We start from the raw sequence: 288358 nt of genomic DNA, 5'->3' as shown, positions 1-288358 counted from the left end.
TGTTGTAGCCATAGAATACTTCAGAAAACTGCAGCCAGACCAGGAGGGGCCAAATTCTTGTGTCAGAGAGTCCCTGGCAGCAGAGCAGTATCTTGAAGGTCAGGTAGGGCTTAGAGAGGTCTTACCAGGGATGAGTAGCTATGCTCAGATATGTCACAGGGAGTTTGGAGGTAGGGATGGAGACATGCACTCAAACACAACAGACACCTGCAATCTGTGTATGCATTTTGAATGGTTCTTCTTTAGGGTGATCCCTGGACCAGACACAGTTGTTCTAGCACTGGGTGTGAATGTTTCTATGACACTCAGTCCTACTTCTGCAGCCCAGAAAGGACTTTTCTGCAAATTGCTTGGTTTATTTTTACTGTTAGCATTACCTGTGGAATACAACCTTTTTGTACAGAACTTGTATTTCAACAGAAGTGAAACAGACTTCTTTTACATTAATGGATGTATACTTAAGCTGTTCTAGTTGTCTTTTTCTGAGAAAACAATATGTACAGGAAATAAAAGCACCACTTTGTTTAAAAATAATTAACCAAGTTCAACAATTTATCTTTAGTTTCCTTGTGAAATAAAATTTTGTTCTTAACTACATTGAAAACAGAAAAAGGACAAAAAGACAACAAATTCTAGCCATCTTTGTTTCAAAAGACTTTCAAAACATGTCTGTTTCTTAGTTGAGTTTGAGATCACCATCAGCTGTTTAAATTAGAAAACACAAACATAGTTTTCCTTAAATGTGAAAATACTGGAAGAAAATTGTTAGATAGAAGAACTAATAGAAAAACTAGTGTGTCCTTTGTTTAGAAATCTGTTTGCTGTCTCATAGGCATTTTTTGTCTGACGGAGATAGAAATAAGGCATGTCAAAAATCTGAAAATACTACTATAAAGACCAAACTACCAATAATAATTCATTGCTCAGATGTTGTTTTCCTCCTAGAGATACAGCTATGTGTCAAGGTGAACCTCATCCCAGTGTCACCATGAAAAGCACAGTCACCTCCTTCTTGTCACTGTTCCCTGCTTGTACAGCACTCACTACTCTGCAGACCCCAGAATTGTGTGATTTGCAAATTGTGCTGAAGTCTCAGAGGTGCATTTCCAGCAGATTTGCACAAAAAGGACTAGAAGACCACATGTTTTCGGTGGTGAAATTGGCTGACCATTTCTACAGAGTGAAATGTGCTACAGGCATATAAAAGCTATAGGCTTATGCAGATGTAATTAGATGAAGCCCTACAGCCTGTGTGCTTTACCGGATGATGTCCTAAAAGAGATAATGGTCCCTACTGACCTTTAAATCTATGAAATGCTGACTCTTGGACTGCTTGATCATGGACTTTTCTGATAGAAATTCTCCTGATTGGTTTTCAGACTGGACCACAACATAGGATCCAGACATTTTCACACAGAAGTACCTGGAACAGGGACTTCCTTCAAAAAGTTCACAGAACATGTGCGCTCTTCTTCAAAACTTCTGCTTTTTTTTTAAGGTTAAAAACTACTTTTGTTTGGGAGCAGGGGTGAGGGGGTGTTTGTCCTTCAGGAGTAAGTTGCAGATAATTTTTCAGCTTTTGAATGTTGGATGTCCACTGTGAATTTTTTGCGAAATGTTTAAAGGAACTATTTTTTTGCCAGAGAAGGAGAGTGTCTGTGCCGTGAGAGTGAAGACACCTCTCTATAGAATGCAAGGGCTTAGACATATGGTTGCCACACACTAAATGATCCACAGCAAGTGTGCTGTGTTCACTGCTACCTCATGTGTTTTCCCCACCTCCTCTTTTTGTTGGCATTAAAGCCCCTCCCTGTCAGAGAGTTGTGCAGATAGAGCAGTATTCAAACCTGCTCACCTGCTTGCCAAAGTGAGAATGAAATACTGGCTGGGAAAATGCTGGAAAAACTACAACCAATGGTGTCCTGTATAACCCAGAATTGCCCTCACAGAGGAAACATCAAAAGAGACAAAAAAAATCATAGTCCAATTAGAAAACTTGAGTCCACTAAACATCCAAAAACTTTTACCAGGGAAGTGATTTTGGAAAAACAAAGCAGAAAATTAAATCAAACCTTTAGCTTCAGTCTCTTGCTCATTTAATCAAAATAAATAGTATTATGACAAAACATGCTCAACACATCAGCTTTTTGGCTCCAGAGTGATTCTGGCAGGACTCGTAAGTATGAAGGGCAGTATCATGAAATTAAAAAGGTAAACTGTTGAACTGAGAGTATGAATTTACAGTATAGGAAATAATGTCCTCTGATGCCCTTGTGGAAGAAAAAACTAGCCATCAATTAATATGTTACTTTCATCTCTAAATTTTATAGGAATCTCTTAAGTAAGTTAATTAATGTTTTATGAAGGGGAGAAGTGCAATACGTGCCCTTTGTAAGCAACCTAAATCCTCAGAAATATTCCTCCTAATAACAGATGCACAGTATCATAGAAAGATTGCAAAGTACCTTAAAGATCATATATCTCCAACCCCTCATCATGGGCAGGGACACCTGCCACTAGACCCAGTTTCTTAGGGCCCTATCCAACCTAGCCTTGAACATTTCCAGGGATGAAGCATCCACAACCACTATGAAAAACCTGTTCCAGTGCCTGAGCACCCTCTGAGTAAAGAATCTCTTCCTAACATCTAACCTAAACTACTCTTTTCAGTTTAAAGCCATTGCCCCTTGTCCTGTCTCTACGGGCTCTTACAGTCTTTATTCCTCCTTTCTATAAGCCCCCTTAAGGAACTGGAAGGCTGCAGTAATGTCTCCTTGAAGCCTTCTCCAGGTTGAACTGCCCCAGCTCTCAGCCTGTCTCCATAGGAGAGGTACTCCAGCTCTACAGTGATCTTGGTGGCCTCCTCTGGACTTGCTCCATCAGGTCCATATCTTTCCTGTGCTAAGGACCCCAGAGCTGGACAGAACACTCCAAGTGGGGTCTCACAAGGGCAAAATAGAAGCAGAAAATCACATCCCTCTACCTGCTGACCGCTTTTCTTTTGCTGAAGTGAGGATGCAACTGGATTTCTATGCATGGCTCATGTCCAACCCTTCATCCACAAGAGCCCCCAAGCACTTCTCAGTATGGTTGCTCTCAATGACTTCTCCCAGTTTCCACTCATGTCTGGGACTGCTGATCCAGTTGCAGCACCTGGTACTTTGACTAATTGAACTTCATGAAATTCATTGGCCCAGTTCTCAAGTTCGTCCAGGTCTCCCTGGATGTCATCCCATCCTTCTGTTATGTCAGCTGCCATGGTCAGATTTGTGTCTTCTCCAAACCTGCTGGGGATGCACTCACTCCCACTGTCTGTGTCATTGATGAGGGTATTGAAGAGCACCAGTCCCAGCAGGGAGCCCTGACAAACATCGCTTGTCACCAGCTTCCACCTGGACATAGAGTCACAGTTCTGGCTGTATCTATCCAGCCAATTCCCTCTCCACTGAATAGTCCATCTATTAAATCCCTATTGTTCCAGTTTGAACTGGATGTGATGTGGGACTGATGTGATCAGGATGTGATGTGGGACTGTATCAAAATCCTTACAGAAGTCTAGGTAAGTGACATTTGTAGGTCTTTCCCTGCTGACCATTGCCATCACTCCAGAGGTCACCAGATTGACCAGACATGCTTTGCCCTCTGTAAAGCTGTGCTGACTGTCTTGAATCACCCTGTTGTCTCTTAATGTACCATAGCATACTTTCTAGGAAGGTCCACTCCATGATCTTCCCAGGCTTGCCAGTCTGTAGTTCTCCATCTTCCTTATCCTTCCTTTTCACCTTGTTAAAACTGGGAGCAACAATTCCCATTTTCCAGTCTTCAGGGACTTCTACTTGACTGCCATGAGCTTTCAAATATGATGGAGAGTAGCTTGGCAACAACACAAGTCAGTACCCCCAGAACCCTGTGATATATTTCATCAGATCCCATAGACTTGTGGCTATTTAGCTTCATCAAGTGGTTCCACACCTGCATTTTGCTTACAGTGAAATGGACTTCACTCCCTCACACCCACCCATAGGGTGAAGGTCTTGAAAGAAAGTAGGAAACCAGATTGCCAGTGAAGACTCAGGAAAAAACTCAGTGAGTACCTCCACCTGCTGTGTATCAATTGTTACCAGTACATCCTTTTTATGTATCAGAGGAGTACACTGTCTTTGGCACTCACAGATTTTCGGACAAGGTTTCTCTTGGTACCTCTCAGTCTGGGATTGAGAATGGTGCCAGCACAAATGGTGAATATAGGGACAGAAATAGAATGTCTCCCCTTGAATCTTTTCTGTTCACTCTGATTATTGCAAATTCATCACAAGGCTGGACTAACATACAGGTCCTAGACAAATGAGATAGATTTCCTGAAATGCTGGAATACCTACCAGTCTAAAACATTTTTCTCTGAGGCAACTCAAGATTTAAAGTCTTTCTTGTGAGGTTATGCAGTGCTTGTATGTCACGGAGATATTCTCCACCTCCATGTGCTAACTGGGATCTATACTGGAAGAAAGGACAGAGATGAAACCACACCAAGGTGTCCTTTCTCCTAACTTGCATTGCCCAAATCAGTGCTAGGCCTTCTCAGAGGTGAGGAAAATAGTAGGACAGCTTTTCTGTACACTGATAATTGGAAGCAGAGACAATTGCTTAGGCAGTGCCATAGACTACGACTATTGTGCATCTTCTTTAATATTCTTTACCTCTTACTACAGCACTTAAGCACATCCTCACAGGCCTTTCTATTTACTGTAGCTGTGTAACAGGCTGAGGGATTCAATCATTTTGCCTTAATCTCTTTTCTAGTTATGATGTTTGCTGAATGTAGCAGTTATTCCCTAGATTGTCTCCTTGGATTCAGCCTCATTATTTCATCATTTTGACAATGAACTGCATTTCCCATCTGCCGGCTACAATTCTCAATATAATCCAAATCCCTTGGAATCTGTTTATGCTGTTCCTTGTTATTTGTTCATCCTCTGCATCATCTGTAAACTCTGAGCTCTCAGAGTTTTAAGCTCTCAGAGTCAGACTGTGCTCTCCATCTTTTAACTAGGGTAAATCTGGATCTTCTCTACCAAGGTCTGTGAAATTACTCCAGAGTGAGCAAACGGAAACTAGAGCTGGACATTGCTTAGGTTTTCAACACCCTCATCCAAGTAATTTTATATTTATATATAGACACATGTTATGAACAACAGATGTCCTAAAACTGACCTTGAGGACATTTTTCATCTATTCTGTTCCTACGCCATTTTTCTAGTTGACACCCATTTTTCCTCAGTCCTGGGTGTTTGTTTGAAGTTAATTCAACATCAATAAACATGTTCTTACTGTTATGAATAAGGTTTTGGCAAAGTGAATATACTTTCAGGTTGTGTTTATACTCTTTTTTTCCCCTTTAATTTCTTCTAATTTTTAATTCTTTTTTTTTCTGGTTTTTTTTTCTTTTTTTTTTCTTTTCTACAGAGAAAATGGGTCACTATGTAGCAGACCTCTAGACATGCCTGAGGAAAATAGGTTTACTGTGCTCCCTGGAATAAGCAATAAAAAACTTGCAAAGTGACTGAATGCATGGAGTTTGATACTACACACCAATATGAAGGACAAACCTAGCAGAACTGCTGACTTGTCACATAACTCTGCAATTTAGTCTTATGAAATCCATTCCCTTTCCCACACCTCTGGAACACCAGTGTGCAGCAGAAAGAAAAATGCATTTTGTCTCTATGACTCTTTCCCTTCTGTTCTATTTTTCCCACGCTGGTGAATCTTACTGCTGGTCGTAATTGCTGTTTTCAGCATAAAGTCCCAAGGGTGGACCAGACCACATGAGAACAGCATGAAGGCAGAACGAAATCTTTTATCAGGACGTTAATGCCAAACATTGCCACACACCTTGAAGGTGTTACATCTCAACCAGATGATTTTCCTGTTTATACCTTTTGCCAAACTACCTTATTCCTCAGAGTTTGCTGTTTTGCATTTTACCCACTAATTTCTGTTGCAGGGGCAGGAGGGACATAGAATCAATCTTTCCTCCAGTTTACAGCACCTAGCATTTTCTGACCTGTGGAAACAGAAGTAACGTGATCCTGTAAGTAGAGACTGTTTCATAATGTGCACACACAAGGGAGTTCAAGTGTTTTTGGCGTTACCTAACTCCTAAGTATTCAACTTCTACCTCTTATGTTCTCTTGGCAACATGTGGTGCAATATATCTGTATATATGTATATGCATATATGTATATATATATGCAGTTTCCTAGGTTTTTAACACAATAAGATACAAATAGTGCCACGTGCAAATAAAACAGCCCACCCACGTGATCCATCAGGATTTGAAATATAAGAATCAGCTGATATTGCTGGTGATTAGGTTAAAGGTCTGAGGTCAGCAGCTAGCTGGTCTGTTAAATGGTTTGGCTTTGCAGACAAGCCTTGGAGAAGAGAGGCACCACAATGAATCATAAATCAAACAATGTGGGAGAAGTGTGCATTCTATGCATGCTTAGATATACAGGTTTAGGAGATCTGGCTTGAAAGTGAGCTGAGAAATCACAAATTACATCTCTTCCTACATCATGCTCCACCTGGATCACCAGTGATCCTATTCCTCCCCTATGGTAAAAGATGTGAGTGGGCTCTTGCCTTCTAGTTTAGATGCTGATTCTTCACTCCCTACAATTAATGTGGTAAGAAATAGAGGAAGAGCATATCTCACAGGGAGGTTAAATGTAGGATAAGCTGAGGACCAGGTAAAGCACCTTGTTTGAAGACAGAAGTTACTTAGAGACAAAAAAGAGAAAAAGTTATCTATTTGCAACATAGAGAGAGATCAGAGTAGCATGGAAAGTTGGTGAGTAAAGAGCCACAGAGGAACATGAATATTTTCTCAGCTTGAGGATAAATTTCCTACTGATCTGCGGACAAAAGTTACTGGAGACCTAAAAAGTAATTGTAGCTGGATTAATGATGATAAAAGGTTCTTCAGAGTGAAACAGCAAATGTTTTCTTGAGGCTTTGCACTCTTTGCCTGGCTTTCCCATGTCCAAAAATACTTTTTCAACAAAGGTTTATACCTTTATTGAAAGCAGCCAATACTGTGGATCTTATTTCTGCACCACACCTCAGGAGAGTAGAAACAAACACCTTCTCAGTGCTTCAAGTGATAGAGACCAGTTGATTGCACTGCTAGTAGGCTGGATCTCAGGCTAGCCTAGCCCTCAGCCTTCACTGTGCAAGTACCAGTGGTGAGGAAAATAGCAACAAAAGCATTGTCCCTCTCACTCTACTGGTGTGTAGCAGTTCTTCCACCATCTGGGCATCCTACCTCTCACAAGGTCAAGCTCCCATGATGTACAGAGCTGTTCCACTATCACTAAATGCAATGAAAGTCCAGCGTTATCTTCTTTGGTCGATGGCAATCCACTGAATGTAAATGATACCTGACCGTTTGTGCACCTGGATTTCAAAAAAGGGTTCTGCAATATCATCTGACATTCGTGAAATCTACATACTATGTGCTGGAGAGGAAGGTGCAGAGGGCACAGTGATAATGGCACTCCAATGCACTTTATGCCACAAGAAGGGAAGGATACACCATGTTTTGCCCCCATCTGGCTTTATCTGTACACCTTTTCCTTCTGTTTCCTTTTCCTTTGTTTTCATAGGATGAAGTATCTCTAGTGTGCAAAGATGCTGAAATGGTAGGTGCAACTCAGAGCCCTGACCTCACTCAGTCTGTCTCCAAAACCAGGGCTCAGAAACAGGTTGCTGTGATCTGCCTTGTGCAGTTGCTCCTTACAGAGAGAGCATCCTCCCCACATTCCTCAGACTGAGCAACTCAGTTCTGCTGGGGGCCTTACCAGCCGCGCACTCTAAGCCATGGCATGTACAGAGTACTAGTGGAAAACACATTCAGAATATGTTTTCTGAAGTGACTGCTGCTGAAGGGGAATTTAGCAAGGTGGGGAGTTGTCATGGTCCATTGAGCAGCTGCATGGAGCCACATCAGACACAAGGCAAAGCCACAGGACAAAACCAGGTGACACGTTATTCATGCACCTGGAGTTATCTCTGTCAAAAAAGCCTCCTCTGAATTTAAGAACAACTTACTAAGGTTTCTAACAAAAATGTCACCTCTGACTTCAGTAAGTTTGCTTACTGTTTTAATCCAAACATGAAAACAATTGTTTTTACGGCAGCTGTAAAATACCATAAGCAGATGATGTGTGAGAGAAGAGCTTTTGCTGCAGCAAAGTGTGTCATGGAGCACTTGCCAAGGAGAGTGGGACTCCTCACAAAGTCAGGGAACAAAGAAACCAGAGGTGCCATGTGAGTTTGAAGTTGAAGAGAAGTGATAATTCAACACAGAAACTGGGGAAAGTCAGTGGAAAGCTGACACTCAAGTGCAGCATTAGCTAACTGCTGTGGAGAGTGCTTTTTAATTTGGAAGTCTCTGTCCTTCAATTCCAGCAGCTACCTCTCTGATAGAAGTTAGGAAATATTTTATTCAGCTTTAATCAATACATACCATAATTTCCCACCCATAATGCCTTTTCAGGTTCACATATAACAGGTTCCACTGCTATGCAGTCATTTTAAAAGGACTTAGTGGCCACCAGAATATATTGAAAATATATTAATATATATTTTCACTGAAATATATTGAAAATACATGAATATATTGAAAAATTACTAGCTGCTTAATTGGATTATTGACAGCCTTTCTCTTCATCTCATAAATATGTCAGCAGAGTAATCCAGTATTCCCACAAACCTCATGAAGGATGCTATGCAAATTGTAATCCTGAACATAAATTTGCAGAGAGCATGCCTATGTACCTTATGGACCTAAAATCAGGAAGAAGCCATGGTTTGATGAAGGCAGCTCAAAATCATGCCTTTCTCAGGTCTGTATGCAGATATTGTATTAATTCTCACAACTATGTGCAGTCTGATATCTAAAAGTATTGGAGATGCACTGATTTGGCTAAAGTCAGCATAAGGTAATTGTAGTACAGAAGAAAACTTTGAAAAAAAAGCAGAATAATTTATGTCTATTTCAATTCCACATGGTATGGCTTCTCTCACTGGTGTTTGATTTAGAGTCTGTTGAGTTGCCCATTGAGAAAACTAACCTTTAACTCCTTCTATAGCTATTCTATAGCTTCTAATAGCTATTCTGGGCTCTTATGTTCCCAACAGCAAAATTTATTTCCCACTCTCAGGCCAATGAAAATTGTTCCAAAGAATGTAGCTGAGACATGCTGATGTCTGCATTCTCTGTATGTGCACACACGTATATCTGTGCATGCATGTGTATGCGTGTTCCCTGCTAAGAACACACATTTGGTAGCATGACACTGATGCTAAAATCTTAAATTGATGCCACCATTAACCTCAACAATGCTTCTCTGAATTTATTCTCTTCTAAAGGGAGCAGAATCTCACCCACTCCCTTGAATGATTAGAAATGTTGATTCTGATGTCATACCTAGTCTGTGTTCACAGTCTCTGAACTACATAAATTCATCCCACATCATTTCAGATTGAGAGGTTTTTGCTAATTTAATTAAAGTTAGTTTTCTTAAATTTGCTGGCAAATGAGTTTTTTTGGTTGGATTTTTTTAATCTGTATGTGTACTTTTAGAAGATACTTAAAGTCAGACTGTTACTGGTAAAATTGATTTTCATAAAACAATCTATTATATCTACATACTCTAGCATAAAATTTGACTGTAAACATTTTGATTGAAACTGATTTTAAGAAACACAAGTTCTGTTCCACTACATCTGTTAAAATTCTGTCTTATTCTATTTTCTTTTTTTAATTGCTTTCCTGAATAGAAGAGATTATTTATATGTATAGTTATGCATGTGTACAATATTTCATGGGAAATGCCTTTGCAAATTCATCGATCTAAAAAGGAGTTTCTTTTCCTCCTTAGGAACCTAATTCTCCAAAGCAAAACTGCATGCCTACATTGAGTTACCCAAAAATAGTTCCTGTTCTTTAGATCTTCGCTGTCAAGCAAAAAGAAGTTTTACTTGAGTTCAGCATGAGCTTAAATAAAAGAAATACAGGAAATTACTTTAGAAAAGCAGTGCAGCACCCTCTAGTGTGGACACATTTGCATTAGTCAATAATACCTGATTACCTTGATGTTGACCTGCTGGATAGCCCAATAGCTGATGTAGACTGTGTTACTAAACTTCACGTTGGCCTTGGGTAACTTGGTTCACTTTGTCTCTTTTTCTTCACCTGTAAAGAAATGAAAAAACAGGGAAAAAATACCCTTTTTAAAACATGTTACACTGTCCAATGTCCTAGTTCACCTGTACAAAAGGTGAACTGGTATCCTAGTCAAAGGTGAAATTGTCTTCTCTACCTGCAGAAAATGTACAGTGCAGTGCCAGGGCTAGGCGAGCTCTCTTGTGTGGTGCTGCACATCATCTGCCAGGTAACAACCTCGGTTTATTCACAGTGCAACTTGCACCACCAAAGTCGTGCTTTTATGTGCTGGGATCATTGTCTCTACTTCCAGGTTTGGAAAACTCATCAATAGAGGACTGGTATTTCTACCCCTTGGAATGTCTGCTGCGCACTGGCTCATGTATACTGGGACACCACTCTCTTACATTAATAAATTCCATTGTCTTGCACCTTATTTTAGGACTTAGTAAAAGGACAGAACTTGCTCAGGGAAACTGAGTGAAAAAGAAGGAACAGAGATTTGGTCCCTTTATGATTACCTTTTCTAATGAGGTTAATAGATCTTCAAAGTGTCTGAGCTCTTTACAGAGGCAACATTAAGCTATAAGAGACCATGTGAGGAGATGACATTTCACTTCTGCTTTGTATTGCCTTTTGTCATTCTTTACCATTCCTGTGGGTGATTACTGAGCATAGCTATTTCTAAAAGATGGAGACTATCATATGTGCCAGAGGAAGAATTTTCGTGCAGTTTTAGAACACTAGAAGTAATGGGGAGGGGTGGGAAAGAAGATTAGTGTTCAGAACTCTTTCCTCAGAGTAGTCTGCTTGGAGTTTGTCTGGGACTATGCTCATCCTGCATATATGTGTGATATGCTCATAATATTCTTCTCAAGCCATATTGCCATTCCAGTGCGTAACCAGATACATAAATCCCAGGTGGAGTCAGATAGGATATCTTCCTGTTGACATTGTATTGAAGGGACTGTGTTACAGGACTGGACCTGAAATGTAATAATAACCAAGAACTACTTTGCTAGAACTTGTTGGTACAAACCACCAAATCTTGAATGTCTCTGACTCACGCACAAAGTGACAAAATAATAAAGTAATTAAGGACATGTCTAGGCTGAACAAGTATGGAGCAGACAAGGAAATAAGTGCCAATACCCTCAAGCAGTTCAGATGCACTGCTGCCATCTCGATAGCTGGTTTTCACACTGGCCAAGCACATGCAAAAAGAACAGGTCCACGTCAACCTCTTTCCAGTTAACCACGTATTTTATTATTTTGGGAGGTGGTGTCAACCTTTCTACCTGTCTCCCTGTAAAGTTCTTCTCTCCTTGCAGCCACCAGTTATGTCAGTCAAAAGGCCTTTCCCTTCCTTGGTTCTTTTTAGCCCTGGGAGAAAAAAAAATTACCTATCAAAAATAGACCAGGGGAGACAGCAACCTTTTTCTGCTTTCCCTCCAAGGCATAAAGTCAAGAAAGAGAAATCTCTTCACCTGTGAAAGACAGGAACTGGGACATACAACATCTCCAGGTTTTTCTTAGCACTACCTCCTGCTTTTGGGTCTGCAGTGATCATATTTCAAATCAGAAATTTGTGGTTTCAAAAAAAAAGATAGGGAAAGATATTTTCTCTGTCTTGTAATCAGCAGTCTTCAAAGCCAAAATTCAGATTTTCAGCAGGATTAACACATGCTGATCTCCAACAGGCAGAAGAGAAAAAAACTGTGAGAAGTAGTAAGATTAGATACATGCTGTAAGGAGACAGAACATTCTAGAGGTTCACAAACAATATATTACTGGATTTTATACCAGTTATATGTTCCTTCTTTTATTTAAAATCGTGTTCTTGGAGCATCAGTTTATACTGGCATCAAGTCCTTCACTGATGAGACCAATGTTCTGCACTGCTGGCAAAAAAGTGGCCAAAATGTCTTATGCACACGGCATAGAAGGATACTTTCTTGAACATACCGCAAGCCCCTTCCCTTAATAAATCTTTAGGTGTTATTAGCTCTGTCTTCCAGTGTCATGCTGCTCAGTATAGCTGCACTTAATCTGTGGATTAGGTCCCCTGATTGGCAGCGTGTCCCGCAAAAAAAGGATGTATGTACTCCCCAGCTGTTATAAAGTTAGATATAATTATTGTTCTGCCTATGTCCACCAGCTGGGATCAAGCCCTTTCTGAGCAACATAAGGAGGCTAAGGCCACATGTTGTCTAGGATTTAACCAGAGGATTTTACCTTCTTCCAGATAATTGACATATTTCATAAGGCTTAATGAAGCAAACTACTTGGACATGAGTTTGTGCTTATTTCAACATCAACAGAAAAGCTTGACAAGTCCAAGTGATTCTTAGCTAGAATTTTAGGAGGTTCTTACTGATCTGCAGTGTGGCTTTTTAAAGCCATGGCCATGCATCTAATAGGATGGAAAACAGGATTTTTTCTAGTTTAATTGTGGGGACAATACAGCAGCAGTTAAATGCTGCTCTGTATACACCCAACAGCAGCACTGGGGGGGGGGGGGGGGGGGGGGGGGCAGGGGGGAGGAGGCTGTAGATAATCTGAAATTAAACCAACAAAAATGCATATTGGATAGCTGATAATTCACAGGGGTATTTTTCCTATATAGAACAAAGTGAATATTTCCCTGTGTTTGCTTTGTGATACACAGAGAAAGGAAAATACCAGGCAGGAATGTGACTGTACTTCTGTTGCCTTGTTGCACAGAATGGAACCACAGATATGTCTAGGTGAATCAAGTCCAGCATGTGCTGATTCTTTTGCTGATGTGAGGATAATAACCTGTTAGCTTGGTGTGTCTGTGCTTGGATGCTGCTTGGGAAAGTTTTCTTCCAGTCTATGCTCATGTACTTCTCATACAGCTGTGCACACATCAGCCCACAACTGGGTCCCTCTGTAGAGCCTGAGAACCTCAACAAAGACTTGAGAACTGTGCAGGAGCATCCAAAGGAGGATGAAGCACTGAAACACTGACACAATATTGGACATCATTCCCCTGAGAGGAAAGAATGCGTACTCGGATGGCAAGACAAGGAAATGTCAGAAATTTCATCATCTGTGCTAGCAGGATTTTCATACATTTCTAGCTCTGAGACACATTTTCAGGAGGACACCAGAGGCTGACCAGATGGCACTGAGGATATGAAACACACACAAGGCAGATGCTTTCAACAGCCCTGATCCTTGTTGTGTTCTCTGAGCAGATCTCAAAATGATTCTATGTACTGTTATCACTCAGAGCAAGGGCTGGGATGGTAAGGCACCAGCTGCACCTCTTTTCTGGGTATTCTCCACATTTGGGCTTTTCTACCACCATTTACATCTTGTATGAGCCAGATTCAGAAGGAGATTTCACAATTTTCTGATAGATATGTGCTTACTGAAGAGCACTGTGTTAGCAGTCTTAAAAAAAAAAGTGCTGCTGCTGATTGTGAGGAACTGGGAAAGTTTCACAGAAATATCTCTTTGGAATGCTGTCAAATCATTTCTCTACCAAAGTTTATAAAATTACCTAGACTGGCAGAATAACATTCCTTATGGTGCTCCCTCAGTGAAATAAGATGTGAAATTTGCAATCTATCTTTCACTGCCTTCCACAGCCAGATTAAACAGGAAATGCAGAGTGATCAGTTGTAATTGGCATTATTGTTTCTAAAGCACTTGCAGTTGCAGATCAGAATGAGACCTGGTAAACACAACACAGCCATAGTGGAACTTAAATTAAATTTCAGGAACAAACTACATTCAATGAAGTACCTTGGCAATGCCCATTACACTGGAGCGATATGGGAAACAAAAATACCACTATTAAATCACACCTGCAAGCACTAACTCATGGTGAAACCATGTAGCTCATGGGCTGTTTCCAGTGATACGGGTATATCAAGATATTATTGCAAAGTTTTTTCACTGCGATAAACTTGTGCGGGTAAATCCTGTGTTATGGATAGGTGAACTGGCGCAGGATTCTCTTGATTCTTTCACATCTAAAATTTCTTCTTAAACTGAAAGTAAAAAAGAAGGAACAGCATAATGTCATGAAGTGATAAAATGTTATGCTCTCTGTTCACTCTAGATTTTTCTCACCTAGAATTTAATCAATATGTTTTAGTACTCTGCAGGTAGCAATTAACCTTTAGTCAACAGGCTCATTTATCGCATTAGGGTTCCCAGGAAAGCAGTCCAGACACAGAAGAGTCCATTCTACTGCTCATTATTTCCTCACTCAGGCAAGGCTGAGACTTTGGAAAGGTTTAAGAATTCGCTTATATTTTATTAACAGCAAGGAGAAAGTTCTGTTACACCACAAATATGTACCAGCAGCTGAAAATAACACAATACTGACAACAAGAATTTCATTACTGAATTAATGTTTCTCTCTAGTTAGAGGTGCATTTTGTCAGTTTCATCACCATGCCTACTTGTTCCCTCTCCTTCTTTGACCCCCAGAACCAGGTTGTTTCATGGGGCTGGAGTCCCTGTCTCTCACTTGAAACAGCTGTAGCCTTATGTATAGTCAAGCCAAGACATCTGATGCCTCTCTACCTGATAAGACACCTCCAGCCTGCAATTCATCCAAAAGAAAGCTGACTAAGATGAGTGGACTGTATAGGAGGTTCCTCCCTTTCCTCAACTGTGCAGGCCATATGGAAACAGCACTCAGACTGTTTGATTTATATTTTGGTTGTTATTTTGAAGAGAGAGAGCTCCCTGCCTCAGTGAAGTCCTTCCTGCAGCACCTGTCTATGCAGTGCACTGCAGCAATGCTATGAGATCCCTGTTGGAATTGGAGTCCCAGTGTGGCACACAACCTGCAAACAGATCTGAACCTTTCCTAGAGAGACAAATGAAGTGACTGGACAAAAGAAAAGTGCTAGAGGCAAAGTGGCTCCCTGAGATCATACAGCAGGTGAGTGACAAAATGTGGAGAAAATAAGGCACCTTTACTCCCAAGTGAATACCACACTCATCAAATAACACACTGCTTCACATAAAATTTTTGTGTTTATCTGTCCTTTGAATCACAAAGGTTGTGCTGTCTTTCTCCAGCTGGAATGTAAACATAGCAAAATAAAGTTGGGTCTGACAAAATTAAATAGGGGAAAAACATAATTCTGTCTTCTTGGGTGAAAAATAGTGTGTGCACTACTTTATTGCCAGAGGTATGGCTGATTCAGATCAGTTTTTGAAGACTAGTCAGTTAGCATGGAACATGTTTTTCTGAACATCACAGTCTTTGAGTTACAATAAAAGGTGAAAAAATTTTCAAGACTGTGTGCAAGAGAAGGAAGAGGATGTGTTTTCAATTAAATTATTTCAGTGGAATCCTCGCCAAGTTAATGGCTTCTTCTTTAGTTATAAACTGGAGAGAGAATTTCTTTGGCCAGGTCATCCTTTTTGCTTGTTCTTGTGCTGAGTGTTTTCTGATGTACTTTCTTTAGATTAATTCCTTGATTCCTCCCTGTTCTCATCTTCAGAGACATTAAGATTTTAATATTTTTTAATGTCCCAGCAACACACTAAAATTGCTGCATGATGTTTCCCAGTATGATAAGCCCTGAAGACAAGCCAGAGAAAAATATCTGTGCATTAAAATGACAGCTTTTGTTCCACTGACAAAAGACTGGATAATGCACTGTCAGACAGAGTCTTTATACTAATGATGTCAGCTGTGAAAATTCAGTGCCCACGTGCAAAAGCACTTCCTTTCCATGGGCTTGTAAGAGTTCAAAACTTCAGCATTTCTGCCCTGGTTTATGACCATCTCCCTGAAAGAAGAGATGATTGCCAGGCAAAGAGCCAGACCTCCCTACACGGCAAGGCATGTCTTCCTACACATTCTGGAGATGGGAACTTGGGATCCTGCACCCACTCAACTCCTGCCTCCTGCATACTGAGGCATCTTTGTGTTCTGCCCTTGCCTTGGTGCATCCCAGTCAACAGAAAACTCCCTGCAGCTGGCAAAACAGTTGACTCAGTGGCTGTTATCCCACTTCTCTACTGCTCAGATTAGGAGATGGGAGAAAAAAACAAGGCTGTGTCTCATTTTCTGAGTTATTACTCTAACATCCCTAGTTACTATGGTGTCCCCATGACACCTGTGCATGGAGTGACAACTACAGAGAGCCATTAGTTCCTGGCTTATCTCAACTCAGTTTTGGAGCAGAAACTGATCAAGAACAAAACAGTCTAGATGAAGTGCTATGTTAAAAGAGAAAGGTATAAAGTAGGCAATGATTGAGGTAATAAGACTACAATTTTCTAGCCCCCTAAGCAGAGCTATCACCAAGCACTCAAATCTCCCTATCACCTTATTGCTCTGTTCTCCACAGCCACAAGCCATCCATCCATATTTGGAGAGCAAAGTACAGTTATTCACTGCAGCACTGAAAAGCTGTGTGTGCAGAGCTATCCGACTGCTGGGCACTGCTGGGACTGGTGAGCTTGGCTGTTCTCAGCCTGGCCATAGCAGACTGACATGCTACAGTAGATGCTGAAGGAAATGCAAGGTAATACCCTGAATAGCAGCAAAGTGCTGCCTCATCACAGACCTTTGATCTCAACCCGTGTTTTATTCATCTCAAAGCTATTTCTAGATTAGATGTAGGCACTGAAGCCTTGCTTTTTAAATTACACATTCTTCTTTGTCCCTTCTTTTTTTTTCAGGAGAGAGACATTTAATTACTTATATTAATTTCTTCAATAAAGCACACAGTACTTGTTGGATGATTAAAGGCTGTACTGCTCTTTGGCAGACAGTACTGTTCTGTAATTCCAACCTATTCACATCCCTCAGCTCTCCTTTGAAAATGCCAAGACTTCCCTTCCTTGCCAAATGATGAGAGGGAGCTGCCAGCTGAGAGGGGGTTTTAAAATAATTGTGAATACAAAAATGGCAAGTAGAAATAAACTTGTTGGGCAGAAAAAAACACCTGTCATTAGTGAAGCACCACATATACCCCAGGAGAGCCCTTGCTGTTTTTGGGCCTGTTTTGACTGATTCACCTGGTGACTTCTAATGTTCAGCTGTAAAAACAGTGAAATTAACATACTTCTTCAGCTCCCAGAGCTGCACAAAACAGAGCTTTTTGCAACAGCATTTGGATAAAAGAGGGGTGATGGCATTCTCGGTGGTGAATGCTGAATATCCATCCTGCAAGGCTCCCCACTAGCACTGCTCCCCTCAAGGGAGCTAAAAGGTGACATAGCACAGACAGCAGTCATGACAAAGTCAAGGAGAGACACAGGTTTCCTGTGGTACACAAAGGTTTGCAGTCCCTGTCTGAAGAAAGAAAAAACATATCATTTGTCATATACTTAACCTCCATGGGCTCTGGATTAACTCTGTCTACATATTATTCATCTTTATTGCTACTTTTCTTCCCAAACCTAGCAAGGTTTTCTGATGACATTCCTGGCTTCAAGATTTCTTCCATAAACAGAGAAATACAACAGGATAGCGTCAGAAGCCAGGTATGAAGGGATATCTCTTCAAGAGGCCTCTCTGTGGCATGAACAAAAAAGGATACATCTGTTGTAGACAAAATAGAATGAGTTGCTGGGACACCTCACTCACCATGACACAGAACACAAGGACTTTCTACTGAAAAGTGAAGATGAGAGATTGGACAGTAGAAAAAGCTAACAGACCAGCACTATATGCCAGTGGAGACTGTCTGATCAGCCGGACCTTTCTCCATGGATCATACTGTGTGTACCTGAACATCCATCCATTGCAGCGACATCCAGCCTAAATCCCTTCTCCTGCTTGAGCTTTCAAAAGGGAGGCAGAAAATGAGGGAATCTTATCAGAATTCATTTTGTCATGCACATGGTGGGGAGAAGGACTTTCCACTCCACACCCCCAGTAACAGGGTGCTCAGAGGAGAAAAAAAGAACTCTCCCAAAAATCTAAAGTAAGGATCACTACATCCCACATTTCCCTCAGATATTTGATTGATTTGATTCTCATGGCAGGTGGCAGCAGAAACCTGGCCTTACCCATGAGTAGAAATGTGGTTTATCACTCACACTATCAATCCTGTGCGTGGTTTATCAGCATTACAGTGCATCCAGATCATCAACTAGCCAGCTGAAGGCAGCCTCCATAAGGGCATCAACAGGGTCCAAAGCTGTCTTTTAATTTCAGTAATGTAATATCTATTTTATAATAAGATGTATTATTACAAACTCGTTGGTTTCACACCCTGTTATTACACACTCTTGTCACACTCTTGTGTACTTAAATAATATTTTAACTTCAAGGGTAGTCGGGTAGTCTTGGTCATCTGCTCCTAATCTATTTACATACAAGGAAATATCAAGTAATAAATGCCACTGTCAACCCCAAAAAAAGAAATAAATAAATAAATAAAGAAAAAAGAAAAAAAAAAGAAAAAAAGAGAGAGAATAAGAGGAATATAAGAGGAGTATATTTGCAAACTTGGGATGAGAGTCCAGAAATAATGCCAATAATATACCAGCAGCCATAACAAAACTATACCAAATGTTTTCTTCTTTATTTCTTCCCCCATCCCACCCTCCAAAAGGCTACATTAAAATAGGCATTTTCTAGCGAAGTGTTTGAGTTTTTCCAGCACACTGGGATCAATATTTGCCCTCCAAATACTTGGGAGATGAGTCACTGATCAAATGTCAGCCACAATTTATTCATTGTGCAATGTTCTAATCTCAATGCAAGGCCTGCACTGTGAATACTTCTAGACTTACTAAGAGCCTATTCTGGTATTCTCCCTCTCTAAATTGCTTTTGTTCTTGAATGTCACCAGAGCATCTTAGTGGACACATGCAGTCAAAGCAGTTTTCTTAAGACAGCCAATTGTTTACTAAATGATTCATCAGCTACACAAAAGCCATAAAAGGGGCAGAAAAGCTCCAGAATTAAACACCACTTTATGCAAATCAGTGTTGCTCATACCCTTCAGTTTCTGGAGGCAAGTGGTGCTTTGCACAGAGCTGGCAGAGCACAGTGTGTTCAGTGTGGGCATACAAGGCAGGCTGGAGGCACAGACTGGTGTTTGCAGCCAGGTGAGTTACCTAGCTGGTGGTGGGCGATTCACAGACCTCCTTGGCATAAGATGGGATATCAGTTGCTAAAGGTTGATGAGCTTTCTGCACACCTGGCAGCTCTGCACCAGCATCCTTTCTCAATACACTGTGCAGAGCTCTCACCCCACTGTCCCACCCCATTTTGTTACTACCATAGCAGAGAATTTTGAAATTCTGAGGTGAAAGAATAATTTTCTCCCCTGGGGACAGTAAAATGCAAATTTTCTGCAGATGATAAGTGCCTTGGTTCCTCATCCTTAGCCAACTCCTTTTTTGCCAGGGTGGAAAAAGTGGAATGAACTGTGCCAGGATAAGAGCTGATGTCCTTCCAGGTGGACAAGTGGAGACTGACTGGAAACCCTCAATAGCTGACTATACTTCCATGTTCTCTCACAACCTGGATACGTCTGGGAATACCTGATTGCCTGCTTCTGGAAAACCAAGCTGTTCCTTAAACAATGGAAAGAGCAAAGCACATATTCCAGTGTGTCTGCTGTGTGGGTCCAGTTACACTTCACATAAACCCTCTCCTCAGCAGGAGAGTGAGTCAAGACTTCACTACCTCTCTTCTAGGACTGGGTAATGTCATTATCACTGAGAACTCTGCTCCTCTTCAAACTGGGTTGTAGCTGGCCCACATATTCAAAACATGTTGGAACTGCTGGGATACACACATGTTACTGCATGACATTCATTTTCTGAAGAAACTGGTCTGAAAATATCTCTCTGCTCATAAGCAAGCAGAATGTGCCTGTCTCCCTTTCTTCACCTTCATGATCATATCTGGCTGTGCAATTTTTCATTCAGTTTGTTTAGTTTACTACTCTGGAGTTAATTTAAAGAATTAGTGTTGCTAAAATTATACACATGGTGATATTTGTTGTAATCTCATTAAAAGGAATGTGCAATTTTCTGTTGCAAGGGACGAGGGTGTGGGAGTGGAGAGAGAGCAAGTCCACTCCAAAGATTACCAGTAATAGAAGTAAACCTGGCTTTGATTTAACCAGCATCAGCCTGATGTATTTATAGATTTTCAATTACATATATCATAGCCTGCAATACATTCCTAATACTACTTTGAACCTTAAATCACTGCCTTAGTTTGTTTTTTTCCTTATCTGTTTCAAGTCTGAGCACTTTTTAAAAAAAGAAGAAAGAGAGAGAGAGACTAGGTAATGGTGTGTCCAGCAGAAGGAGATATCAAGTTTCCTGTGCTATTGAATTGCAGAGGTAACAAAGGACTGCCATTCAACACATTAAGAAATTAAATTTGGACTGGCAGTTTGGAATGGATTTTTCTGCAGCACTCAGCATTTTCCTATACCAGGATTTCTTCTGGAACAGCTACCCCTGATGGTCCACACTACAAAAACACTTGCTCCAGAGCAGATGAGATTAAATTAGTGTACTTAGGCCAGCATGAGAATGGCTCATGTGAATCACAAATCACTCTTTTTCTTTATGTTAATCCCATAACATTAACCAAATTAATGTCGCTTTGCAGATAAACATTTGTTCTTGGTCGGCACAGGAACAATTGAGGAAATTAATTTAAAATAACTTTGAAAAGGGATTTGTTAAATTCCTCTAAGGCTCTATAACCTCGGTTTCGTTTAATTGGGCATTAATTCATTTAACTCAATTCTTGTTCTAAGTCAATTAAACTCAGCAGAATTGTGACCATTTCAGCTCTGAAAGGGAATGCTCACACTGTGCTCTCAGCAGTTCAATTACAGCAGTGGAAATGCACACCTTTTGTTTAATTTAGATCATTTTTCTTCAGTATCGTGTGCTGACAAGTCCTCTGTGATGCTCCAACAAGACCAAAGTCCTCTTGACTTTCAAAGGTTGTAAGGATTTGACCTCAGATCTTTGGCTCCTACCCTTGCTACTTGCTATCCACTGCTCCTGCCTTCCTCCCAGTACTGCTCCAAATACCACACTGCATTTGGGGAGGGAGTCAGTAGTCCCTTTTTATTTGTATAGACATTAAACTCCTCTGAGCTTACATAGGACTATAGAGAAAACTCAGTAGGGTTATTTTTGCCATGTATACATCAGCTTCTGTCATCAGCGGGCCCTTTTTGTTCAGGCAGCCCTTTTGCACTGTTGAACAGCTAGTAGGGTGCTTTTCACAGGAAGGCTTTTGGTGGCCTCTTCATACATCCTTGTCTGCTATAGTTGAATGGCTGATTTTACTACTTTCCACATGTGGCATATCACAGAAGCCGAACCTTCATTTCGGGAGCCTCTATGAGACCAGACCATAACAACATAGTATGAGAGCCCAAGAGGCAGTAGTAGCTGTAAAAGAAAGAAAATTAGTCATATAGCAGCATAGAAGGAAAAGAGGTTTTCTTGACATTGCCATGAGATATTATAATATATATTATCTCTCTCTCATGAATGCTCAAGAGAACATACATTTTTTGCAAGGCATATTTCAACCCCACAGAAATGCCCAGGATGCAAGGACTTGAGAAAGAGAGGTGTTAACAGCTGTGCTATACTTTTCCTCTGTGGCTTTTTTGGTGTCCATAAATGCACATACTCACCAGATAAAGCTGTACCCTTGTATTGGGTTTGTATGGCAAGGTTTTGCTAGTGGAGAAGGTGCAGAAGTGGCTCGTGTGAGGAGATGCTAAATGCTTCCTCTGCATTCAACAGAGCCAGTGCCAGCTGGCTCCAGGATAGAGCTACCTACCACTGGCCAAGGCTGAGTCCATCAGCAACCATGGTAGTGCCTCAAGGATAATGTATCTAAGAAGGAAGGGAGATGGGGGAGTGAAACAACTGGGAAACAGCAATTGCAGATGGAGGGAGGAGTGAGAGTATGTGTGAGAAAAACAGCCCTGGAGACATCAAGGCCAGTGCAGAAGGAAGGGCAGAAAATATTCCAGGCACCAGAGTAGACATTCCCCTGCAGCCTGTAGTAAAGACCATCGTGAGGCAGCTGTACACCAGCACACGGGATCCACAGAGGAGCAGAGATCACCTGCAGTCTGTGGAGAACCCCATGCTGGAGCAGAGGGACAAGGAGACTGTGACCCCCCACCAGGAAGCCCATAGTGGAGCAAGATTGCTGACAGTATTTGCAACCCCATGGAGGACCCATGCTGGAGCAATTCATGAAGAACTGCAGCCTGAGGGAAGGGCCTACATTGAAGAAGTTCATGGAAGACTGTCTCCCCTGGGAGACACCCAGTGCTGGAGCAGGCAAGGAGAGTGAGTTCTTCCCCTGAGAAGGAAGGTGCAGCACAAATAACGTGTGATGAACTGGTCACAGCCACCATTGCCTGTGGTGTGGAGGATGTAGAGAATTTGTGAGTAAAGCTGAGGCTGGGAAAAAGGGAGGGGTGGGGGAAGGAGTTTTAAGATTTGGTTTTATTTCTCATTGCCCTACTCTGATATGACTGGTAGTAAATTAACCTAATTTCTCCATGTCTGTTCTGCCCATGACAGTAATTGATGAATGATATCTCCCTGTCCTTATCTTGACTCCTGAGCTTCCCATTATATTTTCTCTCCCCTATCCAGTTGAGGAGGGAGTGAGAGCTTCTGACAGAATGGCTTTGGTGGGTCCCTGGCATCCAGCCACCATCAACCCACCACCACCCCACTATAAACAGCAGTTCCACAAATGCAGAGACACACAAAACACACAAGCTACACAGAACAGCTGAGCAATACAAGGAGTCAGCAGTTAAAATAACTCCTTTTCTATCTGCTCCCAATACTGTTTTTCCTCCAGAACACTGTGGACATTTGGCAGCTTTGCAGTAGAATTAGGAAAACTAGAAGATTAAAGGCAACATAGGCATTTTGTTAAGGGTTTCTTATAAAATTCTCATTAATCATCCAGCAATTCTACATTTAAAAGTCATCCAGCAGAATGCCGGCTTTTTTTTTTTTTTTGTCTCAAGATGAAAGGCAGGGAATAGTAATACCTTTTCTTCATTCCAGAAAGGAAATGGGAGGAGGGTTGGCATAGATGCATGCAAGAGAACAGTGGCTGGTGGAATATGTGACAGTGTCCTCCACAGAAGTAAAAAAATGTAATTTTCCTTCTGGCTGTCAAAGAAAGTAACTAGACCAGCAGCTGTAATTGGCAAGCATAGATCTAAAGAAGGCAAGGTCTTGCATTGACTGGTGACACTCTTTTGCTTGCATGGCAGTTTCAAGGCCTGCTTAATTAATGGGAAACATATTCTAATGAATATACAGCAATGTCCAGACTGTACAATGCACTTTCTGTCCAGACAAGAAAGAGCTTTGCCCAACCGGTTCCCACTTCAGACTATCCTGTAAGCATGTCCCTGCCCATTAGCATTCTCCATCAGCTTGCTCTTACATGGCTTCTGAACCCGAACAGCATGTGCACAGCAATTGTCTCTGGCTTGCAGATTCACTGCAAGGTGGAGGGTACAACAGAATTGGATGGATGGATGGAAAACAGTAGAGGATAGCACCAGGAATCTGGATATGAATCAGCCTGACAGACATTCAGGAGTTTGAGGAGCATAAAGTATTAAAACTGGGGCTGCTCTTGCATACCTGGGAAGAGGCAACCCCGATATCTACAGATCCTTGAAAGAGCTGAAATATCCTGACTTCCTGTGGCCTGCTTCAGTCTTGGAAAATTTACCTCTGCCTGCACATGACACTTTGTGGTGTGAAGTGAGCTGGTAACATCTGAGGCAACATGCTGGGAGAATGCAGTCATTCATTATTCCATTACCTATCACATATAGTTGTCCTGACAGTCTCATCTGTATTTTGAAGACCATTTCCCCACTCCTTCCTTGCCTTTGCTGCTTCTCCAGGATCTTGAATGTTGTTTGCTTTCCATCTTACAATTTGGTGTTCTCATGCAATTACATATGGTTTTCCTCCTACTATAAAAGATGTTGCCACTTCCAGCACTGAGAATGTCAGAGGAGCAGGAGGCAATAAATAGCAGAGTGCAAAGGTCCCCTTTCCTTAAACTGACAGATCAGAAATTTGAGCTCAAGTGAGTTTGTGCCAGGTTTACAAGCAGGAAATCAGCCCAAGGACAATAATGGTTTTAGATGTGTATCTCCAAAGAGCAACATTCCTAAATAAGGAATTACCCCTCTGACAGAGCATATAAACCCAGCACTCTTTAACAACAAGTTCATTGATATTCAAGTTGTATTAAGCCTTGTTTCCTCAGTTTCACTTTATGCCAGCATTTTGGTACTGCAGATAAATTTCTTCTTCTCTATTAGTGATGACTTTCCCAAGAGCAGACTTAAAATTTCACAAAATGCCATAAGCACACTTTGAAACTGTCCCTTACCAAGATTATCCTACCAACATAATGCTCACGTGGTTACCTTTGGTGAAAAGTCAACCTGACAGTGATAAGTCTCAATCTTCAGTGCGTATTTTCAGCAATACACTTCTATGACTTCTCCAGCTGCTGGCAACAGGTAGTCAAGACCACAGGACAGTAGCAACTGAAATTCTAAATATGATTTCTGAGTTTGGTCCTTGCAACATGTGGTCTTGAAAGAGTACACTCACACATGTCTATGTGTCCCAGGGCATATCCAAGGCTGCATATCTTGCAGCTATTCTTCTGAGGGCTCTAGAGAGGGACCTGGACAGGCTGGATAGTTGGGCCAAGTCCAACAATATGAATTTTAACAAGTCCAAGTGTTGAGTCCTGGCCGTGAGTCACAATAACCCCTGAAGCACTACAGGGTGGGGCTGGACAGTGCCCAGGCAGAAAGGGAGCTGGGGGTGCTGGTTGACAGGTGATTGAATATGAGCCAGCAGTGTGCTCTGGTGGCCAAGAAGGCCACCATCCTGGCCTGGATCAGGAATAATGTGGCCAGCACGACCAGGGGAGTGATTCTTCCACGGTACTCAGTGTTGGTTATGCCACACCTTGAGTGCTGTGTCCAGCTCTGGGCCCCTCAGTTTAGGGAGAACATTGAGATGCTCAAACGTGTCTAGAGAATGGCAACAAGGCTAGTGAAGGGACTGGAACACGAGCCCTATGAGGCAACTGAGGTTGTTTAGCCTGGAAAAGAGGAGGTTCAGGGGAGACCTTATCACTCTCTACAACTCCCTGAAAGGTGGTTGTAGCCAAGTGGGGATTGGCCTCTTTCTCCAGGCAGCAACTGACAGAATGAGAGGACACAGTCTGAAGTTGTGCCAGGGGGAGTTTAGGTTAGATATTAGGATAAGTTTAGTCTCTGGAAGAGTGATTGGGCACTGGAATCATCTGCCCAGGAAGGTGGTGAAGCCACCACCCCTGGAGGTGTTTAAAGAAAAACTGGACATGACACTCAGTGCTGTGGTTTAGTTGATGAGGACGTGTCAAGTCATAGATTGGATTTTATGATCTCAAAGGTTTTTTCCAACTTAGTTCATTCTGTGATTCTCCGATTCTTGACTCTGTGTGTGTTCAAACCTACACCAAAAACAGTACTCCCTAGTAGCACATCACATAAGGAGCTGCGTTCAAATCCCCTGTTTACGTGGAGATACCTGAATGTGCAACCTGCCCTTTCCAAGGAGTGTATTTTCCCAACACAGAATCACAAAGGTTGGAAAGGACCTCCCTGATCGAGTCCAGCTTTTGGTGTCAACACCATGATGTCAACTAAACTCTAGTTCTAAGTGCCACATCCAGTTGTTTCTTGAACACTTGCAGGAATGGTGATTCCTCTGCTTTGCTGGGCAGCACATTCCAATGCTTAGCCACACTTTTTTTCACCTGAAGAAGTTCAGTGATGCTTCTGATGTCTACTTGTCCCATCACTGGGAGAAGAAACTGACCCCTACCACGCTATGACCTCTTTTCAGTTAGTTGTAGAGAATGATAATTCTCCCCTTTCTCCAGGCTAAACAACCCCAGCTCCTTCAGCTGTTCCTCAAATGACTTACATCATGACTTAATATCTATCTGCCTACCTTCATGCCGTAGGTTTAAATTGTGAGTGATATACGAAGACTATGTTGTAAGCAGTGAAAAGGTGAACAGAAAATGGTAAACCATGCCTAGTGTCTCTCCTTCTTACTGTGTAATGTCCTCATTTCCCCAGTCATCCCTTTCCTTCTGAAGGCAAGGGCTCACCTGATTGCAAGGTGAACAAGAACGTTCTTACAAGGGTAGCATAAGAACATTTATGACTCCTCAGGAGCACTGCACCTTCCTTGAAGACTTCATGGCATCTCTTTTACCAACTGATCTCAGCACTCTGTATTCAAGGGTGCTGGACTTCATTAATCTTAATTACCTACCTATCCTTATGCATCAGAGGGAGTTTGACTCTAAGGCATCCAGAGGAGAGATAAGTTCCCCCATTTCCCTCTTTCCACCACTATGTAACAGCTACTATAATGGTCATTCTTCTGCTCTGTACACAAAGACAAATTTTCTGACTTTTGAAGTCATCAGCCCCAAGGAATTCTCCTGAGTTGTGGATTTCCCATTCTCTCCATATGTGCTTCAAAAAGACCTGCCTTGAATTTGTTTTGAACATTCACTCCACGTATTTCCAATATAAAGATAGATTGCAGATGTGTATAACATATATTATACATAACAGCTGTATCTGTAGACAGATAGATGGATATGTATATTAGCATTATATAGAATTATATAGATAAATATGCATTTTTCAGTATCCTCTTGCCCTTGCACTGAAAGCTGATGGTTATTTTCTGACAAATCTCTGATTATATTTTTCTCATCAAAATTTTGTCTTCCTAGCTGAAATCTGCATCAATCTCTAAAGATTAATAAAACAAAGAGGCAGTACTGGAGGCTGCTGGAGGATATTTTTCTTTTAAGTTCTGATAAACTTAAGTGCTGGTCATTAATTTTTGTGTCCCAGAGTGCCTGGAGCCTCCAGAATAATTTCATTCCAACAACTTGCATAAAATTTTGCACTGCACTTTGGATCCAAGCCAGGTTGTCAGGATTGTTATTTATTGCAACTAGTAAAAATGATTCTCAGCTGCTGTAATTTGGAGACATTTGAATGACTTTGGTGGAGCAGTGCTCGTTTGGCTTGGCAGCCCAGCAAATACCCTGTAATAAGAAATAGCAATGCTGACATATCAGCTACCATCACAGCAGTTACCAGTGGATTTTTAATTACTCAGGGGAGGAAGGGCAAAAAGAACAAGGCAGCCTTCTTACAAAGACATTGTGACTTAACTGCCTGGGTCAAGGTTCTAACATTGTAAGTCTCCATTTTCAAGCACTTTCATGCTCACACATTCCAGGGTTTTTTTCAGCTTTTCTTGAAATCCATTAAGCAGCCCATGGCCACCTGTACTGATTAAACCCATCTTTTTTTACTATGGGGAGCTAAGGCCCTCCTTGGGTCCTAGCAAAGCCAAGAGACAGTTACCCAAGAGGGAAGGTGCAGTCAATGAAGGAGAAAAGGGCGTGGTAAGGTGGTGATGCTAACAAGCCCCATCAGTCATTGCTGTTAAGAATGGTCAGTGGTTTGAGACTAAGAAGAAACCTGCAGGGGCAGGCTATTGTGTCCTGTTGTGTAAATGTTTCAAGCCACCCTAGGCTGCTGTCTGACATGAGAATTCATGAAAATTTAATCTCTTCAAGCAGAAGGTATATGCTCTACTATAAAACTATAAAAAGATAAGCAGAAACCTCTGAAAATTTTTGAAAATATGTCCAGGTTCTTCCCGAGACAATCCATTCTTCATCTCAGCCACTGTATGCTTGTAGAGCAGAGCTTAATATTCATGCCTGGAGAAACACAAGCTAAGGTTGGCCTAAGCTATAGCCTTCATCTCCTTGCTTCATGGAGCATTTGCTTTTAGGATAGTCAGCTGGCTGGCAGACCCTGAGCCTTACCAGTCAACCTGCACCTGAGCTGCATGAGCATGGGAGATCAAATTTATCTTCTTCCTATGTGTACTTAACTCCTGGTCTAAGTGAAGAAAAGCTGACAACTGTGTCTTTCTAACCAATATGGAATAGGTGGCTGACTCCATGATTTTTCTGTAATGATCTCTTCTCATATAAAACCTTTCTAGCTGACATAGCTAGACAATGATGTTATTCTACCCCTCAAATAAACAGAGTTCCAAGCTCTTAAAATCAAAGAGTGTATCTCCTATTATTCCCCAATCCTACTATATACCAATGTCTTTGCTGACTGCATATTTGTGCCCCCTGATATTTTTGCTTAATTTTTAATGTGCTGCATTTGATTTCATGTTTCCCTATTTATCCTGGTCACCCAATCAATGTGTTAAATAATCACACAGAATCACAGAATATGCTGAGTTGGAAGGGACCAGCAAGGATCATCAAGTTCAGTTCCTGGCCCTGCACAGCACCATCTTCAAGAATTACATCGTGTGCCTAAGTGTATTGCCCAAACATTACTTGAGCTCTGTCAGGCTGGTGTTGTGACCACTTCCCCAGGAAACCTTTCCAGACACAAGTTCAGGCCATTCCTTTGGGTCCTGTCACTGTCACCACAGAGCAGACATCAGTACCTGCCCCTCCTCTCCCACTCATGAGGAAGTTGTAACTGCAATGAGGTCTACCCTCAATCTCCTCTTCTCCAGGCTGAACAGATCAAGTGACCTCAGCTGCTCCTCATATGGCTTCCCCTCATGACCCTTCACTTCCCCTGAAGACCTTTCACCCTCTTAGTTACCTTCCTTTGGACACTTTCTGAGTGCTTAATATCTTTCTTATATTGAGGAGCCCAAAATTTCACACAACATTCTAGGTGAGACCACACCAGTGCAGAGCAGTAGAAAACTTGAGGTGGTACACCCCTGCATAAAATCAGACCTGTTAATACGACAAATTTTTTTGTGCTCTATGGTTTCTGATACCAAGATTATTTGCAGTGGCTGTAAGTTATGGCATTCAGTTAGGTCATTTATTGCTTTTGAGATCTCTCCAGCCATTATGGACAAAAGCTTAACTGGGGTAGTAGCTCAGTGTGGCTCCACTGACTTCAGTTAACCAACACAGATTTCTGGTCCTGCATCTTTTTCTCTTTCTCTTTTGCCTTCTCCTCAGAATCTCTACAAGGATAAAGGAGAATGAGATTTTCAAACCTGCTGAAGTGCATGGGGCAATGAGCTCTCATCAACGCTAACAGGAGCAAGATAGCAAAATGTCTTATTGGTTTTGCAGATTCAAACGTTAATGTTTAGTAGGTTAAAAGGATTCCTTCCCATGATGCAGCATTACAGAGTAATCCAAGACCATCTGAAGTCAAGATAGTTTTGCATTGATTGGATAAGTTCATGACTATCATGATAGGTTCATCCCAGCTTAATGACTTCTCCAGGTCTTTCTGCAGCACCTACAGAACAGCCTGGCTTCTCACTTTCTCTCTCATTAGTATGAATCTGACATGCTGGGTGATATAGAACTGACTCAGCAGCTACCAAATGTTTTATTCTCTTTCTTTTTTTTTATGTTAAAAAAATAAACAATTGATTGTAGCTCATGTTTCCACCTTTTATTTCGCTCCTTGAGGTCAATACCACTGTCACTGGAAGAGCATATTGCAGAGCCTGCATATCTCTTCTGGTGTTATTTTTACATACCACTTTTGGTCTCAGGGAATCTTTTCATCCTTGCTTCACTGATGTTTAGTTATGTTTTAACTGGATATACTTCAGTGAATACCTCCCCACTCTATTTTTAAGCACATGCTGTTTTTGTGGAAAGAGGGGAGGGTAGTGAGGGTGGAGAGAACAGCAATTATGGCAGAAATCAGGATTTGAGGTGAATCTCACATGTGCATTGGCAGAATCATAGGCAGATGAGGAGAAACATAAAATACTAGAGCATAAAACCATCAGGCTTACAGAGCTTCAGATGGGTAGCAACTAAATTAACTCCCAAAATCCTAGCTGAGGTTTACTTTGCTGGCTGAATAAGTACTGGACTCAGAGATTCCTGTACTGCCCTGTGCTTGTGATCACACATGAGATTATGTCCAATGTGCTTTCCACGTTACTACCTAAGTTCAGAACTATGCAGCTTCTTTCCATATTCTTGGGATTTAAGCAGGCAAATAATAAGAAGGGAAATAAAGTGGCAGACCCAGAAAAACGTGAAAAAAGCACTCAGAAGTACCTAATGTCACTGTAGTGTATTTCTGGTGGAGAAAAATTTTCTATTACTCATCAGACTCAAGAACACTCCGACCTCTGCTGATGTCTCCTCTCTACTTGCCAATGGTGGCATTAACCCTAAAGGGACACAAATGTTCCTTTAAAATGCCATGGCTAGGTTTATTACTCCTATAAAGCAAAACAGATGACACTGCTCTTGGGCTCTGAAGACAATGCGCTGCTTCCTGGGGCATCTCCAAGCAGCAAAACAGAAAGGCAGGGGACCCTGCCAAACACAGGCATAAAATGTGCCACCTGTGGCTGGAATCATGGATGTGATGTGGTTAGATGTGCACTGGGAGAGGGACAAAGGACCTCTCTACTTCAACTACAGCAGTCTCAGGGAGGGGCAGCAATTTTTCCCTCATACCCGTTGCTGGTGCGGGGATGCAAGAAGCCATAGTGACATCAGCCAGCCAGCCAGCCTGCCGAGGGGATGTTCATCTTGTGAAGCTTGGCTCAGCTCTGAGCAGCAAGAAGTGTCACCATTTCCCAGAAGTTTAGCTGACAATAGCAGTGATTGCAAATGCTAAGCAAAGTGCTTTTTATCACATTTTGCTAACAAAGCAAGGGCCAGGTCATTTTTGCCTGTTGAGATATAAATATCTTAATTAGATCTTTGAAAAAGAAAAAGAAGAAAATCTAAAAGCCTGGAAGGTATTTTATTATTTCTTTTTTATTTTTAGTATTAAAAGTATAGCTCAAGTAGTGCTGGCACCAGGATGCATAATCCACTTACCAGGGCAGAAAGGGCTCTGAAGCTGCACCACAAATGCATCATTTGATAACAGTAATGAAAAAGACACCAATCTATATCTGCAAATAGCATTAGAACTGACTTGGTTTGAGGACCAAAGGAAGCTGATGCTGAATTTATGAGGCTAATATCTCAAACATTTGAGACTAGTGCTTTCTTTCCCCCTCTGTTTTGTTTCATCCTCCCTTACTTTTTTATTTTTAATAACTTGACCCTCTTTTTGGGTCAGCTCTTTGCCCCATAATGAAAGCAATTTAGTCAGGAAAGGCTGCAGAGTGAAGTGGGCCTGCCTTGTCCCAGGGGCTGAGTGGGATCAGCCAGCGCGTGCTCATGCACCCTGCCCTGCAGGTCTTGCTCCAGCACTCCATGGTGCACATGCTTTGGGATGCACACACCTCTATCCATGTCTGCAGTGCAGTGCGGGGCTGGAAAAGCTACAGAGCCACATGGGAGCTAGGGACCCATCCAGCTAGGGACCCATCTGACATCTGTCATCTGACACTGTCCATCATACAGCTCCTCAAAGGATCCTCCTAAAGGAGGAGTGAGCTGCTGGGGAAAATATTGGGCATCAGGAGTGAGCAGACATGGTGAAGAGAGAAAAAAAATACACTACTGCTTCACAGTGCTTCTTTCAGCTTATGTTTCCAGCTGTGGCAGCAGGAAATGCTGCATCAGAAAAAGGCCCATTCCCTTACATGAGTTTCTCCATTTCTCTGTGAGACAGTCTGCTGTCACAACCTCCTACCCCAGCAAGTTCCAAAAATTCCTTTCCCCTCTGTATACCCCTCTGTATAGGAAGCAGTTTCTTTCTTTTCTGTTTTAAACCACCCTATTGGATCCAGTGTTGCAGGATTTGATGAGCTATAGTTCCACTTTAAGCCTGTGTTCTTCTTTACTGATTTTTCATTTGCCTGTCTCATATCCTTCAGCTGAGTCCCAGACTAATAGCTCCTACCTTTTTAGTGTCCTTTGAAAGTAACTTTTTCATCTCCGCAGACATTTTAATTGCTCTTTTCTTTCCATTCTGTGCTTTCTTGGAGACAAGACTGGCATTCTCTGCTCAAAATGCATTAAATTTTCTCATTCACCTAATTTTCCAGCATTTTGATGGACATGCTGAATAAACCGATGCCAGCACTTGTTTTTGGAGGACCTTCCACGAAGATCCATCAGGCAAATGGGGCAGCAGCACACAGCTTTACAAAACCATGCCTTTTTTTCTCTGTGCTCTTTTTCCACTGTGCTTGGCCATGTGCTCTGTGATTTTATTCTTGACCGTAGACTTCTATCATCTTCTCAGGAGCATAAGTCACTTACTGTTTGGTAGCTCCAGCAGCCACCTGACACCCTTGCTGTTTGCAGTGACAGTTTATGCACCTTACGTAGCAGATCAGTGGGCTCACACCTGAGCTCCCACTCAGTTTTCCAGTGAAGGCCATCTGGTCACAGGAACTTGTTAATATCTTATTAACCATGGAGCCCTACACTTTTCAGGCTTTCAGGCTCCTGGAATTGATGCAGACTGGCACTTATAAAATAGATCTGCCTCCTGCCACACACCAAGCAGCTGGAATGGAAGGTGACCCCTTTCTCAGTGTGACCGTGCTCTCTATTTCTCCACTGACACTTAGAAACACCACCTGTGAGTCAAATCCCCCTTGTAGGCCATGCCAACATGAGCAAAGTGCTAGCTCCCAGCTCAGAGATGACATACTCCTCTACAACTTTTCTCATTTCCCATGACAGCAGAAAATTTCCATTATGATGAGCGACAGCCAATCCTTTCTGCATGGGTTCCTCTTCTCCAGAAAGGTGTCCTGGATTCTTACCAACTACTTCTTAATAGTATCACCTACCAAAATGCAAGAGTCTGAATTTCTCTGCTGGCTCCTCAGCCCCATACAAGACAGGATTTCAGGCAGTGCTGACAGAGAAATCACAGCCTCCAGTCCCCAGTTTCAGCACTGAAGTAGTAAAGTTCACCTCCCAAGGCAGAAGTAGCTTAGAGAAATTATGCTTCATAGGCAAGGCCCACTACAATGCTGCAGAGGGGTCTTCCTTATGATCAGTGGGTGTTAGTGATGGCCCAGGTACCCAGGAACCTCCTGATTATTCTTGATCTGACCCTGGCAATGGAGATCTGGCATCAAAGGTAATCTTTCCATTCAGGACTTTGCATGTCCAAGCAGATTTCTTCAAGTATGCTGTAAGACATTGTCTGACACCTTTGTGACAGCTTGAAGGGCACTTTGAGATTTTTGCACTATGTGAAGGCTCCCAGGAAAATGACTACTGGCTGCTTTAGCTCCATAGCTCTTAACATTATGGATCATTTTAACGGGATTTCTAACAAACCTTAGAAGAATACTTTGATCTGAATGGGGTCAGACAGTGGAGCAGGGCCTAGATCAATTTGTCTGTTTTAAAGAAAACAGGGTGATGGTAGGACCTCCAAGGCTCTTGAAAAATATGGGGACAAAGTGGAGGTAGTTTTTTAGAAAACACACCTAAATATCAAGCCTGTCATTTGTGCTTATTTTTGTGAGTTCTTCCTTATACCCTCACAATAAGCTACAGGAGGAAATTGCATCTCCAGAAAGTTGGCTGAGCTGCAAATGCTGCACAGCGTAGCTAAGGAACCCCTGGGGTTCTGGAGGAAAAGTCATTCAGCAGGTTGGTGCTGTAGGGACACAGGAGAGCTGACAGAAGTAGCAACCATGGATAAACAGCAAGAAAGACTACTCCCAGGAAGGCAAGGCAACTGCATCAATATTTCTGATTGGCTGATGGAAATTATCTGTTTTCTCATAGGACTTTGTAAGGTACTGACTCAGGAAAGAAGTAGAGACCTTTTTGCTTAATATAGTCTAAAGCTGGGTTGCTTTTTCTTTATTTCTGCTGTTTTGGTTTTTTTTTTTCTAGTTTGTTGATGGAAAGCTTACTTAGTCCTTTTCTTTTACTAAACTTAAGCCAGGTTTTCATGCTAAGCAGCTGCTGACTCTCTTACATGCGGTTCTACACAGTCTTGCAAAAAGCACAAGCTGACCCAATGCTGAAAGTGGAGTTACAGAGTTACAAGCTTGAAGTCATCAGAGAGGCAGAGGAAAGGTGGAGCTCCCAACAGGAACAGCTAGACAAGTGCAAATCAGCTAGGAAAAAACAGCAGCATTTCCTTGCAAGTCCTAAGGTGTAACTGTTGAGAAAGAAGTAATCTGGTACTTTATTGGTTTTGCTAAAAACATGGAAAAGGAATGATTGGTCTCTATAGTACCCAACATGCCTCAGTTTATTCAGTTACTCTAAGGTGTCAAGAGCTCCAGCTGGCGTCCATCATTCTCTCGGGAGGAGCCCAACAATAGTGTCCACTCATCTATGCTTGTGAAAAAGGATGCAACAACCCAGACAGAACTTGCTAAAAAACACATAGATTTCCAGGCATCCAGCTATAGGGAATGCCTAAGCTTTCCACTGGATTGTAGCAGAGACAGCAGTTGTGTCAGATGTGATCAGGTGGATAACCTTCTCAGCCTGGCAGCAGACCTGAAAGATAAAGTAGAAAGTTTAAGGGGTATTACAGCACTAGAAAGGGTGATAGACTGGTGGAACCAAGCTCTGGCCTCCATGAGACAAGAGCAGTGACCAGAAATAATGCAAGATCAAGGGAATCTTCTGTCCATTCTTGAGCAAGGAGGTAGTAGTTGTAAAGAAAGGAGCAAAAGGAGCATAGTCCGTGCTTGGGGTGCAAGCAAAATCGTTCTTCGCCTACCTTAGTCCCCCAGTGAGGTGCACGTGCACAAAAATTTTGTGCCTTTGTACATGGAAGACCAGCCAAAGGATGAAGAGGATGAAAGTCTGGTAACACCCCAGGCATCACCACAATTAGAAATGTGTACTTCTTCATATTACAACAACTTCCAAGATGAATAAAACAAGGCTTATATTTATAGGTATTTCCCTTCCAAGGAGAACACATGACCCAATTTGCTGACTGGGCCCAATCCTGGGAGAGTGTCTGATGACTCTCTGGCAACTGGGTTAAGGACATCAGCAGGAAACTTCCTAGCCTGGTGAGGCCCCCAGACTACTACTGGATCAGGGCATCTCACCTCCCACAAGAGTTTATCTGCTGTTTATTTACCAGTCAGCTCAAACAGGACAAGCTGTCTTGCAGTGAGTTATTTTGGTGCCATGAGGTTAACACTAGTCTGGCATCTCCCGGCTGCCAATAAACATCACTGCTAAAGTGAGAGATCCAGAAAGATAAGCTGGATTTCCAGCTAACAGACACCTCCCTTTATGATTATAAAAGCAACACCACATAAAGTGGAAATCTGCACATTTCTTTGGAAATGTGTGGAGTTTCTCCCATGAGTGGAGTTTCTCCCCATTCTCCTGGGGATGCTTACTTCCCAGTTACTCTCCAGGGGTTAAGTGAAGGGAATCTGTGTACATTATTGGCATTACCGTGGTAAGTTACATTTGACTCTTAATCAATACTGTTTCTTTTGCTGGCTTTAACATAGGTACCTTATCGTATATATAGTATGTTATGCTGTAATCTACTAGTAGCTCTTTTTACTTTTGTATTGTGTAATAAGTAAGTCTGATTAAGTTCTTTCATCTGTTATCTCTTGTCTCCTTAATAAACAATTCATTTTTAAAATAGGCATGATCTGCCAGTCTTAAGACTTGTAGGCCAGAGCAATTACTTACATTCAAACTGCTGCCAAAATCTGAGGCCAAGGCAAGGCTTATCTGAAGTTCACACTTGTCCTGTGACACCTACTCAATACTGATCTTCCTCACTGGGGTAAATGAAGTGGCAACATAGAGTTTGAGGACAATCAAAAATATCTTCGGGATCTTGGGAAATTTAGTAAGGAAATCTGAGATACAAGTTGTATTCTCTATACTTACAGCTGAAGGCAGCAGCATTGGGTGAATCTATTAATGCAGGGCTGGTGCTACTGCTAAAATTTTGGTGGTTTTGAAAATCAAAGGCCTATGCAGCACTAGGCATGCTGGCATCAGACGGGATTCAAACCCCACTGCCCCCAGTTTCTCAGTGAGGAATCTGCTCAGGAACTAGTAGGGCTGATTTGTCCCGGGCAAGTGGGATGAGATACAAAAGTTAGAGGGACAGGGTGCTAGGGAGAGAGGTCTGCCAGTGACTCCAAACTGCCAGACACACAAGAGCATACTTGCAGTCTTACAGAGACAATCCAGGGACCCTTGAGATAACAGAAGCCAGCAGGGAAACACCAAAGAAATATTTCAAAGGAATTCAGAGGTGCTCCTCTAGGAAGGTGACCTGTCTGACAGACCTGCCAAAGTGCCTCTACACCAATGCACACAGCACTGGACAACAAACAGGGGGAATTGGAAGCCACCAGCTGGAAAGTTGGTGCTGGAAAGTTACAAGCTGCTTGCCATCACTGAAACTTGGTATGAAACCCATGACTGGATTGCCATTACCAACGGCTACAGACTGCTCAGAAGAGAAAAGAAAGGAAGGAGAGGTGGAGGGGTTGCTCTCTACACGAACAGTTGGATTGAGTGTGAAGAGCTGTCTCTGAAGAACAGCCATGAACAGGTTGAAAGCTGATCTGTCAGGATCAGAGACCAAGGCAGCAAAGGGAACCTCATCGCTGATGTCTACTACAGACTGCCTGATCAAAGTGGAGTCTGCAGTCATGAAGAATATGGGAAAAGTGAGGAGCAAAGTTACACCCTTGAACTTCAGGAAAGCAAACTTCCAATTCTTTCAGGATACAGTCAATGGGACCACCTGGGAGACCTCCCCTCCCAGGAACGAGAGAGCAGAACAGAGCTGGAAATCTTTAAAGACGCCCTCCATAGAGTAGAGGAGGGGCAAGAAATCCAGCAAGGAAGACAAGATACTGGGATGGGAGGGAACAGCTGATTAAACTAAAGGGAAAGAAGGCAATTTATAGACAGTACCCACAAGGACAGATAACCTTGGATAAGTGTAGAGATGATGTTTGGTTGCACAGGATGAGGTGAGGAAGGCCAAGGAAAGCTGGAAGTGAACCTGGCAAAGGATGCAAAAAGTAAAAGGAAGGGCTTATACAGGTATGTTAATCAGAAGAGGAAGGTCAAAGAAGGCATACCCTCCCTGATGAACAGTGCTGGAAAACTGTAAGTAAGGGATGAAGAAAAGCCCGAAGTACTCAGTAGCTCAGTTATTCAGTAATTTTTTGCCTCAGTCTTCAATGGCAACCTCTCTTCCCACACTTCTTGAGTGGATGAACTTCAAAAGGGAAACTGGGGAAGTCAAGTTCTTCCCACTGTAAGTAAAGACCAGGCTTATGACCACCTGAGGAACTTGAATAAGTGGGACCCAATGAAGTGCATCCCAGAGTCCTGAGGGAATTGGCTGATGTAGTTGCCAAGGCATTCTCCACGGTATTTGGACTCCAAAGTCTTGGCATTCAGGGGAAGTCCCAGCTGACTGGAAAGGGGAAAACATTGTACCCATCTTTTAAAAGGATAGAAAGGAGAACCCAGGCAAGCAGGGACCTCTGAGCCTCACCATGTGCCTGGGAATATATCATGGTACAGGTCATCCTAGAAGCTGTGCTAAGGCACATGGGAACAGGGAGGGGATTCAAGACAGCCAGCACAGTTTCACCAAGGGCAAGTCCTGCCTGACCAACCCACTGGCCTTGAATGATGGAGTGACCATGCTAGTGGACAAGGGAAGGGTTGAGATGTCATTTATCTGAACTTCTGTAAGAACTTTCACACCATCCCCCACAACTCTAAATAGCAGAGAGCTAGATTTGATGTGTGGACTGTCCAGTGGATGAGAAATTAGTTGGATAGTCACATCCAGAGGAAAGTGGCCAATGGCTCAGTGTCCTGATGGACATTGATGACAAGTGGCCCCTCAGGGATCCAAATGGAGACCAGTGCTAATTATTATCTTCATTAATAACGCAGTGGAAGGGATCGGGTGCACCCTAAGCAAATTTTTAGATGACACCGAGCTGAGTGCTGTGGTTGACACACCTGAAGGATAGGATGCCATCCAGAGAGACCTGGACAAGACAGAAAAGGGGACCCATGGGAAATTCATGATTTTTAACAAGTGCAAGATGCTGCACCTGGTGAGACCCCAGCTGGAGCCCTTCATCCAGCTCTGGGGTCCCAGCACAGGAAGGACACGGAACTGTTGGAGGGAGTCCAGAACAGGGACATCAAGATGATCAGAGGGATGGAGCACCTCTACTATAAGGAAAGGCTGAGAAAATTGGGATTCAGCCTGGAAAAGAGAAGGCTTTGGGGTGCACTAATTGTGGCCTTCCAGTACCTGAAGGGAGCCTGCAAGAGAGATGGAGAGAGACTTTTTACAAGGGCATGTTGAGACAGGACAATGGGGAATGGCCTCAAACTGAAATTGAGTACATTTAGGTAAGAGATTGGGAAGAAATTCTTTAGGACTGGTGACACACTGAATCAGGTTCCCCACAGAAGTTGTGCATGCCTCATCCTGGAAGTGTCTCAAGGCCAGGTTGGATGGGGCTCGGAGCAACCTGGTCTAGTGGAAGGTGTCCATGCCCATAGCAGGGGGGTTGGAACTAGGCAGTCTTTAAGGTTAATTCCAACTTATGCCATTCTGTGATTCTATGATTCTCTGTTCTTTCTTTCTTTCTTTCTTTCTTTCTTTCTTTCTTTCTTTCTTTCTTTCTTTTCTTTTCTTTTCTTTTCTTTTCTCTTTTCTTTTCTTTTCTTTTCTTTTCTTTTCTTTTCTTTTCTTTTCTTTTCTTTTCTTTTCTTTTCTTTTCTTTTCTTTTCTTTCAATAAACCCATGTTTCATAATCCAAATTTTTAAAAGGGAAAAGCTAGATCACTGGATATCAGATAATCATTTTCTGTTTCAGTCTGACATTCTATTAATATGACCACTAAAATTTAAAAGCAGTTATTGCTGCTGCAGTGAAGTACTGGTGAAAAGTTTCCTATATGTTCTACACACAACTCTCAGCTGAAGTTAAGCTACATGTTTCTGTTAAAGGAAGTGGAGAAATTGCTTTTCTCAGCCTCAGCTGCTGAAAATAACTCATTGCTTTTCTGAAAATGCAGTGTGTGTGTTTTCTCCACCTGTGAGAAGGAAAGAACATACTGTAGGGGAGGTCAGGTTTCCTGTCAAAGTGGATGTTCTCAAAACCTTCACTTAAAAAGAAAAATAAACAAAAGAAAACCTGGTGTTCTGCTCTTACGTTGTGACTCCAGGAGTTGGAACTTTGGCTCACATCTTGTGGTAGTACTGAGCTGGATTATGAACTCCTCATCTATCAGCCCAGGAACAGGTCACAGTAGGCAGCCAGTACCACTTCCCATTTCACATTAAAGTTTCAGGTTTTCATTAAGGTTTGGGCCAGGAAGGTGCAACCTCTGCCAGAAAAGTACACAGAGGCATATTACTTGTGGGCAGTACAACAAATATTTCTGAGCTTCAGAGGGCCATGGCCACTGTCCTTGTCATGCTGCTGTGGCTGTGTCTGCCATGGAAATCACCTGCCTTGCAGCAGTTCTCAAGTCCTGTGCACACATAGTCTCTGTGTGTGAGCATTTTTATGACTTGGAGCATATTAGGTTTGCCTTACATGGGAATGGCTTCACTTAAGCATGTCCAGGACTGTGAGGGGTGACAGGACAGAGGGCTCCTCATGGTCAAGCTGCTTCCATGTTACATGCCACCATCACTGCCTCAGACTGCTTCCCTTCTACCATTAGGGCAGCAGCTGGTTATTGCTCAGGTCACACAAGGGATGGAAGGAAAAACATTCCCAACTTTCTGGGAGAGCTCAGTTGCAGGAAACACCAGTCCTTCCTTCTTTCTACCAGAAGGTAGAAAATATATTGACTTACCCTTTTTTTCATTTATGTACATGAAAATATGAGTAACTTCTCTTTATATCGACTTAAGTGAGTCTAGTTTAAAAAACTAGAAGTGATGTCTGAAAAGAAAAGGGAACCCTGAGCCAGTGCAAATCCTTAACTGTGCCCTGGGGAAAGGGGTGTTTTGAAAAGGTGAAGTGAATTTGGGAGAGCAGTCACTTTCAAAAGCACAGAGAGAATATTTTCCTCATTCAGGATCACTTCTTTTTCTGTTCAGAGCTGAGAACTGGAAGGCAAAAGGAAGGGCAGAAAAGTTTAATTTTCCCCTTCTAATCTATGAATGTAAACAAGATGTAAAATGAGATTTATTACTGTTAAAATCTTGACGGTCATTCTGACCAGGAGTTAAATTTAAATAACTTGCTAAGGATCATATTACTTTTGTTTAACCAATCACTTAGTTTTAAATGCTGGACGTATTTTGATAAACCTTTCATTTTGCATTATACACTCCATGAAAATATGAAAGTAAAAAGAAAAAATGAGGTACCATTCTTCACACATACAAAACCCCAGCTAAAATGCTGTTTGGAGGCTAACCAAAACCCAGTTCCTTTCCAGAATTTTAATCAAGCTCACAAGAGCAACTAACCAGGAAAAGCAAATGGGCCTTCACCAGCCTCCAGAATCATAAAGAAAGTAAAAGTTTTTAATCTGAATTAACATGTTAAACTTTGCAAATGAATTAATAGCTGTGGGTTATGAGTGTATCCCCAGCTCAGCCAAAAGATATGCTGGAGTTTATCTGCAAATGAGAATCAGACTTTCTTTGAGAAAAAAATAAAAATGTAAGTCCACACATAGCAAAATGTAAGCAATGATTTAAACTCAAGCTCTCTGCTTTTTGATTTAAATCATGATTAAACATGATGCTTTAAATCTTCATGATGAATTAATTTCCCCTCTCTGCGGGACTCTCCTTGTTAAACTGACACATCTAAATTCTCCATCAGAAAGGCTCAGCTATTAGTTAACACAGGTCCCCTTGATGAAGTGGGGCAGGGTGGAAAGTTCAGTCCTGCATTCCCATCCCCCTTTTTTCCATTTAATTTTAGTTTCTTCTATTTGTTCTGTTATTATCACAGATTTATAGCTTCTTTGTCATAAGGAGTGCCACCTGCAGTTAAAATCATGGCAAGCAGAATAGAGATTGCCCAGAGCACATGGTAAAGATGTTTATCAAGCAAATTCAGATGAAGGTCATACTTCCCCTGGTTTTCTTTCGGGATCTGTGTCCATGTGAAACATCCTCCCCCTCAGCCTTGCTTTTCAGGCTTCTGTTTCATGGTACTCAGACCAAAATACCCAATACATTTGTTCAGATAGACTTGTGGCAGAAGATTCCCTGTGCAGCCTCATTCCTTCCAGAGTTACCCAGCAGGTCCCTGGTGTCACAGGAGAGAACAACTGACTCTCAGAGCACGTCATCACCACTTTGTACACTTTGTTTGAGCAGAGGCTGTCAGTTCCTTGTGAACTGGGGAGAAAGCAGACTTGCTTTCTCCAATAGCCACTTCAGCAGTCAAGGGTATCCTGACCCTCTCTAGCTGATTTTGAGCCCCACAACACCTGCGAACAGAGTCAGCTTAAAACACAACACAATCCACTTATCAGGGACCTAGGCCCAGCTGCACAGCAGCAACAAAATCTGCCTCTCCATGGAAGTGGGAATGTCTGCAGAGTACTCCCATGCCCACACACTCCCTAGGTCTCTGAACATATTGCCAAACCTACAAGAATTTATCTTAATGCAGTATTGCCCTGGGCCTTGAGGGGCTATTGCTTAGGAAGCCCTTCCCCTCCCCAGCCCTATTTATTTTAATACAGTGCTCTCCTGAGAACATGTTCATAAACATGGTAAAGTATGCTTCAGTCATCTTAGGTAATTCTTTTGAATGATTTTATATATACTTGTTAGAAACTAAATGAGGAGGGAAATGGCAAGTTTTTTACTAAAACACTTTTTCCTTTAGTAATCTCTAATGGTCGATTTGTTCGTTGTGTTTTATCATGCAGCTTCTTTTATTTATGCAGGTTTCTTTTATTTGCTGAGGGTCCATTATACTGGAGTTTTACTGCTTTCAGGTAACAACTAAGAAAAACCATATGAAGAATCCCTGGTACATAGCAGGCTTCTTTCATCACACACATGGCAGCAGACACACAATAGTAGGGCAGAAAGGTGGTTGCCAGTGAGAACTGTGCAGGTGACAATAGCAGACAACTCCCAGACTCAATGACTGAACTGAATGTGGGAAGGTGAAACTGACAGTTTTTTCACCAAACAAGACACCATGCAAAACCAGAACTCCCTGCAAATGTCGGGGAAGATGGGCCAGAACTTACTGACTTAATGGCATAATCTTATCTGCTACTGTAGGTAGTACTTTAACTGCAAATTAAAGTTTGGAAATGCTGTATAAGTGTCAGTTGCTTTTCAGTTTGATCCTGGATAGAATACTAATCTGAATATGAGAACATTAATAATGACCTGCAGCTTCTACTTGTGAGAAGTCACACAACACTAAATGCTTGCAAAACAGCACTCACCCATTTCCTTTATTTGTGTAAATAAAGTGTATTATTTCATACAGATTGATATTAATTTAGTGTTCCTAAGTAAAACAACTGATGGGGTATTATGGTCAATAAACTGTAGACAACTATTGCTCTGGAGTGAGCCCAGATGTTTGGAAATATGGCCTCTCACAACAGGATGTGTTACTATGTTGTATGGATTTATGGTTTTCATTTTCTTCCTTTTGTGCTTCTTGACTGTCACTGATATTGTCATTTTGCAGCTAGCTTATGCTTGCATCCCAAAGAACCTGCAGTGGACTGAAAAGGAATATTTCCATCAGTTTCTGTCTCTTGGAGCATAATGGTTTTTAGGATGATAAAGGCATTCATAGGATTCTGCATGCCAGAAGTGCTGCTGAACTCAGTCTCTGTTGTGTTAGGCAATGCAGAGCAGGTGTTCATCATAGACAGGACTTGTCCGTGACTGCCTATGCCACATACCCTCCATGTGCCTAAAAAGCTTCCTGGGCCATATGGGCTATTTATACAGTCACAGAGTACTGTCCTGGATCCAAGAGATAGAGCAGCATCAGGTGATCACAAAAGCAGATCACGCTTCATTGTACAGAGCAGTATCGCTCCGCAAATCTGTCCTGAAGGGAGAACTGTTTTCTGAACCCAGATTAAAGTTTGGTATTAGGTCTCACTGAGTTGTGCCAGAGGCATCCACATCAGTGGAAGGTTCATGCCATAGAAGTCTTCTCATGACTATGGCTGGTTACAGGATTGATGTTGTGGAATGGTAACATTCTTCACATCTGTCTTTTAAAATAGTGTTTAAATAACACAGAGTTTGGTGTTAATTTGTAAATAAACCATGAAATTTTTCATGAGCTAACAATTCATGCTTTCTTGAACATAATACAGTGGCAGGTTTTGCCTTTGTTGTACAAAAAGGATTGTGAAGAGACAACAGTTCATAAGTGCAGCATAACTAAAAGCAATTCACTCATGCTCACATTTGCTTGAGCTTCTAGAAATCTGAACAGTTAACTCACTTCTTGCCCTCACAAGTATTTGGGCACATCATTCCCATGACTACCTGTCGCAGGAAAATAAACAGTCCTTTGAGTACCTCCTTCAAAGCATACTAGAGAACACTTGTGTTTTATGCAAGCAATCATGAGATTCCCCGGGCTGACAGGGCAGGAACCACAACTGACTATGCCAGAAGATGTTTCTCAAATGAAGGACCATGTATTTTAATTTTCCTGCCCAAGATCTCAGCTGAGATACCGCCCAAGCAAGGGCTTATTCCTCTCTCTTTACACGTAAATAAGATGCAGAGCGCATACATCGCTTTAAGAGAGTTCTCTCTGTTCGAGAAGAGTGAGAGCTACCCAAGTGTCCAACAGCAGCAAGAGGAAGAGCCGCGGGGCGCACGGCAGCGGCAGCAGCCGGACAGCGGTGCCCTGCGGAGGGACAGTGCCTGCCCTGCGGTGGGACAGTGCCTGCCCTGCGGAGGGACAGTGCCTGTCCTGCGGTGGGACAGTGCCTGCCCTGCGGAGGGACAGTGCCTGCCCTGCGGTGGGACAGTGCCTGCCCTGCGGAGGGACAGTGCCTGCCCTGCGGAGGGACAGTGCCTGCCCTGCGGTGGGACAGTGCCTGTCCTGCGGAGGGACAGTGCCTGCTCTGCGGAGGGACAGTGCCTGCCCTGCGGAGGGACAGTGCCTGTCCTGCGGAGGGACAGTGCCTGCTCTGCGGAGGGACAGTGCCTGCCCTGCAGTGGCACCTGGTGGCCCCGCAGGACACCTACACCGCGGAGCAGGCGCCCCGCGCCAGCAGCACGGGCGAGCGCTCCTCTCCCGCGGGGATTTGACGGGATAATTTTTGCTGCTCGGTTAGCCGGGGGAAGGCGGGGCGGGGGGCAGCGGGGAATGGGTGTTGTTAAATATTGATATTGATTCTGAGGATGCGGTTGGCTGAGGCATCATGGATGTGAATTCAGGCTAATCGACACAGGATGTATTGACCGTGAAATGCATCCGCGGGGCTGAGTCAGTCCCGGCATCTTTCAAGGTTATCTTGCTCCATCTGCTACTGCGTGTCTGGGACAACTTTACAATCAGTCCTGCTGCTGTCTGGAACATTGGGATGTTGATGCACAGTACAGCATTCTGGGTGCCCACAGCTGTCCTTACGCGTGGCAAACCAAAGGACAGACCTATTTTCCCACATTAGGCCGTCTCCACCCATCCACCCCGGATATCCTTCATGCACCACTGCTGCCATCCAGCCCATGTCAGGGCAGATGTCAGGGCTTCCTCTGAGGACAACAGGTGAAATCTAATGTTTGGTCCCTTTACAGAAGAAGTCAGTTCTCAAAACTGGACTTCTAAAGTGGCAGAGTATTCAGATTATTCCAGATGTTTAATTAGTTAGCCTATTTTCAAAAGATGTCCCTAGCAAAGGACACTCAGCAGGACAACTGCCTAAGTCGGCAAAGAAACTGGAAAGAAATGCTGACAAGGATAATGTCCTCTGGCATCTTAGCAGTACAATTGGTCACGAGCAGAGAAAAAGCCGTCAGGAAGCTGAGTGCTACCACAGAAATGAGAAACCTCTCTCTGATGGCTTTTGCCCAGAGTACAGATAGGAGTACTTTCAAATAGCATCTTGCGAAAAGCTACAGAGAAAGCACAGTACCACCTCTGACTGCTCTCCATTGATGCTGGAGTGTACTTCAAAGGCAAAATACAGCCTAGAAGGATGAAGAGACAAGGAGTCATACACAAACCTTAGTCTGGCTTTAGAGAGCTGTATCTGATTCTCCAAAAGTAGAAACATTTCTATAGTCTTGCATCTTTCTATAGCACCTAGATCACTGCTGCTGCCGCTCCTATAGTGCTCGCCAGCATCGCCTGAGTTGGTTTCTGGCCCTGAAAACTAATTTTTTGCTCTAAAGCCCTAATGTTAGCTTGGAGGTATGTCTTTTGGACAGGTGGGAAAGGGGATGCTGGAACTGCTGCAGCATGTGGTGATAGATAAATACACCCCAGTAACCCTGATTGATAAGACTGAGTAGCTCTGTAGTCACCACCATTCTCCCATGATGCTACCCTGCATTTGCATTATCTACAGTCTTCTGTGTCCTGGAGCTCTCACCAGATGCCACACTGTGGGCTGGTGTTTCAAGAGTTAAGCCTTTACCATGTATTTACATTTATATTATTCTGATGATGTACAGCAACTCCTGAGTAGGATCATATTACATTACTCTAAGTGTAAACCCCTTTGCAATGCCCGAGCAGCATAAAGAGGATCCAGTGACTCAGGTTTCCTTCATGGTTGGTTCTTCATCACCAGGTTATTGGACAAATTTGCTTTTGGGCAAAGCTTTAATCCATTTTGATTAGCAATCCTAAAGCAGATGACACAACCCAGGTCACAACAACAAAACTAAGTTTTGTATTTGTGTGAATAAAGTAACACTATGTCCAGAGAGGGGGGATAGTGTATATACAGTCTCCCACTCAGTGTGGAGATGGGGTAGCAGCAATTTCCACCATGCCTGAGAGTTTTGAGAGCTCTTCCTATAGCAGCAGGAAAAGTCCAATTGTTCTCTTAAAAAAAGATTCTTAAAAACCCAACGCTAATAGCAAATTGTGTAGATATCATCTTCCATCACCTCTGAGCAGGGTAAGCCTCAAAAAGATGAGGTTTTTGTTCTCAAGTGCTTGCATGTTTGCTTTTTTTCACACCCTAAAATGACATTTAGGTCATCTATATAGTGGCACTTCCTATCTACCACAAGTACTGCCCTGTTGGACACACTGGTCTCCTGCACGAGGCTGAGGAGGTGCAGGACTGAGGGCTATCAATCAAAATGTTCCACAGCAAGCAGACAAAGACTTTTCTTTGGCCCTGTTCTGGCTATCCAAGGTGATATTTCAAGCCTTTGCTTCCTACTTGGAAAGAGTAGAGCCCAGTGACCAAGAAGCACTGCTGAGAATGGAGAGGAACCCTCCCTCAGTGACAATGGTCCCAGCAAAGCTGTCTTGTACACCTGTTCCCCATGCCCCAATGCCTCAAGGGTCTGGGACCAGACTCTCTGTGGCAGAGATTAATTTGAAACTGGAGCAAGGCTAGTTAGTTCAACCAAACTAAGGTTTGAAGAGAGCCTCAAAGCTGCACCAGAAGCAGTTCAGGTTGAAGATTAGGATGAATTTCTTCGCAGGAAGGGAGAACAGACACTAGAATGGGCTGCCCAGGGAGGTGGTGACTAGAGGTGTTTAATGAAAGACTGGACATGGCACATGGTGCCATGGTGTGGTTGACAGGATGGTGCTGAGTCATGGGTCGGACTTCATGAACTCCGAGATCTTTCTCAACTTCTTGGTCCTGTGACTCTGTAAAAGCGCAGTCCCTCAGTCACACTACCCTCTAAGTCACTCAAAACCAACAGTGACAAATGTCCCTGTGGCCACTGCCTGCTGCCTGTATCCCTGGTCACATTTTGACTGTGGGGTTTGATTTTAGTCATCAGACCAGACAGCCCAATTCTGACCCCTCAGACAGGAGAAAATTTTTTGTAAGATTAAGTATTTTGGGGCAATGAAGAGTCTCAGAGTTTAAACCTAATTCCATTATTACTGGGTTTCTGTGTGTACTGCTCTCACCCCCAGAATTAATCATCTTGAGTTTCTGTGGTCTTTGTACAAAACACATGGCATGGAGAGAAAGGATGCATTTTTGCTGACTCTGGGAAAATGGTAAACAACCAAATGTATATGTCAGGAACAGGGAGTAATAGCTTCAAATGCAAACAACTGTTAGCAGCACATTTTAGTGCATTATTAATTTACATTCCATGGAAAGTTTAATTTATGCAAAGTGAGATTTTTGTGGTGTAGCTACTAAAGGAATACATGATTCTGGAGATAACAAATCTATAGCAAGCCTGTGACTGCCAGGACTATTGGTTCCATCACAGTTTTTGCATACAGCTTGCAGTGTCCTTCTCAACATATCAATGTCTCTTATTGAGTCCAGTCTCATCCATATTTAAAAATAAAAGTCTTCTGAGGGCTACCCAGGCTAAAGAAATACCCAGAATGCCAAAATGTGCGCAGCAAAATATTCAGATAGGTTGCCAACTAAAGGAAAAAAACATACAATTGCCTTCCAAGCCTCATGACTCTGAACCAGTAATAACTGATGAACATCTCTCCAGCTGCTGCATCTCAAGCTGCTGCAGATCTAGTCCTGCTCCAATGACTCCCACAGCCAGTATCCACTGGAGGCCTGAGGACACCCTACCATCCAGCAGACACATGCTAGTGGGCCTGAAGGAGATGGCTTCTCTGCTGACAACATACAGCATTGAAAAGGATACTGACAAAGCTCCTGAGCTTTGGAAGTTTGCCAAAAAAACTATCAAACACAAACCACTTTCCTTAGGCTTCCCCAAACTGTATGCTGTATGCAATGTGTTTCGGTCCTCTGAGCCTACTGCCCCACTCATTCGTCCCAGGCTAGGGAGCCATTGCAACCACATTTCTGCATACGCAGGAGACCCAGAGCCCAGAATGATTGTTCTCTGTTGAAAACCATCAGAAAGGAATATGCAGCCTCTTCCCAGACTCTTGTCCTGCACCTGGGCTGAAGGATAAAACTTCTGGTTAAGTCTCTTTTGATTGTGCTTTTCCCAGACTCTCACGTAAGTCCAGGTTCAGGATGGAGAGCAGATGAAGGTAATTAACTTGGCATGTTTGTTTACTTTTGGTATGGAATGGAGAAAGCAAAATGAACTGGGTTTCATGGATTTGATGGTGCCCCAACTTAATGTTTCAGGGGAAAAATCCTGAGTTTAAAAAGACCAGTTACACAAATGTTTTTCATTCCACTTTACCTTGCAACCTTTAGCAATCTTCAGGTCAGTTTTTTCCTGCAGAATGTACATACATATATTAAACAAGACTGATTTCAAGACATTTGATTGATCAGATGTAAAATAGCGTCTTTACACCCTATCTTCTTCCAAGGCCAGAGAGTAAAGAGATCAGCAAATGTCCATTGGTTTTTAATAATTTATTCATTAATGCTGAGTTTAGAAGACTAACTTAAAACAAGGTCTGCACATGAGGCTTCAATAACTGGTTTAAAAACACTTAGGGGGACACAGCAGCATATATCCATACCACCCCACCCTACCTAGCCTTCCATCCTTTGTGCTCTGCAGAAAGTGCACCTGAGAAGGGTAGCTCAGGAGCTCGCTCTTTGCATTAATTACAGAGCCTGGCTTTAACCCTTGTCTGGTTTGTGAACAGTCCCCACAGAGCTGGGTAGCACGGCACTACAGTGTCAGTTATGAGACCTCCCCACCGTCACCTCACGCATATGCAGCAGCAACACACTTTTCTACAGAAGCACACCACCACCTTCATTGTATTTCATGTCAGGCTGACACCATGCTGCTTACAAAACAGAGTATCACGTGCTCTGCAAATGTGCACTACCAGCATCGAGATCTTTGCTTTTCTTTAATGCCTGCCACAAGCAAGCATTCAGCTTTGTTTCTCTGTAAATGCTGCATGAGGGAGGAAAGCTGGGATTTGACCTCTGAAGGCCACAATGCACAGTTGTGCGCCCACAGCATAGGATCAAGGTTTGTCTTGCACTGAAATGAACACAGTTAAAGTCCTCCTCATGTTTTTTAATCACTTCTTCAGTCTTCAGCTTGCTGTTCATTTCCTAGGGTAAATACTCCATTGTGTCTTTAATGTATTCCAAGCACACCAATCTTGTATGATCTTCTGTGTTAACATTCCCACCCCACCAGGCCCTCCCAAAATGTCAGCTAGCATCAGTGTTAGGGAGATTTTTTTGAAACTAACAAACTGCAAAATTAAACCAATACAGGAAAAGCAGGTCAAGTGACCAGAGTTCAGATGAGGAAAGAAATTTTAAACCTCAGTTCTGTGCATACTTGGGATCAAAGCCATGTGGCAAGAGAGCCCCATCACTGGAGTGCAGCAGGAGGGCACAGAGGAGGCAGAGCACTGTAGGCAATGGACAGCCTAGCTGCACAGCACTCTGCCATGAGACAGGGCACTCTTAAGGGCTCACAGCTAATGGCCTGGGAGAGGCCAAACACATGGGGCATCTTCTGCAGAAAGCAGGTGAAGCGATTCTTAGGAAATTGGAGGAAGATTCATGTTGGCAGGGCCAGGTGTTCCAAGGGACATTCCCCACTAGCAGTAGCTTCTGGTAGGGCCCTGTGCTGGGGAACAAAACATCTACTGGGAGTGGAGCCAAAAGGGCAGTATCTCCACTGGGGTGCACCACATGCAGGACACACAGTGCAGGGGTGTAGTGGAGGTCAGAGTCAATGACAGACAAGCAATCACCCAGCAGGTCCACAGGAACAAAACAGATTTAGATTGAGACAGAAAAACTGGGAACAGGCACAGGCATGGCACAGCACAGCCTGGACAGGGACTTGGGACCTCAAAAGGTATGATGGGGAGGCCCCAGGTGAGGCTTCTCTCTGCTCCCTCTCATGCTCACCTTAGCTGTTTCCCTGCAGCTAATTTCCACATACCACTGCACCAACCCAGATCTTGCCTTGAGCCCAAGAAACCATAACCCAAGAAAGACAAGTTTGAGGTTCAGGCCTCCAACACAGTGAAAATGAAGTGGAGAAATGTGAACAAACGTTTGCAGAGAAAAAACTTGTGCTTTGTTTCCCTACACAACCAGAGGTCATGAGGACAGGAGGTACAGGAGGTATATCAGAGGGAGCTGGTATAAAGCAGAGGCTGGATGTAGAGTGAACAAGAGTAGTAGGAAGGTTAAAAGCAATCTTGACTCTCATTTGTCTGTGTCCCCATCCTCATTTTCCTCAGGGAAAAGGACCGTCTTTAAGGCTGACATCCAGGGTCACCTCTTTCCCAGACTTTCCCAGTCCCACCAGGGAGATGCTGCAGATTTCTGAGACACCTCCAAGTTGAACACAAGACTCTTCTGAAGGGGCACTCTGGTCTTGAAGTTTTGTACTTCAAATGCAAAGGTCACTATTGGCTCAGAGATCACAAATATTTATTACTCCAGCGGTAGTTGATGGGTCTGGGTTCAGTGGAAAAAATGCAAACTCAGTAGGAACTATCTTTGTTTCTTAAATGCCAGACAAAATCAGAACATCTTGTTTCAACCATGTAAGAGGCTGGAAAGTGTGCACTCATTCATCCAGAATCAGCAAAATCAGCTCTTGGTTTTGGAAGTAGAGAGTTTTACTGAAGTCTTCTGCTATTGTCTTTCTAGGGAAGAAAAAAAAAAAAGACTGTACCATCTGTGTCTATCAAACAAACTGTATCCCTCTGTTGGCTAGAATTACAAACCTGTACATGGCAGGAAGGCTAGCAAATCTGCTACAGAAAAAAAAAAAAAATCTGCTTATTCCTTTTCAGAGCAGTAGAGGGAGAAATCAACCTAGAAAATGATGGTCAGTCCTTCTTACACTTGATTAGCCTGCACAAATTCTTGACATAAATCTCCCACAGTGATGTTCACAAACCCTTTAACCAGTACAGGGAAAAATATTCTAGAAGGTGATTTAAAAATAAAGAGGCCAAATGGAGGTTGCTCTGAACTAGCCTGTGGAACCCAAGAATTCACCCTGTAAAAAGAATGTATTTTGAAAGGATTGACAATTAAACTACAGTACACCTCTAGGCAACTGCTCTGGAGACTCATCTTTCTACTGTGTATAGCAGTGGATGAACATGTTACCTTTTCTGAAACACAGGCTGCTGACCACTTGAAATGTCAGAATGTGGGTTGCAATCCTTCTTTCCCTCATACTCCATCAAATTAAAATGAAGGATAGTAAAACCCCAAAAAGTGAGAAAAATATGCCTTATAACTTTGGATAATATCTATCTACCAGACTGCTCAAGATGGTCAGGATCTGACAGATTTCACCATGAAAACAAAGAAAAAACCATCCAGTTGAGAAGTTCCTGAGGTCTTTAAACAACATGGCTTGAGATTTTTGGCCAAGGGGACAGGAGAACATCACAAAACAAAAACAGTAACAACAAAAACAACAATAAGTAGTTAGTCCTTCATGTTTCTTTATCATCCTGGGAGGCGAAACAGAGATTCATGGCAACAGCTGGCCATTCAGCAGTTCCCTTTGCAAATGTTTTGGGGTTTATGTCAAGCTTTCAGTCCTGATCTAGGGAAGCCTATAAATCTAGTGTTAATGTCACTTTCCTGAAGAGCTTCATTTGTGGAGCCTATTCATCATTTGCACTGCAGACCACTAGGGAAAGTGTTTCAGATAAGCCAAACAGATGCTGTGTGTCACACTAGCAAAACACCAGTGGTGAGAAATTTCAGTAGGATTATTTTGCTTAATCAAAACTAAATACATTCTCATAGAAACAATGACTGATACTAACAACCAATACTCTGTTGTTCATGGCCACAAAACTCATCTTTCCTTTGACAGATGTAAAAGTAATTAAAAATTCATCAGCTATTAGTTGAAGAAATTTCTGGTGAGAAATCTTTTCCTGAGGGAAAGAGTAAAAAAGGGAAGTAAATTTTGCAGCTGAATTTCTTGGTGTAAATGCTATTCACATCCTTCTCCACTGCCACTGTTTGGCTACCCCTTCATAAAACAGCCAGGTGTTTGACAGAAATTTTAAAATAGCCTGGAGCAAGGAACAATTCCATGGAAATTATCACACAGGTAAAAATCTGCCTTTCCAGCAATGTGAAGAACCCTGGATTAGTAATTCCATTTGCCTGTGTCATCATAAATGGGCATGTATGAATGTCACTCATCTGAATGGCTCCACACAGTTACTGCCATTTTGCAGATTCTTTACATAGAATCTGTGAAAGTTGACTCTTCCACAGACTGAGGTTAAAAGAATTTGGGAAGAAAACTACAACAGTCTAAATACCTGGAAAAGGTGTGTCTTTTGGCAAGTGATGACTAAGATCACCAAGTTTTATTTTTTGTCAGATTAAGTAATTTGAGGTTTTGTGTGTTAAAACAGGAAGGCTGCTACTTCCCCTTGGACCTACTGAAGATTTCAGCACCAATGGACTCTGTATTATCCCTGCCCTTTTAATCATATCATTTCATGTTTATACATGATACAAATACTATAATCAGAATACAAATACATCACCAGAAAGGCAAGAAGATAAGTCAGATTGAAGCCAACCCTATTTCTGGGGAGTAGAGATACTCATGCGCTCTGCTTATTTTTAGCAAAAGATGGTGGGTAAATCCAAGCCAGCACGTTTTTGGTTCAATCTGTCCCCGGACACCAACAGATGGTGCTTCCTCGTGCCAGCCACTAATGTACGTTACATTGGCACTCAGTGTCAGGACACAAAGCCTGCCAAGTCCCTGCTTAAATCTGCTGATGCCAGGAAATTTGATAATAAACAGCTAGCTAGGGACACAGTCCCAAGTTTTGAGTCCACCTCCAAAGCAGCACAAAAGCTGTACCTGTGCAATTGTGTCAGCTGCTTTGCACCTTGTGGCTATCAATGTAGCAGAGGGTCCTGGACTGGGGAAAAAGGGATCTTGAGACCAAGCAGGTATGTATCTGAAGATGGAGGGAAAGTCCTCTGCTTCAGGATAATTAGCTTAAATCTGGGCTTTACGAATCCTGACAACCAGGGTCTTAATGTTCAAACATTTGAACAAATTACAATTAATATAAATCATTCTAAATAGAAATATATACATATATATGTGCATATATTACCTGGCAAGTGATTTTACTGTTTAGCATTTCTTAGTGACCCTTGAGCACTGAACATACAAAGTCCAGTTTCACGGGTCTACTTCCCATGGTTGCTAATACTAAATTACAAGGTCATCAACAAAATTCCACAGAACTCCTCTGAGGAGCTCACTCTGTTTTACAGGTTCATTGTGTTTATTCTTTGAATACAAGCATCCAAAATTCTTCAGCTGTGAAATTCTTGTTTCTTTCCACCAGGTGCCTCAGTGCCAAGGCTTCTTTCTTGGATTGTTCAAAACTTGGTATCCACATCTTTTGGAGAGAAATCCAGCCAGGGTTTGAGGATGAGAACCAGAATGCCTCTGGTTTGGGGCAGCTCAGATGATTAACCTGAGCCTCCCACCTCTGGGGCAGCCATCCCTGGCAATAAAGACAAATAAAAGGGGTTATTCAGGGACCCAGGCAAACAGAGAAGAAAAGTGCTACACCATTAGTAATCTGTCAAATCATGTCAGTTACACTTTCCACTGCAGGCTCTACCCATGCCCCTGTGGAAGGCCTCTCCTAAGTGTCTGGGACAAGATCACTCATGCTGACGAGCCATGCTGAGTCTCAAGTTTGGCTGTAAATGAGCAGCACCAGCCCACACAGAATGAAATTACAAGGCAAGGAGTTGTATTTTCATCATTATATTCTGTTTTCATCTTAAATGTGCACACACTTACTGAGATTCTGTTTCTAAAGGGGGAAAAAAAAAGCCATGAATCAGGCCAGGAAAGTAAATTGGTCTTCATTTTTTTTTTTTACTAGAGAGACACAAAAGCACAGGGAAGGAATATCTGCATCTATCTATTCTCTACCTTTCCAGGGCTGAATTCCTAACTCAAAGAGCATATGTCCAGATTTACAGCAGACTCAAACAGCAAAGTCTGGTTAAGTGTAATGCTTGCCAGTTTATAATTCTCATCACTTCAGCTCACCTTAATAACTTCAAAAGTTTTCTCCATCTCCCTTCTACTGGCTGACCATTTAATGTATTGCTCAGATGGTGATCAGTTAAAATACGGCTTCTCACAAACACACAATAAGGCTTAAAAATTATTTCAGTGTTTGGTCACCAAATGTGGCTGCAGACAATGGCAGGTTTCCACTATAGGTTTGAATGTGCCCACATATATATAGAACATGACAAGTCATAGAGTGTTCAAGACAGATCAGAAGACAGGGATCTCTAGTTCAGTTCCCTATTCCAAAACAGTTGTAATCATATCGAATCACCTAGGGCAAAACTGAATTCAATTTTAAAACACCTCCAAGGACAGAGAACAAACTTTCTGGGCAATCTCTTTCCAAATGTTCCAGGTCATCTGAAGGTCAACATATTAGGCTACTTTCTGCTATATGAAAAATATCTCCTCCCTAAACAACTCAAGTCCTTGGCTGAAAATGACCACCAGCTCAGTGGTCAATGTCATGTGCTCACACACTGCACTGCAGCACTATGAGGAACAAATGTTCTGGTTGTGCACCTGCACCTTCTGCCAGCACCTGTTTATATGATGATGCACAACTCAATGGCACTGGAATAGCGTGGCTGTCAGCTAGCCGGAAATCTGGTAACAAAACTTCCTGGGACAAACCTGACCCTAGCACCATTTTAAAGCCTCTCTGAGACACAAACACAAATTCATACATACCTTTTCTTTCCGTCTGATGTTCTCCCACACTCTGTTACAAACCATGCACTCAAAGGTGTCAATGTAATTGTCCTGGGTGATATCTTGCACCCCCCACTTGCGTTCCTTCATTGCTCTAAGCAGTCTTGGATTGGAAATGTCCCCTTTCAGTTTCCATTGCAGGTAGGACTCATATTCTTCATCATTTGTATCCAGTGTTTTGATATAGTGGGCCAGATCTCGAGGGTGTGAAAAACTGGATACCAGGATTGCACTCTTGTTACTAGGAAGCCAGTCTACAATGCTGGGAGACCCAAAGTACACTGGCACCACTCCCAACTTCAGTGGCCGCCAGAGTTTCTCAGTGATGTAATCTTCACAAACAGCATTTTCAAAAGCAAGAATGAATTTGTACTGTGCCAGTATTTTTAAAAAGTTTCCATCATCCATGGCAGCTGGACTTCTGAGATGCTGAGGCAGGTCTCTATTATGCAAACACTCCCCATAAGAGTCTACTTCAATGTGGCACATCAGCTCACGCACATAGCTGTCCCGGTCAGAAGGGGGGTTGCAGTCAGATTGCACGTACACAAGTGGTGCAAGCCTTTTCCTCAGGCTGTTTTTCATCCGCAGTGGGATCATGAACCTCAATGACTTCAGGACCTCAACATCCTCAAGGTACTGAGTGGTCAGCGGAAGGTGAGAGTGGCGGCTAAACGTCGCAGTGTGGTTGAATAAGGTGATGGCTGCTTCGTGGAAGAGTTTGTAGTTGTTTTTTGGTGACTCTTCATGGAAAAGGGCCCAGTCATGATATTCTTTACGAGGGAGAGGTAAATTGTTTATACTGAAGTCAGTACCTAGACAAAAGCAAACAAGTGTTCATCCTGCTCTTATCTGTCATGTGATCCTAACAAGAATAACACACAACTCTAGCTTAATTTAGTATCAGCACTACCACAGTCACATTTCTGACACTAAAAGGCAGTTATTTCAAAGAATGCAGTTAATGCAAAGGCACAAGAGCATCATGACAGATAAAACTGAATTTCACAGCAGAAGAATCTAGAAAAGTGGGATCAGTAGTTAATATTAGAAGTGGTTTCCTTTCATGTCATATTAGTTTAAAGGCCTCTCATTTCAAAGGATCACTAGGAATTTCGTATTTTAATGCACTGAAATGAGACTAGTAAGATGTTTAATAATTCCCTGGTTCTCTACATAGGGAAACAGATGATATTTCCTCTGTGATGTGAGGAAAATGCTTACTGCAGAACTCAATTAGGTTCTCGTAATAAAACAACCAAAAGGATGCTGAAATCCTTGGCAGAATTAAGGAGAAAAAAAAAAACATTACTTCAAGTCTTGAAAAGACATTGTACTTTAGAGACTTAGGAAGCCAAACTATTAACTTTTCAAAGAGAAAATTAAGAGATGATGTATTACAGCTCTCTACCAGGTACATAAAAGTAGCTTCTGGCAGAAGACAGCTCCTCAAAGTAATATAAATAGTTGAAGAAGAATCATGTCTAAGCTCTAAAAATCGTCAACTGCAGAAATTGTAAGAACTGTGGTAGAAGCCTTAGGACAAACCTAGATGACTTTTTTCAAAGTCTGGTCTGTAAGTTGAAAGTATCAGCTCATTAATATAACCCTTGCTCTCCCTTCACTACTGCTGCAGTACACTCTTACGACAAGCTTTACTGCTGATTAAATGCAAACTTGTCCCACTTCTGTCAAGGTACTTCTTCACTGTCTTAGAACTGTATCTGTTTTTTACTTAAGTAAAGGCCCTGAACATACAAAACTTTTAGCCAATATTGTCAAACAAGAAAAGTTCAAAAACTGAAACTAACACTAAAGAGCTGGTTTAGAAAACATCACAAATTCTTATCTTCAGATAAACTACATCTGTGGCAACCTAACCTTTGTGTAGCAAACTCCATGGCTGATTGCATCTAGGACAATTGGGAATATAATGTCTTATAAAAGTTGTGTTCAAACCAACTAAGGAGAATGGCCTGTAAGCAGCAGACGTAGGATAATGCTTTCTGCACACCAACTTCCCTCTTTCACCCTAAGACAGAGATGCACAGTCACAAGAAGCAGGGTCAAACAGTGGCCATATCTCTACAGGGCACTATGAACCACTACCTACAACAAAGCACCCCAACTATTACCAGGAACTCCACATCAGAAGACTGCACATACCTCATACTGTTGCATCAGACACAACAAATGCCACCCTGGGAAGGGATCTAGATGTTCCCGTGCCAATTTAAATGTACATAACCCAGCATACTCTTTGTTTTGCAGGCCCCTACCCCCAATGAATGAAGACTGCAACCATTACTCCTATCATGGACATCAAAATTGCAATGACCAAGAATTATCACTGGATCCACCAGAGGTGGTATTTTTCTTCTTCATTATCTTCTTCCTTCCTGTTATCCCTTCCTCCTCTTTCTCTCTTCCTTTTCCTTACAGATTTTGTTCATGAGATTTTTATACTTTTATATGAAAGAATCAGAAGAGTCACATACCTCCTTTCCACTGCAATTAAATTGTTTTGAAATAAACCTGGCTGATATATACACACCATCATTCAGAATTGTTCAACTCTAGTTCACCCAAGGGATCTAATAACAGTTACCACCCCTCAGAGGAGGGTCATAACACCATATCATTCACATTTATAACTTTTCACTCTCCATCCCACCCCTGACCTCAAGCCACTGATGCAAAAAGAAGTGGGTGCTAGCAGAAGTCTTACACAGAATACTGTGTAAAAATTCCCAGTGGTCTTTGCAGCTGTATGAGCCTGCCAAAATGACTCCAAGGATGACCTTATAAAACTGAGACTTTGTTACTGCAGCAGAGATAGAAGTTAGCTGTAGGTAATATACAGCAAGATCCTTCAGGAACATCAGGTGGAGTTTTGTTAAAGCCACTGAACATCAACCTTCTGTCTTCTACTCAAGTCCTAAGTCCTTAGGACCAAAGATGAAAGGCTATGCCACCCACAAAAAATGCTATTTGTTTCTTCTGGTATTGACATGATATCTTGTTTTGATATGTTATTTTGTGACAGAAGAAGATGATGAAAACTAAAAGTGAATCAAATACTCATGGAGAAATTCACAAAATCTATCTGACTTTGAAAAAAAATTTGTTCTAAGTGACACCAAGAAGAGAAGTAACAGTGCATACCTACAATAATGAAATGCTGTGGATCGAAACTACAGCACTGCAGCCCTGTCTCTTACAAGGGTGCTCCCTCCTTCAAGTAGTATTGCAGGGAAAAGGGTGGTAATAATAATGGTACCAAGATAACAAGGCAAGAATGAGAAAAAGACAAAAAGGCAACACATAAAACTTACCAAACTAAGAGACAGTGAAGTCAGGCAAAGAGAAGCTTAAAGAAAAATGCACTATAAAATCACAGAATCTCAGAATCATTTAGATTGGGAAAGACCTCCAAGATCATCAAGTTCAACCTTTGACCAAGCACCACGTTGTCAACTAGATCATGGCACTTTATGCCATGACTAGTTGTTTCTTGAACAGCCTCAGGGATGGTGACTCCATCATCATCCTGAGCAATCCATTCCAATGTTTAACAACACTTTCCATAAAAAAAAATTCTCCTGATTGGGGAGGAGTTTTGGGCCAGTGAGGCCACAGAGAGCTTGTTTTACAGTGTTGGGATAAATTGGGCTATTTTAGGGCTAGCAAAGGCATGCTGACCTTGGACTGAGAATAAGAGATAAACAGGTGGCAAGAGTGAGAAAGCAAACCAGGATGTGCTAATCACAAGAACAAGAAAGTAGAACATAAACATAAAATGCTGTAACCATTTAGTAGGGTAGTTGCGGCACGTGAACAGCTACTTGTAGCCAATAAATACTAGTATTAGGCACATGAGCGCATGCACGTATGTCAGAACTTTATAAAAGACAACAGCTTGTATAATAAAGAGGAGAATTCACCATAACTCTATGAGTGTTACGTGTCTGACTCTGGTCGCTCCTCGTAACACCTGATGTCCAACCCGAACCTTTCCTGGTCCAGCTTGACACTCTGTCCTCTCATCCTGTCACTGGTTGCCTGGGAGAAGATGACAACCCTCACCTGGCTACAGCTGCTTGTCAGGGAGTTGTAGAGAGTGATAAGGTCATCCCTGAGCTTCCTTTTCTCCAGGCTGAACAATCCTAGCTCCCTCAGTCACTGCTCATTGGACTTCTTCTCCAGAAATGCTCCAGCACCTCAATGTCTTTCTTGAAATAAGGGACCCACAGTACAGATCAGAGCACATGAGAATGACTGAATTTAATACAACACTTAATCAATCTCAGTCCAGCTAGAAGACAAAAAGCATTAAAGGGAAGATAAGATCAGCATACTCCCTGCCCCACGAGATGAAGGAAATAAGGAAGTATATGATGGAATAAAAAAAATTAAAAAAGCCTAGAATTATGAGCAATTTCACTTCCTAACTATTAATTTGGAAATATTAGTTATGCAGAAGAGAAAGATATATGCTGCTAGGAGAAGTTATGCATTTTAGAAGACATCTTTCATTCAGAAGTCATCCTCCAAGGACTCAGTGTTCCAGTACAGAACAGCTGGACATCATCCTCTCTTAGAAACATCATCCCTGAGGACCTGACAGATCCAGCTCATGCTGACTCAGTCATATTGGCTGCTCATGCTAAATACTATACTCTATGAATTATATGACACTGAAAAAGAAGGAGATGGGAATTCCTCCCAAAAGTAGAGACAAAGTCTAGCAAGGGGATGCCACATCTCATTTTGAAACAGAAGATGACACTTGACAAAGTTATCACCTACACTGAGGGGCTCCCCAGGCCAGGACAGTGAGCTGGGACAAGCTGCAGAAAAACTGGTGCTCCTAACAAAGCAGTTGTGCTGGAAAACATCTACACACTCTGTTTTTGCATAGTACTTTTCTTAATATTTGGATCATTCTTCTCTCGACTAGCTTACTGACCAAGTACTGGGGAAATTACTGCATTTTCTTTGGAAGGTGAACCTGTGCTCTGATCCAGCATTAGCATGGAAATTCAGATATTCAAGTTCTGACTCAGCAGCTTCTTTAGAGGGAAAACCTGTAAAAGTAGAATACACCTTTTTGTAGACTCAGACCTCACAGTATCATGGCAGGGGGGAGAGAGGGAGAGAGTATGAGAGAAAAACTCTCTCTCTCTGTTTTGGCATTGTGAGATCACTTACTGTGGTTTAAAAATAAGTAATAATCTTGCATATTTTGATACTTGTCTTTACAAATGTCATAGCATCAATAGAAAAGGAAAAGAAAAAAATCGCTACAGGGAGAGTCTTATTCCCAGTATAAATTTTTAAAAATATGAGACCAAACTATGTCCAGAAGCCTGCTAAAAGTAACAATCCTTCTAATGCTGAAAAAAACAAATGAAATTACTACCAGAGACCAAAACCACTAGACTTTACAGCTTTCCTGTGATGCAATCCAGCTTCTTTGTCTTTAATTGGGTCAGCTTCTCATTCCTTTGCTGTTATTCCTTTGCTTTCATGCTTAACCACTATATTATCTGACAAAGCTGACCTACTTGGAGATCTAAAAAGATTAGTGATGAGAAGTTTTTTTTCACTTGCTAACAGCCAAGCTTAAGGCCCTTCTTTCCCATATTTCACCTGTATTCAGATTGAGCGAATGAGATTCAGTATCCTGATTTATTTTATTTTCAGACAAAAGATCTGAACATAACCAGTCAAAGAAAAGCATTTGAATTCAGTTTTCCATCTAAAACTCAGGTTTTCTTTCAAAAACAACTGTGTGGGGGGAAAGAACAAAGTTGATGAAGTAATGTCTACTTTTAAATGATGCATCTTTCATGTTTTGTAGACTCACAGTATATGTAACGGGAAGTCTCTGGCAGAGCCAGAGCAGATCAGAAGGTTGCACTAGCTGCTGCTCCCTGTATGGAATCAATAGGTTTCTTTCACTACTTTCCATTTAGAGTCTGCTAGCAATTTCTTGGCACATGAGGCAGGGGAGTTACAGTGTTACCAGAGAGCACATTAGTTTTTGACAAAAGACTTGCACAAGGGCAACAAAGGCCTTGCAGAACCTCTGCTAGGGGTGTCAAGCCAGAAGGCTGGAAAAAGTTGGCTTGATCTCAGACTGTCTTTAAATGCCTTGGCAATGAGATAAAATTGTCTTTTCTCTCATGTGAACAGGGAGTACATGTGATTGGAAAGCAGCATGACACAAGGCATCAGTCATACCACAGACATGCACAGTCACTTTTCAGAGTACTTTTAAAGAGCATTCATAATGGTATTCAGCAACAGGCAAAGTTTAGCCCAATGAGCTGCCTAAATTTCCTGTTCTAAGTCATTGCCACCTAGAATATTGGATCTCTATAGGGAAAGAACTAAGTTGGAGGAAAAGCTACTTCTTTAAAAACAAACAGATTCTTACCATAGAACAGAAATGCTCTTGTCATCTGATTGTGCTGGTAGGTCTTGTTTATAGTAAAGAAGCAAACGTCCTCTCCACACTGACTGAATCTCCCTGTCTCTCCAGTCAGGGGAGACCACCAGAGCAGGACAGGATAGTGATTTCCATCAGACTCTGTCTTGAAGCTGCTGTGAAGATCTTGCTTCTTAAACTGAAAAGCGTGTCTCTCCCCAGGCTCTAATGGACTGCTGTGTAAACTGGAGATTACTGACACCTTATTCTCTGAATTGCCCAGTTCGGTGATAACCTTCAGGGAAACAAACATACATATCACAACGTGTCACTGTCACTAGCCAGGACATCTGCTTGCAAGCCCGAATTTAAATATCAAGCACTAAGTCAGTATGTTACATTTCTGTCAGTCAAATGGGATGCATTTCACTGACTGCAGACATCAGATCATCTTATATCAGAACAACAAAAGCTTTAATCTGAAATTGTAAAGAGAAGGCAGGACATATATTTTGTATTTTTTGTACTGAGATATGGCCACATCACGTGGGACTTATCAACACAACTTCTGATTTATCCTTGGAAAATGCACAGGACAGAGAACAGCCCTTCAGTAGCCAGGCTTCCACTGAAAATAAGCTGTTAAAAAACCCTTGAAGTTTTCTGCGAGTCCAGCTTTGCCCCCCCAGCCCTAATGATTTCAGCCACGTGAAAAGAGGAGGCAACCCTGGATAGAGGCAACACAACATGGCATGGTTATGTTGCAACATTCCTGAGAAACTCCTCCAGGAGCTGAGGATGTATACAAGAAAGGTATTCTCTGGGTTATGTCAGTTCCAGAGTCAGCTATCACCACAAGACCAATGCTGCTAACAGAGTAAGTCCTGGTGAAGCACAACTAGTATGGAAAATGTTTGTCACTTCTTTCATCTGACAGAGTTGTATTCTGCTTTGAGAGCAATCTCATACATACCCCACCCCCTTGCCCCTGTACCTGGAGTGTCAGCACAAGGAAAAAGACAGCTGCAAAGCAGAAGCAAGATGCCCAAATTATCTTCCTCTTCATCCTAATCATGCTGCACTACCAGGGCTGCCAGAGCAGTTACATGTAGGCATTAGGAAGATCAGCTTCTCCAAAGTCTTTACTCTTTGCTGCTGGGCTTTCCCACTTTATCCTTATTGCTCTTCATGGTGACTGCTGCTGAAAAAGAGTAGAACATCAACACAGATGGCTCCTTCAAAGCTCAGTGGTTAGTTTCATGTCCACCTATAGCCTTCTGTGGGTGCCAGAGCCACATTTTCAGCCAGGTATCCAGAAAGCAGCCTGCACAAGACAGCACTCTCACCCACAAAGCCCCAGGCACCTACTCTCCCTGTAGTCATCCTGGACATCCTCTCATCCTTGTAGTCAGTGTAAGGAATGCTGATGGTACTGGCTCAGCACAGTGTGAGGAGTATTCAGTACTGCTTTCATGAGTTTCAGATGTTAAGCTGTTCTGCCTTTCAGCAGACTCACAAATAGGGAAGCAATGGAAGATTTTTATTCCCTAGGCAATCTCTGAGAATGGTCTTGGAAAAGGCACACATTTATCTGGCCTTGGACTTACTATACTTCAATCTTCTGGGACTTCTCTTCAAGAGCATAAAGAATGCCCATGGAATATGCTCTGTGTCCAAGGCATAGAGAAAGTAACCGTACAATACACACACAAACTCTGTCCACACCTAAACCCAGTTAAATTTAACAAGTCCCCCTTTCTGAGTAATCTGTACCTGTGTTGGTCTGCCTGTCCTCAAACAACTTTCCCTTCCCCAATGCTTTTTTTAACTTTCAGACAACCCTACTGTTTCTTGCATGATGGATGTTTCTATACAAAAAATCCCAACTCCTGGCAACAGAAGAAATTGTAAAATTCCATGCACGTCTTGAAAAATAAAGAATGGTAGAAAGATAGGACTGTAGCACTCCACACAGAGAAGTAAAGTTTGAAAATGTGGGTGTTCTGAAAGCTCAGAAAGCAGAAACATATGCATAAAATGTTTAATAAATTGCTATTTTAGAGCTCCTCTCTTTCAGAGGTATGATTATGAAATTCATGCTGGTTTTCCTGCCAGCTTTCCCCCATCTTAATCCCAGTCACAAAGTTCTAAAGCCCTGACTAGTGTTTGCTGTAGTACTATCACAGTGGTGCTGACAGCTGAAGGAAAAAAAAATATCCTTTTTCTGCTCCCACTGACACATGAGTTCATCCCTTTCCCTCAAACATCAAAAAGGCCTCTTTAGCAAAAGCTGACATGAAACCCTGCTGTGCAATCCAGCTCTGCACAGGCCAGCTGCTTTTGAAGGTCTGTGTGGGTGTGAAAGTGCATGGCTGCCAGTTAAGCACTTCTCAGATCAGTCAGGATTTTCCATAAAGCCTCTGCACCTTCTGTGTCTCCTGCAGTAGAGCCAAAAAGGGGCACAGGAGGGGAAGGGGATGAATTCTGCCCACTGCTGTGCTGGCATGCCTAGAGCTGGACAGTATTTTTAACACCGTATCTTACCAGTCAGGTAAGATATCTTACCATATCACTGCATAGCAGAAGGTGAGATTCTGATGATCCACTGAACACCTCCCTAACCCCTGCCCTGGTTAAAGAGTAGTAGCAATCATCATTTTTAGGATCTACAGGGGGAGCTGCCCGCAGCATGGGTGTGCTGCACCTACTGACCCAGGGTATCACACTGGGCCATGGCTCCAACTTTGGACCTGCAGTGCCCAACATGGAATACTTCTGCCCAGCACTGCGGTGCGCACTTGGACTGGGCCAGGAAAGGCTCTGTCCCGCCCCGGCTCCACTGGCAAGGATGACCTTGCAACGCTTTCCCACCTCTGTTAGGCTGAACGGAGGGCCTCAGTACTTGAGGGAAGAAGGATAAATCACCACTCCAGGCTGCCCTGCGGAAGCAGCAGCTCCCTGCAAAATCCTTCCAAACTTCCTGCCAGGTCTGCCCGCAGCCTCTTCTTCCAGCTCTGTGTCGCCGCAATTCTCTGGTCTCAGCATCCCAGCCAGGGATTTTCCTGCCCCCCGAAAAGCTGCCCCTTCCCTTCCCAAGGCTCTGCGCATTCCGCAGCCCCGGCCCTGCTCCCGCAGCGGGTCGGGCATCCTCCGGCCGGGCGCCCGCCGCCGTACTCACCCCGAGAAACTCGCTCCCGCCTCACCGCAGCCGTCCCCCCCTGTGGCCGGGTCTGAGGGGCTTTGGGGTGTTTTGCTGCTTTTTTTTTAACTTTCAGGGAGTGCACCCCTCGGAGCGCGGCGGGGCGGGGGCGGTGCGGTGCGCGCTCCCTCCGCCCAGCCGCGGGGCGGGGGAAGGGGTCGGCTCTGCCCCGGCTGCCCGAGGCCTGCACTGGGAATGCGGAGGGGTAATCGCCATGAGAGCGCCAACGCTTCCACCCCGCCCGACTGCTCTTCTGCAAACCCTCACTGCGAGACCTCACCCAATTCCCAAAAATAAATCCGCCCCCGACACTGATTCCTGTAGCTGTTTGCATAATAGCGCGCTTTGCGGTTTTACGGGAGGCTTTTTACAACAGTGCTGGTGCTATCCTGACCGAGACTCTACACTGACTGCACGAGGCCAGCGGGCAGGCAGAAAGAGAACTGCGTCACGGCAGCAGGGAAGCTCCGAGGAGCGGAGAGAGCCGGACCGCGCTCGCCGAGGGAACGCATCCCTCGTCCCTGCGGCGCGGGGCTGCGGCAGCTATCCCGCAGCTCAGACCGTGCCTTGCTTCCAGCCTTGCCGAGCCATTCCTACCGGGATGTGTGCACCGACCAGGAAACGGTCCCGTCTGCCCGCTCGGGGCTTCCTGAAGCTGGGAAACACTTTGTGCACATCTTGCTCTTTGTCGATGTTTACTCTAAAAGCCTGGTTCTGCTAGCTCAGAGCAGAGACCGTGGTAAGAGACTTAGACCTTGTAAGAGACTTAGGAACTACCCATTCTTGTAGATGTAATTCGTATACCGCATACGTACACATTTGTATCAACACAGAAACACCTGATACCTACGCACTTCTCCATAGGTACTTACACACAAACACTTGAAGGTGAGTTAGCTGCTGTTTCCAACCCAGACTTTACAGACAGGGGTGGTTGCAAGGGGCTGATTACCTGAGAGAGTGGAGGAAAGAATTCCAGAGGAGCCGGAGGGGTTTCATTTCATTTCCTCAACTGAAATGCCTAACTGATGAAAACTGTGTAAATGTTATGCACACAGCTCATCTCCTGACTTTGGGCGTGTAACCCCAGCAGCCTTCTTGAGAGGATCAAAAGGGTACCCAGCAGGCAAGTTGAATCCAACTGCATCAGCGTTCATGACCCTTGCCACACTGAGTCTGCCCCTTTCCACTACAGCTATTCTTGCCAGTAGCCCCTTTGGATCAACACCCACCTCTTAGTGCACATACTGCACCAATGAGCTCCAATTTCTCTCTGAGCTACCAGATGTACCAGATTTTCTCCTAAGATGAAATCTAACAACTGACACTACAATGCTGGGACATATAGATTTACTTACGCTCCAATCTTTGTTCAGTAATTAATCCCAGCTCTTGTCCTATTTGTTGCTTCCTCACAAAGGTTTTAGCTGCTGGAGTCAAATTTTAAATAGAAACTTTCAGGCTGGGTTTTAATATTATCTTTAAAGTGTGTTTACACACTTCAACCTGGAAACATGAAGGATCTCCACTCACTTTAAGTCATGAGGGATGCAGCAAGAATCTCCAAGTTATTATTTTGCAAAGCAGACTCATGCAAAAGCAGAATCCTGCTTTTGCGGGTCTAATTCAGAGTGCCTAAAGGTGGTGAGGACTGAACTTAGCATAGCACAATGTGTGTGTAGCTTAGTAAATTAAATTGAGTGGTTGGAAATGTATCTGAGACTTGGTATATTTTATGAAACAACTTCTTGTGATCCCACTGGATTTGGATCTAGTCTGTAATTTTAAACTTAGTTATACTCCTGGCTTTCACGTTTCCTCAACTGGCAGACACCTAAATTGCCCTCATGAGGACAAAACTTAATTGTAAAATGCTTCAGTTTCCTTCAACGGGCTTGACTTTTCTCAATTACTGTCCCTCAAACCTTTAGAAGCAGTCCACAGCCACAATAACCCATAGTTTCAGACTGAAAATGCAGAATTGAGTCCTGAGGGTAGTCCTGAGGGATAGCTGTAAGATCTGCTGTCCATCCCATGTCATAAGCAAGTTTTTCTTGAACCAGCTCCATCCAGTGACTGGCATCACAGAGGCTCACTTTTGTTTCTTGTCCTGTTACACCACTCTGAGGAAATAAGCTCTTATTGCAGGATCTGGCTTGTCTGTATTTCATGTTAAAAAGCTGGTAAAGATGATACCAGCATAAGCAATGGCAGGCCAGGACATCACAGAGGAATTCTGGATGAAAACAACCCAAAAAACCACAATTGTTGCTCAAACAGCAGAGCTAATAAACCAGATTTCTTAAAAGATCTGTGTCTCATTGTGCCCCCTGTCCATGGAAAAATGTTGGTATCTAACAAACTCACAATGCAACTTGTCTTTCCATGGGCCAGGAACAGCAGCTTTTCTTTCTGCTCTCTTACAAACAGGATTTACTCTGTTTGAGGTTTCTCTCATTCATGTGTACACATTTCCTCTGACCACTTTTTAATACCCTTTGTTTCTTTTTATGCCTTTGTTCTTCCTCTCTTTTTTTTTTTATTATTCTACATTTTAGAATATTTTTCTTTCACTTAGGTCCTGCTGGGTATCCTCTCAGTCTCTAGATATGCCCATTTCCTTTCTGTTGTATTCATAGTCCTGTTGTTCAGAGTAGCCTTTCAGTAGATTTCTCTGGTTTTTATCCTACATTAATATAGTCTATATTACTGCAACACCCAAAAGCAGCAACCACACTATGCACTCCAAAGAGTCACTGTGTGAACATCCTGGCAGGAACAAATGAAATCCTCAGAATAAAACAGGGCAGAAAAAAAGGCAGGAAGACAAGGAAAGCACAAAGTCCAAGTGACTTCCCAAAGGACACAAAGCTCCTCAGTGACACAAGAACCACATGTGAGCCTGATTTTTCCTTGTCCTGGATCTTGTGTCTCGATTTGTGGCTGTGCATTTACACTCCGTCATTGTCACTGTGGCACCATTCTTCTTTCCACAAAATCGCTGCAAAATATGTGCCACACATAACTGCCCTTCCAACCTGAGGAGCTCAAAACTGAAGACTGTACCCATTTCCCATCTCCCTGAGAATACAGTACAGATATCTGCACATGCTCCACCTATCTTTAATCCTCTCCATGGTAATGCATATCAAAATGTCCCAGATTACAAACCCTACACTGGATCAGCTGTTCTCTCTCACCACCGTTCTCAGTTCAGCTACCTTGTCCTGCTGATCATCACCACATCAGGGGATGACAGAATCATTTAGGTTGGAAAAGACGTCCGAGATAATCTCATCCAACCTACAGAACACCATCTTGTCAGCCAGACCGTGGCCCAGTCTACCCTGGGAGTCCATTTCAATGTCTAATCACGTTTTCTGTGAAGAATTTCCTCCTGATGTCCACCCTGAACCTCTCCAGGTGCAGTTTGAGACTGTGTCTCTGGTTGCCTGGGAGAAGAGGCCGATTCCCACATGGCTACAGCCTCCTTTCAGGTAGCTACAGAGCGATACGGTCACCCCTGAGTCTCCTTCCCTCCAGGCTAAACCAACCCCAGCTCTGCTGGGTCGGCTGCCTTCTCCAATTTCACCCACTGGTTAGAAGCGGCTGTTTCAAAACCTTCTCCATTTTCACCTGGAGTAGCCAGATTCCTCTGCCTTGTCCTGTCAGGCCCTGTGAGCCTAAGACGGCGCCACGCGTGTTTTCCCCTCCGCCGTGTGAACTCTCCGTGAGGAATCGCCAGGCCGGACCTTCCCGGCCCGCACGGGACGCGCCGTTCACGCCCTCCGCGCCAGGGGCGGCGCTGTGGAGCCCGGGGCCGCTCCGCCCCCTCCTCGGTGGTGCAGCGGGGCCCCGGAAGCGGCGGCGGAGCGATGGCGGCGGACGGGAGGGCGGCGGACGGGAGGGCGGCGGCGGCGCCGGTGGAGCTGCAGCCGGAGAGGGACGCGGAGGGCGGCGGCAGCGAGCCGGAGGGCGGCTTCGGGCAGCTGCTTGAGGAAGAGGAGGACGGGGAAGATGCCGGCTACGTGCTGTACAGGTACGGCCGCGGCGGCGCGGTCCCCCGGGGCCGGGCCGGACCCTCGCGTCGCGGCTCGTCGCGGGGTTTGGGGCGCGGAGTGGCGGAGCTGGGGCCGAGGGAGTGGGGAGCGTCTGGAAGGGGCAGGGACACCCTTCTCTCAACCGGGTTGCTCAAGGCTTATCCAACATGGCCTTTGACGGTGCCAGAGCTGGTGCGTACACAGCTGCTCTGGGCAAGCTGGTCCACTCTGGTCTCACCACCCGTACAGTCAAAGAATTTCTTCCTAATGTCTAACCTAGATTTCCCCTTTCTCAGTTTGTACCCTTTACTCCTTGTCCCAACATGACAGTTTCTGGTGGAAAATTCCTGTCCAGCGTCCCTGCAGGACCCCTTTCGATACTGGGAGGCAGCTCAGAGGTCTCCACAAAGCCTTCTCTTCTCCAGGTTGAACACCTCCACCTTTCTCAGTTTGTCTTTGTAAGGGTGCTCCGGTCCTCTTCTCAACGTCGTGGCTCTGCTCTGGCCTTCCTCCAACAGTTCCATGTCCTTCTTAGGTTGGGGACACCTTCACCTATTTATATGCTGGTCTGTGTTTCAGACAATAATGTAGCTAAAATGGTAGGGACTGTTCAGAGCAAAGATGTGTTACTGGACACAGGTTTTTGCGTGTCATGGTTTGAGCAGCATTTTGTGCTTTTTAGAAGCATTGAAAACCCAAAAACATGTATTTACAGGGACAGGAAGGAATGGGCTGATATTGAACCTGTTCCTCAAAATGATGGGCCGAATCCTGTTGTTCAGATAATCTACAGTGAAAAATGTAAGTCTTAAATATATTTTGCCCTTAGTTGTTGTTCAAACAAGACTTAATGTTTTGGATAACATTTTCTGGAGTGATACTGTGAAGAAATTAATTTAATTAATTACGTTATGGTGTGTGGTGTTTTAACCAAGCATTTCTGAAGCTGAATCTTCGCTTGAGATGTTAATAGCCAAGCTTCTCCTTTAAAATCCTATGGCTTAATAGGTCATATAGCAGACCGTGTGGTTCATGTCACAAAGGCATTTCCAGCCCACAGGTGGACTGGAAAAAACATGAAGTTCTTGCAGCTGGTGAAGTAGTGTGAATAAGCAGCACAGACCATTTATGATTGTTTTGGCTGTTATTCTGATGATGCATTTCTAACATACTTGTGCAGCTTTGTGGTGTGCTAATATCATGCACAGGTCTCAGCTGAAAATGCTTATCAGATCAATAGGCATCTATCGTTTTACAGAGGTGTATTGAGAGCACAGACAAAACATTCAAAGGATCATTGACCTGACCCCCGATTCAGGCTATTGGCTAAGATGCTATTCTCTGTTTAGTCCGAGATGTCTATGATTACTTCCGGGCTGTTCTGCAGCGGGATGAGAGAAGCGAAAGAGCTTTCAAGTTAACAGCAGATGCCATTGAGTTAAATGCTGCAAACTACACAGTATGGTATGTAGTTATCTTGGGATTATTTCTTTCTAGTGGTTGTTCGACTGCCTACCTTTTAAGTCTTCAAAGTTTTGTTTGTTGAATCAGGGCATGCCTAGTTGAATTTACACAGAGGAGTAGTGTAGTTTTCAGTGAGCTTCCAAAGAAAGCCTTTGTTCAGTATTTCCCATGCCTCATTTTGATTCAGTGATTTTCATTCATTTGGCTCAAAGGATGTGATCAGTCAAGGTCAGGGTTAGCTACAGAAAGGACTTTACTGTTTAAAATTAAGCCACTTAACCTGATAATGTGTCCATAGAGGAATGCTGAAGATGCCCTCAGTTGACTTCAAGAAGAGGCATAAAAACATGATGGCAAATAATTTGTGTATTTACTAAATAGTGCATTTTACAAGATCTGACAGGTTACTGTATTACCTAATATGTAGGTAATAAATAAACGGTGAATTTCGGATATTCAGAGTAGGGCCTTTTAACTCACACATGCTAACAAGTACCTCTTGTACATATTCATTCCACTCATTTCCATAAAGTGAGAAACTTTACATTGTTTCAAGCAAGGGAGTCTTAGTTTCCAGGGCAAAAAACTAATGTTGGTACAGGTTAATTTGAATATGATTGTTACAACCTTAGCTAATGTACTGTTGCAACTAGCCATATTCTAGTTTTCCACTGTTCCATAATTGAATGTCCTTTAACATAACTAGATGTGTGGTTAAGGATTTTGCATTTATTTTAGATTTTTGCACTGTTTTCAGCTCAATGTAATTTACAAGAACTGTGGAAAAAGGTGATTCTGTGTTCTTCTCTGTGAATTTTAGGAAATTCCTTTTGCAGTGTTCAAATGCTTGACTTTTATATAGGCATTTCCGGAGAGTCCTCCTGCAGTCTTTGGGAAAGGATCTGCATGAGGAACTTAAGTACATTACAGCTATCATTGAAGATCAGCCAAAGAACTACCAAGTCTGGTAAAATCATGTTTTCTGTTCTTACTGTTTATGCAGATAATATTTGTTTTGTAAATTGTCCAGTTGCAGTGGACGAGTTAAATGGAGTTGCATCATTTCAAAACTTCTTTCAGATATTTGTTCTAAGCATAGGATTATGACGTGCTAAGCCGGTCTTGTTTTCTTGTTAATTTCCTTTTTTAGACTGCCAGAATAAGTCTGAGAGGTTAAAAAAAATGCTTGTGCAAAGGCAACCAAAAAGACAAATAGAAATTTTATTTTTTTTTATTGTGTTTTGGGGTTTCCCTGCCTGTTGTTTTTTGTTTTTTTTTTCCAAAATGAATGGGAATAGGCAAAAGAGCAGTATTGTTATTGCTAGAGGAATTATGTAGAACTAGAAAACTTTACTCTGCTGAAGGCTTTGACCATGAGTGTAGAAGTATGTTGTTTCAGGTGACCTTTACTTGTCTAAAATGAGATGATTGGCCATTGTGTTATGTGTGGCTAGAATTTTTTATACTATAAATATGAACCATGCATTTCTTAGAGCCAAGTGAAATGTTCTGGTGTGCTTCATTTGAAGTGTTTAATTAGTGAGGTTTTTTTCCTAAGTGGTGCACTTGCTATGAGCAGCTTTCTTATTGACCACACACTCACAAAAAAAATTTAGACTTTGTTCCTCTTGTCATTAGGCATCACAGGCGGGTGCTGGTTGAGTGGTTGCAGGATCCATCCCGAGAGCTTGAGTTCATAGCTGACATTCTTAATCAAGATGCCAAAAATTACCATGCCTGGCAACACAGACAATGGGTTATTCAGGTATTGTATCCACAAAACTCTTGATTCTTTAAATAACCTGCATTTTTAATGGGTGGCAGAGGTTAACAAAAAACTTGCCTTTTAGGAAATTAGTTTGAAAAATTGGATTGTTGTCTACTTATTGTTGTGTGTGTGAATTTAACGATGACCTAATACCATTATGTACCACTGAATAGTGTAGCAAGTTTCTAGTTCACCCGTGCTTATTTTCCTTTGAACTTTCTATTGATTTATTCAAAGAAGGCTCTATCTGATGTTCAGGCAACTTAGAAACAACAATGGGTTTTAAAAAGCAAAAATTTTTGATTGTGATACTCTCTCTTCCCTGTCTGTAGGAGTTCAAATTATGGGACAATGAACTGGACTACGTAGACCAGCTTTTGAGAGAAGATGTGAGAAACAACTCTGTTTGGAACCAACGGCACTTTGTCATTTTCAACACCACTGGCTATGATGACCCGGCAGTCCTAGACAGAGAAGTCCGGTTAGTAATGTTCTTCAGGCTCACATTAAATAGTCTCCATTACATGAAAGAAATGGGATACTTTAACAGTCCCCGTGGGCTTTGTTTCCTGATTTTTACTCAATTCTGGAACTAACACTCATGGTTAGCAGATCAAGTGTTAGACTGAAGCAAGCTCTGCTTACCCTGGGCAAGCTGCTATCATGAGTCTGTTTTCCTGACCTGCTGTTTATTGTGCAAACAAAACTTTGGTGTTTATTGTGAATTAGTTATAGTAGGACAAGCTGCAGAAAATCTGTGACACTGTTGTGCTGTTCATTAGTATTCCACTCCTAGAAAGTTTAAGAAGGGAGGCATTCTTCCGCTCTAGTGTCTGGAGTACCTCCCCCCTTTTCCTTCGTCACTGACCTTAGTGTCTGCAGCATTGTTCCTTTTGCATTGTTCTCACTCTGCTCTTCTCTGGCCACAAATAAAACTGTACAACCACCTTTGTTTTTCTGTCTTAAATATGTTACCAGAGGGGCATTACCATAATTTCTAATAGGCCCAGCCTTGGCCAATGGCACATCCATCTTTGCAGCCACCAGGGACTAGCTCTGATGGACACTGGAAGAAGCTTCTGACAGCTCTTCCCAGAAGCTACCCCTGTAGTTGTCCTCCAACCCCCCTGCTACCAGAAAACAGACCATGCAAACCCAATACAGTAACATGGATATGGATTGTAGGAAAAAGAGTTACCTTTTGTGAGGAATTTGATGCAGCTGGAAAAAGAAAGCTTTCAGGAGTATGTGGTTGGCACAAAGAGCCAACCTCTCACCTGTGAGATGGCTAGTTTTGAGGAAAAAGAGTTTTGTGTTCACTGTTTCTAGGTTGCATGTTTGTAACTGAAGAGAAACTGGGCAAGAGAAGCGTCTTCATGTTGTTTTCACATCTCAGACTGCTGATTAGAGTTGATGGTTATGAGCATATATTTGTCACAAGTGAAGTAAAAATTAAAGTATTGCGATTTTATTATAGTAATTTTTCAGAAGAATGATTGAATCTCTGTATAGGTCCTTTGGTACATTATTCATAAAGGATCCCAGCCCTCGCCCATCTTCCTTGGCTGTCTTTGCAACCTTCTAGAAGTTTTACTTCTCTTCCAGTTTATAGCCTTCCTGTAGATCAGTGAATCTAAAACTTTTCCATGACTTAGACTTGGATATCTTCAACTTTTTCTCTCTAGAGTTTAGATTGTACATCCTCCCTTGATCTTCTTAAGATAATTTGGTACCATCTTAAGAACCAGACTAGCTAAGATTAAGACTTCCCAGATATTATTATAGAACTGCTTGTTGGTTTATAAACTTGGTCTTTGTCATAGTGACTGCAGAATGTTTAAAAAGAGTTACAATTGTGGGTATTTTTGTAGTACTCCTGATATAACTTTTTATCAGTATCTGCAGCCTCTGAAAATCATCAGAATGCCTCGTTATTCTGGGAAAAGCCAGAAGATAAATCTGTTTTGTGTAGATAAAATGTGGCTTTGTGTCTGTATTGGAGCTGCCTTTTGTTGCTTTGCTTTTACAGTAGTTGCCTCATTGCTGCTTTCACAGAAATGCTGCAGAAGGCTGTATGAGCTGAAAACTCAAGCTCTGCCATTCTGTGAGTTCAGTTGAGTGCAGCCTCATGAAAAAAGTTCTGCAAATAGGTACAGAACATACAACTTGCAGTCATATTAAGAGATCTCAATTACTCTGGCTGTTTTCAGTTCCTTGCCATTTCTGAGCATCAAGATACAAGTTTCTCCTTTAGCATACCAGTGATGCCTAGAGAGGCTGCCTGGAACAGAGGCTAGACAGTGTTAAAGGAATAAAGTAAGTATTTATTAAAAGGCCTTCAAAGGATACACCTTGGGCAATGCAATAGCCCAGCTGTGGCTCCACCCAAGATGGATGACCCATCACCAGTTTTCACACTTTTATAAGTTTTGGTCCATTTACATATTTGGGTTAGTTGTCCAATTACAGCTTCAGGTTATGAAGTCCCATCCTCCGTGTTTGCCATCCTTAATTCACTGTTGTTTGTACTTTTTGGGCCAAAAGCTGCAACGGTGTCCTTGGTTCTCAGGCTGGAAAGGGATTGTTTCGTCCAACTAAACTGTGAAGAGAACTTGCTAACACTTTATATGAGGTTTGGAGTTACACACCAATGCAGTACAGAATCTGGAAAATATGAAAGCTAAAACTTATGAGACCAGGAGAGTGTAGTATGTTGTTTCTCAGTGTTTTTGCTAGTAATATTGAGAACTGATTCTGTATTTTATAAAGTCTAGCAAATTGAACACTTAAATCATGGTGTCTGTGTCTTTGAGACTCCTGGTGATTATATTGTGAGCCATTTTTTATCTACCCAGGTGAGATGATCTGCAAAAAGAGTGAAGTATAGGCTAGAGAGATGCATTTGGAAGCTTCTAAGCACATTCAGGTAATTTCTAACTGCATTGTTATTGGTTGTATTCATGACCTATTATCTTTTTCTTGCAGGTACACCCTTGAGATGATCACAGCAGTGCCTCATAATGAGAGTGCTTGGAACTACTTAAAAGGGTGAGGTTTATTTCTCCATGAGGCAAAGAGAATATCTGTGGAAGGTGTCTGATGCCTACTTCTTAATTGAAAAGAACTTGTTGTTTTTTGTTCTAGTGTAGTGTGCTTAAGTAGGCAGGCAAATACTGTCATGAGATGTTATTGTATTCTAATCTAATTTCTTTGTAACTTTTCACTAAGATGGCCCTGTAGTTCTTGTGGAAGAACTACAGGTACTTCTCATGTAAAAACTTGACCTGTAATGTTAGTATGTTAAAATCATAGGTAGGAAATAACGAGCATACTTTCAGTCTAATTTCTGTTCAGCTGGACAAAAACTATACCAGCTTACTACAACATGTGGCTGTACTAGTGCTGCATGGTACTTACTTTCTGACTTAATTGTATTTGTAGCCTGATTTCAAAACTAATCTCCAAGTAAAGGAATCATAACAAAAATGTAATTATTCACACCAGATTTCCCATCATTATGTATCCAGCCTATTAACCTCTCTTTTAGGATTCTACAGGATCGTGGTCTTTCTAAATACCCAAATTTGCTGGAAGAACTGTTGAATTTACAGCCCAGTCACAGTTCACCCTATCTGATTGCCTTTCTTGTGGACATATATGAAGATATGCTAGAAAACCAGTGTGATAACAAGGAAGAAACACTGAACAAGGCATTGGAGGTATGTTCTGAGAGCTTGGTTTTTCTTCTCAGGGACGTTGTCTATTCCAGTCTGATTTTATAACTTGACAAAATAAGATTGATTGTCATAAATAGAACACGTTACTTGTTAATCATGAGAGGTCTGTGAAGACTTTAACACAAAAACCAGACAATCATAAGGATCTCATTAATTTAAATATAAAAAAATAACTTGCCAGCTGTGAACTTACTCTTAAATTTTCTTCACCTGGTAGTGAACGAAGGTCTCTAATACTACCTGCAGAAGAAAGAAGATGTTTGAATAATTGAGTAGTTTTCAATGTTAACTTTGTAGCATTAACTCACTCTCTACCCTGTAGGTTAATTAATTTTTCTTAGAATATCCATGTCCAAACAACCTCAGTTAAGCTCCCTTGGCCCTTCTTAGCTCTTTCTAAGAAGGTTGACATAATCAGCTTGTGGCCAGCAGGCACTGGGGTATCAATAAGAAATGTCAGGCACCACTTCCTACAGAGCATAAATTACTTCTGGCTGTGTTGTGTAGCTCCCAGAGCTTCATACTTGGCTGTTCCTTGGTGCAGTTTGTAGTGCAGTTTTTACAAGAACACTTCACATTCACTGTGGAACTAATTGGAACTTGATGTAATTAGAGCTGCAGTTTTGCCCAGAGTCTTTGTGTTCCAACATTGTTCTTTCCCAGCACTTTTCCATTGTTGTGTTTCTGGACCAGATTGTAAATAAGTGCAGTTGTACCTCCTAGATTCATGTCTCCTTTATGCTATTTCACTGATTTTGACTTCTCTATTTAGGCTTTAAAGCTCTTAATTTCTTAATTCCATTTCACTGAGTAAGGCAATGTCATTGGCATAATAAAAGGGAATTTACTAAAACATTTGTAATGTTCATACTATGTAAAATTTATACAGCTTGTCCTGTAAGTAGTATTGACTTCTACTGTGCTGCTTACCCAAGCAAAAAATTTTAAAATCCCAAATACGTAGAAGTATCTTCATCAACTCTTAATGTGGCATGAGGGAAGATTACTGACTTGCATGGAGAACCTTTTTGGGACAGTCTTCTGAGGAAAAAAACAGAAATGAAAGGTCTCCTGTCAGTCCGTCAAGGGTATTGAAAAGAGAAGGATGATCCTCCAGTGTTTGGAATTAAGCGTTTTACAGCCTGTTGCATGACTAAAAGAGATTCAAGGTTCTCAGGAAGTATACCGTGCTCTACTACAGGGTGCATAAGGGTGGCATGGATGATGAGTGGTAGGCATGGAAATGAGTCAAAGGGAAACTCCTGGGGATTTTTGTGCCAGATTGGTTGGCTACATCTGGGGTTGTCATCAGTTTGCTGTCATTAAACAGTTACAAATGCCATGAATAAAACAAGTGTCACACAGAAACATATTTCTAATACTGTCTGAAATATATGTTGTCTGCATTTTAGAGTTAAGAATTCTGTAAGGTTTTTGCTTTAACACTCCAGTCTCTCATTTTTCTTTCATAGTTGTGTGAAATTCTGGCTAAAGAAAAAGACACCATCCGAAAAGAGTACTGGAGGTACATTGGAAGGTCCCTTAAGAGCAAGCACAGTTCAGGCACTGAACAGAGCAGCACACTGACAGATAAAGAGCAGTAACTGAAGATGGAAGAAAACAGTGTTAAGCTCTCAAGGTGTTCTAAAGCTGTACTAAGTAGGGTTGTTAACAAGTTTGAAGTCCATTTGTAAGTATTGTAATGAAAGGGGAATACAGCCTGCTGTATAGTCCTGAGCTGCTGCTGCTACTGGTGATAGCTCTAGGTGCAGTTAAGAAATGTACTAAGGCTTAATTATTGAAATGTACCAAGTAACGGTTTCAGTTCCTAACTAAAAATACATAAAGCTCTACCTTTTATATTGGCAGTGCTGAATTAACCAGTTAATCAAGGTTGGCCTTGATCTTAACGTGTTTTTCCAACATAAGTTATTCTATCATTCTGTGAAGCACTAAAATAATTTCTCTTGTCCTGGCTTACCCACTTGTGGTTCCTAACACTCTCATCAGGTGCTGCAGTAGTGACTGCAGCTAACTTAGCTATAAGGGGATATAAAGTAACCTAGTTAGTGCAGATCAGCACTGCAGCTGTTGCCTTATGTGGGAGCAGCTGTGTGCCGCTGTCAGCCTATGCTGTTGTATGCAAATAACACCAAGTGTAATTTTATAATAAAAATAGATAACTTAGAGTACTTGTCTGAATTTTTTTAATGTGTTTCTTTTGGTCCTTTTAAGTGCATAGTTTGTTCTTTTCAGATACTAATAGAGATAAAATATCCCCTTGTATAAGTACTGGATTCTGTTTCATTGAAGTGTCTTTTGCACTGGAGTATTCTTATCCAAGAAACTTTCAGTACACGTGATATATTCAGTGGAGCTGTGAATTCTTACCTGCACAGACAGGAAAAAATGGTTTGAGTATCCTGGGGGATGTGTATACCTGCACCAGAAAAATGCATCTGTCCTGTTTACAGTAAATGGCTATTGTAAACTGTATTCTTATGGAGTGCTTGCCTGATATGAAATATTTTACTGGAAACGATCATAGAGGGAACAAACAAATGCTGGTGTTTATTCCATAATATGCAGTCTTTCTGACACTAAACATTAAAAGGTGTTACTGTGATTAAACAATAGTGGAAATTATTTTTAAACACTTGAAATTCTTTAATTTGATGCATTCTTGAAATTTAAAACAACTCACAAGGAGTGGAATTGATATATGAAAGCTATGTAATTTTTACATGGATTTCAAACTTTTGGAGATTGGTTAACTAGGGGGGGTTCTTTTATTTTTTTTTTAGCATATTTGAGGGATTTTTACCACATTTTAAACTCCAGTACAAAGCAAGAAGTGTGTTTCTACCCCTATGAGTTTTTCCTAATTGAAGGTACTAAATATGGAGTACTGAACAACCAGAGTGTTCAAGGTCTTCAGGACAAAGTAATGTATCTGCCACTATCAGTCAAGAAAACTCAGAAAGAGGAAACAGTCAAATGTAATCCTTAAACAACATCAGTGAAGAGGGAATAGACTTTTTCCTCTGCATATGGTGTTAATAAGTTCCTGTATCTGTCACAAAATTCAGAGGACACGTGGAATAAAGCAGAGTATCCTTTCCAGCATAAATTTCAGCAATAAGTCATCACAAGGTAAGACTGATGAAGAGTGTCCACAGGGACAGTGTATTTTGGGATGTAATCTCAGTCACTTGTGGGCTGAGGCAAGAGCTTAGATTTAGCCATATAGACTTCTAGTGGCAAGAATGGGTAGGATTCCTCTGACAAAACCTTTTTTGGGGATATGATCAATTTATAGCCTTCTCAGTCTTGAAAATTATGTCTAGAAAGAATAAGTAAGATTCTAATGAAATTGGTAGGTTTTATACTGGTTATGCAACCATAGTGGCACATAAAAAGATAATACCACATCTGAGCTCCATTTACCAATAAATAATCAGATACATATTCTTAATGGAAAAAATACCCTCTCTTATGTAGAACAAACATGTAACTGACCAAATCATGTAAATCCTAAGAAAAAAATGTGCTGGACTCTGGAGTTCTGCTTAAACAACAGGAACAAAAAAAAATCCATTCTGTTGTAACAGAAGTGTTCCTTCTTTCAAATGTTTATATTTACTGTCATTTGGATTGCAAGGAAACTTTCAAATTCTCTTGCAAAGGCACCTTGGTTTTGTTCTGGGGAATTATATACAAAAATGCTGAGTTGTCAGAGCTGGAAAAATGATAACTGCCCAGCCAGGTTGCAAGTGCAGCTAGCAAACTCTGAGACAATGTTTCTGGTGGGAGAAGGAGCTTGGCAAAATGTATGACCTGTAGAGAGAAGGGTCTTAGAGTAGGAAGTTAGTGATGACTTTACCTGTAGGCATTGGTACTGAATACCTTTGACCAGGGCAAACATCACAGTTGTTTGTCCCAATAGGTTCATCTGTACAAGAAAATTTACTGTTGTTATTATTGTGTGTAATGATGTGTCTCTTGTGTGCAATTTTATTACTAAAGAGCTGTGCCTAAATGGAAAACTACTGATAAAACTCTATTGTAAATCAGTGTAACTGGAACATTCAGTGGAGTATGGAGAATTAGTAAAGTGTAAAATCATATACTATGCTTTATTTCATCAGAGGCTTATATTTCCTGGTGTAACTCTGTTTTACTAATCCATTTTTGACTTCCATCTCTTTGTCTTTGCAACTTAGCTGACAAAACATGTTCAAGTCCTTCCTAATCTATTCAGTATAAAACCACATCTGCTAGCACAAACTGCTTCTATCAGACGCTGTCTGGTTGTGCTGAGGCAAATTAGGAGTGTGCCTTTCAGCTGCACCTTCTGTAGGAGCCAAACTGTCCAGTAAGGAAGCAGGGAGGTTTCTAATCACTCCCTCCACATGAAACACTTCCATCAAAGTGCTAGCTGCCAATTCATGCAGTGCTATGATGATGAGGGACTTACAGAGAGATGGGACACCCAAAACTAAGGGTACACACGCTTATTTTGGTTTATCTAAGTATGTGCCATGATGAGCTGCTAGAGGCTTCACCAAATTTTGCTAAAAACCACACCTCAGGATGCCTTGATGCCTACCTACATCATCTGTCTAATGAAACTGCTTGGGGTTAGGACTGTGGTCCGTGAGGTGCATCACCATCACTGTCTCTGAAGACACACTGAAAACCTACGTAAGATTTCAGCCTTGCTGGATTCGAATCGTTGCTGTATCCTGCTGCTGCTGCTGCTGCTGCTGTCGCCCAGCCGAGAAGGTGGACACCGGCCACTAGATGACACTGTGACACGCACTCCCAACCCATCGACGCCGCGGATGTGCAGGAACAGCAGCGCCCTCACCTCCTCCTCGGTGCGACATCACTCTTTCGCACCTGCTAATTAAACACGGAAGGGCAGCTGCTTGGTAATTCAATACATATCGCCTCACAAGCATCAAGCACAGGTATTCTGGGAGGGGCTAACTGATCATCTTCGTGTTGGTGTTAACTGGAGAGCAATTTCTCTTTAACAGAAATGATGTCTCCTCTCGACTGGACGCCTTTTACAGATTTGGACTCTGTTTAGTCCTGGTGTTCTAAAAATAATGCCGTGACTAAACCCCTCTGCTCAAAACTTGGGGTTTGTGGCCCGTTTACATCTTTTGGAGCTGTGCCTCCAATCAGAAAAGGCGCATATGCTATACTCGCATGCTGGAAACTCACGATGCTTGTTACGATAAATTTTCTCTGGTCCCTCTCTAATGAGATGCAGGCCATTGCTGGTTGTTTCTGGGAGTACAGATTGAAGGACAAGATGACCTGCTCCTGCTTCTTGGAACTCAGGGGAGGACTTCAGCCAAACTGGGGAAGTCAAGCATGCTGTTGCAGTTCTGAAAGCAGTTTCATTGCTTTCTGGTAAGCAGGACTGAAAACTTTGCTAAAGAAGGTCAAAGAAAGACTTCTCTTTTGCATGCACTGGTTTGTCAAAACTGAGTTTTGTGGGTGGTCACCACAGTGCAGGGATTTTAAGTGAATGAAGAGATGCCTGTGGCACTTCAGCCAAGCCGGCTTGAGCACTCAGAGTGACTCAGGTGCAGCCGCTTACCCTGTGTGTATGCATTGAGCTCCCTGGACATGCTACCATTACTCTCTACCACGGGCATGCTCTGGTACCTCTGTCCACACCTGAAAGAGTTGGATGACAGGTGTAATGCTGCTGTCACAGTGCTGCTCATGAGCAGTGATTTTGCGACTGCAGAAGACCTCTTGCTGTATTTGGACTTCTTATTCTTTTGGGTTTGGGTTGCCTTGGGTAGGTCTGTTTGGTTATTTACTTCATTGGTTTTCTGATGTGCCCTGACTGTTGTCCAAGTCATCTCTCCAACAGATGCAAAACCAGATGAGTAACTGCTTGTGCTGCTACAAAGAAGCTTCAGATGGAGGAAAAGGAAAAAAATCAACTGTGTTTGTATCCTTGATGTACATTCCCTCTGCTCCCTCTTCTGCCAAAGCCTGCTTACCAGGATAAGAAGGTGGCAGGTAGATAACCTTCTTTTCTTTCCAGGTGCTTGCACACATCTGCCCCTGCTCTCACTTGCAGACACACAATGAATATGAGATTTATTCCCAGTTTTACTGAAGAACAGTGAGACCACACTATCCCTTTATACAATAGCATATGGTATTCACTGGCTTTGCTGGCTGCCTCTTGCACTAACAGTTTTTCTAACGCAAAATGAGTCCAAGTTACTATTTGCAGCTACCTACAGAGCAGGTGTGGGGGGTTCCTGAGCACTGTTTCAGCACTCTGATACCAGTTGAGTGGTACTGCCAGTCATCTTGCTAATTTGTTTAAGGTCTGACCTGCATTAAGCTGAAGGCCAAACTAAAAGTGAGAGAGGGCTGAGTATTTATATGAATTTTTGAATATATTTTCTGAAAACCAGAAACACCTGGTTTTAGAAATACATTTTCAAATTATCAATTTTCAAATGATTCCTTAACTGAAAAATTTAAAACTTGTAAAGTGAGAATACAAAACTGCTTGGCTTCTGACATTCAGAGGGAAAATATGTGAGGAGATATGCCTTAGGCAAGACCTAGTTTACTGCTAGAAGGCATGTCTGGATAAAATCCCAAAAGCTGGATGAGATCTGTTTGTCATTTAGCAGTGCCCCAAACATAACTAAGTTGCATTTGGAGCTCAAATTTTCTCTAGTTTCATTGCATGAGGAAGGGGAAAATGAGGGATGACTGGGAAAGGGCAAGCCAAAATCACCAGTTGTGTATCACTAACAACAGCTAAGAATATTACAGCAAATTATTTCAGTATAGGTGCCTGCTGCAAAACCGGACAGAGCCACCTGGCACACACAGCAATTTAGTGCATTTCAAGTAAGACCAGTCTTTTCCCTCCAGGTTAACTGTATTGACTTTCTCATTTCTTTTTTTAAGTGCTAATACTGTGTCAGCTACATGCTTGTCTGAGCCATGCAGGCTAAAATTTCTAGGGAGAGAAGAAGAAGAGAAGAAGAGAGCTATGAGATATAATCCATTTTACTGTGGGATTGCTACTCAGCAGCCATGGCCAAGACAAGACCCACGTAAACCGCGATTTTATATCCCACAATGTCAACTTTCAGCTGTCACTTTATAGTACAGACTTTTTGCAGCACAAATTACATGTCCTCATGTGTTTGAAAACTTCTGGTGTACACAGAGGTGCCCCTTATTCCAACAAGTGCTGGTAGTCTCTTTGACACTGTGGGAATTTCAATCTGCTTTCCATTCCTCAGCACTGTGCCTACAAAGAAGAACACAAGCAGTGCAGACAAAAGCTTCCCCAGGCATTGCCATGCTGCACTTAATATGGGTAGTCCTGGAGTTGATGAGATTTTGCAATGAAAAAATTCGTTGTTCTCATGGAAAATGAGCCAGCCATGAAGACCCCTTGCAACCTCCTCGAGCCTGAGACCAGTTTTGGAGATTGGCATTTTATCGCCTCATCACAGCATCTCACACATCACGTGATTCCAGCAGGTGAGTGGAGAAGTCTAGGCTGAAGGCACCAATCTTGAATTATACTGAAATAGAGGCATAGAGATCCAAAGATTAACCAAGTTTGGCAAAGAGTAGCTTGTCCCCTGTATGTCAGGATCCAGTGCTTATAAAAACAGGCACAGAGCTGCACACAAAAAAGGTCAAATAGAATCACTCAATGAATTGAATTCCCTTTTGTTCTGATTTGAAAGACAGGTATTTGCTAAGAAAGGCAGAAGTTCCTTTTTGGAATGGAGAGTGCAAACCCCCCTCCCTACAAATTATAATTTTGGAATTAAGGGAGATCTCAGGGAAAGATATGGGGATAGGAATAACAGTTCTTTACTAGTATAACTAACAAGACAAAAAAGAACAACAACAGCTATGAAATTACCCATAAACAGAACAGTAACTCAGTCCCAGTGTTTTTTGGCTGCAGGCACCTTTTCCCTGAGCTGCAGTTCCCGGTGCTGGGGGCGGGCGGCTCCCGCAGAGCTGCAGGAGGGCTGGGGGTGATGGCAGAGCTGTCCCAGGGGGAGAGAGAGATGGAGAGAGAGCCCTCCGCTCACGGTGTGGGTCCTGGTGCTCAGCAGAGTGCTGGATGGTGGCAGGTTACAGTGAGAAGGGAGCAGGGCAGGGTCTGACAGCAGTGAGGATGGCTCCCAGTGCTGGGATGGCAGGGATGGGGCTGTGGCGGCGATCGTCCTTCTCATCCAAACTCTGCGGGGAAATGGGCTGAGCCAGAGCCTTCTGTCTGCTCTTCTGGATGTTTGGATATTGAGGGGTTTCCCTCTTCCCTCTGCCTCTAGGGCCTAGTCAACAAGTTTCTTAGTATGGCAAGGGGAAAATTCCACATAGAGAAAAGGGAAAAAAACAATTCCCAACACCTTTGAATAAGGAAATTCCTTACAAATAACTGCAGGTGTTGATTTGAAAGAGAGGAGGGATAGAAAGAGAAGAAAAGGGCTGAAAAGAAACAGAGGGTAATGAAAACTAAGCTCATAGCCTGAACCAGTATTGCAACATGACTGAGGAATACATGCAAAAAACACATCTGGGCAGCAGAGGAGTTTTTACAGTGATATGAGCAGATAATGTTTTAATTGCTTCCTCCTGTTCACAGAAAAAAAAGCTTTGTAAGTACAGAGGATACATCCCTGATATCTCCTCCTTGCAGGAACAGTGCTTGGGACATTGTGTTTCTGATTCATTCACACAGACTGGAGTCAAAATGGCAACAGTTGTGGTTATCAAGTACAGGATTATTGTTTCATTCAGCACTAACCTCCAAAGGAATGGAAAAAATAATTCCAAGAAAGGACAAATTTTTTTCTTCTTTGTCCTCTTCTACAGAGAACAGAGCTCAAATCTGCAGAATTTTTGAAAGCCATTTCTATTTCCTAGTGTGCTGTGACTTTAGGTGCTGTAAGAACAGGGTGCCTACTGGAACCATGCCATTACAAGGATATGTGGTCAGTTTGGAGAATTTTTGTAAGAGGACAGAATGATGATTTTTCAGTGTTTGTTTAGGCTCAAATTCTTCATAAAAGTTTGGTTAGAGAAATCAAAGAGAAGGAGTTAGCTGGGGCACTTTAAACTTTATATCAACATCTGGTATCTTAACCAGCATCAAAAACTCACAGCTGAGAAGATGAAAGCTCTCAGTAGTGAAGGACTGATCTGAGGTAACCCCTGAATGCAGAGTCCAAAATGGAGGAGATAAACAAGGCAATTCCTCATTTTGATGAAGTCCAGACACACTTGCTTATAGAAGGAAAAGAGCCGGAGTATATTGGAATTCTGTGCAGTGCCTGCTCACACATATCGGGCTGTGTACAAGTACCCATCAGCTTAACCTTTTAAGACCACCTGTCTGACTCACAAAAAGATTATAGAATCATGCAAAATCTGTTACAGAGGGCTTGAGAGTGACAGTGATTTCAGGGTATGTGCAGAGTGAATATGGGGATGCCAAGCATGCTATGATGATTTTTTGCCTTTTATATGCCTTTAATATACCTTTCATGTATCCTCAGTGCTCTTAACATGCATACTTGAGATTCCTTAAATCTGATAACTTAACATAGCCCCAGTATTCCGTTAGGCCAGAAAACCAAACATCCCAGAAGCCTTGCAACTGTAGGCCAGAAAGCCCTACGTTATCTTGAGAAACCAAGGTCCTTTTTAAAATACATCCTGGAAACTAGGATTAAGCCCAACCAGGGAGGGATTCTTCAGGATAGGATAGTATCCCACTATTCATTCAAGCCTCTCATTAGGGATCTTTATTAGATATGCTAATTTGTAAAGTCTATAAAATTGTATATACAATCTATTGGGAGTGTACATTTCAGCATGCTCCATCTTGGTGAAGAGTTGTACCATAAAAATCCTTATTAAATACCAAGATAAAAACCCTTTATCCCTTAACTGTGTATGGCTCTCAATTTTAAGACCAGAAAAAAGGCATCACCACAGCTCAGGAATGAAGACAGATGTGACATTTACTCCTGGACTGTGTGTCTGAAAAAATGAAACAGCTTTTGCAACTGCTGGCTGCCAGTGAAGTATGGACATAGCAGCATAGCATTTCCATTGCACATCCTAGTGGTGTCCAGCATTTAAAATTACTGTTTCTAATAAAACTTTAAACTGACTATGAACATTTTATAGTATATTTAGTTGTGCTTAGCACAGCACAGCTCTAAGGCCAAATGAAGCTTTCATGTGAGGAGAAAGATCTGCTAAAAATTCAAGTCCACTCTCATCTAGTGAGATGCTTGTATTCCATTGCAAAAGTTCCAAATGGGACTCACTAAGCAAAGACATCTAATGTTCCTGATTCCTACAATTTCACCTGTGCAGTTTCTCAGTGCTTTGGACACTTCAAGATGGATTGTGAGACACCATAATCAGTCCTGGGAACATGAAAGAATTTGGTTCAGAAGTATTTATGTAGAAATACCATTTCCTGGAATCCAGCCATTGGAATCCCAAGGTCCTTGTGTTTTCTGGTCCATTATCATGGCAAACCAGGCATCCTTGACACAGAAAGTAAAACAGAAGGTAAGAAGAAGTTTAAGTTACTTTGCATCTTTCCTCATAAATTAGAAAGCAGCAAGAATTTTTCCATGTTTGATTTTAAAAGCTTTAATTATATATCATGCTGAACACAGCCAGTAAGCAACTCTGCATCATGCTGAACCACTACTGAGCAAAAGGAGGCATTAAAACAGCAGAAAAGAAAGTGTAATGTAAGACCCTGATGTGTACGAATTCAATACTTGAGTGTGTATGCATCATCAGTTCCATATGTGTCTAGTGATGAGTAAGCAACTGATATATGTGAGTTTTGTACCACTGTAGTGTTTTAGTTCCAAGTGTGAGCCTGAACCACCAAACCTGCAAGGAGCTACTGTGGCACGTAGAGGGTTGCTGAGCCTTGGTAATGACATGTTCAAGAAAAGTAAAGCATTCCTCAAATGGATGAAGCCTGTTAGGAATAGCACTGAAACAAGTTAAAAACAAAGTATCACTGGGCTTTCAGCAGTTTACAAAAGAGTGAAAAATTCTGACGACATTAATGACAATTAAGTGTCTCCTAATGTAACAGATTTAACACTCAGGAGTTCTGCTTTAGGACGTTGCTGTTCAATTCAAAGTTCAGTGAGCAGTGTTCAGTGTTCAGATTTCCCCTGGTCTGTTCCAGACACTCTTTTTACAATGACAGAGAAAGGAACTGCATGAGGCCACACAACCATGGCTTCCCTATCTCAGAGAATTTTATGACTTTCAGGCAAAAAAAATATTATTATTATATGTTGGGAAAATTCATCAGTTTTTCTGTTTATCACTGTGGTTTATCCAATGGCCTAATTAGCTGTGAGAACTGGGTCTCTAATCCCTTGTCTGGCTCTGACCTTGAATGACTTTGGGTATGAAAATTTTTATTTTTCAGCTTGTCTTTATCCATCGGGAAGATACTAATTGTATTTTTTTCCTCATGGCTTTAAAGGAAGTATCACCTATTAATTCCTCTGGTGTATGGGAGAGAAAGACAAAGAAAGCCAGTTATAGTAAGCTCCTTCCTTAGAGAAAGAAAGATTCATCCACACCAAAACTTCATAAACCTAACTAAAATCTTTTTCTTATTCTGCCTGTGGAAGAACAGCATGTGAGTGTGAGAAATAGTATTGTTCAAAACCAGGGCAGTATAGGTTATTAATTATCAAGACAATGCTAAGAAAATAGTATTTTCTACTGATGACCATGACCTTGTAAAGGACATTCAAATTTTGTTATGTACCTCTTTGCAGATACAGACAGAACTGCCACATCCTAATCACTGAGAGACTGGTCATCTTATATTTGCAGTATTTGCTATATTTGCAGAGAAGACAATCAACAAAATTCCCACTGAAGGATATAATGCAGGTGTTTTTTTACATACTGCTGCAGATGCAGGCATATTCTAACATAATTCCAAAAGTACCAAGGCTTTTATCTATACTGTGTCCATTGGTATAGATACAGGCCTTAAGCCAAGAATCAGGAAATAATATCAGGATTACAGTTTTAATTTTGGACTTCAAGCCTACAAAGATGGAGAAGACGCCATAGAAGAGGCACCACGTGCACTTAAGGGATATCCGTCTGAATAACACTTAATAGAGGAAAGTTTATTGAACTAAAGATTATTAGATCAAGACTTTCATGATTAAGCACAGAATCTTCCAGGTCCCACTGAAAATACCTGCCATGCAGTCTGTATTTTATCAGATGCATGGGGAGAAGCTCCTGTGGGAGGTCACTCTTGTGTAACAGGATAAAACCTAGCACGACCAAAACAGCATCATAGTGCTCAGTGAGGAAAGTTATCTTCAGCAAGAGCCACAGCCTCCCACAGAAATGAAATATCTCTAGCCAGGTGAGTTACTAGCTTGGAAGCTAGCTTGCTTTTCTAGGGACTGAAAGGAAGCAACTGGTGGTCTGTATTCTGCATCTGGGTGAAAACAATTGCCATTTGCATTTAAAATTGTTGGTGACAAAATAAAGTAGTAAAACATCTTATTCACTGCTCCAGTCTGTGCACTGTTGCTGTGAAATGCTGGCAGCTTTGACACCAGAACTAGACCGATGACAAACACTCCGAGACATGCTTTCATACTTTGGTAGTATTATGGCAGCTGCAAGGTGCTCTTCAGGTTATTTTCATCTGTGGTATACTTCTTAGAAACTTTAACTGTCCACCTGCTTTCACAAGCAGTGGAGTCATTGGCTCCCATCAAAATGGTCCTCAAAATTATCTCCATTTTCCCCTAAAGCTTGTCCAATTCACAGGTATTGCTTGCTGCTGCTGAAAATGCCCACAACCCACTGAAATTTTAGACTTTTAGATCCAGGTTATGTTCTCAGTAGGCACTGTTTATGAAACTGCATGTCGGTAAAGGAAAGCTGGAAGTCATGTGGTCAGGAACCAGGAACACCTTTGTACCAGGAACAAAGAGTGCACATGCATGTGAGGTGTCAAGAAGAGGCTGTATAATGCAATTGGCATGGGAGTGACATGGTGCCGGGAAAGAGGTTGGGACTTAGTCCTTTGAACACCTTCTGGTTCACTCCTGGTGCCTTTCCCAGCAACTTGATACTTAAGCTGCTGTGGCATAGACCCTTGTGGCCTTTGAAACTGACTGAGAAGGTATTTCACCAACATACATGTTTAAGAATTGTGGGGCTGGGGCAGACATACGGGAGCTGGGAGCTGTGGGGTAAGACAGTGGAAAAGATAAGAGGTGTTGGATTGACAAAGGGAAAAGATGAAGGAATGCCATCAGCACTGTAGATGGAAAACACAGAGAAAATGAAAGCAGGTGGCTAAAGGTGAGAAAGATGGTGCTATTATTATGGATGCAATCTAGGGAAAAGCCAGGAAGTCATGGTAAGAAAGCCAGAAACAAAATGCATTATATATGTGCCCTGAACCAGGGAAGGAACATGGCCATGTTGCAGGTCTTTCATTTGTTTCAAGACTGGCCTGCTTCCATGAAGTGGCAGGAAGCCAGCAATGACAGGATGAAAAGTCATTGCGGTTTGGGCACACCAAGACACTTGTCTGGAGTACAGGGCCTTGAGGGGAAGCCATATGAGAAGTGGCTGAGGTCCGTGGGTCAGTTCAGCCTGGAAGAGACTGAGGGGGGACCTCACTGGAGTCTACAACTTCCTCGTGGGGGAAGAGGAGGGGCAGACACTGATCTTTGTATCTGTGATGACCAGAGCCAAAGACATGGCATCAAGTTATGGAGGGTTAGGCTGGACATTAAATAGAGGTTCTCCCAGAGAGTGGCTGGGCAATGGAACAGGCTCCCCAGGGAAGTGATCACAGCACCAAGCCCGAGAGAGTTCAAGAAGCGTTGAAAAACGCTCTCAGGCACATGGTATCATTCATGGGACTGTCCTATCTGGGCCACGAGCTTGACTCGACCGATGATCCTTGTGAGTCCCTTCCAACTCAATCTGTTCTGTGATTCTCTCGGTGGGACAATACACGACACTCCGTGGACATACTCTTTACAAAGCCAGAGTTTAACTAAAGGACACTTCTAGCAGTCCTCTGCAGGCCTGACAAAGGCGTAACGCGGAAAAAAAAGTCACGAAGGAAAGACTCCAGCCTTGCGCCTAGAGTCTCAGCTCCCCAGATCTGGCGGAATGGGTAACAGCAATCAGTGACGGAACGCCGGCCCAGGGCATGCGCCTAGCTGTTCTCTGCCTCTTTCTCCGCTCTTTTTTACATAAAAAAGCTGATTAATGCGTGTCCTTCGGGTCAGGCCGGTGCTGGGTTCCGTTACCTCGTCCGCTTCCTTGCCCCGGGCGGAGCCCGCCTTGGCCCGGCAGCCCGCGCGAGAGGGCCTCCGCCCTGCCGGGGAGTTTCCTCTTCCTCCAGCAGCGCGGCCGGGGCGGGAGGAGGAAGGGGAAGGGGCAGGGGCCGGGGCCGGGAAGGCTCCAGCGCGGCCGCCGCCGTCGCTGGTGCGGCAGGGGCGGAGCGGCGCGGGAGGCGGCGCCACGGCCGGCGGGGCCCGGAGTCACCGTGTCACGGCGCCCGGGAAGCCGTTGCCGCCGGATCCGCCCCCCGCAGGGCGAGCGAGGAGGCAGGAGGAGGAGGAGAAGGAGGAGGAGGGAGGCCGGCTCCTCGCCGCCTCTTGTGTTTTCGCCCCCTTCCTGGCCCAGCCCCGGCCCTCTCCTCTCGCACCGGGGCGGCGGCGGGGGGCGAGGCCTCAGCGGCGCCCGAGCTGCCCGCGGGAAGCCCTGGGACGGGCCTGGGCCGCCGTCTCTGGACTAGGATGTCCCGACATGAAGGTGAGCGGCGCGGGGCGCCCAGGCCGCTCCGGGCGGCGGCGGCGGGGCCCGGCCCGGCGGCCTTGGGGGCCGATCATCATCATGGCGCCGCCGGGAGCGGGGCCCGGGGCCCGGCGGCGGAAGGAAGGAGAGGCCCCGTCGGGCGGGCCGCGCTCTGCAGTGTCATAGCGGGGGAGGCCGGTACGGCCCGTTCGCCGCGCGGCCTCCGCCGGGCGGGGCCGGGGCCGCAGGTACGGCCGGCGGGGGGGCCGAGCCGCCGCGCTCCTCCGCCCGAAGGACGGGTGGAGCGAGGTGCGGCGCCCCGGGCAGGCCCGGCCGCCGTGGGTGGGCGGTGGCGCGGGACGGCCCTGCCGACGTGTCGGCCGCCGCCGCGGCGGGTCCGGCCGGGCTCCGCGCCCCGGCGCCCCTGGGTAACGAGGAAGAGGGGCCCGGGGCAGAAGTGTGCCGGCAGCCTGCCTGGCCGTGGCGAGGGGTGGCTTGTATTCTGGTGGCCCCGTGGTCTGCCCGTTTTCCCTCGGTTTTGCATTGCGGCCGAGGAGGCCGGTGCTGGTGTAGTACTGGCGTGTTTTGAGGCCGCCGGAGAAACGTGTTCCGTGTGCTGCTTGCCTCTGGTCCCGTTGTGTTTACCGCCGTGGAGGAGTTAAGTGGGTAGTTAGTCAGAAGGAGCAGGGTGGAGGAAGAGATGGAAGCTAAGAAAGGAATTTCTGCAGGAAGAAATGGAAGTATGAAGCCAGGAGAGAAAGTTTCTCGGTTTTTCCGTGCTTGTTTACAAGCGGGTGAAGTGTTTGGACTAGTATTCTCTAAAACCAGGGGTTGTTATCTGAAAAGGTAGCTTTATGCCATTTTAGGAACTTGATTCAGTACTGTCTTCATTTTGTCTTATCTAATTCATCATTTCTCTGTTTCATCTAATCGTAAAACACTTTGATGGAAACATTATAGGGAAATACAGTATTTGTGACTGGTACTGTTGGCTTCTAGTTAGTAGCTTGATTTTAGGCAGTGCTGTATTTGTGATGGGGTTTTGGTATGTGTCACAGTATTTTGCAGACTTGTTTGTGCAAGTACGTGTGTATCTCTATCAGAGAATTGTCTTCCCTGAATCCACTAACTTTTTTTGATTGTTAAAGCTTAGTAAGACTGCTGATTTTTCTCCCCTTCCTCCCCGCCCCCCACCTTCATGTTTTCCTGGGAGGGTGTAGATGGATTTCTTTATGGTAAAAGACGCAGTTTTTAACTGAAATGAAATTATCACTTATTAAAAAGTTGCTATTGGCGATGGTGGAGTAGGATTATATAGTTTGCAGGTATCTGCTGTTAGGCATGTGTCCATAATACTCTATTTAATGTAGCATAGTGGAATATAGGCTTTTCTAACCTGAACAGGTCAGAATTATGGAATTTCTGTCACAGTAATAAGTGATATCATATGTTGTTCTTTAGTGGCTTTCAGTGACAAGTGCATGGACTATTATAAGAAGTGGTGATGTGTATTAGAAAGACATTCCAACTCTTTTTGTAAAAATAGAGTTTGAAAGCAGCTTTTTATATGTGTTTGTTATGGAGACTATAGCATGAATTTTCCTTTTAGTTGTTAGGTATTTATACCAGGGAAAAATTACATTTCCTGTCTTTGATATTTGTTGGTATTTTTAGAAGGAATGATTGTTAATGAAACTGGGCTTAATATTCTCTTTCCAAAGCAGATTCCTTTAGACATACCTAGTTAGAAAAAAGGAGATAATTGCCTAATTAATTACCTAATTGGTAAACGAGTGTGAGTTTTGGTAATTTTGATCCTGGATGTAGACTTCTCAGGTATGTGTGTGAACAAACAATGCATTCCTGAAACCATGAAAACACTGTTGAGATTAAAAATTACATTACCACTGTATCCTTGTGATTTTTTTTTTTTAAAGCTAGTCTGTCTCTTAATTTCTCAATAATTCTTCTCTTACTTCACACCTCAAATGTGTTCTTTTAGGCAACTTTAGTTACAGGGATAGAATAACACATATTAGTATAGGAGGGATGGTTTTCCAGCTTTGTGGAGAAGAGGTTTGGGGGCTTGATTTTAGTAGGACTCTGGAAATCTGTGTAAACTATATGCTCAGAAAAAAACAAGGCAATTCTTGCTTCAGAGCTGTGCAAGGTTATTCACAGTTGACAGTTTTTGATCCAGTATGGCTAGCTTGGGGGATGGCTCTATTGGAAGAATATGGTATAGGGAAAAAGCAAGCTTTAATCACGTTTATGTGAATTTTTTATTCAATATATATTCTTTAAAAATAACTTTGTGTCTGTACACAAAGTTACAAACAGGATTTATTGATGTTTCCTGACAGAAGTGGGATGCTCTACCGGTTTTATGGGGGAAAACTATGTGTCTGCATGTGTAAATGCTGGAGAAGTTAGAATTCTAAAGGCTTGGGACTTCAAGTAGGCTGTAAAGCATCTGATGGAGATTTACACTTACTTTCCATTGGGCTTTCTTGACTTCTTTGGTGTAGTAATCTGTACACAACAATTGTTTGGGGTATCTCAGTTATTTTGGAAGTGGGATTTTGTTATCCTTCACAAAAACTTTTACTATAGCCTGCCTGCCTTTTCACTGTGCTCTCATTTCATGCGTGAGGTCTAGACTCCTGTTCATCCCAAATCCAGGAAAACAGACACTAACTAGAATTTGAATTAGTGTTGCTTTTTTGATGTGTTTATTCAATGTTCAAGAGACTTCCTTGGTAATGCTGTCAAGAATTAAGTATTAATCTCTCAGTATTTCCAGGCTTTTCTAATTTTTCAAAACCATTTCTGTTCTATGATTTGGTGTTAGGAGGCTACCTGTTCTTTGCCTTTGGTTTTGTAGAATGCAACATGAAGTCATTCCCTGGACTTGGATTTCATGTTGTTCCCTTTATAGGAGCAATATGCTGTGTTTCTCTGGGTTAGCCCTTCTGTGGAGGAATATGTGGTGGTGTAATATTTGGCACCCTACAAGGAGCAGGTAGGTAATTTTTTTTTTTATGCTCTGTAAATTTTACCAGAAGGTATTTTGATTATTGCAGGTTATGTCTTTTCGTGAACATGTGTCTGGCAATGATTCTCTTTTTTAGCAGTAAACACCACCCAGGGCAGCAGAAAAATCCAGAATTGCGACTTCCAGGAATATCATTGCAAGACCATTTTTGCAACTTGTTTTGTGGAACTAGGTCACAACAGCATTAACTGGCCTGGGTTCCGATTCCTTACAGCTGGCATCTCCAGGGGGCTCCCAGTTCCATATCACCTGCATTTAGTTTTCAATCTCCTGTGCTCTGGGCCTCACTCCCAGACCCAGTTCCAACCTTTTCTGCTTGTTCTCACTAAAGGAGGTGGTCTTGAAGCTTCTAAGAGTTGTCAGCAATGCAAGTGCAGGGTTTTTTTGCTGGTTCCCAATTATCAGCATTTTTCATGAATCAGCAAAGGTCTGCAGTTTAGTCTTAGTCCCACGTGAAGTAAATTGTAAGTGGATGGTGGTAACACAGGTAGGAAGGGAGAGCAGTGACTAGCAGTGAGAGCATGTGTCAGGACCACATGACCTTTCCAAGTATTCTTTGGCTTTGAGATCCTTTTAGTGGAGGAACCCAGTGTTTCGGTGTTCCTTTTCTTTGTGAGTATACACAAATATGTTGCATAGAGATATTGAAATCAAGTGTTTGTTTATTTGTAGTAGAAGGGTAAATAACCAAATCTTAAAAAAGAAATGCATCTTCATCTTTGAAATTCAAGAAATCATAGTTACAGTTGAATATATACCAACCACTTCAAAGCCATTAGGATAACGGCAGTGTTGGCTCTAGTCCTCTATCTGTACAGTGAAAAGATTGGGAGTCTGGGTTGATGATGTTTTCTGTAAGGTCACAATACCAAACATGAAACTTAATCTGAAACAAACTTTTTGAAAATATTATTGGCAAGGGTAATTTCTGCCCATTGTCATGATGCACTCAATAGCTGTGTCATACTTGAGCTGCTGAAAGATACTATAAACTCCCATCACAATAATGTTCAGCCAGTTGCTGCATAAATTATTACTTCAAGTGGTGTCAGTTATAAAGGTGCCACACAAAATGCAGAATTAATGTATTTTTGCATGTAAAACTTCTCTAATTCACTTAACAAGACTACGTCTTTTTCGTGTAAAGTACTCAAGATACAGTGTTGAAGTGTGGCGTGTAGCAATGAAACGTTTGTCTGTGAGACCAGTTAAAACTTGCTGCCTTCCAGTGCTTACTTTGCTTGCATCTTCTCCAGACAAGAAATGTGCTATTTCACAGTACAGAATAATTGCAAATTCTTTCATCTGTAGCTGCCACTGAGACCTTTTCTGTAGGAAGTAAGTCCAGATTAAGTAGTACATGTAATATAAAACAGTGATTTTTTTTGAATTTGCACTAGTATTTGAGTCTGCCAAAGTGTTTTCTAACTATAAATGCAAAGTGTTTTGTACTCTTGTTAGTTTTACTCTCTGGTAGCATATTAGTGCGTGTAATTGCTGATGTAGTGCAGTATTTGAAAATGAGTTGTTAGTGTAACAACTTTACTAGTGAGAGCAGTGTTTAGGCACAAAAAATGTTAACGTTAAATGTGAACAGTACAAATGTGATTGGAAATATTTGAACACAGTAATTTTCTTTTTTATTAAACTTGTTTGATTTCAGTAGGAAACTGAATCATTTAATGATAAAAAGAGCTGGAAAAAGAGTTCATATTTTAACTGGCAAGATGCTCACTGGCTGTATGGGAGCTGGGCTTTAAAAGAAGGGTTCTAGCTCTGTGTTAGGAAACTGTGAACCAAGCTGGTGCTGTTCCTGCAGAGTCTGAACAAGGTCTTCTGAAAACGTTTGTAGTGGGAGACTGTTTTTCATCTCAGGTCTTTATAAAATGTAAAGATACCATCATGGGAAAAGGGAGAAGAATAGATTTAGATTATTGATGTTGAAAGGCTGATAGCCTATATCTTGAAACAGAACTGTGATACTTTCAGCATTATTGGGTGGGGGTGAAGAGAGAAGACAAATGGTGAAAAAGCTCTCTTCCAAATGTCGATTTGAGCAAGAAGGGATTCAGGGGAATTTTATAGAGCTATGAAGATTGCTTGAGTGGTACTGGACAAACAAAATTCATACGTGTTAAATAAAAGGAGGAAAGCTTTTCAAGTACTTTTGCATGTTTACATTACTGATCGCATTTGAGGGGGAGTTGTTGGTGTCAGTGTTCTTTGTTGTATTTTCATTGTTATGTTACTTCTGTTGTTAAATACAAGACCAAAGCAGTGACTAATACAAAAAGTGTTACTACATTCAAGAAACTACTGGACCCAGCAGCGTATTTGAAGAATGTTGCTCAGGAATTGGGAGGTACCAGAAACAGGTTGCAGAGACAGCAATAATTCGACTTCATTTGAGTATCTTTATTCTGTAAACAGCTGCATATTATGAACTCCACACCTCCCTGCATTCTTTAGGGTGTGCAGGAGGGTTCTTTGTTAGACCACCGCTCAGTGTTTGGGAGCGTACAGCACATGAGCAGATAGAGACATTACAGAAAAAAAGCATGGCCAGGGTGTTGACAGTCAAGTTTTGCTGTGGAAAGCTGGATCAACTGTCCTGTCCTCTGTTCATGTGAACTGCTAGGTAAGTTACTTTGTCAAGAATACACAGTTCCTTGTGAAGACCCGATTTGGGATTTTGGGATCTGAGCATTGACACTTGCAACTGCATTAACTGAGCAATGAGCTTTAAAAAAACACTTAGTTGTAGAAAATCAAGAATTCTTAAAAATCTATCCTTTGGCGTCTCAGATTGGGTGACTGAGTTCAGTGGACTTAAGAGTTTTATTCTTTACAAGCTGTGGTTTCCCTCTATTTCAAGAGAAGTGAGATATTGCTTGGAAGTGTTGTTAAAGTTAATTCATTGATATTTGGGTACACTGAAATGCTATAGATAAATGCTTGCAGAGAGAAGACAGTGAGAAAATTCATAGCCAGTGCAAATTTCTTTGAACTGTGCGGTAACCAAGAGCTCAGGCTGACCAAGGAAGACAAAACAAATAGGGACTTTCCTGTTTGTTTACTGAATATCACACATGCTGGTGCACTGAGTAAGGTAGTATTTTTTAAAGAAAGGAATATAATTGTGTTAGATGACATCAGATAGATTCTGACCATTAATTTATACTAGAGATACACATATTTTAATATGAATAAGGTAGTGAGCTTGCAAGGGTTTTGTTTATGGAATCATGGGCTAAATCCTCCACATGTAATGTGTTCTTCCCCTCTACAGGATTTACAGCAGATGAGCAGATTTGGTAGCTGTATGTTATGAAAATGGAGACATAATGGAGAAAGGGTATACAAAACTAGTTATAGGCAGAAGTGTTGCTCTCTTATACACAAACAACATTATTAAGATACTGTGAGCAGTTCAGAAAACTCAAGCAGAGTGCTGTTAGTGACTCAGGATGTAAGGATGTGTGAGGGGGCATGGACAAAAACTGGAAAGGTATTTGCCCTCAGGCTGATAGAGAATATGAAAGAAAGGCATCACTGCATGAAAGGTAATCTGTGATCTCACTTTTCAAATACAAGAAATCTCATTAGTTCAAGGTGAGGAATAAAACTGAACTGCCTTTTGGTACACTGTGTGATGAGATTATGGAGAATTTTTTTACTGATTTGTTCTTGAAACTACCTCATATTCAGCTTTAACAGATAAAGCTTTGAATTTTATCTTAAACTTTCTGCTTCAGGTATTTTAACTACTTCCAATTCGAATGTGGCTGTCAAGAATCTTAAATCTTTGCTTCCTTTCCTCTGAGCATCACTTGAGTGTCTGGTTTGAACTTACTCCAGCAGTTTTCTGTATATCTAGTCCTAATGGTTATCCACATTTTTTTTTGTCAGTGTAGCATTTTGACACTGTAAAGTAAGAGCATTTGGAATTCAGGGTGAGGCATAGAGACAAACTCATTAGTTTCACTGTTTCAGAAAATATGTATAAACCCAACATTTCATTTCATATCTACTTGCAAAGTTTTGTGTGGTTTATTGTCATTTACTAAGCTTAGAAGTGACATCTGTGCCAAGTAAAAATGGTGAGGCAGCATCACAGAAGCACTGGAATTGGGTATCAGAGGTATGTGTAGGTAATAGCTTTATATCTACTGCTTGAATTTATTTGTTCTAGTTTGGAATTAATTTTTAAGTGTGACTGGAAGTTGTCACTGGAGCCACTGGTATCTTAGGAAAAAATGATTCCACCCCACCTGCCAGGTTTGTTCTGAGGATGTAGTTTGAGTAATTTAATAGAAGGAGGGTGGATAGATGGATTTACTTGATGGAATTTTAATTTTATTTTATTTTAATGTTTAAATATTTGTAAAAAAAAAATTTAGGCATACTCTATGATTTGCTTTTTATGAGCATTTGTTTTAGTGCTCATTTGTCATCCTGCAGTGAATTTCATGTTTTAGCTATTTCTGTTGTGATTGCTTTATTTGGAGCTTCTAGGAGACTGTCTCTAAAAGTTACCCCATTTTCTGTTGGAGACCTGAGTACAGCTTTCTTGTTGCAATGAACTTGGAACCTGGACACAAGAGACTGATGTTTCTCCCATGTGCACATGGGATATCAGGTGCAGATTTTGTTTTGTCAATAGGCAGTCAGCAAAGTCTCCTACTAGTAGAAATTAATGGTCTTGGACTTGTTGCAGTGAGTTCTATAGATGAAAGTCCATTCTTCCAAATATTTTACTCATCAGAACATTTCACCAGCATATATTGTTTGAAGGTATCATTTCACGTTACATCCCCATATTACTTACAATTTGTCTTTAATTTCCCATTTTTGTCAAACTACTATTGATCCTCTTCTGCATTTGATTTGTATCATCCCACTGTCACCACTGATGAAATGAAGAAAAATATTAATTAAAGGTTTTTAAAAAATATAGTGCAAAAGTAAGATGAAACAGCAAACAAAGTTCTAAAAAATATTATAACTGAATTTTTTTTTTCTTAGGTCAGATTTGGTCTTTCCCCCTCTGCCACTTCCTGGTGCCAGATTCTTTTTGGGAGGCAATGTTTCTTGTCTTGACTGACAAGAGGTGCTGTCTCTGGTAGGATAAATTATCTTTGCTTTCTTTCTTTTTGTCTTTGATCTCTTATCCTTTACCCTCTTACTTTGTTGTCACTATTCTCTCTTCCCATTGCTGTGCTCTCCCTCTGCTGCTTTTCTGCTTTGAGTGCTCTGGGGTGGGATTTTCAAAAACCCCTTGGGAAGCTGTAGACACCTGTTGGGTGTAAGCACAATAGAAATTTAATGCGTGCCTCTGTAAGCCTCTTTGAAAAGCAGAGCTCTGGTGTTTCTTGGTGTACAACTTGCCCTCACTTATTTCAGAAAAAAGCTATGCTGGAAGGGTTTTAGGCAGCCAGATACAGAGATGGATTTGTGGTTTGGTTTTGATTTTTGACAGATGAGATGAGGTGCCTTTAGTATTGAAAATTGTACTAGGTTATGGTTTCTTGGGCAGAGCCATTGTTTACAAAACTCTTCAGTGACAGCTGATTCCTTGTGTAAATGCTATTTACTATTAGCTTATTGATACTAAAGCAGCCAGTATTCTTGACTGAAGGTGATTTTTAATGGCTCCTTCTGTGAGACTATTTACTCTAAAGATTTTAAAGGATGAGGTGAAATCTATGTATTAACAGTATAGAAATCAGCATAAATTAATGTGCCAGATAAAAAATAATTATATTGATATTAGGGTTGTAATTTTAAAAGATTTTCCAGACCAGTTTTTAGTCCAGCACAGCATTGCTTTCCAGATACTTGATGGTACGGGAGGAACTTCATGGCTGCTTCTGGAAATAAACACCTGGGTGTGTGCCTAGAACAACATTAGAATTACTTAGCAGATGAATAGTGGCGTCCTGGAGGTGCCTGGTTGGAGAGCAGTGCTGTGAGCTGTTAAACAGGTGATACTCTGGGTAATTGACGGGTATCTCAAATATCCTATCTCCAGCAGCTATAGATCATACATGATTTTCAAGGTCACAAATACGTAGTATATAGTCATGTAAGGACTTCTTGTGTGATTGTCAATAACTTGTTTTCTATCCCCAAATAAATGATTATTTTAAGAATTGACCTTCGGTTTTAATGGAAATGTATTTTTGCATATTTACCTCTGTGTGTGTGTATTGGCTGTACATGCTCAAATTGTTCAGCTGGCATGAATTTCAAACTGCTGTGAATCTTGATTATAAACCCTTGTCAGTTGGACTTTTCCTCAGAGTTAATTTCATTCTGTTATGAAATAATCTACGGTTTGGGCACAAAGGCTTCTCTGCTCAGGATACTATCACATCATGTCTACTCAACAAAGCAAATGTTTGAATTACTGCATATTTGCCTATGCTTTTAATGTAGGCAGGAATGCTGAGATGTGCCTAACACAAGTAGTGCTTAGTGTACAGCTGTTACTTGTATTTCAGCATGCAAGCTGATGTGTGGGTTATCTTTGCAAGTGGAAAATATCTGTAGTGAGAAGTAGCTTATGATCCACCGATGAAGTGGGTCTGTGAGAGCAACTTTACCAAGACTAATAGTGCTGGAACAAAGGTCACATCTGGACTGACATAATTGTGCCACTGCAGCTTCTAAAGTTTCCTCTGTCTTAACTTCCTGAGAGTAAACAAGGCCACTGACTTCAGCCCCTGAATTATTGCTAGTATTACTTTTTACATGACCAAAGTAGACTCTTTGAACTAGCTGTGGGAAAGGAGGCAAGTTTGGGAAAGAGATTTCAGGGATGCCCTTGGAAAAAAGACATTTAAGCTTCACAAAAGTAAGCTGTAGAGAATTCAGAGCTTTCTGTGTAATGACTTTGTAAGCTTTTTTCAGTTTAGATGTGTGTGAGATAGCTCAGGTGATTCTAATTCCATACCTGTTTACTGCTATCATTTGTACTGTTCTAATAAGATGAAAATGTCAGTAAGCGTTGTTTGACCTTTGACTGTGCAGATGGAAGTCAGTTACTTCTGCTGTTAACCATGACCTCTTAATTGCATTAATTAGATATGTTGCAGGTTTAAGAAGATGGAGTAGAAACTGCAGTGTGTCTTGACTCAGGAGAAAGTCAGACACATTTTCCAGCTCTCTGCTCCCTTGTTTATCTACAAGTTTAGAAAATTCCAAAGACAAATAAAAGCCTATTTGCCTTCCTGGATTCAGAAAGAATGGACACTGTGATCTGCAGGGATCTTTTCCAAGGTTGTTTGCCTTAAGGCCTGTGAAATGCCAGACAGGATCTGACAGCATACGGTGTTCCTTATTCTGAAAGACATTTGTGGTGAGCGGAGAAAACAGCTTGAGATTTTGCTGTAGAAGAATGGCTTTGTAAATTAAGATATGCGAGTAAAGATTCATTAGAATATAAACTTGTCTTTATAGTGTAGGTAGTTGAATAATTGACTGTTATTAGTCAAATTTGTACTGGTAGAAGTTGCTGTTGATAATGTTCTTGTGCTGCAGATTGTTGTCTGGAGTTTATTTAGAAGCAGAGAATCTGCAAGATACTCTGAAGTTTTAACTCATGTCACATTAAAAAAATAAGTGTAAATTGAACATATTAATAAGTTTTGGGTTGTCTCATAGTTTGTTGGAGTATTATCCAGCTCTTAAGTATTGGAGCCAGATACTGAGAGGTATCATTCTTACTGTGCCTCAAAGCTCAGTTATTATTTTGTTCCTGGGAGCATTAGGAATTAAAGAAAAATTACCAGAAAGTGAAGGAATGGACAGTTGGGAATTGCATGCCAGAATACATTTATTTAGCCAAGGTTGAAGTACTTCAAGGTGATAATTGAATGAAGAAATGGAAGGGATATCAGGCTCAGACCCAACTTTAGTTTCTAGTGATGTGTAGTCCAGGAGACTTGCTATATTTGTAGTTGCATATTTGACATGGACATCACATCAAACTTTAGAATCCGACACAGGGTGCAGTGAGGCAGTCTTGAAAAACAATCTACATGTTTAAAGAAGGTAATAATTGCAGGAGATACAAATTTGAGGATGAGTGATTTTGCTTGTAAACATTTGAGAATTTGAAAAAGTTGAGCTGTTTAGTGGATGAAAACCACCTGTCTGTGTGGAATTCAAGCAGTGTCCAGTGGGCAGTGGAAAACAGAACTTACAAGTTAGTCTGAAAATATAAAGGAAAACCTTGTGCTTCCAAGAGGCAGAAATTGAGGTAAAGCTGCTAAAATACATTCCATATGTCCACCTTCCCTTGCTTCATTATCTAGGTTTTCCTCACTAGTATCTTTGTATTACAGATTTTGTTTTTCTAATACATTGTTTTAAAAATTTTCAATGAAGATCTGTTGTGATTGTTACACTTAATTTTTTTTTATCCTTAAAATACTGTTTCATGCATTTTGTAACTGTAGCGTGGTAGCTGTGCCTGTAGTAAGTAGTGAGATCCTAAGGGTGTTTGACCATCCCTCTCCCTTTTTCTTCAATCATGAAGTGAGATATGTTTTATCTGTTTTGATAAAATGCTGTACTATTAATACCTGGTTTATTTTGTGGTCTAGCAAATAAAGTAAAACATCTGAGTCTTGTTTAAGAAAATGAGCTAATCAAATTAAAAATACTTAGCTACTGAAGACTTCTGAGTTGTGATCTACAAATTAGTGATGGGTTTTAGTGTTTAGTGGTAGGTTGGAAGCTCTTTAGAAAAGATGTGACATAATTGTTATTTTCAAATAGAATGTTTAGTAAATTATTCTGAAAAGTTAGTTGGATACATGTGTGAAATAATAGAACTATTGGGGAAATGTCCAGAACATCATACCTTCGTTGTCTTTGGTTCTTTATGCATGTACAGTTTAATGGGACAAGAAGAACAAAACTACAGCTAATAAAGCTCCATGAAACTCTTCCTAATGTGAAAAACAAGGGGAAAGGTAAGGCTGACAAATGGTTGTGCTGCCAATACAGGGAACATATGAGCAACATAAAAGGAGCCCTGCTGAGAAGAGCTTGAGGATGTTGGTGGATGAGAGGCTGGACATGATCTGAGAGCCCAGAAAGCCAGTTGTATCCTGGGCTGCATCCAGAGCAGTGTGGGCAGCAGGAGAGGGAGGGGATTCTGCCCCTCTGCTCTGCTCTGGTGAGACCCCAGCTGGAACCCTGCATCCAGCTGTGGGGTCCCAGCACAGGAAGGACATGGAACTGCTGGAGTGAGTCCAGAGGAGGCCACCAGGCTGTTTAAGGGGATGGAGCACCTCTTCCTATGAGGAAACACTGACAGAACTGGAATTGTTCAGCCTGGAAAAGACAAAGGCTTTAGGAATACCCTTAGTGTGGCCTACCAATACCTGAAGGGAGCCTAAAAGAAAGTTGGGCAGGGACTTTTTACAAGGTAGAATGACTTCAAGCTGAAAGAGAATGAGTTTAGATCAGATGTTAAAAAAAAAATCTTTTGAATATGTTGAGGCATTAGAACAGATCGCCCAGAGTAGCTGTGGATGTCCCATCTCTGAAAGTGTTTTAGGCCAGTTTAGATGGGGCTTGGAGCAGCCTGCTCTAGTGAAAGTTGCCCTTGCCCACAGCAGAGATGTTGGATCTAGATGATATTTAAGGCCCCTTCCACCCCAGACTGTCCTGTGATTGCTTGAATTACGAAAGAAGTCTGTGCTATGAAGAACAGGAAAGAAGAGGAGGGAAGAATGGAACAAACTCCAAGACTGATGGAACTAGATGTGAAACCTTTTTTGCTTCCGATTACTGTATTTCCCACAGTGCTCTTCTGGTATAGCCTTCCTATCATAAGCAATTCTAGTTTGTGGAGACATGTTATCAACCTGAGAAGCAGTTCTGTGTAACAGAGAGTGGGAGGAGAAGTCCCCAAGGCAGTCTGTTTATGTTCAGAGTAAGAAAAATGCTTTGAGAAAGCCCAGAATAGAATAGTGCAACTACTTAAATGAATAAATTGAAGGATTTTAACCTCGTATTTACCCTCTGTGTTGTGTTCAGAGAGACTTAATGATTTTTTACAAGTTACTGGACCTCTTGTGGTGTTAAGGAAAGATAAATTCCTTTTATGACAATGTGGTACCATTCAAAGTGGTGATTTTGAAGGTAGTCTTTATGTCTGAAGGTGTTTTTTTGTGCTCATCTCTATGACCTGAGTTGGTTGGGAGGAATCTAGGTGTGACTGCCTTGTATTAGGCGTTGATGCTTTCTTTAATGATGAGAAGAATCGCTTGCTTTTATTTCCCTTCCTCTTCCAACTGCTTTCTAGATGTGTTTTCATGACCTGAAAAGTGTGTATTTCCAGACCACTTGGTGCAAGTCTTTTAAGTCTGAACTGTTATGAGACATGTAATCACAGAATATTATTACTAAAGCTGGAGCACTTGCTGCATGCAGACTTCTTCTGTGTTTCACTTCCAGCTCTTTGGTTTTGCAGTCCATATTGCCTACCTTCTGTGTTGTTACATGTGATAAACCATGCCTTTTCCCCATCCCACAGTGTGGGAAAAGCTTGCCATGTTTGCTTATTTGGGTAATGCTTAAAAGAATCAGGAGTGAGTTTAATAGTGCAAAAGGAGGTAAAGCTGAGTGTTACACCAGAGCTATGTCTGAGGTGTACCTAAATGGTTTTTTTGGCTGAGCTTCTCTTAGTCTCTACCAGGTGTTGTGGAGTTTTTTTCTTATCTGCCTGGAACAGTGGTTCATAGAAAAATTATTCCTAAAGCATGTTTACTTCTCTGTTCAAATGGTCTATATTACTCAGTTGTCTTCGAAGCCTGGGACATGGGACATATGTCTTACTCGCCTTGTGTCTCTTTTCTTATGCCATTCTTAAATAACAGCAGTCCAAAATGCACAAAGGTTTATTTTCTGAACATACTGTAGCTTAAGTTTTTAGGTGTCAAAAGAGAAGTACTGGTTCCTTTGTTTAATTTCTTTCTGGTATTTTAGTTTTCTTCCTGTCTCTCACACCTGTAAAACTCAATTGTGCATGATATACTTTCCCCTTGCCCAGTTCTCTTTTAGCTGGTGCTTACCTGAGCACTGTATTTCTGTTGTCTCATCCTGAAACAAACTCAGGAACATTATCCTGTCCTATTGAGCGAGAAAATTTGCCACACATTTTACTAGATAGAGGGTGTAGCTTAGTGCTGTTACTGTTATTTTTCTTGTCCTGGAGCTGCTGGTAGCTTTCTCAGTTTAAGTATTTTTTTGTTAATAGAGTTCGCATACTGTTTGCCATTTTCCAGATTAATGGAGTTGTTAAATAAAATCATGTCTGGTGCCAGTTCCTTTGCTGCCACACTACAAACTTCCTGTGCTCTATTGCCATCTGTTTATTTTTAATGTATTTACAGTACTTCAAGCAGTTTTTGTGTTGTGATGGTTTTGATGGTCAAATTAAATTATATTAATTGAATGATAAGAGACGTGCAATAGTATGAAATATTAAACTAGAAATCCAGATTGGCTTGATCAGAAATCCTGCATGATTCCTGCACAGTTGGGCATGTTTTTCAAGTGCTTATTAATCACTTGTTCCTGATGCCAAAGATGACTGAAACTGTTATGTGTGCAACTTGCACAACCTGGGATGTGAAAGCAAAAATGGAAAAACTTCTTTTTTGCAGTAGGCTGGGTGATATTTATGGTTCAAGGCTGAAGCTTGCTGGGCCAGCTGTGCTGTTGGATTCTTTGTTTTTACAACAGGAGGATGTTTGTCCCCCTGTCCTCAGCACTGCTGAAGCTGTGCCTCAGGTACTGTGTTCAGTTGTCTCTTCATTTTAAAAAGGACACTGAGGTGCTGGTCCAGAGGAGGGCACCAAGGCTTCAAAAGGTCCAGAAGATATGGAATGGCTGATGGTGCTGGGTTTGTTTAGTCTAGAGAAGGCTCAGGGGGAACCTTATCACTCTCTACAGCTACCTGAAAGGGTTCTGTCTCTTCCAATGTACATTCAGTGAGTGGACAAGAGGAAATGGCCTGCTGCTAAGACAGGAAAGATTCAGTTTAGATACTATAAAAAAAATTAGGTTAATCAGGAATTGGAATAATTTGCCCAGGGGGATAGGGGAAACAGGTATCCAAGATGGATCTGGTGCTGGATGATATGGTTTAGTTGTTAAGGGATTACAGTGGTATTGCTGGGTGGGCAGTTGGATTTGATGACTGTAAAGGTCTTTTCCAGCCTTGATAATTCTGTGATTCTAAGTATCAGGCACTTTGCAAGTGGGTTTCATGAAGATTGTTGACAACAGAGAGGTGGGCAGATTCAGGTGTCTGTTTCTACTCCAGAGAGGAAGGAGGAGTGAAGAAAACAAAAGCCTTTTGTAGGGCAAATTCCCTCCCTTTCCTCCTCTCTCTGTTTTTTTTATTTCTTTTTTTCCATTTCCAAGTCCACAACATCTCTGCCTGCAGCTTTAGTCCTACTTGTTCTTTTTAGTCTGGTTACTTCCTTACTTCTTCCACTTCTGGTTACTTTGCTGTAAGAAGACCCTGCATGTTCAGCCATGTTGCACACAGGCTGTGTGAGGGAACAGGGCGTTTTTGGTTATTTCAAGGGTATAGTGTGAGAATTTTCTGTTCAGTACTTGTAGCTGCAAGGGTGATGAAGTAGGTTCTATGTTGCAGGTGTCTCTAATGTTCATTTTCTCAGTTTGCTTTAGTAAGCATGAGGAAAAGTAAATAAAGATGACCGTCCTATGATTTGGTTGATATTTCTGGTGAAATGCTCACAGAAACAGCAAAAGTTCTCAAACAACCTCTCAAATTAGGCAGTAGTCTGCATGAAGAAATGGATCTATTAAAGTAGGAAACAATTGACATTTCTTCTTAAATAAGTATCAGATGACATATATTTTATTCTCTTCAGTCTTGGAAACAACTGAGCTGCTTAAATAGAATGTTTTAAGGTTTGAACTCCCTATGTGGCATGTAGACTACAGATGGCTTAGTTAATGTCAAGCAAATTTATTTAAAACTGGACAAACCCAGAACAATCCTTTAAAAAGACATTTTACACTAAAACATATCAGGTGTGTTTTAGAAGTGTGTTATGTATGATCATCAGAATATATAAATAAGATGCAGTATACAGGTTGCAACCTTTTGTACCACGAAAGAGACAGCACGACTTTTTAATTTTACACTTGCATGCTTAAGTTGGGGTTTTTTAAAGGTAGAAACCTTAAAGTTTGTCCAGTCCCTTGAAACTGAATAGTACCTTTGCATGTAATACTTTCAGTCTTTAGAAGGGTGAACCCTTTCAGTACTTCATATAAGTTAGGAAGAAATTCTTAAATAGCTGGCATTTTCTTTCTGGAGAAGAAACCATGGGCAGGCTAATTTTATATTTGTATTGTGCATTAAAGAAATACAGTGATTCTCACTCTGAGCAGTGATGAATGAAAAACAGTACCAGAACTAGCTGGAAGGTTGGCTTTTGGATATTCAGCTGCTGACAGGAATGCTATATGCTGATAACTACCCATGAAGCTGGTGTCTTCCAGTGTATTTTTAAGAGAAAGGAATTTAATTCTCAACAGCAGAATGACTAGCAATATTTTGCTATCTGTAACTAATTGTTTTCACTGTTTGAGTACTTCAAGTGTTTGCTGTGTGTTTAAAATATTTCCTAATGACTGATATTTTCTTTGAAATTTCTGAAAATTAAATGGTACATTGATAAAGTTGAGGATTTCATGTTCAGGCTGGAACCTATTTCAGTATCTTTATATTACTCGTCTTTGACCATATGCTCTTTTCAAGAAAAAAAATGCTGAGTTTTCTACAGTTTCCCAGGTAATTTTTTTGTCTGGGTCCAATTACTGGCCTTCTAAAGCCATTATTATTATTGTTATTGTTATTGCTTTAGTTTTGAGGCTACCACCTAGGGGAGAAAACCTTTGCTTTTTTTTTATAAATGTGTGTCTATCCAAGGCAATAATGGCTTGGGACACTACAAACACTTTCATTGATGCTACCTCATAGCTTTGCTTGCAATTGTAAATACAAATTGAACCTGATGTATATAGTATTTGAACCATATAATTTTTTCAGTGTTATTCTCTCCATTACAAATTCAGACTATGTGCTCTCTTTGGTGTATCTATTAAACCCAGGACCAGTTACATTCATTTTAATTTCTAGCAAAACCAGTTCAGTGTCATAAAATGAAATTATATTTGGCTATCAGGATTAAAATATGAAAGATGTTGGGAATGAACGTATTTTTGACTTTTTTCTAGAATCACTCAACAAACCATTCAACATGCTGTATGTAAAATGCTGAAGTAATTAATCTGGATGAAAAGATGTGGGTTTGATAAAAATGTAGTAAGACTTCTGTGGTGAAGGGGTAAAACATGCTTTTTTAAAGGGACTGTTAGGTATGGCCTGACTCACATCACTCAGTGTGAAGCTAGAGAGGCAGGGTTGATAACTGCAAGGGAATAGTACAGAAGAAACTTTCAGAACTTAGTGTTTGATAGTTTAAGGTGAACTAAAGTTCCTGAGGCTTTTAGCACAATGCTGTCCTCTGGTGGAACAGGGTTGCATTGAAAGAGTTTTTTAGACTGATCAGAAAGGTTTTAATTAGATGTGATCTATGTTATGCAGTGTATTTTGTATGGCAGTATCAAAGTAGAACAAAATTTGAGGGCGCCTTCAGTATCATCTATGATGTAATCTAATCTGCAACTAAAATGAATATTTCTTACTCTTACCATTCCAAGCCATCATTTTCCATAAGGTGGATCAGAAGTTCTCATTGCGCAGCAAGTTGTTTGGGGTTAATAGGATTTTATTCTGTGATCCTTTCAGAAGTTGATGGTACTTGCAAGTCAGAAGTGTATCTGAATAGTTGTCACAGATTGTACATGCTTTTCTTTAGGCTGGTTCTGTGCTTTTGTTCGCTGCTTTAAAGTGAACTTCTCCAGAATGTGGGGAGTTCTTTTCAAAAATGAGTGGTTAATGTGGTTGCATCCTATTTAATCTGACAGTCTTGAATCTGTTGTGTACCTGCCATACTTGGAAAAGTGAGGTAAATGCAGGGAAATGTGGATAGACACATACTGAAAGACATGCTATGCTAAATAAAATGTTATCTTCAGGGGTTTGAAGTTTGTGCAGAATGAACTTCTGGGATTTAAGTTGATGTAAAGATGAAAGCGTAAAAGATTCAAATCAAAAGCTTTTGTTATAGGAGAAAGAATAAGGTGGGAGGAAATTATTTGGTTCAGTTTCTGGATCACATGTTGGGTAGGTAGTCAAGATTTTGGCAGCCAAGTTATAGGCTTGAAGAAGAACAGGAACAATTGTCAAGCCTGACTTTGCTCAGACTGTTATAAAAAAGGAAAAACCAAGTAATACAATTTCTGGGAAAGAGATCCTGCTGGATTCAAGGGGAGGTCTGGGGATTTAACCACGTGTTTAACTCCTAAATTTCAATTTAATTATTTTCCCTTTTGCAGTTTCATTCTCTGCTATAGATAAGGATTTAAGCGTAACCTGGTACATCCCTTGCTGCCAACCTGTTCCTCAGAGCAGAGGATGTGGTGGTTGTTGTAAAATACCAACTTTGAGAGATGTATAAAGAACGCTGTCTCTAGAACATTGCTATTCTCTTGGTCTGACTTCACCAGCCATAGGGATGTGTTATGCTAATATTAGTTTTTTCTAATATTAGAAAAAGCAGAGTTTGAAGCAGAGTTTAGATGTTCTAATAATTGATCATAAGTAACAAAGATCGTCTGTTTTTTGAAGACCAAGTAGATTCTCACTGCAAATGTTCTAAAGTTTTAAATACAAACATTGTTGTGGTTTATGTTTATGGCTGAATTTCTCCAAAGTTCATGTCTCCTCATATATGGAGATTGCAGTTTGGAATAATGTGGAGAATTATTGACATGAAGAAAACATGTAAATGAGAGCTTTTTAAAAATGTCTGTCTTCAAGTAGGAATGATAAAATTTTTTGAGAGCACACACGACGGGAGTTTGTTGCAAAGAGGCTTACATCTGCATTAAATCAGTTGTTCCAAGCTTAAATGAGAAGAGTGGGAAAAATGCTGCTTGTTGGAGAAGCATGGTTTAGTACTTCAATTGGAAAGCTGTTTGTGTCTGACATAGGTTAAACTAGTCTGCTTATTTCAGTACTATGTCCAACTTGCTGATCAGCTGTTTTCTAGAAAGTTTAGTAGGCAACAAGCAGTACTGCCACTAGCTTCTAAGTGTTGTGTGTACAGCATCTATTGTTGGGGAGATCTGCGTGCTGCATAGGTAGAATTTTGTGGGTCTCTGTGTGGGCAGAAAAAAGCAAACAAACCAACTGAAGCAGTGAAATTCAGACTACAGAGTTAGGAAGCAAAGTGATGCCTGGAAAGGCTGACCTGGAACTGAGACTAGACAGAGGAAAAGGAGTAAAACAGGTATTTATTGAAAGGATGCACCTTGGGCTGTGCAGGACCCTGGCCAGAGCTACATCCAAGTCAAATCCAAGATGCATTCCAGTAATGAGATTTACATTTTTATAACTTTTGGTTCATCCACATATTGGGGTCAATTGTCCAGCCAGAGCCCCAGGTTACGAGGTCTCAACCCCTTGGCTTGCCCCTTTCTCTTTGCCATTGTTTGTGTATTTTGGGTAACAGGTGTCCTTGATTCTCTAGCTGGGAAGGGATTGTTTTGTCTAATCACCCTGGGAAGAGAACTAACACCTAAGGTGAAGTTTCAGAGTTACAGACTAAGCAGCAGAGTGTCTGAAAAATACAAAAGCTAAAATCCAAATTGTCAGAGGTGCACTCAGAAATTAGCCTACTGTCAGTGTCTAAATCATCAGATTGTTAAAAATCTTTCAGCGTTTATGGATGAAACTTCAGAGAAAATAAAGTTAAGTGAGAAAGATCTTTTTTTTTTCTTTTTTTTTTAAGCTAAGCAAACAAACTTTGAAGATGGTAACATGCCATCCTAAAAACATAGTTCAACTATTAAAGATTCAGAAGATATTTTCTTCTGATATGCTGTTCAATGGAGAGAGATGCTTGCAGAATAGATGAGCAGTGAGGTGAATAAAAGATAGGTTCAGTATTCATGTAAGCACCACTCTTAGACATTAGAAGCTATTAGTGCCTCAAGCTGTCCTGGTAGGTGAAGAAACTAAAGGCAAAAGTAATAAAATTATTTTGATCACTGTTCCTCTGAATGTAATGATGCAGTTGTTTGCACAAGTGGGGAGATTCAAAATAAATTGCTTATTGATGTGTTTCTGAATTATTTGTGGTGAAGCATATATTAGATGCTACAGAGTGGAGTAGTAAAAAAAAATACAAAAAATGTGCAAAAATATTTTGTAACTTACACCAGTCCTCTGACAACTGTGCTTAGAAAAAAACAGGGATATGGCTAATGTGACTCTTCTGTTCTGGCAGTTTGCTCTAAAATTGTCTTTCTTTTACCAAACTGTGAAGAAGAAATCTTAAGAGAAATCTTAAACACCAAAAGAAGGTGTTGATCCAAATCCTTGGTTGTGCACACTGGTTTCTTTTGTGAAGGCCCTTAATTTGCTGCTGTAGTTGAAGGACGTTTGGTTTAGCCTCTGCAGTTTACAAGATGATGTCACTTGTGCGCTTAACTAGGCAACCCAGAGAGAACTGAAATCATTCAGGGGAAAATGAAAACTTCTTGAAGCTATAAAGCCTTTCTCAGATACACATACGCTGTGGCTACTTTGCATTGCAAAGAATGGGCTTAAGGGAGAAATAGAGTGGAGAAAACTGATGCAGGCTAAATTAAGAAAACATGGGAAAACGTCCTCATTTCTACACCACTTGAAATGTCTGGCTATAGTGTTACTCTGAATTAAAATATTAGGAAGTATTGGATTAAAGGCCAGAAAGCTAGTATGGTTTTGGCAGTGGTTGATTTGGTTGGTGTTTTTCTTTCCTCTTGGTCAGCCATTACACAGTTTACCTTAAAAGTGGCACAGTTCTTGACTGGCCAGTCAAAATACCAATCAATACTAAGAAGTAAAGGTGTGTGTAGGAAGATGCAACCAAAGAGTCTGCTTTACTTCAAGAATTCAAGGTCCTAGTTTTGGGAGAGCAGTATCTAAAAGACACAAATGCACTTAAAAATTGAGTCTTGTGCCAACTGTACATGTCAGACATGGTTTGCTCTGTTTATTGAGATTAAGTAGCAACAAATCTTCCATATAAAAAATAAGTGCATTTGTTGCTGTCTTAAAGCAATTTTATTTGTTTACAGGTGTCAGCTGTGATGCATGTTTAAAAGGAAATTTTCGAGGTCGCCGGTACAAGTGTTTAATTTGCTACGATTACGATCTGTGTGCAACTTGTTATGAAAGTGGTGCAACGACAACAAGGCATACAACTGACCATCCAATGCAGTGCATACTAACAAGAGTAGATTTTGGTAAGTGATAATTTCAAACTCCAGTAATTTCTTGCTATACTGTGTCCACAAACATAATGCCAATTTTCATGTTTCTAATTATTAATCACTTACCCATTAGCACACTAAAAATAAGGGCCAGGTTCTTGAGTTCTAATAATGAGGCATGTTTTCTTTGATAGAAGAACTAATTTTTTTTTTAACTGCTACATATGTATTTCTGATTTTGTTTTGGTCTGATTACAACAAATGATCAGATAATAAATATACTTAATAACAGTGACTACTGTTAAAATTGCCACAGTCCGTAGGCAGAAAAAAATCCTGGTGATGTTTTGTAGGAAAGTCGTTCATTTGTGGCTTTTGTGAGACTGTAAGTATAGGAAAGGTAAAGTGATGGGCTGCAATGAGTATGAGAGATTAGTGGTAAGGACTAATATGTAATATTTTTGGAATTCCTTTGTAGATCTCCTAATCCAAGAGTTATTTCCAACTGCAAAGCCTTTTCAGTATTTAAAATAAATAATAATTGTTCTTGTGTCCAGTCCAGCTTGTTGTTTCTGTTGCATTGTAGTTGAAACAGGTTATAACTTGTGAAAAATGATTTTGTGACAATCCACTACTCTACAAGTTGCTTATGATGGACTTGTGTTTTTGTTTGATGTCAAACACATGGGACTGGAATTTCAGTATTTTTTCATAGTGACTTCAGCTGTAATCTGCATTTTTTAAATCCTTTAAATATTATGATTTCTCAAAAGCTAATAAAAGAAATCCTAACCTTTGCCTTTTTACCTTAAAGATCCTAATCTTTACCTTTTTCATTAGAACAAAAGTAAAATTTATACTTTATTGGTCTAAATTTTAGATAATATCTACATATAGAAACATGCAGTTTCTTAAAACAACCTTTATATGAAGTTATCTTCAATTTTCTTTCAATTCTCAGGGCTCCTCTTGCCTTGAGACTGCCTGGTCATGACTTCAGAAAGCCAGATCATGGAAGTCCGTGGTTTAAAGGAAATAATTAAGTGTATTATCAAAAATTCATGCCTCTGTTTTAACTTGCATATTTCTTGTCAGGCTTTTCTTTTTTCCTTTGTGTACAGTATTGGGGATTAAGGTCACTGTTTAAAATGCTCAGTTGAAACTTCTTAACCTGTTAGCAATAGTTATTTTTTGATATTAAACATGGACTAATAAGACAGCATTGCTGTAAGTACTAAATAGTAATCACAGGGGTAAGAAAACTGAAACATACTGAAATGTTAAATGTCAAAAATTTCTAAGTCATGTAATGAGAACTTGTTCTAAACTATGCTTTTTTTTAAAATGCCTACGGTCAGAAACTGAGAATTACTAAGAATTATGTTTTGTTTCTTGCAACTTGGGTAGTTCTCATTTGGAAGTCTTCGATAAATGTACCTTTGGCTTAATGCTTTTTATGTGTTTATGCTGTAGAGACACAGAGGGGTTATTTTTTACTATTTAAGTATGCATGAAGAAGGTTCACACTATTGAGATGGGCAGCTTCTGTATTGCTTGGTGTTTATGCTGTTTATTTTCTAAAAAACAATAAAAAAAACCCAAGGTCTATAAATTTCATATGGCTTAATATTCAAGCATTGCTCTCACAGAACTAGTATCAGGGAAGAGAATACTGCAGCTCAGCTGTACAGTAAGGCTTCTAGTTTGATTAATTCTGCAGAACAATTAATATATCCAAATTGTGAGCCACAGCAAAGTCTGATGGCACTGAATTTTACTGACCTTTTAAGCTTATAGAGTGGAGAATTAATTGGGAAAATTGATAAATGACATATTCCTTAGAGTTCAGGAAGATCTGTGACATCATTCATAAGATGTTTTGATTTTAGAGTTCCCTGTAGAATACACATAAAGGCATGTACATTACAGTATTGTACAGATGCCTGTGTGAAAAGAAACTGGTGACTTTTTAAAGGGCCTTATGTGGCCAAGGAGTGACTTTGAGGACCAGGCAAAAAAATCAGGTGCTAAGAAAAGTTAAGATTAATTAGGAAACCAATAATAAATTATAGTAGTAGTCTAAAATTACCTGAATCAGAGTTGTTAAGAGAGTTGTATTAGTGGATATTGATGTCTGAGAAGAAAATAATCTCGAGGGTAAAATTGGTAGCTTAGTGGTATTGTTGTGGTTTATTCACAGCCTGCAGCCAAGCCCCACATAACGACTTGCTCACTCTTCACCAGTGGAATCAGGGAGAGAATTGGAAGGGTAAAAGCTGAAAACTCTTGTCCTGAGACAAAGACAGTTTAGTAGGAAAGCAAAAGCAGTGCACACAAGCAAAGCAAAACAAGGAGTTCATTCAGTGCTTCCCACAGGCAGGCGGGTGGTCAAATATCTCTGGAGAACAGGACCCCAATCATACCTAATGGTGACTTGGGAAGACAAACAACACCACTTCAAATGTCCCCTCTTCCTGCTTCTTCCCCCCATCATATACTTTATATCCTGAGCTTGGTGTCATATGGTCCAGAATCTCCCTTTGGTCAGTTAGGGTGACCTGTCCTAGCTGTTTCTCCTCCCAGTCTCTGGTGCATCCCAACTTCCTCCCTGTTGTAGCAGTGCAAAAAATAGAAAAGGCTTTGACTCTGTGTAAGCCCTGCTCAGCAGTAACACAAATATCTTGCTGTTATCAGTCCTGTGTTCAACACAAATCCAAAATATGTCCCTGTACTTCACACTATGAAGAAAATTAACTCTATCCCAGCTGAAACCAGCACAAGCACAGAACTCGTAAAGTCTTCAGTATTTTGATGCTGATGTGTGAAGTCAAATTAGTGTGTTTGTAATATATGACAATATGAGTAGGAAATTTTCTTAAGTAAGGAAGATGTTACTAGAAACACAAAATGGAAGGCTGTTAGTGTAACTAGGTGTGTGAAATGTAGTTTGCTTGTTTATTGACAAACTTCAGTACTTTCATCTGTTGACAGATTTGTTTCGAAGTATGAAAATATTTCAATTGCAGCAAACTTGCAGGTTTTGCTTATGATCAGGAGGAGGTGAAAAAAAGAGTATTTTATCGAGGAAGTGGAAGCAGAGTGGGGAATCCTTCTGTCACAAAACTGATCCAAGCACTTCAGAGGAAGTCACTGTCATTTTTCTGCTTTTAAAAGTGCACATGGGAATCAGTGAGTTTTTAGCCCAAAATCCATCTGCTAGTGATGGTAAGGACCTGTATCATTAAATCTCACCACCACTCTGGCCAGCACAATATAGATGCAAGTGTCTGTGGAGTTCACTTAAGTATTCTGCTTGAAGCTGCAGCCAAGTTGTTTGTGGTGGACAGTTGACAACATGGATGATCCTTTCAGCATAGAAAAAGTCACGTAATGTTTACCTCCATCAAAGCTATCAGTTTTTAGAGTTCCTAGATACTGTAATAATGTTGCAGAAAATACTGCAAGAAGATGGACTTTTCCAGGCACTCTTTACACGTTTTTTTTTTCTTGAGATGCAGACTACTATAGGAGCTAGTATGAGAACATTGAAAACAAGTAAAAAGCTCCAGTGTTTTCTGGTTGTGTGCATTCACTTTTGCACCATCTGGTTGCCATATTTATCTTTCAGGAGTCAGTATATAACCTATATATGTTAATTTTGAAGCAGGATGGGGTCCAGAACAATGATAGTGCTGTTGTTCCTCAGCCCCCACAAGAGATACTGGAAAAAATGCTTCAACACACACCAAGAGTGATATGCTGCTGTAAGAGGGACAGAGCTTAAAATAAAGTATGAAGTCTCATATGTAATAAGAAGTGGCCTTTAAAGCACAAATCCAATCAGTTTATTTAGAGGGGTGAAACAGTAGAATTGTAATAGATCTGTGTAAAATACAGCAATGTGCTTACCAGGCAGCCACTGTACTTTTGTGGTCTTTGTAGATCATTTTGTTAGGACAATGGAGAATTTCACAGCAAATTTCCTAGTTTCTTTTTACCTAGAAAAGAATTTTAAACTGTTAGGATACTTTTAGGGTCTGAGCATGTGGGTTACATTTTAAAGTGGCTATGCTGACAAATAAAGTAATACAAATTGTTAGTAGGATTCTCTGCCAAAATTATATCATTATACTGTCATCAAAATAAAGAACCTTCCTTGGTTCAGAAGTGCCTTCACTTGCCAGCTAAGGTGGTTCTGTGACAGAAGATCCTGCCACTTTTTGTGCCCAATTCCTAGGCAGAGGGAACCAGTTAAATAATGGGTAGTGTAAAATAATGTGTAGTGTGGGATTGACAGGATTCACCAGAAATCAGCTTGAGACTTTTGTGGGTTTTTTGGTTTGGTTTTCTTTTTCACATGCTAGAACAAGGTATGTGTGCTGAATGTGTACCGTGCTAAGCCTGAGCATCATAGTTTGTTTGGAACAGGACTCTGGAGCAGCTTTGAGGGTCATATGGCTGCTTGATAAATGATACAAGAACATATACACTTTATTTTGTTAAGTGGTGTGTTGCCACCATTTGGTTTCTTCAAACGTTGAAGGAGTTTAAACGAATACATTACAGCTCATTTAATACCGACATTTTTATCTATATATACAGATCATATTGGAATTACATTACTTATGTGAAGAAGAATGAAACTGAAATTCCATACTGCTGTGTACCTTTGTAAAAGAATTATGTCTTAACAAGAAGTATAAACTGTTAGATAACGTACTCCTGAACAGATGTCTGTTTGAAAGATTGATTTTTATCTAAGGAATTCTGTGGTACTTCTGTTTTGTCACTAACCTTCTGCCAATTTTAATAATGTACTAGTTAGATTTTAATATTAAGTATACATTTAACTTTTGTAGCTATAGATGGATAAAAAAGCAAAACTGCTGATATTTTTGGTTGCATTTTCACATTTGATTCAGGTTGTTTCTTGGAGCTTTTTCACCCACCAAGGTAAAGCTATAATACCTAAACCTATTGTGCTTGAAAACTGACTTAATGAGCAACTATTGGGTCCTCATCAAGAGAGTCTTTTAATCCTTCTGCTCCTTTGCATTCTTCTCATTCATAAGGAATATGGATCATGTATCTTACCTTAGAGGAATGCAACTGAATCTGATTTTACGTTTTTACTAAATACTTTTCCTTGTGTTTCTAAACATCTTGAACAGAGGGTTTTAGGGGTCTAGAGGAGTTTGAAAAATTATATACTCCTTCTTTTGTCTTTGAAATGAACCAAAATTTTAGTATCTGACAGATTTCTTTGTGGTCAGAAGAGACAATTCTTCTATCATGGGCACATTGCATTCTGAACTTGCACATTTGTAAATGAAAATGGTAACACAGTTGTAGGTTGCTTCATTTCTACAGCCATGTAGGCATGGTGTTTTTGTTTTTTCCCGTATTGCCTCTAATTCTTAGTTAACTTCATTAGCAAAGGACCCCTTGGTAGTCAAGGACATTGACTGTTCATAATTTTAGGATTTCTTTATGTGCTTGTAAAAATAAAACAGATGGAGAAATATCTGTTCAGTTCCTTCAGTGCAAAAATTGGAGACAAAGATTCATGAGACCATCTAATTGCCAACCTTATTATTTAACATAGATTTTAATTTAAAGGAAAATTTATCTGGTGATCTGTATTTCACATTAGAAAAGATATTTTGATTGTAAGAGAGATTAAAGTTGAAGAGGAAAAAAGAAGGGAGGTATAAACTTACAAAGGCAAAATACCTAGATTTGCCGGCTTTAACTTCTACACATTCTTTAATATTTATTTTTCTAGAGGAAGGCATATTTGTTTGGCATTCTCATGTATGTTTGATATATATATTGAGAAGGATGTGGAAGGATATGAGGGGGAGAGCATGCCAGAGGTATAGTCAGGAGACCGCAAAGAACTCAGATTTTTTTTTTTTATTTTATTTGTGAATAAATGTTTTGTGTTCTTTAAAAACAATAAGCATCATAGGATTTGGCAGTCTTGTGAAACCTCCCCTCTCTGTAATAGAACTGTGTGTACTTCTACAATTCTTGGTATCTGGATTGAGCTAACAGTGTATCTAAGGAAGAGATACCTCAATGTGCACGATTATCTATTTACAACTCACTCCAGATGGGTTGTGGCTCTGGACCCTTTTCTCAGCTATGAACTTGGAGCTGGTAATGTTGCCTTACTTGAAAATACATTCATTCATTCTCAATTAGTTTTATAGGTAGAGGTTTTTAAGCGGTCTGATATTTAAGAGGTTTTTTGTTTGGTTCAGTTGTGTGTTTTTTTAATACTGATGTGAATGAGAAGCTTATTCATGTTTCCTGTAAAATACAAAATATCTGCAGAGGATGAGAGAGAATAGTGGTTTTTTTCTTGCATGGTTTGATAAATTTTTGTCTTAAGTTTGGGGAACTTCTATGTTATCAACTTAAAAGTGCCTACTTTTCATCAGTGGTGCAGAAGTGCTCTCATTCAACACACCTAGAAACTGAAGCCAGTGTGTAACATACCCAGATTCCTTTTTCACTATCATACTTTTATGTTATATATTTGAGACACTTCTGAAACTACTTGCTACTTAGTCACCAAGGACTTCTAAAATTTTTTCTAAATTTGAGGTTTTGTCAGGAGTTCAGTTTCTAAAATTTCATCTTATGATTGAAAAATACCACAGTTGACCCTGTATATGAGATAAGTACAGTGGAGGAAAAGTTCGGCAGTATCAGCAGTATAATGATATAAGTTGTTTTTTCCTTGTAAATATTAGAAAACTTAGTTATGTGTGCTAATGAAAATTAAACATAGTCTTTTTTTATTCATCAATAAGTAAACCCTTCCTGAATATAGCCATTTCAATGAAAAAAAACCAATTAATTTAGCAGGGAGTACAGTGAAGTGCATTTATAAACAGAGGTTTATGTGAACAAAATTAATGGTAGTTTTAAAGTAATCTCTATTTAAAGTAATCTCTATTAAAGTAATTAATAAAGTAAAGTAATGTTTAATTTTCTCTGTTTAATCTTCCTGTTTCAGACTTGTACTATGGTGGAGAAGCTTTCTCTGTAGAGCAGCCACAGTCTTTCACTTGTCCTTATTGTGGGAAAATGGGGTATACGGAAACATCTCTTCAAGAGCATGTTACTTCTGAGCATGCAGAAACATCAACAGAAGTGGTAAGAAGCCTCAGAACTTGCATTCATAGTGGAAATGCATTTTAAATATTCTCATTTCTGAAAAATTGTCTATTTTTTCTTGAAGCATGTAATCATTTCAAAGCTTTATCACAAGAGAAAGTACCTACATTTGGAATGACACCAGAATTCCTCTGTGATTGATGGTTATCATAATATAATGAACTTGCATCCTTCTTTTAGAGTTTTTGTTTGTTGTCCTATATAAAGGACATGTTTAGGAGATTGTTATACTGTAAGACAAATTTATAAAGTTCTCACAGTTATTCTGTCTTGCTGTGTCTCCCTTTACATAATTACCGTGTAATTGTTCTGCAAGCTTACAGATATGCTGGTCATTTGTAATGTAGGAGAGAGAGACATGCAGATAGTTTGTTTTCTAATAGCTTTTTTAATTGACCTCTTATTTTATGCACTGGGATTCTATAATTGTTTTAAAACTATTCTTCTCAAAGCAGGGGGTTTTCCCCCATCCCTAACCATTGGGACAGTAAGTGTGGTTTATGCATTTCTTAAACAGTTTCAACACAAATACTTTAATCTGAGATGTTAACTCCCACCATCTTGATTGACCTTATGGGTAGGAGAAACTGGGTTAGCAGTTTAGCCGAATGACATGGAGGCTGCTGTTCTGTGGTTGACTGTTTTACTCTAGACTCCTAGGAAAAAAGTGATGCTTGAAGTGGGTTACTCATCACTAATATATTGTGTGAAATTAGTTATAAATAGGTTCTCTATTCTAGTCTTCTAGTTTTCTTAATTTTCAAAGAATTCTGTGGAAGAATATTAATGACTCTTCAAACCTAATAAGGAATTTGGGTGAAGGGGTGATATGAAAAGGTGTTTGTTCGCCTTTTTGAGACTCAAAAGGTATTACAATCTTCCTTAAAAGCACAGGAAGTGTTTGCTTCGCAGTCAGTTGCACTGTGATATATTATTTAACTCGGTGACACATTGCAATTTTTACAGTCTGAGTTTTTCTTAAACTTTGCAACTTTCAAACATAGCATCAACTGTTGAAAGTTCTGTATTTGGGTGACTTTCTTTTGTTTGGTGGCTTGGTAATGCAATTCTGATTTGCACCAGCTGATGTCAGTGATGTGTTCCTAACACTGAATGTTCACAGATCCTGGGTTTTTAAACTTGACATGCCTTTGTTTGCAGTTGTGACTTCTAGAACTCCACACATAAGGCCTAAATTAGTGATTCTTGACAGCTGCTGCTCTGGTGAATTCCGGAAGAGTTACATATGTAAAAAAAAGAATCCCAGAAAACTTTTCTTTTTATGCATCAGTCTGCAACACTGTTCCTAACTATTATAAAGGACAATCTTTTAATCCTTGAATACTATTGTTATTGTGTGTGCTAAGTTTAGAATCTGGCATTTGTGGTAAGTGTTTAGTGTGCATGCCCATAAAATTGTTTGGGTACTGTACTGGGATAGTGAGCAGCTACAAGACTAGTAAAGAGGAAAATATTATGGATTCTAAATGTTTGTGGTTATAGGCTTTTAGACAGTTATTTATGTTTACATACTCAGCTTGTAGTCATTTGAGTATTTTCTTCCAAAGATGTGTTTTATTTTAGACATGTATTTTTAGGGATGTAAGGGAACTTTACAGGGACAGAATAATTTTTGTTTTATAAGGTTTTCACCCCCAGTTTTTTGAAGAACTAGGAAAAAAATTCATCTGTTAATTTTGTCATTTTTATATTCAAAAGTGATGCAGATAAGTTTGTTTTCTGCTGATTTTTCTCAGGAATAGGCACTGGTAAGTACAACAGTGTTAGGTATCTGCAGGCAGGAATTAGATACTGAATGTGGCTGAAAGGGACCTCTGGAGGTTGCCTTGAGCAGGTCCACGTACTGTTGGTTGCTCAGGATCATGTCCAAACAGTTCTTTAACAGTGAATCCACAGTTAACTCTCTGATGAACTTTTGCCAGTGGTCAGTGATCCTCACAGTGAAAGATATTTCAGTGTTTCCTGATGTTTATGAGGAAGCTTCTGTGTTTGAATTTGTACTGGATCTCGTCCTGTCACTGCATGGCTTCATCATCCTTTCAGGTTCCTTTAAGTTATTTATGGACATTCCTAAGATCTGTCCCCCTTTACCCTGCCCTTCTCCAGGCTGAACAGTTCATCTTTCTCAGCCTTTCCTCCATTCCCCTGTGTAACCTTTTACTGAGCTCTTTTCAGTGTGTGCATGTGTGGAGCTGAGAGCTGAGCATTGGTGCTGGGTGAAGGTGAAGGAACACAACTCTCATCCTGCTGTCAGCTCTCTGTAGCCCAGAACAATGTAGCCCAGAACATCACTGGTTTTCTTTGCTGCAAGAGCACACTGTTGGCCCATGGTCCACCAGGACCCCAGCTCCTTTGCTGCAAAGCTGTGTTCCGTATGACTGGCCTCCAGTGTGTGCTGGTTCCTGGGGCAGTTCCTGCCCAGGTGCAAGACTTCATACTTCCCCTTCATGAGGTTTCTGTTGTCCCATTTCTTCACATTTTTAAGGTTACTCTAAATGTCAGCCACTCCTCCTAGTTTTATGTAATCAGCAGGATTCCCACTGATGACCACGCACTGAGCCCATCCACTGAGACACTTTTCACTCCACCTCACCCTCTGCTTATCCAACCTGAGCATCAAGAACTTATCTTTGAGCACCCTGTGAGAAGCAGTGTCAGTGGTCTTACTTGAAGTCCAGGTAGGCAATTTCCCCTGCTATTCAGTCATCTACCAGGCCTGACACTTCTGCATTGAAGTTTAGGGAAGCTAGTTGAGCATGTCTTCCTCTTTGTGAGGCAAGTGCTGACTACTGTTGATGATTTTTCTTGTCTTAATAATGCCTAAAAATAGTTAACAATGTTTTCCTCACTTTCCCAGGGATCAAAGCAAAGTGACCAGCCTGTAGTTCCCTATAGTCTTCCCATACTTGCCTGTCTTTAAGATAGGAGTGAAATTTGCTTTACTCCTGTCCTCAGGCATGTCACCCAGTCACCATGATTGTTCAGAGGTTGAAAGGAGGTTCACAGTGGCATCTGCCAGCTCCCTCAGCACCTCTTGGTGTATCACACCTATCACAGCCTGTGGGTTTAAGTATTTTAGTTCATGTAAGTATTTTGCAGAGTAATCCTCTTCCAGCAGGGGAATGTCTTCACTACTCCAGATTTTTCTCCTGCTCTCTGGGGCCTGGAGTTGCTAAAAGCCAGTCTTGCCAGTAAAGACCATAGCAAAGGAGGTATTCAGTACTTCAGCCTCTTCTGTATCCTGTGTAACTCAGCCTCACATCTTTTGAGCAATGGGCCCACATTTCCCCTAGTTATCTCTATTTCTTATGAAGTTTCCTCTATTTCCTTTATTTCCTAGAAGACCTTCTTGTTACCTTGGACATTATTTGCCTGATTCAGTTCCATTTGGACTTCAGCTTTGCTTTCCCTGTGATGCTCAGATAATGCTTATGGTAGGCTATGCTATGGCTTACTATCAGAGGGTAACCTCTGTATGTTTTCTTTTTGTGTTTGAGTTTGTCCAGGAGTGTTTTGATCATCCATGTAGGCCTCCTGGCATTTTTGTCTAATTTCATTTTCATTGGGATGGAGAGTTCTCAAGTTTGGAGGGGAGTGTTCTTTCAATACTAACAGGCTTTCTTGGGGCTCCTTTACTCTCCAGGTTCATACACCATAGGACTCCTCTGAGCAGCTATTTTAAGAGGCCAGAGTTTGTTTTGCTGAGGTCCAGAGTCATCAGCTTGTTTTTAATCTTCTTCCCTGCTCTCAGGATCTCGAACGGCACTATGTCTAGATCATTACAGCCGTGACTTTCTTTGACCCTTACATCCCGATTGAGCCCCTCCTTGTTGGTAGTTTTGAAGTCCCATATAGCACCTCTCCTCATGTGCTCCTTTGTCACTTGGAAGTTACCCTGAGTGCATTCCAGGACCCTCTTGGATTGAAGTCACGCTGTGTTGCCGTTCCAACACATACTGGAGTGGTTGAAGACCTCCAAGAGGATCAGGTCCTGCAAGTGTGAGGCAGCTGCTCCATGCCTCTGAAGGGCCTAATCTCTTTGTTCCTCATGGTCAGGTGGCCTATAGTAGACAACCCCTATAACATCCCCTTTGCCTCTTTTCTTTTTAATTCCAACATACAAGATCTCCATCAGGTCATCTTCCATTCAGACTCTGCTTTTAATACACCCCAGCTGCTCTCTCACTTAAAGGGCAAGCCTCCCTTCCTGTTCAAAGAGCCTTCTTCCTCTTCTAAAGAAACCAGCTATATAATGTCCAGGGACAATGGTTAGAGTTAGTTGTAAGGAAGAGGAATCTGGGAATCAGTTTGATGGATTTTTTGTTGGTGTTGAGGTTTCAGGTCAGTTGGACTGGTCCAGATAAAATACAGTGTTCAACTAGAAGTCCCCTAGCACTGTAAATAAAAAAAATATTTAGGAGACTTCATAAAATACCATCTCCTGAGTCTTGTTTCATAATAGATATGCAGATATTCTATATTCTGCTTTTACATTGCACTGCAGGAGCTTTTTCACATTTGGGAAGGCAGTAACTAGGCTCCTTGTAGATGAATTGTAAGCAGTAGGTTGTTAATACTTGGATAATAAAACTGGGGAGAGCTTTTTTTTTTTCTTTTTTTTAATTAATGAAATGGACAGTCTTGAGATAGTCTCAATGTCTCTGTTCATCCTCTGAGATCCCCATGACTCTCGTTGATGTTATGGAAGTGCTGTCACTTGAAGTGCTTACTTTGTTTGTAAATGGAGAAGTAGTAGTAACAGAAGCACAGTTCTGGAAACTGGCAGATGTTCTGTGAGTGGGATTGACTTAGGCCTTTAGAGTCATCCTTCAGGGTTGCATGGTGATTTCTTAATACAAATGCTTATAAATTCAAGAGAAAGTTCTGACAACATTTGCCTTTACTCTGCACGACTTGTTCATGCATGTCGTAATTAGCAATGATTTTTAGCTGTGTCATGCTTAATCAGTGATCCAGCAGTCTTTGTTATGACTCTGTCAGAGCTTATGCTTAACTAAATTGTTGTTTGTGCATAATAGTACTTGAATAACTTTCCATAGTCAAGAATTCTTGAAAGTTTAGTTGATATTTAGAATTAGGGTTGGAATACTTTGATTCCTTCTTAATATTCATTATAACCTTCTCTTAACTGATGTTTTTCAGAGGTCTGAGTATGTTCACAAATACGTGCAGTTAATGCTGAACACTGAAAATAAGAGGGAAGGAGTTGTAGCAAAAGGCTTTTAAAATGCCTGGTTTTCTTTTCAGAACTGGCCACTGAAATTAAAGTGGAATTAGCTGCAGCAGTTCCTGTCAAGAGCAGCTGAGATTTTACAGTAAATTTATTTCAAAACCTTGTTCTCATCTCCATGAGAGTACAACAGATGTGTGCTCTTTTATACCGGTGTTCTTAATGCGCATGTAGGTCTTTTGAGATCTACATTCAACAGGTTAAGTATACACACGAAAAAATGAAAGAAAAATGGAAGATGCTGTTTGTGGATTCATTCAAAGAGCGAGTCATAATTATGGCAATAGTAGTGGTAACATTTGCTTGCTTAGTTAACTGTACTTCAGTTTGAAAAGCAAAACCAGACAAAACCTACCAACTAAAAACTGTCAAGTGGGGAAAAAAGAAACCCAAAACCAAAGAGAGACCTCAGTACCTGCTCTCAAAATATTGTTGTGGAGATGGGTGTGGAGATCAGCCCTTCTCTGCCAAACCTGCACTGCCTAGGTGGGAGGGTCTCAGCTTGATACTTAGCAAATATGGGTAGTTTCATTCTGATTCTTCTGCTGGGATGAATGTCAAGCAGGCATATAGCATTTCTGTATTATTTGACTCTGTCTGTGGGAGAATTGACATGCAAAAATACTAACTTTCAAGACATTGCAAATTGATTTTGAGAATCCTAGCTCTGGTTTTCATAGTATTCTGAAATCCATAAGGTAAAAGATTACTAAATTAATGTCTGCACTTCAGTAATTTTTCTGAGTTTATTGAATATGTTTATCCAGGTGTTTGTGAATACCAAAATGTGATTTTAAAGCGTAAGAGCCAATGTCTGATGATTGACTTGATACAAGTTCTCTTTCTTGTAATATTTTTAAAGTTGGGGTTTTTTCTTGCTTTGTAATTTCAGATTTGTCCAATATGTGCAGCATTACCTGGAGGGGATCCGAATCACGTAACAGATGACTTTGCAGCTCATCTTACACTGGAACACAGAGCTCCTAGAGATTTAATATCCTTTCCAATTTGTGGCAAAGAGGCTAGACTGTTTCACCTAGTAGTCATGGTGACTTGGTTTGATTTTTGTAGTCAAACGGTCATATTCTGGATTTCCTGGAACTCAGGTTGCTAAAGGTGTGTATGTCAAAAATAGGAAGGTTCGTCTCCTAGTTTAAAAATTGAAGTGTAGTTGTCAGACCGTGCACAGACTTGTAGGTATACTTGAGAGTGTTTTTTGCTCTAACAGCAGAAACATTTAAAGGACTTTGGCGTACAGAGGTTTTTTTCTACTTACACTGTGTTTTATTCTGCCTCATGATTACTCTTGGTGCTAAGATTCAGTGTTGTGTGTATTTTTAACATAAAGATGATTCAAGCGTAGCTGCTTGCAACAAAAGATGGTAAACTTGCTTAATTACTTAGAACACAATCTTTTAATAATGTAATTTTGTAGTGTTACTGACATTCCGTCATACAGAACTCAGAAAACCTTCAGATTTTCTGGGAAAAAGGACGTTGTCCTTCAGTTATATTAGCAGCCAGTTATGGATATTTCTCTGTGATTGATGGCTGAAGACCTTCAACTGTTGGGAAGTTTTCATCCTTGTTATAGGAATATTTGTGTCTTTTTATTTTTTTTTTCCTCCCTAGTACTAGCTGATAAAATATATTTTGGTCTGGGCTTTTATTTAATGACTTGCAAGCTATGTAGCGTCCCTACAGTAAGTAATCTGTGAATTATTCCTTTGTGTCTCATCTAAACAAACAGGAAAAAAAAGACTGCATTATAACTTTTATAGTGGCTTTTTTGTTCAGAGATTTTTAAAAAGGAGCAAAGAATAATGTAAGCTCAAGCAGTTGGGGGGAAAAAAATAATCCAAACCCTATCAGACAGAGTTAATTACACTAACAGAGGGGCAACAGCATTTGAAGTGATGGCTCTACTTCAGTTACGATTGTATTTGATTGCATTTAGGTTTGTTTATTTATAGTATTAACATAGTTTAAGGTCAGGACAGACTAAATGCATAGGTTAATTACTATGCAAAAACTGGATCAGCGTAAAGGAGTTTGGGTGTAAATTGTCTCTGAGAAAGGTGAATGATTGAAAAAGTGATACAAAAACTGGTGAAGTTTTTGTAGAAACAAACTTTTGTCAAACAAAGTCAGATGAAAGCAGTTACCTGTACTTGCCTTTCTCAGGGACAGGAGCAGAGCTCTCAGCACTCAGGAGGAGCAGGGTGCTGAATGTGGTGGCTCTGGCCATGAGAACTTGATCCCAGTACTTGTTGTCCTCAGTGGCCAGGAGTCATGCAGTCCTCCCTTTCTGGAGGAGGTGGGATAAGATTGATGAGGGGAAAATATTTTCCACTGGATATTTCCTGGCCTTTGGACAGCTCTGAAATGTTTCTTGATGGCTCATGTAGTTTTTGTCATTTTAATTCTGCTCATTGTACCAGCAATGAGGTTTTCATAGCACCTGCCTAATTAGGCTTTTTCTAACAAGAATTACATAACTGCATAGCAGTGTACCAGAGTTCTAACTGTCGTCTTCCATCATTGCCTTAGCTGTAAGGCAGGAAGTTTAAATTTTCCCAGCTACAGAATAAAATTAATTTCCTGCTGAAATGCACACGATACTTGATTAGAATTGAGGCTACTGCTGCATTTTTTCTCCAGCAGTACCAGATGACCATCAGATGACTTTTACTTAGGGAATATTTGAGCCAGAAAAGACAATCTTTTTTTCAAATATGGAGTAAGGTTTCAGTATCAGTCATCCCAAAATGGATCTGTTTTGGGAATACAGCGCCCAAAGATAATGCCTGCTTGTACTTTATTGTGTGGGTGTTCAGTGCTGTCAAATTTTGCAAAACCTGGTAAGAAGTATCTTGAAGTGACTGTTTGACATTGGGCTCTACCTAATATCTAGCAACAGGGAGATCAAAGGCAGGAAAAAAGGAGGAAAAGATGCCCTTTTTCACTCAGGGTCTGGCAATGTAGGAAGTAAGAACCATCACCCTCTGATACACCATTATATTGCTGAATATGAAGTCAAAGTGTAGAGAACAATTCTCCATGTCCTGTGGTTGCCTTCACATACAAAAAGGAGATGGAGAAGGCTCTTGGCTTCCACTTTTGCTAGAGTAAAATTTCGTGCAGTTTGAGGTGAGCTCTTACTGTTGTATCTGCTATAGTTCTGAGGGGTGGCCTTAATCCACCAGCTATTAATTAGACATGTTAGGTTGTTTTGTTGGTTTTTTTTTTTTTTCTTTCCCCTGAAGTTGTCCTGAAGTACTGCATGTGTTTCTTACTACAAACCTTGTGCAGCTATTGCACAGTATGTAATTTATTCCTGCAGTCTAGGGACAACTCTTTAAAATCCAGTTTCTTTGTTTAGCAGGAAATTACCTGAAAACTCATTAAATGCATCTTTTCAGCATTAATCATGCAAATAGTTCTCATGTGATCATTCAGTTTAAATGTTTGTCACAAGGTAAGATTTGCAAAGGTAAGTTTTTCTTACTCTAGTATAGCTGATAAGACTCAAGTGAATGCTTAGCTGGTTGAAGAATGACATTTACCTCAAAACACTTCAAAAAGTGTGATAGACACAGGACTCTGGGGTAACTTTCCTCCTTGAAATATCCCCAGATACTGTCCTGATCTAACATGTTTAGTTACGAAAAGCTTGCCAAACTACACAGGGTCTATAGTCTATCTAATTTAGCAACTCATCTCCAGGAGTGTCCAAAATTGCTGCGCTCAGAGGTGCAAGGTGCTCTGTACTAAGCGAAGTGTGTTCTGTGCTGGGGAAGTTTTCCTCTTACACCCTACATGTTAAGTTTTACACTGTAGCATAACTAACAGTTTTGAAAGAAGCAAAAGTTCTGTAAAGTCTTCTTGTAATGGCCAGAAGCTGTCTCTTGCCATGGGATGTCAAGTAATTCCTTTCAGTCTTAAGTTCTTACCCTCCATGACATCATGAAGTTCTGCCTCATAAGTGTGATTTATGAGGAGTGCATTAGACACTATCCTTACATAGAAATTGATACCATATGAGTGGTAACCATACTATTATAAAAATAAAAAACATAGGAGATGGAGATCTAAGATAATTATAGTAACAGTAAAATAAAATATTAAAGTCTATGCTATTTCATTTTTCACCAGTAATTCATACTAGTGATTTTTAAGAAGAAGCCTTATCTGGACTGTCTTGGAGGAATGAATGTTAACAAATTTATGACAAAAATAATCTTTAAATTTGTTAGTTAACTTCAAAATTCATATGAGAACCTATAAAACCTATGTGAAAAGTGACAAAATACAAATGTCTGATAGGGGAAGTGGGAAAAGAGAAAATGAAAAGCGTAATTGTCATAACTGGAATTAGTGATATTTCTTTGGCTGTAAGAAGAAAGGTGAAACAAAGGGGTGTGATGGGTGTGCTGAATACTCCAGAAACCTACAGTAGTTTCATAAGGACCGAAGTGATAAAATTTCTTGGATAAAAGCATGATGTACAGAAGTCAGAAGGAATTTGGTAACTATTCTGATAGGAATTGCAGTAAACATTCTTACTATTTTTGATACTTAATGTAAGAATTGGGAAAGGAGAACTGAAATTCTTCTCTCAGTAGTAAGCTTTGCTGAACATGGATTTGTGTGGGTTTTTATATAAAAATTTGATGTAAAAAAGAGTTACCAAATCAGTAAGTCTGACGTGTAGCATAGCTACAGTGTACCTTAGCTTTGCTTCAGAAGTTAAATCATTACTTTATGAGTCAAGTACACCTGAGTATTTAACCCATCAAATGTCCATTAATGGTCATTTAACACTCAATGCCAAACAATTTCCTTAACTTCCTGGCTACGATGAATCCAGTGGCGTTCGGCATGTACGTAGGATGTTCCACCCAGGCCGGGGTTTGGGAGGCCCCCGTGCTCGTAGATCAAACATGCACTTTACTACCAGTTCCCCTGGTGGGCTTTCGTCTTCTCAGAGTTCATATTCTCCAAGCAATAGAGAAGCCATGGATCCTATAGCTGGTAAGAGCTGTAACCCAGATTTTACCCCACTGTTTTCCTTCCACAGAGAAAGGAGAATGCAAGGTGATAGTAGTTGCCCTGCTCTGTGTTTCTGTGAATCTGTACGTACAGGCACAGCATCCCATGGGGCAGGTGTACAAGGAAAGGTTGTTCTTACTGTCAGCATTAGGAAATAATTAGACTTTGTCTTTAGGATTCCCAGAAATAACTTGTTTGTGCTATTTTTAGCTTTGATGTGAAAATAACTTTTTTTACATGGAAATAAAAATGGAGAGTGAAGACAATTTTGAAAACAGTTTTTTTCTACAGAGAAATCTAAACATTTTAATACCATAATCTTTGTCCATACTAGTGAGTCAGGGAAACCTCAATGTCTGCCACAAATCTACCTTTATTTCAGATGCAAAGGAGCCACAGTGCTCAAACTGGAGCTAGCTACTGTCAGTCTGTGGCTTTTTCAGGGGGAGGTAGCCAGCCAACTGGCTTAATGAGGCACTGCCCCTGGAAGGGGAGCTGTGGATCCAATGCTTCCGTAATCATGGTCCCCTTTGCCTGCCTTCTGCTGGCCTGGTGTGACCTGATATAACTCCTTAAATTAGCTGTGAAGAAGTAGCCCATCAAGAGAAAAAAAAAAACAAACAAGTGAGTTTACAAGGCTGAAGTTTGTTTTCAGCCTTGCAGGACCTTCCCACTTAGGAGCATTAAATGGAGGATAAAATGTCATTCTTCTGCATCTATTCTGTTTTGATGAAAGAGGTGTTTCTGTATTTAGAGCACACTGAGCTAGGTGTCCATCTTGTTCCAGGACTGTTTTGAGTTCAAACCTCTTTCCAAAATACTGCTTCCCATTTTTCCAAGTTTTAGCTTACAGTGAGAATAAAGGTATCTTAATCTTGCCTGTGAGTTTAACATGTCTGCCTTTTTACTGGAGTAATAAATAGGAAAGACCACAGTGATTTTTCTATTTAAAATTTATAGCATCAGTTACTTTTCTTAAACATTGTTTCATCCCTATGGCATTCTCTAGTAATTACAATTTAGTTAATTTTGGTATCAGTGTTCGTGAAAATTACTTGACCTCTCTAGTTCATATATTGTTTTGTTCCTTCAAAAACATCTTGCTTTAGAACTATCCTTTTGTTAATGCAATGGAAGAAAACTTGCCATGAGCTATGTAGTAACTTTGTAATGTGGAGGAGAGGGGAGGGAGCAGGATTGTCCCCTCTGCCCTTGCATCAATTACAGCAGGTACCTGAGATAAGAAGTACCTTCTGCGTAGGGTGTAGAAGAGATTCTGCAGTAATGCACTGAGCAGTAACTCGTTGCTAATACTTATTTTAAAAAAAAAAATTGGTGGAAAAAATTTGCAAGGAACATTCCATCTTTCTGAATTGGAAGACGTAATAACAGAGAGGATTTTTAATCACTAGGCCTTCTCCATGCTTGTGGCAGAAGTAAGAATTCATACAGAATGCTTTTGATGTGGAGCAGTGATTTAATATGTTTTCTTAACTAAATTTCTTTTCTTGAATGTTCGAAGCAATGGTACAGTATTTCTCTCTTTGCTGCAGCACAGCTTCCTTCTGGGAAAATTGGGAAGATGAAGCTTGTGTTTTGAGGGAACACTTGTTGAAAGGAAAAAAAAAAAAGTCACCACCCACAGTCGATATAAGGAAGTTTCTTAGTCAGTGGCTATTTTGACTTGAAGTTTCAGAGAGTGGCTGCAGAGGACGTCTTTTGCCAGGCTACCTGTAGATTGTCTCTCCTGCCATTGTCAAGACTTTAAACCTTGTCTTTTTATTTGGACTAAATCTGCATAAATTAGTCTTAATCTTCATGGGCATCAATCTTCATAGTCTTCTCTGATCATAATTGGGTTTTGGTGTTGAAAAAAACTTAATTGGTTCACTGGAATTCAGGGTGTATTTATTCTGCTGTGTAATGCTCATTTAAGATCTTAAGTCATAGAAGCTTTCTCTTCTCTGGCAGAGCTTTTATCCCAGCTATCAGGTGTGAGGCGTTCTGCAGGAGGACAGCTCAACTCCTCTGGCCCTTCTGCTTCTCAGTTACAGCAGCTGCAGATGCAACTGCAGTTGGAACGACAACATGCACAGGCAGCAAGACAGCAACTGGAGACTGCACGCAATGCAACCAGACGCACCAACACGATCAATGTCAACACCACTATGACACAATCTACAACAACAACCAACACATCTAACACAGAAAACAGTCAGCAGACTATCCAGAATTCCCAGTTCCTTCTGACAAGGTAATCAGTTCAGCGTCTTTACACGTGTTTACCTCTTAGAATTTCTGTTTACCTTCGTTCTAGTAGAGGTACAGAGCTTCATGAAGCTTGTATTTTTGGAGTCGGGGACACGCCTAGGATGGCATTAATAAACAGAATAAGTTATACTTAGACCCCAGGATTGTTTTAAAGAGGATTCACCTCATGTGTCATCTCAGTTCTTCTAGAACATTGACTAATGACCTGAAATAAAAATATTTTTCACATCTCCCCTGCCACAACCCCTGCTAGCATACTTTTGTTTGTCTGGCATTGTGCAAGAGTGTGGTAATTTTAACAGCTCCTGTGCCTGAATTTGAATCAAATGGATTTTTCTCTTAAGTTCAGAATAATGCCATGTGAGATCTTTTAATTGGAAGTTCACTTAAGAACCTTAATCAAAGTACCCACAAGTGTCACAAACTGTGACTTTCAGAGTTGGAGTGAGAGTTTCCTTGCCGCTCTCAGGGCATGCAGTGTACCTTAGGAGAGTGGAATTGCATTCAGTAATCCATGTGTAGGCTTTACATGTGCAGTGATGTGTTTTGTGGCCAGTGTGAGCTTAGAAATTGATGTGGAAACAAAGGAGGCTTATAATTCCATGTCCAGGAAATGGCACCAGCCCTCCCTAAAAGACTCCTTGACTAGCAGGAAACCTTGTAAACAGTTTTTTATGTTCCTCTAACTTTAGGCTCCGCTGCAAATGCTGTTGCAGCAGCAGAGAAGGGGTGGGTTGTTAAATGCATGCCTGTTGTGCTGAAGTGCTGGATGTGTTGAGGGGCCGGTGGGACTGTTCTGAAGGAGCAGTTTCAGAGCACATCTCAGCCTGTCGGTGGTGTCACCAGTGAAATGGGCTTTCAGCAACTCTGTGTCTTCTCTTCCCTTGTTGCTGCACAGGTTGAATGATCCAAAGATGTCAGAAGCAGAGCGTCAGTCAATGGAGAGCGAACGGGCAGACTGCAGCCTGTTTGTTCAGGAGCTTCTACTGTCCACCTTGATGCAGGAAGAAAGTTCTTCCTCAGATGAGGATGAGCGGGGGGAGATTGCAGATTTTGGTGCTATGGGCTGTGTAGATATTATGCCTCTAGATGTTGCTTTAGAAAACCTAAATTTAAAAGAGAGTAATAAAGGAAATGAGCCTCCTCCACCTCCTCTTTGATGACATCCCACTTTGCAGACAATGTCCTCTGTGCTGTATTTGCCAATGAAAGTGGACAACAACTATCTTGGGTTTGTTTTGGTGATTGTAATTTCAGGTCTGTCACTCTTGTTACATTGTGTACATTCAAAAGAAAGAGAGAAAAGATATATATGATAATCATTTCCACTTAACTAATTTTTACTTCTAGCAGGTAATGTAGGTTGCAGTACAGAGCAGAAGGCTCTGTGTCCTGTACCTTGACATGCAAAAGGCTCTCCTAATACTCCACATTCAAACTGAAGAGGAAAAAAAAAAAGAAAAATCTCTAATGAAGCTGCTGTGTGTATTTATGAATATTAATGAATAAAAACTGCTTGGATGGTTTACCTTAACTACTGCATGACGTTTTTTGCAGCGTGCATGAGTTTTAGTGACCTTGTCATTTAAAAACCTAAATACAAGGAGTAAAACTATAAAACACAAAGCTTTCCCATTATTCAAAGGTTAGGTGATGAAAAAGGTTAGCGCTGAGTAGCAGTTTGTGGCCACAAAGTAGCTTTTTAATAATGTGTGACAGAATGACATCTTCATGTGCTGTTCCTGCACAGGATGGGAACTCTGCAGTGGGATACATTGTCGTGACCGGGCTGTGGCATTTTGCTGAATGTGACCATTATGTTGCCCTCTCAGCTCTCACCTCAATGTGGAGTTAAATTTCATTTTATGCATCTGTAGGAGACACAACAGTAAGGCCGCTGCTGGAAGCAGTGCCTTAAGTGCCACTGCTTTTGCGTGCCCTAAAATCAAACTATGTTCACTTTTGTTTAAAGTTTTTCTTTGTTGTGGTTGTTAAAATTTTTTTATTGTTAAGTATGTTTTATTCAGGTGTAGACAATTCATATATTCACTGTGTTTCTTAAACAAAAAAAAAAAGTTATTCTGGATCCTATTGTCTTAGTTTAAAAGCCTTTCACAGCCTCAGTCATATTTTGAGTTATTTATGTATTTGCTTCATAGTTTGCAGAGACCTGACAGTATCAGCAGAGCTTGAGAATTTAGATTCCCAGACTGTCAGTATATTACAAGAAATTCTTAATGCTAACTTTAGCACCTTTTATTTATTGTTTCTTTTGGGTTTTTTTGCTGGTATAAAAATAGTTGGAAAAAAAGCCTTTTAGTTGAATCATGCCACCTACATGCCTATGCTGTTAATCCTACTGGTTTGGAAAAAAAAGGAGTATGGTGTTCTTGTGCATAGAAATAGCCCCAAAGCAAGGACAGAAGGGGTATGTTTGGTCTTGGTTTTGTTGGTTTTTTTTGTTTTGTTTTTTGTGGGGTGGGGGTGTTTTGTTCTGTTCTGTTTTGGGGTTTGTTTTCGTTTTGGTTTTTTTCATTGGGGGATTTTTTTGGTTGGTTGGTTGGGTTTTTTTTTTGGTGGGTTTTTTTGAATGTAAAGTTAGATTATAAAAACAAATGTGCACACAGCTTCTGATGAAAATTTAAACTAGGCTTATATCATAATGATGTCTTTCTAGATCTCTCACCTCACCCCTTCTCTCTTTCTCTGTATCCTCTCATCTCAGCAGCATTGTAGAGTAAATGTAATGACTTGGACACCATGTGGTGTTCTCAGCAAAACTGTGACATGTATACTAATCCAAGATAACAGCAGGAAAAAAAACAGCCCCAAAAACTGAAAATTAAGTTCCTTCCTATCTCTCTATTTTTTTTTTTTTTTTGTAATCATCAAATCTTGATTGTTTTAATATAGAACAGCATTACCTTTGGTTGGGGTGGGGGTTTTTTTTGTTTTTTTTGGGGTTTGCTTTGTTTTGTTTTTTTTCTTTTTGTTTTTTTTTTTTTTGTCTCTGCAACAGAAAACTTTACATGCAGCCTCTGGTTACCCTGAGAGTTACCCCCAGTAGAGGACTTTTTTTATTGATTGTTGAAGACTTTCAAAAATTTTTCAAGCTGTAGTTTTTCAAACACATCTTCTGCACATTACAATAAGACACACGGTTCAATAAAGCATTTTCAAGACTGTTGTTCAGTTTATTTTCTTTGGTTCTAATGTATTTTCCAGACAGTTTCGTTCCAGGAATTTTTGCATCTGCCTTTAGTTCTAAATGTATCTTTCAACACAAACTCGGTTTGTGTAGAGAGCCTGGGTGGTTTATATAAATGCTTTTTAAAACCAAATGCTCTGGTAGGTGATGAAGTATGTAATCTTAAGGTATTCACAGGTGGGTGAATTGAAGGCTGAATAGACCAAGATGCATTTATTTAAAGCAGGTTCTGCTCAGTGTGGTGGTGTTTTGTGTTGGTAAAGACTCGTTTCTTACATTGCCCGTATTCTTGACACCACCACACACATCCAAGGGGATGCAAACCAGTGGTACCCGTGTTTGTTTAGAGACTGAATAGATGCTGGCTTGGATTTAAAAGTGCCCTTGGACATCACATTAACTTGTAAGAATCTTCAGTGGTTTGGCAGGCTATTAGACTGTTTTCTGTTGTAGGTTTAAAAATAACATGAAATGGCTATTAGGAAGGTATTTTGGTAGTCTGTCAAGTCCTATTTGCAGGGAACTGTTTTTCCTTCTCAGAGTAAGCTGTGCCAGTGTAGCATTTTTGGAGTATTTAAAAAATGTTTATTTTCAGGGTGCTTTGGGCTGCAGTGACTACAGCCTCTATCAGCTTAAAGGGGAATCCCACAGCTGGTCATTGCCTATTCCATGTGAGAGAGGAAAAAAAATAATGACACAACAAAAAAACCACCACAAAACCACATCCCAGCTCTCAACATGGACAACCCCTGGCAGGGAGCATTAGTACTCTGCTCACACATTTCCTGGAGTGCAGGGACATCTGTATTGTAACGGGGTGGTCAAGGTCATGCAAAGAAGCATTTTCAAAGGTATCAGCAAAACAAATTTTATTGCATATTTGTGGAAGCATGACAAGGTTCTATGGCAAGGTTTGCTCTTTTACCACATAGATAAAGCACACAAAGGAGAACTGGATTAGAATCAATCTGGAGTGACACACAGCAGAGACTGGGGATGCAAAAGGTTGAGGATGGAGAATGTAAGGGTGCAGAGGGGGAAGGGAGACTCTCCCACTGAGTCACAAGGTTCACAATGGGCCCCTTGCCAAACCTACCCTTGGAATTGTTCAGTGCTTTATGTCTAAAGGATTTGGCAGCCCTTAATCATTGACTGATTTAAGTCTTGCAGAATGATTCCCTAAGATTTACCATAATCACAACAGCAATTTAATTTTGAATCTAAGATGGCAACATTGACGTTACACTTGCAATGAAGTGTTGAAGTCAGGTTTCACACGTGCACACAGACACAGATGTGTATATATTCAAACACTCGTGTGTGTGCATATGTACAAAGCACCTGTTTAAAGCTCCCCTGGAGTCCAGTGGAATACACACAGTTGTTGCCTTTGCATCTCTCAGTGGCGAAGGCTTCAGCCTCCAGGAGGGGGTACCAGCCCAGGGCCCACTATCAGTTTTTGATAAAGCTCCTTGGAGCTCTCAAACCTGTGGTTGATGAGCACTGAGAGGCACATCCTGCTCCAAGGGAGGTGCTGGCACAGCCACTGGGGACATGGGGCCTCAAGGGGCTCCTGTGGGACCCCTGTTCACAGGGTTGTGAGATGTTTGGCTTTAGTCTTCCATCAGCTTCCATCCTGGACTCAGTCAAGGTCAGTAGTTTTCTAAAAAGTCCAACAGTGATAATTCTATTTCACTACAGCTGTAATTCAGACAAAAAAAAAGTTTCCAAGGCTACTCATTACAAAGAAGAAGTTTGTTAGGCAACACATTCCTGGAAACAGGGAGTGTTAATGATAAGTTAAAGAAGACCTTAATTGTGCACGTGCAATGGAAAGATGTGTGCCACGCCGCAGGTGGGTCCAAGCTCCTGAGCTGTGTGTGCTGTGTGTGTGTGCCGTGTGTGTGTGTGCTGTGTGTGCTCTGTGCTCTGTGTGCTGTGTGAGTGCATGTGCTGTTTGTGTGTGTTCTGGGTTGTCCTGTCCTATCAGGTAGCCACCCCCATCCCTATTGCTGATGCTGCTCCAGAACCTGCTGTGTCCTTTTCTGCCCGGTCAGCGCAGACTGTGCCAGGTTCCATTCTGCTGAGGGCTGCCACGGAGCAGTTGTTGGGGGTGGTGCAGACAGAAAGGCATTCAGGCATTCCACTACTTTGTATGTTGAAGTAGGGAAAGGTATGGAAAATGGTTCAAATAGTGAAGTCCCTAACAAGCTTTTTAGAGTAACATTGCAGTCTGTCTGTAACTTCTGGTCTGCTTGTCTGGGTTGGTTTTTGGAACATTTTTTATGTTTGTGTTAAAGACAAAGGAAGGCTATTGCACATCGTGGTGTGATAAGCAGTGAAAAATGAATCCAGCTCATGTTTTACATGTGACTGCTTTGATCAATTCCCTGGCTCTGGAGGTTGGGGGAATTTCCATTCTCTGCCCTTCACAAAGGGGTTTCCATCTTGGCACAAAGATCCCTGCTAAGTTTGTGGACATCATATTTTTGCACAGAAGCCAAACATCCAGATGTGTGCACAGCTGCAGCTTTGAGACACTTCTCTGTTGTAAAGGACTAAAGGCCAGTTCCCACTACCAACAGCCAGTCCCAGAAGGCAGAGGCTCCACTGCCTCTTGAAGCTCTCACACCTAAACCAAGGAAGCAGTGTGTGCATTCAGTGTATGAAGATTTTCCAGTTACATCACTTAATCTGCTTTTCCCTGTTATAGCTGTCCTTCACTTCTGGTCAGCCTGCTTTGCCACATGGGTGCTCTGCTGGTTGGAGGCTGTTTAATTGCTTTAGCTCCTAAGGAAGAGAAAAGGGTCGAGACGTCGGTTGGGTTGGTGGGCACAAGGATTTATGTGCAGTGTTTATTATACTTGAATGTGCACAGTATATAGGTGCTCAAAAGGAGTAGAAAAGGGCAACTGTAGGGGGGAACTGTGCAGCTTCTGGAGTGTGCCTCCACCACACTTTTTAACCCAGCACTGGCTGTCACCTCCTGCAACATCTAATGCAACACAAACCTGTGGGACAGTGGTAAAAGCAGGGCCCTGCAGCCGTGGAGTGTGGAGGAGAGATCTTCACCAGAAGAGAACTTGCAGAGCTGCATCCTCCCTGCTGGGCCAGCACCTTTGGAGGGGCAGTGTGGAGCAGAGAGCCAGGGGCACAATTCCCCCATTAGGTTGTGGAGCTAAGTCATGGCCTTGAAAGAGTTGTCAGGGAGCAGAGCAGAGAATGGGCTGCAAAGGTTAGAACGAGGGATACCAGTGTGGGTCTCAGCACAGTGCAGAGGACTGCAAAAGGAAAAAGATGAATAGCAAAAGTTAGGAGAGGTTAAGAGTGAGGGAAACAATAGGACAAGGAATGATGATCAGAGGCAGAAAACGCTAGTTGTGCCAAAGATGAAGAGGAGTGACAGGTGGACTGAGGAGGGCAGAGGACCACAGTGATTCTCAAGAAGCTGGAAGTGAGGTTCTGGCAGCTTTCCTGCTTCCACTGTCCACTGCCTGTGGTGGAAGGTGTACCAAGAAGAAGATGGCCACCACCTCCGGGGCTCTCCTGCCCTTCCCGGACAGCAAACACTTCACCCCAGCCTGCCCTCTGCCTCACAACCTCTCCAGTCACTATCAGGCTGGCAGCGCTGCCACCAGGGCACCCTGCCCTTTCTGATCCTATCCCTTTTACAGAGCAGCCCTGAAAGGCTGTGCCAGGGCCCTTGCACATCATTCTTAACCCCAGCACCCAAGCAACACTCATGGGCTCAGTATCTCTGGCGGGCTGTTGCCTTCTCTTTCACAAAGATCAGCATTTGCCCATTCTGAGACTGACCGATGCCAGAGCTGATCATCAGTGCACGATGCAAGGACAGTTGTTTCTGTCCACATTAGCAGTGTCTGTTTTCCCCATCTTTGGTGACATCTGTTGTGAAGCTTCCATTGGCAAAGGAAAATGTTCTTATTTTGGTCATTTAGGTTTGACCATTGGAGAAGCAAACCACAGCATGCACTTCAGGCAGCTGGATGGGATGTGTCCCAGCAGAAGTGAGGATGTTGTGCTTTTTGACACACACTGGTGCTGCCCACCTGCTACTCACCCTCCTCTGCAGAGCCCCAGGAAATGCAGTTCACAACCAAGTACCAAATAAAGGACAGACAAGCATTTTTGTTTTATATAAGCGTTTATTTACAACTCGTTTAACAACTGTACACTCTTCTATCACCTTGGAAGCATTAGTGGATTTGACTGGGAAAAAATATTAAAATTTTTGATTCCAATTATCATTAATGAGGTTTTTTTTGTCTATATACAGGTATGTATATTAATATTGCTACCATAACAATCTGGTAGTTACACAATTTGTAGATGAACTGAAATGGGAAATTAATGTTTTGACACTCTAAGAATTCATTCTTTTACAGAAAATATATCACTGGCAACTTCACAAACAGTTATTACTTTGATAATTGATCAACATTTAATTCAGGACTGTCAAACAAGCTGCTATTAAGAAGGTAAGAGAGTTTTCTATGCAGCACAAATGAAGTTAGTATATCACAGACATGCTGGAGATCAGCTCTGAGTTGAGAGCTCACGACCACTTCATGACAGAGATGCCAGGCTAATCCAATTAAAGTAGCCAGTTCTTTGACTGGCACCACCTGGCATCTCTCTGTTGCATTAGTAAACTCAAACAACTTTTGTCAAGCTAAACACACTTACATACAAATGTCATCAAGGCTCAAGAACAACTGATACTTAGTCTCTAATCTGCACAGACTACTTGGAGAAATGAGGTACTGCTCGGCATCACTTTGGGACACCTGTGGAGGCAGGTGCACAAAAAAAGCAATCCCCTCCTGCCTGGCACAGTGCCCTGATTTCAGGGATCCTGCACCCAGCCTGGCTTGGGGCAGGGTGTGGTTCCCACCGAAGCAGCACTAGCAAATGAAAAACATACCATGCCTTTAACACCCAACTAAAAGAAGTTTTACTAGTAACGCTTGCCCTGACACATAACAAGGAATCGGTGGCTAGGACCTAGAAAGACACAAATCCTTCAGCTCTCTGCTGGACTCAGTCTGATGAAATGCTGCTGCCTCTGCTGCACGAGTACTTGACTCATAACCACCAAACTCCAGATCTGGCTGCAGGTCACGTCAGACTTCACTGTCCCTGGCCCTTGTGGACCAAGAAAGACATATATCCCCATCTGAAGCCTTTACGGACAGCTGTCAGCCAGAGCGAGCACCTGGTAGCCTCAGTACCTGATACAGTATCCAGAAGGGAAAACACCACAGTTCTCACTGGGATCCTAGTTTTATCCTTCACTCTGCTGCCTGGCCTGCTTGGAGCCCATTCCTACTGCTCACCCTGTTGCCAGGCAGCACAGGCCACCCCTTTCTGGTGGGGCACACATCTGTCCTTTCTCCATGTCATTCTGCACAAGGCCACGGACACTGTGGGATCGGGATCCCTGAGGACTGGACACAAGCGGGCGTCTCTGCACTCGCGGTGTGGCTCTGTCAGAGCCCACCCGACGGGACAGGGACAAGGCAGGCACTGTGTGTGTGACCAGAAGAGACGGCAGAGACAAGTGGACACAACGCCTCTCCAGCGTGGGGGTGCCCCCATGGCAAACAGGGCTGGAGGCTGTTCTACCGCCCAAATAAGCAAAACTCTTCCTGGAGCAGAGCTCATATCAGTATTTCTGCATGGATTAAGATCCAGGTGAGCAAGAAGGGGTTTCTCTATAACTGGATTTAAATCAAACCGATTAAGGTACTCAGCATTCAGACTTTTCAGTTTTTCCAGCAAATCCTATGGCTTGAAAGCCCCTTTCCCTGTTTGTTACGTACTAACTCTTATACAATATAAACCCCTTAACTTACAGCACTACAGCACTCTCTCGTCTTCTGAATCTTGCCAGTACTGGATGTCCAATACAAAACAAAGACACAGTAGTACAAATGTGCAGATATTTAAGAATATTAAATAAGCAGCTTTTTAAATTAATATAGGCAGTACAAAGCATTTTGAGTTACACTGTCTACATATGGCAAATCTTATAGCTAAACTTCAAAATACAAAGAAACAGCCAAGCTAGTGCAATTGGAAATTAAATAGCTAAGACTGTGACAGGAGAAAGAAAAAAAGAAAGGAAAAAAATAGTACAGGTGAAACATAAATGATCCAAATTAAAAACTGGCAAGGACAGTCTGCATAATACTGAAAGTGTAGATGACTTTCATATTTATCTCCATTCATGGTCTTTCCTCAGATTGTTTTAACAATTGTATACAGATTGGAAAAAAAGTTTCTGAAAGAAACCAACAACACAGTTCAAACGCAGAGAGAAAAATACAACAGCCACAAACTACTGTGTATATACATATTAAGGAAACAGGCAGTGCCTGTGAACAAAATACCACCCGGTAGTTTGCCTGGCTCGGAGATTATCAGATGAAACTTGCTTGGTTTTCTAAGGAAGATGGGATCGCCAAGCAGCAATTCATTAGTCATTTCTCCTGGTAAAACACCTCCTTCGCTTTACTTTATTTGTTTAAAGATTCAAAGTGGATCCTTTAAGGGTGCAAGTGCTTTGAAATTTTAACAAAATTTCCAACCAAAAGGCCTTTTTTGGGTACTCATTAAGACTGGATTTTTATAGTTCGGTATCTGAAAATGTTGCAGGAAGTCTGTGTGTTAATACTGTTAATCAGAATTAAATATGGACAGGTGGAAGTAAGATGGAGAGCTGACAGTGCTCTGTCAGTTTGCAGAACGCCTCCTGTTGAGTTGTGAATACAGGATTTCCTCTCTTCTAGCCTCATAGGAGACTTTTTGTGAAGAGAAAGAGTAAGTGGAAGTGGGAAATGGGAAAGCCACTCCCCAGGATGGTAAGCTTCTCTGCAAGTAGATCCCCCTTTGAAATCAGATGGCCATGAGTCTTAAGTGTAGAACGGTTAAGTTTTGGTTATGCAGTCTGGACAGAAAAGCAAGTCATGCACTGAACAGTCCCTGTTATAATAATGCTGCAGGTCATGCAACCACATCACTGCAAATAAAAGAATAAAGAAGAAAGTTAAAAAGCAGATAACATATTACTGTTGAAAAAAAAAAAACAACAACAAAACAAAACAGAGAACAGAACAGGTTTTTTTAAAAGCAGTTTAGTAAGGCCACCTCTACTTAAGAGTTGTGCAAATTCATGGGGAAAATACCTTTGCCAAGCCACTGTTTAAATTAACAGGAAGGTTACAGGCCAATAATTGGAAAAAGCAACAAAATAGCCTTGGTCAATATCTAAATTCAGCTGTAATTAAATTTTACACACTTCTGAGTAAAATTCTTCAGGGCGCCATTCTTAACTAATAAAGCTATGGCACATAAGTTTACACAGCAATGAGCAAGTCTCAGGCATTCCTGCTGTCTGTGAGTACAACTGTTACAGCAAGATAAAGTGAAATGTGCCCACCCAATTCTGCATGTGTTTACGTGCTAAAAGACAATCAGAGTCACTATGACTGTCTTGAGCTCTGAGCACCACTGAAGGCATTTAAATTTCATCAGAGCTCATCCTGTTGTTCACGAGGCTCAGCAGCACTGCCCCACTGCACTGGCAAGTTCTATCCCTTGCAGGCAAATACAGGTTTGAATTCCCAGAAAATGATACATGTTCTTGTTAAAGTAAGCCAAGTCAGAGCCACTGAGCAATCAAGAGAGCACTCCACAATGCTGCAGAAGGAAATCTAAGTTTGGAAGAGAATCAGAGAGGTTGGCACAGTTCTCCGTCCTCACTGATGCACCCTTTTTCTGGGCCAGTGTAACTGGAATGGAATGCTTTACTGACACAGCTACAGTGCTTCAATTTTCCCCAGGTAATAGATATGTCCCTACACTGCACTGGCATAACACTAAATGGGCATTTTTGTTTTCATATTGCAAAGAGTAAATTGGCTTCACCAGACTGAAATTAGAGCCTGTTTCCCCACTTCCTTCTCCCTTGTATTGCACTGGTCAAAAATGATTCTAAGAATGCTTCTTGTGATGGGACAATCCAGGTTAAAGAGATAAAAAAGACAATTTATGCTGCAGGTCCTGTAGCTTGTGTATCCCTCTTTTTTTCCTTCTCATTTATCCACCCAGAATACTAACCATAACTGAAAAACGAATAGAAACACAGAGACACATATCAAATAGAATAAAAGATTTAACACATCCAACACATTCAAAGACCTTGAGGGTGTGTATTTTGAGGAATCGTGTTTTAAGCTTGCTTGGCACTGCTTGGTGCATAAAGTTACACAGCTCATGATTAATATGAAGATCACCGTAGTTATTCTATAAAAAATAAAAAGTTCAAGCTACATAAGCATGTTCCTATTCTATTGTGTATAATGAATATAATCTACTCCTTTAGTCTAACCTGGTTATTATTTAGCTCAAAGTTACTATTTAGTACAACTTCAAGTGGATGTTGCACATACACAGAAGCAACACTTCAGGCTTCTCTTTGAGTCAATAGTACTTTTGAGAGGTCTTATAAACTCAGGACACTGTATTATCTTTCAGTGATGTAAAAATTCATCTGTCAGTGCCCTTTCCTGACTAGAAATTCTTACCATGTTCTAAAAACAGTTGTCTGTCAAATTCTCTATTTTAAAGCCACCTGTTGAGGCAGCAACACAGAAAAACAGAGATGCAAGATGTGAGGGTAAATTCACTGTGCATAACCTGTCACTGCATCTGCAGCATCTTTAGGAGACAGTTTATGCACAGACAATGTGTCTAGAGAGAAGTGACAAAGAGAACACAAAGCAGGTTGTAAATTTTTTAAATTGTGGCTTTATAATGTAATGCTTATAATTATTCCAAGACTTTATTGATAATGCTAAATAAAAGCTTTAAAATCTCTCTCAAAAACACTGATGCCTCCAGGAAATAAGTTTGCTCTCCAGCTTACTAACCTTCTGTGGCTGTGAACAATAACCTCTGCTTTACAATATTTTAAATTATATAACTGATGTTATATTCAAATCCAAATCAAAAATCTGATTGTCTCATTACAACTATTTTATAATTCCATAAATATTACACCACTGGGGATCTTCTCTTAAAATTCCCTCCACTTTTATGATCAGGCTAACAATATCTAACAGTAACCACCGGACTTTATGTTAGCTCTTTTCTCTTCAAGTTAGGTATAATCATTAGGGATTCAATTTTCATTTCCATAATAAACTACTCTATACCTGTGCAAATACTTGCTTTTGCCGTGTTTCAGATTCATGCCATGCTACAGTAGTTAGCAGCTCTTCAAAGTGCTGAAATATGTCTGCCTTTTTAACAATTAAAACAACCATGTTCCTCCTTCTGAAATCATCTCAACTGATCATGAAGGACCTCTCTAATGCAAAGCAATGAATAAAGTCAGCACCAGAAAGGAAAGGCTGCTCAACAGACCTGTATTTCCCTCTACTAACAGTATTTTTATTGCTGTATGGATCAGTCTCTGAGACCTACAGCAGCAAGATAGCCACAAAAAATTTTTATCTGACAATCTGTTTTCCATCTGGCAATGACACAAAATGCAAAGGGGACTGAAAGACATGCAATTTTCCAAACAACTTCACATGCACAGCAAACAGCAGCAGAGCAAACTCCTGATTTACCACCAGAGCCAACTAATGCAGATATATACTTCAGGACAGTCCTGTACTACCTTGGCAAGGCCCAAAGGTGAAGGCAGAATGTGGACCACAGTGAAGCTGACAGCAGTACCATCCCCCACCAGATGAGGACTTCAATTACAGCAGTCAGCAAAAGTTCCTACTCATTCACTGACTACAAACTGACACCAGGACAGTTTGTCTGGGAAGCTGTCTTGGCTACTCTTTCAGGTGCTGCTTCAATGCCCAGGGGATGGTATGATTTGTCAAGTTTCCTAGAGCTCCCCTATCAACATTAATTCATTGCCTAACTCAATGAGCGGATGCATTTTAAAAATTAACTTTATGTCCCAATATCTTTATGAATACACAAAAATAAGATCAATGAAAAAACAGAGGATGAAGCTAGCTAAGCCTTCAGCATCTCCAAATGGTACAATGGAGATGGCAGCAGAGTCAAAATTTACAGGGTTTCACTCTACCAGATGCAAGAAGTCTGAGGTGGCAGTGGCTGATAATTACAGCTTTTGCCTTATACACAGTTAAAATCTCTAATAGTTACTAAATTAAAAATAAAATTTAACTAAAGAGATAAAAACCTAGCTCAATAAGCTCAAGTTCTTCATCGGTTTTTAAATGAAAACCAAAATGCAAAATGGTGAAATAATGCTCTTCTGATGTTTATAGTGACTAGTTACTTGCATCTGCCTCTCCATTTTCAAACCAAAGAAATCACACCTTATTTTTAGTTATAGCCTGCAAGATCACTGACAAACTTCTGCTACTTTTCTGGACCTCCACAGGGAAGAAAGACCACAGGAGTAAGGCAATCCAACCAGCCATGCCAGGATATGCTCTTGATTCCTTATGAGTGACAAACTGTAGGCATGGCTAGGATCCCACCTAGAATATGACAATTGCGCCAAAAAACCTTATCACTTGGAAATATATCCTGATAAATCTTTTTAGCTATTTATTTATGCAATGCCAAGTGAAGAAAATGCCTGCTTAATTTGGTTAGGAGATACTGAAGCTTATCCATACAACCTCACTGCAAAACACAGAATCCACATTCCACCTAAAACACATGTGCAAAAACCCATTAGAAGTCAGCATTGCATAGCTGACTCAGTGCAAAAATACATCCCTCATCAATCCTTGCAAAAAGTCAGTATGTTGGACAAGAATAAAAAAAATCTCTATATAATAAGTAACATTGAAATACTGTTTTACTTCATAAGGAAAAGGAAAGTTAGCCACATTCAGGATAGTCTTCCTCCAAATCACTAACAAGAAAAAAAATCAAGTGGTGACATTAAAATATCTTACAACTACCAAATCTACAGAAAATGTCAACACATCAGGTCAATTAAACCCACGCAAAATCATTCAAGAAGCTGTTAAGTGTTCAGTCTTATATACTACAGAAGTCAGGAAAGCAAAAGCTACTCGCACATATCGAAATACCAAGGACTTTAAAACTGCCAAAAAGCTTTTAAATTTTCTTGACAGCTTACACATACCACTTACTATTTGAGATCATAATAAAGCAGTAATAGGAATATTCAGTGTTAATTCTTTCATATACATATAAAAATGCCAGTGCTCCTTACAGAACAGAGAGCCACAAAAAACTCGCAGAAGCATTACTGCTAACACAAGTGACACTTGAACAGGCCAAGACCGCCATTTGATTATTTCCAAACAGAATGAAAGGCATCTTGTAGCCATTATATGTTTATATAATTCTGCAATACACAAAGTTGTATATTCCAGACATGTATTTACCTTTGCACTGTGGATGGAATACACAATTTAAATTAGATTACTTCAGTTTTCACAGCACTTAGAAAATACATGTTATGATCCAAGTGGTTATGTGTAGCTATCAAGAAAACAGGGAACTTGAATTTCTCTTTTCTGTAACATCTGATCAGATATATTAAAAACTCAACTCTCCACAGAAGTATATGAACTGGACTGCACACCTGAACACATTCTTTTAGGTCAGAAACTAAGCTTCAGCTCTAAAAAAGGAAAATATTTATCCATTTATCTGTTATCTTTTATTTGGATTAATTAAAATCTGTCAGAAAGATTATTCTGGGCAGATCCTCAACACAGTGCCTAGAAAAGTACTCTTATGAACTCCTCAGCTGTTTTATCTCTGACCTGGAGAACCTCTTCTCTTTAAGCTCAGTTGTAGGGGTTTTCTTCCATAGTGAATCATGACAGGATATAGCACTGAGTTAGTAATTAGAACTACAATTTTGATGTAAATAGTCTTTATTGCCTCAGGGGGAAAAAGTATTCCTAAAAACTTCTCAGAACTCTCTAATATACTGAGAGAATTCTGTTCCATAGGTTGGGGCTTTTGCTTATATTCTTTTATTACTCAAGGTAATACAATCTAGAACATGCACTGGTAGCACCCCCTATATATATTTATTCCCTGGAGTCAGTCTGAGCTCCTTCTTTTTCTTAATACATACTGCTTACAAAGATACATAACAAGCAAGCAAAATAATGAAACTGAACCCTTTGAATAAAGAAGCTGCTCTTGTGAAAGAGAAGGTTTAATGATGTTACCACTTGCATTCATCCACACACAAAGATTAAGACTGGATGTATGCAGCAAATTAAAGAAGTGAAGCACTGAAAAATAAAGAATTGAACTCCTCTTAATTACTAATAGAAGACATAACCAATGACTTACTAGAACCAGACAGCAATCGAGTATATTTCCGTAAGAGTGCAGTACATTTTTAGGTTTTCATATTCAACATGAATTCTACACCAGAATTCTGCAAGTTTGTAAATTCTCAAAGACAAAATGATTGTTCACTTGCCTAACAATTACTATGAGCAACAGTAAAGCTCAGATTCAATATGAGTTTTGTATTTCTCTTCAATGCTATATGATAGTATCTATTTTTGAAGAGAACTACAGAAAATACTTCAGTGTCTTATCTTCAAGGGAAAAGGAAAGACAGAGAAGAAGAGAAAGAGAAGAGAAAAGAAGAGAAAAGAAGAAAAGCCAACAACCACCAAGAAGCAAAAGAAGCTATGAGAGACTAGAAAGTAAAAGACAAGGCTTCTAACCAGGATTTGTTCATCTCCTAACTCTCAGGGGCATTAGCCTGTCATCAAAACTTTGGAGGCAAAACAGTAAAACAAATACTAACGAAATAAAAGCAATTATTTTTATTCTACTGTGCTGATTGAGTTCAAGTTCTTTTAGACCTACACCTAATTAACAGCAATTAAGTAATTAAAGTACCAGACAAAATTAAGAGATAAAACTTCCCATTAAGGTTACATCCCTTTCTTTCACAAACAGCCCGTGACAATTTGGTAACAGAAAAAGTTAGCCAGATTAAAACTAAAATAAAAATGTAGTTTTAGGTATTCTTAGGTTCTTGCTCTGGGTGATATAAAATGCTGTAACCTCAAACAGGAACATCTAATTCCCTCAGAGAAGCAGTCTTGCTCCTGTTCACATATAGTATGTGGTAAAGAGTTCTTCAAGTTATTAAAATCGATTGCACACAAGATCAGAAGAAGATATCCCACACAAACTGTAATGGTCTAAATAATTATAGATAGCATTTTGTATACAGAGAATTTTGTATCTCAATAAGAAACAGCAGATTTGAGCATATCATCTCACTGAGCTACAGAAATAATCCAAAACTTTCTTTGCATTGTTAACTTTCTGCACTAAAGAAACTTGCAATGTCTCATCTAATTCTTGTAAGCACATTCCATACCAGTCATAACTGCTTAAGTACAGAAAATCGTTAGAAAACCATTTTTTCCCAAATGTGAGGAATAAAAGACAAAACTGTATGTAGAATTCAGCACCTGTTTTCTGGGGGGGGAGGGGGCGTAACTGGACCTGAAAATATTTTTCAGACATGTACTGAATGCTTTTCTCAGCCCAGATGAAAACAGATGATGCACTTGAGCATAAAACAACAGTACCTAAAAATGCCATTCACCTGTTTATTACCCTTTAATCTGGGTGTGCTTGTTTTAAATATTAACTGCTCATTCTACCTAAGTTTTGAATTAAAACAGACATTCAGGAGATTGATAAAGGCTAGTATCTTTTCTCTAAAGGGATTTATGAATAAATAAATGTCTCCACTTGGAAGGGCATTAAAATCAGATGAAAGAATAAATTTATAAACCAACTGCACATGCATTAGAGTCCAAATAGTCTCTAAACAAAAACCTAAATTTAAAACCAGTCTCCAAATTTAAAAGTGAATCACAACAAGATGTATGAATATGAAACTTCCTGCCAACACTCAGGTTCTCTGTTCTCCATCAATTTTTTGACAAAAATGATCAGGAATGCATAGAACTGATGAGGGAAAAAAACACAACTTTGCAGGAACAGAACCTAAATAGGAGAAGCCTCCATCCACTGATCAACATGAAGGTGTTACAATAATTAATCAGCTATACACTAAAAAGGCAGTACAACAAATCACAGCCAGTTTCCAACAAAGTCAGCAATAAACTCACCTGAAGGCACTGGTACCATTAGTAAGGCAACTGATACAATTATACCCTGAATCAATATATTAAAAGCAAGTATTTTAGTGGGGGATGACAACTGGAATACATTAACAATAGTAACTGGGGCCTTGATTAATTACGTATTGTTCATCCATAATCATAAAATTTTAAAACAAATGTCCTTTCTAAATGGATGACAGAGTAGCAGATTAGCACATGCTAATTCTCCACCTGTGTATTTAAGCATACACTTGACAAAGAAGAGTGGAATAAACCATTTGAAAATATTCATCTCTACCAGCAAAAGAGGTAACACAGTTGATAAAGAAATACCTGGAAAAAGATCATACTGTTTCCCCAAATGCCAAGAATAAGAGTAAACTTTGCACTTAGGAGATTAAAAAATAACCCCAAATCTTTCTTTTTTGCATTGGTGAGTTTTTTAGTATGAAATATATTTCACAATAATATTACAATCCAACTTTGCACTTCTGTAATGAGATTTCAGCATTTTTCTGAAGCAACAGGATAGGAGATGAAATAAAAAGCTAACTCCCTTTGAACAAAAACAGTCTTATAAAGCATAACAACCCTTACAGGCACAGAAGTAACAACTGTGGTATGAAATGAAATCTACATTGTCATATGGTGCACATGAGGCTTTCTGTAAGAGACCAGGCTTCATATAAATAAGACTGTTAATACACAGCACTCCTCTAGATGTTTCCAAAAATTTGGCACATTCAGAAAATGCAGAGAGGGATGAACTCAAAAAAATAAGAGCAAAGGGCATTACAGAGCAATGAGAAAGCATAATAAAACCCTTTCCTGAACTGTTAAATAATAGCAGTAACAAGGGAGAAAGAGAAAGGATGCTGGTTTATTTTCCTTGAATGTTGTCACTTGCAATAGGAGTGGCCTGGGTCACAGGGCAGTTTTCTTTCTAAGGGCAAGGCTTCTCTACCTTGCTGTTGCTGGCTGGACATGACCAGGGTAAGATCTCCTTGTGCTCGTGGCTTGCCTTTGTCTAGCCAGGAAGGACTGTCCTGAGCCTGTACTAGCCAGTCTGTCTTCTGCTGCTTTTTTATGCAGAGTCATCCCCTATGGACAAAGAGAAGTTCTCAGTGAATACCAATACAAAACACCTAATAACTTCATTCATTTACATTTTGTTCATTATTTCTGTCTTCACACTGTCTAAACTATTTTGAATTCCATACACAAAGCATCATATTTTCAAAGACAAAGGTAAGGTATTCTTCCTAATACTTTGTGTGGAACTCCTCCCCTTCCCTGCAGTCATTCGCTCGGTTTAGAGTAATCACCTAAAAACTCAATACATGCTTCTCATGGTAATTGGACAATTATTTTCAAAAGGGCTCCCCTCAATTCCTGGCTCCTTTCAGCATACTGACCTAGAAGAGCACTTTTCTTCTGAAAAAAGCTGAGGTACTGTCATCCTCTGTGCAAACACCAGCTAATATGTCAGAAGCACATCTTGGGAGACAGTACGCTCTCATCAGGCAAAAATGCAATAAGGAAATTAAGGAAGCTGTGGCAAGTTGTGCAGTTGTGTATAAAATTAGAGGCTAATTAAAGAATGATACAAACAAAGCTATCAGTGACCATCTTCATGTTCATGATACGTCACTGAACTGTGGGTCTTACCTCAGGCTTGTCTTCTACTTGTTAGTGGGACTAATGTCATAAAATTGGCCAAGGAACCCAGGTCACTTGAAAATACCTTCAACATGTAAACAGTTCAAACAGTCTGCTCGAGTTTAGACTTGCTATTCATGAACACAAGAAGGATGCAGAACAGCAAGAAGAAAACTCTTCCAAAGGAATACAGAGAGGAGGAATTTGAATTCTATGGTGGAGCAGAATTAAACACTAAAGTTACAGATGTCAAGAGCAGATGTCAAGTTACAGAAGAAAAGCAGTTTCAATGTAACCAGTCTGCCTAAGGGAATTCTTGAAAACATCTGATGTGGGTGACAACTTCCCTGGCATATAGGCCAAGCAAAAGCTGCGTGGTTGCACAGACCCTATCTTCTATCCAAACTTATTCTTTGAAAAATTTAAGTGAGGGTCTTGCCAAAGCCCTCACTCTTTCTATGGGGCTAAATTTGCACCCAACTTAAAGGGATCATTTCTCAGAGCACTTCAACTGAATTGCAAGTAAGATGAAGAGCTTTGATTGTGCCCCTTCATTAGAAACAACTGGAAGAGTGGAGAGTGGTGAATCAAAGTAAATTTGAGCACTGTAATTCTGTAAGTGAAAGGCTGGGATTACAAAATAGTGATATGAGCCACTTCCGATTTTACAACTTTAAAATTACAAACGCCTTTTTTTATTTTCCACAAGGTTATTACAGGAACACATGCTTACCTAGAGATAACTTAAGATTACTAAAAAGTATTTGCTTCTGTGTTTGTGTGCTGGAAAATGCTTTTCAAACAAAAATACTGTAAATTAAGAACCCTGTTACAACCATGCCAGAAACAAACAGTATTAATAGCTTCTTTCCTTTTTTTTTTTCTTTTGAATTAAAAGGTTTGTGAGATTCTTACCATGTTGTACCAGGCACTAACAATAAATTTCTCCTCCATTTCTCTTTGACTTTTTGTTTTCTCATATTCTTTCTATAAAAGAAAAAAATCCATATATTTAAAGCCAAAGTATTAAAGTATTAGTCTCCAACTAAAAAACAATGAGTTTTTACCACAAAACAAAAGGATTACTACCTCCAGGGAATGAAACATTCTGTCCCGCTCCTGCAACTGATTTTTCAGTGCCTGAATCTCAGGAGCAGCACCCTGGTTCTGTTTAGGATCTAATGTGCGGATGACCTGTAAGACAAAACCAGTTTGTTTTGTATTAAATCCTGTAAAAACAATCTTGTTAAGGAATTAAAACATTTGAAGTCAGGTTAAGAAATAAATAACTTAAAAGTATGTCTACCTCTCTCATCAACCATGACAGAGCATCTGAACAGGGCCCTTTTTACAGGACTGGGATAAAAAACTACTGACAAGAAAATGTGATACCTAAAAGGTTCAGTATCCCAGATTCACATTTGTAGCTCCTAACCCAGCCTATATTACTTTGGGGCCATGGTGACACAACTTCTATAAGGTTTCTCTCTTTACAGTTATGATTTTCCTGCCTGTCAATTTCTCCTGCTTGAGGAAGTACTACTTCTATCCTTCTGGATATTTGCCATGATTCACCTACCTGGAGTATCAAATGCTGTAACTTTTAGGTAGTTCTGTTAAGCCAAGCAGCACTCCCTGGCATATGCATAATTGTTATGCTACTAAGAAAATGAAAGGACACCTAGTACACTTGCATGTGTCATCCAAGAGTGCTAGCAAAGAGAGCTAAACCAAGAAGAAATCCAGCAAAACACCTGAATTATTAAGCCTTTAATAGAAAATGGTTTGAAACTCTTTAACAACCTCTGGCTATACAGAAATAGACTTCTCATCTTTTATCTTTCTGCCTATTTCAGAGCTATGTCCAGACGCTGAAATAAAACAATATCCCCAGTATTTAAGTATTAGTCACCTTCTTGACAGATGCATGTATTGAGCAATAAAAGCAAAAGAGAATGCTGAACATCATCAGAGAAATCTAACAATTATTGAAGGTGATCCAGTAAAAAAGATAACTTTACTGCAAAAAAAGCACCAATAAGTCTCAAAAATGGGATAATCTTCTGCAGAATTAATCCATATTAAATACTGAAATAATAAGATGATAATCAATGGAGCTTCCTTCCCTTTAACTTAGGAGTGTGTATACAGAGACCTCCTTCATTTATACTCCCACAGAGTGGACATGTAATACAGTCTCTGTCAGACAGGAATAATTAACGTGGAACACATCTACTTACACTTTTGGCCTTTTCCAAATACTTTTTGTATCGTTCTTCCATTTGCTTCATTTCCTCCTCCTTTTTCCGTAGAGCTTCTTGTAATTCCTCAATTTTAAGTGCTTTATGTCAGAAGATATACACATTGGAAAATAACATCATTATGTATGCATATTTTCATGTTTTACAACAGAAAATTAAGACACAGCTAAAATATATTTCAGTGAAAAAAAGCTGACATAAGAAACCTGATGTGGTAGATATCACAGATTTAATTACTGTACAGCTCAGAACAACATTAAAAATATATACTCCTATAAAATCTCATGAAATTGATTATTTGGGACATGATTTTGCTTTTTAAAATTATGACAAAGACAAATGGAATCATAAAGCAATCATTTCACTGAACACATTTAGAAAATGGGTTTACTAGTGACTTGCAGCTACTACAATATCTTGGCATATAATACAGGCAAATATGATTTTTCCTATTTTATGTAAGAGGAATAATTCCTAAAAGGCACAACTCCTGCTTAAATCTACTAAACTGTAACATGAATATACTAAATTTAATTTCTCCCTCACATTTTCTTAAGAAGCAACGAAGATCAGTAGGACAATTTAATTGCACAGATTTTTTCTTGTGTTGGTGTAAGAATATGTCAAGCCACTATTATTTCTACTTCTTCTGTACAACTTCTCAGATATCAGAAAACAAAATTGCATTTTTTCCTCCATCTTACCATGACTAAAATAGTTTTACCACAAAACTGAAAAGTTGCCATTGGTCACAATCTTTTGCATTGTGCTAGAATAACTAGTATTTTGAAAAATCCAGACTACATCCTTCATAACTTCTCTGGAAAAAACATAGCAAAAATCTGCTAAAAACCAACTAGATGCTGAGTTCTGCAAACCCTCTGAGCAATATGATACATATCTTATATTCTCTTTCACCAGTAATGGAAAGTTGTCTCAAATTACAATACATTTTTGAAAACACACTGAGGGAATACACATTGTAAGTAAAAATGAGTCACTGACAACAGCAAGGATCTTCTAAATTAGGGTCTTATGAGATGTGACAGTTCTGGACAGCTGAGGTTCAATGACAGATATTGCAGTTAGCTGGTATTTCTATGGCCAATGTCACTGGGCTTTGGGACTAGATGATCCTTAAAGTTCATTCTAAAATCTTAGCATTCTATGATTTTATGATTTCTTACTACAGTGTTTCTAAAATGTGATTCCCATGCAGTTCAAATGTTAAAAGCACCATTTGGTTACCCTAGTTACCAAAGAAATTAACTACACAAATATCACTTCCATTAAAAATGTACATTTTGCTTACCTGACACATCTTTTAGGTATTATTATAAAGATGTTGCACATGAAATAATTTACAAAGAAAAGAAATGGACTGCACAGGTAACTCACAACTGTTGTTGCATCTTGGTTCCAAATCTTCAATAATAGCTCGTTTCTTCTGTAGCTCATTGTTAGCTTCATGGAGCTTCTCACTGTTAAAAATCACAGAAGCACATATTGTTTCCCCAGTAGTATTACTGTGCTTGAAATGAGCACTAAACAGTATAGAAAATCCTCAGAGAGAATTTCTAAGGGCATGACTGATTTTTTTTTCTGTGGAGCATGGGGACAAGTGACAGTATCACTGTAGAAATATTTGTTACGTAAGATGAAAAACATTGTTCTGTATGGAAAACTGCAACAAGAAACAGTTCCTTAGTCAGTAACTGTACTTAATTTATAACTTAAAGAGTTAATTGTACAATGAGGGCCTAAAATGAATACTCATAACTGATATTACAATGAGGAAAGAATGGATAAACCCAAAGGCAACAGAAACTTCTTTTTGCAAGACAGTCAAAAAACAAATACTCCATTAGGGAAATAAAAGATATGCAAAAATAGCACAATAAAATGATAGCACTTCCTAAAGTATTACCTTATATGCCATAATATATATCAAAGAGTAAACAAATTAATTTTGTTCATATAAACATGCTTTCCTCAGAAAAATAATTACTCAGTCCTCTTGAGGAAAGATCTGCACAATGTTAAGCAAAGTTTTCTACCCAACACAAAATGATGGTTCCCTCATCACTCTTACAGAATCTGAAAACAGATTACCAAATATTCCTGTGTTATCTAATCTCTCTTAGTTGTGTATTTTCCAGGTCCATGATTAATGACTGTCTGCCTTCCTTACTATATAGAAAAACACATAATTTCAAACTGCAAACAAAATAGGCAAACAAAAATACTTACAGATGTTCTTCAAGTTTCTTTTTCAGAAGAACTGACTAAAACAGAAAGTTATATGTTTTATTTTAATGTATTGTGAAGCTTTAACATATTAAAAATTATTTTAAAACATGCAATTTTGACATTCTAACCAAAATCCAACTTTTTTACTCAGATTTAGATCACAACTGTAAAGCCTCTGGTAGCAACCTTTCTCTTCACAGCTGTGTGACTCTACTAAAATTAGAACCCTTTAGAACTTTACAAATACTTTCCCAGGAGCTAGATCAATAAAAGCAAGATCGATACATGACAGAATTCTAAGGCAGTTGTTTTAATTTGTTCAGTACTTTGTATTGGCAAGTGCAGCAAAATTTGCAAGAGCTACCAATATTGCATTGCAATCTGCATGAAGACATGTATCAAATTAGTTGAAGTAAATTCCCATCCCCACAGAAACTAGGAGTAGAGTATTTCTAACTGCAGTGTAGCAAAAAAAGTCACCTTTTGTGTTTCTTATCTTTATTGATTACAGATACATAAAAATCACCATACAACTTACAGTGTTCCACTTTCTGATTAAATTACATTTAGATAAGCTCTTTGAATAAAAACTTTGAAGTAATTTTTAAATTTTAAACTCAACTTTATACACAGTGAGTATCTTTCAATAGGAAAAAACCTAAATCAAATAAATGTCTATGAACTGAAAGTAGTGTTAAGTAAATAGAAAGCCATACTCACAATAGCCTTGAGCAGAAGCCCATGCCAAGAAACAGAGATGACATTAGTATAAAGCAAAACAGCAGCCAACAGAAGAAACTATTTAGAAAGTCATGAACAGAAAAAGTTAAAGCTATGTATTTTTCACGCATGTGCAATTTCTTCCTCTGTTCTCATGAGCAATTTCATCTTGTAACATTTTCTAAAACATGTCACTAAACCCAAACATATAAAGATAATAAAGAAACACATTCACAAATCATTGTGTTTAAATCAAGATTCCAAAGGAAAGCAACTGCTATTTTGGAAAGTAATTGTAAAACAAAAATCATACAATTTATAAAACCAAGGAAAATAGCCATTCTGTTGGGCTACAACCAGAATTGAAAGATGCAGGTGTTTTTGCGGTGTGATGCTGAATTGTGTTATTGCCACACTGACTGAATACAAAGCAAATGTAGAATATTTAAATCTGCAACTGCCTTTTTAGTTTGTATTTATATAGTATTAACTACAAGGGAAGGTTGACATGTGACTGAGGGTCTACAGCACCATCAAAATATAAGATAAAATCATCAACAAAATTACTTTATTGTTTTTTCTCCAATATTCTCTCAACCAAGATTTAGTCATCTCACTAACAGAAAAAAAATATTGCGAGCACTCAAAAAGCTTTTTTAGTTTGGTTATACTTCAAAATACTGTCTTTGATCACATTCCTGGGGCGTGTTTTTTCATTATTACAAAAGAGATTTTCTTATTGCATAACAAGAAAGGTGGGGAGCCATAAAAACAAGTCAAGACTGGCTCTACTGACTTCGCAGTCAGAAATTTGCAGCAGCTAATGATCTGCAGGTTTTGGTCATCTGGCTTTTTTCTTTCCCTCTGAACAACTGCAGCATCACCCCTTTTCTGTAACAAATATATTTGTATGCATCTTTATCAGTCACAAACCATCTGAACTGTCTCAATCACTTATATCTGATATTTTAGGGGCCTATCAGCTGGCTGGGACAAGAAAGGGAAAAAGATGGAAGTAGTGCCCATTTCTATAGGGTAACAAAATCAAAATCACCTCAGCTTTTTTTCTTTTGCATTCTTGTATTGCACTTGGATTTATCTTTAAACAGACACATCTACTAGTCAACACTGATTCCACTGGTGTATTATTTACCTAGTACCTGCACTGTTGAGGGAGTAACCCCTCTCCCAGCTAGATAGCTCATGTTTTCACAAGCAAGAAACTGTGATAAACAGTCCAAACAATTAATAGAAACAGAAATGAGCTTACCCACATTAATTCACCCAAGACACATGATTGGGAAAGAGACAAACACTCAACGTGCCATTCTAGGCACCCAAAGATCCTGTATATAGTTAGCAGATAAATTCAAACACATCACTCTAAAAATGGGCAAACATTACTTCCGGGATTTTTGCAGTACCAGTAAGCTCTAAAGACTCATACAAATCTAAAATGTAGTTACTGCAATTGCTCTCTTATAGGAAGATGAGTCTCCTAAACACTACAGAAATAAAAGGTTTTTTGCTTGAAGTTCCTTTCATAAACAAGCCAAAAGAACAAGTCTGTCCCCCTTTTCAGGGCAAAATTTTGTTTCATTGTAGATGTTAAGGTTAGGGGGAGATGGCTAGGTTCTGGCCTGAGGTTAAGCTAACTTAGTAAGGTGTGGGAAACTATGGGTCATCACTTCAGAAGACTGCTGGATGAGATTGGTAGCACTGTGGGGTCATGAAAATCACAAAACAGCACCATGATGGATGGTCAGATTCCAAGGATGTTGAGAGTAATTATAGAAAAGTTTGGGTTGGAAAGGACTTTCAAAGATCACATAGTCCAAACCCCTGCAACAAGCAGGGACACCTTTAACTAGATCAGGTTGTTCAGAGCCCTGTCCAACCCAGCCTTGAATATTCCATGGACGGGGCATCCACAACTTCCCTGGGCAATTTGTTCCATACCTCACCAAATGAAAAAATGGCTGAACTTCATGGGTAACTGAACAGAGTGCTGGGGACCTTTCAGGGAGATGTATCAGTAGCAGCATGTAAATCCAAAATTGTATATGTTACATTACAAAAAACATTAGGTGTGGGATGGAATTAACAAGTGCAGCAGAAGTAACTAAAGGCAGGGTGTTTATGTAGGAAGGGATTAAGGCAGAGAACAGGAGAACAAGGATGATAAAAGACAGTGATAAGACATGCAAATGATGTAGCCGAAGCTGTTCAGGTAACTGAACACATGACCCACATGACTACTGCATTCTGAAGGAAAATAAATCAAACCTATTCTAAGCACACCACACATATCTAAGTTGATTCTGTGGTCTGAAAGACGTGGGTAAGTAGCCCTTGCCTGGCTAGCAAGGTAACACAAGGGATGGACTGACTGACAGAATGTGTCAGTGCCCATTACAGGCCCAATGGCACAGCTGCCTTCCCATGCACCTCAGTAAAAAATCAAAACTGCTTGTCCTTGTGGACCTTGACACACAGCGTGTAGCACGGCAAGGACACTTGCCTACTGGGTTATGATACTTTATCTTTTTGGTCATGTCTAAAAATAACTTCAGCTTTAAAACCAAACCAACCTTAAAAGGTCAAAACAATCAAACAAACAAAAAAAGCCAACAAAAAGTAAACCTGAGCTCTCACCATACATTTCTGGACTGAATTAAAATGAAGTGTCAATTTTCTGGATTGGGCACATTTACAGTATAAGTACATAAAAATATGGATTTCAGTGCACTGTTGGAGAAAAATAGCAAAAATCAGAGGAAATTAATGAAAAATTATGTACTGGTGAACTGTATGCCATGTGTCTCCTCTTGCTTTTTCATATGTTTCTGAAGAATCACTCTTTTTTTTTATGGCTAGTCTCAACACAACTTCAATCTACTTGATCAGCTGGGTTTAACTTATGAGGTTTGCTCTGCTGTATAAGGGAGATTGCATGAGGAGACCACAATGTCAGAGGTTCTTGCATCCTCAGCACTTTCCTATGCTCTTTTCCACACTCTTTTGCTTCCTTAAGAGTAAATTAAATCCTACAGATCTAACTCAGCAAAACAGGCCATGGGATCAGTGCCCATAAATCACCACTGCTATGGTCAGACCAACACAGAAGCCATGAGTGGAGACACACCCTAAATTACTGCCCCAACCAGAGCCTCAAAATGGACACAACTGCAGTAAATAAAGCTAAATACAATTTGACAGGGATCATTTACAATACTAGGTATCTGAGAAAAACTCTTTCATATTCTTGTTCACCCTGAAAATATTTTGGCCAATAATCAAGACAACGAAGAACATCTCAGAATACACCTATTTTAACATGCATTCTAAAACACATTCCAAGTTACTCAGGAAAATAATCTTTTTTGGAAATCAACTAGGTGTTTGACATTCATATAGTTTATTCTGAAAATTAAAAGGGTAAATTAAATGTATCAAAATCTTAAACGAACATAAGTGTCTAATAAAAAACTTTCACTATTTTATATAAATTAGTTAAAACAAACCCACAAAAATAGAAAGCAGCACATTACAATTTGTTGCCAATTAGCAACATGATACACTGAGATTGTGAGCATATTATGCATGTACAGTCCAACAAATCGCTGCTTTCAAGAAAGTTCTAGAGCTTCTTTTTTGAAATACAGCAGATAATAATTTTTCAGTGGAAGACTGAAAGTTGTTTTCCACACTAACTCAGTTACAGTGTGTCTTACAGTTAAAATAGTTAACACTGTATACAGAAACAGAAAATCCTGCACTGTGTTGAGGGCCTAATTATATGACTTTTTTTTTAGTTTTGGTCTAACTGGCATTTTTTTACTTTGAAATACATTTACATGAAGAATTACAGATCATCCGGTGGCTGGAAAGGCCTTAACTTTCACTAAGAAAACTAAATCAAAAACAACTTCAGATGCCTTATTCATGGAGAATCAACATTTCCTCAATTCCTTGCAAAGCTCTCTATTCTAATTAAATTATTTTAATGCTGAGTTTTCTATTGCAACAGACACAATTATTTAAATAAAACATGTGACACCTTCTCTGAATAGGATGGTTTTCTTTTCTAGACAACTGTCTTACATCCTTAGTTAGAAAAGCACAATTTATTGGTAAGACCATACAAGTAAATACACAAAACTATTAGAAATTAGTTTGAATAATAATTTTACTTTTTTTTTCTACAAAAAGGTGGAAGTTTCAAAAATTACTCGAATGTAAGTTTGATGTACATTTCTACTTACATCTTCTGCTTTTGAACCTTGATCCTGCAAAGATTTTTGTAGCTCTTCAACCTGGGACTGTACTTCCAGAAGTCTCTGATTTACCAATCTAGGAAAGAGACAATATTTGTTTTTCAGAAAAAAAAACAAACTGCAAGAGGAAGTCTCAGATTTTTAGTGTCCAGTGTTTTCAGATCATCTACAAAAAAATTGCAATACTGTAAATTACTCACAAAAAAATTATAGCAGTAGTTAGATATTACAGCAGTTCCAGAGATTATAACATCCAGATGTTCATCCAGAATATTCTCATATTCCTCAAGAACAACATAAATGGATACAGAAATCAGTTCTATATACATGAAAGATGGACTTTTAACAGTCAGTTTTACTGTGTGAGAGCCGCTAGCTTATGCTTTTACACCATTACAGAACCCTATAAACCTGCAGGCTGGAATAGATGTTCACAGGTTGCCTAGATCTAACCTCCTCCTTAAAGCAGGTGCACTGACAGAAGACTGCCGGGAACCATATCCAGTACCAGGTTTGAACACTTGTAAGGACAGAGGTCTAACAGTCTCTGTGGGTTTCTATTCCAGAGCTTGGACCCATATTCCCTATTTTGTCTACTGCCTCTTGTCCTTCCACTACTAATCTCTTGAGAACAGCCCAAATCTGTCTTCTTTCTACCACCCCATTAGGCAGATGCAGTTCAGAGTACACTCTCCTCTATGTCACCTTTCCTTTGGCCTGGACAAGCCCAGTTCTCAAGTTTTATCCCACCTATCACACATTCCAGTCTCACTCACTTTAGCAGAATTCTGCTGCACTTCTACACATCCACATCTCTCTGGTAGAGGGGAATCCAAAATTACGTGCTCTGTCCAGTCATGATATCATAACAAATGGTGAGAGGTGAACAATCATTTTCCCAGACTGACTACCTCAGTGAGGACAGTCCGGACTACAGTAAACTGCAAGGTCCCGAGATAACACATCCTGCTTGGCCACCCACTAGGACTCCAGGGCTTTTGCAGCAGAACTGCTCCAAAGCCAGGGACAGGGTTCCCATCAGTTAGTTTCTCTGGACTGTTGAGCTCCTTCGAATAACAGCCTTCCCTTTCAGGATATCTTGAAGTGCTGCCATTCTCAAACTTGCTAAGAGTGTAGCCCCTCTCATCAGTGAAGTTGTTAATAAAAGTGATGAACAGAGCTGGTACTGATCACTGAGGAACTGGTTACCCATTGGGTTTCATTTCACTGACAATACTACTTTAGGCTTAGCTGTCTGACCACTGTCCATCTTACTTTTTGCTCACTTTCCTGTCCACTTACTTAGTTTATATCTAGCCATTCTGAACATAAGGATACCATGGGACACTTTATCAAAGGCTTGGCTAAAGCTAAGTACCATCCTCTGTTTCACCCTTCTTCACATTGTGCTGTCATCTCATTATGAAGACAACTGGATTAGTTAGGCATGATTTGCTCTGAATAAATTCATGCTGACATTTGCCAATTATTTTCCTGTCCCTCATGTAGCTGGAATTAGATTCCAGATGGACTTGCTTTGTGAAATTTCTGGAAAGCGAGCTGTGGCTGACCAATCTCTGTAGTTCCTCAGGCTCTTTTTCTTGCCTTTCTTGAAGGTGAGTGCAGTACTTACCTTTTTCAGGCTTCAGGCACCTCCCCCATTTGAAGGGGGAAGACAGGAGAAGATTAGATAAAGAACAGATTGGAAACTCAGATAGAAAGCAGCCTCACATCACTATCAGCCAAATACTGTGGCATGCTCTGATGAACTCTGGTCCCACAGATATCTGTATGCTGACTGGCCCAGACCAGCAGGGTCAGCTAGAGAAGGCTGCCAAGGAACACATCCTGCTGAGTTTTAAGTATCTACAAGGATGGAGACAGCCTCTTTGGTCAACATACTCCAGTGTTCAGCAACCCTCACATTGAGAAAAAAAAGTACATTCTTACATTTACATGAAATATAATGTGTTTTAAGCTCTGTCCATAGCCTCTTGCCCTGTTACTGAGTATTACTGACAAGAGTCTATCTCCACCTTCTTTAGACCCTCTCATCATGCACTTTAATAAGATATATTGATAAGATATTACCTAAGCCTTTGCTTTTCTAAGCTACATTAGTCTCTATCCCTCAGACTTTACTCATACAAAAGACTCTGCAATCTATGTCTCTCTTCTCCAGCTTGTAGGAAAGTCAGGTGAAGCAGCACAAAATTTCTTACCTGTTTTCTGTCTCCAGTTCATTCTTCCGTAAGTTTGCATCATCAAGAAGGCTCTGCAGCAAGGCAATCTTCTCATTGTCAGAACCTTCTTGGTTCAATTTTAACATCTTGTTCTCATGCTGAAGGCGGATGAGTTTCTCCCTAAACACATAGAACACAATTTTGTAAAAATAAGAATGCCAGTACATATAACAAAGAAAACAGTTTACCAGAGGGAGTAAAATAATAACATGAATGTAATATTTTAAAGAGAGATGCTGCAACAACAATCATGTTTTGAAACCCCCAAGTACAAGCACAGTTTAAGGAGCCATAATTGAAGAATGCAGAACACATGGAAATTACCTCAGTGCCCCCATCAGATCTCAGAGTACAGCTCAACAGATTTACAGGGAGAACAGAGAATGCAAAACTCAATACCAAGTGTGAAGAAAGATTGTAATCTCAGCTGTCACTGAACTACTACACAAACCTGAGCAAGTCACTTCAACCCTTGGTCTGTTTACATAGAATTGCAGAATCATTTGGGTTGAAAAGACTCTTAAGATCATCAAGGCACAACATAAGCCCAGCACTGCCATGTCCACCGAACCATGTCCCTTAAGCACCACATCAACACATCTTTAAAACACCACCATGGATGACAACTCAATCACTTCCCTATATGCAGTGCTTGATAATCCCTTCTAGTGAAGAAATTATTCCTAATATCCAATCTAAACCGCTCCAGCACAGCTTCAAGAACCCCCACCTTGTTACAGCCTCCTTTCAGGTAGTTGTAGAGAACGGCAAGATCACCCCTGAGCCTCCTTTCTCCAGGATAAACAACCTCCTGCTCCTCATAGGACTTAACTCTCTAGGCCCTTCTCCAGCTCTACTGTCCTTCTCTGGACACATCCCAGCCCCTCAATGTCCTTCCTGTAGTGAGAGGGTGCAAAACTGGACACAGAACTTGAGAGGTGGACACCAATCCACCACTGCCAAGTACAGGGGGACAATCCCTGCCCTGGTCCTGCTGGCCACTCTACTGCTGATATTGGCCAAGATGCCATTGGTCTTCTTGGCCACCTGGGTACTCAATGGTTCATGTTCAGCTGCCACCAACCAACACCACCAAATCCACACCAGAACAGCAGATGCTATCCAAAGGGACCTGGATAAACTGAAGAAGTGGGGCCATGAAAACTTCAAGAGGTTCAACAAGGCCAATTGTAAGGTCCTGCACTTGGTCTATAGCAATCCCTGGTATCAGCACAGGCTGGGGATGAACAGATGGAGAGCAACCCTTTGAGAAGGACTTGGGGGTGCTGGTGGGTGAGAGGCTGGACATGACCCAGCCATGAGCACTCCCAGCCCAGAAAGCCAAACGTGTCCTGGGCTGCATCCAGAGCAGCGTGGGCAGCAGGGGAGGGAGCTCTGCCCCTCTACTCTGCTGAGACCCCATCTGGAACCCTGCATCCACTTCTGGGGTCCCAGCACAGGAAGTATGCCAATTAATTGGAGTCCAGAGGAAGCCAGTAAGGTGATCACAGGGATGGAGCACCTCTACTATGAAAACAGGCTGAAAGAGCTGGGGTTGTATATCAGACTCCAGGGATACCTTAGAGCAGCCTTACAGTACCTGAAAGGAGCCAACAAGGAAGCTGGAGAGGGATTTTTTACAAGAGCATGGAGACACAAGACAAAGGAGAGTGGTGTTAAACTGAAAAAGGGTGGGTTAGATTAGATATTAAACAGAAATTTTCTTTACTTTGAGGGTTTGGAGGCAATGGCAAAGTGAGTCCTGGATGCCCCATACCCAGCAGTGTTCCAGGCAAGGTTCGATGGGGATTTGAACAACTTGGTCTACCGGAAGGTGTCCTTGCCCATGGCAGCAGAGGTGGAACAAGATGATCTTTAAGGTCCCTTCTAACCCAAGCTGTTCTGTGACTCTACAATTACTTCCCACTGTGCATCTTTTCAGACACTCTTCTGCAAGCCTGTAGCACTGTACTGTAGGTTGTTGTGACCCAAGGGCAGGACCTAGCCTTTGGCCATGTTGAACTTCATACAATTGTCCTCTGCCCACTAATAAAACCTGTTCAGATTGTTCTGCAGAGCTTTCTGACCCTCCAGCAGATCAACACTGTTCTGAGTAACCCAGAATGTTATTCTATTCCATATCTATCTGCCCAAAATTGTTACTCTCTTCCTGCAGCTGGAAAACAGAATGGCAGGGGCTGTGGAGGTGTCCCAGGTTCTTTAAAAGTTGAAGCATGCAGGCAGAGTCACTCTCTGTCCACTTGGCTTGCCTCTTGGTTCTTTGTAGCCTCTACTTGCTACAGTACCAAGTCGAGAAGCTCTGCTTTGCAATCAAAAGCTGTTTCAGAGTGACTTTTGCAACACCTGTCTGCAGCCATTCCCTCAGTACCCTTCAGTGGATCCCACCCATCCCCATGGATTTGCAGGGGCATAAGTGGCATATAGCTGTTTCCTCCTGTATTGCAGAGGTTTTATTCAGCTTCTTGCATCTGTCTTCCAGATCAGCAGTCTTACTATCAAAGATTGTGGCAAAGAAGGCTTCAAGTATATCAACCTTTTCCTCGTCCTTTTCCGGTATGTTTCTCCTTGCAATCAAGCAAGAGATTCAGTTTCTCCTTAGACCTCATTTAATTGTGAATGTATTTACAGAATAATTTTTTAATTGCCTTTTATTGGCAGCAGCCAGAGAAAGATCTAGCTGGGCTTTGGCCCATCTAATTTTCTCCCCGCATAATGGCACATCTCTGTAGTCTTCCTGAGTGGCTTTCTCCCTTCTTCCAAACATGATATAATATTTTTTATTCAGAGTTCTGGCCAATCTCTCTGTGCAGCCAAGCCAGTCTTCCTGATGGCTCACTATTTGGTACAGGAGCCTGCTCCTACACCTTAACAGTTCTTTCTTGCCCTCTCGGACTCCTTTGCCCTTCAGGACTGACTTCCAAGCAACTCTATCAACCAGACCCCTAAACGGGCCCTACAGTAGTCCAAAGTGGATGTTCTGCTGGCCTCTCTCCTTAATTCTCTGTGAATCAAAAAACTCTCATTCAGTGGTTTCTGTGCCCAACACGGCCTCTGATCATCACATCATCCACCAGTCCTTTCCTGTTCACAAATATTGAGTCCACATCTTCCCTAGTTGGCTTGCTCAGTAGCTGCGCTATTACATTATCTTCCACACAGTTCCTAAACTGATTCCTTTCTGCTGTACTGCATTTGCAGCAGACATCTGGTAAGCTGAAGTCCTCCATAAGAAGAAAGGCCAGCAATCTCAAGACATCCCCCAGCTAATTATAGTATACTGCATCCTAGACAAGTGGTCTATAACACACACCCACCAGAATATCTGCCCTGTGGCCTTCCCACTAATTTTTACTCATAAATGCTCAACTCTTTTGGTACCACCATCAAGCTCCAGACAATCAAATCAGGACAACAAGAATAACCCTCTTCTGATCTCCAACCTAAACCTTCCCTGAAGTGAATTCAGACAATTCCCTTGGGTCCTGTCACTGGTCACAACACAGAAGAAATGAGTGTCTGCCCCTACTCTTCTTCTTGAGAGGAAGGTGGAAACCACCATAAGAACAAGCTGAGGTCACTTGATCTGCTCAATCTCCTCCTCTCCAGGCTGAACAGATCATGTGACCTAAACTACTCATCATATAGTTTCCTCTCAAGGCTCTTCACCATCCTTGTGACTCTCCTTTGGATGCTAATAGCCTTATGTCCTTCTCATATTGTGGCATCCAAAACTGCACACAGGACTCTGGCCCAGTGCCGAGAGGAGCAGGACAATCCCCTCCCTTGCCTGGATAGTGATGCTGTGCCTGAGGACAGAGGTGGCTCTCCTGGCTGCCAGGGCACTGCTGACTCATGTTCAACTTGCCATTGACCACTGTAGAGGTTAGTAAAACAAAGCATACATTAGCTTACTTTATTTCAGGAGTAATGATTTCTGCTGCTAAACTGTCTGAAGGCTCTTGTCTTCCCAGAGGCATCAATCCTGAGTGAGGAAAAGACACCACTTACTTTTTTACATGACATGAAGTAGATATTGTTCTAGAAGTTTTAGACTACTGCTGGACAATGTAAAATGACACAAAGTCAGGCTAGAGCAAGACTGACAGACAAGCACCATTTCATTTGGTGAACCATTACATCTGATTTTATCCATTCTGAAGAAATAATATTGCATCTTATTTTCTGCTCATTATCTTATCTAAGAACTACAAAAGGTACAGAAGATTACACATACAAAGGAACTATAACACAGGAAACACCATGAGAAAATCTCTAAATAAAACTATGTAACTACATAGAAATCAGATATACATGATAAAAACATCCTACTGGAGAGGAGACTAAAATTTCTGATTGACTGAAATACCATTTGAAGCTTTTACTTGCTTATGAAGCTATGAATAGTTGAAGTTTTTCACTGCTGATTTTAGAAGAGCTTAAATTTATTCTGTGCTAAACAAAAGCACATGAAATCCTCTACAAAAAACTCCTGTGCAGTTTAGAAAAGAGGCATTTAATCTCCTTATTTGTCATTTACCTGTAGTGGTGAGTTGGCCCTCCTGAGCTTGTACACATCTAAGTTCTTCAATAGTTTCTTTCAAAGAATCCCTTTCTGTTCTTAATCTCTGAACAATTGGAGAGAGAATGAATATCAATCTTGGCAGTAGAAATCCATTTCTAACAGCCTTCAAAATTTCAAAAATAATTTAATGCAACTCTAGAAATTACTTTCAAATTAAGGTATATCAGTCTATTTCAAAACAGAATAAATGTAAGTATTCCACATGAACAGTGGTTTGGGGTTTTTTTGGGAGAAGTGCTGCTGATCTTTTTGGACTAAGAATAGCAGGGGTATAGGCTTACAAAATCAAGATATTAGTGACACAAAATTCTGGTACCAGGTAGTAAACAGTATCCACTGGGGCCACTCAGCTCTTTTGCTTTTCCTTTCATTGGGGCTGATTCCAAGGGACATGGAAGTCCGTTGAGAGACCACAGATCTTTCCCTCACCATGAATCCAAGATTCAACCAGGAGTGAAATTAATGAGCAGATAAATACAGAGTCAACAGAACAAACTAACTGCTTTTACTTCATTCTGTTTGTCTTTCACCAGTGAAAGTATGAGTAGCATTTCCATATCATATTTCTCCTGTGCGTCAGCTGGCCTTGTCTTTCACCAGCATCTTGGCCATGAAAGAAAACTAGATGTGTAAGACTTAGTGCAAAGAGACTAAAGAACAGATCACCTTGGGATCCAGACAGATGTGCTATTCAGTAGCATCAGGCAAATACTCTTTCAGTTTGGCACAATTACCTTTCTGGCAAAAAAATGAGAATCTACAGATAGCATGAAGCTTTTGTCCAGAAGGTTGCCAAGAGTCAAAAAAAAAAAAAAAAAAAAAGGAAAGCAGTTGGCTACTATATAATGATCCAAGTTGTAGTTGCTCCAAAAACAGACATGTTCAGTATTACTAAATGGTCCAGAACAGACTTTGCCTCTGTGTAGGTATGGAGTTGTGTTGGCTGGTAGCATTTCATCTTCTTAACAGCTGGAAAAATCTCCAGGGCTTCACCAGTACAAGCAGCTCAATAATTACCTTAGAACTTATAATGCACAGAGGTAAAATTTCAAGCTACTTTCATGAAGATATCAAACACTACCATGCTTTGCCAGAGCATAAGGAAAAGGATAAAATCAATTTCAATAGCTATTTACAAAATATAACTGACAAGATACCACTACCTAGTTTGTGACCTGCGGTGGGCTACTTTACTGGTACATACTGACAACAGAGAACAGAAAGAGCAGATAATACCGACAGTGAATCATTAAACTCATGTGATGAGGGACCTCTAGCTGTAATTTACTTCTCACAGGTTCATATCCATCCAAAAGAATGTACTTAAAACCAATATCCACCTCAAAAAAATGCTATTTGCCAGGGGTAAAACAGAAAACTACATGACAATGGCCTGCAATTCAGATCCTTTGTGCAAGATGAAATGGTCCACTGAGCCATGGATAAGCCACAGAAACAATTTTACCATTACCATTCAAAATAAAAGAATTGGAAATAAATCAATTTTAAAATTTAAAAAATAAAAAGCAGGAAAGAAAGCCAAAGCACAATACCAATATAGCTATTATGAGCATTCCAGACTGATTTGAAGGGCAGATGGAAGTGAGATGAAGGTCAAGTGTCCACCAGAGCTTGAAAACTTAATAAAAATGGAAATCAATGGCCTATGAACATAAAATAACTAAAAACTTTCGGTTCAAATGATATTTAAGTGCCGGGCATGGAAATCTTGGAAATAACTGGACATGAAATATGACTATTGAGGAAAAAGCCTACATAGTTTCTGACAGTTGGATCAATGGACTTATAATTAAAACATGCCTAAGAAACTGCTAGCTACAATTGCTGACCTTGATTTTAGGTACCTTGATTTGAGGCACTTGCATATACATTCCTAAGAAATGCTGAAATTAACTGTTGAGAAATGACAGTGTATAAGAGGTCTGAAGGATCAGTCTGGGCTAAAGAGGACAGAGCAATTAATTGCAGAATCACTAGTACCAAATGACACAAGAGGAAGGGGATAGATTGGTATCTATCCTGTGTGTTCCACACTGGCAGGACAAGATAGGTCCACAAGGAGCTGTCATAAAAGGTGAGACTGCCACAAAGAACATTTCCCTCTACACAAGTGCTAAGCCTCTTGCTACACTAGTGATGACTCCACAAAGAGAAGCACACTGATTGTATCTCAAGGAATGCCTTAGGGAAAAGAAAAAGCAACAGGAATTCAGTTCTAGAATGATACTGCAGAAACCCTGCTGTAAATAGGTTTTCAGAATACATAATAATTACCCTGGGTACTTATTGACTTTCTCATGGTAAGCAGTCAGAACCAACATTGCCAAATATGAAGATTTTTCCTCTTAAAAATGGGTTTCATATGTTTTTGTACAGGCACTTTATTCCATGCTGTACAATTCTTAGGTTTAAAAAATATCTTGTACACAACCATCAGAAAATTTTAGGGGAAAAAAAGACTTCCTAATTTAAAAAGACAGCTAACCATAGCTCTGTGTTATAAAGAATACAAAGTTGCTATTGTTACTAACAAAAAAATAACACCTTGGCACTTACATCTTTTTCTTTTTGAAGGCTGTCTACTTTTTCTTTCAGTCGTTTGCATTCATAATCTAATTTATCAGCTTTCTTGGATTCTTCAGATAACCTGTTTTGTAGTTCAACTGCCTGTGAGAACAAGAATCAATAATGTGTCTGCAAATGTTAAAACAAAATACACAAGATAAAGTAGCCAATTACAATGCACCACAAGTCATGTTGTAAAACAAGTGAAATAGTTACTTATAGGACATACTAAAAACTTCTTTCATCAGTTGTTCTGTGTTTCAGCAAAGTAAAAAGCATTCAAATATTAAGTCTTAGTGCAAGCAAAAGAGGAAAAAAGTGAAGCATTTTCAGTACATCTAAAACAAGAATTTAAACTCAAGCAAGGTTTACAGAAAAAAGGTATGTAATTTTAGGGATCAAAAAAGCTTAGGAACAGCAGAAAAATGTATCTGCATTCTGAAAAGCCTAGTAAAAAGAAAAGAGACTGACGAAAGCCAGTTATCTATACATTTTATTAACTTTATTTCTAAAGCCTCACTAAGAATTCAACTACTAGTTAATGCAGCCAGGTAACAATCCCTAACGTGAGATGTCCTAATAAGTTTTCATACACTAACATAAAGATTCAGCCACAGGCTCCAAACAGTTTTCTATATTACAGTGAGAAACACACATGTTTTTGACTACAGATCAGTAAAGAGCTCTTAAAATTAAGTGAGCAGAAATGTAAAAGCCAAGCACAACAGAAGGTCAGACAGTGAAACCTTCCCTTTTCAAAACTTACAGCCTTTACTAGCAAAGATTAATTCTCAGAACACTAGTAAAGCTCATAATACAGAGAGCATGGAAGCAAATAAGCTAAATAATGACTGACCTGCAAACACAAAAGCTGAATGAAGACTCAGCTAAAGATCTACAGCTTCTTCTGAATCAATTTATAAGAAGGCTTTTTCATGGCTTTTAGATTACAAAGAAAATTATTAAACCAGTAGCTATATCTGCATCAAGATTTCCCAGTGGTACGACTATAGTAAAGTAACTACAAGGCCTAAAATATGCATGGTCTTAAGTCTAAGAGAAGGACTTTGCTGCTGTTACTCTTAAATTAAAGGCTGCAAAATCAACACAGCCCTGAATTTTCTGAGATTTAAGAAATGAACATGTTTGATATGAAAATACTTCATTTTTCAGTTGTGACATCTATCACTGGGGCTATCAGAATAACTGTAGCTATAACAAAAACACTGCAGGCCTTCACCAGTGACACTGCCACCACTTGCAAAATATGAGTATTTTCACTTCAAATGGAAACAAATGCATTTATGTTTGTAATCAATCATGCTAAGATAATGGTATGTAGAAAAACACTGCAGGAAATAAATTAGTCTTGAATTAGGACTTGTGAATGTATAGAAAAAAATACAGCTTCATGGTAATGTGGAAGATTAAAAAAAAATTAACTGCCATCACATTTACTAAACATTATCTGTATGTGGAATGAGTAAAGCAGGAATCTTACAACAAAGAAAAGCAAGACATACTGTTAACTATCAGAATGCACATGCACAAAGGGGCTGAATTAAAATCACAATAAAAATTATCCTGCTGTCTTCACATTCCAATTCTTTATGCTGAAATAAAGTTTCTTAGAAAAGGCTCATGCCTGCTCTCAGAAGGGTAAAAACAGAACACCAGCACTCAATGTCACCTTACAAAGACTGCTCAGTGCCATGAAGATGCAATTTTCTTGCAGATTACTATAGGAATTTGAATCAACCACTTTCATCTGCATAGCACAATGATTCTAAGCCAAAGAAATAGCTCTCTAATGGCGTCCTCATGAGTGGGGTTGGATCCTTCAAACACCAGACAAGACTTATTCCACTACAGGAATTACAGGATTACCAGTAATCAGCAGTGATGTAACATCACAAGCCTTATATCTGGCTTTCTTCTGATAGCATAATTTAGGATTCCCAAAAAATTAATTTTGTGGCTTATGAGTCACAGGCAGGCATCAAAAGGAGTCCAGTCTTACAGACAGTGAAGACAAACACAGTGTGTTCATTTTGAGACACCACAGTTAGGTGAAGAAAACATATCTGCCACAGGACACCTGAGGTTTATTCCAGTCCCAGCCAGTTAACAATTCTGCACCAAACAACAGCTCCTCATACAGCAAATCCTACTCATAAAATACACAGAATAATGAAGAAAAGAAATATTTTAGAAGCACAAATGATGGGATTGGCCCTTCCAAAATCCATTCAGTTTGTGAAAAGAAGAATCAAAGGCAGATTTTGAGATTATACAACAGTATCACATGCTTAGCTGTTTAACAGAGTGAAATATTGGGTTGCCAGTAAACCTGATACTACTCATGTGTGGAAGGCCATTCCTTTCTACATTTACTTTTCTCTTTGCTTCCTTGGACAATTTTTCTTGTCCAAGTTCTTTTTTTTTCTGGTAAAATAATTTGGGCTGTATTTAAAATTAGCCCACATAGGCTGAAACTAGTTGTTTTAAGCACTGAGATGGCCAAGCACAGGGAAAAACTCAATCAAGTCTGGGGGAGACACATTGCTCCTGGGCTTTCAATGTTGTTAGGTGTTGTTTCTATACTTCATTCTACAGTAAACTGACATTATATGGACCCCTGTGTTGTGATCATTCAATCAGACAGAAATACAGAACAGGCACTACTGATTTAATAAACCAGGATCTGTGTAGGCCAAGAATACCAGAATGATATCATGCCCCTGTAGTATAGAAGCAGAAAGAAGATTAAGCACATCCTTCAACTTTATAGCAACAGCATCACATGGCACTTGGATAAGCAGGAGGATAAACAGGTGCCTTTCACTCCACAGAGCGTGATGGTGACACATTTTGTATTCCACTAGGTGCATATGAATAGTAAGGATTATATGTGTCCTTCTCTCTTCTTAAGTGGAAAAATTCAGATGCATGAGACAAACAAGAACATTAAAAAAAGGGGTGATTTAACCACAGGAACAACCTACCTCAGCTGTGGTGTGTTCCTCATTGCTGGAAAATTGCAAGTGAAAAGTGGATACTTTTTCTGAAAGGACAGTCCCTAATTCAAGCCTTGCTACTGAATATGAATTTGCAATCATTTCAGAAAAAAACAAACAATATCTGTTGTGTTTTTAAATGCAAGAAATACTGCTTTTTGACAAAGTAACAAACTTATAATAATGACAAGAATTGCAGGAAAGGAGGACAAACGAAGCAGCTACAAAACATGTCTTCTAAACAGGAGTTGTTTCTTTCATTGCTTTTTTTTTACTTTGAGGTACTAGCCATGTTATGAAGACAAAGTGCTGAACAATACAGAGTACTACTGTATTGATGATTCCTGTCCTCACCTGTCTCTTGTATGTTTCCAGCTGACTGCGTGCAGCATTGGCCTTCCTTAGTTCTTCCTCCAGGCTCACGGTATTTTGCATGTACATTGTATTCTTCTCTTCCAGAAGCTTCACTTGCCGCCGTAAATCACCCAGGTCCTCCAATTTCTTTTTGTATGACTCTACCTGGCTTTCTAACTTGGCTACTTTATCAGAAGAATGCCTGAAGGGACAGATTTGTATCAGATTTGTATCAAGAATGCTGAAAACTAACAAAACTAATAATTTAAAATGCTTCCTCACTGTTTTTTCTTAGTGCATAAGACATTCTGAAACATCATGGGGAGAACAATAAAGCAATCATATCCTCCTGTTACTGATGTTTTCACTTCTAAATTGACTGTTTTCTTCCCACAACTATTTGTCAACTCTAAGAGCTGCTGCTGAAGGTTCTTTTAGACCCTATCCCTCCTCCCACCACAATTTTTTTTATCTGTTTCCAATCTTAATAGCTGAAACAACCTTGCTCCCACCCATTTCCTTTCAATTTTAATTATCTTCTGTCCTACATTTTTCAAGAGTAAAGAAAAGTTTCTGCTGCTCAATTAATTTTAATGATAACAAAGAATAAAACAATAAAGATCCCTCTGCTAGGCAAACTGTACTTGGTGACACAGAAGTACCATAACAGTTTTGGAACTTGATTCCTTCTTAAAAAAAAAACAGATGGGGAAAAAAGAAAAAGAAACACCAGGTTTACAGATTTCGGCTTTTCAGAATTTTATCAATACACCTGCCACACTGCCAAGATTACAATGGACCTCACATCTGCCAATGACCTCTGCTACTACTACTGTTCCCAGTTTCATTTTAGAATCAACCAATTCACAAATTTAATTTCCTCTGAAATCCACGGAATTTCCCACTGAATCAATGGGTTGGTTTATGGGACACTGAGGCAAGCCAGCTCTGTTTAATCCTCAGTGAGGTGCAGGGCCTATCTCCTGGGACAAGGAATTGCTCTTTGAACCCATGCCACCCACACAGTTTTTGCAGTTGGATGGGTTTATTCCTTATATTAATGACAGAAGGGATAAAGACAGACAGCTTTAGTAGGAGGCTGCTGGTGAATCAGGAATAGCAGTATTAAATAAGCCTTGCTGGAGAGAATGGGTAACTGTTCTGAAGGAATATGCTCCATAGCAAAAGTGGCTGTCCCACCCTATAAACCACTAGTATTATCAAATCATGACAGCTTTCATTGCTAAAATCCAGTGGGAATGAGAGCTGCAACTGATATTGTTCATATAAATATTATGTGATAAACCAAAAGCACCACCTGAAGTCCAAACAATTCAAACCCAGGAAAGGAAACAGCCTAGTTTTCTGATGGGAACAGATGCCTGAGACATAATGAAGGTGAATACTGCATACTCAAAGAGACCAGCGAGTGCCCTGTTATTACCATAAATTGGCACAGAATTACTAAGTTTACTAAGACTTATTGATTACGTACAAAATCAGCAACTATTTTACTCAAGAAGAATTGTGTGTTGGTCTGTGTACCTGAACTGGAAGATCCAAGGAATCTTGGCATTAGAAGTGTTTAATATTAAATTTTTTAAACAAAATATAATGCAGATTAAGTACACAAAACACATAGATTAAAAGCTGGTAGTTAAAAAAGTTCATGGAACAAAACCTACCTGAGTACATCTATCTCATCCTTCAAAGACTGGGCCTCCTCTGCCAGTGTAGTAAGCTCTTCCGTTTGTTGTCTCAGTTCTGCAATTTCCTTCTCTAGTTCCTCACAGCGTATTCGATAGTCATCTTTGGCAGCTTCTAATCTGTAGGAATGAAAAAAAAACCCCAGGAAATAATTTCTCATCCTGAGCTACAGTTACCTTTCCTCATCATCATCCCCTCTTAGAACACACAAAATGGCCTCCTGCTGCAGTGAAGGAAAACAACAACCTAATGTGCTTATTCAAAATGTAAAACTAGATTGACTTTATTAATGCTCCCAATTTAGTATCAGTCTTTCTGTTTGAAAATTCACAAGGTAACTTATGTTCTCATAAAGACAAAACCTGAGGTTTCCTTCTGTAACAGTAGATTTTCACAAGGGAAGCTTAAGAAGAAATTTTAATCTTTATCTTTTGGATATCCAGAGTTTGAACATGACATCTTTATTCTAAGATTCTGTTCAGCTGTCCAACTCATCTACCTCCAACTATATTGAACTGATTGTTAGACCTTATAAATGCCATAGACCTCTCACTGAAGGGGCTTTGTTTATTAACTCATAATGAAACTGTGCACGCCCAGCACATCTGGAGAACTAGGCTATCTAGTTAGCAAGTAAACTCAACTCTGACCAAAGCTGCTGAACTTTTTGCATATACTGTGCATAGGCAAAGCAGTATTAACCTGGCAGTGAACAAAGGGAGTTAAGTAACAGAAACTTTTTCAAAGTATTTTGAATTAATGGAAGAGGACACAACTTGGAACAGAAAGTCCTATTGTGATTTTGTTCTGAAATTAAAGCAAAAACAATCAAGGACAAGAGATAAGGGCATGAACAAAAAAAAGAAGCCAAGGAGTCCAAAAAAGAATCTCCAAGAATGGAGACAAGAGAAAATCTTTAAGTCATCTAAACCAGAAACAACAAAGATTTGGGCCATGACAAACCAGAACAGTCAAAGAACAAATACACAAGACTAGGAAAAAAAGTGGTGTACTACACTAGGCACCAGTTAAGCTGTAAATATGTCCTGCTTGATCAGGTAGAGCTGGAAGCAACACACACAAATTGCCAATAGAAGCCACATAATATGAAGATAGGGGAAAGATGCAATGGAGACCGGAAATGAGTCTCACACATGAAAACGGTTTAGAATGACCTTCAGAACCTGAAACTACTGTAACAGCCAGTGCAGACATTGAATATGGGGACAAAATCTGTTTGAACAGTAATTGATACAAGATTAAGGTAGGAATCACTGCAGAGCATGGACATGAATAAGAAGAGATAAAAGGAGACATTATCATTATTTTATTCCTTTATATGGTAGATGTACAAAAAGAAGAAATCCAGGCACTAGTTGGTGTGAAAGAGAAACACTGAATGTTTTTTTCAAGGAACTGATGGGAGATATGTCAGAATAAGCAGGAAAGAGGCTTAGCAAAAGGAACTGGAAAAATAGCAAAACAGACAAAAAAGAGTAAGTAATGTGGCATATATTATAGTAATTGGAAAAAGGCAATGAGAAGAAGACATCAAAAGAAAAACTGGCAGTGTAAAGAAAGAACACCATAATTCCACTCATGAAGGACAGGGAAAGTATGGCAAAGAGAATGAAAAGGTTATGGTGAAGTGAAACAGTTTTCGTCAGCAGAATAGGCTTACACAGCCTGAAAACAACAGTCAAGAGGAGCAGGAAAGATCTTTAAAGAGGAACTGTATTTTCACATATTGGGGAAATGTAAATAAAATGCAGAACTCAGAGATGGAAAACCTCCATCTTCCATAATCTCTGAAATTTGTTTTAAAATTCAGAGGATATGTTTTACTACGTAATGTAATACCATCAGCAGTACAGCCTGTGGCAAACTTTCACCTAGGACTTACTAGAAATTAAAAATACAATCAGAATAATTTGCATAAAAGAACACATGCTACTTTTCATTCTCACTGACTTAGCAAAATATGGGTGAAATGACTGCACCCAAGCAATCAAAGTAAGTCACAGCAGAGTGACATATAAAGCACTCCAGCACTAAGAAGCTGCTTTCTTTAATGCTGGTTCTTGTAAGAGTGAAATTATAATGTATATATCACTTTAAAAACTGTACTAATGTGGTTATACACTGTACATTATTCTAATTCACATTTTCAGCAGAACCAGAAGTATCTATGTCACTTCTACTGCCTGTTACAAACAACCTAACCAAGTGTAGCTTTTCTACCTGAATGTTTCCTCTTGGAGCTGCTCTAGTTGTGTCTGCAGCTGCAGGTGTCTACGACCTGCAGGACTGTTAGGATCTTCAATAGAATCAGATTGATTTAAACGTTCCATCAAAATCTGGTTTTCGGCAAGCAGGCTGCTCTTTTCCTCTTGGAGAGCTGCAACCTGTTGTAATAGAAGTATGAACAGGAATAATTAACCTACCCAGCTACAGAAAACAGTATTTACTCATGTTCATCATGAGGTATCAACAGAGCCCACAAACAGAAATATTCAGGCTTCTAACCATGTTTCACAAGAACATACTGTATCATTTAATACATACTCAATTGCTATGCGATGTAACCAACACATTGCAACATTAGAGGCAGAATTACAACTCAGGAAACATAATTATTCTTTTAGATATTTCACATAAGCATTTAAAGAAAAAGTATGTTATGACAACATAATTTCATTATAATAAAATCTGAGTATTTCACTACAAAAAAATAAAAAAAATAGCCCTCTACAGTAAATGCCATCTGCAAGCAGGCCTGAAACAGGAACACAGTCCCAAAGATAGCTCAGTTTCCACTGACACTGTGAAAACAGGTAGTAGTGCAAAGAATCCAAAGTGCTCCAAGACCTGAAACATGGGTTCATATACTAACCACGATGAATGATGATCAGTTTCATTAATTCCATCAGTTACTGAACTACAAGAAACCTGAATTAGTATTTCAAAGGAGGGCTGCAATAGTAACGCCCTTCAGGGCTCCCCCTTCACACTCCTTGTGTCTTCCAGATCAGTATTAATTTACTTACAGTAAGACTTAGTCTAAACCCATACACATTTAATGGTCTACAGCAACATCTGATTGGGATTTAACTATTAACTGGAACTGTTAGATCACCAGAACTTATATTAGTTCTCTATGGCAAAAGTTTTACCACACAGATCAAACTCTTCCCAACTGAATCAAGTTTTGCTACTATGAATCATAATACTGGTAACATGGCAACAAGATTTTAAAAAATGACATTATGCTAGCACAAATGAAAACAAAGCAACTACTGTGTTGTTTTCACCCCCTTCTAAAGTTATGTTTTAATATACTAGTACTTATTTTCAGCCATGTAAAAGTTAACTTGTTTCTCCACTTCAAAATTGATATGGTCTCTATAGCAAACTTACCTGCATATCTAACTCATGACATCTCTGGGCAATTTCTTCTTTTGTCGCAAGTGCTTCATTTAATTCTTCTGTAGTTTTCTTCAGCTACCATAAACAAGATATGTTTACATTTTCATCACTCTCTGTGATCCATTAAAAATATTCTGAACTACATGTCTGTAAAATTATTTTTACATTTAGGTAATATATTAATTTTTTTAAAAAACTGAGCAATTCTGCTCATATAAAGAAAAAAAAGAAGCAGATGTGAATACTGTTTATGTGTATCAGTAAAAAGCAAATGTACCTAAAAGTAATATTTGCTCTTACATTAGAATTATCACATCTACTCTATGAATTGAGTCAAAAACTCTAGGAGAAATTGGGTCTGAAGAAATCACCAAATATTTACACTGAAAAAACCTGTCAACACCACTTTTCTTTACAGACACAAAGAGTGCGTAATTTCAATTTTCAATCTACATTTGAAATACAGAAAGGACTGGAAGGTGGAATACAGGGAATGGACAATTAGGGTAAAATCCTTCTAGTCACTGGAAGCTACTTGTAGTGCACAACAAAACTGTTATGTGACAGAGAAGCCTACCCTTCTAAAAAGGTCCACTGAACCTTATAAGCCCTGGGAAATATTCCAATGCTTCCCTTCAAAGGCTTAATATTTAAAGATATGTAACTCACTCGTTTGCAAATGAATGTAGTTAAGACAACATAGAAAAAATAGCTACAGGAAAAGTGGTCTGATAAAATTGGTGCATGTGGTTTTTGTACAGAGATACAGATACATATGTACTATTATATATGATGAAGTTCAAATGGGCTTTCTCAAACAGTATCATCATTCCTTGCATTTTCAAGTTTATTTCTTATGGGCCTGTTTATATACAAAAACTTAATTTCATCTGCAAGAATTTATGTATTTCTTCAGAGAAAGCATAATGGATGAATGCAGTGAGCACCACTGTACTATTCTTCTCAATTAGAAAAAAATCTGAGGTAGTAGGACAGTGTTAAGCATGCAGATAAGCTAGTAAAAAAAAATTGGTTTGCATATTTTTTAAATGTATCAGACCGGGAAGGATTGTATTTGAAAACCTCTCTTCTGAAATTCTGCAGCAGTTCTAGGATTCCCATAGAAGCAGTCTTGGTATTTTACGCTGACTTTGGAAGTAGGAACTCAGATAAAAACATTTATTCCATTTTTGTCTCTCTTTCTTTCTTCATTCCTAAAGATTTGCACCAATCTGCAGTTTTGCTTTACTATGTCATACAGCTAGACTGATTTTTCAAACCAGCTTCTCTATATCCATTAAATACAAAATAGCAGCAAACTCAATATATAAAGCTGAAGGAGTTGAAATATTAAAATCTGGTTTTGCACTTTTTATTTTATTTTTCCACAACACCCTTTAATGATTAAAGGAAAAAAAATAAGAGTTCTTAATATGGCCTGACATGCTTTGAAGGAAAAGAAACATCTAGTCTTAGATACCTGTCGATCAAGGTCAATGTAAGCATCGTTTCCAACAGAGACTGGAGACTCTTTACTCATCAACTGCAATTAGATTACACTGGATTAGAAAAAGCAAAGCTTTAGTTTTATATTAAAGCCTAAGTTTCAATGAAATACCAAGCTGATTTTCACTTTTGGGAGCTTTAATATGAATTATTTTGGAAGTTTTTAACTTTATTTTTAATATGACATATTCAGAAACAAGAACAATAAAAAACCTTCAAAATTTGTAATGTTTAGAGTGCTATAAAAGAAACCTTACATAATTCCTTTTTTCTTTTGACAATGCACATTCTTTGTCTATGACAAGCCCACAGAACATCCCACTAAAATTTTTACTGCAGTGGCACTGGAATGATAGCAGATATCAACACACCATGCAAGACCTATCTTTAATTTTTCTCTGTTAGTGAGTAGCTTTTTCATATTTCCATTACCTGGATTGGTATATTTATTTATTTCACTCAACTCCAGGACATATCTATCTCGACTACTAGTACAAAACAAAGATGATAAAAATTCTGTTCTGGAGTTGTCTGTGATTTTCAACCTTAAAAAGTCATTCAGTACAATGCATTCCTGAAATGAGCATTACAGTTCTTTGTGTACTACTTCAGTGCAGGAGTAGCTGATAGTGGTTTTGGCCTAGAATATTCAAAAAAACCCCAAAGCAACAAAACAAAACAAAACAAAGAACAACCTCAGCCAAACACTCAACACAAACCCTCAAGTCCTACAAAACTGACTGATGTATTGATCAAAAGAAAGAAAAAAACTAATAAATAAGTTTTCTTATAGTAACCCAATAATCAGCTGCACCAGTTGGTAACAGTGAAATCAAACATAGCAAAAGTTCTAGCTCAGCAACCTTCTCCCATACAGCTCAAGCAAACATACTAAGGTAGCGCTCTTACTAAAAGTTGTAAGACAAAAACAGGATGAGTCTTGCAAATGATAAGTACACTGTAACTAATTCAATAGGCATCATTACAGAACAGCACTGATGGTTTCTGTCCAAGCACAAAATATTCTAAGAGCTCTCCAATGACATGATTCATAAAAATTACAATTTAAAAGGCCCAATCCTAACCAAAATCAGGACAATATTTCTTCCCTGGAATCTCCTGTCTAGCCTGGTAATTTTCTCAAGAGACAGTACTTCCTTTATTCCTTCTAGAAATCAATGTTTTTGTACTGTTTTCCTTATCAAGGTCTTTTGGGATACACTGTACAGAGCCTCCACTTCTCAATCCTGTTTATATCACTGTGTACAAGTGGAAAATCTGTTTGACATTTACATAATTCAAATACATACACTTACACTTCTCTCACTTTCCCCATTTGCTTAATTAGGATTTAACTGCATAACTTAGATTAATCTATTTCTCCTCAGCAGTCCTCCTCAGACCCTGACAATATTTGCCAAATCTCTTCCATTTTCTTTTACATCTTTACAATGACAAACTACTCCATGAAGAAGCATTCAGAGTGTGGGCATCAAGCCCACACTCTCTGCAACAATAATTAGAAAGTCCCAAGCCTCAGACCTGTCCCCTGAAAAATTAAGTCTTTCTTGTCTTTTTTATTACCATCTATAATGGCGTTACAAATTTGTCTTCAATTTAGGATCCTGTTTTGTAAGCCGACTATCATTCAAACAAAACCTCACAATCCTTCCCTGCTCTGTGATGTTCATACATACTTTGAATACTGCATTTCACCAGCTTTGCCAGATGACTAACAGGGATATCTCATATTAGCCAAATGAACTGAACTCCTCTCACTATTTCATATTCCACAACGCTGCTCACAAAAATACTTCAGACACATGTACTCACACACGCACAGGTAAGTTCCACCAGCTAAGTCAGCACTTTCCAATAGGCAGGTCCCCTGCTGCATGCAGCCTGCAAGGGTGTAGAACAACATGTCCCTAACAGCAGCCACTCCTTCCAGGCCCTAACACAACTTCCTCTTTGAAAAAACAGCTCAACAGGCCTGTCCGAGACTTAAGAGTAAAAGGAATACAAGTGACCACAGAACCCACTAGAGGCCACTGTGGTGTCATTGCTTTCTGTTATTAGCCATGGCTGATAATATAATCCCTATTTTCTTCAACAAGTTTTGCCATTTCTTCCAGAACATCCTGTCCTTGAGAACCCTAAGCAGAAATGACCAGAAAAGAGGACAGTATCTGGAACAGGATCAGGCACTGGAGATACATAGTATGGGTGTACCATGAACACACACTGCATGTGTGAATTTCACTCCGTGGAGGGTACACTAAGAATGCCATGAGAAAATGTGAATGAGGCACCAACGGCAAGAGCCACAGACATGTGTGCAGATGTATCTCACAGGACTCAGTGTAATAGAAAGTACCTTGCAATTCGATGGTCTGTGGTATGTACAGTGGAAAAGCTGAGGGCGAAATTTAAGGTATTGTTTTGTGTCTGCTAACACAATTAGACAAAGAATGAGATTGCTAGATAACTAAAAAGGAACACAGGAATCCAACTTCCAATCATCAGTTAAAAATAAAATAATTTTAAGAAGTGGGATGTAACTGTAGAATTATCATGGCAAAGGAGTGCTTCCATCTTTTCCATACGCATCTCCTGACATATGGTAAATACGTAAATACTTTATGCAAGAAAATGTCTTGACCATGCTCTGCTTCAGGATTGCCTGTACACAGATTCTGCCCACTGAGAAACAAAAACTTTACCATAAATAGCATAGCCAATAGAGCACACAACTCCATTCACCTACCCAAGCTTCTCTCTCTTCAGTCAGATTTTTTTAAAATTTCAAGAAAACTTTAACTGAATGCTATGTTTTAAGCTTCCATACAGATAGGTATATCAACTTGAAACACATACTACACTATCCATCTGCCTAAAAAATATAAGGTAAGAGGCTCACCTAGTTTCCCCTATTCTTGACTTTGTTTCTGGTCAATCAGCATTCTCTGATAATACTGAAATTTAGAGTTGCCATTTAATCAGTTATCTGCTCAATGGCGCATCAACTCTTTCTGCATTATTTATTACTAATCATATAATGCTAGTATGTTGTTAATAATTTAAAAGCAAATTTCCATATTGTTTTCTTCTATATATTTCCTTTACTTAAAAGCTCACAGTCAGAAAAAAATCATGAAATACAGATATAATTGCAGCCTGCAACTGTGATACTAGAGTATGTTGTCTTGGGAGGTGTGGATCAATGGCAATACTTTTGAGTTTAGATGGGAACACTTTATTTGTGTTTCAAATGAGTCTACAGGATAACAAGCAGAAGGAAGTGGCCTTCTCATTTTCCCTTCATATCTCTTAAGTTTTCTTCAGGACCAGACTACAAGGGAATAAAGGTTACCTTCACAATTTTGCAGCACTGGAATTGGCTTTCATTTCCAAACACATCATTTAGTGTAAGTATAGTATAATGAACTATTTTCACATCTTTGTCTTTAAAGGAGGATGATGTGCAGAGATTATAAAAAGGGAAACATTAAAAATGTGCCTGCAAATTGAAGCAATTGCATTAGGCCGCTACAGGAGAAAGAAAAACCTGCTTAAGAGCTTTCCAAAGTGAAATAAACTAGCAATTAGCATTTACAGGCTTGTTCTTTTTCTGGTTTATTTTGCATAGAGGTCAGTCTGGATTTTAAAGGGTGCAATTATCAGGACAACATGACAATTCTTACAGTTATTTGTGTAGTTTTATAAGAAGTAACCGTCATTCTCCGTTAATCCTTTACATCTACATTTTTTCATGCTTATAACTTCGGTATGATACACTACATAATACCTGTAAGTCTGCTAATCCTATATTATGAAAGCCTTCACTTTTTAACTGCTTTCACTGTAAAATGTCAACAAGCTGTGTTGCCATGGATACATGAAGATTAGGGAAGGGGTAAAACTATCACAAAACCTGCATGCATGAATAACCTGAATTATGAAAGCCTTTTTTCCCCCTACACATGATTTTGCAAACACACTTGCTCTATTTAGTCGATGATTTTAAAATCCAAAACACTTGCTTTATCTGAAATGCATTTTCCACAGTTAATAATACTGTATAAGCTCACTTAAGTGCCCACAAAGCAATATCAAGTCCTAGCTTCTGTACGCATGTTCTTTTTCTTTCTTAGAACACCTTTATGTTACTTTTTAAGAGCAATGGCTATGTTTGACACTGTATATCCTTTAAAGCAGCTGGACTTTCTTCTTTCTCCATTTGATACCCACTCTACCTCCAGTCTATATGCTGATAAACCCAATAAAATACTTTCATATAATTTCTTAACTTTTCAAAAAAGAATTTTACTTCAGACAAGATAAATCTTTAAACAACCAGGCAAAACAGAGGAGAGAAAAGCCCCACAAAACCAAAAGTGGAAGTAACACCATTAGTGTTACACCAGACAGTAAGCACCTTTTTCTACTCCCCACTTGGCAAGTTTTGACGCCACCACTGAGACAGCACTGACTCTCAACTTGACCTGTACAGAGAGCTGTTAAGTGATCAAATTTAGAGATGTTCTCTAAACAGCAAAGGCAAGCAGTTTATTTACCTCAGCTACCACCTTCATCAACAATGAACTTAAGCATATTTAAAACATTTAAGTTAGGGAAGAAAAGAAATTATGAAGAACTACAGGTTAATAAAAAATGAAATAACTGAATAAAATTTAGCATAAAAAATGCTGCTTCTTGCACTAAAAAATCAGCTTCTTCATAAAAAAAAGAGAGAAAACTTGTTCTGCTGTGCCTTATGAAATACCTTCATGAGTAAGATGATTTACTATAACCAAAGAAGCATCAAAAATTTGTATGTGCACAGCTGAAACAGAAAAATTAATTACATAATACATCACTAAAGCTTAGAGAGGTATTCTGACATACCTAGTTTTGAAAACTACCTGCAATGTCAAATGCTTTGAAATGTCTGGATTATGTGACATACCAACTTTTCAAATATGCATATATAGCTAATTTCCTATATACTGCTTTTTCTAAATCACTTGAATTCTAAGAGCTGCTATGAGTCCAAGAAATAGAAAAACCTCCTTTACAAAATCTCAGGATCTTTCACCCTTTTAAAGACTCTATCAATCTGTGCTGGCTATGATCTAACTCCCAGAATAAGCTCCATAATTTTGCCAGCTAACTGATAGCATCTTCCTTCTTTCTCTTCTTGAAAACTGGAATAATATTTGCTAGCTACCATCTGACTGGGACCTCTCCAAACTCCAAGCCCACTGAAAAATAATGAAGAGAGGCCTTGTTCTCAAAGTGTCTCAAAGTCTGAGCCACTTTCCTGCTTCTTCATTAAGCACTTGAGATCCTCCTCATTTGGTTCTGAAATGCCTTCAATTTCCAAGCAGCTTGGAAAGTAGCATTAAAATCACTCAAAACTGTGCCAGTAGCTGAATAGTAAGCTTTCTGATTCACTGAATTTTAAAAATCTGTTCCAGAAGAACATACCCTTACCCTGTGATTTCTTCCTACTTCTAATCATGTCAGAGAAAGGGCACAAACACTGAAGAAGTTCAAAGTTTACTCATCAAATGATGAATATTGTTGGATGCTTCAAGTCTAGGTATTTTATCAGATATAGGAGACCTTAAAAATCAAGTAGATTTGCAACATAAAGAAGGGAGATAAAATAAGATATTCTATTTCAAGGTGGTGCAAAAGATAGTGATGATGCAATTCGGGTTTAAATAAAAAAACACTAGAAAAATCCACCAAAACACTGCATATTGGAGTTACAAATATTACAATAAAAGTAAAATGTGCCAAAACTCCAGCAAACTGGTGCTTGGCTGCACAGACTGGAAAATGATTTAGATAATGATTCTTCCGATGCTCATTGAAAATATCCTCTCTGCTATGTTATAGACAACAGTCCATACATAGAGACAACTGAATGTATGACTGCATGGATACAGCACTGGTCAAAATGATGATTGTGGACAGATCACCTTGTAGGCTCTCTGATATTTCTTTCTGTATTCAGACATTACAAAGATGAGAAACTGCTCTAAAGCTCAATGTTCAGGTTCAGAATAAACAGGATTACTAGTGGTTTCCTAGGCCTTTCCTAGTGGGTGGCCTGCCTTGCAGAAAACGTCTACAGACTGATGGGCATTTCTCTTATAGGCACTTTGGACTTCTTGTAAGTCACAAGGGGGGGTTTCAGTGGCTAACACTGTGGTTTTGATTTACCACAGAAGAGCACTTCTACAAAATGCACTGCAATATACTCACTGACTTGTATTATTCATATATGTTCATGTTACACATCCTTACCCCACTCATAACACTACAGCTGGCAAAACAACACTGTTACCCAAATCTTTCTTTTCACTTGTCTACTAAATTAAAAAAAAATTAACAGTTTATGAAATTTTGCAGTTTCAAGGCACAAATTTTGACAAAATTTCACTGTAACTGATTATCCAAATAAAATCAATCTAGTGCACTTCAGGATTCACAGGGTAGGAAAAGAAAAGGAAAGGGAACCCAGTATAAAAAATATCTAGAAGTTTCGGTCTTCTAGATTTAAAGAAAAGTGGGACATTCAACCAGAGTTCCTTGACATAAAGCAATATTTTTTCTAAGGAAAAATAAGATCTTTAAAGGCAAAATCTAAGCCCCTTATTTTCTTTACTTCCAACTAAGTTTTTCCTAAGTGGGAAAAAGCATACTACTGTAAAATAATGAAAGACTGAACTTTTACAAACTATGGGCATCCCAGCATACCTCCTGAATGGCTGTCATGACAACATGTTGAACTGATTCTTCCATCATCATTATGGTCTGGATGTACTCTGAAAATAAAAGCATTCTGAAATGTCAGTGCTGAAACTCAAGTCATAGAAGGTAAGATCAGAAGCTGCATCCTTCCTACAAAATGGCTAGATGCCATGCATGACATTGAAATGTATAATCACCAGTCAAGTCCCACCCCAAGAAATTCAACAAGATTTTATCACAAGCCTGTTCAGACACAAATCCAGGCTTCTTTCAATTCTACAACAATGAAAAAAGTACATTATTACCTTTTCTCCTCCCCTGTCATTTCACACTTCTGAAATAACTACTTTTATCTTTTTCTCACTTTGTTCCCAAACTGTTCAGGCTCTTGAAGTAAATGAACCATGCATAGGTTGTCCTTTTCTGCAGTATAACAATAACAGCCTGCCTTCCTACTGCATTCTCATTTCAAAGCATTTTCATGTTCATTTTTGGTGTTTGTTCTTATTTTTGTACTACATCACAAATTAAATCCCCACCACTTTTTACGTTCTCAGCTATGAGTACATGTGAGTAAAGGGGACACAAGAATAAGATGTATATCCCACTTGAAAATGACAAATAGTCACCAAAAGGAAGATTATTTTATATAAAACAGAGATGACAGCAGGTTTGATAAACCAGAGTTATTTATGTATTTGTGGAAGAACATTCTTCTATTTTAATTAATAGAATGGCCATAGTTCTTCCTGGTTAAGAGAAGAGAAGTAATTTCAGAAGGTGAAACTAAAGTGATTTAGTCACCTAAGAAAATTGGAAAGGGGAGACTAGCTTTAAAATTAAGATGCACCAAGCAAGAGGAAGACAAAAGGCCTGAATCTTGGCAGCCATCAAACCCAAAATGAACTAAATCTGGAAGTCACACATATTTGATGGAAATGTAACATAAATACAGTTTAAAAAAAAGTCTTATTTTCCAACACGTCTATTTTTCCCACATGACTACGTTTCCTGTTTCAAGTATTTACAATAAACATTTGCATTTGCTGTTACCTTCATCTGGTTTGAATTAAGTGTAATTTAAGGTACCAGGGTAATAATAAAGAGCCTGCACCCAAGGCACATTTAGAACATGAGATGTAGCACACTTTAACAAACATCTCCATTGATCATCACATCCTCTCTGGCATTTTCAAGAAAAATGATTTGGTCTTTATGGTATTTGTGCAGGTCAGAATTACAGTCATGGCATGGAATAGAAAGGTGGGAGTCTCCTTCAGAGACTGCTGAAGCAGGATTCAATCATCTGGCAACTGGTCTGAAGTGACTTTTTGTATCACCTTGTCCTGCTCCGTCTTCAGCTGTTGCTCAGAATGGCATGGTTGACAGCATTACATTCTTGGATTTGCCAGTGCCCTAGAAACATCTCAGAAACTACAGTATCCCAGATCACACCAGACATATCTTCAGACAAGCACAAGTCATACTGATGGCTTTCGGCCATGTAGTAAAATGATGACCGGAATGCATCTCTACAATTGAAAGTCATGCTGGATAATGCAATAATCACATTTTTCCATTCTTAGCTCTCCTGATCTACCTCATAAATGGTTAAAAGGTGTGCCCAAGAATTTTTTTCTTTGTAGACTGATTTTTCAGCTCAGCAAACCAAAACTGAAAATATGCATGTTGGAAGTAAATTCAATTCAGGTCTGAGTCTCCAAAAGTAGTGAAGCTTACATCAAAAAACAGTTACTATCTATACAACAAAATAATGTCATCATTATCTAAAAAAAAAACGCATTCTCTTTCTTCTGTTTCTGACAGAAACCCAAGAAATATAACTTTTCTCCTTAGCAGCTGCACAATAACCAAGAAAACATGTTTTCAAAATGCATTACCTTGCTTCTGTTCACAATTCACAGCACATCCCAAAATAAGTTGAAGCATTCTCCCAAGCTCTGCAGCATCAGCATGCTCTCCAATCAGGTTAACATCAGGAAGAGTGAAGTCATTTATCTGTTGCCCTAGAATCTGCATAAAGACAAAGTACTATGTGGCTGTATCACTGCACATATACATATCCATTTATTTCATGCAAAGATGATTCAGAATAAACAACCACAATTCACTCATCCTTTACCACAGCTTGGAATAACCTTCGAAACAAACTAAATTGTCTAACATCTAACATCCCACTACAAAATCATACAGTTTGATACAAATAATATTTGGGAAAAGACAAACATGACTGTCTCAAATCACAAGCAGCTACTAGATGAACACTTATCTAGTGTTATCTAGAATCTAAGATTCCTTCTCTTCAGATAAGAAAGCTAACAAAAGCAGGCCACCACAAGGCTAATTAATTTTTTTAAGAATTCCATTAAAAACATCCAACTAAAAACACCTCCTGTAGCAGAAGATATTACACACAAATCTGACATTTCTTACAACTATTAAGTCAGAAAATTAAATGTTTCACCTATACAATACATATATCTAACACTGACAGGTGACAAATACAATGCAGAAAAAAACTCAGATCATTAGATCTCACACTTTTAGTAAATCTAAGGATATCTGGCAAGTCTTACAGCTAAGAAAGCCGTTCCATAGAAGAGAATTTGATGTAGTAGTACAATGATATGTAATTAAACAGCCCACATGCAGAAGGAAAGAAAAAACCCCGCAAAACAAAAGCCCATGTGACTCGCAACTAGTGTTATCTGATTTATCATTAAAGATCATTAAGGATTAATGATTGTCAGGAGAAGGAACTAGACAATTCTGCTAAATTGTTCTTTACTGAACAGAGGGTTGAAAATACGAATATGAAATTTGGAATTAATCACATCTCTGACACATTAATTGCAGATAGAAAGAAACTTCTTAAACAGAGTGCAATAAGGAAACAATGACTATATAAAGGGAATCAGTCATGTGTTTGCTGCATGCTCTTTTTTGTGCAATACCCAAGAAAAACAGAAATCAGGTTGGGGTATCTACAAAAGACTTAGCGTATAGGAAGAATAAAAAGAAAACAAGCCATTCTAAAGTTTAGTAGTGTTGGACTTTGTCAAAGTGTTGTGGTTTTGTTCTGTGTATGTACAGCATATATAGTGTGTTTTTGTGTTGAGGAACGGTAGGATTTTAAGCAGTTTTCTCAAAGAATTAACTACAACACTACTAAAAATCTCTGCATACTTTTAAGGACCCAGATCCACTCTGGTTAGAAAAGACTTCCTTTAGGCCAAAAGAATTATGTGAATGCATCAACCACAACAGAAAATACTACAATCATATACAGACTGCAGTAATAGAAAATACAATATTTTTTAATTCTGATAGGCATTTATATATTGATCTTTAGTTACTGAATGTCTTAAAAATACAATGCTGGGTTTAAGTTAACAATACTACAGTGACTTCATAGTCAGTGGCAATAAAACTTCTGTTGAGGAAAGCTGAAGGGAAGAGGTAAATTGGCAGGCACTAGGAAGAAACCAAGAATGTGAAGGTGTGAACAGAGTGTGAAATGAACAAGAGAAAAAAATAAATTTAAAAAAAATGAACCAAAAACCCCATCAAAAGCCCTGAAAGAAATATGAAAATTAAGATAGACTCTGCAATAACTGCCTTGAGATGAAAAAGAGCATTTAACTCATTTTGAAAGACAAAAATAATATACATTTACGAGAAAAATCAAAAGTTTCAGTTCCAGAGCAGCAGAGGTCTGCAGCAAGATTAATTGAGGCAGAACAAAGCATGAAAGCTATAAATAATTAACTTAGGCTTGTTGGTCTTCTATACTTTAATGGACAAATACAGCTTTTGGATAAATGTAGCATTTTTACTGATTGTTTTTCTGAATGCAATATAGATTTCTGAAATTTTGAGGATGAACAACATTAACATACACAATCAAAGGCTTTTGGCTACCTCAGGTAAAACCCACATACATATCTATATTTTCCTAGCTGGGGAGGATATAATTTTGAGGAGAACATAAGCAGAATTCCTTAGTAGAATCCAGATTTCCTCTACTATCACTCCCAGAATTGCCTCAGTAGGAAAAACACCAACCTAAACCAAAATCTTGTCAGATTTATAAATGTGCTTTACCTTTACAGAAACTAATCAGCTTGAAACTGCTCAGAACTTGCCTAACAGTAAAGCTTTTACACCAGATACTTAACCATCATACATACTAACCAACCAACCAAACAGAAGCTTGCATCACTTTGTCTTAGTAATATTAATTTTCCATAACAAAATCCTGATTTGTTTCTTTTTAGTGTTTAGTGTTTCCAGTCACGACCAGCTTGTTTAATCACCAGTTTTCAACGTTTATTTAAACATGGATTCCTAATCATTTACTGAAGATGACCTCCTAAGACTAATTTTCTCTTCCTAAAGTACTTCAATTTGTTAACAAATAACTAAATCTCTGTAGTATGTATGACAAGACACTATTTTGAAAAGCAATGTCTAGAACATGCATATTATGGATTTTATGCTGCTGCCTGTACAGATTAATTTGTCTCAAACATCACTGAAAGCATATTTCAGCTGAAGATTCACCACTGAAAGAAAAAATACTGCCTCCTCGGAAGTAATTAAGTGCTGCGTTTGCACAAAATAAGAGAGAATGACAAGGGCTGAGTCCAATACCCATGAATTAAAATATTTAAAATCTTAATGTGGGGAGAGACTAGAAATGCTCTTTACTCACTCTCTTTTCAAGAGAAAAATTAGGAAAAAAGTAGGCTTCAGCTGCAGAGTAGGAAGGAAAAAAATCAGACCCATGTACATTACAGTACATCAGACACTAAGTCCATCATCAGAACATAGTCAGATCAGCCATCTACTCTTTACATGAGAAAATTTGCATATGAGGCTTCCCTGGAACCCCTGAGTAAAGCAGGTGAGAAGTTTAAAGAAGGCCAAGACTAGGGAATAGGCCATTAATCACTATATATGCCAAAACATTTGCAAGAAAATGTCTGAACTTAACCTGCAGAGTACAATTTATCTTCAACAGGTTAACTAAAATATGTAACTCAAAAGGCAAGTAGATGCAGATTAGTTCAAATGGTTCTTACCTCATGGTTGTAATCCAGTATTCCTTTTAAAATTTTCTTCAGATTGCTTACCTATTTGATAAGAAGGAGGAAATACAATAAATACAGGGAATATTATACAGAGAAATGATAATAAAGTGGGTAATCACAGAAGAATCACACAAAATAAGGATATAATTACATCTATTTACCCGCAGTTAAATTTAGAATCATGAAAGTTATGCAAGAGGCCCTTATGATCAGACTTCCAGATGTGATCACAATCTTTATTAATTCACAGAACCCATTTAAATTTATGAAAAATTGAACATTGTCTTGAAATAATAAATCAGATACTACAGCATGAATGTTTTTAGATACTTATTTCTCTTAGGATTATCTTTGCATGCAGAAGTTGAAACATTCTTTTCTTCCCTTCTTCTCTTGAAGTATCCTAGTAATCTACTTTCTGCACAGATAAACCTCTTCTCCCAAACCAAAACCAGCTACTGCTCAATATCATACTTTATTCACAACCCATATAACTTTAATTTGTTTTTTTTTCATTAATTATTCCTCTTAGTGCTTTCATTTTTGTTCTTGTCATTCTCTGTTCCCCCTCCCCCCTCCCAGTTTTTACAAATGAATGTCTGTCTTACAGTATCTGGCAAAATTCACATTTCTCTGTGATGACTTCACAGCTATACAAAAGTAGCCTCTGTTCACTCACATAACCAATGGCACCAGTTAAGTATCTCCTGCTGTACAGAATGTATGTCACATTTCTCTAGAACTGAGTATTGCTCCCTTCCCAGCAAAAATCCATTTGCATCAAGTCTCAGAAAATAGTGCATTTAAAATTATAAAAATGCCCATGGGTCTCACAGGTGAAATTCAGACAAAAAAAAAAAAGAACCTTTGCTGAAAGCAACGGCTAGAGATTACCACCAATTACTGTTCCAGCATTTTAAGTAAAGAATTTAGATAATAAAAGCAGCACACTGTTTCCTGGGACAGAGGAGTGGCTGAGGGAACTGGGTCTGCTTAGCCCAGAGAAAAGGAGGCTCAGGGGTGACCTTAGCACGCTCTACAACTCCCTGAAAGGAGCGTGTAGCCAGGTGGGGGTCAGCCTCTTTTCTGAGGTAACAAGAGATGGGACAAGATGAAATGGCTTCAAGTTTTGCCGGGAAAAGTTTAGATTGGGTATCAGGAAACATCTCTTTATCAAAAAGGGTTATCAAGCATTGTAACAGGCTACCCAGGACATGACTGAATCACCATCCCTGTGGTGTGCAAAGAGCTGTGCAGATGTGGTACACTGGAACACGACTGATTGGTAGACTTGACAGTTTATGGTTGTATTCTATGATCTTAAGGATCTTTACCAATCTAAATGATTGTATGACTGAAGTTTAAACAGGATCTGCAAAGACTAAAACTGATAGAAACAGGATTCACCAAGCCCTCACTGATCGCAGCAGCCACAGCAGCAAACTGTGGAACTGCAATGAAGGGAGAGCAAAAGCTCTCAAGTTGTAATTGCCTTTGAAGCCCACAAGAAATTTTATATCCTTGACTGCATTTCAGAAATACCTAGTTAGGAAATTCCGTTCACTTACAGACGTTATTTACCCTTCAAATGACCTGATGGTTGTGATACTGAAAACCAGGGACAAACTCAACACTTCAATATGGTCAACAAACAAAATGAGGTGATGAAAGTAAATTCCAAACTCAAGAAAGATACAGGATGAACACACTAAGAGACTTTTGCCAAGAAAACCAAAGTGATAACAATCTGATGACCTGACTCCTATTAATCTACTCCCTTTTGGAAACAAGTGCCAGAATTTGATGCCTTATTAAGATATAGGAACATTCTGACTGTCTCCATAATCACTGAATTTTAAGTCATACAAGAAACAAAAATTCATTTGGACCTTAAATGTAGGTCCAAAAAAAAAGGGACATAAAATACCCTGACAACCTAGAATGAGAACTGGAGATGCCATATTATAGCATGTACATGAGAATATTTACTGTCTCTCCTGTAACAGTGTAATAGGCAGTTTACACCTTCTACACCCAAACACATTACCTTTTCTGTACTATTACACGCAACACAGCATGGTTCTGTAAGAGTTACAACTATTTCCTAGGTGTCTGCCCAAGGGCAAACAAGATCACTACTCAAAGGTGATGCACAACCATAACCAACGTCTGCAACAGAAGTAAGAATTTATACAAGTTAAGAAACTTTATTTTTATGTCAAATCATTGCAAAGAATACCACACTGATTGGAATATTATTTTCAAATTTGATTAATTAAAATCTTCTGGTTTATAATTTACCTGAGTCTGCTGCAGAAAGAGCCACAGAAACACAAGGGCCGTGTTGCTGAATTTAAGTCCAGTTTACCGATGAGAACATTGTGAGGAACCTTGAACTTGAACATAATCCCAAAAAAATGAGAAACCAAATGGTAACCTGTGAAATACTTCTTTTCCCCTCTCCTTGCAAGCATTTTTAAATTAAAATCCCTTAAACACAAAGAGGCACTTTCCTACAAGTAACCTTTATAGCACTTAGAGTTGAGATAGTGGAACAAAACCAATATTGATCAAAATTCATCATGAAATCGAGCTTATAGGGCAGCATCCTTGAAATAAGAAAACTGCAAACAAACTGAAAAACAAATCTTCACAGTCCTATTTCATCTCACTGTCAATCAACAGTATCAGTGTAGCCTGTTTTCAAGAATTAACTACACCATCTTTGTATTTGGCACACAATCAGACAATTGTGAGGCTAAAGCAGCTTCTTTATAGACTTCTTTTAAGACTAAGACTGACTTAAATTGAACCATGATCTTCAGTATTACTCAAGACAGTTCTCGATTTATTCTCTAACTTGCATACAGTGAATTAACCTAGATGGTTTTACTGCCCCTGGCAGAGAGAGGATCATCACAGGGAAACTACCACTAGTATTTTGCACTTTGAAATTGAATTGAATAATTCCAGCAACATTTATGAGGTCAAAGCATATGAAAGGAAGACCTCAAGCATCTGAATGAAAATGAACAACAGCCCAAGAAAGTGTTAAAGACAACCAATTAGATCAGAATTCTAAGTCACAGCAGGTGGTGGTTGTTCAGAATTACTTTTCACTTTCTTAAGCACAAAGGAAAACCTAACTGTAGTTAACAAAGACCATTAAATTATGTCATGTCAGAACACAACAGACAGAATTGCCAATATAGATTACGACTATAAAGTACTAAGTCATCGTTCAGATGTCAGTCCATGACTACATGGGATGCCTATTTTCTTGCATCAGGCACCTGAGTTATTCCTTTCTCATTAAAATATACACTCTACTCTCCCAATACCTTTTAACATTCATTCCCTGCAGCCACACTTCTGCTGGAAAAGACATGAAGTTTACTGGGGAAAGAAGTGATAACTACATTTCATTTAACCTTAGAAATTTGTTGCAATTCACAGTAGATGTACCATCAAGTATTTTTAGACAAACCTCTAACCATTTTCAACCTCTTTATCATCTGGCCTTTCTGTTTTACTTTCCCAATCTCATATTATGAATGACAGGATACCTGCATCCACAATAGCAACCTGAACATTCTCACTCCTTCTTTGAATACCTAAATTTCACTAATAGCCACAGGAGAGCTGTGAGGGTGTTCTCTATGTTAAATTATCATTACTTCTCAGTTAACAGCCATCTTGGCTGAGGTATAGCACTATATGCTAAGCACACAGTGCTTGGTATGAGACTGACCCTTACTACACAGCATTAACCTGCTAAACTGGAATGAAACTGCTGACTGAAATGAAAGCAGAGATGATGGGATCTGCCAACACCAGAAGACTTCACAGTTGCTTGTTTTTTCACCTATTTTTCTTTTATTCTCACTTGTCATATAAAATCTCTAATTATAATTTACTTACTGTTTCAAATCTCAGCTTTGTAAGGGCAGTCTGTCTAGGTTTCTCTTTTTATTAATATAGTTGTACAACACAGGAAAAGGCCAATGATATGGCAATAAAAAAATGCCCTTAAGTTTATGATTGTTGACAGAAAGGGAGTATGGGTTATCTAACATCTTGGTTCTTCTCCAACATTATGACACCCAGTCTCCAATTCCGCATTATCCTTATATCATGTATAATATGATAAAACAGGACTGAAATCCTGTTTGTGCTGAAGGCTCTGTGTAAATTGGCTTTTCTTTTTTTTTATTTCAGATCACCTCTGGAAATGTTGCTAGAGAACACTTTCAAGTGGTGTGGGAATTCTTAACCAATAAGCTTCAGCTATCTCATTAAGGTGTATATTTTTATCCACTTGCAGTTAACAGGTGGGGTGAGGGGTGGGTGGGCATAGGGGTGTGGGTGGGTGTGTGCATGTACACGGGGAAGGGGACAGAGCATGTGTGTGCACCGTTTGTATCACTCACAGGCATTTGGTTTCTGATTTAAACTGTATTTTGCAGGAGTGGGTCTCTCACTGATTATAGACGGAAGCTAAAGAAAGACTAGGTAGTGAAGGTTTACAAGACTAACACAGCTTGCTACCATAAACATCAATAAAACTGTACTTTAAATTGATGCTGCAGTCTGAATGCCAAAATGAAAAACTCAGAAGGAAAAGTCAGAACTCAATGTGTTTCCTTCCCTTCCTAAACTTCCCACACTGAATTAAAGAGGATGGTGGGGAAAGGGGGACAATTTTATGCCATCCCTTAAACAGGCAACAGTTTATTCTAAAACTGCCAAAACTGATGTACATGTATCAAATTGGTAATTTTTTTCTTGATTAGGGAGTTTCATTCCAGCAAAATTTTGGCCAATTATTTTCTAAGCTGCTTTTCATCTTCAGTATAGGTTTTATGTTCAAGATGTCATCTTCATCTCCCATGAAATCCTACGTTGTACACAATTTAAATCTGAACTATATAGAAGTTTTCATTATACATGAGGAAAGAGTTATTGTCTTTGCTTTTCTATTTTTTTTTAAACCACCATAAAATTGCAAGTAAGGCAGCAGTGAAAAGGGTTTTTTTTTGCCCAAGGGAAAAAAACAAACTACTATGTACGTTTATGTATACTATGAGCATGAAATTTTAACCTGAAGAAATAACAGTTCTCTACTAAATACAACAGACAAAGATCTGGTCAGCTCTAAGAATCAGAATGCTTGCTGAATGGTTCCTACTTTGTAAGCTCCCCAAGTTTCAGCATACCCCCTTTTCTCTCCTGCATATCGCTCAGTTTCTCAAGTCTGGCAACTTGCCCTGAAACCAAGAACTTAAAAACATCCCTATGAGGTTGTTTTTTTTTTTTTTTAATGGTACAGCAACAGCAAAAACATTGCAGTTATCAGAAAACAAAATGCTAAAAGAGCCAAACTAACCAAACCCATGCCTCCCGCTTCCCTCCTCACCACAAAAAAAAATCTCAGCCTTATGTTCTTGTTTCTTCTCCACAGAGGACAACACAAAATTTATAATTTACAATCACATCACTCATTACCTTCTCCCAGGTAACAAGTGACAGAACAAGATAAAACAGCCTGAAGTGGCATGAGGTAGGTTTTAGCTGAAATATTAGGTGAAAGATTTTCATGGAAAGGGTTGTAGAGCATAGGAACAGGCTGCCTAGCAAAATGGTAGAGTCATCTTCCACTTAAGCGTTCAAAACAAAGTGCAGAGATGGCACTTGGTGACATAATGCGTTGTGGTGAACACAGTGGTTGTGCGAGGTTGACAGCTGGACTCAACCTTAAAAGTCTTTCCTAACCTTAACAACTCTATGATTCTATTATTTTCTGAGTAGTTCTATGAATGGGGTTTAGGTGGGCTGTACAAGACCTACATTGATCTCTACCAGCCCTCCCAACCCCTGTTTCACACAACTTCCTGCACATTACATTTTAGATTTTTTGATGTATTTCCCCTACTAGACTGGCTTCTTTATGTGGTTCATGATACCAAGAGCTTGTACAAGTGGTTGGTGACTGTTATACCAGATGGCATCAGAGGCCGGGACTGACCATGTTTAGCTACAAGAAAATAATGCAGCTCATTAGCACAACATTTGAGATAATCCAATTATCACTTCTCTTGGCACTTCTTAAAGTATGAAGGGAAAGCTATATTCTAGAGTCATGCAAGTATAATGCCCAGATCTTAAATCTAGTCATGAATACATTACTAAAAGGAGGTTGTAGAGAGGTGAGGGTCAGTCTCTTCTCACAGTTACCAAGTGAAAGGACAAGAAGAAATGGCACAGTGGTACAACAAGAAGTTGCACCAGGGAAAATTAAAATTTGATATTATGAAAAAATTATTCACCCAAGGCATTGTCAAACATTGGAACAGGCTGCCCAAGGAAGTAGTTGAGTTACTGAGCTGAGTGTTTAGAAGAGGTGTAGATGTTGATCTTAGAAACATGGTTTAGTGCAGACTTGGTAGAGTTGATCTTAAGTCTCTTCCAAGCTGAATAATTTCATGAATAGAAATGCACAGACTGAAGTGTTCCTACAAGCCAGACTTTAAATGAAGGATTGGATGGTAGACATTTGGAAAACTAGACTACTAATAATGTTTACTCACATATAAAGAACAGTTGGCAAAGTATAGAATTACTTTCCTGATTAAAAAACAAGAGTTAAAGTATCACACTTGTACCTTTTCGTATTCTTCATGAAAAGTGAAGTGGTGTATAAAAATGTATACAAAAAGGTGAATTAAACATATTTCTTAAACAAAACAAAAAATCAGGTCTTTAGTTCTTGTTTATACAGACACTTGAAAAACAAGATGGAATGACATCATCAAGAAACTGAAAGTTGACCTGATGCTTTGCCAGCCTCAGTCACATAAGGAAGTTACTAGATTGCTCAGCTTTTTTTTTTTTCACACCTGCTAAGCTTTTGCATCTGCCAAAATGGTGGGAGACATAAAAATAAAATATTTATTCCTCAAACTTCATATGACAGTTATAGAAGCTGCTGCTCCACAATTTGATCAGCTCAAATGCTTTTATAATGAACAGTTCTCTATTTGTTATCCTCCACATTTAACAGCCAAGACTTCAGTACTCCTTAGGAAAAAAAAATTACAGAAAAATAAGACCTTATATCCAGCTGTTCACTTGCAATTCCATACAATTCTCTGCGAAGTTCTTTTATATTAAGTGCTCTACATGTAGCAGATGCCAAAAGTGTCCTAAAGGGTTTTTAAGGATCATGTCTTTTATTTATCACAGTCAATATATCCTCATCAATATACCCTAACTTTTGCTGGCAGCCCTAATAGACAAAATATTCTAAAGCATTCCAAACTTCACATAGCTGGTCAGACAGCAGAAACCATGCTGACATGTTTCCTGGCCATTTCAAAACATAAACAGCAGTAGTGTGCTCCATCTTTGTCTCAGGCAGCATTCTGTCTCTGTGTCCTTGAAATTCAGAAAGTGATGTAGACAAACCTGTAAATACTAGAACATTTCACAGCTGTAAACCTTCCCCAGATGAACAGAATAGGTTTTGGTGGCTGGAACAAAATGGCCTTGCAAGAAACGAGAACTAACAGTAAATTCATAACTATTTTTCTTCCCCCAAATTAGTCAGGCTGAAAATGGAAGTTTAGAAAATAATTATCTGAACAAAACTAGTCAAAAGGTACACTAACATCTGCATGTGAGACTGTGTGTTCTTCATATTCCAAAGCTAAATGTTCCTCATTCATAGCTCTTGAAAAGTCTATTTTCTTCTCTTCAGGTTTGCAGAGAAGTGCTAGAAAGGCAAGTGATAAAAAATGACCCAGCAAACAGACTGTGGCTAAAAACCATGCTGAGTAGAAACACAGAAAAAACATTTAATTCCTCTCTTAAAACTCAGTAGTTCTGCAGAGCTGACAAGGTAAAAGGAAGCAACACTTTACCATTTTTCTTTAAATATATTGCTTATTATATTCCTATTTTTATGCAGGCACTTCTCAAAAAAACTGCTTTTTTAAAAGCTGCTTTCAGACTGTGCATTAAAAAAAATCTCATTCAACATTTGAAAAAACAAGAGGTTATTGATGCATAACATTTATTTTTATGTTTCCCTTTTAAATGATTAAAACCTGCTTACAAATTCAAAATGTCTTTGCTAAAACTGTGCAGGACAATACAACATAAAAACAAGTAAGTGTAATGTTAATGGTCTCAAATTCAAAATGCTGCCTATGAAGCAAAATACTAATTCAGAAATGCAAGAATATTTAGCCACCATATTGTATTAAGAACTGAAGTATAGATTCACAGACAAGCAAAATAAGTCAAATACCTTTAGCCTCCAATTATCTCCTACTTCCGTTTTGATTCTGTTCAGCCAATTTTCATCAAAGTAAACTGGATCTCTGAAAGATAAAATGTGTATTCATTAAAAATACGTAACTGAAATAGTGAGTACACATTCGTCATGAAGCTCATATCTCAGGTTTGAGTTAAATTACTGCTTCTTGTATCTGACGCATTGCCTGAACATAGTAGTTCAGAATCCTGTTACTATTCCCTTTTCTAGGATCTTGCACACTGTTGACAGCACAGCTTAATTTGTGTGGCATTAGCAGCTAATGCTTTTGAGGAAACTTCTCTATATTTTGAATGCATTTTGCTAGTTTTCCCTCCGTAAATCCTGCTTATTAATTTCTTCTCTAGTGCTGCAGCAATATTTACTTATATTTCTTCAAAGTGTTAAAAATTATTACTTTTCCAAATATTATGGATCCCAACCATCGTACACTGCTTACAACTATTCAACCTCTAAAATAAAAGCCTGGAACTGAACAATACATATGCTTTCTTGATACAGCAAGACGAGCTAGGAAGCACCACTGAAGTTTTTATGACTAAGAACACACTTCACTATTTCATCTACCAAACACTATCAATTCTTGAAATCCTTTTTTCACAGTAACCCTACACAAATCTTTTTGTGAACACCCTTCCTCAGAAGCTTTTCTATACTCTGCACTTTTGACAAGGCAGTCAAGAAAAAGAACAGAGAACTCCTACTGCTTGCAGAGTTCTATTTCTATGGGCTTCTCCCTATTCATTTTTCCCTAAGCATCTTCCACAAGCTGTTTCTTCAAGACACCTCCTGAGACTCAATCTCTCCTGCTGCCAAGCTCAAAGATCCTCTAAAAGGCTAACATTTTCTACTGCTCAGTTCAAATTTTCCCTTTATAATAGAGAATTTTGAAAAGGCTATAATCAGAATAAAGGAGAAAGAATGCACTACATATAACTGGTTTTAAAGGAGTAGGAAACGTAAGAAAGGGCTCATATTTCATCCAATATATAAAGTAAATGCAGTCAGAGTGAAAAAAACCCAACTTCTTATTGCTAGCAAAATGCTTTTAAGAATTAGTGTTACAGTTTCAGGTGAAGTACTCTTATTTTCTGGATTACACTGCTGCATTTGCCGTCAATTACTATTTGGTTTATCACTGCACCTTCTACACATAGAAGACTTCTGGACAGCTCTTTTTTTAAGGGCAAGATGCCATAAGATCTTTAGGCAAAACTTCAAGAAAATTCTGAATATGCCTGGAGATTCAAGTAACATCCATATCATACATACTGTAAAGCAGTAATTACATCAGTACTTTTATTAGAGCACAACTCTGCAGCCACATTTTGCACCTGATGCACAGTACATGCTGTATTCCACTTTCTCCACAGTGTCCTCACAATGCATCAAGGTCTGCAAGATGTATTACAACTACAATACACAGCAATGGAGGAAGATCACAAACAGCAATGTTTCTCTACTGACACATTTTCATTGCTATTTTTACACACTTTGTTACAGACTCTAGTAAAGATTACAGCATATTTCATTTCTCTTGACATGGCATCCACAAACATATATCTGGAAGAACAGCTTTAATTACTAGTTAAGTTGATGATTCCAAATTACTTCATTCAAAAACAGTGCAGTTCTAGCACAGATGACAGAATCTTAAATTACAAAACAAAAAAAGCAATGTCTCATCCAGACTATCATCTGTTTTTGAAATATGTTTTCAAATAGCTTTCAAATGGCCTCTCTGCCACAAGAAGACAAGTAAACCCAAGAATGACATTGATTCAAGTACATATAAGGTATCTGACATATGAAGAAAGTTCACATTCAGCTTTTACATGAAATAAATAGCTCTACGTGTAAAAAGTCTTAATTAAAAGTCTTAATTTGTTTAATTTCCACTCAATCATAATAAAATTGTCTGGACACTAATGAAAAGAATGACAGTTCAAATTGCATTTTAGGTGTGGGGTTCAAAAAACACACTGATGACTGTCAAATGGGTCTTCTGAGAACTGCCAACACACAAATAAGCTTGCTAAACAACAGACTCACAATTATAAAGCATTCATGCAGCTGAGAGAGAATGCAGGTATGACCTGTGCTTCCCCACCAGAAAAACCCAACAGGACTTCCTTAAGGATTGTACCTTATAATTTTAAGGGCTGCACTTGGCCACTAACATCTTCAGCTGCTTCAAGGCTGCAGTGCCATGAATATATCAATCCTTTGAATACCATTTTCATGGTAAATAATGGATCTAAGAAACAGCATGGCTAAGTATAAAGAACAGCCCACAAGCAAAATTATATTTGACTGGGTAGCTGATATTGCATATCCAGTTTTCAACAATAACAGCACCAATAAGGGCATCATAAGTATCACGATTTCAGAGTTAGGTCCAACTCACTTCCTTCTGGAAGGCTGAAATTCAGCAGAAACTAAGCAGCTTTTCTCAGCTGCTACTGTAATAACAGTAACCCATGGACAAGCAACTGTGTCTTTCAGTCTTGATGAAAGTCACAGGCTATCTAAACCCTTATATATGTAATCAGACATACTTAAGAAAGGTCCCTGAGAAATAAATCTAAATTCAGTGTGGTAGTTCTCTTCCACAGATCCCATTTATTCTTTTATTTGTATGTATACAAACCTCATGGAAGCATCCAAGGTAAGCAATTCAGTTGACATCAATACCATGTAACAGTGATCAAAACAGCGCAAAATTCTTTCTAGAGAATCTTCATACAGGTTACACAATAATTCATTGCACACTGCAAAAACACTTGGGTTGGAATACAATAAGCAGAAAAGCAACAGGTTGGGTAACAATCAAATCTAGAATGATCATCCTTTAACCTAAAATCACCTACCATTATAATTTTCTTTCTCTTCAAAAGTCTAATTAAAGTTAATTACTAATACCAATAGCAACACTCTCTCTATGTAACAAACTACTGGAAGTCAAACCTGAAAAAAAAACTTTTCCACAACTATTTCTAAATATACTTTTAAAAAGGGGCTTCCAGATGTTAGGTCATTCACAGCCTTTGCTACAAACAAGTCTCCCTTTGCTGCATTTTTGGGGATCAGGACTCAATCAAATTCAGAGTCCTTTAACTACCTTTGGCCATTTCATTTGGAAGCAACAGCATTCTTCTTACAGTGTTTGAAAAAGCATCACCTAATCAAATATGAAAATGTGTGGCTAAGAAGTGAGCAGCTAGAGCAGCTTCATTACCACAAGATGACTTGTGCCTGAACTAAGTATTTTGAAATCAGTAAGTTTCTGAGCCTAGATCCAAATTTACACAATCTCTAACACTGGATAACTTTCAGGTTTAGAAAGGTATTTGTGCATCAACTGACTGCTGTCTACTATATCAGTAGTACTGCAGACAAATGGGACTTTTCTTCAGAGCACAAGATACTTATGTTGTTAATGCTCTATCACTTCATGTGATGTTTTCAGCAGTGCTCATTTATACCATCTCCATCTTATTTTGTATGCAAATTTTCCTTTATTTAAGCAATCATCTCTCTGCATCACAGATGCCAAGAGACAGAAATACTCTTCTGAAGAAAACCAACCCACAGAGCATGTAGTGTAACTCATGATTATTACTCATTTTAACAGCAGTACAGTAAGCTGCTTCAAAAAACGTGTATTATACAAAATCATGGCTTTTGTGTTTTGCATGTGTTAATACATATACAGTGTATTTCAACTTATAATATAACAAATGAATAATTCATTGAGAGGGGCACAATGCACAGATGACAAAAGAAAAAAAATACAACCTTTCTTACATTTACCAAGGCCAATATGACAGAGCAAGAAAGACTCAAAACAAGAGGGACACCTGGTATTAAACAGTTTCCAGAGTGGGATGAAAGGAAAATTTTTAAATGTAGTATAAAACAGGAAATTGTGCTATTCTAGGGATATCACTGGACAGTGAAAACATTAAGTAACATCATTGCAAACTACACCAAAAAAAAAGGATGTGATTCAGAAGCAAGCTATGGCACTTCTACCAGCACAAGCTACACAATTTTAGGCCAACAGTCATAAAAAAACTAAACATTTTCTTTTGCTTCCACTCTTTACTCCTGGAGTACAACATTCTTTAAAATAGCCATCAATACTGAATGTGCACAGACATTTTATCTCACTGTATTTCATATCAATACTAGTCAGAGGGACTAATGCTAATAACAACGATCACCACATCTGATTAGAAACAATGAATATTACAGAGTAACACACAAAACATAAGCTAAAACATAGGCTGAATTTCTTCCTACATATGATAATACAGTTAGCATTACAGAATTACATTCAATGGTACTTTAAACTGAAATTCAATGATAAAGTTTTAATGCTATAAAGGATGAAAATATCCTTTGGGAATTTATCAACACCTGTTTTTTAACAGCTGAGACTGTAAGCAAAACATTCATACTTGGTTACATAGAACACATTTTTGCAATTTACTACCACACACTACACCAACAATGAAAAGTTTCTGAAGGTGTCAGTAATTTCCTCTGAAACTTTTCTTCTCACAGCTTCTTTTAGCAGTTTTGTTAAAGAGAATTCTGCTACATTTTTTGTGATGTCTGGCACTTACCTACAAATCCACTGGTACTGTGAGTACAAAAATATTGAGGATGATTTATGAAAAATTAGAAACCATAGAAGAAACTGTCACCCCTTTCCACTTGGCACAAGGCACAGCTGTTTTTTTCAGCTGATGAGCAAGCAATGTTCTTTCTATTCTCTTTCCTCCTTTCTTTCTTTTTCTGACAATAAACCCTACAGTTCTCTTCTGTGCAAACTGTAGATATGTGTAAAACAACTAATTCCCTGAATTAGGCATCTCTTTAAAACCATTCCTCATGATGACTTACATCTCCTATCCTCATAAGTACCAGTAGACTTATCCTACGAAGGTAGATGTGAGGAAAAAAAATAGAAATAATAGAGTTCACTTTTAAACCCTTAAGTTTTTTTGGAAGAAATGTTATCATCAATCCACTATATGGAAATATACCCAGATCACTGGAACACCCTAATGTCTTTAAATCTTCAGCAATGCTCCTCTTTACTGGATATATTAATCTGTTCTTTCAGCTATTTTTTAAACATTTATTAATTTATTATAGTAAAATCCTGATGCACACAAAGTTGCCAGAAATCTCCCCTCCCTACCTTTATCTAACTAACCTCCCCTCCCATTGTTGTTATTAGGCTCAAAGAACACATACTTGAAAAGAGGCTTTAACAGGAAGCACCTATACTAAGAAACACCCAAATTTCAAATATAGTAATTTATCCTTCTCAACAGAGTAAGAGTAATGGCATTTAAGTTGTGTCTTAAGTTGCAGTCAAAACAACACATTTTTCCTTTGAAGACTAACTTTTTTGAGAGATCTTCATGTCAAAGACACCTATTCAAGTTTTCACTGCAAATTATATGTCTGCATCGACATGGTGCTTTCAGGCTTGCTCTTTGCTATTTAACATCACTGCATGATGTTTCCAAATTATCTTAAGCATGCAGCTGTCTTTCTGCAAAAATTTCCTTCTACGTGAGTATCTTTCTTGGGACAGAGTGGGAACCTGTGCTGCTAATAGAAAAAGCAAAAAAGCCTGCTCTAGACTTGCTTCACATTGTTGAACACGCCCTGACTCCCAGGAGTCTTCCTGTTGTATCTCTTCAAAGGACCAAAAGAAGAATTTCACTGCTGGTGTTGAATTTGGTTTTGTTTTCAAGAAAGAATATTTTAAATGGCTTTGTCAACGTACTTCTGATCAGTTTTCTAGTCAACTATACAAATGCTGATCCCTGCATTTGACCTATATTCCAAACTCATGTCCAGGGGAAAAAAAAAAATTGTGTATGCTACAATCCTTGGTTTCTACTTCAAAAATCAATTAGACTAACCTTCTGTTACACTTCTCATCTTATACTATTTATCTTCTGTTCATTCTGTTTTACAAAGAAAAACAAAAAAGCAATATTTTCTCTCAAAGATTGTCCTGCTGTACAGTCTAAGATCAGACTTCTGCTGCTCTTCAAAGTTTATCTCAACAGGAATGCAGTCAAGATTTAGCAATACTGTTGCTAAATTTCAGCATGAGAATATGCCTGTTCATTACATAAGTATGCAAAATGTTAAATCTAAAGCACACTATCATAAAGTAACATAGTTGAATACTAATTTTGGCATGTTCAAATTATTACGTAGGACGTAAGGAAAGAATTATAAATTGTTAGGTGATCTTTATGTATTTTAAAATCATGCTACAGAAATGTAGTATTTCTATTGTACTTTAAAAGTATCAGTTCACCAGCTGAAAACAGTATATCAGAACCACATGCTAAAAAGTCAGGCTTTGAAATATTTGGCTATATTGAGATTTCCCTTTTCCCCTTTACTATTCTTCCTGTGAACTGGCTGCTCCTTCTCTCACTAGAAGGAAGGCTCCTGCTCCTGAGAATTTGCAACTATAGAACAGACTCAGTCCCCTCATAGCAGTTACAGCACTAGGAGCTCTGTCAAACAAACCACCGGTGTTCAGTAAGCCTGAGCCACACAGCAGCACTAGAGGGAAGTACTCAACACTTGCACAGGATGGAGGACCCTCATCTTCTGACTGACATCACCCAAGAAGGGCTGTTGCTTGCTTGGGGTTTGAATTCCTGGCATTGCTGAAAGACTGCTGAAGCTTGTCCAGACCTCACATTATTTATGACTCCTTCTGCTCTTCCACCTGGGCATGAGATGTACAGCTAGGGAAACCTGCGAAGTTCCATGTGTGATTATGCGGCTTTGGAAGCTATGGTCAAGGCTCAGGTGGTGTTCTTGCCCTGTTGTACCAGCTAGTGACGAGGAGGTTTGAGCAGCAGACAGACCCTTCAGGTCAACAACCAGCTGTGATGTAGTGTTGGCAACAAAGTTTTGGTTACAATAACCATTAAACCCTTTTGAGAATAAGGACTGGGCAGACATCTTCATGAACAGACTGGCAAGGTAGTAAGAAGAGTTCTACAGAAGTAACAACAGAAAAACAAACAATACGTGACAAAGTAGTGGACTCTGTTGAAGAACTGGACTCTGTTGAAAAACTAGGGGTGAGGAATGTTATGAACAAAAGAGGTCTGGGTAAACTGGGATCACCCCAAGCATATGCACATAAATATAGAAAAGCCTAAAGAAGAACACTCTTGGGAAAGCTTCATTCTTAGGAATCAGAAAGACCAGATGCATATGTGGAGTGCTTATGCACTGGTGCATGCAGCATCAGTGGAAGAAGGAGTTCTATATGTATTTACAAGGTCATAGTCTCACTAGGATCATGAAGTTGTGGTAGGATGGCTCACATGCCAAGGCTGCTGCCATGAACATATACAGGCTCTTCAGGAAGAACAAGTTGAGAAGGCAATGACAGAGACACCCTTCCTGCAAGAGACCAGAGGGAATGCATGAGCTCTCTCTTAGGATGGATGTGAGCCAGCTGAGAGATTACTGGTCAGAATGACTAAGATCAACATGAGTGACACTGCTACAGATTCCTGCTATAGACTGCTTTATCATGACAACATCTTCATAGAAGAACTGCTGAAGCATGATGGGGCTATCTGGATAGCAAAGTGGGCTGAAAAATGGCAAAAATGCTAGGCTCAAAGGTTTCAGAAGCATGAAATCCAGCTGGAGGTGAGTTCACTAGCAGCACATCCAAGGGGTCAGTAGTATAAAATGTCTTTAACAGAGACCTAGATGATGGGACAGAGGGCAATTTTTCATATAATATATAACAGAAGCAGTGTTTGATACACCTGATAGTCATGCCATTTAGAAATTCAAGCTGGAAAAACATACTAGAGGAACCTTACACACCTTCAGAAAAGGTAAGTGCAAACAAACCCTATTCATCAGTATATACAGGGGGCCAGCTTTGCAGATGAGAAACTAGGTAGAAACTAAGTGAAACACTCCAGCAACGTGTCCTTGAAGCAAGAAGGCCAATCACAACATGGGTTGTGTGTTGGGGAGATTGCTGCCAGCAGGCCAACAGAGGTACCACTCAGATCTGTTAAAACCAGGTCTGAATTGCTGCATCCAGGACTCCCCAGTAAAACAGACACCTGGACATACATGGAAGTTCAGCAAAGGGCAATTAAGACAACTGACAGACTGAAGTTTCTGTCAAATGAGGCGAGACTGAGTGAGCTGTGTCTGTTTAGCTTCAAGAAGAGAAGGCTCAGTAGGATCTTACCAATCCTGTGTATAAATAACCTGATGGTTCCTTTTTCTTTATACCCTCACATAATCTCAGTGGTGTCTGGTGAACAGACACGGGGTAGTAGAAACAAACTGAAAAGTACTTCCAACTGCAAACAACTAAATTGACAGTTCCATTCAGTTTATCATGGAAGCTTTATTACATTTATACAAACCAATTCTAAAGCTACTGACTACAGTTTCAAACAATGATCAGGGCCAATTACCTTACCGAAATCACCGATTTCAATTTTAAGTGTGAATCTGTAAGTTTAGTTTTAATTCAGCTTTTTTCCAGTAAGTTCACACTTGAATGAAGTCTTCCCTAAAACAAAACTTTTTGTGTTTTCATTTAAGATAGTTATCTGGAAACTACAGAGAAGAAATTATTAGTCATGTTCCAGTTGAAAGTACCATCTAAGCCACATCCTTAGGGAATACCAACCATGGTAAAACACATAGAAATATATATTTTAAAGTACAGTAAAAAACCTCTGCATTTAATTCATTAAGTAAACAATTACTTACATTTTTTGAAGAACCTGGGCCATCACAACCCCACTCGTTAAATCTTCCACGGTCTGGCATGGTGCCTCTACATTAAATGTTTGGATCTGTGGGAGAAAGGAAAAAGTTTATCTTCGTTTCCTTCAATGTCAAGGAATTTTCAAAAGTTTGAAAAAAAACCCGCTACCAAATAGAACAAACTCCACAAATTTAGTGAACATATTAGGTTCAAAAAGCTTTATATTTAATATCCATCATCAAAGAAATGAACAGAATTCAGTATCCTTGTTTTCTCAATGAACTACTACAAAAATCAATATTGCATTCTCCAAAAGGCAAACTTTCTACTGTATTTTCTACTTGCTGCAAAATCATCAGTGCATTCAAGTACTTCCATACATTCATGTGTGTATATTCAAGTAGACTCTCTCAATCAACAAAAGTAAGAAACTCAGATTTTAGAAGGAACACTGATCCTACAGAACACTCATCAGATCCCCACAAACAGAAGATGAAATGTAGACTAACATACATATTCCAAACGTGATTATTTCCCACAATCAGATGGAAGATGAGAACACAATGCTGCTAAACCCTAATTGATCTGTATGCTACTAGAATTCTCACTATTTCATGCTGCTGTATTAACACCGTGACAAGGCACCACAGAGCCTGTGTACAAAAAACAGCAAAGCTCTTTACTTCCTTGATCTCTTGGTGAGAAGAATCAGTTCACTTCAGGACAATCATTTTAACTGCTTTAAGTTACTTGATAATTTACTTTAAAGTAACATTGTTTTTAAATTACAAGGATGAGTCTGCAACAATAATTTTGATGGTATTTTTGCAGAGTATCTGCCTAATGCTTTCTGCTACTACCCTCCTCCCAGGAGAAGCTTGGGTTTATTCGTAGAAAGCACTGCTCATATGTACAAGAGATAAGACAGTCTACAAGAGCACTTGCAGCTTGAGAGTACAGAAGTGTTAGATACATCAATCATTTTTTCTGAACATAATGTACAACCATTCATACTTTAGTGGCCTTTAAAAGAGTAACAGTGGTCAGACATTTCCCAATAAATAACCTTGATATGTGTGTATTACAATCAAAGACAATTTGTCTTTCAGTGGGAAATTTTGAAGGTCTTTCTCTGAGAAGGTTCTCAAAAAGGTGAAGTGCACAATAGCCAGATTCTCCTTACACCTTTGGAATAGTTATAAGCACTCTTGGTCATGTAAGGTACAATAAGTCATGTAAGCACTCCAGCAATGCCATTTAACATTAATTTGGACTACAGGCACCTAGGTGAATTTTCCTTTTTTTCATTTATTCTGGAAACAAAAAACTAACACTCAGCTAGGGGAAAAGAAAGCAATTACATCCATGAAGAGTCAAAAATTGAGCTCTCAGAGCATGTTTCCTGAACAAATTCCAACTGCAACCAGTCAAAAGTAATGAATGATGTCCATGTCCCAACAGCAAATGAATAAATTACTGAATGGCATATAAAACAGACAGAAGTGACTGTCTGCACTTCCGATTCAGATTTTCTTACAGCATGGTCTAACGTACTTAAAAAAACCCCCACAGATGCTTCTCCATAAAATCAAGAACATGTCACAGACTGTAAGGATGCTAGGTGGAAAATCAGAGTGGGTGGGTGAGGAAAAAAACCCATGCATGAAAACACAATGTAACAGGATATAACATTGAACTGCTATTGCGCCAGAAAATTGAATTTACCGGTAGTCTCTGATGTGTGGCAACACTGTTGAAGGAATACAGAGACAACTCTGAGTCCCCAACTCAGCAACACATTAAACAAGTAACAATGCTTTACAGCTACAACAAAAAGGGTTCCAGTGGCATTATGGATGTTTGTGCTTGAAGAAGTTCAAGATGCTAAAAAGATACAATTATCAAGCACAGACAATGAAAACTTTCTTTCTAATTTTTCATATTATACATTTAAATAATGAAAATTGAAATCACTATACTGCACTGGAGCCAAATGAAAAAAAATCACTTAAGAACTACTACTGTTACAGTTTTTCAGAAGTAGACAATGTTAAATGTTCTTTTCAAACAAGCAACATAATTAAGGTCTTCACAGTGCAAACTAACCAGGGTATTTTGGATTTATTTTGTAACTTGATATATGAAACACTTCCTTAACTGAATAAAAGTGTATATAGATGATAACACTACAGCAATGGTCAAAGAAAGATGATTAAGCCTAATTCCAAAACACAGAAAAACAAGATGCATATTCTCTGTTGTTTTGTATATAATTTTATTATCACACTTTCCCCCAAACACAAAAAAGCACAAAATAGCTCTTCAAATTTACATCAAGGTTAAACTCCTATATGATTGCCAGTTCAACCGTATGCTAAACTCATCTAGCTAAGTAAGAGTTCATTTTGCAGAAGGGAGCAAACTACAAGAATGTGGCAAATGATAAGAATGTTGCAAGACAGAGTTCCAGCTACGGAGACAAAGAAGCAAATTTCTGCCTGTGTGCCTCTAAACAGCTATTCAGTAACAGCTGTTAAAACACTGCTCTTCCTGTGCATTGTGATGCATCTCCTTCTGGAAGACTTCTCTCCCTTCCTGCAGGAACTGCTCCTCTGCTCCTAATTCCTGAGTGCCTGCAATGCAGTCCTCATTGTTAGTTCCACAACACTGAAAATTAACTCGTGTTTGCTGTTATGATTACCGGGGTTCTTTCCCCACTTCTTGAACTGCCGTATGGAGCCTCTCTATCACGTCTGTGGGTGCACATGAATCTCATGAAGTTCAAGGCTAAGTGCTTCATCTGAGTTGGTCTGTTCTACTGCATTCCCCCAACACAGGCTTGAGGATGAACAGATCAAGACCAGCTCTGCCAAGGAGTAGGGAGTGCTGGTGGGTGAGGGGCTGAACATTAGTCAGAAACCAGCAGGTTAAGGAAGGGTTTACTCCCTCTACACCTCTCTTGTGAGACCCCATCACTCTTAATACTATGTCCAGCTCTAGGGTCCTTTGTACAAGGAAGACACAAAGATATTGCAGCAAGCCCTGAGTAAGGCCTTCTTCCTATGAGGAAAGGCTGGGAGTGTTGGGGCTGTTCAGCCTGGAGAAGAGAAGGCTTCAGGGAGACCTCACTGAGGCCTTTCAGTACTTAAAAGGAGGATGGAAATAGGCCTTGAAAACTCTTTAATAGGCCCTGTAGCAATGAGAAAAGCAGTAACTGTTTTAAATTTAAAAATCACATATTCAGACTAGATAAGGACGAATTATTCTATGATGAGGGTGGTGAAACACTGGAACAGAGAAGAGGTAGACCCCATCCCCAATAAGGCTGAGCTAGGCTCTGCACAACCTGATCTAGCTGAAGATGTCCCTACTCAAAGCCGAGGGGTTGGACTACTTGACGTTTAAAGGTCCCTGGCAACACAGACTATTCTATGATCCTATCACACAAGACTCCGGTGAAAAGAAAGGGAAAACCCCAGCTACTTGGCTCTATCACTAGGTATAGTAGGCCTTCATACCTTCCACCAACTATCATGCAATGAGAGAAAAGACTTATTTAATTTTATTAAATATTAATCCAGATCTCTGATCCACATGGACATGAACAGCCAATTTTTATACAAACCTTAGAATAAGAATTAACAGGTGACTGTGACAATGCAAAGGAGGCTATCACTGGGAACTAAATAATTGCTTCAGAAAGACAATACTTTAGAAAATATGAGTTACAGTTCCTGATTACATATATGACTAGCAAGGATTTGTTACCTGCTAGGGATAGGAAACAAAAAACATATTTAATGAAAAATACTTTTGATATGAAGGTCAGTGAACTGGACAAATTCAATTGTCAAAGACAGTAGGTGAAAAACAGGATAAAAATCTTACGGGGAATCCAGCATTCCATAAAATCTGATGGAAAAAAAAGTAAAAAACGAAAAAAAGCAAAGCAATTCCTCCTCAAAGACAAAAAAATTCTCAATGACCTTTTCCTTCTCAACACTAAGGAATAATGAAAGATTTGCTCTTTGCACAGTGATTATATATATAGCTTGGTTTTTATTAATGATGCAGTTATGTAATAAACTCCTTAAGTATTCTTTTGCAATAATACCTGAAATTGTCATTAGTGGTTCTTAGCAGATAAAACACTGTGTTACTGGTTACCTTAAGCACAAACACAACAAACAGTAACACCTAATTTCCAGCTTACCCTGCTGGAGGACAAACTGAGCACAGGTCCACAGATCATGACCAACCCGCTTGTTTCTGTCAGTTTTGTCAGTCTCTTTCCTTCTCCTTACCACTATCATTATTATTAACAATTATTATTAGTAGCATATTTAGTACTATGTTATATTCATTATAACTATATTCTGTGTTTATGTTACCTCTAGCCTATTATTATTATTATTGTGATATTTTATTTCAATTATTAAATTTTTCTTATGTAAACCTGCTAGGTTTACCTTTTCTTTCCCACTCTTCTTCCCACTGGCAGGGGAATCAGAGGGGAATGAATAAGCAGCTGTGTGATCCTTAATTGCCAGCAAGGGCTAAACCATGACACCACAACTTTAGAATTATTTATCTACTATTTTCCTGTATTTTTTTGGAACTGACTATACAAGCTTACAGCTGGTTGCTATGAAGAGCCAAGAGCAATGCCATGCCACTACAAAAGAAACAAATCAGAGAGACAAGATGGGGAGAAGTGGCTGTGAAAGGAGACAAGAAAGGAACCAGCCTCATTGGGTTGGATGCTAAGAGCACATTGGCAGAGAAGAATAAGGTGGGTTGGATACTTCTGTCCTCGTACATTAATCCTGTATTACCTACAAGATCTGCAAGAATCTCACTAAAACACTTTACTCAGCTTCAATGCCTGGAGGAAACCAGAATATAAATTCTTTTCAAAATAGCGAGATAATTAAGTGATAACATGCAGTAGTTCTTCCTCAGATGTAAAATTATTGTACTGAGCCAGTCCTTTCAAGTTAGAAATGCATTCCAATCCTAAAAGCAGATCTTTTCCTTTTGGATAATCTTAAGGTATCTTTGCCCATTTTTCTCCTCACTGATGGAGGACTGCTGCTGCATGGTCATGGCATAAACTGTTTTTTCATGTTTTTCAAGACAACAACAACAACAACAGACTGCATGAAACAAACAATTGGGAAACAGATTCTCTAACAAGCAGCAAGATCTTTATTCCAATATTTAAATTTGTGAATGTTTCCACTGACTTTTATGTTATCGGACTTTCATTACTACAATCTCAAAAGTTACTTTTCAATCCAGCTGTAATGTTAGCTACTCAATTAGCACAACAAGAAATAACATTTCTACTGGTTAGGGTAGGGTTTCTTCTAGGGAAGGACTTGAATATTATTATTTTATTAATTTGCCTCTTGTTTTATGTATATTGTGTTTAACCCCAAATATCTGAATAGGTCAAAGTCATGAAGTATCTTGATCAAAATATTTTATTCCAAGTGACACTTTTTCAGATATTAAATATTTCCTTTGCAGAATGCAGAAAGCAGAAGACACACCTTAACTAAAGCTTACTTACTAAATGACCTCAGAGATGAGAGAGCCACAACAGCACAAACCAGTTACTACTGCACTGTCTTGGCATTGTCACTAAATTGCTGCTAACTAACATGTTCAAGGATGACAAATTATTAAAATACAACAGAGTCTCAAGTCTGAGTGGTTTTTGGTTTAACCATTTCAGAAACACTAATGAGAGGACAAGCTAACCTAGCAATTCCTGTGGTGAAAATGAATGTATTTCTATTTTCAGCTGAAAGCCAGATGAGCCAACTGAAGAAAAATAATTCTAAAGAACATTTGTAATGAAGATAAAATGAAGATATACAATACATAATAGGAAGACCTGAAACAGCACCATAAACCAAGAGGTCTTTCTAAGCCTTCATCCATCTCATCATGGTTTATTTAAAAGTAGTACATATCAGTCAATGCTTTCTCTTTTCAAAGTACAAGATACTAATGAAGTGCAAAATTGCCAAACATTAAATCAATGCACCCACATTTATAGGATACCTACATTCACACTGCACAAGCACCAATGAATTTCAGAAAGCTTCAGAGATGCCTTTTAAGACTAGAAGTATCTTCTCATGGAAAAAAACCAAATACAAAACACAAACAGTAGGACTTCCAGGAACCAGTAGTTTCCTCCACTAACCAGAGAGCAAAAAATTTCCACCACTATTGCCCAGAAGAAACAAAATAACACACTTATAATGCTGTCATATTACACAATGAAGTAGGATATCTTCTACCTTCAGCACTCTGACTCACAGAAGCCTAGATGGCAATCCAGCCCACAGAATTGGGACACATTAAATTACACTAAAGCAGGATAATGAAATATCTATACAAATAGCAGAAGAATGTTCAATGAACAAAAGAGTGAAATTATTTTTATTCTGAATGAAGATGGCTAGGCTACTAGAAACCTGAACAACATCAGGCAAATGTGCCCAAATGGATCCATACTAAAATAAAGAACAGGCAGCAAGACATAGCATTTATGTGAGGGCACAGGGCCAAGTAAAGTCAATTAGCTCCTTGACTGGCTAGGCTAGAGAAACTTTCCAAATTTATACATATTTCTAATATTACTTAAACAAAAAACAAACAAATCCAAAACAAAAAAAAGCTCCACCCAAACAAATCAACCAAACAAAAATCAAACAGAACAAAAATAAACAAAACCAAAACAACAAATAGTAAACAACAGATGATAGCTTTCCCCTTGCAAAATACAGAAGAATAACAATTATTTAAAGCCTATACTTCCAACCTCTGCAGCTATAATTCAGATGAGAAACAGGCTCTATTGACAGGTAAAACAAAGAGCTCTCTTCCCAAAAGCACAGAAGATGAATACAAGAACACTATGTTCTACTGAAATATCATCTGCACAAACTTTTTTATCAGTGTGGAGACACAGGTTTTCAGAGGATCACATGAGTAAGAAAGATTTAGCAACTAAAAGACAGGATTAAGAGAAAGCTGGCACTAAGTTTTCACCAGGTTAAGAAATTTCAGACTTAACAGACTCAAGAACTGGTAACAGATATATAGCACCCCACTAAACTCAGCATATATTGCAGTTCAAGTCTTCTCCTTTTCCTTATTTATATTTCAACAATTACCTGAACTTTACTGAATTCTGTGCAGAATAAGATTTTTCAGAGGCTGACTGAATTCCATGACTCCTTAAAAAAAAAAAATACAGTAGCCACCATATATATAACAGGCAGCCATCTTTTGACATTGTCCATAAAATAAAATCATTAACCCTGCCAGAGCGATCAAGTCATGCTGGGTTTTTCTTCCTAGTCACAAAAAGGACAGTAGAATTTAAAAAAAAAAATAAAAAATCAAGAAACAAAAAACCCACACATAAATTCTGTTGCAGTTAATCATGCACTTATTTCTATTTATTCCTACACTGAAGTGAAACTATGGATACCTTGCTGCCATGGCAAACAAGTTCCCCCAAAGATTTACTTTATGTAATCCTGAAATGTAGAAAAGCTGTAATTCATTTAATACTTTGCAACACTGCAGCGAATAAATTACAGATGAACATTTCCCTGATCTGTTGTACCAAAACATAAATCATGTGGGGTTAAATAGGCATTACTTGTTTTAGCATCCTAACTTAGCTACCTTGAGAGACTTAGCTTAAAATGGGAGGTCCAAAAAGGATACAAAGCACAACACTTCCAGCATGACACACTTTTGCAAAGAAGCTTGCAGCTAAATGGCATGAAAGAGCCCTAGGAATTCCAGGGCCAAAGCACATTATCATCAGATTTGCAATGCCTCTTCTTGTGCAATACTTTCTCCACTATCTGCACCACTTCAAAAACATCTCCTGTGTGCCTCCTTTGAAATGCTTCCATCCCTTTGTGGCCTCAGCTAGTCCACTGAAATACAACTCCAGCTTTGTATCCATTCAGAAGCTTCTGTCTGCCACAGTCAGGAGTGGAGCAGCGCTGGCTGGACTCCCCCACCCTTAACCTTAGAGCTTCTTCTCCATTCACCAAAACCTTTCTCCTTTCTATGCTGCCTCTTTGGTCTCTGCCCTGAATGAGCAGTACTAAGGAACTTACAGGAAGGAATGATTTAAGTCACGTATGGCAAAGGCAGACAGAAAAACAATACAAGCATACTCTGCAGGGCAGGAAACCACTACCACTGGTTAAGGGTAAGAGTTAATCCCTCTCCCTTTCCTGTACTGCAGGACCTGCAGGCTGCTGTCGACAAAAGCTGCAAGGACACTGCTACTCTCTTCCCCTCACTTCCAACCATGCATTCCTGCTGTAACCTCGTGCTAGTGTTAGTTGCCATGTGGCAAATAACCTCGCTGTTGTTTGGGGTTTTTTTTTTAATTAATCACTAGGACTTGCAAATTAAATTGATTAAACAACCCCAGATTTAGGTTCTGAAGCTGGGGCACTTAGCAAATCGAATTTAGGCATAGACCTTTCTAAACGACCACACGAAAGAGTGAGCCAAGAAAGGAGAGAGCAGAAGTGCAATTGTGTAGCAGGAGAGACAGAAGAGGCCCGAGGCTCAACTTCAATGTCTGCAATTGCTGTACAGAAGTCAAACACATGCAGCAAAGATTTCTAATGGTCCAGGAAGAACAGAACGACAGAATATTATCTCAAAGTTTACAAGCTCCAAAATGTCACAATAAAGACAGACAAGTTGTGCAAAATTCACAGTCTGACTTCATCTCTTGGAAACATCTGTGTTTAAGTATTTCAGAGAACACAGAAACAGGTTTCTCTCCACACCTCCCACTTTGAGATTAACAAGCTAACAGAAAAGTTGTTTCCTTTACACTCTCTAAGGTTCACAGATCCTGGCAGCAGTCTGTTTCTCCTCTAAGCAACATCTCTCAACCCCTTACCAAAAAATGAGGGGGCAGAACTGGGAGCAGAAATTGAGCACATACTAAATTGTATTGAAATGTTTTTTTTTTTCTTCAGAGAACTACTGTAAATATACACTGTATAGAACAGCTCTTCAGGAAGAAGAAAATAGGGGAAAAATGCAGAATTTGGAACAAAGCCCCTAAGAAAGAAAATCTAACAGCGTCAAAATGCACGCCTGATGAATAATGCCTGCACCTCCAAATTCTGTGCTCAGTCTTTCTTTATCAGATTGACTTAAAAGATGGGGAGGATGGCAAGGAACATATACAAATCATACCCTATTACCTTTAATTATTGTACTCTTACATTATCAGCCTATCACTCGCTCTTCAATAAAATCTTGAAGAGAAGCTCCTGTTTCTCCTGCTTGACCTCTTGGCAATACAACTAAAAAATCCCTATTACCCAATAATAGTGCTAGACGCTCTAGCAACTTCAAACATGGTAGATGTTACACAGAATATCACAGTCAGAGAAAACTATGCCTTTTAAAAAAAAAGCTGGAGCAACAGATTCTTTACTATCTTAGTGAGAGGTCATAAAATATAAAAAAGGTTGCTCAGTCTACTGGTCCTTCATATTAGTTACATGGGCTGCAATCTGCCAGGTTCCTCAAGCCATATTCCATGAATGCTGACAAGCTCAAGTTTTTTTGCCCTCTGAACAGCATCACATTGTATTCAAACAGAATAGTTTTCTTGATTCACTGTCATCATCAGCACAAACAGCCACTGCTGAAATATGTTTTTTTCAATACTTTTTTTTTTCAATTCCTTATGCAATTATATTATCAGAAGAAAATGAAACTCTACAACTTTGTGGTCACTGGCCAAGGAGTGGAAGAAGAAACAATTTAAACAGGCATAGCAAGCTGCCTACAATCTTGGCATCTACAAGAAACCAGAAGAGTACTTAAAAATGCAAATGCACAAGGATCGAGAACAGCAAAATCTAAAAAGAATATAACTGGACAGCAGGGAAAAACAGCCTCCATAGCAAATTCCCCCACTAATTTCTCTTAAAGTGCCTATCAAGCATTTGCAAGCAGCCTTTTTGAGGAATCTACTTCAGTAGTTGGTCACATGGTCTCTATACTTCATACTACCACAGATAAATCCTTACAGGAGGGGAGAGGCCACCACACAGAAAACACAGATACACCGCACTGATGAGATTTCTCAGCCAAAAAGGGGGAAAAGTCAAAAAACTCAAACCACATAAATGACCAAAGTGCTTATAAAATGGAGGATGTTGAAACAGGAACCTTGTTGTGTTTAGAAAAGTTCTCACTTATCAAGAAAAGTTTTAACAGAAACTTTATTTGGCCTTGAGGGCTGGAGAAGAAAGAAAGAAAGCAGACAAGATGCAGCTTGGTGGAGCCAGCACATCTTAAAATAAGAGACATTTAACATCATGAAAGAAAGTTCATGACATCTCCACATCAACTTACAACCACTTCGCAGCAACCTCTTTTGAGGAATTCTCCTGTTTACATACCAATGCTAAGCAATCTTTTCAGTATCATATCCTAGTTATATGCCAGAAAAGAAAACTTCTCAGGTTACGTAGCAAAAGCCCATAGCCACCACAGCGATTTCACACACATTAAAGTGTAACTGGCACAGGCATGTTTGACAGCTCTCCATATTTTATGAAATGCCTCAGCTATGCATCTAAGTTGAGAGTGCTTCTGACACTACACACATACACACAAACAACCCAAACCAAACACCAAAAACACATGCGCTCATATGTGAGCCAGCCTTAACTTTTCAACAGAAGAAGCTGTCAATCTCCGTTAGATTTGCTGAAACAACTTTAGTATTATTGCAGGTTTACCACACAGCCACTTCTTTCTAAACTGCCTTGGCTGAACTGTATCTTGGGTAACAATCCCACAGTGTGTAGGATAGTCTCAGAGGAGGCTTGCGGGAGATTTTTTGGTATAGCAATAGTTCTACAATTACAGTAGGTTGCAAACACTGCTAAAGTAGAAATACCAATTTTGAAAATACAAATTTTCGTTCAGTTTTGCTCAAGTTGCCACTACTGTGGCTGTCTCAAAATAACATCATGGTCACCTGCTAAAGTGGTAGGAAGTCAAAGCTCACCCAGCTGTTTAAAATCCTGAACAAAGTTATTTAGGAAGCCATGTGATGACACTGTCATAGAGGTGAAAAATAAACAAGAATTACAACCCAATCTAAAGCCTAACAACAGAAATGGGTATTGGCAAAATACTAAAAAATAAACCAAAACATATTCAGAGTTAAGCAGCTTCCTCCAGCTTAAATGCAGCAGAAGAGAAATCACAAGCATGAAAGGTAAAAAGCCTAATTGATATTCTCCATAATTAAAATCATGAGTTGGCATAGGGAGGAGCAATTTCTTTTCACCATCTATCCATCTGTACAAACATTCCATTCAGACCAAACAGGTTCTCAGACTTGCAGAAAGCCTTATCTATTCAAAACACAGACAAACCAGTTTAAGTACTTCTGTATGAATGTTAAGCAAGCAACCTGGGAAGCTAAACCAGTTCTAAAGAGCAGCCAGCTTCTCTGCCATAATGGGAAATGACTGACCTTCTCAGATGTGCATAAACTGTTATTAAGAAAGTTCTATCCTCCTATCTAAATGAACGGTTTCCCAAGAATCATTATGGGACTTGAGAGAAAGCAAAGCAAAAAAGCATCTTCTTTACATACAGTCAGTTTCACTAAAAAACAAAAAATTTCATTGCCTTTTCTGCAAGTTTCATGTATCCTGGAATAAAGTCACCTTTCTCCATTTTTTAACTGAGTGCTTCAAAGCCATGTTCCCACATATATGATGAAACTCTAAAAATAACCCATAACTTCATACATTCGTCTCAGAATCAAGCTGACCCATCTGAATGTTGTTTAAGATGATTTACTGTTTCTGCTAACCAAAAGAGAAGCAGCTAGTCTCCTCATTAGGTCAGTATCTGAGAAGTGTAAAGGAACCTGTGTGGCCCTTTACTACAGACAGGACCAGGCTCCACTGGGTACGTACTTCAGGACTACAGATTATAAAGACTGAGCCTCTCACTCAGCTTTTCTTTGCCAGTATTAACACACATCAACTTCCTTATGTTGGAACTTTTAATTCCTCCACACGTGAAAGAGACAGCATGGAAAGCCAAAAGCTATACAAGTGGCCAAAACATCTTTTCCAAAGATGGAAAAGTTGGCAGGAATGTGAAAGAAAGAGAAACTAGGTGAGCTATTCCAGAACTATATAAAGCACTTCCCGAAGAACCTCTTCTACAAAATTGTTGCCTTCTATACTTTCCAGGCCACTTGTTCATCTTTAACAATAAATTCACTTCCCTTACTCATCCTTTTTGACTTTTATTGAGAAACCTAACGTGTTATTCCCCAGGAACTTGTCACCATCAGAGCTTCAGTCAGCTCCGGCATCTCATGGAAAAAAATGTCTGAAAATTTCTGTTTCTATTCAACAATCAGCTGTATTGCAGAGTTTCACATTCTAGGTATTTACTTGGCAATTTTGAGTATAGAGGGGGGAAAAAACCCCAAACCAGCTGCAAATCAAAATCCAGTGGTTTCAAACAACTGACCAATAACTCAGCTACTACAGAAATGCAAGTTCCACGTCTGTGTTACAGTCATTATTTAGACTACAGGTAGCTGCAAACCCAGGTGTATTGTCCACTACATTGTGGCGGATCTTTTGAGTGACAGTATGACCTAAGGACATTTTTGGAAAAAGACTGGAAACATTAAAGTGGCATGAAGTAATATTTATCATAAGATCATAGAATCATACAATGGTTAGGCCTGGAAAGAAACCTTGGAAATAATCTGGTTCCAACCCCCCTCCCATGAGCATGGACATCTCCAGCTAGACTAGGTTGCTCAGAGCCCCATCCAACACGGCCTTGAACACCTCCAGGGATAAATATATCACCTCTTAAGTTGATACTATAAAATCCTCGACCTCATTAGTGAATTCTGTCTCTCGAGACTCAAGCACCGCTTAAAAACAGAGAAAAATAAGCAGGCGGAAATGCTAGTTTCTGATCAGAAAGGCGGCCTTGCTGGTCAGAGACCGACGGGCGGGTGCGAACATCGGTGTACTGACATGCCGACAGCACAGAAGGGACAAGGACCCGAGCCACGGCCTGCAGCTCGCCAGCCCAGCCCGGGCTCACCTGGGGGCGCTCCCGCGCCGGCCCCCGGCCCTTTGTTCCCCCGCTGCAGGGACAGCGTTCAGGCGGAGCACGGCCCTGCCGGGCACCCACGGAGCGCCAAGACATAAACAAACTAAGGCCGGGCCGCCGGGGCTCCGCCGAACCCAACCCCGGCCCGGGCGTGGTGCGGGCCGCGGGGCCTCTATCGCCGGAGCGGAGCCGCGGCGGGGCGGGAGCCGCCCGGCGCCGCGGCCCTGAGGTGCGGCCCAGCTCGTTGCGCGCACTCACCCAGGTGAGCAGGCTCTCGCCGAGCTCGGCGCGCTCCAGGCTCTCCACGTTGAACATGGCGGGGCTGCGGGGCCGCGGTCGGGTCGGTACCGCCGGTCCCGTCCCGTCCCGCCCCGTCCCGGGCCGGGCGGTGGCGCCGACACGTCACCGCGCCCTGACGGACCGGCCGCGCGCGCCTGCGCCCGGCGGCCGCGGGGCGGGGCGGGGCGGGGGACGCGGCGCGACCCGGCAGCGTCGGGGGAACGGGGCGGGGCCGCGGGGCCGGCGGCGAGCGGCGGCTGAGGTACCGCGGGGGGACGGGCGGGGCCCGACCGGACCGGACTGTCCGCCCCTCGCAGCCGGCCGGCCGGGGGGGCTGGGGAGGGTGAGGGTGAGGGAGACGCGAGCTCCTCCGTTGCATGCCCGCCGAGGCACCTCGTACGCCGCCGGGCCCTCGGGTAGGAGGGGTCTGCAGCCCTTCTCCGGCTCCCTGTGTGTGTGTGTATGTGTGTGTGTGTGTATGTGTGCGGGTGGGTGGGTTTGTGAGGATGGTATACTGTAGCAGAGGCGTTATCCTGTTGGTGTGTAATGTGGCTTGGCTTCTGGATGGAGTGGCCCCTACAAAGTTTTTCTCTCTTTTTGGAGTAGGAAATGGCCTTTCACCTGCAGACGTTCTTCTGCTAGTGAAAGGAGCCGCCCCTACAAGGTTTTCCTCCTTTTGGAGTAGGAAATGACCCTGCACCCGCGTACATATTATAATCTTAGTATCTAGTGTGGCTTGGCTGGTGTATGGAGCAGCCCTAATTAACTACTTTCTCCTCTGCTTTTGGAGAAGACAACAACGTTAGCTTCCTTTCAACAAAGCTCCGCTGTAGTAAATATAATGAACAGGCAACCTACCAGCATCTGAAGGTGGTCTACAGGGAAGTCAGAGAGAGACTCTTCGTTAGAAATTGTAGTGACAAGGAGTAATGAGTTCAAACTTAAAGAAGGGAAATTTAAGCTAGATAGCAGGAAGGAATTTTTTTTACTTTCAGGGGTGTTCAGATGCTGGAGCAAGTTGTCCAAGGAGGTTGTGGATGCCCCAACACTGGCACTGTTCAAAACCAGTTTGGATAAGACTTGAGCAACCTGGTCTAGTGAGTGGTGTCCCTGTCCTTGGCATGGGGATATGGGGACAGGATGATCTTTAAGGTTCTTTTCAATCTCTTAACATTCTATGATTCTATAAATTACTTTCTTAGCGCTAGCCGCAAGTGTTGACTAGGAAGAAGGGTGATTAGGAATGGGCTGCCCAGGAAGGTGATGGAGTGACAATGGCTGGAGTGAACAATGGGTGTTCAAGGAAGGACTGGACATGACACTTGGTGTCATGGTGTGGTTGACAGGGTGGTGTTCAGTCTTAGATTGGAGTTGATGATCTCAGTGGTCTTTTCCAGCCTAATTAGTTCTGTGAGATTCTTCAGGTGATTCAGTTAATTTTTTATCTCAAAGATAAGGAGTCTGTCTGTGGCCAGAGTCCCCCTGCATCCTTGCTGAGCCCCAGCCAGAGGAGCTCTCCATCATGCTGCAAATGGGTCACCTGAGGAGTTCAAGTAACTCTTTCTCAGTCATGTGTTGGACTTTGGACTATTTGAAGTTTGTGATGAGAGTGTGTGGCATAATGATAAGTTCTGCAGTTCCCTATCAGTTAACAACGGGCCTGACTTGCAAGAACCTGGAGTAGCAAGCACGGGGCACTGATAACAGTGGAGGGGTGTATAAACAGGAAGGGCCACAGATGTGGAAACTGCCACTATTTCCCCCCATTTTCTCAGAGTTTTCCCATTTCATAGATTAGTAGCATGAACAAAATCTGAGTGCTCCCTGGATGTCAGCTTCTTTTGAACTGGAGAGTATTGTAGAAGCTATGAAAATTTTCAGGTTTTCCCAGGAAAGTACTTTCACACTAATTTCATTGTATAATCTGCTGTTTAAGTTATATGTCAGCTTTTAATCTGAAGATAACTTTCAGTTTCAGAATGAATTTAAAGTCTTAGAAAACTGTATACCTACCAACTTCCCATTCCAAGTTTTAATGTGTGCTTTAAGCAACATGATTTGTACATTTGACAAGCAATGCTTTCACAGGTACATTGCATTGTTTAAAGTTTTCTGTCATATCTTCTTCTGTGCCTCATTTCCCACTCTGCTTTGCATGTTGTCACAAGGTGTAGCTTGTATTTTGTTGACACAAACAAATATAGTAATGCTTTTTTTGCCTTGCTATCTGTTTTAGGTATGAGGTTGTATATGGAAGTAGCGCTTTCCACAGTAATAAATTCTTGGGCACTTTTCCTAAGAGAGATCTGAAGCCTCTTCATGCTTACCTGAACTATTACCATATTCCAGTAAATACTATTATAACAAAGTGACAATATGTTCTTTTTCTTCCTGTCTGACCAGGAAAGTCAGTTATCCAAGCCGAAGGCATTAGCAGGCTCTTTCTCATTCTCCCATCTGCATATGAATTCTGTTTGTTTAGAACTCTATACTTTTCATTATGTTTTGGCCTTATGAAGTGGTGGAAGACTTTGTTGGGAATTGTTTTACACAAGTCTTACATCACCCAGGCAGATACTCTGAATAATAATGCTAAACAGGCCATTGAATTTGTCTTTTTGCTTCAAGCCATTCATGGTTTTGGGCTCAAGAGAAAAAATATTGGCGACATTTTGTTTTCCTAGTAGAATTGTATATTAATTTTGGGTTATTTTCACTCACAGCCTTGCACCTGTTGTTTGCAGCTGCTTTACTTTTAACTTGCAAACATGATTCCATCTGAAAAAGTAGAATATCTACTTTCTTTCTTCTTTTTTTTTTTCCCTCTTCAGGAAAAAATGTTCCTCAGAGACTGCTGACCTCAGACCTTGCAGAAACCTGCTTTATCAGGCAAGTGCCTCAGCTGGTTAGTTCATAAGATATACTCGGCAAAATCATTATTTACCTACTGAAATTGTCCTCTCCTCTCTGTTGGCACGACTGTTCAGGCTTTTCCATTCTCTTCTGCAAGAAGTATGCATACACTTAAATGTAGTTCTGAATGCAAAGGTGGTTTATAGTAAGCATGTAACTGGATATTATACAGCTGAGTGTGGCTGTATTTCTTGTACCAGCTGAACTGATTTGTAAACCCAAATTTGATGCAAACTCATAATAATGATACATTAACAGACTGCATGACCAAATTACCTTTCAAATGTTGAACAAATTGTACCATGCTCACAAAGTCAATACAGTAAGGCTAATAACTTGTATCTCACTGTTTACTTCTCAGACATTGAGAGAGCCTCTTATTTTTTTTTACTGTCCTTGCACATTCCTTGGTAGTGGGTCCTAAAAATCTCTGTGGTTTTGAGAGTGTATTATCATATGGCACTTCCCTGATAAACTCAGAAAAGTTCAAATACTTAAGAAAACTATAGGGAAAATTCTGACTTGGGATAGATGTTTAACATATCATGGTAAAGACTGGATTGTTTTCCATGTCTTTATGAGTCATGGCATAGGGTATTGTTGTAGCTGTGCTTTATGTTGAGCATTGAAAGTCCTAATACTACTTTTCAGATCTGAAAAATTAAGAAATAGTACATCCACACTAGTGTACACCTTCATTCCCTCACACTTCAATATTATCTGTATGAATTTCCAAGAATAAAAGCTATTGTACTTGCAGTATTGCTCATTATAGTTCTACTTTTTTGCTTAAATCTTCATGCCTTGTTCATACATAACTACAGAGGGAAAATGTAGCTTCTAAAAGGAGTGTAGATTCTTATTTAAAATGTAAAAAAATAAGCATTTCTTTCTGTCAGTGACCACTCTGAGAAAAACTGATAAGAAACAAGATGATTTTCTGTACAGATGATTAATTACTGACAGATTTGCAAAAAAAACCGTATGATTTTACAAACAGTAAATTGCATTACTTTCTATTGTAAAACCTTTTGTAGACAATTTATTCTGAGGTTTTTTACACTCTCTAGCCATCAAGAACCCTCACAGAGATAAACCTGATCCTGGTCTACTGGGATGCAATGTCAAACTGTAGCTTAGCTAGCCATAATGGAATGGAGGAGTAATTCCTTGTCTTTTTCCCCTCTTTCTGTGTTATTTTACTTGAAGCAAATGCCAGTAGTCTGAAGATAAGATAAAAGAAAGCTGGAATTTAAGATTTGGGCTTTGGTGGTGTTGTTTTAATGTAGGAAAAAGGCCCAGCATTTTTGTCAGTTTTTAAAAGTTTGTGGTTGATATTTTTAACGTTCTGAAGTTAATTATATAAATTCCAGTTTTGATGTGAGTATTATGAGAATTGCTTAGCTTTCATCCTCTCAATGGAATGCAGGGCGGAGTTATACTTGCATTTAAGAAAGACATCCATGTGAAAAGGCTACAAAGAGAAAAGGTATTGAGTATAACCAGAAATCATTTGTCAGAATTTAATCTATTTTCAATTACTGCCTTTTTGCTCTGAAGTAATCTTGTGCAGTTGGTACTTTCCTCAGAGCTAGTGTAGACAGGAATTAATTTATTATATTGTCAGATAAAAAAAACTTCAAACCTTCTTGGCAATTATAAAAAGAAACAAGGTAACATAAACCTACAGAAAAGAAAGAAAAACATTAAAGTAACTTAACGTCTGAAAAGCCTGTGATGTAGAACCCAGATCTGAAAATAATTATATGAAGAAAAGGTTGAGGAAATGTAGTTATTTTTCATAACCAGAAAAATGTAATGGATCAATGGGTGGAATTTAGTATGAACCATACAAACTTGCTCTTAAATTGCGTCAAATTATTAACGGTGACTATTTTAGAAGTGATTAGATATATGTGATAAGTTCTGGTTTTGGAAGGTTTCCCTGACACACATTTACTTGGTCTTCAGCAAAGCTGGCTGTCTCTGCCATGTAATGAGTCTTCATTACATGATTTAAGAGTAAATCTCCTATGGCTTGCTTCTCAGTCGCACCAGCTGAACGAGCTGCACTTGCTAAACACATGCACTCTGAGGTGAGATTTCTTAGAATCTATTTTTAGTTATCTAGCCTGTCATGCATTCAAACCACTGCAGATAACTCTTCGGCTGTTGTGGTTGAACTGTAAGCCTCCAGTTCTGGGTATTTTGAGAACATTCAAGATAGCTTTGAAATCAGAAAATTCCTTTGTACTTCAGTCAGACATTTTTTCTGTTAGTGTATTTTAACATTTTCATTGTAGATATTGCTTTTTTAACATGGTCTCTCAGAGACAGGAAGAGGAGATTGTTGCTGAGGCATTCAGAGAAAGTATGTATTAGTTCTTTTGAAGTGACACACTTCTGTTTTATAGTACCTAGTCTACACAAGTCTGGTCAGCTCTCCTGTGAAGTGATCTTATTCAGAAAAAGTGCTGGAAGTAATAAGAAAAATATACACAGCACTTATTGGCTGTCCAGAAGCAGCAAGTAAATTAAAATATGAACAACATGACCATTAAGCATTGATAGTTTGTCTACTCTAGAATTCAGTGATAGAAGCAGCTGAGAATGAGACTGAAGCTGAGATTCCACTGCCCCTCTATAAAGTCTTTGCAGTATTGATACATAAGTGAAGACAAAGTATCTTGGGGTGTTTATGTGGAGAGAAAGACTGTGCAATAATTTCTCTTGGACACTATGCTTGTTTCAAAAAGATTCTTGGGAAAGTCATGTATGTTTCAAAAGGAAGGGCTGAAGTAGATAAAAGTTAACTGTTGTTATGTGAAAGAAGGAAGAGAAGGTGAGGATCTGTGTATTTAGTTTTGATGTTCTGATGCTAACTTTGGCACCTTAGTTTGGTATTTCAAGAAACGTAGGTGAGCAGAAATGAAGGCAAGCAGATTCAGTGAGTGCTATTAATGGTAGGGAGATAAGAATTTTGAGTGTTGTTGCAAGGAACATACAGAGCTGGAAGAGATGGAGTTGTCTTGAAGGCTGTTCAGGGAAACTGATTTAAATTGGTGTGATACTGATAATTCATGTGTTGTTTTCAAAGTGCATCAAACAAGCAGTAACAGGAAGTTCAGGTATTAGTGTAAGAAACACTTGCCTTCCAAAGGTACAGTTAAATCATCATGTCTCTGACACAATAGGTATTTCTGAAACAAAAAACCAAAACCCTGGGTAACAATGGGATGTAGTTGGCATATTGGTATATTCTAACAGAACTGATGTGGAACAATGGAGGAACTATACTAGTTCCTCGGCATTTACTTCTGGTTTTGTTCTGAGTGGTCAACCCAGAAAAAACAGTGGGACACAGTAAAAAGTAGTCGACTGATAATGATACATAAGGAGGAAAAACATAGGAATTGAAGATATCACCATGCACAGTTGTGGAAAATGACTGTCTCAGAATGATGTAGAGTAAGAAAGAGAAGCTTCTTCAGGACTGGATATGCAATGAAATTAAGTGTAGAGGGAGATTGATCTTAGGGAGCCATCACAGCACCTACCAGTCCGGATCCTCAGCACCAGGGAACTACTCAGAAAAATTTTCACAAAATCATAACCTCTCGACTTTAGCTATAGGAATGTAATTGTGTAACTAGCTATGCAGAGAAATGCTCTAACTCCTTGTGTAGGCCTGTGTTCCCATGTAAGACTTTTCAGAAAGATACAGTCTTTTATTCATTAGTATATGTGAAACGTGTGTAAACATTGACCTACTTTAAACATGTCTGTTTATGAGTCACTGGTGTTCCACCTTTGAAAGAAGTTACTCTTTGCAAATACTGTGACACAGTTGCTTGTTAAAAGCTGTAATTAGCAAAAAAAAAACCACACTATAGTTACAGGAATAATAGTTCAGATTGGCACACTTAGGATAACTTAGTTTATTGTTTCACTTCATATATGCTTCATTATTCCATTTTAGTTTTCACAGTGAATGCCCAAGAAACATGACAACAATTAATGAAATATCCCCTTGTTCTCTACAAGTTTGCTCTGCTCTTATGCTACTTAATTTCTCAACAATACTTTTAGAATGTATCAGCTTCTCTTGTATTGTTGCTACAGAAGACAGCTCCCACAAATGTAAAGAAGCTTGAAAAAAAGCTTCACTGCTTATGCTAGAAAAAATCTGAAGGGTGAGATTAGCTGTCTTAGGGAAAAGATGTTGCCTTTTTATTAGCAGTAGACTGACATGTTGAAATCTTGCCAGGGTAGTCATTACAGGTATCCACTAAAAGCCTGATGACTTGTATTCCATTTCAGTTTTGCAATTAATTCAGGCCCAGAGGATGTTTGGTGATATTTTCTAGACAGCAAGGTTTAAATATAAAATGACACATGAGTTGTGAGGTGTAGTGAAACACTGATTTAGCTTGCAAGCTGGAACAGGAAACAGAGAAAAAGATACCAGTCTTACTTGCCTTCAGAAATCAATACTGGGATTTTTTTTCAGCTTCATGGAAAATACTTCAATTGTGTGTGGACAGAGCTTCAGTATGACTTTTCATGTCATTTGACAGAGTTAGTTTCACCCTTCTGATTTTGTAATATTCACAGCCATAGTTCATTTCACTTCCTGATTGCAAAGCAGTGATTCAGCAGTGGGTTGGAAACTATTTTATGTTGCGTGTCTCTAGATGTAGGTTGGTGCTGTAGGTTAATAAATGTTAGCCTTAGTCACTGACGGCTAAAAATGTGAAACAAACATAAAGTGAGTGTTCTAACTAGGGAATCCTGATACTATTTTTCTTTCAAGTTTTCCACATGTTTCCAGCTAAAGGAAAACAGAAAACATAATGCACAGAATGCACAGAAAACACTAAAGAAGTTAAAAATCTACCCTGTGTATCCAAATGAGCATTTAAAACTAAACCCAAAATGTCCTTGTTCCTTCCTTCACGTAAGTGGTGAAAGTTAAGTTGGTGTTGGCTTAGCCTACTGGGAATGATGTGGTGTGTGATAGCTAAAACTCATCACAATGATCCTGATAAGAGCCATTAATTTTTTTTTTTTTTTCAGTAAACTCTCCTTAGAATATGGCTAGTTCAGTAATGACCTATTCCTGTGCAATTTATTTTACAAAGATTTCCTGGTGAACTATCTGACTATTTTTGTTTTTTTTAGTCGTAACACAGTCATGTAAGATTTGTTTGCTACTGCTTAAGATCTCTATAGCAAATTCAGTGTTTCATATAAATGGATACATTCCTTCCTTTTGTACCACTCTTTTCTCCCAGCAATGACTATTCTGTTTACGTATTGTTTGTAACTGTGTTTAAAGTGTCTGTGCACATATGTTTTAATATATGTATTTATTTCTTTTTGCATTTTAGAGCTGTGATGGCCAGTCACCAAGCAGAAGTTCAGAGTTTGAAGCTAGATAATGATTCAGTTATAGAAGGAGTAAGTGACCAGGTACTGGTGGCAGTTGTGCTCAGTTTCACTTTCATTGCTGCTCTGGTATATACGCTTTTAAGGTGAGAATGTGTTGACAGGAATTATTAATTTTTTATGAAAATCCTAACATCCTTGACAACTTTGTCCATTGGTACATAAAACCCGTGATTTTGTTACAGTAAGGAAGTGATTGTTTGATTGCTTACTATGTTTAACTAATTGTTTGGCACAGTTAGAATCGAAAGTGGAGTTTAATTCTTATGTTTAGATAATCAAACTGAGTAGTGTTCCTCATTCCTTAAGACAGAAAATGGTTAAATTCACAGTCTGTATGGCTTCTGTGTTGTATTTGGTTACAAAATACAGATTTGTAAATGACTCTAAGATTAAAATTATATATTCCTCCCATGTATGCTCTATCTGCAGTCTCCTTCCAAGAAAACAAACAAAAAACAACCCAAATCCAAATAAATTGAGTGATTTTTTTTTCAGATGAACATGCTGTAAGACACTGGACTTCAATATGCGTTCCATACAGGAAAATGTTAAGTTCAGAATTCAATAACTTTAATGAGCGAGTCATCAAAGCTTATTTTCATTTCAGAGCTTTTCTTTGCACCCTAACAAATATCTTAGCCTATGTGTTTTGGGGAAATGAATATGAGATTCCGCTTGGCTTATTTTGTTTTATTTTATTTTATTTTATTTTATTTTATTTTATTTTATTTTATTTTATTTTATTTTATTTTATTTTACGGATGTGTGTAAGCTTCTGAACACAGAGTAGTTTTCAAAACCAAGGGAACTCAGTTTTAGTGACACAGAGGCATCGTTGAACTTACTGAAGAGGAAATGTCTATGTGAGAAATATTGCTGAGGTAGCATTACTTGAGAGCAAGCTACAAAATAAACTATAGGTGGAAAAACTTGATTGGATTCCAAGGCAGTGCTGCTGTTCAGAACCAGGAGATCACAAAGTATTCTTAAGAAGTACATTCACTTCACCTTGCCTTTTTTTCCCCAAAAGCTGTTTCACTTATCAGATTTAAGAATGCATTTTTTTCATCTGCTCTGTTAAGATTTCTCTGCCCTTCATATTGACATTTTGGCAGTTGTGACTTGAATTTTAAGTGTTTCATTTGAAACATAACTTTATTTTTGAACTCTAGAAAGTCAAGTAAGAAATATTAAAGAAGAAGTAGTGGAACAAGTGTCAGCGGCTGGTAAGCGTAGCAGGAGTTCAGTCAGAATTAAGTTCAGGGAGATGATGCATCAATTATGAAGAGTTACTTAAGGAGGAAGATAAGGCTAGTTATTGACTGCTTCTGCTGTGTAATGAGGTAGGTAAAAAGTTTGACTGTGAATCCTGTTGCATACCTTGATGGTTTATTTTCTGGAGGGGCAAACAAACAAAAAACACAGAACTTACAGACTTTGGAGGTCTGCACTGTATGATTAGTGTCCAGTGTCAGGACTTGAGGAAACACATGAAGTTGAGTCAGAGGAGATTAAGGTTAGATATCAGAAAAAAGTTTTTCACCCAGAAGATGGTTGAACGTTGGAACAGGCTCCCCAGGGAAGTCTCAGCACCAGCCTGACAGAGTTGAAGATGTGTTTGGGCAATATGCTCAGGCATATGTGTCTTGAGGTGTCCATGTAGGGCCAGGAGGTGAACTGAATGATCCTGATGGGTCCCTTCCAACTCAGCATATTCTCTGACTGTTATTCTATGACTGATGACTGAAAGAAAGTCTGACCAGTATCCTCTTAGCTCCCTGCTCAGCCTTCTGGTACTTTCTGAAATTGTCTGTATTCAGCAGCACTCTTCATCTGTCTCCTTTGTATTGTTGCCATCAAAATTTATACAGTATGCTAGAAAACCTGTACAGTACAAAAATTATAGTACTTTTAATTTATTTAGCACTGAGGGGGAAGTGAAGGAGGAAAACAGTATTTTCTTTTTCTTCTCTAGTTACATTAGACAATACAGTGGTCTTTGTGTTCCTTATATGATATTCATTACCCTGCTTTTTTTCTTTGTCTTTATTGCTTCTGTAGCAGCAGAACTGAAATACTTAAGCTGGTTAGGAACAGGTCACAGGTAAGTATATACAGGAAAGAAAGCTTACTATAATGAATAGTTGCAGGAGCTGAATAAAAAGGGAAATGAGGAGCAAGGAGTATGTGCTGCAGTATACTTTAAGGGGCAGAAGCAGAACAGGGAGAGAGGTGTTAAGGGATATAATTGTTGCACTTGTTTCCAGGTGAAAGAACTCAATGAAGTATCACATCAAGGCTTCATTCATGCTTCTGATGGAGCAACTTACAAGTCATAATTAACATATGGAACAAGTCGCAGATGTGTAGTTTAAGCACTATATGATACTTTTGTGAAGCCTATATGCTTTTGAGTTAAAAATCTTGATTAAGTGAAGTCAGATTTTTTCCATCATCTTTTAAACTGGTGAGTAGGTTGTCACATCACAAATTAAATTGTGAAAATTCAGTGTATTCAGCAAATTAGAGGAAGCCTGACCCTTTAATTTCCCACAAGAGATTTGTCCTAGATGACTCACCTGTTCCATGCTTATGGTTCTACAGGTTTATATCTTTTTAATTTCATTTTTCTATCCATCTATAGATCAAGTCACTGTTTTCAACAGAAGTGAGATCTTAGTCCTTGGAAATTAAGAGCATCCATCACTGCATAGTGATTCACCAGTCCCCTTAAGTACTGTCCCTCTCTTTCCTTGTGTGAGACTGCAGACTGCATGAGTAGGCAGTCTACTTCTTTCCAATAGTAATAGTTTGGTGGGGCCCCCTGTGGTACATAATATAATTTTTCCACATCATGGGACCTTTTTCCTCATGTTTTGGAGTGCTAGCAGTCAGAAATGAGGAAACAAAAGACCTTTGTCTCTAACTTTATTTCTTTCTGGCTTGTGTTTGATAATGCCTTTAATTACATGGCACCATATTGATTTTCATTTATTTCAGTTGTCTTCTCACACTAATTGCATGACAGAAGTTATGAATTTGATATGTCTTGGGCTCTGCCTGTCCCTTCCTTAAAGCTGCATGGTTTTCAGCTACCTCACAGTCTTGTGCATAAGTGACAGTACACGCTGTCAGTTCTGCAGCTCTGCAAATGCTCTCATGATTTCATCATAGTATGTGATACCAGGGTAAGGTCATATAAATGAACACTTTCAGTAGCAATTTTGCAATTAGTTTATGGTGAAATCAGAATAAACTGTTTTACAATTCACACCTTCGGCTTGTGTGTGTATCAAATTGATCTGAAAATGTATCAGACATTCTGGCAAAATGAAGATGTGAAATATGTTCATTTTGTAGCATTTAAACAGAAAAATACTTCTATACACATAACATGTATGACAGACCTAACATCCACAAAATCTGATTAATGGAGATCAAGGGTGTGTAAGTAGGGATTTAATATAGGCTTTCCATCATATAACTTTCATATGTCACCCACATTAGTATTAAATAAATTTTCTTTTTACAGAGAGCCATGTAAATATTAACATTGAAAATATGGGACTTGTCTATTTCTCTTTGAAGAAAGAACGAAGCAGACAAAATGTTAAACGTAGCAATAATGCAATATTATGATTGCCCACATTAACTGAAGGACAATATTGCAGAAGCTTCTAGAGCCATTGAGGAAATTATATAATATAACTGCAACCAAAAAATGTCCTAAAAGTTCACCCAGTCCAGCCTTCATCTCTAACAGAGGATCATCTTACCTCAATATCCCTGGATGGATATTACAATATTGCGACCTGTTTTTTGATTTAACTTCTAGTCAGGGACGGATCAAAATAACCTGAGGTAATCTTGTCTGATTTTGTACACTATAGAGTAAAAATGTGTTTCCACAAGCCTTAGGTAACTGTGGGAAATAATTGCTCATATTTATAGAACGAAATACTTATCCCGTCCCCTTTTCACTCCATGAACAGTCTTCTATACTTACTGATGTTTCTTAAGTCTTTCTCTAGTATTTAAAAAATGTGGGCAGTAGTTCTTATTATCTTCTGAACTTCCTCCAACTTCTCTATATATTTCTATGCATTTAGCCAAAAAGGAGAACAGACTCCAGCTGAGACTTCAAGAATGCTGAGCAGAATGTATCATCTTTGAAGTCCACGTGAATTAATAAAGCATAAAAATTCACATTTTTAATATGCTGTTGACTCATATTTATTGTAACTTAACACCTCTGATTGTTGCCAGCACGTTTTTAATTTCAGTTCTGTCCCATTGTGCTTTTGAATTTCAAATTTGTAATATATCCGTCCCTCCTTCATCAGTGTGTCCCTTCCCAATGATTCCTCTTGGCATATCTAATCTGTAGTTTGCTTGTCTGTAGAATTGTTACTTTTTAAAAAAAGTGATTTTAAAAGAGTGGTTTCTTTTTATATCCAGTCTGCTGACAGTTACATAAATTCAATATTCCAAATGTAAGTTTGTCTAACCTTTCTTATGCAAATGTCATGTAGCAGATAAAATTGAAGTAATTGGGAAGTTTCAACTCTATGACTTAGGCATTGAGTGAAAAATTAGTAATTTATGAGTAGACCAACAAATAAGAAACTAGCAGTGGTGACAAAAATGAAAAATATTTCCACGTGTTTAATAAAAAAGCTTTGAAGCAACTTCATTTTTTGTAGGCTCATGGCCTAATTTTTTCTCAGATTAAAATCTAATTTTAACATGATTTAATGATTGATTGTGGATTCTCTGAAAAATCTTGCTGCTGTACAGCTTTAAGTGTCCAAAGTAACTTTACAGTCCAGAATTAATTCCTGTTTCCTTAATCATTTATTATCCTTTAAAAGTATTCATAGCAGGAAAGAGTAATTTTTATGCCCTTTGCTCAAGTTTCATATTTATTTCAGTGAGTTATTTTTCAGTGTTGGATCACAGGGTTTTTTGTTGCTTGTATTTCCTTTCACAGAAATGAACATCAGAACATACATCCAGAAAATCAGGAGCTAGTGCAAGCTCTTCGTCAGCAGCTTCAAACTGATCAGGTGCTGTAGTAATTGCTGGGCGTCATTCAGCTCTGTCATGTGGGGTACTGTAGGCTTCTCTGAGGTTCTGGAAGAAGATGATCTTGAGAGTTGTGGGAGCTTACTTAGTGTACAGAGGCATCCTTGAAATCCATCAAGTAATGAGATAATGTAGCATTGTTTTAGTGGATGCATTAAGTAATTTAAGCTAAATTTTGGCTGGTTCTTTTTTCAAAGAAATTTTTGCCACAAGGTGGAGTACGTTAGATTGTGCTGTGTGCTTCCTGGAATGTTCCTGGGAATTTAATGGTAAAGGAAAGGAAATCTGGTGTACAGTTTGCTGAGACAGGACAAGGGTTAGATGTTTGGACTGATAAACAGTGTGTAGCAGAACAATGGCACAGCAACAAGAGCCAGGCAACAGTGACAGAGTGGAACTTTTTAGCAAAACCTTTAGTCACAGGACAGAGAGTAGTGGTTTTAAACTGAAAGAAGCTGGATTGAGATGGAATATAAGGAAGCAATTCTTTACTGTAAAGGTGGTGAGGCGCTGGAACAGGCTGCCCAGAGAAGTTATGGATGCCCCATCCCTGGAAATGTTCAAGGCAGGATTGGATGGGGCTCTGAGCAGCTTGGTCTAGTGGAAGGTGTCCCTACCTATGGCAGGACAATTATAACTTTGTGATTTTTAAAGGCCCTTCCAGCTCAGACCATTCAATGACTCTAGGACTGCATCCAGTTTGGACAGGTAGACTCTAGGCCATACTTTTGGAGAATATTGAGAACAGTCTTTCATCATGATACTTCTTGAAATAATAACACTGCATATTTATGTGAAAGACAAATATGGCAAAATGGAGAGAAAAAGTGTTTCATGACAGTGACATACACAAGCTGATATTTGTGTTTGGGCTTGGGAGCAGTAAATGCTGCAACTGATAAGCAACACAGTTCAGTTACCTGGCTTTGGAAAGAACTACCCAGGATAATGGTGTAACAGTACAGGTCTGAGTTTGTTATTCATGCTCCAGCGTGAGTCTAACCTGACTTAGTGTGAAGGACAAAGGAGGTACTTTCTTTGTGGTCTTTAACTGGCTTGAAGCACACACTTCTTTAATAGATGAAGGGAAAATAATGGTCCTATCACAAGAACTTGCTTATTGAATCAATGCATTTAAGTACGTTTGATTTTTATGTGTAAGTATATTTCTCATTTCATATAGTTCTGTTTCACCATTAGACTTAAAATGAATTAATACAAATTTATTGTTATTTTTTAGAACTCAGTAGACTAACATAAAATTGTATCTCTAACATTTTGCATTTTCCTGTTGTTCCAGCAGGATGCTTCTGCTGGTGATAGGCATCGCTTCTATACAGATATGTCGTGTCCAGTCTGTTTGCAACAGGCTACATTTCCTATAGAAACAAACTGTGGACATCTCTTCTGTGGTAAGCAAGAAAAGCCAAAGATTAAGCTAGAACAGAAATACAAACTTTTGGCACTAACTCAGGCATCCTAATTCAAAACTTTGTTTGCTTTTAACTTTTTTTTTGTTTGATTTTAACTTTTAATAATTTTTTATTAATGGTTGAGAAAATACATTTATTAATAAAGAGTCACTTTAAGAGTGTGCTGCACTGTTTCAATGCTATCAAGAATGAACTGGTTAATTTTAAAATGTTAAAGAGTATAATTATTTCCAGTTTAGTAAAAAACTTAAGAGGTTGAAGGGCATTTGGATATGTTCCATTAAAAAAAAAACTGCTTTAGAAAGAATTAGAAAGTATTAAAGTATTAGAAAGAATAAAATATTCTTTATCTCTTGGAAGTTCTGCAGAATTATGAGTAAGTGCACAGTTGATAAATTTTTTGGTTTTGTGGTTTTTTGAGGCTACGTTTATATACAGAAACCCTGTGTTGCATTTTGCTTCTTCTCCTTCAGGTTCCCAGTGGGATTCTTACACTGCATTCATCTAGTTTTATGAAGTATATGGTGTATACCATGCCTAGCTGTTTAAATGAAAAAATAAGCAAGTTTGGAAAACAGATAAAATACTCACATTTTTATATTTGTCTTCATCTGCTGAAACTGCTGATGATTAAGCCAAGCTTTTAGGATAAATTTTACACCTCTTGACATTTTTGTGACTTCTAAATTTTAAACTGGTAAAAATTTTAATTACTTTCTTTTTCACTTCATTATTAAAAATTGGTTGTGTTTTTAGGAGATAATGCCTTAAAATTACTGATTCAGTTGAACCTATTCAGGATTTTTCTCATTAACAGCATAAAATTTGAAGATGTTAGTTTTTGGTATCTTCAGTGAATGCTGTACGCAAAATTTCATCAGAAGATGTAGATTTAACCTAACTGCTTGTATACACTTTCTGTTGTTTCCCTTGGTGTGTCACATATTATTTCAGGCGATGCATTTTTCACCTCAGGAGTTTAAATGTGCGTACCTTGCCTTCACCAGGTTCCTGCATTATTGCCTACTGGAGGTATGGCTCATGGCTGGGAGCCATCCGCTGTCCAATCTGCAGACAGACGGTAATATTTTATGTCATTGTGGACCTGTCAGTTTGGCTGTCAAGGATAGCCTGCCACAAGGCACTTAGATGTGAGCTGCAATAGTGAGGCTGGCAGATAAAGAAGTCTGAGAAACTGACAGAATATAGAGGGATATGTGAAACAGGAATGGTGGTCATCCCGTTTTTCTGAATTTCTTTCTTCAGCAAATGGCTCAAAAATTCAGATTGTTCCTGCAACTCAAACATAAGTGAACTGCACTGATAATTCAGCTGTTTTTCTGTGAAGAGTTTATGAAAACAGAAAATTGTGAGATTTTAACTACTTTCTGTTCAGGATGTTATTTAACTTCTTTTACCAGAACTTGCATCTGAAAGGTCTACTGTTATGGTAGACTGCCAGTAGCAGCACACTACTGGTTCCTGTGAAATACCTTCTCCCTTCCCTCTGTCCCTATCAAAGTCCTATCCATGTCAATTTCTTATTTTGACCCTATTTTTAAATTGTACATATTAATAATTTCATCTTTGTAGAGCAAGCATTAACTTACTTCCTACGCAACTTACTTATATTGTCAGTTTGAAATATGCTTCTGCAACTCATTAAGGCTTAGGATCTCTGAGTCTGATGGTGTATGTTTTAACAAAAGTACATCTTTATTTTAGCACTGCACAAACTACTGAGCTAGGAACTTCTAATTAATTATATAACTCATGCCCTTGCCCCCTCCATTATATCCTGCTTTGATTGTTTTTATCAGCAGGACAAATGACTGTAAGAAGACGGCTGAAGGAAAGAAAAATAGATATGACTGGAGGAAGAAGGAGCAGGTTTAGAGTGTAGCCAGTGAGGAAAGAGACACAAATAGTAAAGGTGGGGAAGGTGGAAAAGGGGAAAATTAAGTGATTTTTTTAGTGTCTTTCCTTATATATATTTTCGTTTACCTTCCTGAGAGTAACAGATATATTAGGTGGCACTGTTTGCATGGTTATGTATTCGTTCTCACCCTGGTTTATAAATGGGGAAGGGAAAAATGTATACACGAACATGAGTCATAAAGAGGTTTATGGCAGGACCAGAAGCTGAATGTAGATCTGCTCATGCTCTCCTTCCTAAACGTGACTGCCACACAGATTTATATGTAGTTGCCAGATATAAAGGAAGCTTTGGAAGTCTCTAATATTTTCAAGTGCTATGCCTTCCCTGTTTCCTATGATAATCTGCATTTTATGCATGTATCTTGCATCCAAATAGAAGTCTCAAGTTTTCAGCAACTCCTAGGCAGAAAGATCACATGCATAAGGTCATATTCACATATCTGGTATTTCTCTATGTTGCATGAAGTTTAACCCAAAACAGAGTAAAATTCTCTGTCCTTACAAAACAGCTGAAGGTTAATGACTTCTTTTGTTAATTCATCTCTGTATGAAGATCGACATGCAAAACTATAACTTTTGCTGATTGTTTGTTGTCATGCAAAGCAATTCTAAATATAGAAAAAGAAAGGCCTCATTGATTGCTTTATTTGATTTTCAGTTTAGGAAACAAAATTAAATTATTTTGGTAAATTAACTTTGTTCTCCAAATCATCTCTCCCACTTACGAAACATAAAGCATTCAGGCATTTAGAAAAAAAAAGATACAAGCCTCTCTTAAAAGGAAGGTTATTTTGTGCTTTTTTAAACAATCCCCTTAAAAATTAATATTCTGTAAGGAGCTGAAAGCAATTAATTAGTTAAAATTTAATAGCAGTATCCATGCCAGTATTTTTCAGTTTATTTTCCTACTGACTACTCAACTAAACCAAAGTTTTTTTCCATATATTTAACTGAAGATGACTGTTTTACAGTGTAACATAATCTCCCTGCTGTACCTAGGTAACACTATTCTTACCACTCTTTGGTGAAGATCAGCAGGGCGCAGCCCAAGTGTTTCAAGATGTTAACGATTACAATCGAAGGTTCTCAGGACAGCCCAGATCGGTAAGTTTTGGGTAAATTTGGGTGGAAGTCAGTGATGTCAGGAGAGTTTGAGAGCAATTTTTCTGTAGTTTTGTTTTATCCCCTTCTTTATCTTTTTTTTTTTTTTTTTTTCTCTGGGATATGGATTTTCTCTTCCTGATGCTTAGGGCCTAGGCAACTTTTCTTTAGGAAATTCATGTTGAAATAGTTAGGTCAAACCCAAGATCTCAAAATTATTTATTTGTCATTTATGAAAATGTGTGTAAACTTGCTTTTTTGTTGTGAGAATCTAAAAAAATCTTGAATTTTCTCAAGTGTTCATGTGTTAAATTGGTTTTGAGATATGAGTCATTTTTTGAAAGGATCAATAATTAGTCAGTAAAACTACTTAATAAAATACATGACCTGCATGGAAGAATATTCACTTCATTGATCTCTTTATCCTGATTAAAAGACTCTGAAATTCTATTCTGTGCCTTTCTCCTCAGACAGCTATATGCTGTCTTGATTTTTAAATTTTTCCCCTAGATTACATTACAGTCTTTATTCTCCTCTCTGAGTGAAGAAAAACAGATTTTTTGTTCCTGTAAATGCCTAAGAAGGGTGGTCAAAGTTCTACAAATCTTAGAAAGTCAGCCTTGTGAGCCCATCTCCTGTGTGCATGTCCTGTTTTGCAAGGTGAAATGTACACACATGCATATTAATACCCTGCCTGCTTGTCTTCATTTGTAATGGAATTTTGATATAGCAAGAAGACAATTTTTATTAGAAAGCAAAATGTACAGTACAAAGAGACAGAAGAGGGAGGGGTATTTTTCTAAACCACAAAATGTATGGGTTTTGTCCAGAAAAGATTGAAACTACCTTTCAGGCTCCATTAGACCTCTGCGAGCTGTGTCTAGTCCACAGTAACCTGTCTGAGGTCATGCCAGAAATCTGCACTAAAGCCCTAATTGGACTAGATAAATTGTCTTTGATTTATACACAGTATTACCACATACAAAATTTCTTTCTCAAAAAGTCTTTCAGCTATGGCAATAACTCAGTTTAATGGAGTTAAACAGCTCTATGTAGAAACTGTGTACTGTAGAAGGGAGCCAGTATAAAAAATGTTTTAAAGTTCACCCCTCTCTACTAGTCTCTACAAAAAACATTAATATTTTCTATTGAGCTGACTCTTGCTAAGCTGGCAGAATCATAGTAGCAAAATGGAAGGGAGCTAGGAATGGATTAATTTAAAGTTTCTTTAGTTTACTTTGAAGCTTCATCCATCCTTTGGAAATTTGTGTGAATCATTGGTTAGACACCAGGAGAGGGGGAATTCTGTTTCTGAAAAATTGTAATACCTGCACTTATTCTACTTTACCTATTAGGTTTTCTCTCGCAATCCTTGTTTTCTTCTGATCAATATTTCACTCCAGTTAACCTGTTTGCTGTTTCTCACTTTCCCAGTCATTTGTTCTATTCTAATATTCATTGCTTCTCCTTCATAATAGATGCAGGTATATTTTCTAGTGATGTATGGTTAAGTGTATGGTCTTCACTGGAGAGTAACACAGTCCGACTGTTTCTTGAAAACATATGTATTCTAAATCTGACTTTCTACCCAGTAAAACTAAACTCATTAACTCTTCCCAGATTTTGTTTTAATTCCTGTAAATCAACAGATTCTAAGATGTAGTAGTAGAAACTTCAGTTTAGTATTGATGAGTTGCTAAGCAAAATACTAACTTTTGTGTTCTTTCTTTATAGATTATGGAAAGAATTATGGATCTCCCCACTTTATTGCGACATGCTTTCAGGGAGATGTTTTCTGTAGGGGGCCTCTTCTGGATGTTTCGCATCAGAATATTCCTCTGCTTGATTGGAGCCTTGCTGTACCTGGCTTCACCTCTGGATTTTCTTCCTGAAGCTCTGTTTGGAATTCTGGGGTTCTTGGATGATTTCTTTGTAATTTTTCTTCTGCTGATCTATATCTCTATCATGTACAGAGAAGTGGTAACACAGCGTCTAAATAGATGAAATGGACAAAAGTGACCTAAAAGCACAGTCAGTTGTGGAATGTTTTAAAAAGAAAACTATAACGTAAGTATGATATAGCAAGGTGCCTGCTTTATCATCTGTATGATTTCAGTAGAAACAATTTCTTCGCTGGTTATGTTATACAAACATAAAGGGTTAGTATATGGTGATGCTTAACTGGAATCTTTAATTTAATATGCATTACATATGCTTCATAAGGATGAGGTTAGTTTTATAATGTTGTAATAAACCTCCTTCATCTACTTCCACCAGATGAACAGCTGTGTGTAATGAAAGCAGGAAACAATTTTTGTGGTGTGTTGTGGTTTGTGATAAAAGAGTTCTAGCAAAGTACTTCAAACAAAAAGCCTGTTTGCATAATCTAGATGTGTAAGAAAATTCAGAAATTCTTCACAGTATAGTTATCATGGCTAAATTGTTTGATGTCTTGCTGTTGTAGGCTACAGTTTTTTGAAATAAAAGTAGCTTTGTTTGTCTCTGTGGAAGAAGAAACCCAAGGACCACATTACAGCTATCACCCTGCAGTTTGCTGTTGTCATCATGCTTCAGAAGAATAAGGATAATACCTTGGTATTGCTTGAACTGCACTGTGTACAGTTGCATGCAATTTGTACCATTTTATTTTTATATTTGGGAATATACACACAGTATCTGCACTACATAGAGAAATCAGTATTATGCACGTCACACTTGTTAGTGCTCTATTTTTTTTAAGTGAGAGCATGTTTTTTCTCTTCAGACTTTTTTATTTGGCAAGTATATATCTTAGAAGCAGAGGTTGTGTGTTGCTTTGGGTCAATGCAGTATGTGTGAAATGCAGCTTTGCATTTCTGTAGAAGCATTTGGCCAATTGGAGAGGATACTCAAATTCCAAATAGTGGTTGAAATAAAGAAGTCAGAACTGGATGTTTACACTACATGTACATATATTTGTATGTGTACAGTGTAGTTGTTTACCCAAATATGCATTCTGCAGTATATGTGTACTAAACAATATAGATACTGGGATGATTTTCAATTGGAGTTCTCTTGTTTGGTTGGTTGTTTGATTTGGATGTTGAAAGAAGAGGTTCTGAATTACCTTGAAAAAGAGTCTGTGATAACAGAGAGGACCACAAAAAAATCTTGAAAGTGTTTTCAAAAATACCAGGGTATTAATTATCCTTAAACCTGATATTTTTTTTCATGTTGAATTTCAGCATAGGCTATCATAGCTGTACAAGTAATTTGAAAATGCTTTCGTTTTGAGCAATGATTACCATAAAGGTCCAGGATATGACAGATCATTGTACTTTTTACCTAGAGGAATCATAATTGCAATTTAACTTCCTGAGTACTTGAAAGACAGTGAATGAACAGGTGATTCTTTGTGTGTTTACATACATGGAACGAAAGGGACCTTTTCACTGCTTCTGTGTTTTCCCCTTGCAGGTGTCCTTCCACAGCTTCTAGCACTTAGACCTGTGCAGGAAGATGATAGAACAGAAACCTCAGGTGTCAGTCATTGAGGGTGCAGATTGTCCTTCAGTGTCAGTGTTCTAAATGACATTCATTTAAAACTAAATTCATTGACTCTTCATTTGAAAATTTAGTTTTAGAAGTCCAAGGACACTTTACAGATGAACTGGAAAGCTAAACTTTTCTTTTTGCTGTTTGTTAGAGATGGATAAGGAGGGAAAAGGGAAGTGAAGCAAGGTTTGGAGGAAGAGAGCTAGAGAGAAAATTACATTTTTGGAAGCAAATGCTAGCTAACTTGTCTTGAGCATCTTAGTTGAGCTTTTCCCACTGTGTTGGCATTGCTAAAGTATGGTGGTGTTTTAGCGGCTACCTCAATTAAAACTCTTTAAGGTATTATTGAGTAAGGGTGAGATATTCATAAGCCATTAGGTGCATTTACTAAGCAAGATAGTAGTGTAGGATGTTATGTAAGACAGGATTTCACAGTTTTGCTGTAAGTATTTTTTTTATTGTTTTGGGGTTTTCTTTCCCAAGAAATCTAGTTGAAAACAAACCTCAAAAATTCTTTTTTGATTGAGTAAATTTAACATCCTCTTTTCTCCTGGAGTTTAAGTTGTAGGTCTGCTTAGAGAAGAGTGTGAACTGTTCTTGTAGTGTAATTGGATTTTGTTCACGGAATTTGTTGATCTAGTACCTCATCCATACTTTTATCCTATGATTGTAATTTTCCTATGACTCTCTAAATCCAGAGTGGATATAGATGCACATGAAGCTGCTTACTGATTGGTTTTCTTTGAATTTCTCAATTCCATGTGCTACTTTGAAGTTCATGTGGAAATTCTCTATCCCATCTAAGAGGATCCTGTGTATCTGAAATCATACATGAACATACATCTGAAAGACTATATGAAGTTTACCACCCATGTTCCTTTTCTTCAATAAGTTTCTGATAGCCAGAAGGGTTTCACTCAGATGCATCTGTTTCCTTCTGAGTACTGAGTAACACTGCAGTCGTAAATTCAACACATTAAATGCTTGACAGAATTAGGACTGTTCTTTTCGGTGATATGCGTGCTTGCTTGTGGATATACTTTTTTGGTCGTGCAAGCCAGTGATAAACAGTATTATGACTTGTTCAGGCCTTTTTGTGTAATGCAGAGATGCATCTGTCCTGCAATGCCTGGCCACTGCTCCTTTCCACAAATTTGAAGTAGATATAAATTAGCTATCTTGGGTACTTAGCTTGAGCTTAACCTAAGCTCTAGAACTCCCAAGAAGCTGGAGAATAAAATATGGGCATGTAGTATTCCTGAACTGTGTGCTGCCATGTTGTTCTGGCAGCAATGTGAAAGGTAAGTGTTAGGGCTGAACACTGTCTTCAGAATGTGGAGGAAATATATGATGCTGTGTGCAGAGTGACTGAAACACTGCTGTGGTTTTGTCTCCTGAGATGGGGCAGGCTTGTCACTAAGGGAGAAAAATTTAAAAAAGGAAAACTATAGCAGGAAGATGTATGGGGATAAAACACAGTTCTTAAAAGATCATGTGGGCACCAAAAGCTATGTGAAATATTTGATTGTTCTAGCAATACTAACAAAGAGGGAAACAAAAATAATACTTAATAGCTCTTGCAAAATAACTTGTAGCATCTTGAGGCCTAATGATCATCGCTGTATAGAGCGATCCATTTCTGTGCTGTTTGTGTGCCACACCATTGATGTCTGTGATGATCAGGCAGAATGGTGTGGTTTGGGGATACAATTTTGCCGTAAGTTTCATAGAACTGTAGCAGTATGTTACTCTAGATTTTTAAGACAAAAGAGTTTAAAACTACTTGTTGTTACTTTTAATGATAATAAATTGCTGTTGAAGAGATTCTCTTGAATTATTTTATTTTATTGACTATCTGGATGCAATATCATTTTATTTCCCCTTTTTCCACTTCCATACATTAAAGCTGTAAGTGTGGCATCCCACCCCTGAGAGGACGGGAGTGCTCAAGATTTGTTGATGTTCATGGCCAAAAGGAATGACAAAAGTCAGAGGGTCTACAAAAATTCGCAAAGTTCTATTAGTAAATTGCATACTTGGTATGGAAATTGGTATAAGTTAGGACCTGATCTCCTCTATGAATGCATGGCAGTGGGTTTTGAACAGAGGGGTGGGGTGAAAGGGGAGAGAGAAAAACAGAAATAAATTAAAGAGGAGGAGAGAGTAAAAGAAGGAGAGAGGGAGAGATCACCAGTCCTAGTTCCAGCATCAATCCACCTGGGATGTCCTGGGGATGCTCACACATGTGAACTTGGTTGGAATGCCTTTTATAAATAAATCTCCTCATCTTGGAGCTAAGTTTCTCACTTTGTGTGCAAATTACCAATCCTGTGCAGTCCATTCCTCTAGACCTTTCTGGAAACGGCTTTGGGGATCTCTGGTGGTCACAATCCCCTCCTACAGTCCATGCCCATTTCTCAGCCTCATCCCTGCACTTGTGCAGCGTTGTGCTCATCTCCAGGAGCCAGAACGAGGACATTTGTCCAAGAAATGTGCTGTCCTACTTCCTTATGATCTCTACTCCAGCCACATCCTGTACTTTCTCAGTGTATTATTACCAACAATTCTTGGCTCTTATCACCAACAATCTATGGTTGGCTACACAGCTATCTGGCTATTGGTGTTTGAGGCATATACATGAGCCCTCACCTCCTAGGATTCTACAGGCAGTAACTTTTCTGCAGTTGTGATCTATTTTTGTCTTGGTGTCTGTGATCAGAATGTTTAGAGAAAACTCAGTATTTTTCGTCTTTATGACTGCCATAATAAGATTACAAAATTTCTAAGATCTTAGTCCCAAAAGCAAAAATTGTACATCAGGTGTCCTTCTGTAAGCAGTCCAACCAGTTCCATCATATCCATGAACACTAAGCTTTCAGGCTGCCAAACCTGTACAGATGATCACTTAGCACCTTCACATAACAAACCTCAAGCAAACAAAAGAATAAAACTGGGTGTATGAGAACGTAAGCAAACAGAAAATAGTGTCTGTAAGTTTATAGGAAGGACAAGAGTTAGGCTTGGAAGAACTGGATGTGACTCTGTGCTAATTCATGTTATGAAAGGGCCCTGGGTGTCATGAAGACATGATCCATTCTGCTAAGAAATGTCTAGCAAATTATAGCTGGGAAGTTCAGTGCCAAGTTGGGCCAGGTTTTTTGTTAACTTTGTAGCCTGCTTTGGTACACAGTTCCTGTGTTTATGGAAAAAATGTGTCATTGCGTAATTGGTAAGATGCTATTAAATCAGGTTGAAAGTTTGATAAGTATATGCTGTTCTTGTCCTTACACGTAATGCCCATGTGCTGGCTATGGAAAGCTCAGCTAAACCCTTGAAAGTTCCTCAGCCAAGGCTGCGAAAGAACATAGATTTTTTAGGAGGTCTGTTATTCAGTTGCAGTTTTGGGTAGACTTTCTGCTTCCAGCTGTCAGCCAAACAGAAAACTGCCTATTAGTCATCCATACTGAAGCTACATGGGCATTTGTTCCATGGAGACAGAGCATTAAGTCTTACTATCCCTGTTTCTTTGAGATGGTGGGTCCTAGTAGGTTGCCTTCTCTTCCCTGTTGTGTGTGTGTTTTTAAACTGGGGAAAAAGCTGCTGAATTTCATTCAGTCTATGATTCAGTCAACTTAGGCACCTATAGAGGTTTAGAGCAGAGATAGGTCTCAAAGTCCTGCTCCCATGTGGACAGCACATCATTAGACATTGTCGTAAGTAGAGGTGCTTCCTGTGAGTTAGGGATTTTTTTTTTTCATTCAGGGCATGAGAGGCCTACACAAATAATAAATAATTAATACTGCAAAACCAGGAAAAGACAGGAGTTTAGAGTTGCATTTCATATTCTACATCTTAGATTCAGCCCCTTGGTATATCCCTGCTCTGTACTGTGCTGCCTTGTGTGAGATGTTTGTCACCTTGACATCCGCATAAGTCTATCATAGGTACATTTTGCTTGTGCCTCAGTAATCTCAGATCTTACCATGGGGATTTCTATCACAACCTTCATGTCAAATGTTAGGGCTGCTGTATTGAACAGACGAAATCAAAGGGTATGGAAGGTTGGGGGTAACAAAAAGGGTCCTCCTAAAGTAAATTTCTAACTGCGTAATATACTCTCATTCATACTTGTATGAGGACATCCAAATATCTTGTCTCTCTTTGTTTATACTAATGGTAGATGAAAGGCACAAGCATTATGAAAAGACTATAAAATAAATCCAGAAATAAAGGTTGAATAAACTGTTTTTTGACTATAGGATAGACCAAAGAAGGTAAGAGTCTTTATTTACATTAAAACAGGACAGTATTTCCTGTATTGGATACAACTGGAGAAATGTGTATGGCTGGAGTTTGAGTGATAGCAAATGAGACTTAGACTGGAACAAATCTGCCAAAGTGAACAGGGAAGGGATTTTGTGTTGTGGGAACTCTCCTGGGAAGCCTCTGAAGGGAGTCCAACACCTGTAGGGACTGTTTTTTGCACAGCTAGTCCGGGAAAAGGGCAGGACAATGAAAAGCTGTCTGCTTCCAGGGCAGCTCATCTGGGCCTTAATAGATGTGAGACCAAGGAAGCTTGCTCTGACCAAGTCTTTATTGCTTATGGTATTTCTGACACACATTACCTGTATGCATCAGCTGGTAGATCTGACCAGGTTACATTTCCCCAGGAATTTTGCTAAATAGCAGTATTTAAAATGGCATAACAATATGGCTACACCTTATTTCAGGACACCTTAATGATTATTTACTATAGTACTCCATTTTATTGGCAAAACTCCTTGTTTGTCCAATATTTTCCAAGTAGAGGACTGTTTCTCATGATTAACAGATGATTAATTGGTGGGAGAGAAGGAGAGAGGAAAGGAACATAACTGATAATATTGAGTCTATTGCTCATTGCTGGAAGGTAACTAATGAGAAACCATGGGTGGATCAGGTATTAGTAGTAACTTGGCTAGAATATGTTTCATGAAAGCTGTTCAGCTTCACACTAGCATATGCTGTGCTTCACAGTCAAGAATTGTTTTCTACTCCTTCCCCCTTTTTTCTTCTTTCTGGAAACTCATTTCTTCTTTTACCAAGATGGGGATGCAGCAAAACCTGAAAATAATCCACACTTTATACAGGGTAGTCAAGTACTACAAGTAAACCATCAATGTTTCAAGGATAGGCTAGCCATCATTCCATGGGATATGTCCTTGCTCTCCAGAGCAGAAGGTCACATTTTTGTCCTTCCTGCCTTCTTCACCATCTAGTTGCGAGGGCTTGGTGCTGTCTGATGTGGTGTTGTTATTATGTGTGGGCTATAAGGAGGGTCATGATAAACAGTTCAATGCAGGTTGACCCAAAATATGCCTCATCACTTTGGTAGTTTATGACAGTTTATATTTTCACCCCATCTATGGTCTTCGGCATCCAGCCAATCTGACCTGAAGCTACTCTAGTTTCATTTCTCTTTTCCTTGCAGGATTTAGCTGTTTGTTCATTCCCCTCCTACTTTCTTACTCTTCTCTGTAACGACCAAAATGAAGATCACAAAAAAAAAATTGATGAATCATTTGCTTATATATTGCAACAGTTCACACCTTATCCCTGAATATCCCTTCCAGCCAACCCCTTCATGTTCTTGCATCTCACAGCCCATGCATCAGGAAGGAAGGTAGACACATCTGTCATTAAAGGGCTAAACTCCTCATGCAGCAACCTGAAGAAGACAGTTCAGTACAGCTCTGTGGCTCTGCCTCCTGTCCATGCAAAGCGCTAGGCATCCTGGGTCTGCTGTCTTTTCTAAGAAAGGGTGCAGGACCTGAAGTCCAGTAGACTTTTTCCTTACACCTATAACTTCCCTTAGTATTGTCTCCTGGTTTGGTAGCTGCAAGTGGAGAGTGAAGCAGCAGAAGAAGCAAGGCATCACATGGACCTCCTAGTTAGGCAGGCTGTGTTTGTGCCTGGGAGCCTGGAGAAGAGCCTAAGGAGCTGTTGCATTCAGTTTCAGTCACATCTGGAGAGACTGGTTTTCTGTGTCACTGAGGTTGTCAGGTACAAGTCTTTTCTTGATGAGAAACAGCATTGCTTTGAAAATAATCTCTGTGGTGCTAACCTTTATTTACATATAGGTATTTTGAGCCCCTGGGGTTCTTGTTCTCATGGTTTCTTTCTTAGCTTCCACAAGCAAAGATTGCCTCAATATGAAAAGAAGAAGAGAAAACTCAGTAATCATATTGCAACTGTAAGAATCCTAGGAAAGAAACCAGCCATATAAGACACTTGATTAAAACCACAAGGACTGGCAACATGATGCCAACAAAGCCACTTCTCTGGAAATCCCATGAATTTCCCATTCTGAGCTGCTGGGCAAACCCTTCCCTGGATTCAGATTTTCACTTGTGATTCATCTTGTTCTGAAGAAACCGTTATTGATAATAATTTTTTATTATCGAGATCAGAAGCAGAATTAGCCACACTGCCTCAGCTCCAGCAGAACTTCTGCTGTTCTACTGTGGGCTGCTGCCCTCAATGATTGCCTCAGTGACTCACAGGGGCACTGCAGATGCTGTGGTAGATCTGGGGCAAAGGGTGTAGGGGATAGTTAAAACATCTCATAATCCATGATTGCTGATGTCTCATTGCCAGGAATGGAAGAAGGAAGTAGGGAGATCTTTACCCTTTGAAGGAGAGAGGCAGTCTGGGGACCACTAGCTGGCCAGGAAATCCCTAAGCAAGGGTACATACCACATACCAGTAAGGTATGTGGTGTAATCAGATCAGATCCTAACAGAGGCCCGTGATGATCCCGTGAGGAGTGTGAGGCAGACCAAAAGCAAGGCCAGCATAAAGTTGCAGGCTGGGCATTGGCCCTCAGCATCAGTGAGCTAATGGAGGGGAGCTGCAGCAAAGCAAGATGTTCCCCACTGTTCCCTCAGCACTGCAGAGCAGCTTCACTGTACACTGGAGAGGAAAGCAAATCCCTGGGGCCAGGGCTGAACTGGTAGTGGCCACTGGCCCTCCACCCGTGAGATCTGGTGAGGTTGTCCTCATGCTATGATCCTTCATGTTGCAGCAGGGCTTTCCAACATTTTTGAGGACGATCTGGCTTCTCAGGGTGTCTGTTGCTTCTTTGAGCTGCTGCTGATGGAGTGACCAAAGCCCAGCAGGAATGAACTGGTTGCGCTGCCCTTTTCAGAGAAGCTTAACGTGAGCTTGCTTCTGTTCTGTTCTGTTTGCTTCAGCCAGTCACTACCCAGTGACTCCAGGGTAGTGTTAATCTTGATAAAGATGATGGCAGGTAAGCAGAGACTGCACTGTCCAAGCAATTATGTGAAGATTCATTATGTGAAGATTCAGCAATAGACAGAGGACAGGTGGGCTCCTCTGGATACTACGTGTATACACAGATGTCTCACCTGATTCCTGTAGGTATCTTCCATAGTTTCCTTTTTCAATCTGCACTTTCTGTACATTTTCCTTAAGTACTTACGCTTTCTTGGAAGGGATATCTCTTTAATCTCCATTGGAGTACTGCCTTAGAGCAAGCCACTTCTCCATATAGCATGTGAAAAATCACAACAGTAAGACCCTAAAGGGTTAAATTTTATCAAGTACCAAAATTTAGCAAAAATAAAATAATCCGAATGGGAAAGGAAAATCAACTTAGGGATTAGTCATTACTGAGTAGGATTTACAGAGGAGTAAAAGTAGCGTAAAAATGTAAACTAGCTTGGCATCCACCCACCATACCATGTTTGCTTGCTGAGAAACATCAAGCAAGAACCAGTAGGCACATCATCTGATATACTGCAGCAAAGGTCCATGGGTCAAAATAATCTAGCAAAAGAATGACATGTCACATAGCAAGTGTACATGCCTGAGCTGGAAAAGACCTGCTTACAAACACGGAGCATACTGGTCACTGGCCACCAAGTGGTCACAGCCTTTGCCCAGAACTCTGTCTGCAGATCTTGGTACTTCCCATGGGCCATTCCCTGAGAGATGTTTCACAGGGAGGGTTGCAATCAAAAATATTTTTCACCCAAAGCTGTACTCTAATTCTTCCTGTTGGCACCGGAAAGATCATGTACTTACCTGTGGACTGTACTATGGCAATGATGAGGTTGTGGACAGATGTGCTCCCATGGATGACTCCTTTCACCCTGATACAGCCCTTTGCAGTAAGGAATGCGGATTAAACATCCTGTGTCTCAACTGTATTCTCCTGCCCTGCTCTGAAAGCCCATTCCCACTAAGCCCCAGCCCCTTCCCAATAAAAGGCAGCAGCTTTGCACATTGCCAGTACACAGGGTTTGACAGTGTGCACAAGGATGATGATTCATTTGGCAATTTTGAGGATGTATTTAATTCTTCGTTGTTCAAAGACCTTTAACTTTCTGGGCAAATGTAGTCTGATAAAGAGATTTCAGTATATTGGATGCTTGTGTTCTATCCTGTATCTCTCCCCACAGTCTTAACAATTGCCTCTTCTTTTCTTCTGACAGCATCAGCACTGTTAAATCAAACCAACCTGGCACCCTGCTTACAGCCCCAGCTTGGGGAGTCACATGAGCATGGAAAAGTCCTGGTTTACATTAACCCTTCCTCACAAGTCTCATATTTCCTGAGAAAAATTCAGTATCAGAGACCCCATGCTTACAGCCCTATATACAAAAAAAAAAAAAAAAAAAAAGAAGAAGAAGAAATCAACTGCTGAACTCGTGTTTTGCTAGGTTTTATATTTCTGAAGCAAGGTTATGCTTTTGTAGGACTTGAGTTCAATTAACTTTTTGAAGGTATGATTTGTCAGCCTTAGTGCTTCTGTTTTCCCCCTTCCCTCCTACTACTGCCCATAAGTCTGTTTCTTCTCCCTTTTGTCTTGCTTCCTTCCAAGCTGCCCTTTCCTCTCCCCTTTGCATGACTGGGGAGTTTCTGCTTGCTTACTGCTGTACTGTATCTACCTGCATGTTTAGTGTGACACCACTTCATGGAAGGTGATGGAAGGATAAGGGGGGTCCTTTCACTTAAGACCTCAGCATTGGTACTGCAAAAGTAAAAACCTTAAGCTCTAGAAAATGTGTGAAGTTTTAGATACATATTCCCCCTAATTTAAAAAATATAATTATGCCAAGCCATCTGTTGCTGATGTAAAAAAAGATGTAAATAGATGATACATAGAGTATGGAGTGTCACATGAGTGCTCCATCTGCTATGGGGAAAGGCACCACTCCCCAGCAACAACACTGGGTGCTGAAGTGTAATCCAGCATTTGGAGCAGCCTTAGGCTTTCCAAAGGCATAACCAGATCCAAAGGCTGACCCAAAAGATAAACAACTCAAACAAGAGTGGATTGGTAGATCTCTATATATCAATCTTTCATCTCTTGTTTTTCTGACAAGTAGCAATAGTGGCTTCATTGAGGACAGGGTAAGTTTACCTTTATGCTCTTATTTCAGACTCTTTGCAAGCTCAGGGATCTTGCTCTCCTTACTCATATTTCCAAAGTTTAACTGGCAGACAGGAGTCTAACAAGCTGTGTCTCTCTACTTAACAACATCAGAACGTGCCCACAGTACCAGAGTAATGGGGCAATGAATTAGCAAATGAACTGCAGCTCTGATGAACATGAAGTAGTGGGCATGGGGCAACAGCAGTCCTTGGGTGCTGACTGATGAACTCCATGTCGGCTGTTGCCACTCAAGAAGAGACCCAAGAGCTGCTATGAATGTTTTGGTGCGTTCAGCAGTGGTTAGAAAAGTAAATAAAACATTGAGAATTACAAGAGAGGTAATAAAGATCAATTAATCCTCTAGTGCGTGTGACTGGAGAATACTCAGTCTTCTTCACCGTGAGCCCTCCACCTAGTTCTGGCCTCCCCATCTCAAAATAGGTGGAGTGACAGGACAGAGAAGCTGGAAGTAGAGCATAGTTCTCTGCCTGGATGCAGCAAGGGTACTAGGATCCTTAAACTGCTAAACAGAGAAGGTATATCAGAGATCTTAAAAAACCAGGACTCTGATGGGAGATGTGACAGAAAAAACACCGCTTCTGATGCCACCAGGTGTGCGTGACATCACAGGGAGTTAACAGAGCATAGTTTCTAAACTCAGCAAAAGGATGAGCTGCTTCACAAGACTCAGTTACCCTCTGCTGACAGAACTGGTGATTTAAAGTTTGTAGAGTTTCCCAAAGCTTCTAAACAAACCTGTGGCACTAGTTACATAAGAACTGATAGACATGGAAGCCTCAGAACAGCCTCCAAAAGTTCCCAAATGCTTGTTAGCAGTAGATGGAAGAAGATCTTTCATCATGCCATACTCTTTTCCGATGTGTCTGCTGCTGTCAGCCAGGGAGCTGTATTAAATGGCTCCACAGTCTCACCAGCCTTGAACAAGCAGTTTTGCAGAATCTGGTACCATGTTTCCAGCTTGCAACAGATTTGGGACAAAAAAGGAGAGCAAACCAACCCAGCAGGAAGCACTGATGGGTTGAGAAAACAACCTTAATTCCCACAGTATCGTCAGCCCTTCCTTCCCAGGTTTCTCTTGGATGGGTGTGAGATAGATGCCTTTGAAGGGCAGGCTTTTCCCTTGGGGGCATAGCCCCTACATGAAACCCAGAGATGGGGAGAAAGGCAACAACACAGAGAGCAGGGTAGGTCATGGTGGGTGGCCCCTTCAGGGCTAACTACCCTGTGATCCCCCCCTGTTACTGAAGGAAAGAAATGTTATCCAGTCCAGGGATGGAAGGTGAATCATTCCTCAGGGACATAATTGAGCATTCCTCTTTCCTTTCAGATGTTGGAGTGTATCATCCAGCACATCTTCATATCCAAAGAGGCCAGGAGGCTTCACTTGAAGGGTAGAGCAGTACAGAGTTTTTCACCTCTGAACATGAAGGTGATGTCTGACTCAACAACAAGGATTTTCACAGCAAAAAGATGAACAGAAGATACCTGACAAGAAACCACCTTCTGGGAGAGGGGCAATGGGGTGAAAGGGGATACCCTTGTGATCTCTGCCTTGCCCAAAGCCAGGGCTTCTTGCTCCAGTGATGCTGGGGAAGACACAGTTACATCAAAACACCCACTTCTGGGGCCAAGGCAGCTGTTACCACTGGCATGAAACTTCCCCTGTGCTACCAAATCTGTCTGAGAAAGCAGGATACACATGGGTTTTGGAAACAGCAAAACCAGGTACAAAAAAACCTGATCTCACCAACTTGGCACCAGCCCAAACATCTGTCTGGTCCAGACAAAGCCTGAGTTTTGCTATTGCTCAAAATAAAGTACCACAAAAAACATTTTCTGCCTTTTAAAATCTGATTCCTTGATCATAGGGGGGGGTCTAATTCTACCTTTGGTGGGAAGGGTATGATCTGCTCTTGCATCTTGCTCTTGCATCCTTATCAGGTAACAAATGGTCCCAGCCGAGTAGATCATGAAAAGCCTAATGCAGACCAGCAGGAGGTAAATGCAGTTTGTTTGACCATGCAAACTGTGAGGTTTGGAAGTTCAAGATGGGACCAGGAACTGGTGCCAGCCGAGTTTGCCCCCCACCTCAATCTCCATAGCCAAAGCTCAGCTCTTTCTGCGGATGTGGAGCAAGAGCAACAGCGCAGGAAAGCCTTTATCCTCCCTGTCCCTGTCTGGAAAGCTGCTTCTCAGAGGTACAAGCCAGCAGCTGAGAGGCAGCTGAGCTGCCAGTGCTCAGAGAGCATTTAGGCACGTGCAGACTGGCTGTAACAGGTCCCCTCCTGCTTTTCACCTTTTACAGCTTCTTGAGAGGCCTGAATGGCCCTAATTTTGCATTTATGTCCTTTTCTCTGCTGAGCAAACAAGCAGGGCCTTGTCTCCACCAGACTCCTCCACCCTTTGTTGGCTGCCTTTCAGTTATCTGCCTTAGTGCATTACAGGCAAATATTTGCTCTGTGGTCTCAGACACTACCTCACTCCTGTTTGCCCAGGTTCTCACTTCAGTGCCTTGAACATTGTGCTTATTACACCCACAACCTGGGGTGACCAAGTCACAAGGACACAGCTTGCTGTGCACTGCTGTCCTCTGTGGCCTCCTGCCTTGCCTGTGTGGAAAACACACAGGTCAGAGATGTCCAGGCTGCCAAACCCACCGGCAGTCTTTACAAAGTGTGTCCTTGCTGGGGGCTGTACCAGCCATGCCTTGCCCACCAGTAAGCACAGGGAGGTGACCAGAGGGGGCAGATACCATGCCTGCTTTTTGTGAACCTCTGTAAATGCTAAGTTCCTGTGTCAAAATGTGCGGTGACTACAGTCTGCTGCAAGCCCCGAGTCTTGAAGTCTCATCTTTTTCACTCACCTTGTAAACAGAGCAGTCACTTGGGAGGGCTACATTTAATCGTTTAATTATGTGTGTAGTCTTTTTCCATTGAGCTGTGTTCCCATAAGGACATGCAAGCCACATAAAATTATTAATTGTGACCATGGGGAGTGCTGTGCATGAAACAGTCTGGAAGGCCACTTAAGTCTCCTTGTCTAGGCAAAATTGTCCAGTTAGGGCAGATACAGGTTCATCCTTCCAATGATTTTCTCAGTGGTCTGCACATTTGTGACTGGGTACCACATACTCCTCCTGGGAAAGCACTGACTTAGACCTTAAGGAGCAAGAATAAAATGAAGTTCCCTGTTGTGTTCTGTTTTGTTTACTTTTTTTTTTTTCACCTGTCCTAAGCTCACAGACCTTCCAGAAAAGCTCAAAAGTCCTTCCAGACCCTTTGTGTTGCACAGCAATGGGGCAAAGACCCCTAAAGTGCTCTCTATGTATTCTGATAGCAAAGATGGCCCATTCTGCATCTGGAGAAGTTTAGGCAGGACTAACACCAGTGCTAATGTAGATCCTGAAGACTGTTAGAGTGAAGCAGCAGCTTTGGAGAAGGCCCACATGGTTTTAATTTGGGAGGTACCAGGGAAGAGCCACACACCCAAAAGTCAGGCTGCAGCAGTTGTACCAGTCACAAGCCAGATGGACACATTCTGCTGTGGGACACCTGCTCCAGGGAGGCACTGCTGCTGTTGCTGCAGTGGCATGGAGCAGTCAGAAACAGCACAAAATTGTACATATTGTACATTGTGCACTAGTGCAACTGCCAGAACTACAGTGACCAGTTCTAGCAGCCATGGATCTACTCAAGAAGGAGGGATTTGCCTTCCTGGAGCTTCTTGCAAGGCTGATGTGTGCAGAGAGGAATCAAAGTATATGGTTTTAATAAAAAAACACCAGCATTAAATTTGTCAAGTTCTTCTGTTGAAGTAATTTGTCTTTCTTTCTAGCCAGAATACTCACACAGTCAACAGAGAAAAACAGAAAGTCTCTCCTGGTATTGTCCATCAAGTAGCTCAAGTAGCAATGCTAATTTTGAAAGTAGAAGGGAAAGGGAGTGAGGTCAAGAGGCAATTGCCCATTGATCCCAGCTGCATGGCACAAGGCAGACACTCCCCTGGGCCCTACTTTGCAAGTCTGTCATTTCCAGAAATGACAATGAGTCACATTTGCCCCATGTCTCATTTAAAGAAACTGAAAGAATTAACTGGTAAGGCACTGGGAAAAACTTGTTGTGAGTCATGCTCTCAGAGCCACAGCTGCACATGCACATGGCTATTCCCAAACTGCAGCCCATGGTCAAAAATATCCCTTAAAATCTCCAGAACCTGCAATGAGTGAGACTCCAGCACCTTCAGAAAGCCAAGACGGAATCCAAGGGGGATATTGAGGGCTTAAGATGTTCAGTGGCATAATGAGATGTTCAGTCATTTGTGTAGCTGTTTTTGGCTGGGTTTGTCTTTACCCACAGTGTGATCTCAGGTAGCCTGGAAACAGGCTTCAGAGTAGTTGTTAAGACAGCATTTTGTCCAACACCCACAGCCATTCTGTAACAGAGACATTATAGATGAGAGGGGAGAGCTGTTAATTACCTGAGATCAATGAAGCTGGCTTAGCACATAGAGTTAAATCTCCATTTCTCCTCAAAAAGTTACAGTGATGAGAGAAAGATGCTGGAATACATTTCTTCCCAGTCAGCTCTTACTTAATCTGAACTGCAAATGCTGGAGAGCTTTGGCCTGTGGCAAAACAGCAGAGGTAATCTGGTACCTCTGTTGTGCTTTCTTAATTACCTTCAAGTTTTGGGTTTTCTAAAGCATGCTTTGGAGAATAGCAACAAGTCTTCCCATGCTAGTGTTTTGCCCCAAAGTATTTACATTAGTCTCAATTTTGTGTAATTTTCTGTCTGGGATTTTCCTTCATTCTCTCCCCTACTTAAGCCTGCAAAACACAGAACCCAAAAAGAAGGGAGATCCAAGACCTCCCTAGAACCAAGGTGCAAATCCACAAAGCCCACACAGTTTTTAAGGCCACATTCTTTCTGAGACTTTACCGTAGCCCTGCTGAGCCCAGGGAAGCAAGGCTGTGCTGAACCTGCAGGTTCATGGGACTCACCTTAGGCAAAGGCTCCCACCCTTCTACAGTTGCAGTTGTCAGTCAGTTTGTTAGTTCACTGAACTGAGATTTTCTGCTTTTGTACATCTACAGGTGGAACTGTGGAGGATAACATGGTATGCACTCTCTCTGTCCTCTCTTCAGGGGGTGTATTCAGTTTGCTGCACAGCAAAGTGCCTACACACACCTGGGCAGGGAAGGCAAAGAGAGAGGGAGGGGAGCTGGGAAGGCTGCCAGCCACAGCCTGAGGGAGCAGATGGAGATGCAGTGTTAGGGTTAGAGAAGTGCAGTGAGTGGGAGGCACCAAAGAAGAGCTCAGACATAGAGAAAGGATGGAAACAGGGTGGAAAGGAAGAGAAAGTTCTCTTTGCGACTGTCTGTAGGCATCAGGAATTCCAGCACATCGGGAGGTTGCATTTGGTTTACACGGCGAGGTTCGGGTGATGGGGTCACTACAGAGATGGCTTCTGGGAAGAGCTACCAGAAGCCTCTCCCACATTCAACAAAGCCAATGACAGATGGTTCCAGGATGGACCTGCCACTGGCCAAGGCGAAGAAACTCAGAGATGGTAATAATGATGCTGTGATAACATCTTGAAACAGGAAAAAATGTTATTGTGAAGACTTAACTGAGAAGAGAGCTAACTGAGTTAAAACTGAGTTAACTGAGAACTGGCCAGAGAAGAGAGGAGTGAGAATATGTGAGAGGGACAACTATGCAGACACCGAGAGAAGGTGAGGGAGGAGTTGCTCCAGGCGCCAGGACTGTGTCTCCCCACGCTGGAATAAGTGGGTTCCTGAGAGGAGGCTGGACCAGGGTCCCAGCAGGGACCTGCAGACCCATGGAGAGAAGAGCCCATGGTGGAGCAGGTTTCTAGTAGAGCTTGTGACCCCTGTGGGAGACCCACACTGGAGCAGGGGAAGGACTTCTCTCCCTGAGGAGAAAGCAATGGCAGAAATAACATGTAATGAACTCACTATAGCCCCCACTCCCCATCTCCCTGCACCACTCATGGGAGGAGGTAGAGAACTGGGAATAAAGTTTAGCCTGGGAAGGTAGGAGAGGTAGGGAGAAAGTGTTTTTAGGAATTGTTTTACATATTATCTTGTTCTGATTTTGACTGGTGGTAAATTCAACCCAAGTGAAGTCTGTTTTGCCCATGATGGTAAGCAGTGAGTGATCTCTGTTGTCAGCTCCTAAGCCTTTCCTTATGTTTTCTGTCCCCGGTCCACTTGTGGGGGGAAGTGATAGAGCAGCTTTGGTGGGCACCTGGCATCCAGTCAGGGCCAACCCACCACAAAGGCCCAGCTGTTTGATGAGGAATAGAGTAACACAGGGGCATGGCTATTCTATTGTAGAGCACAGGCCATGTGTAGCTGGAAACCTGTGGGGTAAGATCTGCTTAAGGCCTCTCAAGCAGATGCAAGCAGTTGCAGCCAAAAAACCCCAAAATCCATTTTATATTCCTTTCAGTGACCCCTGTAGCTCAGGGCCATGGATGACTGAGCTGTTTGATATCCTGCTTCCTGTGGAAACTGGACCTGTTGTACCAGGTCCTAAGGAAAAGAACTGACCAAGAAAATAAGCAAAGGATGAAGATTTGAACCCAGGCATACCTACTTCAGGTAGTGTGGTGTTCAGAGCTGCTGCTGTGTTGGAGGTTATATGGTGCTGTGGCTACAGGTGCACAGATGCTGCCAGGTCAGAGCAGAGAAGGAGCCCTTTTAACTCAAAATTATGGGTCAGAGAATGGCCAACTCCAGGTGCCTCCACAGATTACTAAAATCTACAAGGTGATGGTCAGAAATTATGTACTCTGGCTGCCTATGTGCCTTCTTCTGGCAAGAATCTCCTGGTCTGGGTAACTGGATACCTGAAGAATGAGCTTTGAGACACCCTCCAGAATTCAACCATTACGATGCATTTACACGGAGCAGTCATATCATGGGGCGTGACATGTATCCAAGGTATCTGTCACTGGCCTTTGCAACTTTAGAATCTCAGAAATTAGGCCTCCAGCCCTGCCCAATTTGCTGGCCACAAGCTGATATCCATCCAAACACCTCCTTGAACTGATGAAGCCATCACTTACAGTCATTAACTCTCCACCTGCCCTGAAGCTGGGTCTTTCTGGGGCTGACCTTTGAGAGTTGTAGCAAGAATGATGAAAGCATAAATTTCAAATTTGGCAGAATGGCTCAGATGATGAAACATCTGCCCAAATTTTGTAATTTACACTTCCTGACCTACTTTACAGTTGGTGGGGGGAAGCCCAATGCAACTTGCATGTCATATCTTCCACTTAGCTATGTCACACCAGAGAAAGAGAAAACTTTGAAATTACGATAATGCAGCCAGCTTAAGATGAAACAGAAAGTAACCAGAACCACATCAGGACAAGTGAGAGAAGTTCACAGCTTTTGTGTGTCACCTGCTATTTGACTTCAGACAACTGATGCAGCTGCCAGATCTTTCTGAATGGCCTATGCCAGAACCTCAGTCCCTCTGGCTGAAGGAGAAAAAATAATAGGCTGTGAGAGCACCAATGGGCCTTTGCCTCCCTTAGTCTGGAAGATGTGCAGGGCCCAGGAATAAACTGTGATCTGCTGTTCTAGGTCAGGACTGTAGATTAAGACCTGTGCAACTGTTTTAACTGCGGTTAGAATTGTGTAAGGGCTGTGTCTGTTTCACTCTTGCAAGGAACCCTGAGACAGAGGGAGAAGAAGAAGAAGGGACAGTCTCAGAAGAAAAAAGAAAACCTGAACACAATCCTGCAGGTTATTCAACTAGTGCAAAGCACCCACTTTTTTCCACACCCTCTGGATAATAAAGCACAATCAGTCTCAACTATCTCCTTCCTGAGCACTTCTGAAGGGACCATTCTGAGGCACTCAGAGCCAGAGGAACTTGAAGCTTAAAGAGAACAAGTAGACTGGTTCCTATCCCACATACTCAAGACATTTTTCCTATGCTCTTAAATTCAAATTGACCTAGAAAATTAACAGTACCCTTAAACATCTATCAAATCATTAAAGGCACACTCCATTTTGTTGTTCTACTTCCCCTCTGCGATTAATTTGGAAATCATGAAGATTATTGCAACAGTGCTACAGCGTTTCCCATGAAGAAATCTGTCTTTATTGGAAATCGGCAAGGAATGGTCTGACTGGCATGTGTGAAACACAGCCTGAAGCCATGCACAACACAGGGATTAAAAGGCATTAAACAACTCCCAGAGCACTGGAGGAGGCACGGTTCCCATTTAGAAGTCACAGTAATCCTACACCAAACTGATTATGTGGTCATGAACCTAAGTGCCAACATACAACAGCTCCAAGTGTGCTTACAGCTTCCTTCCCCTCCCCTCCCCCAGCTTTGTCATGCCTCTGAAATCCTACCATTCGTTATCTCAGAGCAGAAAAAAAAAAAAAAAAAAAAAAACAACCACCCCAAAACATTCCCTCTACTGTTTCTTCAGTGCCAGACCCGGAACCCACGCTCTGCAGAGAGAAGACAGGGTCCAGCTGTGTGCCGGCGTGCGAGCTGGCACCGCCAGCGCCGCGCTCCTCCGCTCCCACTTCAGCTTGGCATCCCCGCAGCATTCCTGGTGGGGCTTGGCACCCACTCCGCCCAGCCTCACTGCTCCGAAAGGACGTATCCGGAAGGCAGGGCTGCCTTCCCAGAGCACGGGAGCTTCCAGCCGGGAGCTCAGCAGTGTTTTCAGCACGTGCGGATGCTCACCGAGCAGCTCTCCTTCGGGAGCACGACAGGATGTATCAGCGTGCGTAAGAGCACTGATCACAGCAAAGAAAAAGAAACACCTTATTTCAACAGATTCGCTCCAGATGTGGTTCAGAACAGTTCCATTTGCAAAAAACGTTTTACTGTCACTCGTTCTGTTGAACCACAGAAGTCAAGAACATGGGTCACTGGAGACCCATCCCACAGTGCTGATGACTCCAGTCAGCTTTTCTTAGCAAGGGCCTGAAACCTGGTATCATCACACTGTGTCTCTTCTCCTCTATTGCTCTTTATAAAGGTGCAATTTCTGAGTTACAACTTCGCTCATATATATAGGGAATATATACATATATAGGGAAGTTATCCCGAAGAGCAACATTTTTGCAAGAAGAAATTCATCCCTCCTTGCACTTCAGTATATTGACATAGTCAAAGGAAGCAGTGTATCAAACGTGATTTAAAAGTACTTCTTAAAAGCTCAAATCACTGTGATTTAAGCTGACTTTTTAATTTCTTGCTGAAATAATAAAAAACACAGCCAAAAATATGAATATAAAGCAGTTTTAATTTTCCTCTAGATATTTATATCAAAGAAATAATACTCATGTCCAAGTACTGTACATATAATATCTTCCTTATAAACTCTGTAGTTTAAAACACATGTACAAAATTGCACATTGCAGTTTGCAAAAAATCATAAATACATTTTTGCATGTAAACAATTCCAGCACAAGGATCAATGTTATACATTCCAAAATGTCTAAGTGTCTGCTCACAAACAAAAATAAACAAAAACCCCACTGTGATCTCCATAAAGGTCCTAATGTTACAAATCAATCATTAATAGATTTCTAACTGATGTACTACACACAGGGATACATAAATGAGCACAAGGCAAGTCGCCTTTTAGTCATAAGTACTTAAGACAGAGGCTTGGAATACAATCCTGCTGCCATTTAAACCCACAGTATCCATCCCACAGGATTTAGTGGTAGCAGCATTGAGTTAATTTTTCCAAGATTGCTAATTGCAGTATGCCTTACTTTAAATTCTCAAACAAGTTGGCTACCACTGAACAGTAGGAATTTTAAAATTATTGTAAACACAGTTATCACTGTTGTATATTCAGTAAGTTACAGTATTCTCCTAAACACATCACTAAATTAAGAAAATGTTTTACATTTAATCAAGTGCAAGATGCCCACTAGTATTGTCCACTTTGTCTCAGAAATAAGTAGTTTGAATATAATACAATTAGTAAAAGTAATGTAAAGAAATTACAATGGACATAATCCTCAGTTGTATATTATTAAGCCCTGTAGCTTGTTTACATTTTAAAAAATCACCACATCAGAAAAAAGCTCTCAGAAGTGTCCTTTAAAACCTCCCCTGACCAAATCCAGCAAATGAGTAGCTACTGAATTATGTTTCACTGCTATCTCCATCTGTGTGCAATGCCCTTGCCAGCATACCTATTTGAAGACTTCCCAAAATCAATCAGGTTTAAAAAGGTCCATGACATCCATACAGAGCTACTTGTTTTGTTGTCTGTTTTGCGTTGCTTTTGTGTGTTTTTTTTTTTTGTTTTGTTGCATTTTTTGTTTTGTTGGGGTTTTTAAAATCTATTCCCATCTTTATAAAATTCTACCAAAAGCAGAGATTTTTCAAGGGTTTCTCAGAGGCTTCCTCTGTGCCAGCTAACTTAGTAAGGCAGAGTAAGAAGGTTCACATAAACCCAACTTAAAAAAAACCCAAGAAAGGATGTAGGGAGACACCCACCCACCAACTAGTTGCATGTAGGCTGCTGGAAGAGCAAAGCCCAGTTTGAACTTCTCTGCTTCTACCTTTCATTTTGAAGAGCCATCCTGAAGAAGAAAGTTTCAGCGCCATGCCTGAAGGCTTAAGAAGAACCAACTTGGATTGAAGAACTGTAGGAAGCAGCAGTTTGCTCACATTTCTTTTGGACAGAAAGAGAGCTTGGAGATGGTGGTGGTGACACAGCAAGAAGGGGATTCTTGCCCTTTACAGTAAATCCCTTTTTCTGTTAACCAGCATGTGGCATGAATCCCAGTAAGGACCACAGAGCTTGCATGATACTACCAGCGGCCCCAGCCCATGACCTTGCAAAGTATTGTGATTATAGTAATGCAGATCATTAAGAGTTTCCTGCATCATAGAAGCTCAGCAAGAAGCAGAAACCACCAAGGGTTTTCAAAGCTGGGCCCTATTGCCCAAGAGCTCTCCTTTATCTGATAGGAGTTAGTTCCTGTGATAAACTGATAGAAAGACACACTGCACAAAGACTGATAAATTTCATCTTTCCCTGTCTTCACTTAACTGGAGCTACTCCTTTCTAAGGGGATCTCTTTTGAGTATACAAGACTAGCCATCACAACCACCACACAGTGAGGGCACATGTGCGGTCCCCCAAAACCTCAGAAAGATTTTTCATTGTAGGCAGAAACTGCAGGAATAAGCCAACTTTATATGAGCCACTACAGGAAAGAGAAACTGGAAGAATGTGCTACAACTCCACAGATGGAAAAACACAGGGAGCTGAAGAGCTACTTCACCAAATGACTTATTCAGCAATACAGACCCAGCTGCCTTTCCTGGTAAGATGCTGCATAGGGAGTCTAAGAATTACCTTCACATATCATCAGCTGGAGGTAACCTAACAGATTGAGTTTTAAGGCCAAGAAGGACCAGGGCCCTTCACAGCAGAATACCCCTGGTACTGCCACCTCTTAATCACTCTACCCTTCTCCCCCTTCTCCCCTTTTGACCTTAAGAAGCCAGTATACCTGTTCCTGATTTAGAGTGGGAGTGGCAAAATTGAATGGCTAAATTTTGGTGTGCGAGAGGCCTATGCAGACTTGCCTATCGTTTTGTATTTAAAAGTCAGGAATTGCACAATAGTATATTGCAACATTTACTCCCTTCCCTTTGTCCAGTACAAAGTAGCAAAGCACAACCAAAGCAAAATCACTGTTGGGAGTGTTTAGATTGATGGCTCACATGTCAGAACTGCACTGAGCGCCTCTGTAATTAACAGCACTTCGCAACAAAGCAAAACAATTCTCCAATATATACTTGCATCGGACCTTTTGTTTCAGGTTTGGTTTTGATTCTGTGGGTTTTGGCTTGGTTTGACTTTTTTTTTTCTTGGGGGGGTGGGAGAATTAACGAAGTCTGAATGTTTAATCTGTTACATGTGGAGGAATGCTCAAGGGACTTGCAAGAACTTGTTTTGCTGCACATTGAGCAACACCACATGGCAAAGCCTTGAAATTAGAGCAAATGCTTGAAGACAGGGCGTAGCTGCCTTTTGGAGCTTATCCCTCATGGGCTGTATTTTATTAGAGAGCAGACCTTTGCATCACCAGTCAGCATGCAGACCTGGGCTTTACTTGGTGACATTTCAGTATGGTTGTTGCCATGGCTTTAAATAAATAAGTGTAAGTGTGAAATCACTAGTCATCAGGCCAAACAGGGAGGGGCAGTTTCCAAAGAAGAGACCTTCAGAAGACACTTATGCAGTAATAACAAAACAAAGTAAGTTAAAAAGCATTCTGAAGTGCAGTCCTAATTATCCGCCACTTAAACATAGAACAAATTTTACCATTAAATACTGTTTGAGAGATAAATATTACTTTTTCCATTGATTAATTTTATTTTTTGCCTTCCTGGTGCTGGTAACTTCGATTATCATCTCTAACTATTACCAGTGGGAAAAGGAATAAAACTGTAAACTTTCTTAGACATTACTGGCCTGCTGGGAAAGTGGTATCATACCACATGGACATCCTGGCTGGTGCAGTGATTTCACTGATGGGGTGCACACAAAGACTGTCAAAAATCACAAGGATTTACAATACTATTCTAGTAACTGGCACAAAGTGATTTGGATTGATAAAAACACTTTGGCAGCATTTTAGGAATCCCTGTTCTGAAGGTGTCATCTTGCAGACCACAAATAGGTGTCCTAGCTACTTAAGGCCATAACTTACATGGCATTATATAAAATAAGAACATGTAACTCCCTAATGATATTTCCCCACTATTTCTGTCACTCTCCCATGAAGGATGTTGAAAGACAGAATGGTAAAAGTTGGAAAAATCCAAGAATTCAAACTCTACTTGTGATGAACAGCAAGTTATAGATCAGTATCTTCTACTGCTCTCTTTCAATAGGTGTTACTATGGAAAAAGGAGACTATCCAAAATACATTCTCTGGAAGAGCATACTAACTTTATTTGACACAACTCCATTGCTTGCGTCCTGCATTACAAGAAAATCTGAAGATTTATGAAACAGAGATGTGGGAAAGATTGTCAGGTTTAGTATGTTATCTTTCAAATTACTCAGCATGTACCAGAAGACTATATTTAGTCAGTCAGTCAGTCAGTCAGTTAGTTAGTTAGTTAGTTAGTTTAAAACTGTTAGTTCTTGAAGGTCAATTTTCTATATGAGGTGGGAGGGACACAACCCCTGGGGCAGTGGGAAGCTTTCTGAAGAGGACAGAAAATGGCATCAAACAGCTCCTCAGAGTTCAAGCTATGGGTCATGATTTTTCACCTGTTCAGTCCATTGTTTAAAAACAGGGATGCAGTGAGAAGCCCAACTCTTAGCAGCTTCAGCTCTCTTCATCTATGAGAGAAGTAATACCACAGTTGTACAACCACTTATTGTAATTGAACAGTTGCAAGACATGCTTAAAGGTACTTATCAGAAAGGTTCTCAAATTTATTAAAATAAATTTTTAGGTAAGAGTAAAACAAGATTCAACCTAAGAAAGTAATTGAACTTGTAAAACCAAAACAGAGACTGCAACCAAAGATTTTTTTTCCTCCCCCTTGTATGGAATGGTAGTCTGTTACTGATCTCCAGCAAGACACCTCTCCAGAGGGGCATGGACCCTATTTAGGTGACTTATAATTCCACCCATACTTGGTTCTTAAGCAGTGACAGTAGTAGTAAATCCAATCAGCAGTGTGCTAAATGTCAGAATCTAGCAGTGTATTAGTGCACAGTGGACTGGTCATATCTATTATCTCCATGTCAGCAAGGCTTCAAACCCAACCATCACTTCAAAGCATTCTACAGAGATCTAATTCTTTAGCCAGAATATTTAGCCAGAACACTTACTCCTTAATCTATTGCAGACCTTGTTTGTTACTAGTGCTAGAAATTGAGAGCAAAGCTCAACTTACAGCAAGCTATGCTATGGATAGAGACTTTTTGACAGCAGACAAAAAAGCAAATATCACACAGGCAATTATTTAGGGTGACTCCTTTGAAACATTATTTATGATAATCAACATTTCACCTTATAGTAAACTACTACACATGAACTGCAGCACTTCAGATAACATTAAGGCTAAAAGTGACTTCAAAATAAGTTCTCTTTTTGTGCTAATTTAGCACTGCAAGACTTGACAGTCCTCCAATTTGACTGGAAATCTAAAAAAAATCACCTTGTGATCACACATAGAAATGCAGCTTAGTCTTCTGGAAGAATTTGACCACAACAAAAGCATATGAAAAACCCCATCATGTACTGTTGCAGCTAAGAAAAACAGTTCCTTTGGCCATCCCCTTCTCTATGCCTTCTGGTGTCTACGCTCAACACTCTTGACATGCATTTGCAGGTATTTGTGCTTCAGGAGAGTTAGTTCATAAAGGCTGGAATTGCTCTTTCTTCACTTAGTCCTCACGGACTTGAGAGGATACCACACAAGCAGGACTCCAGCACAAGAACTCATGTCCCCTGCAGACACAAGATCAAGATTCAGAGTTTTTACATCAGTAGCACACTTCTGTCGAGACTACTCAACTGAAAGCTGCATTTCAATACACAGCTCTGGTGTGAAGACACAGATCCTATACTGGCGTCCTTCCTCCCCACCACTGTTTCCCCAGTGGGACCCTTCAAACACAAACAAAGCAAGGCATTCTGATTGACCCCTATGAAGCCAACTGGGATGTTTCAACATCCAAGCAGACATCTGGTTTGTGACTAGGTTGATGCAGAAAGTAAGCCTTCAGATATGCAACAGCTTAGGAAAAAAGAGCTTCTGGACTAAAGCAAACTGCAAGGATCAATGCCCATAGCAAGGCAACAGAATGGTACCTCAGAAAGCTACTCTCATAGTGATTTATGTGTATACATTTCTAGACTCTTCTAGCAACACACAAAAACCAGCAGGTTCTCTGCTGTGTACTCACTGTTGCAGCATTTCTCAGAAACCTATGTTCAGAGCTTGTCACACATGACCAGTTCATGGAGAAGTTGCTTCTGTCCCGCCTCCAAGCTACTGAGTCGTTATAAAGAGAGACATTTCATAGCACAAACGGCTGCAAGACACTTCATAGGATAAAAAGAGACAGATCTCTGAAATAGGATAAAAAGGGACAGACCTCTGAAACACTGGAGAGGAGTAATTATGAATTACTAAAACCTCTTGTCTCCCACAATGTACGGTAAAGGCCTACGTCTCCATATATTCAGATTTAATTCAACACCTTCACAGTAAAGTTGCACAATGTGCAGCAAGATTAACAAGTTTCTTACAAACTTCAGATTCTGCACTTCGTCACAGGAACATTTATCATTCTCCATCAGATACACTACACCCTGATGCTACTCCACAAGAAGTGACTGTGGTGTGAAAAGGATGAGTTAACATTAGCAGGATAATTATACACTGTGAAAGGTTTCTGTCCAAGCTTTTTTTTCTGCTGATACAGGTCTTACCAAATACTGGAAGAGGCAAATCACTGATGGACTTTATGGTCCACCTCTGCTGGAAGACGAGCAGTCATTGCAGAGAGTAGCGATCAAAAGAAGTGACCAGCAAGTGTCAAAACAGGCTAAGAACTCTTCAACACTCATTCTTACAGTAAAACTTCAAACAAAAAAACTGGAAAAATGGAAATGGTTTTGTACAAATCAACTATATACACAGATATACCATACTCCAATTTGTCTACTTGCTAAACATAGAAACTTGAAGAACCAAGTAAGGAAATAGCAAAATTATCCAGCAGCAGTTACAGCTGCACATATGAATGCACAAACAAAAATGCTTTTCCTTTTTTGACTTGCACTCCAGAAGCAGGACACATAAAATGCATCAAAGAATGACTTACATTACAAGTAGATGGCTTATTTTTCTCTTGCATATTGATCTCAGATATAGAAAAATTTTCTCTAAGAAGCTGCTGGATTCTGATAGTTAAAACTCCTGTTATAGCAGCCAAGGTACTATTTTCAGCACAACTAGTAATTCACCTGGCATGCACCTGTACTTCAGACACTATCAAACAATACTATTCAGTATTTTGGGAAGCATCAATGACTTATACAACTGATTAAAAATTAGTTGCCAAATAAATTTCCACTTTTAACAGCCGTAAACTGCAGAATGCCTCAGGGCTTAACCTGGGGAGGTCACTCCTTTGTCAGAGGTGAGACAGAAAGTCAATCAGATATTTAATGCAATGAAGGATGCCTCATGACTCTTCCTTTTGTAAAGACATAAATACAAACCAAGGTAACAGAGAACTGTTGTAGAGCCACCAATGATCTCAAATAGTGCATGACATTCAGTAGTGACTACTGATATGCAGTGAAGAGTCCAGATATGTTGAGATATTTACCTTTTGGAAGACCATCAAAGTCTTATAACAGAAAACTTGACCACCACCACCAGAATCGCTCCTCACCATGATCAGGACTTACCAAGTCCAAACACCTATGCTTCTCAAAGTATGCAAAGTATTTGCTCCTGGGAAGGCTCTCTAAGCATAACAATTGGGCTCAACCTGGAATCACAATAAAAGTTTTAAGAACAACTCATCAGATGCCTGGACCTGTCTGGAGATCTTGTGATTCCAACAGACACTGGAGAACAAACCAATCAACTTTCCTAGCAATGGCATCATTTGAGTCAGTGTTATCAGAGTAACTTCCTTGCACTCACATCAAGCTGGGGCAGATCTGACGGGGGCTCCACTCTCTGCCCAAGGAAGGAGTGAACAAGTCTTCTCTTACTGAAAACATTCCCCCTCCTACTTCCCAAGACAGAAAAGATCTGATAACAATTCAAATAAATCAAAGCCATATATGAGTTGAACTGTTTTGCTGTAGCACCTAAATAAGAAGGCACTTCACATCTAAACCAAGGTATCGGTTCGAGCACATTCAAAAATTGCTGGCCAAAAAACAAGATGTGCATCCAGCATCCAAAAAGCATCCAGCAAGCAAAAAAACACAGAGAAGGAGACTATTTAGTCTCCAGAGCAGTTTATACCTGGGGCAAAGAAACAAAGAGGGATGTTTATTTGTCGTGGGTTCACATCTGGAACGAAAGCCAGATAGGAAGGACATGAGAATAGCCTGCAAATCAAGTCATGTAGCATGAGTCTTTGCAAGGACTAGCAAACAGTGTGCACAAGTATAACAAAGCATGAAGTTTTGAAGGATGAAGAAAAATGCTAAAAAACACTGAGCTAACAGTAAACATAACTGTTTTATTTTGGGGTTTTAATTTTTTTGTTTGCTTTTTTTTGGGTTTTGCTTGGTTTTTGTTTTTTTTTTTTTTCCTTGCAGTAACACACAGCCAACTTGCTTGGAGTTACTGAAAAGGAGCTACATGGATGCAAATCACAGAAACAGTCTGAAAAATTTTCACCTGGTATCTATCTTTTAACATCTCACAGTGACCAAAGTTTTTGGCAGAAAATCAAAACCTAAAACACATATTCATTTTAACAACAAACTGAAGAAAAAAAGGCAGACAAAACAGAGAAGCCATATTTAAAGATTCAGGAACACTGCAGGGCTAAAAGTCAGAGTATGGATACATTTTAGAAGACAGCAACAATCAAGTCTGACAGCTGCAGCAGGTAAGTACTTCCGAGTATTTTTATATTGGTTTAAAGTGTTAGGTGCTTAGGCATTCCACTAAAGTATTTGCAAAAAATGCAGCAATCTCTAGCACAACCAGTCCAAGCAGGAAAAAAAATCCAACCATCTCAACACTATTCTCAAATTTTGGTCATGTCAATGTTAGATCCTATTTCTAAGCCTAAATGCCAGATTAAAGAAGGTATTTATGAAGGTAAACAATCACTCTACAGAAAACACATTTCTTTTCGACGACTCCACTACCAGAACAGTAGCCTGTGGCAGAGAGCTGGAGCTGCCAGCCTCCCTAGTAATCTCTCATCAGTCATCAGAGTAAGAGAGCTGGCCTGTCACCACTTCTACCACTGAACAGATGTCAGCTAGAACAGAAAGCAGGCTATCAAAGAAATTACCACACGAGGTCTTTGAGATGCTGAGTGCAAGACTGCTCCTGCAGAAAATTCAAAGTCATGTGAGGTAATCTGGGGTGGTTTTCAGCTTTAACATTACCATGCTGAAAAGGGGATCTCAATACAACCCTGTTAGACTATAGTCCACTACAGCCTTGCCCATGTCTGGGAAGGGGAATTGCAGTGATTTCCCATGCCTTACAGATCCCCCATGTCGCTTGGATATTGCTAATTTATTACGACCAGAAATTATGAAATAAAGAAGTATTGCACAGCTGCATTTATCATTGTCCTGTGTACCTAGCCCTACACTCACCAAGACAAGGATCAAAGTAGAGATGTTCACCCCTGTAATTTTTACAATTTTTTTCCAGGATTCCCTAAAAAAACCCCTACCTCATTACATTTGCAGAAAAGTATCACACATCTACCAGGTAGCATTACCTCTCTCACTAAGGAAAAGTGTTAAGTGTGGGGAGGGGAAAGAAGTTTTTTATCAGTTTCTCCAGACTTGCAGCATCTTTGCAGATGGGTGATGATTACCAAAGTAAAAGCTGTATTTTTCACCCAATTATATTATAACAGGCAGTGCTACAGACTGTATGCAATATGGTTCAGAATGCCCCTAAGAAGTCTTTAAACCTTTGTAAAGATCAAAATATTTTTTAATCTGCTCACTAGTATTTCTAACAGCAGAATGTACTGTTACAGGCAATCATTTCAACCACCAAAAAAGGCTCTGGTGACATGATCAAACAGTTATACAACGATTAATATGGCTTCTACCTCATTTGCATATACATTAAGAAAAGAAATATCCTCAGAGCCATCTCAGCTACAGTAACAGCGTAACTACGCATTCTCATATAATTTCATACATGTGCCAGGAACAACTATGCACTAAAAGGAAAAGCTCATACACCTGATTGCTGCAGCCCAACTTTCCGAACAGATAGCACTCACATATCCCCAATAAAAGCATGAAAAAACGTGAGTCTATCCCATTCTTATTGGATTTCAAACCATCAGCTGTAGCCTTCAGAAGAGGTAAGAGATGTTTACCAGCTCCTGAGAGGCTTCAACAGATCTGAGCAATTGCTGTTCACATAGAGATGTCTATGCTCCCCTTGGCTCCTCATATGATTACCCCCTTTCACCAGCTGGCACAGACACATATCCCCATGAAAGATTTGCCTCTGAGTTCAAGCAGAGTTTTTTAGCACAGTTTCAACGAGGGAAGAAGGCCCCACACTGCAGCTGGATCTGCTCAGGAGAAACCCTGCCTTCCTCCCCGCAGCGGTAGGGCCGGCCCGCGGCCTCCGCACGGCAGAGGGGGGATCTTGTGGCGAGGTGACCGTCACTCTCGGACAGACCCTTCCCCCCGCACCGCACCGCACCGCACCGCACCGCTGCCACAGGGCTCGGCAGCGCTGCGCTGGCGCCTACGCCCGAAACAACACAGGTGCAGCACAAGCACGGAAGGCAGTGGCGCCGAGCACGGGACCTAAAGCTTTCAAAAACTAATTGAGGATTATGTCTAATCAGAAGAAACAGTTCCTTTGCTATACTCTTCTACTAATAAATTCTCGACAAAGAAATAAATCACACCAATTCTTCCCTATCAGAAAAAAAAAAGAAACACTTCACGTTCTAGCATTGACTCTTTCTGTCCCTAGAGTATTGCAGAAAGTTTCTTTAGAACAAAGTAGACCAAGAAGCAAGATATACAGATTTCTACTGAAAAATAAATCTAGTTCTCCATAATATTTCTGTGATTTATTCAAACAGAATACAATGGAAGTTTCACCTTTACAGCTAACCCACCCCAAATCTGAGCCCTTTTCTGTATAGCACTGAATTGTTATTATGCTATGGAAAGAGCACACACTACTGGAATGTACACAGTGAAGGAAAAAAAAAAGTTCTTTTTGCCACAGTAACCATTTTCTCTACTAACGTGTTATCTAGAAAAATAAGGTCTAGGCAACGTCCAAAAAGTGTTCAAGTTTCAATAAATAACTATCAATGCCCCAAGTTTGCACTGGCACAAGAAATATGGAGCATACAGGTTTAGAAAACTATTTTCCTATGACTGAGTCAGCAATGCATTTCAATCTGCTTAAGATTTACAACAAAAATCATTTCCCTCCAGGGTTCGATTTGAAAATCAAAGCCATGTAAGTGGAAGAGCACCCACACAGCTGCCTTAACTCTCAATGGCAAATTAAAGCTCTAGAGAAAGACAGTATTTTAAAAAAGGTTCTTTATCAATACCAAGAAAATATACATAGCCATATTATGTTTTAAATATATATATATATACACGCACATCTTTTCAAAAACGATTCTGGCTATTTTTCTTTAAGTTTGAAAAGCTTATCCATTGCTATACAGTTCAGTAAGGTGTATTAGGAAACACACGTTTTATATCCCCCATGAAAATAAAGTTGAATCTTTCTGTAAACAGTAATTTTCTTATTTTCGGAAATCTCTACAGACCTCAAGTACTTCACTGAAAAATTAACAACCACCGGCCCCAGAACCACCCACGGAGACCCTCGCTGCTGAATGCGACATCGACAGAACTCGGGAAACGCTTAGCAACACCCGGCTCCCGCAAAAAAAAAAAAAAAAACAAAAAAAACAAAAAAAACAAAAAAAAAAAAAAAAACAAACCAAAAAAAACCCCCACGCCTTCTCCGGGCGCAAATAAATAACATTAATAATAATAATTATTAATAATAAAAATAATGATAAAAGCAGAATGGCGGCGGCAGGCGCGCACCTTGGCCCGCGGTGCCCTCGGGCGGGCCGGGGCCGGGGCCGGAGCCGGCGGGGTGTCCCTCCTTAGCAGGCGCTGGTCTCGGGCGCGGCGGCGGCCGCCTCGGGGGGAGCCTCCCGCGGCTGGGCGGCTGCGTGAGGAGGAGGAGGATGCCCGGCGGCGTTGATGTGGCAGCCGGAGGAGAGGTGGCTGCGGACGCGACCCTGCAGCTGGGTGACCTGGGCGCGGAGGAGGTTGGCGGTGGCGGCCAGCTCGGCGTTCTGCCCCTTGAGCGCCTTCACCTTCTCCTCCAACCGGGCGATGCGCTCCAGCTTCCGCCGGCGGCACTTGGAGGCGGCGATGCGGTTTCGCAGCCGCTTGCGCTCTGCCTTCAGCCGCTCCTGGCTCTCCGCGTCCAGCGGCGACAGCGACGGCGGCGTCGGCGCGCTGCTGCCGCCCTCCCCGCCCGCCGACGGCGGCACCTCGGGCACGGTCTGCGGCTCCTCCAGGGACCGCGCCGGCGGCAGCCGGCCGCTTCCCAGACCCGCCGCTCCGAAGGCCAGGCCCGGCGGCGGCGGCGGGGCGGAGGCGGAGGGGTAGGCGCTGCCCGAGGGGCTCAGCGGCCCCGCGGGGTTGAAGCCGCTCAAGTTGGTGTAGACGGCCGGAGGGTCGGCGGCGGCAGCGGCGGGGGCTCCCGGTGGCCCCGGGCGGGCGGTGCAGCAGGGTCCCGGCGCGGAGAGCGGCGGCGGCGCCGCCAGGAGCTGGTTCTGCTTGTGCAGGTCGGCCAGGGCCTTGACGAAGCCGTCGGCGAAACCCTCCTGTTCCTGCGTCACCGGCTGCCGGTAGAGAAACGGCCCCGCCGCCACCGCCCCGCCGCTCCCCGCCCCGGGTGCCGTCGGCCCCGGGCTGCCGGCGCCCAGCCCCGCGCCACCCTGGATCAGCAGCTGCTCCAGGTCGGCGGCCGGCGGCAGCTTCAGCAGCGGCAGCTCCGCAGCCGACCCCAGCGCGGCCTCCGGGCCGCCGCGGGCCCCCGCCGCCCCGCCGCCGCTGGCCGTCTCCGCGGAGCCCGCGGTGGGCGGCGGGGCGGCGGCGGGTGGCGGCGGCAGCAAGCGCAGAGCGGCCGCGCTTCCGCGGGCGCCGGCGGGCGGGCGAAGGGCGAAGGGCCCGGGGAGCGGCGCGGGGGCGGCAGCCGGCAGGTCCCGCTTCTTCCCGGCGCCCAGCAGCAGCTTCTGCCCCGCCGCCGCTTCGGCTCCAGGTCCGCCGGCGGTACCGAAACCCGGCAGCGGCACGAAGTCGGGAAGCAGCTCCAGTCCTTCCTCGGGGTAAAACGGCGCCTCCATCTTCACGGCGGATCGCCCGCTACGCCCGCCGCTCATGCTGCCGCCCTCGCCGGCCGCCGGCGGCTCCGGCGCGGGGCGGGCCGGGCTGGGCGGCTGCTCCGCGGGGCCGGCCGCCCTCGGCTGGCAGCGGGGACTCAGCCGCCTCCCGGCGCCGCCGGACCCGCGCCACGCCCCGGGCCCGCTGCCCGCCCCGCCGTCGCCGCCTCCCTGCGGCCGCCGCCGGTCTCCCCCGCCCGCCGGGCTTGCGCGGAACGGCTTCCCGGTGGGGTGTCCGTGGGGAGCCCGCGCTGCTCCTCCTTCTCGGAAACTCGCCCTGCGGCTGCGGTGTGGCAAAGAAAGGCAGTGCCGGGGCCTTCGTCCGGGAACAGGGGTGTTTCTCGGGGCCGTCACTCCGGCCAGGGGAAGAGTCCTGCAGGAGGAAAGCGGGCAGGGGCCACGCGTGGCGGCTGCTGAGGCAGGTGCTGGTGCGTTCGGTCTGTGACGGATGGGCACAAGATTGTGCAGGTGTCGAGGACTAATGATTCCCGACTACACGGTGCTGGGAAGTGTGACGGGGAAGTGCTCGGCCATCAGGAAACGTGCCAACTAGTCAAACTAAAAGACTCAGAAGATGGACATGAATTTGATGTGGCCTTTATTTCTTGGGAAAAAAAATAAGAAAAAGCATTTGAAACATCCTATATATATATATTCCCACTTTTTCAAAATTACTGAAACGTGAATAGCATTTTTCAGTTATAGGGGTTGTATTTATTTGTTATCATTACTCAAGACAATTGCCTCTGCCATACTCCAAGTTTCTGAAATTCTTATAGGATGAGGAAATTTATTTCCACCCAGTCTTTCATAAATCCTTCTTGCTTCAGGATTTGTAAAATCCCTGCCAAAGCTGCTGAAAGCTCTCATTTAAGTCTTTAAAATCAGCTTGCTGACTGATGGTCTCAGTGACTCATGTACACATTCACCAGATCTCCTCATCTGTGATGGACCCCCTCAGTTAGGTGTCCCCTTCTCCAAACTGCTCATGCTTTCATGCCTTCTCCCCAGGCATTTCCTCCCTACATATCAAGACCATGTGCCTCTTCTCACAGTGGCTAGTGAAGCTGCTGAGCTCTGCTCTTAGCCCCACGATCTGTGTGACCACGCTGTGCCTCCTCACTGCCTAGGTTCATTCCAAAGCCAGCAGTGGAGAAGATGGACAGTGGTGTCAAGTCCAGGACTTTGACTCAGAATCCCTCTTCAGGTCCATAGGAGAACTGGAGTCTAGGTGCATTGACTAAGGCCTTAATGACCTTGGCTCAAGTACTTTGGGGCCCCCAACTCTTGCTTATGGGGCAAGAGCTTCTTTTTAACACATCCCAGCACCTTCAGTCCCTGCCTGGCTGTGCCAGAGGTGTTGCTCTCTTCAGCTCCATCTCCTGGGTGAACCTTGGACCTGTGTTTGCAGTTCTACTCCTGGCACCATCTCCTGCTGCTCCTGTCTGAATTACCTGGGTGGACCTTGTACCTGGTTCATCACCTAACCTTGTGCGTATGTGTCCATTAGTGGCTGCCCTGCTCTTGTGCTGCAGGACTCTGTCCAGGCTGGTGAGCCTGGGCTTTGGCTCTGTTGACTCCAGCTCATCTTGCCATGAGACAGCCCAGCTCTTCTGGTCCTTGAGGCTGTGGCAGAATTGCTGCCCAAAAAACTGGCAGCAGGAGGACTCAAGGGAGGAGAAAACCATCAGGCAAAGGCCAGGGACAGAGGCATTCACATGGATAGGGGAGGAGCAACCATGTTTTTCTTGGTGAGGAAGGTAGTGCTAGAAAGAGCTTATTTTGGTTTCCTTGTCTCTTGGCTGACCCAGCAGGAGAGGGAGCAGAGCTAGCAAGCTAGTGAGCTAGTAAGGGAGCTAGTGCTCAGCCAACAGTGAGTTCTGAAAACAGCTCATGCAGCTCATACATACTTTGTGGAAGTATTGCTGCAGCTGCTATACAGGCTTTTCTGTCATATTCCTCGGCAAACAAATGGCTGTGACTGGTACCTTCCATCAGCTGGGCAAAGAGAGCTGTCTAGGCAGAGAAGCCACAGTCTCCAAGCTAAGGCAAATAAACCTTATTTTCTTCCCATCACAAAGAAAGAGTAGAGGGGGAAAGTAGGCTGAGGAGAAAATTATGATCTGTGTGGAGTCAGAGAAAAAGCCATGGAGGTTCACTTGGGCCTGGGGTCATTGTCACTGAATTTCTAAATATAATGTTACACTTGACTGGGGTAGCCCTAAAGGTAGGTTCCTTCATCATTCCTATACAAAAATTGTCACTTATGTAGGATGGTTTTACTTGCTGATCAAATGCAGAGTTTGAAAGTGAGCCCACAGTAATGGGAACATGCCAAAAGTGCTTGAAATAAACTTCTTTGTAACAACAGGTCGATTTATTGAGAGATCTCCCTGCTGTTTGCTGATGCACCTGCAAACTACGTTTAGGCGAGTAACACGGAGCTGTTTTACATGTCCTTAATGCAACTATGTGTTATGACAATGTGGTCTTTGCGCTGTGTTCTTTTGCCTTTCCCCTACCCCTCCTTTTTATTTATTTTTTTTCTTTTTCTCTTATTTTTTTTTCCTCCCCGAAGAGATCCAGAACCTCCCGCGGGGCTCACAGCGCCAATTTCTTCCTGTCCTTGCGACAGCCGCGCGGTGCACACTCGTCCGCCCGACCGCAGCCATGCCGGCCGGCTGGGGCAACAATCCCCGGCAGGACTTCGGGCATGGCGCGGCCGGAGTACCCCCTGACGTGTTCCCCACGGTGCAGGAACGGCCGCAACGCAGCCCTCGGTACCGGGCTTGTGCCCGGCGGGGCGGGATGTGAGCGGCGCTGCCCAGCCGTGGGTGCGGGAGGGGAGTGGCGCTGCCCAGCTGTGGGCGCGGAGGTGTGGGCGGAGCATGGCCGGAGAAGGGGGCGGAGCGAGGGAAAGGAGGCGGCCGGATTGGCGGGCCGGCCTAGCAGGGCCCCGCCCCAAGCCTGCGCGCCGACGCGCCCAATGGGCGGAGCGCGGTGCGCGTTGCTACCGCGAGAGATTCCGTTGAAGCTGGCGCCGCCATCTTGGAGTTGGGAGAGGCCGCGCGTCCCGTTCCCGTGCCTCTCCGGAGGGCCAAGGGCGCGGGGGGGGGCCGCGGGAGGCGGGGGAAGCATGGGCGGCCGGCGGTGAGTTCGGGGCGCCCCGCCGCCTCGTCCGTGCCCACGGCGGCCGCGCCGCGGCGGGCGCGGGGTTGGGCGGGATGGTGCAGTCCTGTTCCGCCTACCGTTGCCGGAACCGATACGACAAAGAGAAGCCCATCTCCTTCCACAAGTGAGCGCGCGCGGGCTCCGGGCGGGGTCGCGCCGGGGGCGGGGCCAGCGCGGGGCCGCGCGCGCGAGGTCCGGGGGGAGCCGGGAGGGAGGGAGGGGAGCGCGGACGGACACGGACACGGACGCGGACACGGACACACACACGGACACACACACACACACACACACAGACACACAGACACACACACAGACACACACACAGACACACACACACGTACACGTCACTTCGCGGCCGCTGAGGGCGGGCAGCCTCGCCCGTCCCTCCCGGGGTCTCCCTGGAGAAAGCCGAGAGACGAGACCCTCTGATCCGCCGGTTCCAGAGCCGGAGCAGGCTGAGACACCCCCCTCGCTGGGGGGCAGGAGGGTTTTCGCTCCGGCCAACCCCCGCCTCATAAAGCTTTCCAGAAAAGCTGAAAGTGCCGCTTTCTTGCAGGTTTCCTCTTACAAGACCCGATCTTTGCAAGAAGTGGGAAGCTGCTGTTAAGAGGAAAAACTTCAAGCCGACCAAGTACAGCAGCATTTGCTCAGAGCACTTTACCCCCGATTGCTTTAAGAGGGAATGCAATAACAAGCTCCTAAAAGAGAATGCTGTGCCCACCATATTTTGTTACACTGAACCTGGTGAAAAGGTAAACCCAAAGCACCCATGTGCTGGAACGTGTAATGTGTGTCACTGGTGGCAGTGTGGCGAGCAGGGAGAGGATGCAGGCTGGGAAGGGTGAAGGCTGGCAGGATACTGAGCCTGTGTACCTGGGGTCACCAGCAGGGCTGTGGTGACTGAAAGAGCTCCAACAGCTCTGCTTGTTTCCTGTGAGACTCTCTGAGGCTTTGGAGTGCAGAGTGTACAGACAGACAGTAGATCTGGCCTACTCATGTGTCCATTTAATTCAACATCCATATGCAGAATTAAATGGAATGGCAGCAAAGTTAGGAGGTATTGCCCTGTAGTTAAACTGTTCCACAGCATTTCCTGCATATCCGGGGTCTAAGAGAGCCTTCATTAATGCTTGTGAGTGGCACTTACTGTCTTTCCATGGCTGATGGCTACTGCTGGCATTGAGGACATGGTGGATGTTAACTGTGAAACTTAACTGGCCTCTTTAAGAGGGCTCTGCCCTCTGGCTTTGCTAAATTAAAGTGAGCTGCTGAACCTTATCTGCACCTGCTGTCTGTCTGTCCTGAGAGCACCTCTGTCTCACCTTAGCCTTGTGATCAAAAGCCAGACTTGTCCCTGACTTCTGATGGTAGAGTCTTCTGTGCGAGGTATTCTTCCCCTCACTGTGCCAGTAATGCAGTTTACTGTGAGATTCAAGTCACTTAGGAGTTCTAACTCCTTGATGTAATAACTTGAAGACAAGAATGGAAAAGATGGATTTTTAACTACTTTAAAGGATATAAAATATTTGATCTCTTATCACTGCCACAGAGAAAATGGCAAAGGAGACACTGGTAGATAGAGCAGGTCTGGGGAGCAAAAGATTAAATGACATGAAGTGCACAGAAGAAAATTCCGAATTTTCTTGTTCATTTTTTCTCTTTATATATGGTACTGGAGTTCTGCAGAAATAAAAAGGCAATGTATTGAAACACATTCTCATTTGAAAAATAAAGAGTGGCTAATAACAGATAAGAGAATATAAACAATGTAAGCAGAGAAACAGACAATGTACAGGGGAATATGTCTGTGGTTTTTGTTTGATTACCCTTCCTTGCTTATCTGTGCAGTACGTTTTCTTCATCGTGTGTAAAATACTTGCAAATTTTTTTACAGTCTGAAAGCTGAATGGGTGTATAGGGTAGTCTGCAAAAGTACTGTTGGTGCAGCAGGATTAGTAGTGAGCCACGTTCCCAGTTTCACTGTCATACCTGGATCTAGAAAAACACAGAAGAGTGAGTGCCTTTTAATTCTGAAGGATTTTGTTCTATTCTTATTTGTCTCATGGCACTTTTGAATAAACTGCCACATATCTTCAAGTAACAATGTAATAATGAAGAATAATAGTGGTTGTTTTGGAGTTGAATCCACGCTGATTTTGAATTACAGGCTTTTATCTTTTGCACTATGTAATTTGGTATACTTTCTTTTTCTTTACTAAGATCTTACAAAAAGTATTTATTGGCTGGAAGAAGTAATTAGAAGTCACTGATGATGTCACAGAGATACCGAAGATCTGTTCTCTGTGATACGTTGTGACTATAATAATTTCTGTATAGAGGTAGCATATGCTCTATAGCTTCAAACTGAAGTCTCTGTGAATTTAGCAGTCCAGCAGTGATCTGATTTTTGGTTTTCTTTCTGTCAAGAATGAGTTTCTTTTGGCTGGCTGGACCTTCACCTTGTAGAAGAAAGAAAACCTTTCATGTTTTTTGATATAAAGATTTGATAGTGACAGCTGCTAGGGTCAAGCTCTTCAGAATATTCATGTGTGAGTTAGGTAGGCTAACAGCAGTGTTTTTTTATAACTGAGAAATCAGAGTGGTAGTTGGCTGATTTTGTGCTTTTATGTGCTTGGTTGCATTTGAGTGCATATTAAACTTCCCTTTAGTGCCAGTCACCACTTTCCTTCAATACCAATCACCAAACTGCCTTTTCAATTACTGTCTGCCAAGTGTTATAGTTTGTATGAGGGACAGGTAGACATCTGTCTTGCTTGCCTGTTAAGTCAAGGAAGTTAATAATATGACCTTCAGATCTGATGAACTTGATATTTTGATGGTGAGGACTGTTGGCTGTTCTTAAAATCCACATTTTCCTGGTCCTTAAGCTTTTCTTTGTAATAGTAGTATTGGGAAAAGGTGGGTAGGTAGAAATTTTTTCAGTGCCTCTTTTACTGAGAATGTTTTAAGCTTTCTTTTTAATAGGCAGTATGCAAGCTCTCTGTTTTCAACAGTGCTTTTTCAATCAATATGTGCACAGAAGCATTTCTGAATTATACTGGATTCTTTTGGGGAAGAAAGGATCTGATTCTCTGCTCTGGCCTATACTTAAATGGCTTGGTATCTGTGTTGTCCTGAGCTCTACAAGTGGACCTGTCAAGAGCTATGTGATAACACCTGCAGTTTTATCTGCAAAAAAAACTCCTGCAGCGGAGTTGAGCCAATTAATATTTTGCAGCTGCCAAAAGGGAGAACTGTGCTTCTTCCTCGTCCATTCCATCTGCCTGCTATGCAGTCCTGTTCCTTAACATGACCTGGCAGTGTGAGGTCAGAGCCCAGAAAGCCAAACATGTCTTGGGTTGCATCCAGAGCTGCGTGGGCAGCAGGGGAGGGAGGGGATTCTGTCCCTCTGCTCTGCTCTGGTGAGACCCCAGCTGGAGCCCTGCATCCAGCTCTGGGGTCCAGCACAGGAAGGACACAGAGCTGTTGGAGGGAGTCCAGAGGAAGCCAGGAAGATGAACAGAGGGATGGACCACCTGACTTAGCAACACAGGCTGAAAAAGTTTGGGATATTCAGCCTGGAGAAGAGAAAGTGGTGTGGAGACCTCACAGTAACTTCCCAGTATCTAAAGGGGGCCTACAAGAAGGCTGGAAAGGGACTTGTTTATGAGGGTGGGTGGTGACAGGCCAAGGCGGTATGGCCTTAAACTGCAGGAGGGCAGATCTAGATTAGATCTTAGGTATAAATTCTCCACTGTGAGGGTGGTGAGGCACTGGAACAGGTTGCCCAGAGCAGCTGTGAATGCTCTATCCCAAGAATTGTTCAAAGTTTGGATGGGGCTCTGAGCAACCTGATCTAGTGAAAGGTATCCCTGCCCATGGTGGAGGGGTGTTGACACTAGATGATCTTTTAGGGTCGCTTCCAAACTAAACCATTCTATAAATCTATAGATTTATAGATCTTCTTCCACGTATCAGGGCAGGTGTATGTCATTCTTTTGTTACATTTAATAATGGACAGAAAATCTCTGCAGCGATAGTGGGAGATCAAATAGCTTTCTGTCATTTTAGCAATTATGTTTGAGCAAAGAGTAAATACCAAGGATGAGAAGACTGCTTTGCAGCTGAAGAACTTTTTATTTTCATTCATGGTTTCTCCTTTAACCAAAACCTTATGCTGCAGCCCCAAACCAGTATCAGAGTCCCTCGCAGTTGTTGAGAAGACTGGTGTTACTGTGTTTTACCTCTCTGCTCTGCCAGCCTATCAGCCTGCTCAATAGTTGACCCTTATTCTACCTCAGCAGAAGAATGTCCACTTCTGATGTGTTTTTGATTAAGTTAGCTGGTAAGTTCAATTGCATAGTGGTATGGTGCAGCAGAAAGGAGGAGGGACAGAGGGGAATGGGATGGCAGCAATGAGTTACTAGGTCATCTGAATTTCGTTTTATGGAACTGCAGTCCCTGTTCTTGCTTCTTAGGTAATTACATAGATTCCAAAAATCTAGTGTTCAAAAGCCTACTTAGACAAGGGTTTGAGTTTCAAAGAGTCTGTGATACGAAGCTGCTTAAAAATATGTCCAGTTGAGAAGCCAGACAAAGCAGGCCCAGAAATGTGTTCCAGTTTTGAAAATCCTGTCTTTGAAATTTATTTTATTAATTTAAATCCTGGTTGTTTAGATTATTCTGGGGCTGTAATAAGAGAATTGTATTGTAAACAATGTTAAGCATGAAAATATACATTTTTTTTCTTGTTCTTTCTAGACTGAAGAATTTGCAGAGCAGCCAGAAGATCCACTTCCGCCTCCTCCACTGCCACCACCGCCACCACCTCCACCACCACCACCACCACCGGCAGCTCCAGTACTACCACAGTCTCCATCAACTCCTTCTTTTCATTTGTCTCAAATAGATGCCAGATTTGTAGATCCAAGTATTGGATTATTGATGCCCCCTCTCCAGACCCCCAGCAATCTTGCTGTTTTTTGTGATCATAACTACACCGTAGAGGATACAGTCCATCAGCGAAAAAGAATTCAACAGCTGGAGGAGCAAGTTGAAAAACTGCGGAAGAAGCTCAAGACAGCGCAACAGCGGTGCCGGCGTCAGGAAAGACAAATTGAGAAACTGAGAGAAATTGTTCAGTTTCAGAAAGAAAAAGACATTTTGGCAGGAAAAGGTTATGTGATTCTGCCTAATGACTATTTTGAAGTTGTAGAAGTACCTGCCTAACAGTCACGAACATCAGTTTTCACTTTGGTAGGCCAAGGAATTTCTGTAATTTAGGTTAAAACCTAAATTCTTTCTAATATGTAAGACTTTCCAGAATTCTAAAACAATAATTAAGCAGTCATATAAATAAGATCTTATTTTTTCTTCACTGTCATTTCAGTTTGATACACTTTTAATATATTGAAGATGCAAGCATCTCAGAATTAGAATATGCAATTAATTTACAAAATATGGATTGCTTCCAGAAGGAGAGGATGCCAGATTGAAGACGCCTAAGAATTTGTTTTTTTTCACAATGTCTTTGTTATGCTTGCAGGGGCTGGGAACTGAATCTGGCTGAGAGTGAAGTTTAGGTGGTTGTACACCTAGTGCTTTGTCAAGACTTTTAATGCTGGCTTTGGTAATCCCCAAAGTAAGTAGTTTTCACTGAATTTAGAAAGAACAGAATTAGGTCAGCTAACATCTGCAAGTGCTGCAGAAAGATAGATAAGATGCACATTTCAGTCTGGGAAAACTTCCAACTTCAGTTTGCTATGCATTTGAAGCACTGCAAAAAGTCTAATTCCTGCATCCCTTTGGGTGAGGTATGTAAATGAACCACTTCTTTTGAGGAACTGTTCACCACATGTGTGTTTTGCCAGCAATGAGGAGAATTCATTAGCATAGCTAACGAGAGCTGTAGAAGCAGCTTTTGTTTTGAGGGCACTGAAAAATAGTCCTGAAGTGCAGGGCTGAACTGAACATGTATGTTACTTCACCGTTGGCAGGATCAATAAGACAAGGTACTGTTTTACAGTGACTGCTTGCAGAAGGATGCTGATAATATACAGTCCCAATATTTTGTAGGGTCATCTTCCCATAAACACTGTAACGGTAGAGTGTTGCCCTTGGTTTTGAAATTAACTCACATGTCAGCCATGTGTAGCTTCAGGAAATTAAGTGTTTGTTCTTTATCCAGGGGGTCAGGCATTTATGACTTTGCAGTATACAGTGGTTTTATTTCTTTCCTTTTTTCACTCCCCAGGGGGCATCCACCAAAGGGCAAATAGGGAACTAGACTTTGGAGTTGCTTGGTGCTAGACTGGTTTATAATATCTCAAATGCTGCTGCCTCTTCTTCAGCCTTACTAAGACTCTTTCTAGTAATAGCATGATAAAGTAGTGCTGCAGTTTGCACTTAACTTTCTAATAATTTATTTAGTTAATAAACTCATTCAAAGTGAGAGAAAATGGCTAATCCTAATGTGGGCTTCACAGCTGAAATTTGTGGATATACAAGATGTAAGAAAAATTTCTGAGTCTGTGTCAAATTTGTGTGCAGTGTGGGTTCTAGCTCTGATGTTAAGCAAGCGTTGTTCATGATGGCTTTAAAAGCTTCCCTTAATATCCTGTTAGCGTGACATTTTGAAATATTTCAAACCAGTCTTGATACTTCTGACCTCACTCATGCCACGTGTCTATTTTCCCTATCATTTCATACACTTAAAATGAACAAAAATGCCAATGCTTCCTTTTGTGTACATTTATTATACCTAATTAAAAATTTGAAAAGCAAATGATGCGTTAGATTTTTAATTACGCTCTCTTTCCCCAGGATTTTTCCAAAATTGTCTTGACATTTTGGATTCTTATTTTCTGTTAGTTTCCTTGTTTAGATGTTGGGTTCCCAAGCCTTGTTGCTGTTACGCTTTGTGTTTAAAATTGGTAAAATTCAAAAATGACAACTTTAAAAACTGTTGCTGTGCTGTTGGCATGTGTGCCAGATAGCAGATTGTGTCTCTTTTCTCTGCAGAATATCCTCTCTTCTTACTCTGCAGGAATTTCAAGTGTGACTTCCTGAGGCACAGTGGATTGCTGCAATACCACACCCCCTGCCACCCACCTCTGCACCCCAACACATGATTGTGCACTCCTGCTACAGGAGGATACACAATCAGAGTACAGAACAGGAGAGGCAGCAAAGGGCCAACAGTACCACACCTGATACAAGTTAAAGATGAGGCCAAAAGCAGGACATGAGTAGAAGTAAATCCTCTGGATGCAATGAACATCATGTCAGCTTCTGAAAATACATGGGTAGCTTCCTACTCTGAATGTTCAACACCATTTCTTTCCAGCTGGGCCAAGCTTCCCTGTTTCCCTCATTCCCAGTGCTCTGGCTGCTGTGTGTGTTGGGCTCTTCCTTTGGGTGTTTTAGCTTCATAACCCTTCAGGGAAGCAGCTGAACAAAACTAGGTCTGAAAGTTAAATTTAAGGTACACTGGTAGATGGCTGACAGATGGTTGGTCTGTGGAGTCCTTGTGTATTTAAGCTGTTTGCATGGGTGAAGTTGATTTAACAGCTGACTCAAATAAATGTTTCTTCTGTTGAGAGGGCTGGTTATTCCTTGTCTGGACAGTTTCTGAAGTAATATGCTGAAGAGGGGACTGCTGCCCAGTTGTCTTCCTTTCATCTTACCAGAGGATGTTTCTAAGAAGGGGATGAAGCCTATTGTGACAACAGGCTCGAATTTTTCCTGAAGCAGCTGGTTTGGTTGTTTTTTTCTTCCCCTTTCAAAAAAAAAATCGTGTTAACTCCTGACGTAGTCATGTCTGGGCTAAGTGTGGTCTTTTGTAGACCTATGGGGGCACTCAGTACCACAGAGCTCTGAAATGGGGAGAAAAGACTGGTATGGAAACAACTGATTGTCTTTCAGCAATTGACTTTCTATGCACTGCACCCTAATCCTCTTTCACAATCTCTCTTGATTGGTAGCATTATGGAAAGAGAAGATGAAGGCTCTCTGCTACTGGCAAAGCTAGGAAAAGAATTCCAACTAATAAGCACAATATGTTCCACAAGCATGTGTTAAAATTTCCTCTGGTTTTGGGATCTGTTACATCCACGCAATCATCTGTTAAAGAGGTTTGCAACAGTTACTATTTGCATTGGCCACAGCTGCTACCTGGATTAGCACCAATTTCATAAACATCTCTGAAAATACCTGATTGGGAGTTAAAAAGTGGAGGTTGTAATTGCAGGATGTCATGTGGTTGTTCAGGTGTATGTGAAGTAGTTGACATAAAGTAAAAGCACTTTACTGAAGCCTATTTTATAAACTGAAACATTTAAGCAAGTTAGAAAATAGCAAAATTGGCAATAAATGTTTGATCATTAAGTTATAGAAAAATTTGTTTTGAAATGGGCAGATGCTTCAACAGATAGGAATTGGAGACTTCTAAACAGAAGTCTTGGCTTACTTCTCCCTGTTGCCCCAATTCCCCTTTTGCTGCAGCAGGGTATCTGATTTATATGTAGTGTTTGGTTTTTACTTCTTACACCTCTGCAAAGTATTAGATTTCCCTGTCTAACTGGGACTTTTCAAACTCAGAGGTATGTTTGTTTCATGGGAGAAAAAGAAAGAATAGCTAAATACTTGAATTACTTCTTGTCATGCTAAGGGAGTTCTTTGTCAGTGCTCTGTTTGCTTCTTTGTTTCCAGTTACCATCTCGTCTGTGTTGTCAGTGGTGTGGTGTTAAAAATGTGGCAGCATATTAAAGAAATCAAAATATCCAAGAAATCTTCTGTCTTGCTGACATTTCATTTTCCTTCAGCTTTGTTAGGATTTAAGGCCTTGGTGTCCTGTGTGAATTGTGAAGGAGTTCTCTTGTAGCAGAAGGAAGTGCTAAGCAAATCCCACTCTGAATGTAGGAAGAAAGAAAGGAAAATAGTTGCTCGGGTAAAACTAAAATCTCAACAGCTTCTGAATACTTTCCAAAGGACACCTCCTGATACTTGCTTTTCTGGACCCAGACTAGTTGTCCATTGCTTGCTTGCTTGCTTGCTTGCTTGCTTTCATGAGATCCGTTTTAGGTTGTAGTCAGTAGCCTTATCTGTTTCCTGTCAGCTTACACCTTCATCAGGTGGCTTTGGCAGGGTGAAAAGGGGTCAGCCATAGTCTAATTTTAACCACCAAAACACAGTCTGCTGAAGTGTGTTGATGACTGCATGTTCAGGTATGTAACTCCTGCTGTTTAAAGCACAGCAGTTTATTTACCATACTCTGCCATAATAATGATTTGTTTATAAATGAGAAAGAGAAAAACAGGATACGTGACTCAAAAATATTACAGCAATTGCTATTGGAAATTTCTTAGAGAAAGGAAATCCCTTTGTGCTTATTCAATGCTTTCAATGGAAGTTTTATCTTCATGTGGAGATCTTTGATAGAACTGCAACACGTTACTGCACAAAATTGGCAGAAGGCCTTACAGTGTTATAAAGGATGAAAGAGCTTAAAAACGGGCAAAAAAATCTGCTGCGAAGTTGCTGTTTAATTCTCTATGGCTCACTTGAAACAGTTGCCAAAGAAAGTAA

The 288358-nt window shown here is 40.3% G+C and overlaps 7 protein-coding genes and 1 long non-coding RNA gene across 23 annotated transcripts; 5 read left to right on the top strand and 3 right to left on the bottom strand.

The window, feature by feature from the left end:
* Window positions 1-53650: 53650 nt before the first annotated feature.
* Window positions 53651-62681, bottom strand: FUT10 (fucosyltransferase 10). Its single transcript, XM_062513561.1, has 4 exons — window positions 62601-62681; window positions 61616-61901; window positions 55153-55988; window positions 53651-53875 (listed from the first exon to the last, which is right to left on the bottom strand). Exons 1-4 carry the CDS (start codon window positions 62679-62681, stop codon window positions 53651-53653), a joined length of 1428 nt encoding a protein of 475 aa, XP_062369545.1.
* Window positions 62682-68665: 5984 nt separating this feature from the next.
* Window positions 68666-78358, top strand: FNTA (farnesyltransferase, CAAX box, alpha). Its single transcript, XM_062512841.1, has 9 exons — window positions 68666-68844; window positions 69561-69646; window positions 70195-70309; window positions 71172-71276; window positions 71948-72074; window positions 72410-72558; window positions 75063-75125; window positions 75625-75796; window positions 77287-78358. Exons 1-9 carry the CDS (start codon window positions 68681-68683, stop codon window positions 77416-77418), a joined length of 1113 nt encoding a protein of 370 aa, XP_062368825.1. The 5' UTR covers window positions 68666-68680; the 3' UTR covers window positions 77419-78358.
* Window positions 78359-83107: 4749 nt separating this feature from the next.
* Window positions 83108-88111, top strand: LOC134056874 (uncharacterized). The gene is made up of 3 exons (XR_009934180.1): window positions 83108-83362; window positions 86228-86428; window positions 87679-88111. It is a non-coding gene; the product is annotated as an uncharacterized LOC134056874 (long non-coding RNA).
* Window positions 88112-90166: 2055 nt separating this feature from the next.
* Window positions 90167-133516, top strand: KCMF1 (potassium channel modulatory factor 1). The gene is given in 10 exon segments (XM_062513650.1): window positions 90167-90419; window positions 90422-90589; window positions 90592-90656; window positions 90658-90715; window positions 112065-112232; window positions 119227-119366; window positions 125552-125653; window positions 129519-129693; window positions 131683-131965; window positions 132881-133516. Coding segments are annotated over 10 exon segments (1674 nt in total). The 3' UTR covers window positions 133143-133516.
* A 5831-nt stretch (window positions 133517-139347) lies between these two features.
* HOOK3 (hook microtubule tethering protein 3) lies at window positions 139348-222589 on the bottom strand. Of its 5 annotated transcripts, XM_062513628.1 has the most exons (24): window positions 222467-222589; window positions 209014-209099; window positions 200170-200242; window positions 191853-191903; window positions 188649-188781; window positions 186754-186821; window positions 179957-180019; window positions 178468-178551; window positions 177292-177455; window positions 175029-175169; window positions 173344-173545; window positions 169964-170074; window positions 167342-167429; window positions 166717-166786; window positions 162763-162903; window positions 160529-160616; window positions 156264-156341; window positions 155544-155578; window positions 154692-154774; window positions 153273-153373; window positions 152122-152226; window positions 151948-152019; window positions 150338-150474; window positions 139348-142232 (listed from the first exon to the last, which is right to left on the bottom strand). In XM_062513628.1, the coding sequence occupies exons 1-24, from the start codon at window positions 222521-222523 to the stop codon at window positions 142217-142219; spliced, it is 2247 nt and encodes a 748-aa protein (XP_062369612.1). In that variant the 5' UTR covers window positions 222524-222589; the 3' UTR covers window positions 139348-142216. The 5 variants fall into 5 exon arrangements, with proteins under 5 accessions (XP_062369612.1, XP_062369616.1, XP_062369614.1 ...); XM_062513632.1 differs by lacking the exon at window positions 150338-150474; XM_062513630.1 differs by lacking the exon at window positions 156264-156341.
* A 131-nt stretch (window positions 222590-222720) lies between these two features.
* Window positions 222721-245766, top strand: RNF170 (ring finger protein 170). Of its 11 annotated transcripts, none has more exons than XM_062513840.1 (8): window positions 222721-222749; window positions 225319-225376; window positions 230791-230934; window positions 235842-235917; window positions 237237-237348; window positions 238377-238450; window positions 240307-240411; window positions 242143-245766. In XM_062513840.1, the coding sequence occupies exons 3-8, from the start codon at window positions 230798-230800 to the stop codon at window positions 242410-242412; spliced, it is 774 nt and encodes a 257-aa protein (XP_062369824.1). In that variant the 5' UTR covers window positions 222721-222749; window positions 225319-225376; window positions 230791-230797; the 3' UTR covers window positions 242413-245766. The 11 variants fall into 11 exon arrangements, with proteins under 11 accessions (XP_062369824.1, XP_062369826.1, XP_062369823.1 ...); XM_062513842.1 differs by having other exon boundaries at window positions 222723-222749; window positions 237240-237348; XM_062513839.1 differs by lacking the exon at window positions 222721-222749 and adding an exon at window positions 222810-222903.
* A 28029-nt stretch (window positions 245767-273795) lies between these two features.
* On the bottom strand, window positions 273796-275602 carry LOC134056971 (transcription factor JunD-like). Its single transcript, XM_062513935.1, has one exon. The coding sequence runs from the start codon at window positions 275600-275602 to the stop codon at window positions 274313-274315; it is 1290 nt and encodes a 429-aa protein (XP_062369919.1). The 3' UTR covers window positions 273796-274312.
* A 3200-nt stretch (window positions 275603-278802) lies between these two features.
* THAP1 (THAP domain containing 1) lies at window positions 278803-285551 on the top strand. Of its 2 annotated transcripts, XM_062512950.1 has the most exons (4): window positions 278803-278897; window positions 279330-279525; window positions 283535-283593; window positions 283690-285551. In XM_062512950.1, exons 1-4 carry the CDS (start codon window positions 278827-278829, stop codon window positions 284000-284002), a joined length of 639 nt encoding a protein of 212 aa, XP_062368934.1. In that variant the 5' UTR covers window positions 278803-278826; the 3' UTR covers window positions 284003-285551. The 2 variants fall into 2 exon arrangements, with proteins under 2 accessions (XP_062368934.1, XP_062368933.1); XM_062512949.1 differs by having other exon boundaries at window positions 283535-285551.
* The last annotated feature ends 2807 nt before the right edge of the window (window positions 285552-288358 follow it).

Source organism: Cinclus cinclus, chromosome Z, assembly GCF_963662255.1.
Source record: "Cinclus cinclus chromosome Z, bCinCin1.1, whole genome shotgun sequence".
NCBI classification, from domain to species: Eukaryota; Metazoa; Chordata; class Aves; order Passeriformes; family Cinclidae; genus Cinclus; species Cinclus cinclus.
Note: the sequence above shows the minus strand (reverse complement) of the source record. Positions and strands in the feature narration are given on the sequence as shown.

Coding starts and splice junctions, on each gene's coding strand:
- FUT10 (XM_062513561.1), bottom strand. CDS start 62,681: ATGATTAGGATGAAGAGGAAGATAATTTGGGCATCTTGCTTCTGCTTT. Junction 61,902..62,600: donor TCCTTGTGCTGACACTCCAG/GTACAGGGGCAA, acceptor GTTTCCCTGAAG/GTTATCACCGAACTGGGCAA. Junction 55,989..61,615: donor AAGAGCATTTCTGTTCTATG/GTAAGAATCTGT, acceptor GCTTTTGTCTAG/GTACTGACTTCAGTATAAAC.
- RNF170 (XM_062513836.1), top strand. CDS start 232,591: ATGACTGAAAGAAAGTCTGACCAGTATCCTCTTAGCTCCCTGCTCAGC. Junction 232,956..235,841: donor TGGTTAGGAACAGGTCACAG/GTAAGTATATAC, acceptor TTCCTTTCACAG/AAATGAACATCAGAACATAC. Junction 240,412..242,142: donor TCTCAGGACAGCCCAGATCG/GTAAGTTTTGGG, acceptor CTTTCTTTATAG/ATTATGGAAAGAATTATGGA.
- FNTA (XM_062512841.1), top strand. CDS start 68,681: ATGGCGGCGGACGGGAGGGCGGCGGACGGGAGGGCGGCGGCGGCGCCG. Junction 70,310..71,171: donor GCTGCAAACTACACAGTATG/GTATGTAGTTAT, acceptor ACTTTTATATAG/GCATTTCCGGAGAGTCCTCC. Junction 75,126..75,624: donor GCTTGGAACTACTTAAAAGG/GTGAGGTTTATT, acceptor CCTCTCTTTTAG/GATTCTACAGGATCGTGGTC.
- LOC134056971 (XM_062513935.1), bottom strand. CDS start 275,602: ATGAGCGGCGGGCGTAGCGGGCGATCCGCCGTGAAGATGGAGGCGCCG.
- HOOK3 (XM_062513628.1), bottom strand. CDS start 222,523: ATGTTCAACGTGGAGAGCCTGGAGCGCGCCGAGCTCGGCGAGAGCCTG. Junction 186,822..188,648: donor GAATTGTGAACAGAAGCAAG/GTAATGCATTTT, acceptor TTTTATTTTCAG/AGTACATCCAGACCATAATG. Junction 175,170..177,291: donor CTCCAAGAGGAAACATTCAG/GTAGAAAAGCTA, acceptor TCATTCCTACAG/ATTAGAAGCTGCCAAAGATG.
- THAP1 (XM_062512949.1), top strand. CDS start 278,827: ATGGTGCAGTCCTGTTCCGCCTACCGTTGCCGGAACCGATACGACAAA. Junction 278,898..279,329: donor AAGCCCATCTCCTTCCACAA/GTGAGCGCGCGC, acceptor GCTTTCTTGCAG/GTTTCCTCTTACAAGACCCG. Junction 279,526..283,534: donor ACACTGAACCTGGTGAAAAG/GTAAACCCAAAG, acceptor TGTTCTTTCTAG/ACTGAAGAATTTGCAGAGCA.